Consider the following 211,095-nt stretch of genomic DNA (forward strand, 5'->3'; position numbering starts at 1 on the left):
ATACTTCAATCAGGAACGATAATTCTATGCCTGTTCGATTCTAACGGTACTTAATATTTCTAAACTGGGTTTAGTAGTCACAAACGGGAATTGTTTTACTGAATATGAAAATACAATTTATGTTTGAAAAAACCCCAAGCTACACTGAATCCCAAAATGACTGGAAAATGTCTCTCAAACTGAACATTCGTGTAACCTTACTGTCATACTTCTAGATGAATTTTGAATGAATTCGCTGAAAAATATATGAATGACCAAAAAAGGTAATACTAAAATATTCCCAGAGACGTGTTCAACATTACAGTTGATTAGTTATACAGATATAATAGCAGTTTTGAAACTCGTAGTGATTCATAATGACATGGACAGTTCATTAAACTGTTGGAAGCGCACGTACAATTAACACAACGAGCCCGCAAGCAATACAGTCAGAACATCACTGGACCAGTGTGAGCCGTTGTCAACAAACACACGTGCGTGTACTTGAATCTCTAAACGTCAATACCTTGATTCTTATGAAAAACACTTCACATTAGACAGCACAATTCCGTTAGAGTCTTTGAAGGGCAAATTAGAAGTGATACACATAAAGACAAGAGTTTTTATGGGTGACAACGTTTTTGTTGTGAAGGGTCATGACGTTTCGAAGTATGTTCTTACGTCTTCGTCAGGTTACAGTGTTTCGAAGTATGACCTGATGAAGAGGTAAGAACACACTTCGAAAAGCAATGACTCTTCACAATGAAGAAGTTGTCATCCATGAAAACTCTTTACAATTCTGATGGCTACGTTCTTAGAACTTCCATTGTGTGGATGTATATTTTCGATGATGTTTAAACAATAACATAATACCATAAACAATTTCGGTAGTCGGGATCATTTTTATCAAAGCACTGCATCCACTACGCGTGTTCTGATTGGTTTGTCGTATTTTTGCACACGATCACCATAAAGTGGTGAAGGAGTATCTTGGAGGTTACAGAAAGGTGAGTGGTGACGAATGGTGTAGAGGGTCTTCTTTCACTCACAACAAATCCTTAAAATCACAACTGATAAATCACTCTCATAGAGCTGGAATATTTTTGAGTGGGGCATTAAACCATATACAGTGAGCGAGTGAGTGAGTAAAGTGATTTCATGCAGTTTGCAGCAATATGTAGCTTGTATCACGGGTAACACCATTCTCTTCCCACAGAGCACGAGGTTACTCGTCCTATCTTCCTAGGGGTAACACAAGAAATGGACGTCACACATTGTACCCATGACGCAAATCAAACCCTGGTCTTCAGTGTAATGAGCAAATTCCTGAACACCAGGCTTCACAATAAACAAACAAAAATGACAAACAAAACCATGAGATTCATATATTTATTCAGTGTATTTTGAATCAACCATTTTCTGCTTTTCTGGCAAGGATAATTTCCCCATTCACCCGAAATATCATTTCAATATTATGCAGAGTTAGCACGTTTCATATACCACGTACATCTCCTTACAAGAAGCCACCGTTATCTAATTATGTCATGGAATATGGCATATGTTATGTAACTCCTTCCTGTGGACCAAGTGCTACACACGGAGTTCAGGAATGGTTACAGAGGCATTACTTGTAGTACCAGAGACATCATAATAAAAGTAATATATACCACAATAATTTAAGATGATATCAAAATATTTTCAGCGCATATTTATATTACTTTGAAATAAAAAAATTAACCTGGCTACATTTTATGTAATAACAGCAATAAGACTCTAAAGTGAGACCAACAAAATCATTCATACTTAGGGATTGATGTCAGTATGGCTGAGCCTTCGATACACAATGTTCAAACTAATGAAAATGTTGTTCATATATAATACACATCTGAATATAACTAAGCGGCATGAATGAATAATTGCGTGAAGCTTAAACACAATCACAACCAGCATACATAATAATACATCATGCTCACACGCTATCTCTCTCGAACACACAGCTAAACCAACCTAAATTGTCGTCGTAAGACAAATATTTCCAACATAGTCATGAAAAGATGGTAAATTTGCAGCAATAATGACCATCGAGAAAACATTTGAGAAACAACATCAAAATTGGTTGCTAAAATATCTACAACCTGTTATCTGAAATGAATGAAAGAATTTTCTTGATGGTAACGCCGCAAAAGTGTCACTGAACGAAAAAAAACTAACCTTTTCACACTAATAACAATATCTATACACAAACAACAACTCTGACAAAACATTACCTTTGCTTTGGCATCCATAACAATAAACTTCGATCAACAATCTGTAGCGTGGATGCATAAAAATATTTTTGAACCTGATAAGATTCTATCCGAATCATTACGAACATCTATACAGGTAAAGTAGCATACCATTATTGAAATATACATCGCTTAGGCACCCTGTATCAGTTAAATATCAATATGTATAAGCTTTAAATAAGTTAATGCTAAACTATGAGCTTCTACATACTTACCACCCCTGTAGTCTAACATGTAACAGACTTTTGCATTAAGTCTAGGTGGTTCTACTTCAATCACAGGGGTGTCATGTTATTGGCAAAATAGTTCTTGAGACAAACACTTTACAGTTGCTTATGACAATAACAAGCTCAGAACTGTTTGACAGCACTAGTTCCAGGGTATTATATCTAGCTAGATTAAGCACTTAGTGGGGTAATATGATCACGCTGCACTCAATAAACACTGGACCTCCATAGAACAACAGATGTCATCACACAATTGACTATTTCTTGAACTGAGATTCACAAAGCAGCACTTGATGATGACATATTGTAATGAAATTGACAAAATCAAAACAGTTTTTTCTTTGCACATCCATGTTGATTAGCATCCACGACAGAATTAGCATATTTCACAGTCAATCATCGATGCAAAAACTAAATAAACTGTACACTGTACATTTTCAGAATCCGAATGTAAGCAAAAACTGAAAGACATTGAGAGTGTTCATTTCAATCACTTGTCTGAAAAGTCATCCTTCACTTCTTTCGGGGTGAAAATTTGGGTATTTTTGATCCTTTGGTTGGCGTTGGTATGTGAGATTGTGTGTGCGGGGGTGTTTGCAGTGTTCGAGAAGAGTATGTTGGCGTCGAAGAGTTGCGGCCACTTGGTGTTCGGGGTTCACCCTGGGCAGAAAGATACACATCAGGCTCACTCGTCTCTGATGCTTCACTTCCTGTCCTGCTTGGTGGACGACTTCCTGTTCCGGTGCTTGCCCGACTTGAACTTCTACTTACTGTAAGCCAAAAATGAACAAATGTTTAAAATTATTGGCAAGAAGGAAGAAATCACTGCTGATAGTCTGAAACAAACAAAGCAGGACAAGATAACCATGTGGTTGATAACAAGAGCATCAACTGGCCATGTGTGACAACATGCTTCCAGTCACGGCTACATTCCACAAGGAATATCTTGGTGCCACAGTCATAAGTTTATTTTCAGGCATGGGAATCTAAACATCTTTCTGGAACCAAACACAGGCCACAGTATTCCACAACGCTACATGGTGCTAGGATGATCGTAACTGCCGTGCTTTAACACTGACTTATTGCTGTCGTTGTGTTATGTTCACTTTTTTGAAAAACAGGTAGCTTTCATTCATTGCTGCCATTTCAAACATTTGTATTACTAGGGTTCCATTCAGATCCAGAAAGCAACTTACTTCAGGAAAAAAAAATCTGAACAGTCTTCTACAGATAATATGAGATCAGTAGCAACTGGCTAGCTAAAAACTATCTCAGTAACAATATGGCTAATCTTTTTGCCATCAATTCATCAATGAGCAACTCTATCTGATTCTACCTTCCAAAGAAATTAAATATAGCCAGAGAAATTATTTATGACAGTTCAAATTCTAAAAACACAGTTTCACAGTCCAATATATGTCTACCAATGTGTTATTCTATCTGGTCACTAAGAGAAGCCAAAAATAGAATGCTGAAATCATGTGACTAGTCACATGACCTGCAAATCACACATGTCCATTCTGTTAATAGAGAAAGAAAGAAAGAAGATATACCTGGGCTATTGATATTTCTAGGACTACGAAGATCTTTTGAATAGCGACCTTTCGGCGTCTCTGTTCTTGACATAATTTGTGTCACTTCCTTGTCAGGACTTGTCTTGCCACGTTTCCATGGCGATTGGTGTTGTGTCTTTTCCCGAATCTAAAGCAAAACCAATAATATTTTAAATATGTCACAAGGAGAATTTTACAAGCATATAAAATGACAACACACTGAAGGCAGACTCACAGAAAAAGCTGATTTATACTGAACCCTCACTGAATGTTACAATATTAAATTAAGCCACAAATTCATCAAAACCTATGAAGAGAAAATGGAGTATCATTACAATAATAGCTCTGAACTGCAATTATTTATGGCTATAATGATCTCAAATAATTTTAGTTGCAAAAATATTTACTCATTATAGCTATTGTTCAAGCCTAAAGCATGTGATGGAACAAAAACACAGTTTGTTATATCCGTCATTTAGCTGTACTGTGACTGTTACATAGTCAAATGAGTTCTGCTATCTGCCAATTATTCACTGTAATCTGAGTGAATATTTCACTGACCAAGTTTGCTATCTTCTTCTGTTCACTTAACAGAACTGATGCAAGGTATTTTTTAATCTTGTATTATATACAGAAGCAGTTTTCCAGAAACCTGTACCCACACATGACAAGAATTTTGATTGACTTAAACACAAGTGTTAATTGTTTAGACTAAAGCACACTTTTTAAAGCTGTTTTTTTCTTCATGAAAAGATGGTTGTCGACAAGCACCATGTTGTCAACAATTTTTTCCAAGCTTCTTATGCTGTATATGAGGAGCAATGATAAGTAACAACATCACTATTAACAAGACAGTAACATGAGTAACAAGGTAACTAGAAGACAGTAACCTAACTGTATATCTGTCACCTGTAGGGTCAGACGCTATTCATGAACACTGCAATTTGAACAATACTTCAGTAATACTTAGAAGCAGCTTCAAGTGGGAACAAAGCAAACTGATGCCTTGTCTACTACTTTAATGAAATAAAGAAACACAATGAGGCCTGCCGTGAATGTGAAACCATTATTTTAGGTTTCTTGTAACTGCAAGGTGAGTTGATCTGGAAAGTAATTGCAACAACAGCCAATGACGGGGGCACTTTTGGATGTCTCTGGAACTGACTGGTTGTATTCATGCTGTACCTTGTAGATTGGCCCGCTTGCGGTGCTTGGGGAACGACTGCTCCAGGAGTTGTTGCCGCCGGAGTAGGTGGAACTGCCGGAGTTGGAGCTCGGGGGTGTCTTGGGGACGAATCCTGTCATTGATTGACTCACACCCTCTGCAAGGATAAACTGTTCCCGGAGCTCTATATTTGTCCTTCCCTTTGCTGTAACACACAATGTTAATACATAAATTTCAAAATATGAATGCTTCTGGTCTCTTGGTCAAAAGCATTAGTATTTTTAATTTTGTTAAGGTATATACATTCAGATATATACGAATAGATCAGGAACATGTTATAACTTGTACAAAATATTTCCATTTCTTGACAATATCAATTATGTCAGCAATGTTGCTGTCACATTTGCAAAAGAATCTCACAGACAAAGAATCTCGGAGCAGTTACTGTTATTTAGGTAGACCGCTTTAAACAACTATTTGATATTTTGCTGTTTGCACGGATGTAATTATCAGATTCAATGTTTTAATTTGTTCAACTCCATGAAACATGCAGTCGAAAAGAATAATGCAATTAGTTTGTTACAGCACAACTTCCAATGGGAATGAGGTGAATGAAATGATATTGCATGCATAATTCTTGTTAGACCTATCAAGTTATTTATCAAAATGCACATTTAGTTTCCTTTCAGACTTTTTTGATGACTGCATTATTACTGGCTTGTTTGAAATGTCAAACAATCTGGGACAGACCCAGACACTGTGGCCATTCTGCATGATCTTGGCAGCAAACGTAATGTTTTCAGGACAGAAAACTAATTCAAGACAGGCCAAAGATCGCAATCAGTACAAATCAGGAATTCCATGACAACTAAGGCCTGTAACTCCTGCTAGCACATTGCAGCACCTCTATCTATATGTGGCCCCATGTGTTTATTAGGACGAGAATTATTGTTGTACTTTTAAGGATGGTTCGAGGCATTAACAGAGGCATGTCTAGAGCAGACAGTCACTGGGTATGGGACAAGATGCATGTTGCCCAACAAAAAACATAAACATTCTTCTGCAACTATATTCTAAGCCATAGCCTTGACTCTGTTAGTTTTCTTTTTGTTCCTACCCAACTTCAGTTTGATTTATTGGTTACCATAGTGACTACTGAATTAAATGTATGTATTCATGAAGGAATGGTATAATGGTCTACTAATGAGGGGTTTGCCAGCCATACTGCAACTCCAGCACAACATGGAGAGAGCTGGTCAGTACTTTAGACAATATTTGGGATGTCAAATGTACAATTCCGGATGTCAGGTGTACGTGGGAATGTGAAGTGGTCTCAGATATGAACTATAAGTAATCAACCAATCTGAGCCACACCTTACACACTATCACTAAATCAAAATTAGACAGAGATTTAGAATAACTGATTACAGCAATATTTTCTTGAAAACTGATAATATACATATATGTCAAATATTCCCAAATATTGATCTTTAATAATCTGCAATTAGGTACATAAAATGTCTTACATAACATAAATAATATTTATATTAATAAGTACAAAAAATAAATAGCTGAGTAACTGAAATAGAATGTTTGTAGCACTTCCTGCAAAGAAAACCAATTGATTATATATTATTACATCAAATCCAACTTCAGTTGTTTCAAATTTTCTCCTTTTGGATCAAAAAAGGTTGTTAGCGTTGTTAGAAGTTTGGTATTAATGAATGAATGTTACTTTTTCAATGATAATTGTTGATGTTCAGGCTCTTGCACGAAATAAACCAACAACTCTTTCAAATCATCAAAAACTCATGCTGAAAAAGACAATGTATTACGAAAATCACATCCGCAAAAATTGAAAACTACAACATCAACAGCAGCTATTTCTACAACTATCTATCAGGGTCCTACATATTGACGACATTACTTGTAATCAATTTCGCCAATATGCTACTGCCACCTAGGTCAAAACCATTCCATACACAAAGGCAGGTGACGTACATTGCAAATAAAATGGAATAAACATGCAGGAATTGCAAACCACACCATGCGACACAGGATCTATAACCCAGATGTAAATTTCTACAAAACATAGGTTTTGGCTACAGCAACAACCAATCAGATCACAGCTACTTGTCAACACAGGGACCAAACATGTTAAGCTGTGGTAAATGTCAAGGTTACTAGGTCAACCACGCGACTGGCAGCAAAAACCAACGCAGAGAGTGAGCTTTACGTGGAGGAAATTGAAACATACACTGGTCGTGATGTAGAAAACGTCTCATGAAGCGAAATCGGTTTCGCCTCCACAGGCCAACTTTGAAGAGAGAAAAAAAAGAACAAAAGTGGCAAATTGATTTCATCGGGGTGATCTACAGCTACATACATGAATATAATTGACATATGCATTCCGACTACATTTAACTGACGCCGATCTGGGGTATATTCTTACAGAAGCATAAAATAATAGGTATGATCTACAAAATCAACAGAAAGCTCCCAACAACAAAAAATAAACAAAAAATGCAAGAGGTGAAACCTTCAACCCTGAAAAAAATACCATGAAAAAACTATGAAAAAACTAATTTCCCTCTCCAGTGCTATACTCACAAAATGTTTTTGTCTTTTTGGTCTGTTTACCAAAATCTGAGATTGCGTAAGATGAAGGAAAAAAAACATGATCAGTGAGAAATGATATGGCATCTTCGATCATCTTCTTGGCTTAAAAATACACAACCCAGTAAACACTAAGATGCAAGGATGAAGAAAATGTGAAACAAAACCCAAGAAATGTGAAGTTTCGAGTGGGCTGATGCCTGTAAAAGTGAAGATGACAGGCCACAGGCAGTGAGGAGAAACTGATATGTGAAGTTGTGCAAGATTAAACCCTCCGCCCAAATCAAATATCGATATCTTATTATTTTCTATTTTTAAAGTTACCCTGTCTTTGAGACATAACTTTCAAGAACAATATTGAAAAGCTATCACTACAGACAAAATTACACAAAGCAAAATTTGCATTATAGTCAATAATTGTTGCTAAAAATTATATCAAATAATAAACTCAGATAAAATTTCTACCAATTCATTCATAGTTCAAGGCCTACGATAATAAAGAGGTGAAACCAATCATACAGTCATTCAAGAAATATGGTTACATCTTCATTCCAGAGTCATACCAATTTCTAAGTCCCAGTCCCAAATATTTTCTGTAAATTGCAATTAATAATGTGAATTTAAGATGAGAAACAGAAAATTAAATGAAAGACAGTGAAATAGTGCTAAACACATTTTGCCAAAATGGTAGGTGTGACTACACCATAGAATAAGTGCCATTAGGAGGCACCCTTTCTCGGACTAACAAACAATGACATTTATGAATAAGCAACAATTGGTCAATTTAAACTGGCAATAAAACTTTCTGCTCATTTAAGCATATATTGACAAATTAAAATTTGGAATGTATATCAAACAAAACATGCAACATTTAAGCTTTTACTCGCACACAACTAGTTCATTCAGTCTAACACTATGAGAAAGAGTATCGTCTTCAGACAGCAGATCTGTATGTAAGGCTTATATTAACAATACATGGCATATTTAAAAGACAAACTACGAAGCACTGATTTTTCTCTTAAAAAATGGCATAAGCGTCATGTAGAGAACGTAAACTACACTGAAATATTTTCCTCTTTCTAAAACTATGTTATTCTACACGTGACCATGCCATTTGGTCATGTAATTATATTCTCAAATTTGGGGTTCATTCTGGATCTAAATGCTTTGTAGTTCTTTGTCATGTCCCTGAAAACAGAAGGAATATAAGGACATGGATATTTACCTCTGCATGGGTCATTCTTGACGAGGAATTCATCCAAGGCTATCCAACCGCCTCCAACTCGCACCATTACAGTGCTACGTAGGATTCGAACCAGGCGCAGTTTCTGCGAGTCCCCAAACTAGAATAAATGAAATTGAGCATATAGACGACGTCTCACACAACAAGCAGCAAGTAGGGGAATACTATATATATATCCCATACTATGAAAGGCTGCTATCTATCTTTATACCTATCAATATAACAGTTCAACAGTGTTTTGCTGTTTCAGAAGTCTCTCATTACTAAATGAAATGTTACAAAGTCTGATTCAGCTCAGCGAGTGAGTGACTATGGTTATATGCCGTTTTTAGCAATATTCCAGCAATATCATAGGAGGGGACACCAGAAATGGGCTTCACATATTGTGCCCAGGTAGGGAATCGAAACCAGGTCTTCAGCAGACACTTTAACCATAGGGCTACCCCACCGCCCGATTTTTATACATGGTCCCCACTGAGGGAGGATTTGAATCTCAGTTCTCATTTGGAAATCCAGATCAGCAGTTGTTTTTGCATGAACTGTGTTCGTATCAAATTTTACATCAAATTGTAAACCACAATATATCTGGAAGTTTCTTCACTCCAGCATCAACACACAGGTGAGATATAGTTCTCTTGTGAATTTAGCCATTAGAGATGTGAAGATGCAGCAAGCATGATACAATTTGCAATCAGACACAGTAATTATACTTTTCATCAGTTTTTTGTTGCAGGAAAATCTTAATTCTGAATGACATATCATTTAATTTCAGAGATGGACGTTGGGATATTGCAGAAGCTTGTGTATCACAACATAATACAGATCGTATCATTACACCACTTATAGCCTTCGTACCAATCGCAATTATTTACTTAAGTAGCATTAATAAGATGGTATAATGAAGAGGAACACTTTTATGGATAGACAAGTTCTTTATTGGATGCGATGTTTTGGTGCAGATCCTAACACTTTTTCTCAGATTTGCTGCAAAAGAGAAATTGTCTATCCACAAAAAGTGTACCTCCACATCGCAATCAATGAAATCAGATCATGTGATCAGACAACACTGCGACCTCATTCATGGACAAAAGTAAACCTAACTTCACGTTTGCAACATGGAAACAAGGAAATGACTCTGAACAGGAACAGACTTGAAATACAGGTGATTAAAAAATTGATAATGATTGAACACATGAATAAATAGCTCATGTAAAGAGATTGAGGAACACCATGAAATGAAAATACCTAGGAATACAACTCAAATGACTACAAGCTCCAAAATATTGATTGACAAGCAAAATAATTGTTGAAATAAAGAAGTTTCAGAGAATTGTCAAAAATAAATATTCATTTACATCGACAATCAAATTTTTGGATTTCTGCCAGAAACAAAATGTTCACCTTAAGACACCACCAGCCAGGGTCGCCAAGGACAAAAACAGGCATAATACTGATTTACATTTCATAACAACTACATCAAAAGTACTTTCAGTTTCACACTGAAAGCAAAACCTTCAAAAATTAGATAAATATATAAAACATTGTATGTTATAAATTAAATGGGCAGCTCTAGATAATCCAGTAAAAGTCATTTATCATTTCAAATACTAATCATTAAAAATGCTAAAAATAAACTAACATTCTGGAAATTTTGAAAAGCAATGAGATAATTCAGTTCCGATACTTGTGCATCTATCCAAATTACACATGAGAAAACAGAAACGTAACACTTTGCTTGATCAACTCTTCACTTTGCTTGCTCATATATATCAGTCTAAGTAGGCTTAGTCTCAGTGTATTTCGTTACAATCCACCACTGAGTCTAGCAAAACCTAGTAGAAGGTCGCTCCAGGTAACCTTTGAGTGACCAGTGACCGTCCAATTTTAAGCGACTGTTCACTCACCGTTGTCATGGTTGTATGCCTTGTGCATCACCCGGAAGCGAGCGTACACTAAATAGCATTCAGAATTGTTCTGGTATGAACCTTTTCGAGATAAAAAGTTCAAAAGGTATGTGCAAATGTGCACTTTCGCAATATGTTAGCTGTGTTCTGATTGGTCATCTCAAAGGTTACCTGGCGCGATCTCCATAAGGTTTTGTTAGACTCAGTTGTGGAGTGTAATGAAAAGTACTGAGGACATGTTTACTTAGACTGTCTTTTACATGTAAGTACTTCTGCATTCTGAAATTGCCTATTCCAAGTCTAAAGCCAAATAAAACAGTGGGAAAAAATTTGAAAAAGATAACAGATAAAAAGCTATTTCATCTGAATATGCCAAGGCATGAAATAAGAAGAATTTCTAAAAATGCAGAAAAGCTTTGATGCCCTATGTCAAAATACCTTGAATATTTTGAGGGGTTTTCGTTTTATAGTTTTCTTCTGTAAAACAAAAGAGGATAGATATCATGTGTGCTTGGGCTTGTACACCGGTTATCCTAAATTTATACTGTACATACAAGATGTGTTGAAGCTTCTAAGTCTGGGTAATATGGACACTGAAACTTCAACCTGTCACTCCTTCATCAAAATCTTTCAAAATCCATAAATTCTGGCTTGAAATATCAAAAAGATCACAAGATACCAAGGACCTTCTATCACCTACTGCCCAAATTTGACATATTTGGACGATATTATCAAAGAAAGACGTAAGTAGATATGCAAGCATGACAAGTTGAGATCCTCATTAATGACAATGTGTGGCCTGCTTGAACGTATAGAAATTGTAAATCTCACAAACTCAATTAACATTTTCAGATGTTGCCTTCCAAAATGTCAGCATTGCACCAAATAACATTACCCCAAAAATAAATTTATAAGCATCTGATTTTTCAGCCACTATGAAACTATGAAAACAGGAAATGCAAGCTCAACAATCAAGCACAACTCAATAGTTGATCTGAACCATTCTCCATTTGATAACATTTCATTGAAGATACTCTTCAGATACATTCCAGCACAGTTCTGGAAAAAATGGCGCAGAGGTGTTTTAAGGTACAGTGAAGTATGATGGAGAGAGTTGAGACACTCACCCTGTACTTTCCTTCTCCGATCTTGTGGATCTTGTACTGCCTCATGCAGGTACACTTGTGCACCTGACGCTTCACTTCGTCATTGATCTTGTCGGCTTCTGTCTCAGGCTTGGGAGGCTGTAAACATACATGTAAGTTAAAGTCATTCCTCTTTGTGATGTGCTGATGGTAACACCAGTGAGCTATCATAACTTGGTTCATAATGTCCTTTAACTGACCATAGAGACAAGGAACACATGAGAGCCAAATTGTTCATCCTTAGGAAACTGGTAACATACTTCTAATGATGTGCATGATTAGGGATCTACCTATTGCCAGTCCTGGATGAGTAGTCAAAGTGTGATACATTATTGTGTGATACATTATTGTGTGATACATTATTACTGTTGATCACTTTGGTGAGGTGAGGTGAGGTGAGGTGAGGTTGAGGTTGAGTTGATTACTGTTGATCACTTCTGTGAGTTGAGTTTGAGTTTGAGGGTAAGGGTGAGTTTGAGGGTGTGAGGGTGTGAGGGTGTGAGGGTGAGGTGAGGTGAGGTGAGGTGAGGTGAGGTGAGGTGAGGTGGGGTGGGGTTTGGAAAGACTACGTTTGTCTCCTGTACTTGTAGACAGAAGGATTAGCTTTGTCAATAATCTGTCATCTTTTTCCAAGACATGTTTTTCTTTTTCTCTGAACATTCAACGTTCATATCACTTTAGAAACTCTCACAATTTGAATTATATGTATCTGAAATGTTATCAAAGAGACTGTAACAAGTAAGTAACATAAATATTTCAACAGTCCAAGACCAATGTTGTTCTAAGCATTGACTGTATAGCTGTCAGTGCTGTCATTGAACAGTTAGTTGTGCCATCACTTACATCTCTATCTGGTCTGAGGGCTGAGACGAATTCCTTGTAGTCGATGTAGCCATCACGGTTACGATCGAAAATATCAGCAACAGCATTCATTTCAAGCTTAGACGTTGGGAATTCTGAAAAATAACAGTTTCTTATATACCACTACTACTTATATATTATATATATATATATATATCTCTTCTGTGACTTCATTGCCTCCAATTTTCTGACAAGCATGGGTTGACCCTGATTTTAATTGGGTTCCCGAAACCAATTCTAACAAGGATCTATGTGGGTGTCATATGGAAGTACTCACTGGACGAAATGATGCCGTCAATGAACTCTTTCCTTGTGACCTGCCCATCATGGTCACGGTCCTGGCGACGGAACAGGTCCATGATACGTGCCTTGTTATGATGCATCCATCGCAGGTATCGCTTCCTCCATTCATCAAAGTCAAAGTTCTTCATCCTCTCCACCTGAAATTCAAAGTGAGATGGCACATCTTTCCACTTCTCAATAAAGAGATCACTGTTTTGTTTTGGTTTTTTGTTGTTTTTCTTAATTACCATGAATCATAAGTGTGTGCTTTGCTGAGAAAGTGTCCCTGGTTGGGAGGTTAAAAGAATATTTTCAGTTATCTCCCTGGTTTACCTCATTCTGGTACTCAAGGGCATCTTGCAGTTTACGTTGTCTGTCCATGGCCATGAGCCAAACTTGTCTCCATTTGTTAAACAGAGCACCCACTCTTGGGTTGGCATATAGAGGTTCTGGAGTTTTACGGCCTGGTTCTGGTGTTCTGCGACCAAAATCTGGTGTTCTGCGTCCAAAGTCTGGTGTTTTTCTTCCATAACTGCGACTGAAGTCAGGAGTCTTCCTTCCAAAGTCAGGTGTTTTTCTTCCAGGTGTGTCAAGGCGTCTGCAACAAAATTCATTACTTGCATAGTTGCAACTATTTTCAAGCCCAAAATTCCCAGAACACAATTTCCACAGAGAGAATTAAAGTCAGGATTCATTTAGCTCCTTTATTGCCTTCCAAGCTGTTTGAGCAGGAACCAATTTAGAACTCACGATGACTTGGTTGGTGTCTTGTAAGCGCCTTTGAGTACAGGAATGAAAGAGGAAACTCCATCTTGAGACACTGACGATGTCCGCCTCTTTCCAGACTTGGTCAAACGGTCGACTTCTGGCTGCTTGCCAGACATCTCGTTCTGGAAATCCTGAAATTACAAAATTCACATGATGACCAACACGACTTTGAAGATGAAAAGCAATCAGAACTAAATTGATGATGATATTTGATGAATGTTCCTCCTTGTAGTCTGATACATATATAACCCTCACATGAAGAACAGGTTTTCTTGATACTTCTTTTCGACATTTCATCTATGGTGGTCACTTTTGATTCTTTCTAACCTGCTGTCCCTGATACTGAAAGCTCATCCCTCCTGTCTATGTGAAAGTGTGTGAATTATCTGGATCACCAAGACCACATTCTGAAATATGGTCCTATCCTTCAATCTACCGAGACTTCAAAGTCAGGTGTGAGCAACATCAACATCAAGAAGATAAGAAGCCACGTGCCTGATGTTCCCGGATGAGCTCCATGATGGCTGGGATTTCCTCCGGGAGAGGTTCCTGGTCCTGGTTGTGCAGCTTCACCTCCGCTGAGTTCAGCCAGGCTAGCAGCTCCTCCAGCAGGGCGTTGTTCTTCCGCAGACTGGTCAATCCCTCGGCCAGGCGGTGACCACGCTGCTTGGACCAGCTGGTCAGCTGTAAATAACACGACATAATGCAAACCCAGACACTGTCAGTCAGAATTGAAAGGCTTTTCACATCACATTCACATTGAGCAATAAATGCTGAAGCATCATTGTACAATGAAAGCTATGAGTAAGGAATAAAGCCATCATAGTATAGACACTTGAGCTTTCACATCTAAGCATGTATGAAATTGAACTGCCGTAGGACATGTATGTGTAACTGCCAGGCTACTCTAGCGAACTTGCAAGATCAGTGTTATTAGTTTCAGTCCTCAGCTCAGACCAAACATTTGCAAACATAATTATCTTAAGTTCACATTTAAAAACTCATTGTGTCCTATGATCAATGGACTTCTTACAGGTAATACTTCAATAAATTCCAGGAATGTGTGAAATGTGTATCTCACCTCCTCCCAGCGAGCTCGGAGAGCTGACAGCCAGTACTTCATGGTGGACACAGCATCGGGGTGACACCGCTTCATGATGTCCTGGCCGATGTTCAGGGTTTCTCTCAGGGTGGCCTCCTGTCTCATCAAGGCTTCCTCGAATTTCTGTAATAAACAATTTTAGAATGAAGAGGTAAGTGTCACTGATTGTATGCAGATCCAAGAACAGTGCTTCTTTTATATTCTTCAACAATGTCTTCAAGGTATAATTGTCCTATAGCTACATATCGATTCATAGTTGATACTGTATATGTTTCCTTTGTGGACTTCTAATTACTTGTTTATTTGATCCAAACTTGGATATTTATGGGCTGCCAACAAACAACTGGAATACTGTTAAGTGTGACGTTAAACAACAATGACAAAACAAACCTTGTGTTCGTCCATCTGTTGCAGGATGAGAGGCTCCTCATCTGGGATGGGGCCTCGGTAGCGGAGGGTTTGTTCTGCCTCTGCAAGCCAGTCCACCAGACCCTGGGCCTTCTTCTGAAACTCATCAGCCTGGAGGGACGAGGGAGAGTGAGTTTGTGAGTTTATGTCACTTTGATCAACATCTAATTCAACAGACATAAGATCAATGTCAAAAGGGTAAAACTGATTTACTTGGAGAATCAGCATTTATTTCAGCAACCATTTTACTTCATGCAAGCAGCTGAAAATGAGTAGCATTAAATAGCATGACTGGCATGACTGAAGAGCAGATCCAGTGGTTTGTGTAAACGTACCAGTTTGTGTGCCTGGTCGAGACGCTGCTGTTTATTTGCGCTGAGACGGCAGGTACGGTCCCACATGGTGGACAACTCAATGAGCTGTGCCTGGAGCTGAGACGTGTCCTCCTGCGACTTCTCCATCAGCTCCTTGGCTGACTTCTGCACAAAGGCAACGGTGTTGGTTCTTGCACTCAGCTCATTCTGGAATGACTGTAAAAGAAAATAAAAAAATTATCTAAGTGGTTCACATGATATGATAGGGAAGGGGCTCTTAATGCAAAAGTTAAGCAGTGCCTAAACACAAAACATTTATTTGCCTCTTTCACCATACAAAGGTTACTGGGGCCTATTCTAACCCAGTATCCCATCAATTCTGCAGAAAGAGTACAAACCTTGTGTTGGTCCATCAAACTGTTGACAGTCTCGATGTCACCGTGGACGAGTTGGTCCTCCCCAAGGGTGGGCTCCACTTTGGCCAGCCAGTCCATTAGTGCTTGCAGGGCATCGTTGAACTGACCTGAGGTGAGCAGCGCTTCCTCCAGCTTACGTTGTCTGTGATCATCAAAAGGTAAATATAACATTGAAACATGCAGATGAGGATATGTAGAAATGCAGTTACACACTAAATTAAAAATTACTTCACTGAGGTAATTACAGGTAAGTGAGAGAGTCAGTTTACTTTAACACCACATTTAGCAATATTCCCGCAATATCATGGTGGTGGACACCAGAAACAGGCTTGTACCCACATGGGTAATCGATCCCAACTTCAGCATGATGAGCAGATGCTTAACTAATGAAATGACAAGCATACCAGAGACAGGCAGGCTAAAAACAAGTAGCATCTTTTTAATATTTTCGCATGACGCAGCCAAGGATTGGACGTACCTGTCCACAGATTTTCCACAGACAGCATTCCATCGGGACTTGAGATTATTCAACATCTGTTGAATTTCTGGAGCATCTTCTTTGGGGCATTTGTCTTTGAGAGCACGGCCAGTACGGTTAACTGTGTCGAACTTGGGCTGCTTTGAGCCAAGCTTCCTCTGGAACTCCTGGAAAGGGGAGACAACTCTGCAATGCTTGTGTGTTAAGGATTTAGGTTGATCAAAATGACCCATCAAACTGAATTTAATTGGTTTCAATAGTGACCCTGTATTTTGCTCATTACTCGTTTTTCTCAAATACTATAGTTCTGTACTGAACTCCAGCTTGCATTATCATTTAAAGGAATGGTGACATAAATATCCTTTTACAATATATATAAATTGAAGCAATATATAGGTTGGGGACAACGTTGGTCGCACAAATGGTCATCAAATAACCTTCACCAACAACATTGTTTCATGGAGCATTAATACTGCATTCATCAATTGTCAAACTATATGATGTTCCAGTGATCGAGATCATGACTGATCTACACGAAGGTGATATGACCACATGCATCAACCAAGTAAGACAGTCAGGACATTCGACCCTGTCAGTTGTCTTTCACAACGATCATGGGCTGCTGTAGGCCAAGTATAACATGGATCTTTACAAGGTGGCAACTAGAAAGTCTCATATGGACCTTCACAGACTGCGCTACAAGAGAAAAGGATGTCATTACCTTATGTTTGGCAATCTGGGCTTTGATCTTGTCAGGTTCATTAGCAATGAACTGGTCGGAATCTACTTCTGCCTGTGCCTCAACCAGCCAGTCTATCAGGTCTCGCCACATGTCATGGAACTGGAGCAGATGCGCATTATATTAAAAGTGATAAACATGACACAAAGCATTCATACAATTCTTGACAATATGAATAGATTACAGATGACTACAAGATCTAGTACACCATGTATGTATCCATAAACTAAACTGTATCAACAACAAAATCAGAATCTAATAAAGCCATCGAGTCTGCTGAAGTTGTGTACAGTACTGTGATAACACTCAGACTCAACAGAGGTAACGATAAAATCTCTGGGTCCTCATGATGATTATCTTTATAAGCATCTATTTTATAACCTCTGCAGCATCCTTAATGATCCAGCTTATGTTTTGTCTCATTCTATTATGATACATATCCTGGCATTTCACACCAAAGCTTTTTATCAAAGTGAATATTGCAGAATGCTGAATCAGCATATTTGCAGCTATTTGTGGTGAGGCTTTATTCAAGAGCAACGTCACCAGTGTAATCAAAATTGCTGTTTTTTCAAGGATCATATCAAATGAATCAACTGTTCTGGATGGCTCCTCAGTATTTACCACAAAAGAGAGGAGTCATGGTAGTGCACTGGTAATCAAATGAGTCAATTGTTCTGGATGGCTCCTCAGTATTTACCAGAAAAGAAAGGAGTCATGGTAGTGCACTGGTAATCAAATGAGTCAATTGTTCTGGATGGCTCCTCAGTATTTACCAGAAAAGAAAGGAGTCATGGTAGTGCACTGGTAATCAAATGAATCAACTGTTCTGGATGGCTCCTCAGTATTTACCAGAAAAGAAAGGAGTCATGGTAGTGCACTGGTAATCAAATGAATCAACTGTACTGGATGGCTCCTCAGTATTTACCACAAAAGAAAGGAGTCATGGTAGTGCACTGGTAATCAAATGAATCAATTGTACTGGATGGCTCCTCAGTATTTACCACAAAAGAAAGGAGTCATGGTAGTGCACTGGTAATCAAATGAGTCAATTGTTCTGGATGGCTCCTCAGTATTTACCAGAAAAGAAAGGAGTCATGGTAGTGCACTGGTAATCAAATGAGTCAATTGTTCTGGATGGCTCCTCAGTATTTACCACAAAAGAAAGGAGTCATAGTAGTGCACTGGTAATCAAATGAGTCAATTGTTCTGGATGGCTCCTCAGTATTTACCACAAAAGAAAGGAGTCATGGTAGTGCACTGGTAATCAAATGAATCAACTGTACTGGATGGCTCCTCAGTATTTACCACAAAAGAAAGGAGTCATGGTAGTGCACTGGTAATCAAATGAATCAACTGTACTGGATGGCTCCTCAGTATTTACCACAAAAGAAAGGAGTCATAGTAGTGCACTGGTAATCAAATGAGTCAATTGTTCTGGATGGCTCCTCAGTATTTACCACAAAAGAAAGGAGTCATGGTAGTGCACTGGTAATCAAATGAATCAACTGTACTGGATGGCTCCTCAGTATTTACCACAAAAGAAAGGAGTCATGGTAGTGCACTGGTAATCAAATGAGTCAATTGTTCTGGATGGCTCCTCAGTATTTACCATAAAAGAAAGGAGTCATGGTAGTGCACTGGTAATCAAATGAATCAATTGTTCTGGATGGCTCCTCAGTATTTACCACAAAAGAAAGGAGTCATGGTAGTGCACTGGTAATCAAATGAGTCAATTGTTCTGGATGGCTCCTCAGTATTTACCACAAAAGAAAGGAGTCATGGTAGTGCACTGGTAATCAAATGAATCAACTGTACTGGATGGCTCCTCAGTATTTACCACAAAAGAAAGGAGTCATGGTAGTGCACTGGTAATCAAATGAGTCAATTGTTCTGGATGGCTCCTCAGTATTTACCACAAAAGAAAGGAGTCATGGTAGTGCACTGGTAATCAAATGAGTCAATTGTTCTGGATGGCTCCTCAGTATTTACCAGAAAAGAAAGGAGTCATGGTAGTGCACTGGTAATCAAATGAGTCAATTGTTCTGGATGGCTCCTCAGTATTTACCACAAAAGAAAGAAGTCATGGTAGTGCACTGGTAATCAAATGAATCAACTGTACTGGATGGCTCCTCAGTATTTACCATAAAAGAAAGGAGTCATGGTAGTGCACTGGTAATCAAATGAGTCAATTGTTCTGGATGGCTCCTCAGTATTTACCAGAAAAGAAAGGAGTCATGGTAGTGCACTGGTAATCAAATGAGTCAATTGTTCTGGATGGCTCCTCAGTATTTACCACAAAAGAAAGGAGTCATGGTAGTGCACTTGTAATCAAGGATGAGAATGTTCTTGTCAATGTCTTGTTCTATGTTGAAATGCAGTTAAAATAGGCTGAAATGCAGTTCTTGTCAATTTCACCCCCATCAGAAACATCGTCTTTCCTCTCACCTGTTTGGCCTCCTTGTATCCTCTCTCTAGATGCCTGGTCCTCTCTGCACTGCGGGAAACAATCTTCTCCCAGCGGTGCTGAGCACTGGACAGGAGATTCTTGATGAGGATGACATCCTGCTTCTGGCTGAAGTACTTCAGGTGGGTACCCATCTTGTCAAGCGCCACCATCACCTCTCGGTGCTTACTCACATCCTTTTGCAGAAACTGTAAGAAACCAGTGGATGTGAGCTAGTTCCTGGTACTGAACTGGAATGATAAACCACTATGCAAACCTAAGCCTCATGTTGAACTTTTATCTCACTGTTGCCATATTCCAGCTAAGTCAGACATCAAAAGAACTGATTAAATCTAAATGATGTGGGTTATCAAGCCCAGGTCTTTTTCAGGATAAGCAAATGCTTTGACATCTGGCTACAATATCCCTTATGTCAAACAGAAAATGAAGAGCTACCTCAGTGTTGCGCAAATTGGCTCAAACTTTGTTGTGTCTTTTTCTTCAAGATTGTTACTAGAATATTTGGTGTTCCTTTATAGCATAACCATTGTGTTGTAAAGGTCAGTAAATAACTAGACAGTTTATGTTCTCATCAAAAAAATGTTGGAGAATATGAAAGATATGTAAGAAGAGAACATCAACAATAAACAGAGATGACTACTGATTCTGTTTAACAGTGAACCACACTAATCCAATGGTAAAATGTCGCTAAAATGTCTCCCTTGTATATCATCCAAACCGCCCTATTCCATACATCAAACAGACCCAAACCATTGCACGATGTCGCTAAGATGCCTACCCTGTGTTCATCGATCTGTTTGGTGACTCGGTCCACAAGCCGACTGACTGGGGCAAGGTTGTTTAGGGTCTTCTCTGTGTCTGTCAGCCATAGGATGAACTTGTTCAGTTCTGAGTGGAAGTTGCCAGCGAGGCCAACAGCTTCCTCCAGCTTTTTCTAAAAAGAATAACAAATTCAATTCATCTTCTGAAGCAATAAACATTCTTAAAGAGCCTGTCACACCATACTTCCTAATTTGGAGTTCGACATGTCTGGTAAAAAGGGCTGAGCACAATATTTGCAATTTACAAGCTGATGTTGTATATTTTGTAAACATGCTTGAAATCCTGAATCTTGATGTGTTTATAAAACTACTCAAGTATTTTAAGAATATCAACAACAATGCTTGTTGAATATCACTAAGTGTTGAAATGGTTGATATCAAAAGACACTCAGATAAAATTCTATTAACCATCAAAAAGTAATTTAGGTAAATACTTTCGTACATGTAAATAGAACACATACAATGTGGTAGAAATATTAGTGACATCATTGTCCGAAGACAATGTGATGACAATTGACCTTCTTGTCTTCTGCTCTGTTCTTGGCATGGTCCCACCTCTGTTTCAGTGCCCCAACACTCTGGGTCAGGTTGGACTGAGCTGGTCGTTTGGATTTCTTGGCAAGTTTTTGTCCTTTGTCTATCACAGACTTGATCATTGGGTCTAAGGCTTGAAGCTCACTGTATACATCCTGTAGAAGAAATAACAGTAACATCAGTGAGAGATTGTGGCCTTACACTGCTTTGAACATTATCAAATTTGCAGGGCTATACCTCGACTTTCAAAAGTGGTGGACCCAAGATTTTTCTAAATCTACCATTTGCACTTCTGCATCACTTAACACTGCATTTCAATCACTGCAAGTGAAATACTTCATGGACTACGAGAGACTACGGTCATGTCTGTTTTAGGAACATAACACAGATATGTTATGTCAAAACATTATCAGAGTGTGAAATAGGATTCAAGTCCATGACAATCGCTATCGTCTTTGAATAAAATATAATGGAGCCTCAGACATCTTGGCACTTACACACTTCAATCTGTGTCTCTACACTCACATTAGAGCATAAATGGAAGAAACTTTTAAGAGACTGAATTCATGGATCATAGACAGATTATTTTCACATGGTATTGACGACAGATTTTACCATGAACTTCTCAAGTTGTTCCTTGGCAGTTTCAGGGAGTCCTCCGACTGGCTTGGAGGTGATGAGTTGGTTCTCTACATCTCCAAGCTTCATCATGATGTCCTGAAGATCTCCACCGAAGGCACGGGCCTTGAAAAACAACAGGATCAGTGTTAGAGCATTATGTGGTTACTGAACAGTGAAGTCCAGATAAGTTTTGTTATTTTAACTACATTAGAAAAATTTGGCCCCAAACCAACAATTAAGGTAAGTAAAATATGACATAATTTCCAAATTCAAGCATATTTTATTTTCTCAAAACATATAGACAGTAGAAAACATGGTTGGGTTGGGAGTTTCTGAAATTAATTTCAACAAATTTTAATTACAGATCTAAGATAACATACTGGATACAGATGACTTGCTCCATACGATGTTTGAAGTAAAATGACACACCAACTAAGTCTCAGAGCCTGTATGCATCGTCCTTTACGTCACTTACTGCGACCATCTTAGACTGCTGGATAGCAATATTAACCTGGAATCCCCACATGGTTTGTTTTCATGTGGGTAGCTTACTACTAGAGTGGCCTCACCTCCTTCAGGGCAGACTCGAGCCTGGCCTGCTTGTCGCCACACTTGTCCTGAAGGTCGTCCCATCTGTTGTTCATTTTGTCCACCTTCTGCTTGGCAGCGGACTCTCCAGTGTCTGTGGCCATCAGCTTCAGGGCCTCCTCGTTGAGGGAGTCCACGCTAGGCTGGTGTGCTGTGATGTCATTCTGGAGGGACTGGGGACCAGAAGTAGATGCAAGCATTTACATAAATGTTTAACACAGTTCATAGGAAACGTCACATTTTTTCTTGGAATTAACAGCCATTTTAAACTTTCCATACTTTAGCCATTATTCAATCATATCAGAATTAAAATGTAATTCGGGAAATTCAAAAGAACATGTGTGTAAAAGACTCACCTTAAACTGAGTTGAAGGAAAGCAAAACCGTTCAGATGGTACTTTTGTTTGGATTTTTGGGTTTCTATGATTGACTTTGGTATCAATTAAATGTTTCAGAAAGAAAATCTTTGTTGTCCACAAATATAGCAAAGGGAAAGTTTCATAATTCACATTTTCAAACAAAAAGTCCTACATGGCATCACAAACACAACTAATAATAACTGACCTGACATCTGGTTCAAAGGGAGACAACGCCACTCACCTTAAGTTTCGCCAGCTCCATCTCAATGTCCTTGACCTCGCCTTCAACGGGTGTAATGGCATCAAGGGCCTTATCGGTCTTGTCCTCCCAAGACAGCAGCTCATCCAGGGCATGGTCAAACTGACCAACACTGAGCAAGGCCAACTGCAGTTGTCTCTGTCTCTCTCCAATTCCGGACACAAGTGTGTCCCACCTGGTGTTCACCTCCAGAAGAGGCTCCTTCACCACTGCAGCCTGCTCAGCATTGGAGTCCTTCACCATGTCATTCACTTGCTGGGTCAGGGTCTCAACGTCAATTTGTTTGGGGTCAACATCAGCTTTGAAGATCTGGAACAAAAATGTTCAGTGTCCATACTAACTTCTGGGCTCAGGACAATGCCACCAACATGCAGGTCATCTGTTCCTAGCAGAGTGAGTCAGGCTAACACCACTTCAGAGAGTACTGTAGTAGTGTAGGCTACTTATAGGAGATAATGTTATACATAACATAACAAAATCATATGTGTTAAATGGGTTCATTTTGCTGACATTACACTACATAAAACATTGAGTGATTCTCAAGTAAATTGTCTGGAAATCTGTTTCCTAGCGTTGTGATTAATAAAAGTTCACTTTATTCATAAGGCAGTAAGAAACAAACTGCCACTGTTTTATGAGTTTGAATACTTGTCAGGTCGCTACTGAAGCAGGTGGGAGCAAATTTTATTCGTGGCTATATATACCTTGAGATCATCCCATTGTTTCTTGATTGTCTCAAAGTCTGATCCAATGGGTCCAAGGTCACAGAATCTTTCTTCCATCCTTTGGAGCCAAACAAGCATTTTCTGGAAAAACAAACAATCCACAGTTATGAGCCAGATATAAGGTTAGAAACACTAAAACATATTGGGACTGACATACATTCCTTGTTAAAATATTTCATCAAGCCTGCAATGCAAACTGACTAAAGAACATAAATCATGTGCCAACTCAGGTGAACAAAAAGCCTCCTAAAACAGCTTCAGAATCAATGGTTTCATTGACTAATTCATCAAAAATGAATTAACAAATTCCAAGATGAGACTACTGACCATCAGCTCATCCTGGAAAGTGACAGCCTTCTTGAGAGCGTCTTCAAGGGTCTTGGACCTCTTCTCACACTCATCACTGATCGCAGCCATGTTGGCGTCTGCATCCTCAATGTTTTTCTGGACTTCTGGTTTGTCTGAATCTCCGACCATAGACAGAAGATGGTCTCCTGCTTGGCGCACATCGTCAAGGTCAGCTGCAGTTGCCTGAATGTCCTCTTTCAAAGCCTGAAAACATAAACAGCTAGTTAATGACTCCGTATTTCATACAGAAGTATGACTGGTACAAATCCCATGCATTTGGGATACGATGCATACTCACTGAGTGTTCCTTGATATTACTGAGAATGATCTGCTGTTTTGAAAGTAACAATACCTCAACCATTGAAAATTAAATTCTGTATTCAGATTTGTATAAATGAGAGAAAAGATTTCCCTTGTAGCCTAGCATATATAAGAATATTATATGTGTTCGTTTCTTTCCTTGAAAAGAAAGTATCATATTCTTCAGATGTTTCCCCCTCACCTCAAGCTCCTCCTGCTGTTCTCGGATGGCTTCTGGTTCCAATGCTGGAGGATCCTGGTTTTTGATGTTTGACTGCAACTCATTGAGAGTGCCCATGAGGTTGTTGAGATCATCCCAGAACTTCTCAGACACATCAAGTGTATCCTCCAGGTTCTGGCCACGATCCTTTGTGCTGGTCTTGATGTCATCGAACAGCTTGATTAGCTCATCCAGCTTTTCTTTCACATCTACAAAAAGATGCTTAATTAATACAACTGAACTCTACAATATGAATGAATGTCTACAATATGGTGAGAAATGCATATTCATCCTACAGAATATGTAAACCTCTACGGACGTTATAAGGGTATGATGAGGCACAGTTCCACAGTTTTTGAAACCCATTTAAGTAAATATCTCCTTTCCTTGATTGCATTCATAATCTATAATCACAGAGTTATACCATAACCTATTATATTTCTTTCCTAACATGCCAGACTTTGCAAACTATTTATCCAAGATATCAGACAAACATAAATGGTTCCTTCACCTTTAACTGCATCATCTTGAGTGTCTCCAGCCTGTTTCAGCAGTTCTTCAGCAGTGACCTTGACCTTCTCCAGCGCCTTTTCTCGCATGTCCATATCACCAATGATGTCCTGAAACAAGACAAGCGCTGAATGAAATCCTGAAATTGTCTCACTTGACCTAGAAAATCTCAGCTGCCAGTAAATGTGACCATCTCTCTTATAACTTGAGAAGAGATACGCCAAACTGTACATCCTTTCAGGGATCTCAACTGATGCTTGACTTTCATGCTTACCTTGTTCTCTGCAATCTGGTCTCTGAGTTTGTCTGGGAAGGCGGAGATGGGCTCAGCATTCTGGACTTGCTCATTTGTAGTGGTCATTGTCTCCAGCATGTCCTCAAGTTGGTCAGTGAACTGGAATGCAAATTTACATATCTTCATATGTCATGATATCACTTGTGTTAATGAGAACTTACTAATCTATCTGATATTTGGAACACTAGAGCACAAAGGCTAAAAAGAGTTCAAATATAAAGTCGCCAGGCAGAACATTGACAATTAACACAATATAACCATGAAACAGGCCCAAAGTCCTTGAGTCACATGTCTCTATATGGCTGATACTGTACCTCGGCAGATTGTTGCATAGCCGCATCGATGGAGTGTGACCTCTCCCTGACAGCGTTCCTGATGTCATCCATGCGGCGGTTGTCATCATCCAGAACGTCCTGGACATTCCCGGCATCTCCAGCACCACAGATCTGCAGCAGTGCGATACCTGTCTTGTTCAGACGGTCGCACATCGGCTTCTGATCTGCCACATCCTGTCTCAGGGCCTGAAGGAGAAGACATACAACTGTAGGGAAAATTGAGTGACAGTGCAGCCATGATTATGGAGGCATCAAGAACTGCACACAAATGTAGTACCTTGTTGGAATTTGAAACTCTGGTCTTCGGCATGGGGATTATCAATATATATTCTCTCCATACTGGTCTAAATTAAGAATATAGTTTCTACGATAGTTACCTTTATTTCAACACTGAATCTTTACTGTTTCCCTCTACGGATGCTATCTTAAATTGCATGGACAGGGTTTTTCTCCACACTGTAGGACAAGCTTATAGACTTGAACTGAACTGTCACCAGGAAATTATATACACTATCAAAACAAGCCAGAGAACAGTTCCCTACTCACAGCAGACCTAGGGTCAAAACCCCAACTGTGAGGCTGGAATAAAGTGCATCAAATTGTCATTTCTTGGTCCATTTGTCCTTGTTCCGTTCCACGTACCTTGATCATCTCTTGCTGTTTCTTCACTTGTTCCATGTCAATGGACGGTTTCTCCAGCTCGGCAAGTGAGGGTTCGATCTCCTCCATCCAAGACACAAGGTCAGAGTGAGTATCAGCAAAGTGTTTAGACAATGGCAGTGCTTGCTCGAGCTGGGTCAGTCTGTCATTGCTCATACGCGACAGACCATCAGACCTCTGCTTCAGAAGATCCATCTTCTCCCTGATGGCGCCATCTTCCTCAACAGAGTTCTCTCTCAGCAACTTCTTCCCCAGAGCAATGGCATCTCTGGCCTTTGATTTCTGGCTGTTAATGTCATCGTTCATGGTCTAAAATGAACAAAAGCAAAATAAAGATGAAATGGAGTTCATAAATGCCAGTTCAGTACTGAGTAGGTTTATCTTTTAATTTCGATGCTTCTCAATCACAACTGATGGTGAACTTGACTATTGTACAAATTTTCCATTGATTCAGCTTTCAAAAAAGACGACAAACAACTCAATATTATTCTGATGGATGGTTATGGGAAAAGCATGAATCAAAGGTAATATAGACCAAATTCATTATGTATGCTGTACAATTACCTTCTGCTCCACAAGTTGTGGCTGTATGACTCTAGGATCTGAGCTGATGGGCTTACACTCCAGAAGCTTGCCTTCCTCCTCTTCAAACCACTCCAGCAGGTCATCCAGAGCATTCACCACCTACAGAGGTCAGTGTACAGTTCAGTGAAGTCTCAGGGATATGCACACTCAACACTGAACTTGTACAAAACTGCTATCAAGAGAGACTTGCACACAGAGTATAATATTTGAATCAGGTTTCTCAATGTTTAACACTAACATGTACATATTTCTTGAAACATATGTTCATTCAAGACTTGACATCACCCACCTCATTTGATTTCTGTCTTGACAGTTGGACCTTCTCAGCCTTCTTGGCAATTTGGTCCTTGACATTCTCAAATCTCTTGTTGTCCTTGGAGATGAGGTCTTCAATACGGAGTCCAGAGTCTCCTGGAGCCAAATCCGCTAAGTCGTTGCCTTCAGAGTTGAGAACTTCAAGGATAGGTTCAATCTCCTCAAGTTGGTCCATGAGAACCTAAACAGACATTTTCATTGATGAATACAGAAGCAGAGACTACAGCTTCAGCATCACAGTTATCAGGTTTATGTGATAAAACTGAAACTTTAAATGGATTGTAGACACATCTTCTCAATCTCCCAAGCACATTGATCATGAGGTGAGGTGAATGGGGTTTAACGTCTTAAGAATATTTTGCTCATAATGACAACGTACATGTCTGTGTATGAGTGGCCAACTAAACTAGTCCAGACGTAAGCTGGTTTTATAGTGCTAGCCCATCGAGATACCATGAAGCATGAATATCCCACTCAGACACAATATACCGACTCTGAGCCTACCAGTCCTTTTTCAAACTCGACTTTAAAAAAATTAGAATTCTTATCTTTTGCTTTAGTAGCCATTCTTTTTAGTTTTTAGACTTTCTCCCATTCTAAAACATACTTACCTGTACATGCTCCTCAGCATCCTGACCAACAACATCCTTTGATCTTGCTTCAGGTTCCACCTTGCTGAACCAATCAAGGAGCTTGGTATGGGCATCGTGGAATTTCTCAGCCAATGGAAGAGCTTCTTCCATCTGCTCCAGGATGTCTTCCACCTTGTTCCTCAGGTCCCCATATCTCTTCTGACCATCATCAATCTTCTTCTGGATGAAGACCACGTCATCACCTTTGCAGTAATCCTGCAGACTCTTGCCCTTGGAGGCCAGACTGTGAACATCATCATCCTTTTCATCGATCTCATCTTGGAGTTGCTGCAATGGAAAATACTCAAGTGTTCATATTGTTTTAAACTGACACAACATTGCAATTCTGTTTGAGAAAATATTTTCTAATTCAGTGCTTCAAAACCTCATTACACCAGCTTAAAGGAGATGTCATCCTTTGTCATCCACAAAACATTTTAGGTAGGAAACAGGAAGACAAAGCGGAATACTGGGAGACACATTAATTTTGGGGTTGAAGACCAAATGGGTAGCATTTTCTAAAAAAATCTTCAGAGGACTTAGTCAACTCACTTTTAGTTCTTTCACCAGCTTCTTGATCCCCTCAGCATCAAGAGCCTTGGGCTCAAGCTGGGCAAACTTCTTCTCTCCTTCACTTAACCACGAGGTCAGTGGTTCAGTGATTCCTTGGAAGTCCTTGGCAAGGTTCACCACATCTTCCAACATTGCCATCCTTTCATCAGCCTTCTTTGCCAGAGCTCCCCATCGAGCATCAAGGTCACCCATCTGCTTCTGGATCTTCTTCTTCTCCTTGGGGTCTACAGTGGACTGGAGTGTTTCTGCAGTATCCTTCAAGTTGTTCACACTGGGCCATCTGTCCTCCAGCATCTTCTGGAGGAACTGTTAGCAGAGACATGGATGTCAGAATAGGTGATGATATGACAGGAAGATGGATATTTCGGTATGGAATGAGGTGACCAGGGGAAGAAGGATTATTATTATTATGAGCTGGTCATGGTTTGAATATGGTGTATCATGTAAGGAATCAAGCATTGGCTTCACAACATGTACAAGTGAAGACATGGAACCTGGTTATATGTTGTGATGAACACATCAGACTACATCAACAACTGTCATCCTGGGTCCACTTACAAAAGAAGATCTGAGCAATAATGGTGGTAACTTCTTTGCTTACCTTTTGTTCCTGGAGCTGTGCCTTGACAACCCTGAACTCAGGAGATGGAGCTTTCTGGTTGGCAACCATGTCCTCCGTCTCAGACAGCCAGGACAGCAAGGAGTCAAGAGCATCATTGAACTTCCCAGACTGCAACAAGGCACTGTCCAGGTTCCTCTCACGGTCAGACACCTAGAAACAAACGATGGTCATCATAATCAACCAGATCCAGATTGGACTGAATTCTGTTGTATTTGGCAAACCTAACTCAAAAACCAGTCAAGGCTGTTGAAGTCAGTGGGTGAGGTTAGTTAACACTGAAAAAATACATTGTCATGTCACTGTGTACCAGATACAAGGTGGAAATTCAGCAGATCATTTTGTAAATGATGCTGACAAACCTGGACACTTAATCAGAGTGAAACCCGGGATTATACATACAATGTTCAAGGCTGTAAGAAGTGCAAGTAAGAACAATTTTAATTGCTGCACTCTTGTAGAAATATGTTATTTGTAAGCCTGCAAACTGATACTGAGTGTGGCTTTAGCTTAACAAACAAGTGCTTCAAAGCAAATGTGCCGTATCCTAAGCTGAACCATACTGCACAATCGACAAATAGAAAATGAGCAGTCCAGAGTTATCCCTCTATCATTTAAGTTATTATCCAGGCCTCGATTTTTGAAGCTCTCTAAGTGCTAAGATAGCTGCAAGTGCCAGCCATACATTGGCATTAACTTATCTTAGCGCTAAGACAGTTTTGAAAATCTAGGCCAGTTAATGACCAGCTTAGTTTACACTTAACCTTGGGTGAATGAGTTTAGTTTTATGCAGCTCTCTGCAATATTCCAGCCATAAGGTGGGGTCTGTAAATAACTGAGTCTGGGCCAGACAATCCAGTGATCAACAGCAGAAGCATCGATCTGCGTAATTGGGAACCGGTGATATATGTCAATCAAGTCAGCGAGCATGACCACCCAATCCCGTTAGACAAGCATATTCACCTTTCATGGCAAGCATGGGTATTTGAAAGCCTTTTCTATCCTGTACCTTCATACTTAACCAAGATCACACATAACCAGGAAACAAGAGAGGCTGTTTCATGTGAAACCTCAGGAACGTTACATACCTTCTCATTAAGTTGTGACCACTTGTCAGCGAGAACCTCCAGATCAGTTTCCAGTTCAGATGTGTCTACTCCTGGCGGGACAGACTGAATCAGGTTCTGTCCTTCTGAGGTAACGACGTCAAATTGCTTCTGGAGGGGCTCAATGTGGTTGCGAACAACATTCTGAAAAAATTACTCACATCTGCACTGTTTTGCAACAGACCAGGTATCACAAAGTGTTAAAATAAGAGTGCCTGAAACATCATCTTACAAATAACGATTCCAAATAACCTCAGATCAACAAATAACACAAATATGTTCTATAAATATTGAATGCACATAATTTTTATTCATTTAGCGAGTTTACCAGCGGCTTTTTCCATGTTTTAATGGCCAATATCCAACAGTAAATCTATTTTCGTTAGATCTGACCAATTTTATTTTGTTGTTTTACAGATGTGCTATTCATATTTCTTTGAAGAATAAGAAAAAAAATCAATTTTCCCCACTCACGAAATAAAATCCCCATGTTTTTTACTGGCCAAAACTGTAAACTTACAAGAAAATTTTGGGGGGAATTGTTCTTTTCCAAAAATACACTTAGTAAATTGCCAGAAGTAAAAGACTTGTAACATTTAGAAGGTATATTACTTTCACTGGTGATATAATTTTAATTTTCTGAGGACCAAAATCTGTAAAACAAGAAATAAAACTGGCCTGACATTACTATCACTAAACGTGTCTCTGCTACAATCAGGTTTAATCTGTTCTCCACAACTTCTTTTCCAATGTGACAACTGTAATATTTGGGATTAGTGAAGTTTAGATTTTAATGTTTGTGGGTTGTGTCCAATTAGGGCTTTAATTCCCAACTCTTCTTGAGGTAACAAACTCCCAACAGCAATCTAACCCACTCAACCAATAATTGTTCTACAAAAATGAAGTTCTACAACAGATAGTCTGGATGAAATAATACGTGTATGAGTCACACAACTGTAAAGTGTAATCCCAAGTTTAGAACACTGGACCACAAAAAGTCATTCACAACTTTCAGTCCTACATATGCCCCTTCTGACCTTGAGTTCATCCTGCTGTTCCTTGATGAGACCAACATCTCCACCAACAGGTTTCAGTGACTCCAGGTTGTCTGCAGTCTCGTCAATATCCTTCCTCAGTCTCTTCAGATTGTCATTTACATTCTTCACCTTGTCCTGTGTGGCTTCGATATCATCAGCCCGTTGTCTGGCTTGATCAGTCAGGCGCTCATGTTGGTTCTTCAGGTTGGCGAGCTGTAGAGACAAGTCAGTAGATGTTTAGACCAGTACCTTGAGATTTGTAGCAATGACCTTTCTGATCAACTGCTTATCTTCCAATTCTGATGCCAAAATCATGAGAGAATTAGTGACGCATCTTCAACAGTGTGTCAGTGTGATATATTAGGTCAGTTTGATGGCATATCTTGAAAGCTTTTCAATTTTGTGTTCCCCACAAGGACACATATGGTGCGGACAAACCTAGGAACATCAACATTTTTGCCATCAATGAATCAAATACACATAAACTCATTGCAGTAAAAAAATGGCTGTACACTGTGCCCATTCGGACCTGACAAATACCTTGGCAGAGAGGTATAATAATTGCAAGAACAAAGTTGGGGCAAGAGCTAGCCCAGCAAAATCATAAGAAGCAAAAAAGAAGTTGTTATCCATAAGTTTTGTCTTTTATCATTACATTCTAAATGCCTTTGAAGAATTTCAAAAGGGTTGTAGTTTCAAAGGGAGTGATGCTGAAGTCCACTTTCAGCAAACTTCAGCAGATCATGGAAAGGCAGCTACGTCTCACATTATCAGTGTGACGAGCTGATGCCAGCAAGGTTACACCTCTGATCAAATGGGGAAAGAAGGACAATGACTTAGGCTATAAGTTTTACCTGTGTTCTAAGCATGTCTGGGTCAGAGATGTATCCTGCTCTGAGCAGATCATCACTCTGTCTCTCCAGGTCATGTAGAGCATCACCCATGTTTTCCAGCTGATTCTGGTAGTCCTGCAACACAAACACTCAATAACACACATGCACTGAAACTCAGGTGTCCCACAAATATAGAATATAGGGGTAATCATAGTCTGATACTGTTTTTATTGCACAGGAATTCAATTCTGCCAGCGAAGGGATTTGAAGAGAAGAGCAGACGAAGGAACATTGCTGACTTATCTATGTTCAGAAGTGAATATACTGTGTTTACCAAGGAAGAAGGCAAGCACCTTACCTGAAGGTCCTGTTTCTGGGAATCCAGGGTGTTCTCGTCACGGGCTATTGGGCCCATCTTCTTCAGTTCATTCTCCAGGTCAGACATCTCTCCAGCTACATTCCTCAGTTGACCCTGGACATAATGAAGCAGGTATTACTGCTAGTTCACCCAGTCTTAAAGCAAACATGATCTTGAAATACAACGATAAAGTAATGTAGTTAGTGACAACTGTATCAAGCTATATGTACATACATACTGCTCAACAGACATAGAATAATCCACACGGACAATTCTACTACCCACACATCATTAGTCAGATCTATTTTCTGAAGAAATATCCAGTGTTCTTTAATTGGTAATGTTGATTCAATCTTTACTGACACCTGGACATGCATCTCACCTGGAACTGTCCAACAACTTGCGAACCAGTCTCCATGTCACCAAGCAGCTCATTGAGATTCTCCTGCAGGGCATCCTGTCTGTCCCGAACCTTGTCCACGCTGGCCTTGAGTTCGGCCGTGTCTGGGTCATCTGAAGCCTCCAAACTGATTCCCTCTACTAGGGCATCCAGGTAGTCGAGCTGGTCCTGGAGGCCTCCAACATCCTCTTGGAGGTTCTGGAACACAGGACAGATTCATGAAGCAGAAGTGATAATACATGCAGCCATGTTATATACTCATGGAGTATTTGGATGTAACAATATGAACCAAGTTGAGATATACAGAGTCTGTGTAATCAGTAGGTAAGTAACATACTTCATTCACATGTTGACTGAGAAATCATCAGTGGTAATCTGTAATGGCCATGATATCAGGGAAGGAGTTGAGTTTACCACCCAAACCTGCCACTTCTAACAGTATTTTTTAATACAGAAAGGAAAAGCCTGAACTGATGCAGCTCTCCGACCTCTATTATTTATTACAGGATATTTATATAGTGGACATATTAATTGTACATGCTCAAGGCGCTGATTTTCCTTGCTCACTGGATGTCAATCTCAATGGCACACCATATTATCAATCTCAACTCCCTGGGGGACATGCAACTCTTGCAGTTACTAGGTGCACAGAGTTATTGCGGTTTTGTCATCCTCTCAAGGTACCCATTCACAGCTGGGTGGACTGGGACACATAGTCACAACACTTTGTAAATGCTTACTGCATGTTGCTGTACCCTCAACTAGGTGTTTGCATGTATTCATGTGGCCACCATCTGGCATATATAACAATGGATTCGTGAGACTTTTAAGTGCACAGGGTTGTGTACTATACACTAGGGGTTGTGACAGCACTGAAAGAGTCTTCACAAAAAGCTGACTACAAGGTTTTTATCACTACAACCCAGAAACAAAACAGAGCCAGATTGTGACATGGACACATCAAGAGAGGTCTCTGGTATGCCCAAAGAAAGCAACCCTGCTCAACAAGTGCCTGCAATATAGACATCAGAGCTAACTTCTCCCCCACTAACAACATTGACAGAACTGAATGGCTACCTTGATCTTGTCCAGATATTTGGGATCCTTTGACATTTGTCCAAGAGCAAGATGAGATTCCAGCTTGTTTTCCCACTTTAGGAGATTGCCAGTGGCATCAGACATGTTGTCTTGGATCTCAGCCAGCCTCTGCTGGAGGTCCTCCAGACTCTGGCTCCTCTCGGTGATGCCCGAGTTGAGATGCTCCCAGCGGTTGTTCAGGTCATCCAGCTGATTCCTGACATTCTGCCGACCATCCTTCACACATTCCATCAGGGCCTCTCCTTCCCGGTTCAGGTGATCATGGTCATGTGTCTTCTTCAGGACATCATTCTGTAGGGCCTGTCAAAGAAAACATGAATTTTGGATTTGTTTATAACCTGAGAACATCAAACTAAGGGCAAAAAGTATGAACTGCAAAAAGTCACGAACATATAATTAAGAAGACTGTGACTGAAGTATTACAAAGATATCATCCTAGCCATCCTCAATATAATTATTTTTCACACTATCGTATTTTTCATCATCATTTTCTCTATCATTATCTACTGCCTACAAACCTGTAGCTCCTTCAGCTTCTTGCCCACTGTGTTTTTATCGAGTTTATCCGGCTGGGTCTTCTTCAGCTTGTCCTCTGACATGTCCATCCACATGAGCATCTTGTCCAGACAGTCCTGGTACTTCTCGGCATGTGCCTTGGCTTCAGCCAGATCCTGCTCCTTGTCCTTGGCTGATTCCTGGAGATCCTTCCACTCTGCTTGGATCTGATCCAAGGTTTCTGCGATATTCCTTGTGTCCATGGTTGGAGAAGCTTTTTCAAGTATCTTCTGTCCCTTCTCCAGCAGATCCCTTATATCAGGCTCTTGGGCAGCAAGATCTTGAAGCAAAACCTGACAAAACACAGAATGAGTGAGTCGAGATGAACTGACAAGTCAGTAATTTCAAACTAATTTTTATTATGTAGAATATGACACAACATGAACATGATTTTTCTATCTCTCTTCAATGCTGACAAATATATTCAGGCTGTAATTCTACACTCCAAACCTTGTGATCATCTGCCTGCTTCTTCAGCACATTCTGATCCCCAGAGAGAGGCTCCTGGTTTCGGAGTCTGCGAGATACATCAGTGATCCAGGTCAAGTTCTCCTTACAGTCAGCAGTGAACTTCTGTCCCTCCTTGCCAGCCACCTCCAAAGCTTCATTTCTTGCATCTGAAACACACAGACAAGATATGTCTCAATCCCTATATACCACACTACAATGATTAATACATAAAAAAATCTGATGAATAAAGGAATATTTTTTATCCAAAAATCATGGAAATGCTTTTTGTCAAATGATCAACATTATTATGAGTTTCTGGTTGAGGTAAAATTATTCCAGACTGGAATATTTCGTAGTGTATCGTTAAACTGTGATCTCACCCATTTTCTTTTCGGCATCGGCAAAGGTTTTCTCAACCCTGGCCAGTTTGGCACGAAGATCTGCTTTTGTGGCAGAATCTTTGGTCTTCTCACTGAGTTGTTTACACAACTCCTTGGTGCGAGCTAACACAGGTGTCTGCTCAACCATCTCCTCCGCCAATTCCTACAGGAAGACAGAAACACATTTAATACCTTGTTCACTTCTTGTAGCACATGAGAAATGGATGTTTCACAACTGAAACACCACAACTGGGAAAATAAGTTTTCCTTCAGAAAGAATGTATTGTTCAATTTCTCTAAAAGCACACACACTCATATAGAATTTAACTGCTTTTGATTCCATGTGCCACTTACAATCATCTCATCGGCCTGCCTGCTCTGTTTCTCAGGGTACGGGCTGACAGGTGGGAGAGAATCCAGGCGGTTGTGGAAGTCTTGGCCCCAGTTCTGAAGCATACTGGTCTTCTGAGCAAACTCAGATCCAATGCCTTCTATGGCACTAAGACTGGACTGTCGCTCATTGAGTCGGCTCTGCAGTTTCTCCCAGCCCTTGCTGATGGTGTCCATCTTGCGGCTGATGGTGGCAGCGTCACGTGACTCTGGGTCACATTTGTCCAGTATGGAGTGACCAGCATGGATGAATTGATCATATAAGGGCTCCTGACTGCTGAACTCCTCAGAAAGGACCTACAGATAAAATACATTTTCAGTAATAATGTTTTCTCTATCTATTCCAAAGTGAGATATGAGTGATGGTATGAGATTCAGCCTCTTACTTGTTTGACATGACCCTATTACAACAAGGAAGTATAAATACTATCAAGACCAAGATACATGGTAACTGGAATCTAGTCCACAAAATAATATTACTTCTCAGTAGTCTTAAATGCTAACTCCAACACCTACTTAATCAAAATACTTCTACTTACTTTGACCTGGTCTAGTTGGGTCTGGATGAGGGCAGGCTCTGTAGCAACTGGCCCCAAGACATCAAGCATCTTCTCCTTTTGGGTGAGCCACTTGTTGAGCTGATCCCCATTTTCACGCAGGCTTCTCAAGTGGGACACCATGTCCTCCAGGCTCTTGCGGCGCTGCTCAGAGGTAGCGCGGAGTCCATGCCATTTGTCATCTGGTGACAACAAATAATGTCTTCAGGAATATTAACAGTTAGACAAAGAGTGACAGATATGGCGAGCCCAGAAAATATGATCTCACCTAAGGGAACCTCACAGTCATAATACTAATATTCTCCTGTCATCTATGACATTTGTATGACAGTTGGAAGAGTGAGTGAGTGAGTGAGTGAGTTTTGTTTTACGCCGGTTTTAGCAATATTCCATAAACATCACGGCAGGGGACACCAGAAAATGGGCTTCAAACATTGCGCCCATGTGGGGAATTGAACCTGGGTCTTCAGCGTGATGACAGTTGGAAGAACTTAGGTGGTTGTTTTGTGACAGTTCTACTAATTAGAGAAGAGGTTGTTCACTATCAATACTGCAAAGATTCTGGTGCTAACCTAGTTGTGAGATCTGGGACTGAAGAGTGTCCAGTCCTGGGACTCCAGGCTTGGTCTTTAGAAGGTGCTGAGCCTTCTTCCTGATGTCCTCCACTAGACCCTCCTTGCCCAGCAACTCACGGTGGAATGCCTATAAACACATCAACCATATCAGTATCTGCATCCATACCAACATAAACACCCTCATCAACTTCTGGCAGCCAATCGCATGAAGTGGCATTCAACTAGACTTTTTTCAACGATCTATTTCTCATTCATTTTGTGTAATAGTCTTCCACAACAACATTAAATACCTAAAAGTCAAAACCTTGAAATCTCTGAAGTAAAAAAAGACAGTTGGCATTCTCATTTAATAGTGAGTGAGTGAGGTTTGGTTTTATGCCACTTTCAGCAATATTCCAGCAATACCAGTGCGGGGGATACCAGATATGGGCTTCACACATTGTATCCATGTGGGGAATCGAACATGGGTTTTCAGCCAATGCTTTAACCACTGGGCTACCCCACCACTCCTCCTCATCCAATAACTAATAATGACTGAGTAGGAATTTGATAATCACCTTATACAAATATTTATAACTAAAAGAGCAGACATGCTGCATCTGTTACCTCATGGTCCTTCAGCTTCCTCTTAGCCTCCTTCTCATTGGTGGGGATGGAGGCCACCTGTTTGCCGATGTCGCCGTCCTTCATGTCAAGCCAGGTCAGCATGTCTTGGAGGTCCTGCAGGAAGGTCTTGATGCTGGCCAGGACCGTGTTCAGCTCCTGCTGCCGGTCAGCCAGACGTTCGCCCACGATGTCGTACCGTTGGTTGATGTCCAGCAGCTGTTGCTGGGTTTCAGACAGATCTGAACAACACCATCAGTCAGTCATTAATGGTCATTTCAAATAAACAATTAACAAGATTCAAATGAATTTTTAGTGAGATCAATATAATTAATTAAACCTTATATGGAAGCATAAATTTCAGGAAATGTCTATTCCCTGTTGCACGTTTTCAGGTGGTTCCAAACAGCATTGTCAGTGACTCGAGGCAAAATTAAACAACAATGAAGAATATGTTTGAAAAAAAAACTGTCATGAAACCTAAGACAAAAGAGAAACTTGATGTGGTAGCATATATACTTCAGACAGTGTTTATATGACCAGTAGATTTTGGCCAGCTCAGACAGATCTGAACAATAGCTTTGGTCAGTGATTAAGGCTGTCTTAACAATATCTGATGACCTATAGGTTTGGAGAAATTGTTAGTTAATTGATAGATAAAGAAACCTACAATGACAGGATCACTTTTAGATGTTCTTATACATCCAGTTATACATTAGTGTGTCTTAAATAATCAAAGATCCTGTCAAAACTGCAGACATGCAGTGAAGGTTTTGAAAAAAACTATATTTGTTAATTGATGAAACCTGAAATGGCTAAACATATTTTAGAAAATGGTTTCATTATGCAGAATATGACAGAAACCATTCTGGTGTAAAAATCATAATGACAGATCAAGGACACAAATGGTTATATGTAGTGGAGGAAGGTTTTATTCACAATTAAATTTTGGTGTGTAAATAAATAGGCCCAAACATCACATCTGTTTAAGAGAATTTGTGGCATATTCATTGCATGGTCATTCAAGGTATATTTATTGCTACTGTTGCCATTAGTAGCAATCATGATTGCTCCTCTTGGCCATTCTGGAACAAATGGCATACATTAAACCTCATAAAACAGTTCTTCAGTTTCAGATTTGCTTGCTTATCTATATAAAACAATAACATGATGTCACATATTTTCAAGAAATCAACGATCAGACACGTACTTTAATTCAAAACATCATTGTAAACATCTCATTCAATGCAACAAGTGCACAATGTGCAGTGCCTGTGATCTGCGGCCTCCTAACAGTGGTGTTAGACATGCAAGGTAGGCTCTGTTAATTGTGTTGATGATACACTGGTTCATCTATATATGGGTCCACAATACAGATATGGGGTACACAACAAATATCTCTGGATATTATTTTAGATACAGCAATGCGCCACCAATATATGTTATTCCATTTATGTATGAATTGATATGTATTCTCCACTCACAGCACACAAAATAAGGCACATGCTATTACATACGTTTGATTATCCTATATTTGAACTTAAATACTTATCTTTGAATTTGTAAGAAATTAATAAAAATCAGCACACAAATATGTATATACATTCCAAATTTGGAGAAAAGTAATCTAAAGTCTGTAATCGTGCACTTAACTTAATAAAATGATAAATTTGTTTTGAAAACACACACCAATTTTCCCGTATCAAATCTGTGGTAATAGTTATCCGCAGACCATGTGAATAAACATAAAGTTACGCACCACATTCTACAAAGCATCTTAGTGCCAAAAAGGTCACAACTGATATAGACTAGTATATATATGCCCACGACAACCATATCACTAGGATTACAATAGCTCTGTCAAAGATCATAACTGTATTTTTCCCAAACCAAGAAGTGTATGGTAAGGAGTAACCTTCAACCAAGGTGCAATACAAGCAATTCCTAAACCCAGGTAATGGACGTGAATGAATGACGAGGAGATGTACATACCATCCAGCAGCAAGTTGTCGGAGCTGCTCTTTCGGCTGCTTACCCCGCTGGACTCACTGGACAGAGGGCTGGTGGCCAGAGTGGTCGGAGAAGTGGGGAAAGTGGGGGAAGGGGTACGTAGTCGTGGAGAATATAGACCTAGGCGTCTCCGACCTGGTGGCAGACGGGCAAGATGTGGATGCACAGAGTATGATGGTGAAGGAGCATTTATAGATGGTTTCATGTTTGCAGTTTGTTCCAAATCGTTACTTGTATGTTTAAGATAATGTTATCTTATGACAAAATAGGATCAACAGTAAAAAGTGTTAATTTTTGAAACACATTTTGAGACACAAAAGAATCTGTTAACTGCGATTAGAAATTTATCTACAGTGAACCAGATTACAACATGAAACCATCAATAAAGATATGGGTGCTTTTGGAAGAAATCATGAAAATCAAAGTGCTGAAACTCCCACTGCAAAGTGGATCAGTTCAACTGCAGATTGTGTAACAATCCCTCCAAGTTGGTCCACTTGAAAACATCGGTAAATTAATCTAATGGCAATCCTAGCAAAGATCATTAAATCCTTGAGGGTCAGTGTGAGCATGGAATTTCAAACCCCTACCAAATACAAGTTGGCAGCAATGAGGTCAACTTCAAAGAACATACATTCATATAGATACTGCAGACATATGCAAGCAAGGGTAATTTCAATATCAGGACTCGTTACTCATCAAACTCATGATGCTTGCCAACTTGCATCTAGATAATAAAGCTTCCAGCACCAAGAAACCCAAAATGGTTTGAAACCTTGCTATCTACATAGAACCCATTGAAACATTCAGAAAATCTGAAATTTGGATTGAAATGAAATGACTGGTGATCATGAAAATGCCAAAATGCAGTTCTGACATGCATCTGGTCTAAGACAATAAGCAAGCAAGACTAAGCAAGAACTTACTGTTGATCCTTCTGAAAGGGCTGAGCGGTCGTTCGGAGGACGACTGCATCATCTCAAGTGCATTGCCAAGGTCATTGATTTCATCCACCTTCTCACCATGAGCCTCAAACTCCTCAAGCATTGGCTGAAGCAGAACAATATTTTTGTTAAAATTTGATGGTTGTATTCGCAAATAAATGAAAAAATAATCATAAGTAGGGTCCTGACAAACTCTTTTTACTGTTGATATCAATACACTTAACACTGTTCATAATATTATAACAGGTAAATTAAGCAGTTTGTTTTCGATTTCTGAAAACCCATCCAAAATTTTAACTGAACAAAAAAAACACCTTAACAAGCAACTGAATATTTAAAAATATGTTGATTCTAAATTAGACATTTTATTTTTCATAAAGTACCAGCCTGAGTTTTTATCCAGATGTTTGTTCCCCTGTCCAAACTAAAATCCTGCCCAAGAGTTTAAAAAGTGTGCTTATTAAGAGTAGTCAGTGTGAAAAATATACCGTCATCACTTCCACAACCATAACTAAAATTTTCTGGCATCGTTTTACCTGAAGTTCTGCAATCTGCCGCTCCACTGTCTCAATGTCAACAGCTACAGGCTCAAAGGAATCCAACTGAGATTCTATTGCTGCCAGCCAAAGGAGAATCAAGGTCTTGGCATTCTCAAACTCATTGTCCTGTTTCTCCTTCTGATCTGCCTCTCTCTCCTTGTCAGCCAGAAGAACAGTCAGGTCATCCCAGTTCCTTTCTAGCTCGGCGAGGGAATCCTTCACAGAAGTTACTTCTCCAGTTCGTGGATCTTTCACGAGGGAGTTACCAAGTTTCTTGATGTCAGAAACTAATCCAGCTCGTCTATTCTTCTGGTTAGCTACTTTTTCAAGTTCTGATTTCATCTCTTCACTTGGCATTTTGTTAAAGTCTTTCGATTCCATGTTGTCAATGTTTGCTACTATCCATTGATTTGAGTCTTTAAGTTCATCCTGGAATTTTTTCAGTTTACCTGACACATCCTCAAGATCACGTCCTCTGACCTCAACCTTCTTTTGGATGGTAGCATACTGCTTGTCTATGTCCTCAACCTGTGATTCAAGGGCACGTGCCATCTCAAGGTCACAGGTCTTGATGAGATCAATCGCTCCCTGTTTGATGGAGTCAATGCTGGACTTATGATTCAAGATATCACTCTCAACAGCACGGAACTCTTGCATCTGCTCCTGAATATTGTCTGGGTTAAGACTGATTGCGTTCTGCTTCTTCATCATCTTTTCAGCATCTTTCATCCAGTTGAGCAGACCACCGACAGCCTCCTTGACTCCTTGAGACTTGGTGATGGCAGTCTGTAGATTCTTTGTCTGATCATCAATGTCTTTGTTGAGTGATTCGTATCTACCGGTAATGTCTTTCAGAGTATCTTGCATCTTACCAAGTTGTTGTGGGTCAGCAGAGATGCCACTCAGACCATTGGTCAAGTTCCTTCCTTTCCTTTGGAGATCATCCACAACACCAGATTGGGCAATGGCATCGGTCCTAAGTGACTTCAGCTTTTCCAACTGATCATGAAGTCTGTTGGGATCAGGAGATCCACTTTCTTGCTTGATGGACATGAGGTTGTCTTCAGCCTTTGTCAGCCACTGCAGCAGTTTGAATGCCACGTCATTATAGTCCCTCTGTTTGTTGGCCAGATCATTCAACCTTTCACCAAAGTTGCCACACTTGCCCTTCACTTCCTGGTAGCGCACTTGTGTTTCTTTGAAATCCTCTTTGACGGTTTCAGCTGCCAGTCCTTCCATGCTGATAAGACTGAGGCGAGCTGGACGTTGTCGGTCTGCTTTGAAAGCTTCAACCTCCAGTTTGTGGAGCTGGAAAAACAACATATTCATCAGAATTATACTCACCTGGACTATTTCAGATGAAAGCTTTTTGCATTTGAAAGAACTTTCTTTGTTTTCTTTATGGAATAGACTGTAAGATGAGTGGTTTATATGAGGTGAGGTGAAACAGGGATCAATGTTGCTCTTAACTCATATGATGACTTAAGCTGGTTTTATTGAGCTTGTTCACTGAGATGCCATGCCACAGTTGGGCATGAATACCTCACACATTATACTGACTCAAAGATGACCAGTTCTTGTTGTATCCATTAATGATGAGCACCAGGCTGCAACCAACAACCATCCCATGTTAACGCCTTTTGGTATGACGTGGCCAGAGATCAAACCTGCGATGCTCGAACCACTTCACCATGGAGGTGGTTAGCGTCTTGAGTGATGGAGGAATTTGAACATAATGCTGACAGTATTTCAGCCATATTATGGTATGTCAGATTTATAAGGGAAGAGAGCAAGAAATGATGCAAGCATTAGGTATTCAAACTTCTGTAAAATACATAAGCACGTGTATGGTGTTTGCAACCCTAGACTCCCAATCAGGTCAAATCAGGCTCTGAACCCATGATCACAGATTTATACAGGATCTCAATACCGAATTTCAGGATTTGTGACAAGTGAGTCACTGTGCCCTCTGCATGAAACCTTAAGATCACATTGAATAAAGGCTACACATACCTTGGCTTCCTCCATGAATTTCTGCGACGTCATTGACATGAACCTGAGATCAGCTTGATGGGCCACAATGTCAGACAACAGGGTCTGAAATGAAGGATATGAAATCTGTAGAATGAATCAGGAAATAGATCCCCTTTGGGTATGGTTGACCAGAATACATCATGTTCTCTCCTTGCTACAAAACACATTCATCCATAATTTCTCAATTCAAAACAGCCCATACAATGGCCATCATATATTCAGGCAAAATTATAAAATTGAAACTGCGTCTCTTCTAGCCTGTCGTTGACATAGTATAATCCTGTCTCTGACATGCCGTAATGCTTCTCATCATATAACCCTACTCATGACCTAATGTAATCCAGCTTAAAAAGTTTCATATTTTTGCATTGGTGTGGTTATTCCAAATTTCAAACTGATATGTTTTCTAAATACCAAGACACACTGAAGCATTGTGAACACTATTTTCCTTGTGTCCTGATACAGACGTACAACACTGAGAGATGGGAATATGTGACTAGAACCCCCACTAGCAATAGCAACATCTTCCTACTTTCCCAGAAGCAATAGCAACATCTTCCTACCCTCCCAGAAGCAATAACAACATTTTCCTACTTTCCCAGAAGCAATAGCAACATCTTTCTACCTTCCCAGAAGCAATAGCAACATCTTCCTGCCATCCCAGAAGCAATAACAACATCTTCCTACCTTCTGCTTGTCTGCCAGCGGTTTGAGATCCTCGAATCTCTGCATGCACTCCTCCTGCCTGTCCAGCTCCTTCTCAGCTGTTGTCAGCCACACCAGGAACTTATTGTGCTCGGTCTCAAACTTGGTCAACTCCTCTAGGGCTGTAGATAAGTGCTTCAGACGCGTCTCGGATGTCTTCACCACCTGCACATGTTTATAGTAGTGCCAATGCATGATCCATGTTTAGTGAAGTTATGGTGACAGTGTCTTTATTCTTGAAACTGTCTTTCTGACATTTGTTGACAAAGCAAAGCATCTTAGTACTCATTTCAGAGAGAATTATTACCAATGTGTAACTGAAATCATGGCTGCAACTGACAAAAGAAAGAATTAGTGCCAAAGAAAGATGCCCCAAAACATGTGACTACGTGCTGAGGGTTGTTTTATGCCAATTCTCATAACAGATGTTCCATCTTGTCAAGTATAGAAAATAAAGTAAAATGTGAATACAAGTGTAGTTTAAGAGTGGCTCTCAGCCATACTCTAAAAATATTACCACAAATGGGCTCCATACATTGTGCCCATGTGGGTTGCATTCATGTGATAAGGGAACATTTTAACCCTTAGTTACTCCCTACTCTACTTCAAGACGGACACCAGTTCGCATATCACCGCATCATGGACAGGTTGACAGCTGACCTTGTTGAGACTCTTCTTCAGCTGAGCAGCCATAGTCTGAATCTCCACAACCTGCTCTGGTGTCAGCTCCTCCTGGTAGTGTTCGGTTAGCTGTTCCGCTTGGTAGACCAGAGACAGCATCCTCTGTTGGTGACTTGTGATCTCCTCATGGATAGCCTGGAGGAAGAAGATTTAGTTTGAAACAGCTTTGAACAGAATTTTTCACATGTCAGGTAAAAGTGGGATGAAAGAAGGAAATAACAATGGACACCTGGAAATATACTCAGACCAAATCTTGGATTCAAACCCATCTTCACAGGTTTATGGCATGTAACTTCTGCTGTCTCCACTAAGGACCCAGTAGGATCATTATTATAGCCATAATACAGTCCTGATGAATATCTCAATGTATGTGTGACCTTTCCAGGGCAAATGACCGGAGACCCTAATGCGTTCCCTGAACTGGAAGGATGCATCACAATCTTCCTCCGATGTTACTTTGTAACCATGAAAATGTTACCAACTTAGCAAACAAATTCATCACAACTGCCCCCAGGTTGTTCTAGTGCCACAATTACTTTGAAGAAAGATAACTGAATGAGGTTGGTTTTACACAATTTTCAGTGTTTGGAAGACATCAGAAACTGGTTTCACACATAGTATGCATGTGAGGAATTGAACCCAGACTTCTGGTCTGATGTTCCAGTGTGTGACATACAATAGACATTTACCTTGTGAGCTTCCAACTGACTCTGGACCTTGTAGGCCTCATCTCCCATCTGCTGGTCCTCCTTCAGAAGTTGCTCAAAGTCTGAGATACGATTCTGTTCATTGCGGAGGTCCTGCATCAGCTTCTCATACGAGTCAGCCAGACGTCCCTATTGAAAGGGATACACAACACAGGTCAGCATCACAGCCTTAACGCATCACATAAAAACTTACAAACTATTTCGTTTAAAAACAGATTTTTGCCAGCTTGACTACAATGAATTTCAGTTTGTAGATATCTTTGAACATGGAAATTAAATCCACTTTATGCAAGAGCAAAATTAAGACAGTTACATATTAAAAAAAGTATTTATTATTAACATTAAAAATCCTGCTAGTTTTCTTTACCAAGACAATATCTTTTATATTGACTTAATACACATAGGATGAATAATCAATACTGAAAAGTAAGATTTGAATCTTGTAACTAAGTGTTTATGATTAATACATCTGTCTAAATTCTAAAACATCCAAACACATATTTCACATGCACACAAGACCACACACACTTGCAAGCAGAATTTAACATATTTTCAGTCTGAAAAAGAGGCTTATTAATTGGCTGGTGATGTGGGCGATTCTGCCAGTGTAGCTAGATAAAAAAAACATTATTAATCACATAAACACATATGTATAAGTGTACACAAAAGAAAGAAACATACTTTAGAAGACAAAAATTCAAAATGTAAATGTCAATGACAATTGAGAAGAAGAAACATTCCAAGAGAAATCTAAAATGACACATTTTTTCTCAGTACCAAGTACTAACATGTCTGGATCAAGGTTTGTCAGTTAATATTTGAGAGTGCGATAGAGAAATATCTTAACTCTATCATGGCATTCCGTATGAATCCTGGTCAGACAAAACCAGTGATCGACAGCATGAGCAGCAATCGCCAAAGACTATCTGTTATGTGATAACATGTCCATTGTCACAGGATTAGGAAGAGTAAAAATAATTGACCTTGTAATTCATATTGAGGATGACTGATTAATGCTTAGGTTATCCTGTATGTGTCTTCAAAAGTTTCACTGAAATACATAGATACTATTCAAAAGAAGTTAACGAACGCCTGTTCCTCTTATAGTTACAGATATGTGGATAGTTCATATAGTTAAACGAAAATAGCTCATATTCCTTAACTTCTCCTGAGTAGTGCATCATTAATCTGTCTTCACATGACAGATTAATTATAGTCACAATGTGTGTCTTTGGTGACATCAATAAATATCAAACACATCGAAACTATATGTTAAACACATTTATGAGACTCTCCTTGCCCAATCCAAAATATACCTCCTCGTTTCAGAACAGACAAGAATTTCTGTGTCAAACTACGCCACTGGTTACTGAAACCAGCTGATGAGATAAATAATGGATTGTCAAGAAAAGTCTTTCTATCTACAGTCCAGAAAACATAAACATGATAATCGAAATACAATGCTCACTCTGTGCAACACATATGTACAACTAAGAACAATATTTGGGGACATGAAACTACATTTGATTAAACCAAAAATAATGATAAGACTCAACAGTCAGAATCTTTTGCAATGATATAAAATACAATTTGTATTGTGACATGAAATATTTGTCAAACTAAACACAGAAAGAATGTTTTTGGTTTCAGCAAGTGAAAAAATATAAATACTTTGAACTAAGAGCACTTTGCCCAATTCGTATCGTGTAACAAAGAATTCCTTTTAAAAAAGTTGCATTTTATTTTATTTTATTTTATTTTATTTTATTTTATTTTTCTACAAAAATCCTGAAAAAGACATTTTTCTCAGACAAAATTTATAGTAAACTTTTGATTATTTTCTAAATCATTTAATGTTTTATGTGTCTTCACTTAATGGTTGTTAATTGTAAATCATACTTTTGGAGTGGCTTATTCAGGCCTTAACAAGACCTACATTTCAAAGAAGGACATGCTTCAGATAAAATCCACAATCAGTGAGCTGACTGTTCAGTGATATCAAAAGTGTAAATCGACTATGAACACCATGCATAACTGATGAATCTATTAAGTTAGTCCCTGATGTAAAACACAAAGAACAAAAAGGAAAACATTCCTTTAATTCACACCATGCTGATGTTGCAAATATGATCAAATCTGTTAGTGGATATCTAGGGTCAAAAAGCCCAGGTCCTCATGCCTCAGACGAAAATCTTGTCTTGGTTGCTCAGTTGCTCCTTGTCGTGACACCAGCCATACAACAGGCCAAGTCATCAGTTAGTAAACTTTAATCCATTTTATTAAAAATTTGAATGAACAACCTTCATGCAGAAATAACCTCATCACAGGCAAAATCCAAAATGCACTACTCTCATCCATTTTCTATCCAAATGGATAAGATAAACTCCATGGCGGCAAAATTCAACAGCAAGCAGATGGCATTCCAACTGAAATGTTGATCATGCCAAGTACCTTTCTCCTTTCCCTGGCCGTGTTGCCTGCTTTAATGTTCATCTTCAAAATGAGCTCATTCAGCCTGTTGGCTTCACTCTCAGGGGTGCTTGCATCACTTTCATCCCAGCTGATGATACGAGCTCTGTCAACTTTCTGTTTTAGGTCACTGCCTAGGGTTGATGGCTGTTGGATCTTCTCACGTGGTGTGGATGGAATTGAATCATTGGAATCACTCTCTGATTCAATGTCCTTGAATCTGACCATTCTGCCTGCTTTCCCACCTTCTGACTTCTTGTGCTTCGGTGTTCTGGTAGTATCAGCTGCAGCTTCATTAGTAGTTTTGATTTGGGGTCTGTCAGAATCTCCATTAGAGCTCCTAAAATCGACCTTAAGGGATGGTTTAAGATCCACATTTTGCTTGACACCACCTCTTTCAGCCATGTTGGGTACATTGTCCTTGGAGGGAGAACTAACTATTAAGGATGGATCTCTGAGTACTCTTTCAGATTTAGTTCTCTGTTCAACAATATTGGGCACATCTTTCACATCTGCCTTCACTTTGATATCATCCTCTCTGCCCCATTCAAGTTCTCTTGATGCATCCTTTCTGGAAGGTTCAAACACTTTAGGAATATCTTTTCCATCAGTTTCACTGACTATTGCCATATGTCTTCCATGTTCTGGAACATCTTTTTGGATGTGAACAAGATCTTTTGAAGAATCTTCTTTAATGTTTCCTGCAACTTTCGATACATCTCTTCCAAGTTCTGAAGCATCCTTTTCGGAAAGTTCACTAACATTTGAGACATTTTTGCCATCATTTCCAGCAATTCTTGATACATCTCTGTCAAGTTTGGAAACGTCTTTTCCATCACTTCCACTAACCTTTGGAACATCTTTCCCACTCTTTCCAACAATATTTGATACATGCTGATCATTTTCATGACTTTCTGAAACATCCTCCCTGCTAGCCTCAATATCTGATGCATCTATTCCACCATGGTCAATGATATCCAAATCAGTTCTTCCTCGAGTATCATCAACCTTGATGTTGTGATGAACTTGTGAGCCAACTTCTCCATTACTATCACTGATGTGAGAAACATCTTTAATAGGTGTCTGCACACTATCAGTCCATGATCCTCCTCCTTGTATTTCACCAGAATCAACCTCTGCTATTGATGCAACACCAAATGTGGGTTGAAGTGGTTTTATTACACCAACAGTGTCCATTTTGGGTACTGCAAGAGCTGCACAAACAACTTCAGGTTCCTGTTTATTGCTCATCTTGTCTGACTCACTTGTTGTACCTTCTGGTCTGTTTGTTTCAGCAGTTGTCAGAACATCTAGCTCAGGCTTAGCATCATCGCTCAGAGTCTGATCTTTCTCTGGCAGAGCGTTACCTCTTGCCAAGCTTTTTTGTCTCAACTGTGAAGCCTCTTGTAAACCTTCTCTTGAGCTGCTACTGAGGATAAGTCCTGCAGCTATAGCATCATTGAAGTCAAAAGACTGGTTACTGGAGGGATTAACATAACAGCCACTGTCAGGATCTATCAATCCTCTTTTTATTGCCTCCCCTAGGGATATCACACTGTCATGACTTAAGTCCCTTACTTCAACACAGAGGGGAGTGATGACTTGATCTTCAATCAGATCCTTCAAAGAATCAGTTCTTACAGGTCCCACAAACTGCCCAGACGTTGAATCATATAGTCCTTTCATAACTGCGCTGTAAAGACTGAGTCCTTTGGGGCTCAAAATGAAGCCTCGTTGGACAGCATCAGCCAGTGACATGCACTCTCCTGTTTGAGGGTTCTTATAGTTACCGGTTTTCACATCAATCATGCCCAAACTAGCAGCTCTTCTCAAAGTAATTGGTTGGACAGTATCCGGATCAATGACCTGTGAATTTGATCGATGAAGAATGCCACTCTCAAATGCTTCTTCCAGTTTCTTCCTTCCACTAGATGTGGACTCTGATAAGAACTCTTCAACATATATCTCCACTGCACTCTTTGAAGTATCTCTTTCCTTGAAGATGTAACCTACGTCTTTAGCTTGTTGCAGTGTCAGGTCCTTATGCATGTTCTGGTCATGGTAGGTTCCACAGATTGGATCAATTATTCCTCTAGATATGGCATCCTGAAGTGTTAATGGCTGCTTACTGCAAGGAGAGATCACTTTAGCATTGTGATCAATCAGTCCAGACTCTATAGCTTCCACAAGTGAATATTTCTCCCCTGTTGTTGGATCTACAAATCTACCTGTGTCATTTTCATAGAATCCCTTCTCAAGTAAGTCAAATAACGTCCAATGCTTTTGACCATATTTTTGTTTCTTTACAGCATTCTCTATTAAAGAATCTAGGGAAGCCGACAGTTCCCTTGATGGAGGTGTCCATTTGACTTGTTGTAAATCCTTACTGAAGTTTTCTGCTGATGTCACCTTTGCTGGGCTACTTAGTGACCTTGAGAAGTCAGATTTTGGTGCATCTTTGTGTGGTTCTGTAGTAGAATCAGTACTTTTCTGTCCAAAGGAAGGCATAGAATCATCATCTAAAGAACTTGGAACTATGTTCTCAATATGGTGACCTGCATCTCTTAAACTGTCAGCAGATTTTGCTCTTGGAACTCCTTTTGTGAAGAGTTTAGATTCATCTTTAGGAGACTGTTGGCCATATTCATTACCAGTTGAAAGCTGTGCTTCTGTGTCCTTCACTGTATTCTCTGTGTTGAGTAAATGTGAGTCTATTTGAACTTCTGCTGTTACTGCTCCTTGCTTAGGAACCAGATCTTTTTCAGCATGAACAAATTCCTTGAATTCTATTCCAGGAATATGGACAGTTTCCTCAGTAGAGTCTACCATGACACACCCTGAATCGTCTATATTTGCCTTATTTCCTGTCATATCATGTTTTGGTCCCATTTCTTTATCTCTGTTCACCAACAAGATATGGTGTTCCTTTGGAGACCCAGGTACTGGAACCTCTTCCATTTTCACTTTATCTTTACCATAGTCTTTGGTCCCTTGTTGAGGAATGTCTGATAAGTTCTTGGAATCCCCAACAATAAAACCCCTGGATTTCAATGGCTCAATTTGCCTGTGCTTATCTGTATCCCTGAAAGCATCTTTTTCAACTGATTCCACTGTTAAATTCCCATCCTTCAAAAAAGTCTGTACAGGTATTGTCACACTATGACCTGAATGTTGGACAAAGGCCTGCTTCCCATTTCCAGAAGAGGAAACATTTGGAACAGACTGACTCCTTTCATTCATCTCTGAAAATGCCATGTTCTGCACCTGCACAACATTTTGCTTTCTTCCACTAGGTGGTGAGTCAGAAGTTATGAGTCTACCAGCAGTCATGGCATCACTAATAGAGAGTGGATTAGCTGAAGCTATGTAGTTGCCTGTGTGTGGATCTACAAGGCCTTTGTCCAAAGCTTGCTTTAATGAAAAATCTCCAACTTCAGGAACAACAACTTGAGGAAGGTCTGGGTTGATAAGTTTCTTACAGATTGCATCTTGGAGGGTCAGATCCTTCCCAGAAACTGGGTCACAAAATCTTTGTTTTCTGCAGTCATACAATCCTATTTCCAAAACATCAGCCAATGGCAAACCAGTTGGAGGCTTTTCAAAAAGAACATGGTCACTGAAAGCTTGAGAGATATCAACTCTGTTTCCCAAGGAATCAATGATAATTTGGTCCTCTTCAATGTCTGCAGACTTAGCTAAAACATCGGAGAGAGGTTCGTAGGTCTGACTGTTTGGCTGTTTGAATAATACATCTGATATATCAATAAGGCCAATATCAATAGATTCTTTCAATGAAAGAGGCTTTTTAGATAACGGATCGAGGATTGTGCCTTGGTTCATTTGCAGAAGTTGACCGTCAACGCTTTGTTTCAAGGACAGAGTCATGGAACTAATATTCTCTTGGAGTAACCCTCTATCAAGGGCTTCCTTGAGGTTCACCATTTCACTGGTTTCAGAGTCCACAACCAGAGCATTCTTGACATCAATTATTTTGGCATCTACTGCCTCCTTGAATGTCAACAGTTTCTTGTTACCTTTATCAAGGATTTTAAGCCTGTCAGAGTCAATGAGTCCTTCTCGGAAAACTTCACTCAGATCCCTAACTTTCCCAGTAGATGGTTCAATAAACTTTCCAGTTTTCTCACTGTATATCCCCTGTCTTATAGCTTCCATCAAACTGTCATCCGAAATACAAGAGTCAGAGAAAATGAGACCTTTTTCAAAACCTTCTCTGAAAGTCAGTTTTCCACCAGACTCTGGATCGGTGTACATTCCAGTTGAAGAATCAACGAGACCTTCTGCAATGGCTCCATCAAGTGTTAAAAGAGTATTACTTGATGTATTTCTTACACTAACAGAAAGTCTGTCTATAAGTCCTGACTCCATTGCATCGTCTAACTGAACAATAAAACCACTGACAGGATCTCTGAATGTGCAGGTGTCAAGGTCCAGAATATTTTCTTCAATTGCTTCTTGCAGGGTAATATTTGGCTGGTTGCAAGTGTCTATGATGATTCCTTTGTCCATAGCATCTATCAAGTTGTAGTCCTCACCTTCAGCTGTATCCATGCAGGTGCCCTGATCAAGATTTAAAAGACCATTGTCTACAGCTGAGTTAAAGCTAAGTAACATCCCTGTGCTTGTGTCTCTGACTTTGATCAGATCTGGGTCAATTATACCATTTTGAAGAGCAGCTGATAAATCTTCTTCTTGGTTTGTATCTGGATTTAGAAACTTGTTTGAAATGACATTAAATAAACCTTCATCAAGTGTTTCAGACAGAGATAGTCCAAGTGGAGCTTTTGATCTTAGAATCAGTCCTTTGTCCATGGCAAAGTTAAGTGCAATTGCTTGTCCTGAAGCATCAATCATTTTGCCTGAATCAGGGTCAATTATTCTCTTGTCTAGGGCCTCTCCTAAGGAAAGAATATCCCCACTGAAAGGATCTCTAACAAGAGAGTCTGTGTGGATAAGATTGGATTTCAAAGCATCTTTCAGTGGAACTGACTTGTCTTTAGATGTAACGCAATTCAAAACAGGATCGTACATGCCCCTGCTGATAGCCTCATCTAGAGTTAGGCTGGATTTCCTACCAAAGTCACCTGCATAAGAAGATCTCCTCCGTCCAGGTGTAATTGTCTCAAACAACGAAATCTTCCTTCCACCTGGAATCACAATGTCAAGTGTATCAAGATTCAAAGAACCATTTGAAATAACTTCCTGCAGAGTGAATTTTTCCATGGTAACTGGATGCGTTAGTCTGGAAGCAGGATTTATCAGACCTTCAGCAATAGCTTCTGTCAAAGAAATGAAGTGCTTTGTCACAGGATGCTGGACAGCTTTTTCCTCAGGGTCAAAGATCCCACTCTGGAATGCTATGGTCAAAGGGAGGAATGCTTGGGCAGTATTTCTTAACAAACCCTTCTGTTTGGCTTTGTAAACAGTCAGCTTCTCTCCACTGACTGTGTCATATATACCACCTGACTTCATATCCACAAATCCAAGGTTGATGCTTTCATGGAATGTGTACACCAGTCCAGTCCCTTGATCTACTACATACACATCTTTGTGGGAGAGCACCCCACTTTCATAAGCATCTTCAAAGGAATATGTTTCTCCATCAATGAACAGTTCACCTGTCATGGGATCCAAACTTCCATTTTCTAAAGCTTCCAGGATTCCAATAGAATTTGGAGGTCTATCACCATTGGGTATGTTCAGTCTCTTCCCATTTGTCCCATTTGCCATATTTGATGTTGGAGACTTGGCTGAATTTAGCTTACTCGACATAATCAATCCAGTATCCATGGCATCAAGAAGAGGTAATGCCTTCGAAATGGATGAATGAAATACTTTCCCTGTCTGTGTATCAAGTATATTTCGTGATACAGCTTCTTCAACAGTGACCCATTCATTGTTTTCATTGTCCAAAATTTCCTTCTTATTTGTATCAATAAAACCTTGGTCAATCATTTGCCCAAGAGTAAGCAATGTTCCACATTCACCAGGTTTGTAAAACTGATCTTTCTTTGTCTTTGAGAGATATGTCAGCACTGCTTGCTGCAAAGTTACTGGCTTGGCATCCAAAACTAAACCCACTCTTTTCGCATCCTCCCAATTCATCCATTTTCCTGACACTGTGTCTTTCACAGTCGCATCTTTTGCAGACATCAGTGAATGCTGGATGCTCACTGGAACTGAGTATTTCTTCCCACTCTTCCTGTCCATTATCCTTAAAGACATTCTTGCCTCTCCTTTCACAACAAGCTGGAAGAGTCCCTCTCCTAGTTCTTTTGATATCATATCTATGGTGTTTGTATCACATGCATCATCTTCATGGATCAACAGGACTCCTGTTTTCAGAGCTTCCAGGACTGGAGTTACCAAGCCGGAGTTCATGTCAACTACTCGGCCTGACTTCTTGTCCATCTGGCCTGATGACAATGCTTCTAACACATTCACATCATCTTCTCCTTGAAACTGTTTCACTCTAAGGCTTTCAGGCAGAAGAAATTCTTTTATGGCATCTTGAAAGCCTAGCTTTGTTCCTTTTCTAGGATGAATGAGCTTCTCTGATTGAGGCTCCCAAAAATTGAACAATAGATTTTCAACATATCGTTCGAGTATAAGTGATCCTTGTCTGGCAGGGTGACTTGGCTGTTGCTTCTTTGGGAATTTCCCTTTTTCACTATCACTTGCACAGGAGGACACAACATTGCTACTGTCGTGCTGAGAATTAACACTGGCTGTAACTTTGCCTTCTTGTGTCAATGTTTCAGTAAATTCACTGTCTGTTAATGCATCAGGTCTGGAAGTTTTAATGTGTTCATCACGTACCGACATTGGTGAAACTTTGATGGTTCTACCTATTGAATCCTTTGTCCGTTCCTGAAATTGACTCTGTTATTAGTTCATGAAATTAACAACATCGAAATGTGATCGTCATATCATACAATTTGAGTTAATAATCTCAACGTTCAACAAAATAAACAAAGAAGCTGCAACAAAAATAATTGTCAATTTACACAACAAAATCTATTTGCATGTTTTAACAAAACTGCAAGAATATCGGAACACAACTGAATTTCCAAACTGCAGTTTATTTTAGAGGACTCTGAAACAATTTTACTTACCTCAACCTATCAACAGAAACACAACTGCACAAATAAGACACAAACATGATGATTTGAACAAAGGGAAATCAACACCTAATGTGACAACTACAATAACACTAGTCTACAATAAAGAAGTGCAATGAAATGAAAATGAATGAAAACATGCTGAAAACTCACCACCGGTGTGGTTGGGGTAGTTGCTGAAGACGTCGTGACAGAGGACGCTGGGGAAGATACCTCAATGACTGGAGGTGTTGGACTCGTCACCTGTACAGCACTAATACCTTCAGACTCCTCAACATCAACAATTCCAGCATGTTCGGCTTCTGACAATGACATCTTTTCACCCGTTTTGTTGTTAACAACATTACCAGATGAATCTATTGTAAATCCAGGTCTAGCTGTGTAGGTTGCACAGCCAGATGTAACAGTCACTTCAGTAGCTGTTGTGGACACAACCTGCCCATTTTCAACTACAATGTCTTGTTTTGGTTTGAAGGGAGAACCTTCTGTCATTGTGATATATTGGTCCCTTGGTGGCTTGTGGTTATCATGATCTTTTGAAGTTGACATTGTTGGTGCCAGATATCCCTCCAACACAGCTTGTCCTACCGGCATGGACTTACCAGACTCAGAATCTGTGAATATGCCAGTTAAAGGATCCACCATGTCAAATTTGACAGCATTGGATAGAGATAGTGTTTCTTTCTTGTGTTGAGGTATTCGATCCACAACATCTTCGTTTCCATTTGGTTGTGCATTTGTGTGGAGACTGAGGAATCCACACATCACTGCTTCATCCACTGTCATGGTTTCACCAGTGAGAGGATCATGGTAGAGTCCTGTTGAGTCTACTGAACCTGCTGTGAAAGCTTCATCAAGGCTTGGTTTCTCAGTTGGAGACAGCTGACTAACCATACCCTTTTCCTGAGCTTCAGTTACTGTCATTTTCTGCCCTGTTTGCGTGTCGATAAGCTCCTTCATTCCCTCAGCAGAAATGACTGGTGCCACACCTGACTTCAATATCACTACACTTTCCCCTCGATTACCAACAACTGTTGAGACTGGGGATAAAAATCCCTTGTCTAGGGCTTCCTGAATTGTCATTTCTTGCCCAGAAAGTTCATGATGGAATAGTCCGGTTGTGGTGTCTATGAATCGCAGTTTAAGAGCATTCTGAAAGGTGAACCTAATTCCCTTGCTTGGCTGAACCGTGAACCTGTATGGTCTGCCATCATCTCCAAGAAGTTTACCAGAGCGAATCCCTTCATCAACACTATATGTTTTTGAAGCTTCTTTGTCCCTGTACAGTCCTGTATTGGGGTCCACAGAGCCATTTCTCATTGCATCTACAAATTTTTCTCCATGACGTTTCACTGTGATACTGACATCAGCTGCCCCTTTTTCATCTCCAACCTCCTCAGTGATGACTAATCCTTTCCTTATAGCATCTGCCACCGACATAACAGATCCCGTTCTGGTGTCCACAAATGTTCCTGTTGGATCGAGAATTCCTTTGTTAACTGCATCACCAACAGAGATTTCTGCCCCGTTTCTGGTGTCAATAACACCTACAATGTTGTACTTTGAGGATGATTTCTTCGACATAACTGTAGTCTGAGTTTGAGATATAGTCTGAATCGATCCTGCAACAAGTCCTTCTTTCATAGCTTCCTCTACAGTCAATTTCTTTCCAGTCAAACTATCAGTATACATTGTACAGTGTTCATCAATGATACCCTTGTACATGGCATCCTCCAGCCTGAGTTCCTCTCCAGTCTTTGAATCCATGACTGAAGTCACATTTATTTGTTTAGAGTCCTGTTTCTTTTGTTCAGATTTTTCCACATCTTTCCCTTCGATCATCCCCTGTTTCAGTGCAGCCTTGACTGGCATCTTCCTCTTTGTAACTGTGTTGTAATAGGTTCCTGCCTTTTCATCCAGTATGCCATTTTTCATTGCATCACCTACTGACATCTCTTTTCCTGTCTTTGCATCAGTTACACTGGTGATGATCAAGCCTTTGATGAGAGTGAATTCCTGAGCTTTCTGTCCTTGAGTGACATCAGCACTCACCATACCTTTGCCCATAGCTTCATCAACAGACATATGTTCACCAGTATTCTTGTTGATGAGCTCTCCCTTGTCTGGATCAAATATTTCTTCTTCTACAGCTTCAGCCAGTGACACTTCTCTTCCAGTGGCAGGGTCAACCAGACTGTGAATTGTCAAGGACTTCTGGACAACTGAAGTAAGTACTTGTCCTTCCTGTTCATCTCCAGAGATCTGGAAACGTTCAGCACCATGGACAGCTTTTCCTGTGCTTGAATCGATATATTCCGCAGTTGCTCTCTCACGAACTGGAATATCTCGCTTTTCTACAATGACTGGGGTAGTAATAGTTTCTCCATCGCCAGAATCTATAACTGCCAAAGATTTTGCAAATGTTGTTTCAGGTCTTACCTCTCTGGTTGATGAACTAATTAGTCCCTTCTGAAAGGCATCTTGAATAGATATTGAAGTGGAGAAGGCTGGGTCATTGTACATTCCAGTCTGTAAATTGATTAGTCCAGTGTCAATAGCTTCTACAACAGAGACTTCTTTGCCCTTTCTGGAATCATAGACTGCAGTGACATCAAACGACTTTCGTTTCTTCAGAGTGCTTTGTGCAGGCCCTTTTCTGATCAAACCTTCACGGACACCCTGTTCAACTGACATGGCTTCCGAGTCAGAAATCTTATACATTCCTGTGGCTGGGTCAATAATATCTTGTCGAATTGCTTCCTTCCAAGATAGGTAATGTCCACTCTCTGCATCATATACAGACTGTTCTTGATCCCTCCTTTTCACAGCAGAGCCATCATGTACCTCTTGACCAGAAGTTACCCCTTTCAATAGGCCTTCCTTCAGAGCATCTGCAATTAGCATTGACTCACCAGTTCTTTTATTCACAACAACGCCTGCTGATGTATCAAGAACACCATTCTGAATTGCCTCTGCGACAGTCATCTGGATGTTTGTTGCAGGATCCAATACTCCTTGAATATTGAATGTTTTTGTCTGTGTGACAATGTTTTCACTTGATCTTGTGTACTTTTCTCCTGTCTTCATCTCTGCCTTAATTTCACTTGCTGTCACCAACTGCTGTTCCATTGCCATTTCAATGGGAATGTGTTTCTGGGATGACTTCTCAAAATAGGTTTTTCCCTCTTTGTCAATTACTCCTTTGGATATTGCTTCTGCAAGTGGAATATTTCTACCAGATTCCGGATCTCTTACAGATTGTACTTTCAGGGTCTTCTTTTCTGAAAATGCTACTTCTGCAGCAAAACCAGCTCTTGTTGTGTGTTCTTTAGTTCTTACACTATCAATGAGCGTACCCTGAACAAGACCCTTTCTAACAGCATCAGAAATGTCGATAGCCGTTCCTTTAGATGGGTCAACATATGTTCCATCTTCTAGATGAATAATTCTTTTGTCAATGGCTTCATCAAGACTGATTTGTTGATTCGTTCTTGAATCATACACAGAGTCAACACTTACTTTCTCAACTGTTTTGGCAAGAATTTTGCTCTGTTCAACTGGATTAACTGACACTTCCTGAATGATTCCGTCTTTGATAAGCTGTTCCAGGTTCTTAGTCAATCCCTTCACTTCCATGTGACCTGTGTGATCAAGAATACGATCTGACAAAGCTCTCTCTAGTGGTACCTTTGATCCTTTGTCATTAACAGTGGCAGAATCTCCTCTGACAACACCTTGTCTGACAGCCTCAAACAAAGTAACTTGTCTGCTTGTATTTGGATCTTTAAGCACACCTGTCTTTGTGTTCAGGTAGCCAGTTGACACAGCTTCCATTAAGGTCAGGACATCAGCCTTGCCCTTCTCCAGTTCTGTACCTTGTTCCATCTGGGTTACTTCAATGACTTTGGGAGACAGTTGTTTCACTGTTACAGTTTGGAAAGTAATCAATGGCCCTTCACTTTCTTTTGGTCCTTGTATCGGTGCAACTCCTTTCCTTGATCTAAATGCAGAACCAATTTTCTCCTTTGCAATGAACGCAGCGGCTACAGGAGCACCAACAACTGCTATGAGACCCATCTTTGCTGCTTCTTTCAATGGAATGCTTCGTTTAGTGTCTGGGTCATACACCTCTCCAGATATTGCATCTAGTCTTCCTTCTGAAATGCCTTCTTCTAGTGTGTAAATTTCACCAGATTTGACATCATAAATGGAGAACTTGCTACTCAGAAAGCCTGTGGATACAGCTTCTTGGAATGTCAAACTTTTCTTTGGGGAAGCAGGATCCTTAAATCCTCCTTTAGTTTTGTCATACAGACCTCTCTCAACTGCAGTCAAAGGACTCATACCATCTGATTCAGCGGGCTCTAGGGTAGCTGACGGGTCAAGGATCTGTTCTCTCAGGGCATCAACAATTGCTATTCTCGATCCAGTATTTGGGTCTGTGTATTTCTGTGTTTCAAGATCAATGAAACCTAGATCGAGGGCTTCAGCAAATGATATCCGTTTTGATGGATCAATAACTTCTCGGTCTCTGGACCTCCTTTCAACATGCTCCTTTGTTGTCTTGATTTCATTGAGCTTCTCACTTACATTGAATGTGACAGATTTTCCAGAAGTTGTGGTCTGTGCTTCTCCAGAAGCAACATAGCCATAGCTGATTGCAGCAGCCAGAGACATGATGTCACTTGTCAATGGATCAGTGAATGTGCCACTCTCCATGTCAACAAGTCCTTTAGCAACAGCATCTTTCAAAGTCATGGCTTTGCCATTGATTCGTAAAGTATTCAGGTGTTCAGGGTGAGGAATAAGCCCTTCAAGATCAGCTTCCTGCAGGGTAATCTTCTCATCTGTGTCAGCATGAACTAAGTACCCAGTTCTGGGATCCAAGATACCCCTGTCAATAGCATCAACGAGTGGGACGGCATGGCCAGATTTGGGATCAATGATAACAGAGTTTTCAGAGTCAACCACTCCCTTTCCAACAGCTTCACTTATAGTCATTGATCTCCTTGACTTGGGGTCAATCACCTTTCCAGTAGATGGAATGTACTGTTCATCTTTAACAAGTTGATTCAAGGTGGGAACTTCTTTGGACGGTCTCAAAGGCTTTGTATCAGTTATTCTAGTTCCAGCCACAGATTCCACCTTCTCCGACTGTCTTGCACTGGAAGTGATCTTGTCACCAGCACTTCCTTCTCTCAGGGTAGTCTTTTGCACAGTTGTGGACTTGAATGTTTCAGAAAACTGCACACCTTGGGTATAACCTGATGTTGTTTGAGTCTGATCACCAGTTACTGCTGTCAGTGCATTGAATGTAGGTCTGTCGATAAGACCTTTATCTAGAGCTTGATGAATGGTGTATGTCTTATCCGAGTTCTTTTCTGTAATTGACCCATCATCCCAGTTTATTGTTATCTTGTGTCCAGACTCAAATCCAGAATTCACAGCAAGCCTTTCAATAACTTCCGAGTCAATGTACCCTTTCTGTACAGCCTGAGTAACAGTCATTGCAACACCGGTAGATTTAACCAGGACTTGTCCAGAATTCCAGTCTATATCAAGGTCAGAGTCACTAATAGAGGGCACACTTGGTTTGGTTTCAGAACTGGAGATAGAGGGTGTATACATTTGGGGAGCAGAGACAGAGCTTGGACTATGTTGCATAGAAACGCCCTTCACCTGAGACTGTTGAGAAATATGCACAGATGGTTTTGTTGGCGATGATGGAGAGGGTGCAGAGAACAGGGAGGAAGCAGAATCTACAGGAGCAACTCCAACTATATGACTTACCGAAGAAAATCTGTTAGTGGATGTTTCTGAATAATCCAATTCATCTGTCACCTTCCCCACCTCATGCAACTTTGTTTCAATCTTTCCATCTTCCCACATATCAGATGGTTTCCTGGCCTTTGGAATCACACTTGTTTCTTCCACTACTTCCTTAACATCCATGGATTTTGTTGGCTTTGCAGGACGAATGTTGTCACCTGGTTTAGCATACACTATAGTTGTCAATGGTTCTGCTTCCCTTGTCTCCATTGTTCTTAGGGGCTCCCTTGTATTTGGTTTTCCATTCAACTGTCCTTCAGAGAATCCAGATGGACGGCTTGATCTCTCTGATGTCTTCTTCTTAACTGCATCTACAACCATCTTTCCAGCTAGAATTGGGCCACCAACAACAGCAAGCAGACCCATCTTCAGTGCCTCTTCAGCAGACAAACTGCTTCCATCAGACTTGTCCACAACATTGCCTGATCTGTCTATGAGACCACGTCTCAATGCATCCTGATATTGAACATGTTCTCCAGTCCTTGTATCCAATACTGCAACACTTTCAGGCTTGAGTTTACCCTGTGCAAGGGCTTTTTCTATAGGAATTTGTTTACCAGTCTGAGAATCCAATACCTGGCCAGATGAATAATCAAGCACATTTTCAACCAAGTTTCTTTCTATTGCAACAGGGAGTGGTATTTTCTTGTTGGTTGATTTGTCCCAAACTAAACACAATGTCCCATCAATGAGACCCTGCTGCATTGCACGTTTCAAGGGCACCCTTTCTCCAGTCTGAGTATTTTTCACAGTAACCAGTGTGCCTTCAATATAGTTCTTATTCAGTCCTTCACGCAATGTGATTGATTTGCCAATAGTTGGTTCAAAGATTTTTCCTGATTTGTTGTCAAACAATCCATTCCGCACAGTGTCTATCAGGTTTAACTGTTTCCCTTTGAATGGTTGTTCTGTTTGCCTCACACCAGATTGTTCAGCTACAAGAGGATCAACTTTACATGACACTGGATTAATGATACCTTTTGCTAAACAATCACTCAGACTGATGGTCCTTCCTGAGGTGGGATCAGAAATGGCTGTTTTATCAGAGTCTATTAGTCCACATGTGACTGCATCAGACAAGGTCATTGTCACTCCTGTCCCAGGATCTTTGACTCTACCTCTTTCTGTGTCTACTATGCCTAGTTTCACTGCTGCCTCATAAGAAAGTCCAAGAGGCTGTCTCCCGGAGTCCTGAGTAAAGACATCACCTGGAGTAAGTGGAGCATGAGGAAAGTCTGTAGATCTGTTCAATGGACTATGACTTTCTATTTCGGTGGAATAATGAAGAACTTCCGTTGCAAGTGTAGACTCTCCAGGTTCTTCTGCTGTTGTCTTTTCCAATTCAATGTCCACCACAGACCAAGGAGAATCTTTATCAGAGCTTTTTCTCAGAACAATCTTGGGAATATCATCATCTTCATCCATGGATTTCTCAAGTTCGGAAGCACCAGTCTGTTTGGATGGGTTTAAGAAGCCTTGGTTCATAGCACTCTCAAGAGTGATCTGTTCTCCAGATCTGGTGTCATAGAAGGTACCTTTTTCAACATTAATGAGGCCTTCTTTCACAGCTCTTGCTACAGAAATCTGCTTTCCAGTTCTTGGATCAATAGCAGATGTTATCTGGTGGGATGAAGTGAAAGTTGGTTTTTCGGCATTGACAGAGCATCTCATGATTTCTTCCTCTTTTGTCTTTGCTGTGACTTCGCCATGAATTAAACCCTTTTCCATGGCAACAGTAATTGTCATTTTTTCACCAGTTAAAGGATTCCTGTATATGCCATCATTTACCATCAAAATGTCATTGAGGACGGCATCATCATAAGAGATCATCTCCATTGTTCTGGGATCAATCACACTGCTGATGCTAAGAGTCATAGTTTCAGAGTGAATGTCCTCGAGCAGGGTAGCTTCAAAGGATTCTTGTTCATCAGCAATATGAATACTGGTAATCTCTGCCCTCTCTAAATCATCCTCATCTTCTGCTGTGTCTGCCATCACAAGGCCACAGTCTATTGCTTCATTCAGTGGCATGGTCTCTCCAGAAACAAGATTGTGATAGATACCCTTCCCATGATCAAGGATACCATCCTCAATTGCCTTGTTAACTGTTACCAGTTTGCCAGTTCTTGGATCTTTGACAGCAGTCACAGCTAGTGTCGTCAGTTTTGTTGTGGTTATTTTGTTGACATCTCCCTCTGCATTTGATGTCACTGAGGTAAGTTCTGCATCAATCAGTTTCTTCTCAATGGCTTCATGGATTGACATTTTCATCCCAGTGAACGGATTAATGTAAACACCTTCAGACTCATCAATGATGCCCTGGGCTACAGCATCTGCTACAGTCATGTATTTGCCAGTGAGAGGGTGTTTCACACTCTTCAAGTTGAATGTTTTGGTTTCTCTAAGTAGAGATCCAGGTACAGACACAGTTGTACTGATATCTTCAGCTATCACAAAACCTTTTTGAATTGCCTCACTGATGGGCATTGTTTGCTTTCTACCAAACTTGTCAGCACCATGATATAGTCCATTTTCTTGATCAAGGATTCCGTTTCTTATTGCCTGGCTAACTGTCATTTTCTCACCAGTTTTGGGATGAATAACTCCTGTGATAGAAAATGCTCTTGTTTCTTTAATAGGTTCACCATTCTGAGAACTTGAATCACTCATTTGATCTGCCTTGATGTAGCCTCGTTCGACAGCAATGTTCAAGGGCATTTTTGTCCCACTGGCTGAATCACAGTACAGTCCTTTCTCAAGATCAATCAAACCCCGATTCATAGCATCTGTGACACTAATGTCCCTTCCAGTTCTAGGATCAACAACTGATTTCAGAGTCAGCTGACGTGTCTCATTAATGACTGTAGGTGTTATTGACGGTAAGGATGTGGTTGTGGTTGTGAAGGAATACTGAGCACCAGATTTAGACATGAAAGATTCAACAGAAGAGCCTGGGGTGCTTGACGTGGATGGTTCTGTGCCTCTCGGACGTGTTCCAACAGACACTTTGAATGTAGCACCATTTGTTTCATCCACTTCGTCAAAACTTTTAGGGAGAGTTCCATCAGGTGTGGAGGGCCATTCTGAACTGAGGCGAAGGTAGCCTCTACTTAAAGCTTCATCAACTGGCATCTTTTCTCCTGTCTGGGGATGAGTGTACATACCAGTTCCATCATCCAACAGACCTCTTCTAGTTGCTTCTGTCACTGACAGAGATCTGATCATAGCCTCAGGATGGGTAGGTTGTATCTGAGTCAGGATTGTTGTTGAAGTCACAACTGGACTGATAAGACTCAACAAATCTGAAGCTTCACCTGGAGATAATATTCCTTCTGTTGCTGCTTGTTGGCAAGTTCTGAGCTTCCCTGTTCTTGGGTCCTTCACTGAACCATCTTCTGCTGACATGTATCCCATCTGTAGTCCTTGCAGCATAGTCAGATTTTGACCAGTTCTGTCTTTGAGACTTGTCTTCTGGTTTAGTTTATCAACTAGGGACTGATCAACAATGCCCCGAGCCACAGCTTGTTGTGGAGAAAGTTCTTGTCGTGTCCTTTTATCAATGAATGTTCCCTTGGAAGTCATCAAGCCTTGCTTTATTGCTTCAGACAAAGTCACACCTTGTTTTGTTGAGGTATCCTTAACTAAAGATTCTGAGAACGTAACACTTTCACTTACAAGTTTAAGATCTCCCTGTCCAACAGCACTCAAGATTGACTTTGGAGACCCTCTACCAAATGGGACAAAATCACCAGCTTTATTGACAAGTCCTCGCCTCATGGCTTCACTTAGTGACAGTACATCACCAGTTCTGGGATCAACAATACATTTACTTTCACCATCAACCAAACCTGATCTCACTGCTTCTTCAAGTGTCACAACTTGCCCTGAGTTTTTATTGAGTATTGATCCATTTTCAAGTAAGCACCCATCAGATATCACATCTGAGAGAGGACTGGGTCTCCTCACTAATCCTTTTGTATGAGCTGCATCTAGGGGCAATCTCTGATTTGTAGTTGTGTTGATGTATGCCCCTGACACAGGGTCCACTATTCCCTTACTCACAGCTTCAGTGAGAGTAATGCATCGTCCTGTTTGTGGACTCAGAATTTCACACACAGCAGAATTCACAATCCCTCTCTCTACAGCACTGATCAAAGTTACCTTCTCTCCAGTAAAGGGATCATGAATCTTTCCAGTCGATTGATCAAACAAACCTTGCTCTATTGCCTGAGTGAGACTAACTGAAGCATCAGCCTTAGCAAGAGCCGAATTGGGAACAACAGCTTGAGAATGTGTTATGGCAGTGATATTGACAGGTTCTCTTTGCAGAGAAGCAGCACAAGATTCTGACATAATGTTTCTTGACACTGCCACTGACAAAGGCATTTCAGTACCAAAGGCTGGGTCTTTCACCGTATTGGTAACAGGATCATACAAATCTTTCCCGACTGCTTCTAGAAGAGTTAAAGGTTTGCCTGTCCTATCCTTGATGCCGCAGTTGGAGTTCAATTGTTTCACAAGGTTCTCATCAATGAATCCTTGTTTGGCAGCATTGCTTAAGGACAGTCTTTGTTTTGATTTGGGTTCACAGTAGGTTTGTGTCTTGGGATCAATCAAACCAGACTGTATAGCTTCAACTAAGTTAACTCTTTCCATGGTTGTTGGGTTCAAGATGGCTGACACATGCAATAATGGTCCCCTTGGTGCAACCTCAGCATTCCTCACTGTGATCAATGTCTGAACATCAGCACTGGTTGCTCTGACATTTGAACGCGTCATCACAGCCACCTTTTCATACAGTCGTCTTTGACGATCTTGACTCACAGAAACATTCATACTTTGTGGAGAAGCTACAACTTCTTGGACAGTTCCAACCTTGGAAACACGCAAAAGCCTCTCTTGGTTCTCCAGCTGAGCTGAAACTGTGGCAGACGGCTGGATAACTGCTTGACTGACGTAGGTATGGTGTCCACCAAAGTAGGTCGTGGGTAAGTTTCCATAGCCCTCAAACTCGTTGAGCTGCTGGAAGAACTCCTCCATGTCCTCATCGAACAGCATGGAGGATCGTTTAGCCAGCTCGGCACGGAATGTACGAAGTAGGGGAATTTCATCATCTATGACCATTTGGAACTGAAAGGAAAGATACAAGGTTGGACTAAGTATTACGTTTCTGTACTACAGTGAAAGTGCTCTATCAAAATAATACTGGCTGTGTGGAGAAAGTGTGGAGAATGGTGAGCTTTATTTGACTATTTGTATTTGTATGGATGAATGTAGGTTTATGCCAAAAAGCAATATTCCAGGTGCATCGGAGCAGGGGCGATAAAACACCATCAGCCAAGTTTAACAATGTAGCTAGTGGATTTTCATTTTATTAAGTTTCAAAGACAAGCAACTGTCATCAGTGGCAAAGCTTCTCTAAAAGGACAAGATAGAACTATTGAATATCATATTTACTATTATCTTTTCTTTCATTCTTTTCAGCCAGTGTTACAGAGACAGAGCACAAACATTTAAAGAAGTATCCAAACAAGCACCAAAGAAAGAAACAGATTTTGCTACAAGAGAAGGTATGCAATTTAACTCACACCTGAATGAATAGAATTTACAGTTAGAAGTATATTTAGATACAACACACGATGAAGTAATGTTTCATAACTACATACATTGACATTATTATTGTGATAATGGTCCTCTACTGTACTTATTCACAGATGATTGATAGATAAAATCATTGAAACATCTCTTCCAGGATAAGGTGGGTGAGGGTGCAGCCTACTTGCTAAAGCCTTTTGCTCATTGCGACAAAGACCTGACTGTGAATTCATACATGTATGAAAAGTGTTCCCCTCATGATACTGATGGAAAAATGCTAAGGGCAGCATAAAACCCAACTCACTGGCTCTTTCCAGGTTAAGGATTGGTTAGCTATTATATCAATTCAGAGGGTAGGGAGGGAAGGATAGGAAAGCATTGAATGGTGAGATAGGTCCTTTCATATATACTCTTCAAACAAAGTACGGGATCTTCAGTTTTTTCTTACTTACAATTAAAAATATTTAGGAGATTTATCAGAGTCAATCAATGTTGATATGATATTACTGAATGTTTGAGAGTGCATCACCATTTGCACTTCCTTACAACCATAACTATCTGGAATGTAGTCGCTTTTGAAAGATGATATGTGTATGGCATGTAATTTGCATGTATACGATTTTCATTTTAAAACAAACGACTGGAAACAAACACTAACAAATGTGTGATGCAAGACGAGTGTGAAAATTAATGTTGTAAGTGATTCCTTGACCTTCTTGAAAAAATGTCAAAATGAAGAATGGGACCCCATGCACATGTATGGGGCTACTGCATTGTGCATGTGCATATTATGAGTTGTGGGTGGTAATAGAGGGAAATGGAGGTGCGTTCATAAGATGTCTGTCCTTGAAATGTTTGTTAACATTTACACTTCCAATCCAAAGTGAAAGTTCATTATCCCCTACTTTTTTTGAAGAGTATACATTAAAATATTTATAGATCCCCCCTTAATACATTACTGATGAAAAAATTGATAAAAATACAGATTCTATGTTTCTTGATTTGGATAATTGTTCATGCAACTGCATCTACTGATAAAAAATTTAACTTCAATTAATTAATTTCAACTTAACATTCAAGATACAACTCTTAAAGGGGCACTGATGCGGAGCGAATAATGCTTCTCGCTAACGGTCTAATTACGAAAGCAGACCGCAAATTGGTCAGCGCCCACTCCTTCGACCGTGACGGACAAAGGAACTGGGCTCCTGTCCATATTAGCAAAATTTCTTCACTTAAACAGTCAGGAGGCCGGATGCCCATCACATGCCATTTGTTTAAAAATATCCATGGTATTCCTTGTCTGATCGTAACCATATATCCCAGCAGTGTAGTTCTTTTCAGATGCTTGGATGGTATACTTACTGATCCAATTTGATCCTATTTCTGTGTTTTTAACCTCGATATTTAATCATGTTACATGAAAATATGATGTCTACAGGCACGTAGCAAGCCATTTGTTTCAGTACGGAAGATTGCAAAGCTGTATATTTAGGTAGTTTTGAGTGTTGGTTGAGCTGTGATAGCAAATAGCATACGTAAATTTTGGTAGCTATGGTAGCTACAATGGTTTATTATTTATGATAATAAAACACACAGTTGATTTATTTGAATTCGTAAACAAAAAAACGATCACCTTGGCTTTGGTAGAGAAATCTGAAAATTGTCTTACGTGAAAAAAACTTATTTCACTTATTTACCAAAGTACACAGCAAATGCCTGTGTGTATTCCTTATGTAACGAAATTCCGTTGGTATCCTCAAAACAGTTTCGGCCCATAAGTGTTTTCAGGCTGCATGCGACACAGAGATTACATCTTCCTTGCTGTAACTGTAAACCTACACGTGTTTTTTGTCATCATTCCCTTGATGGTCAATTCATGAATTTATAACAGGTATAATTAGTAGCAACACCACTTCGGTTACTCAACAAAGGTTCCCATTTGGCATTTCTCCTGTCTGGAGTAAATACTCAACATTATAAATTAAGGTCTGTAATGGCAAATGTATTGTATGTTATGTAATATGTGCATGTAAGTGATGCAAGAGGGTTTATCACCTGAGTTACAAAAACAAACATCGATCAAAGGATTAACCGATAACACACTGATTGATTAATTACTTTTGTTCTTCTAGCGGATTTGTCAAAAGGCAGTGTGTGTAGATGACTACACCCTGTCGTAAAGTGTGAGTGCAAAAACAACATCCTCCCTTCAAAGAATTAACCACCCTTGCGTTGATTGATTGATTGCTCAATATTGGTCAACTAAATTACTTAGAATAGTGGACATCATACAATTAGTTGCCAGGTGTGCTATCTTGGGAGACCAATGAGAGGTTTATCTAGTTTTCACCAACGAAAGACGTGAAACGATGTGTTACTTTTTCGCAAATGAGACAGTTGTAAGACACGCGACACAGAGCAGGATTATTTACCAGCTGCAGATGAATGGAATACGATTTCTTTTACGTGGATATTGATGGATACATTCCTGAACAAGGTAGTAGCCTGACATTGTTGCTATAAAATTAGTCTGTTTTACGTTCATTATTTGCATTTTGTTTTAATTTATTTGTTGTAGCATTCAGCAGAATCTGTATGACAGAAAACACACACTAGATCGCGTATGTGTGTGAAATAGGATCCACATTGGCAATCTATACAATGTATAAATGTTGCTGTTATGTTAGAAATTTACTATGAGTATAAGCAAATCGTGTGTTCTTTTATTAATTTTCAGAATCATACAAATATGACAATAAACTAATTAGGGTTATGAGACAAAATATAGAGACTTACATTGGCTTCGTTTTTTTTCCGTCCTAATAGTTTTTTACCATTTCTACCACTGACAGATGATTAACCTTCAAAGTGTTTCATTTGTTTTCATAATACATTTGTAATGAAGTACAATTGACTTCACCTCAGTTTATATGTCTATAATTAAACTATCAATTGCGCTTACGGACTGCGCAGCAGAGGTCACGAACCAGTCACGAATTCTGGGATATCATCCGGGTACTCACGGGAGAAAAACAATAACAAAAGTTTACACCAGTCCACGGAAAATGCTCCGCATCAGTGCCCCTTTAAGCATCAAAACTGCGGTGGAAGAGATGTTCAGTGTGGAAGAATGTCTACGTACAGTTAGAAAGTGAAACTACTTCTTTAACCTGCAGCTATTGCCTGACAGGGCCACGCCAAGGTTGCTTTGGACTTACCTTTATGTCTATATTGGCTTGTGACAGTATGGCTGTAATGTCCTTTAACCTGGCACTCGTCCACTTGACCATTTCCATGTAGTCTTTGTTCAGCATGTCTAGTTCCTGTTGCACTGCTTTAGCACCTGACTGGGTCTTTACCTTCTTGTGTACAGTCTCAATCAACTTCGCGTCGACTTCTTCAAGACTTTCCCTGTAGTGTCGCAGTCGCTTGTCATAAATCTGAAATAAATAATGTCCAATTTATAGCATTTCTATTGATTTTTGTGTATTTAAAGCATATTCCTAACATTTCAATTTACACGTCTCTATGACACAAAAATAACAATTCAGCAGGTCTATACAAAGTCTGGATGATAGACAGTTAAAAAGCAAAGCTCAGTCAAGTCTGATTATTCTATGATGAAATAATTTACAAATTAGAAAACCATGCAAAGTAATACATGATTCAATCATATTATGCTTTATTAGGCTGACAATGAATAACTTGTGTATAAACAAATATGAACAGCTGCAAACATATCAAATAGAACTATTCCATAAATACATCGATGTATAAATACAACTATTTATTGATGAAAAAAATAAACTAATTTAAGAATAACTGTTTGCAAAAAAAACAATAATTTGGAAATGACCAACAGAATTTTGAATACAATTGTGGTAACACACCTCTATAGAAATATGAATTAACAAACACAGTTATGAACTGTTTTCTTATTCAGCATCAAATAGCCGGTTGAAAAGTTGTCAGCTGCCGAAACACGATATGTTAATTTATGAAATTCTAAATTTAAAACTAAAATTCTCAGCTATCCAGGCTGGATTGAATTACGTCATTCAGAATAAAAAGCAGTGTCAGAATCAGAAAAACAGAACAGCTGACATTCATATTTGCAATATACACCAAATTAACTTGTGATATACAAATGACATGCAGTAACCTGTCAATCAGGTCATTTGATTGGTGGCAACTACAGGCTGTATCACCAACCCTGCCATGTAGCAATGAATACACAAGCAATATTAACAAGTGACAGGTGACTGATATGCAGTATATGGATATGTATACATATATATATGATTGATGTCAATTGCTGAGATCTTTACACACCACTGTCATACAATATACATATTTTTAATTAATCCGAATTCAAAACTGAATTGCTTGCTTGATGCTAGTTCAAATATATTTTGAATATCACAAAATGCAGACATATTAGACAGAATATTGAAAGAATTCAGTTTTTGTCTTCATTGATTAATTGATTAAATTTTGGTACTGATAAAATATGTGTTTAAAGAATATGTGTTACATGACAGTGGGGTGTTATGCGCAGTTAAACAACACTGAGCAGTGATATACAAATGATATATGGCTGTGAAATGTACATGATATAGACAATGTTCTTCCTGAACCAAATCTCACAGCTAAAATGCCAAGCATGTGACATGAACTTGATGGTGAGTGTAATGGCTGTTATAAACAGTGATGTAGGTCACACATGCTAGTGAACGACAAATTAATTGAAAACATTCATCAAACAACGCTAATAAAGTTAATTAATCCTGATGTTTTTTTCCAAATAAGTAAATAATGTCAGGCTTTCCGGACACAAGTCCACAACTCGCTGTCTCCACGCTGGTTCATCCATGGTCATGACATATAAATTTGTTTTTGTTTTCAAAAACTTTTTGCAATAACAATTACCTCTTCTTCAATGTAAGCATTTCATATGGAGTAAAAGTCCTGTAAATCAGTGAGTTAAAACTAACATTATTGTCAATACTGTGTTGTCAATTGAGTATGGTGTTGGATGTTCATGTTTCCTTAACTTTTTCTCAGTTATCATGACATCATACATGATCACTTCAGTGCAACCCAGCTGTATGAAAATGGTACAGACAAACCATGGATCATTATTCAAACTCAAGATCCTAAAGTCACCAAGGAACAAAAGTCAAGGGCTTTTCTAACACATTCAGTATGGTAAGTATGGTTTAATGCCGCTTTTAACAATATTCCAATAACATCACGGTGAGGCACAAAGGTGTTGGGCTTCCATTAATGTACCCATGTCGGGATTCGAAACCAGGTCTTTGGCATGACAAGTTAACTCTTTAAATACTGGGCTACCCCCCACCTCTTGCACATTTGTAAGTTCCTGTGTATATTCAATCTGTTTTCAGCAGTATTCCAGGAAGATGATGTAGTGGGTAAATGCAGACATACTTCACACATTGTAACCATTAAACAATCAAACTTGTCCCTTAATCATCACAATTACATCCTCTAACAGGGTTTTCACATTTACTCTTTCATAAAGATAATGACCTGTGGATTCTAGATCTGGGCTAGAATTCATATTCAGTAACCCATGCTTGTCATAATAGGCGACTAATGGGATTAGGTGGTCAGGCTTGCTGAGTTGGTTGACACATGTCATCAAATGTGTGGTCCACGCTTGGTATGTACAGACCTAAGCCACATAGTCAGCATACTGCAGAGTCTGGTGTAAAACACTCACTAACCTACTCACAAGCAGAGCATGTTTACTTAGTAAGATGTTGTTTTTATTATAACTAAGTAAAAATATTTCATTGAAAACAAAACACCCATATAATCTGACATATTTGCCTAATGTGACATGACACTTGTGTAGGCACACTGACTGTGAAAGTCAATATGAAATTGTTGATGTGAAACACATTCAATAATGACAGCCATTACAATCTAAAACTCAAGCTGGTAAGAGTCAATGATTTCATTATTTGGAATATGAAAAATAATCAATGTAAGTGTTAAACCTGAGCCTTGCTAGTTTATCTGGAATGATGACATACTTTTTTTCTTCTGACACTCAAAGGATAACAATATCTATATATCATAATACTTATCACAGAATTGTTACAAAACACCTTCTGAACTTCTGAATTATTTTGATAAGTAGAATATGTGCGGCTTTGTAGCTCATAATACGCTTCAGTTGATGGTGCTGGAAAGAATTTTCAATGTATCTGCATTTCAAGGCATCCAGTAACCCTTTTCGAAATGACCACCCTTTTGCTCATAAGGACCAAATACAAAATGGAGGGGGGCCTGGGATAAATTTTTTGGAGTTTTTTTTTCCCTAAAAAGAAGATTGTGACAATGATTTTTGCACTAACAGCATATAAATTTATGAAAATCTTGTGTCCAGAAAACATATTTGGGGAGTGTAACACCTGAAGACAGACTATTTATTTCCCAGTGTAAGACGGAAAACATTATTACCATCCCCTAAGAAATTCAAGTTGGACATTTACTTAGTTCACTCAATCCTGTTCTGTGACTATAAGTGTTTAGTTTTCACTGAATAGCTGGTTATTTTCATGTTTTCAGTCTAATGCTATAAATCAAGGCTGTGTTACACAAAACAATTATACAGCTAAAGTGATCATAACCCCTTACTATAACATCCATGTTTCTGGACCACATGAGCAGTTACAAGTTCCTGGAACACACCAGTAGCTACATGTCTCTGGATCACACCAGCAGCTACATATTCCTGGACCACACCAGGAGCTACATGTCCTTGATCACACCAGTAGGCACATGTACCTGGATCACACCAATAGGCACATGTTCCTTGACCACACCAGTAGCTACATGTTCCTTGACCACACCAGTAGCTACGTGTTCCTGGACCATACCAGTAGCTACATGTTCCTGGACCACACCAGTAGCTACATGTTCCTGGACAATACCAAAAGGTACATGTTCCTGGATCAGAACAGTAGCTACCTGTTCCTGGATCACATCAGTAGCTACAAGTTCCTGGATCACACCAGTAGGCGCATGTACCTGGACCACACCAGTAGCTACATGTTCCTTGACCACACCAGTGGCTACCTGTTCCTGGATCACACCAGTAGTTACATGTTCCTGGATCACACCAGTAGTTACATGTTCCTGGATCACACCAGTAGCTACATGTCCCTGGATCACACCAGTAGTTACATTCCTGGATCACACCAGTAGCTACATGTCCCTGGATCACACCAGTAGTTACATGTTCCTGGATCACACCAGTAGCTACATGTCCCTGGATCACACCAGTAGTTACATGTTCCTGGATCACACCAGTAGCTACATGTCCCTGGATCACACCAGTAGTTACATGTTCCTGGATCACACCAGTAGCTACCTGTTCCTGGATCACACCAGTAGCTACCTGTTCCAGAATCACACCAATAGATACAAGTTCCTGGGCCACATCAGCAATTACATGTTCCTCGACTGCACCCATGATGGACAACACCAGTAGGTATATTTTGCTGGATCACACCACTAGCTACACGTTCCTGGAGCACATCAGCAGCTAAATGTTCTTGGACCACACTAGTAGCTACATGTTGCTGGATCACATCAGTAGCTACCTGTTCCCAGACCAGACCAGTAGCTACATGTTTCTGGACCATACCAGTAGCTACATGTTCCTGGACCATACCACTAGCTACATGTTAATGGACCATACCAGGAGCTACATATTCCTTGACCACACCAGTAGCTACCTGTTCCTGGATCACATCAGCAGCTACATGTCCCTGGATCACACCAGTAGGCACATGTACCTGGATCACACCAATAGGCACATGTTCCTTGACCACACCAGTAGCTACATGTTCCTTGACAACACCAGTAGCTACCTGTTCCTGGATCACATCAGCAGCTACATGTCCCTGGATCACACCAGTAGTTACATGTTCCTGGATCACACCAGTAGCTACATGTCCCTGGATCACACCAGTAGTTACATGTTCCTGGATCACACCAGTAGCTACCTGTTCCTGGATCACACCAGTAGCTACCTGTTCCAGAATCACACCAACAGATACAAGTTCCTGGGCCACATCAGCAATTACATGTTCCTCGACTGCACCCATGATGGACAACACCAGTAGGTATATTTTGCTCGATCACACCAGTAGCTAAATGTTCCTGGACAACACTAGTAGCTACATGTTGCTGGATCACATCAGTAGCTACCTGTTCCTGGACCACACCAGTAGCTACATGTTTCTGGACCATACCAGTAGCTACATGTTCCTGGACAATACCAGAAGGTACATGTTCCTGGATCACACCAGTAGCTACATGTTCCTGCATCACATCAGTAGCTACCTGTTCCTGGATCACATCAGTAGCTACATGTTGCTGGATCATGATGATAGCTACATGGTCATGGACTATGATGACATCTACATGATCACAGATTAAACAGGGAAAGGTTCAGAACCATCTCTTTACATTAGGTACAAGATGACCACAACTACAGCTAGTAGCTACAATGTTGTCATCATACTAGCTGTGTTGCCAGAAGCCAAAACGATAGTCACGGGTGACAGTGGGCGCTAAAACATTGTGAACAAAGTCTCCATATTTGGTGCCTGACTGCAATGATAACTATACTACTGATTTTAGAAGTAATTACAGCCAAGCTGTTTACAATGTCTTCGCATTACATGCAAATTCATGGTCCATGGTTATAGCTATATTGTCAAATACACACAATCATGATAGTTAAAAGACTGTGAACAATATTTTCACATTAGCCAGAGGTTAGGGACAAAAGGATAGCTGGACAATCATGGACTGCTGTGGAAGCAATAAAGAATGTGGACAAAGTCTTCATGTAAGCTGCAAAGTCGTCGACTGGGTTATGTTCAGTGGTAAAACCTACAAGGTCATTGGCCATTGTTGTTGACTGCTACATGATTGTGGGGAACATCTTCAAGCAAGCTATAAGGACTCAGACCACAACAGTGACAGGTACCTTTAGGGATTTTGATCACAATGAAGTAGGTTTACACCATTTTTAGCAATATTCCAGCAATATTACAGCAAACAACACCAGAATGGGCTTCACACATACCCATATAGGGAAATGAACACATCTCTATGGGGTGAGTGAGTTTAGTTTTACGCCGCACTCAGCAATATTCCAGCCATATGGCAGCGGTCTGTAAATTAATCGAGTCTGGACCTGACAATCCAGAGATCAACATGAGTAAGCCTGGCCACCCGATCCCATTAGTCGCCTCTTACGACAAGCATAGGGGCCTTTTATGGCAAGCATGGGTTGCTGAAGGCCTATTCTACCCCGGGACCATCACGTGTCACGTCTCTATGGCATGATGAGCGAATGCTTTAAGTTACAAGGCTACACCCTGATCTCAATGACATCTACAACGTCATTGTTCATTGTGAAATTGCTACATGGATGTGAGAAACTTCAAGAACACTAGTTACACAACACTATTTACACGGCAACTATAGGGACACAATGGCTGATTCAAGGTTGTTTCTTATAGGGTTATGGACCATACTGTTGCAACAAACCCATGGGCTCTACATACAGCTACATGTCTTGATTTCTAGTATGATGAAGGGCAGGGGCTGTTCCTCGTTGATAGACAGTTTCAGAGTCTACAGAGAAGCATGCGCTCTACAATGAGTCTTCTACTCTATGTAAGGTTGGAATTAATTAATCACTAAGTGCTACAATTCTATGATTAGACAAGGTATTTTATAATGAACTGACGCATGAATAGATTTTAATGACTTGGATCTTTTTCATAAAAAATTTCAAGCTACTTTGTCAAAACTGAACAGGATACAGGTTGATGTAATGTCTCTCCCTTGTCATACAATGAATCAGCTTCCTCAAGACTCCATACACTGAAGTCATTAACTGCTTGTGACTTAGCTGTGTCAAACTTTGCGAGAGGAAAGCTGCATGTGGCGCTGGTTTTCGACATTTAGACCCTTTAGTGAAATAAATCAGCATGGTGATGTGGAGCATAAAAGATCAGAGCAAAATGGGATTCAAACCCATCACTGGAGACCTCCATTTTTGTAAGTCACTGATGTCAATGATAAGTTGTCATATGATCTAGTTCTGTTTATAGAGCTTTGGACAGAATCTCACTTTATATGTTTTGTCAGCGTTATGTGGGAGGTTTTTCTAGTAAACATATCTTTTACACCACATAACGGTAATATTTGAATATTTTGTGCATCATTGACAAGTGCTGTGCAACATTATCATCCAAAAGATTCAAATTGTACAGATAACAGACACATCTCTCACACACAAGTTCACAAATGAAATGCAAATGAGGTAAACAAAAGTGATGATTCTTCTGTCTTGCAGGTTAACAATGAACTGACATAAGTGTTGATGACAGATGTTAGCCATCAGCTGAAGCTGTGCGAGTCAGCCGGGATTAGATTAGTTTGGTTAATGTAATTTGCCCTATACAACAGCATGGCCATGCAATCTACATGCAATCTACATAGTCTATATGCAATCTACATGCAGTCTACATAGTCTATACGCAAACTACATGCAAACTACGGCAACAGATTTCACTTTGTCAATAAACACTTGTATGAAATCAGTTCCAACCATAAAGAATAAATTCATAGGTGATTTTCAATATTTCTGGAGCTTAAATGTCTTTTATATCAAATTAGTATTAAAATTAAAATGTATTAAATGTTTTCACCAAAGATTAATGTTGAGCACATTTAAAAACTTGTATTTCTTGAAATCAATTACCATCCATGAACTATTCCGATTATATAGGAATGCTTCATTTCACCATCTGACAAACAGATTTTCAGGATTTTTAAAATGATTAATGTTGTTGTCAAATGGCATGTGAAACTGAAGCATCTATCAATCATGCATGGTTAACCAACACCCTCTGAAATCATCTAAATGCACAAGCTCTAACAATGAAAATCAAAAGAAGAGAAGCAAGCATCATTCCAAGATCTTTGTACTTAACAAAGCAACAATTTACAGAACAATATATTCAGTACATATAAAATCAGGGATAATTTCTTTTACCATTACTGATATAGATCTTATATATCTCGTCTAATCTAAAGATTACATTTTTGACAGTGGCTAGAAGCTCACTGAATGGAAAGTTCTTAAAATGTCTCACCTCAAACTTGGAGACAAGACATCAAATTCACACCAACTAAAAATCTTTACCAATCTGATCATATAAAAAAGTTATTCAAAGCGCTTAACTAGCTCATGCTACTTATTAAGCACCTACTTTAAAAATTTCTAAAAAAACAAAAGCAAACGAAAACACTGCAGCAGATGTCAAAGTTTTGGAAAATGTTACGTCCAAATAAACTTTCCATTAAGGAGCCATGGTCACCATTTGTATATTACTTACTGGTGGCTCAAGGTCAAACGTCTAGCTGACATTCATTGCGGAAAGGTTGGACAAGCCATGTGCATGAGCAGCAGTGCATTGTAAGTCACAACAAACAATAGTAACCAATTGTTGCAAGCTGTGTCGGCAAGCAGCAAACTGAAAAAACTGGAGCTGGAACTAAAACAAAACAAGCCGGACGGTATCGGAAAAAGGGTAAAAACTCCCAAAAAAGGGTAACGACGGATTGTCCCTAAACACTCAAGTCGACGGAAATCTGCAGCGCACCAAGTTCGCATTATATATGTATACATATAACTTTGCTGGCGCATATATTTTGAAAAGGATATAAGAAAGCTCCAGTCATTAGGAGCAGTGAAAGCTCTAGGGATAGACACAGCCACTTGTCCTTAAGTCTGAGACCAGCAACATTCTTGAATAAGTTGTTTCATCCTGAAATTCACTTATTTCCCATGACCACTAGTCCGAAAGACTAGACCTGCAGACTAGTTGAACAGGCCTACGGTGTCTACCCTTGAGCTCTGGTGTAAGTATTTTGTGTATATGTATATACTGCAGATATACACAATGTATAATACAACCTGAATTAAATGAATCGCAGTATCCGATGTTAGCGTCCGTAATCGTAGCTTCTTCATACTTGAGTGATTAGAGATAGTCCCCAGTACCGAAGTACTTGAAAACGAAAGGGGAGGATAGAGAGAAGGCGGGTATACTCTGTAGTAGTGTTATTGAGCCAAGGGAGGAAGGAACAGGGGAAAATGAAAAACAATCTGTAACAGAATCATTGTGCAAATCTTTTAATCATTGAGGGATGATGGCATGTTGTTTGATGGAGGTAGGGCATGATGGTGTTGACATACGATAAGTATGGAGCTTCAAGATGGATGAAATTGACAAAAAATACAAGAACCACTCCTCTGAAATTAATGTTTATTGTGATGATATTGACAAGCATTGCAACAAGCCTTTAATTATTTTCATAGTTACCATACATTTAAATCCCGTCAGAAAAATTATGAAAATGTTAATATTTGATTCTGTCATGAGTAGATTCTTAACTTTTTTACTTTTTCAGATAAAATAGTTTATGTTTTTGAGAACTTAAGAATTCTTTGATGACACATGACAAGCACTGGAAAAAAACATAGGCAGCTACAGAACTGTACTACACAACACAACACTACACAACACTACACAAAACTACATTCCATTGTGCATGAAAGACACAACAAACAGTGGTGATGACGGCGGCAGGCTGGACGATGGACGAAGAGGGCTGCACATGCTGTAGGCAGACGAACAGCTCCATGCAGGGTTATAGAGAAACCTGCAGTGCCGGGAGTCAGGGTGCATGTACATGCTAGCTACACATGCCAAACAATGTGAGAGTTAATCAAGTCTTCTGAAAGAAACAATGAGATGAGTGTTCTCATTCATACCTTCATTCACGCTTCCATTCTCACACATCAGCTGGTCAGTTCATGCTTGGTATGGACGTGCGAAGGAAATACCATTCATAATAATCATCAGTATACTAAACGTTTAGTGAACAATTCTCTAATCATGCATCATCTGCAAAACTCAAATCCAAAGGTATTTTCTTTATTGTTTTGACACACTTATCTGTTCTAACTTATTTTGACTGTTATCTCGTGGCGTCCATACTGTGCAACGAACAGGCAGCAGACACAACTATAAAGAGTAGTTGTGGAAACAGAGAGTGGCACAGTACCTTTGCTTCTCGGATGTACTGTCCGCCATGACGGTTCACAGCCTCGATCTGGTGGCGGCGTTCCCCAAGTGAGTTGTAAATAGCCTGATATATAACATGAATAAGGCATAAGAATATCTTTATCTCAGAGAGTTGAGCTGTCGCCGCTTTCAATAGTAACTTAGTTTTATTTTAATCTCAGTTTGTGGCAGAAAAAAACATAAAAAATGCAGGGTTGAGATACTTTCTTCTTTCAGGACATGTATGGTGCTTGTGATCTAAGAAATAAATTGAAGAAAAAATCTAGGATTCAAACCCACCCATTATTTCCATTCCATTAAAAAATTCTGGACAATGTATGTTTTTTAGTTAGATAATACCATACTCATCAATACACCAGCTATATGATACTGGTCTGTAAACACTCAAGTATGTTCCTGGGTTTTAAAAAAGAGAGTCTACAGACAGGAGACTCACCATGGTAGGTTCCAGCTGTTGCTTGACATGGTCGACGTTGTCTGATAGAAGGGGCTGTGACTCAATCTTGGTCTGCATCTGGCCGACCCATTGCTGCTCCCCGGTCAGCCCATTGTGGTACAGTGAGGCCAGGTCTGAGGACGTGTCCAGACTCCTTAGTCTGGAACATACAGCATTGTCTAGAACACTTCCTTACTTTGGTTGTATTTCTCAATCTTATATATCCACAGACACATTACTGGACATTCAGATCAATTGGTAGTAGTTAACTTCACACTCTCCAATAATCCAGACATCTGATCAGACTGTCATTGAGGTAGGATGACATGTTGTCAACCAAGACGGTGAGTTTGACCATGTGATCGGTCTATTTTGTCGCCATTAAATCTAATGTGATGATATTTATACCAAGATTTGTAAATCTAAAGCATGTCCAGTGAGTGAATGAGTTTGGCTTTACTGTGCTTTTAGCAATATACCAACAATATCACAGCAGGGGACACCAGAAATGTGACTTCACACATTGTACCCATGTGGGGAATCAAACCCCAGTTATCAGCATGACGAGCGGAAGCTTTAACCACTAGGCTACCCCATCGCCCCCTTGAGCATGTAGAACTATATATACAAGAAAGAATCTTTCAATGAAATGTCACTGGTCTCATTACCAAGTCATTTTGTCACCAACAACACAGAAACAAAAGTATATTTCCATACACCATGAGTCAGTATACAGCATCTCACCTCTCCACCACTTGTATACAGACATTGTCCCAGCGCCCAGTGACCTCATCCACATCCTTCTCCATGGACTCCACGTCATGGTGCTGCATCACACCTGGGCGGCTGTGCTCAGTCAGGGAACGCAGCTTCACCACCTCACGTTTCAGGGAGTCAACATGAGGTTGTTTGGTCTGGATAGAAGACTGCAGATCCTGGAGAGAAAGCATGGATGTGGAAGTGTAAACACATCTGTGGTGAAAAGGACTTTAGAACGTTGAGGTGGATATTTTTGTCAGGAAATTTGAATGTGGAAATGTAAACAGCAAAGAAAACTGATTGCAGTGTTTGAAACAAAGGATAACCTTCAAGGAATCCTTCAATTTTATTCTTCCTTCTTTTTACAATCTATTGTAAAGAACCAAGTATTTAAGGGACCCTTAAAAACAAATATAAACAGCAGCAAGCACCAAGGACATTGTAAAGCTATGGAAAGTGTAATTACTTGGAAAAAAAGCTTTGCTACATTTTTCATTGCACTCTTTGGAATGAGACCAAAATTTAAGTGTACTTGTAACTAGTAACAGCTGAAGTGAAAATCAGTTATTTTCACAGATCATCACCTTTCACAGTGTCTGCTGTCTACAACAACGATATTTTACCGATGTCAATAAGGTCCTGTTGTGGCAACCCCTTTGATTTAATAGCATCAATGCTTGCAGTATTGTTTTAACTTTTAACATACCACCAGTTCCTCTTTCGTATTGCGAAGACCCTGCATGTCAGAGGTCATGTTGTCGTGTGAGGCCAGCGTAATCTCGTAGTCCGACACTAGCTGCTTTACTTCATCCAGACTCGAAACCACAAGCATGGCGCTCTTCATTCTAGCAGGAGACAAATGAACATGAAATGAAAACTATGAAGTTAACAAGACATCAGGCGTTTGGACTCCAAGAACTGTAACATTTTAGCTAAATAACGCATATAAAGAAAAAATTACGATTTCATCTCCTAATACTGTGAGCAGAATGTAGTTCACAATCAGAGCAACTTGCTACTCCAAGTCAAATCATATACCAACAGTATGTATCATCTTTGTCACAACCTTGAAATATTTGGTTCTCTCACCTATCTACATATATCTGTGAAATTGCTTTAAGCTGGTCACACTTCTGGACCACAAGATTGAGGCGGGATTCAATCTGGGATGTTTTTGGAGAGATGTTCTGGTATGACTGCTGCAAACGATCAACATCCCGTTCATGGCTCTGTAGTTCTCTGTCAAATTCCTGCAACACCAATAAATGTGTAGGTGTGTGGCACCCAAGGCAGTAGTCACTAAGTTAGCTTAGAGGCCTCCAATCATGAAATATGTTTTGTGTAGCTTTCTCATTATGTGAAGGAAAATTCCATTGCTGACATAGCCAAAATGAGTTAACTCCCTTTGTTCACTTTTAATGATGCCATTCTGTTTCTGATTTAGACAAATGATTTATTTTGAGGCATGAGTATAGAAACATGCACACCTCCCATGTCAGACTAGGAATAAAATGTTTACAATTAACCTCAGAAAACATTAACAGATAGCAGACGGGTGTGACAGAAAGATGGCGACCATACAAGACAAAATCACTAACATCAGCACAGACTCACGTGCGTATCATGTAAATCTCTTTGTCTAAGCCCAAAAGATTTGCAAAGCTTTATATTCAGATAGAATTGAGGGCTTGCCCAACCATTCTAGCAATAATCATATTTATGTCCGGGTTTCTCTTTGAAATGGTATTTATGCCCCTGAGACTGTTTTCCTGATGTTTTCATCCTATTATTCATACACATGACAAGCATTGTTTACCTGATGTGAAGTAAGAGATCTGTGAACAGCGTCAGTGTTGTTGTGGATAGGCTTGTTGAGTAGAGTGGATAGTTGCTGGTCACACTGACCCAGGTTGCGGTTGACCTGCTCGAGCTGCTGCAGGAAGCTCTGGGACGCCGACTGACTCAACTTGGACTCTGCAGAATAGAACAATTTTGATGCAGAACCAAGGATGAAGTTTCACACTGCAGGCCTATTGCTGAGTGATGATAAGGTCCACAGTGAGTACTGTTCACAAGTGACAGAAGTTAGGTAATTGGTGTAGAAGAGAACCTCAACCAGCAAGGCACTCATTTATTCCACTGAGCAAACCCATAACTTTGACAGTCTGTAAATAATCAAGTCAGGGCCAGACAATCCAGTGATTGATGTTTAGAGTTTAATACCATAGGGTACCTTGACACACTAGCAAGTCACTGGCCATTGAACCATCAGGTTGCCTCATACAATCAAAGCATGTTGCAAAAACTGCTTCCAGCCTGGACATTTGGTCATTGAAGTACAACTTGTCAACCTACCATCTGCTGCTGCCTGAGATGAGAGGTTGAGGAAGATCTGGTTACACTCCTGGAGGTCGCGTCGCAGTTTGACCATCTGAGGATCAGATTCTCCACACTCGGCCAAGAGCTTCTCCGCATCCTGTTTCAGTGCCTGCCATATGGCTACACGTTGGGAAGGGTCAAGGGCACGGAACTGGAACAGCATCAAGGTTTGGTAAAATTATTCAGTCTCCATTAATGAAATACTACCTTCTGCATATACGTTTACTGTCATGAAAAAGAGTCAAAAGAAGTATTATGTTTTCATTGATATGGTGTTACACTTATGCTCTTCTTGTGTAATGCATAAAGGTATAGACTGCTGAATGACCTCAAGATGAATCACAATAATCGAACCTTGATGACATGAACAGACGGCCTTCTGTAAAATCGAGTGAAGGAACTATGCTTTCAATAAAAACTTAAATTTTTCCATTTGTGTCTAAGTAAATCCTTCTGTCATATAAGTTACAAAACAAAACATATTAGCAGGAATCGTAATTCTGACAAGCTTGACAACCCAATCTATTCAATCACACATTATAAGCAGAGGTTGTTGTGTGAATGCGAGTTTAGTTTCATGCTGCTTCTAGAAATATTCCAGCATTATCAAAAATACCAAAAACGGGCTTCACACATTGTACCCATGTGGGAAATCAATCCTAGGCCTTCCCGATTATCCAGAGGCTACTGCAGACAAATTGTAAGCAAGAATCATCATGGGGCTACAGTATGTGCGCCAAGTCACCTGTTTGAGGTCCCATCCCTTGATGATTTCTATCGTGGTGAGCACCAAGTCACCTGTTTGAGGTCCCATCCCTTGATGATTTCTATCGTGGTGAGCACCAAGTCACCTGTTTGAGGTCCCATCCCTTGATGATTTCTATCGTGGTGAGCACCAAGTCACCTGTTTGAGGTCCCATCCCTTGATGATTTCTATCGTGGTTAGCACCAAGTCACCTGTTTGAGGTCCCATCCCTTGATGATTTCTATCGTGGTTAGCACCAAGTCACCTGTTTGAGGTCCCATCCCTTGACGATCTCTATCGTGGTGAGCACAAAGTTACCTGTTTGAGTTCCGTTCCCTAGAAGATCTCTATCGTGGTGAGCACCAAGTTACCTGTTTGAGGTCCCATCCCTTGACAATCTCTATCGTGGCGAGCACCATTCCCTTCCTCATGTTGCGCTGCTGGGTGAGACACAATGACAACAGCTTCTCTAGCTGCGACTTCAACCTGTGAATAGTCATATCATGGCAACATTCAGTAGTTAGTGAAGTCAGTTTAGTTTTACCCCACACTCAGCAATATTTCAGCTATATGGCTTCAGCAGCCTGTAAATAATCAAGTTTGGACCAGATAATCCTGTGATATCAAAAGCATCATCATCAATCTACGCAAATGGTAACTGATGACATGATTCAACCAACTCAGCGAACCTAACCACCCGATCCCGATAGTTTCCTCTTCCTCTTATTCTAACCTGCATCTAAACAGGTGTGAGCATCAATAACTATCACCTACAACAAGAGGAAGAATCTGACTGGTTCAAGGAATACACTTCCTGATATTTCCATCTTAATTCTAGTAGCTCTAGTCAATGTCATACATTATCCAAATTGACTTTGCGCCAATTGTTTCATTCAACTGAAATATATCATTAAAAAGACAGGGGATATTGGATTTACAAGATTGATAAAATGTAAATGATGAAGACGAGGAAGGAAACAGACGATGAAGAGAAATGAAGTGAAAGTCTGACAATTTATTCCATTCCTTTGGAAATCTTTCATCTGCATGGGTATATATTACTTTTTTCTCAAAAGCATTGGCACTGGCTTGTGGCTTGTGGTATCCTCTACTTTTTTTTAATGACGAAAAGCCTTGTATTGTATTACATGAAATGCTAACATCATAACGTATAATATGTGGAAAGTCTAGATTGCCACAGTAATAATGTGTCTCTGGGCTCCTTTTAATTATATTTTACGATTTTAATTTTGGTACCATGTTTTTCTGCGAGTGAGTGAGTTTAGTTTAGTTTTACGCTACACTCAGCATTATTCCAGCTATATAGCAGCGGTCTCTAAATAATCGAGTCTGGACCAGACAATCAAGTGATCAACACCATGAGCATTGATCTGCACAAATGGAAACCGATGACATGTGTCAACCAAGTCAGCAAGCCTGGCCATTCAATCCCGTTAGTCGCCTCTTACAACAAGCGTAGTTGCCTTTTATGGCAAGCATGGGTTGTTGAAGGCCTATTCTACCCCAGGACCTTCATGGGTTCCAAGTTTTTCTGTAAAATGTGATGATGTCATCACTAGATGTTAGTCTACTGTGTAACATGTCATACCTGTTTGCATAGTCCAATGCTTCTTGGTTGGGTGGTGGGATAATGAAGCACACTGATGGCACCGTTGATTCTTTCCCTACAGCTGTCCGTACCTGGAGTAGGGGAGGACACATATTACAACCTAATACATCAGTTACATAGACATATTATTGATATTTTCCACTGATATTTTCATTTCCATGAAGACAGTAACAATGGAATGGATATTTTAGCTGTACTGTGTTTATTGTCAATTAAAGACTAATTACCTTCCATTTCAGAGGATCGGAATTGTTCAATAAAACACACTCTTCTCCCTTCTGGAAACTCAGCTGCAATAGATGAGTAATGTAAACTTAATGCCTCACCCAAGTGACATGTATCTGTACAGGCAAACATAATGCACAATAATATTATATGTCAAATATGAAGAATGAATAAGTACTGTCAAATGCATTAGTTTTGATTAAGACATGGTTTTAGAAAGCTCACCTCTTCTTGGTGGTACGTGCAGATTGATCGGATGCGGACCGGGTTGAACACAGGGCGGTTCCTCTGTAGAAGGGGGACTACTTCACGACTACGTACCATCAGTGATGAGATGTGGCGCTCATAGTCATGGAGCCGGTCCTGCATCTCCTGCAAGGAAAAAACAGGTGATCAACTCCTATTGTTCAGGAGAAGGAACTGCGTTGACCGTAGAATATTCATGTACGTTTTGTTTCTGGAGTTGAGCCTGCACAAGGTTTCCCCAATAACAGTTTTGAACAGTATTGTAACGACCCCTGCTAAAACATTGTGTTAGACTGACGAGAGGTTCTTAATGACGGCCTATCATTATATTTGATTATGACTCGCCAGTTGATAGGATGCATTTGCAAAACCTATTGATAGTTTTTGGTTGTAATCACAATAGAACTAGATTGTTGCGAATAGAGTTCCAACTGTATGCATTTATGCAAACAGAATTAAAGTGGAAATAGATTAGTCAGTGTTGAGAGTTTATTTCATAGAACACTGAGTAACACCTGTATCTCCACACCTTGCTGAAGGCAGCTGGTCTGACTCACTGTCCCTGAACTATATTATTTTTCCGTCAAGAAAAACCAAACCCTTTACAGTACAGGAATAGTCCTAAAGGAAGTAAGATTTTCCACAGATTCCATGTTACAGTACCATATCAATGAACTACTTGCATACTGAGGAACTTTCACTACTTTGCCAAGATGAGTTCCTGTTCATGCACTTCCTTCTAATATGAAGACATCATTACAACTTGCATACTGAGGAGCTTTCGCTAGGTCGCCAAGATGACTGCTACTGCTTAAACCACTTCCTACTAATATGAAGACTTTCATACCACATCAGAACACATGTCATGTACATACCTCCAGCTCTCGAAGCAGATGTTCTGCCTCCTCTCCTGGGAGCATGTTCCGTGCGTATCGCTTCTGTAGATGTTCCGTCTGACGCATCATCCACTGCTCACACTCTTGCCCCTCCTCGAAAAACTGGGAGATACAATAGCAGGATTTGCTCATAATGTATTAGTGAGTGAGTAAGTTCAGTTTTTAGCTTAGAAGGCCTATTGTACCCTGGACCTTCACGGGTCTCATAATGTATTCAGTATATCTTTATGTTTAACCCTGAAAATGTGCCAGTCAATAGTGCTCTGGACAAGGAATGTCATGGACATATTTGTCCTATTTGCTTTTTTGTTATCTTAAGTAAGACCTTGATGGATAGGTAATCCTTCCTTTAACACTCACAAATCGATTCAAAGGATTAACAAAGTTAATAATTCCTAAATAAATATCAACTGACAGATATTTTTGTGTATAACTTGAAATATACTAGCTCTATCATATAGTCAAGAGTTTACAGTTGGTGGGCCTTGAATGACAAATATGATTTGGAGTTTTCAAAACAAACAAAAATCTTTTGAATTGACAGACAAGAGAACTGGAGCTTTTTTATACACTTAAAAGGGGACTATGCTCAATGTTCAGAATGTGTCTGGACATCATGACATCACGGTGCCACAGGTAACATGTGATGTTGTACCTGTTGATGTGCCGTAGTGTGTTTGAGGTGCTGCTCCAGGCATGCCGTCAACTCCAACAGCCAGGACCACTGAGACTGCAACGTTGCCATGTATGCCTGCAACATGGATACTTAAAACATGTCACCTGGTTCTAATGAGAAACATTGTCACAAGTAAAAGGAACATTATACAACACGTCTGCTTAAAACATTAACACAACACACACAACTTACGCTTACCAATCCGGTGAGTGAGTGAGTGACTGAGTGAGTGAGTGGTTTTACACTGCTTTTAGCAATACTCCAGCAATATCGCAGCAAAGGACATAAGGAATGGGCTTCACACATTGTACCCATGTGGGGAATCGAACCCAGGTCTTCAACATGATGAGCAAATGCTTTAACCATTAGACTATCCCACTGCAAAGTAAATACACAGTCAAGGGAACACAACACATTACCATTCAAAACTAGTTGTGTTCTTTTATTACAAATTAGATGTTTATTAGTTCCCAAATAGTGCTTTCACATAAACATCTGTAAAAAGCAAGAAATAACTGACTGCAGAAAAGAAACAAAACTACTGACATTATGAAATATGACAATTAGTTTATCAAGGTCAGTTAGTTTGATTTTGTTTCATTGTACCCCAAAGATATATACGAATTACTCAACTATTGAAAAGTTAACATTACGAAGCAGGAATACAGAGTTTAATAAACAAATAATTGTCACCTCAACAGTCTTAGCTGCAGGATGTCTGTCTAGAATCATAGCACCCCCTCGCTCCTGCACAGCATTGAACTGGGACTCGCGGGACTCGAGTTGTCTCACCAGGCCCTGTAAACACGAACATCACATATTCCAGATTTTCATCATCTGCTAGAATACTACAGTCTAAGAAGACTTCCACATGCCCTGAATATGTACGCTGGAGAAATTATCCAATTTACACTGTCCACACAAGCATGAATTTTTCTGACATCAATGTTTGTCCACCATGAGTGACCATGTTGAATATATTCAGACGATATATAGTTTAGATACATCTCTCAAATTTGTAAACTAATCACACTTTTGTTGTAATAAGTTATAACAGATAATCGCACACTACTTAAAATATGTATAAACTCTTTCCTGAATGTTGCATGAAAACTGCCTGGGATGCTTGAAGTTGTTGGATGAAATGTTACTATTACTTTTATAGCACTGTGCTGACACTCCATGTACAATTATCAAAGTCTGAAACTGAGATCAGCACATTAAGGGAGGTAACTCCACTCATGAGACTGTCATCTACTGAGGAGAACTAATCTTGAACCTACCCTGTGTTGTTCTTCGACTTCCCCGATGTTGATGTTGCGATTGCCCCAGTCTCTGGTCGTCTCCTCACCCTCCTTCTGTCCGAGCCACACCAACTCTGCGGTGGCCAACTGGATGAAGTCGTGTAGTGATTCCAGGCACTTCTGACGGCGTACGGACGTGTTCTACAGATATAAACCAAATACTGACATATTTTACAGGCACACCTGATGGTGTATGGACGTGTTCTACAGATATAAACCAAATACTGACATATTTTAGAGGCACTTCTCATGGTGTATGAACGTGTTCTACAGATATAAACCAAATACTGACACATTTTACAGGCATTTCTCATGGTGTACGGATGTGTTCTACAGACATAAACCAAACACTGACATATTTTACAGGCACTTCTGATGGTGTATGGACGCATTCTACAGACATAAACCAAACACTGACATATTTTACAGGCACTTCTGATGGTGTACGGACATGTTCTACAGACATAAACCAAACACTGACATATTTTTGGTAAAGTTCATATCATGTTTCTCTGAAAACTGATGAAAGTATTTCAGAAAGAAAGAAAGAACATACAAGAACCGATGAAAGAACATACAAGGCACCTACTGTTAAGAGGGAATAAGCCACTTCAGCTTTGGAAAGATTCTGGGTGTAAAGCTTTTGTTCTTCAGATGAAAGACTTCGCTGAAAACAAAATTGGCTGGCATCAGCAATATTCAGATCATATAAGTAAGCCATACCCTGCTATGACTGGAACAAGTACTATTCCTTTAATAACCTTGGCAAGAACCAACTGCACATTTTCAAGAGGTACTCAAATGATAAATCAATATTGAAAAGAAAACTTGACTGAAGCACCTCCAGAACACTTTGAACAATCTAAACCGATTCAGCATACAACTTTAATGCTGAACTCCTCTACTGATTCCCGGTTAGAGCAAGTACTTCGTACTCAATGCCTTTGCATGTCTACATGGAGACAGGATATACACTATGTGTGCCATTGGTCACATATAATGTCATGAACCTATGGCAATGCTCATGATATTAACCACCAGTCTGCTCAGCTTATATATTTACAGGTTTCGGCTATATAACTGTAATGCTGCAAAGTGAAGATCATAGTCGTTCTGAAATGACCAAATTTGTAGAACCTACCCGGTCGGCTATACACTTGTCAATCTGGGCCCGGAAGTTAAGGATCTCCTGGTGGACCCGTTGGTGGGCCTGGAGGAGGGTCTGGATACGGGACAGTTCATTGTGGTACTCAGCTGACTCGAGGGATTGCTGAAACAGGGTCATATAAACGTGAATGAGAGAGTATGGTAATACAACATTCTTGGTAATATTACAAGAGTATTTCAGGGGACACCAGAAATGGGCTCCAACCGACTATGTGGTTGCATGTTTGTCAATACATCTCATATCTCATGAATCAATACTCATCACTTCAATGACTGGGCCTTTGAAGATAGTTATAAGATAACACATGGCTTTTATGGCTGTTTTAGCATTAAGAGAGCTTTGAAAATCTAGGCCCTGGAAAGTCTTGGTCCAAGATCAGTTAATTACAGTAGAGTGTGGCATTAAACAATAAATTCATGACAGCTAAAGTACACAAGGTCACTAAATCAGATACATATATCCTGGCTAGATTCACAAACTTCAACAAAGTGACCTTGACCTTGATGACCACACACCTGCTTCTCCTCGATCCAGTCAAGACAGTCCTGTAAGTGTTTAAAGGCAGGGTTAGTGTCCACCATCCGGACCTCAGTGATGACCTCCTTCCTCTTGGTGATAGTGCGGCCCTCCTCCACGTAGGACCTGGACAGCAATCGCTGCACCACGTTGCTGTATAGCTGTGTACGTAGTTGTGACACGCGCGTCTGTAAGTCCGATACCCTGCAGGGTCAGAGCGACAAGAGGTTATGTGTAATGTGTTACAGATACCAGGAGTGAAAATACTCATTCCCATAACAATGCAACACTGATGGGCAACCATAAAAAATCTCAATTTTAATGATGTACAGGTTAGATGCTGAAAATACACTGAACAGAAAAAGTTTCAAAAAAATAAAATCTCATAAAAGTAAGCATTCATGTTTATGCCTTCTATTTAAAATCGTAGAGTGTTGCTTTTCTTTTATTGTTCAGTATACATGAGGTCTTCAGACTTTTGTCTGTTAATACCTGCATGGCCCCTTCGTGGTAAAGAAAGTATGCTAGATAACATAGACATATATATGTTTTATTTATATCCATGCATCAGTGCATACATTGAAACATTACGTCTCAAGTCTGATCCTCACCTCCTGTAGATTTGATCCGCCTGGGGATATCGGCCATCTTGTAAACTGTGAATATCTCGGAACAGGTTACGAATGTTGTCCTCAATAGTCTTGATGGACCGGTCAATTGCATCACAGTTACGCTTGGCCTCAAAGGGGTGTATCACATCCACCCTTCTCTCCTCCTCTGCCACCTTCCTCTCCAGTTCACTCAGTGTGTCCTCATTCATCTTGGACTCCCGGTGTACCTTCTCTGCTACTCGCTGAAGTCGCTCCAACCTGATACAAATGATATAGTCACTGGTTATCACACTACTGACATCAATGTCATCATTGTCATCACCATTGTCGTTGTCATCACCATTATCTTCATCGCTGCTGTTGTCATTGTCATCGTTGTCATCATCATCAAAAACACCAGTCATCTTGAATACAGAATCTAAGTGTATCTCACCAAATTATCAGTCTACATCCAAGTAGCCATGAATATAGATGAGTATAGTTCAATGAAGTATCAGTCTCCCTCCAAGTACACCTGGATATAGAGCCCTAGAGCTCACCTGAGTATCAGTGTACCTCCAAGTACACCTGAATATAGAACCCTAATGTATAGCTCACTTGAGTATCAGTCTACCTCCAAATACACCTGAATATAGAGCCCTAGAGCTCACCTGAGTATCAGTGTACCTCCAAGTACATCTGAATATAGAACCCTAATGTATTGCTCACTTGAGTATCAGTCTACCTCCAATTACACCTGAATATAGAGCCCTATAGCTCACCTGAGTATTAGTGTACCTCCAAGTACACTGAATACAGAGCTCTACAGCTCACCTGAGTATTTCTGCTTGAAGGGCCATGTCTCTCTCTTGCTGGGCCGAGACGAATCTGCTCCACAATCGGTTGATATTGTCAGGACTAAATTCTTCCTCTATCCCGGGATGGGCGGAGTCTGCAGAGAGTTGCTGCCACACAAGGAAACATCATCTCATAACATGTAAAACACAAGTATGTTTGGCGAGACATTAGTATCTAATAAAGATCATACTGACCATTATTCTAGAAACCACTGTTTACTTTGTAGAATATTTTCACATTCCAACTCACAATGTGACAGCACAGACAGGCTTATCTATTATTTCATCCTAAAATGTCACTTTTTCAATAGGTAATGTCAAGGTGAATGTGTAAATCGGCTATGTAGTTTCTCTCAGAGTGATTTCATAATACGATTAAGGTGGTTTAGGATTTTGCTCTGATGGTGTGTCAATCACACATGGCATCAGTATTCACCTGTATTTCCTCCCACAGTTTCAGGAGCTTCTTCCTTTGTTCCATTCTCTCTGGGAAATCTTCTAGACGGAATCTATTGAAGTCAGTCAGCAAATTCTGCATTAAAAAAAACAACAAATGTTGTATATCTAAATAAAAACAATGACAAAATAAATGTTCAGTTCAACCGAGAGTTTTATTGTTTCTCAGCAGCTATTTGACGTTAGTATTAGAGATCTTTAAAAGCTACAAAATTGATAAGCCAGCAAGGTTCTGCTTAACTCTTAACAATATCAACAAAATGTACCTTAAACAAAGCAACAATGCAGAGAATCAAACTCTAACATTTAAGAATGGTGATCAAATACCTTGTCAACAAACCCCTCCTTGCACTCTTTAAAAAAGGAAATCTAAATGTTTGCCAGTAATACTAGAACTTGCCGCTTCATCGGTTATGTTTTGTCTGTGGTAAAGATTTACTATAATGGCAGACAATAAGAGTGCAGGACATACCTTGAGCTCCATCAGGGTTCCTGGGAAGGAGCGGTCGAGCATCATGTTGGTTGTGGGGGTCAGCCATGACAGCAGGGCGGTGGCCAGGTCACGGTACTCCTCGACTTTCAGCTGACGCTCCTACACAGCAACAATAACAATAAACGAATAATAAGTTTCACACCAAAAATCTAACTCGGTGCTGTTTTCTGGTGTTACATTATTATCTTGACAGAACTGTACTTTCAAAGCCGCTACTATGTACTTCCGCTTATCAAATACCCACTTTAAACAGCTGGGTGGACTGAGTGCAACGTGGCCGAAGTGCTTTTCCAAGGGACACAACACAGTATGAGACCAAGGTCACAAATGTTTGGTGTCTCCACTGAGATTCAAACCCATTTCAGAGACTACTTGTTGGCCAATGTGACCATGGTAAAGTCAGCTGGCAGTCGTAGAGAGTTTGATTTAATTCCTTCTAACATACTTTTTTCTATCAAATGTTAAAAACCATAAAAGTTTTGGAAAACTTATGCAGAATTAAAGAGCTAATATATAATGGTGGAAGAGTGGAGGTACATACATTGTCTCTGAGAGACTGCTCGACCGTGGGGACTTGTGGGAAGACATCATAGAGGGAGGAAACGTAGGTCAACACAGACTTATCATCAGGGTCAGGTACATCCATATCTGAAGATACAAACTCAATGTCAGTATGCAGCATATACATATGGTGGTTACGGTGTATGCAAACACCTTTCAAATGTCATCTTCAAACAAAAAATATTGCTGAACAAGAGATAACTCAAATTGAAAACTAATTTCACAAAGCTAGTTGGACCTGTTTATTTCTGTCAAGCAGACAAGGTCAGAGGCCCATGATTAAATCAGATGCAGGTGTATTTGTTCTGGAGCAGGATGAACAAGAAGACAAAGTCATCAATATCTCCTGCAATGGTAAAATACTCTTACTTACTAATATGTCTACTAGATATGATTATATCTGCCAAGTTTGGTGAAGAAATAGAGAAAAGTTAAAGTTCTGCTCCGAAAAAAAAAATACCAACAATTTCAGACAAAGTCAAATTTGATACCATGGAAAAATATTTTAATCAGAATACCAAAACTACCAAAAGGTGCCAGTACACCACAAAACATGTATGTGCCAAGTTTGGTGAAGAAATATTTAAAGATCTCATCTGGAAAAGACAAATGTGCATGGACGCTTGCACATACGGGCAGATGTATGGGCACACAGACGTAGTCCATTTTAATAACGCCTGCAAAATGAGCTGCAAGGGGTAATTACAATACATGATGAATGGGATAGTTGTTGTGGGATAAGTACTGGGTTGGTTGAGAAATTTGAGTTTTTGTTGTCGTTTTATTATATATTTTTCTCACAAGATTATATATATATTCTGGCAAAAAAATAGACTCTGAACTATGACTGACGCTTAACTGATTTCTATCGCTACCACACACAGAAAAACGATCTTGTCTAATCCTTGTGAAACTGATGGAACAAGTGTGCTGTGATACCAATATGAGAAACTCCAACAAGGACTTGTCTGGGCGTTCCACCAACAATCAGTGTGTTCTACATCTGAGCACACACATCAGGGCATGTGCACTATCTGTAGATTTGCTTTCACTCAACTGGCTGGGTGTTTACCCTGCTGTGTTGTGAGTTAGCTACGCTACAGAAACTTGCCTTTGGATATATTCTCTTTGAACAGATGACGGTTGTTTGGATGATACTTGCAATGTTTATATCGGTGCAGAGTGAGTGAGTGAGAATGAGTGAGTGTGTGAGTGAGTGAGTAAGTGAGTGAGTGAGTGATAAATCTTCTGATTTTTATTACAGTATGGAACCAAATCAAGCCAAATCAAATCAGACATTTGTACAGCGCTAAATATCCAGAGTGAGTCAAGTCTTGCACCGCTTTTAGCAATATTCCAGCACTATCAAGCAAGCCCAGAAATCCAATATTTTTGTTATTACTATATTTTTTATAACTATGAGTCAATCTCTTTAAAATCCTGAGACAATTTACATCATCTCGCCACATGCATCATCTCACCACAGGATGTTGATAGGTATCATAATACATTAACCTGACAAATAAACATCTCGAATGGAACGAAAAAACTAACTCATCCAATTACATCAATTTCCGTGCATCAATTACTTGCAAGAATTACCACAGACATATATATTCCTCGTACATTCCATAAAAAGTTCTCCTGCCAATTACACTGCCAAGCACTATCAGTACAGAATTTGGACCGATACTACCATTTTGGCACTGGAATAGCATGAAACAGAAGCAGCAATGGATTAACTGCATCCATTTATTAATCAGACAGGAGATTATGAATATTATAATTGCCTCAGATCATATGACAGAGGATTATCATAACTATGAGTACAAATGCATTAATGAGTAAACAAACGAGAAAGACTGAGTGATAGTTGTTTACTCTCACCGCCAAGTCTGTTCCATGTCTTCAAGTATTTATTTCAAGCAAAAGGTCACAGAAGGATGAATGATCCACACAAAACAAGACATAGATCTTCCACAAATTCCTTTATTGTCAGGTGAGGTAGCCTAGTGGTTCAAGAGTTTGCTCATCATGCCAAAGATCCAGGTTTGATTCCCCATTTTGGTTCAATGTATGAGGCCTATTTTTGGTTCTCCTTGCTGTGATATTGTGTGATATTGTTGGAATACTGCTAAAAGCGGCGTAAGGCCATATTCACTCACTCGCTTTATTGTTCACTCTTAGAAGATCGTACATGCTAGCTAACAGTACCCTATGCATGACTGATAGCATGAGCATCAGGGACAGAAAAAAAGTACATGAGCACACATTATAATATGTCACTTCACATAAAGTAACATAACTCTAAAGTAACTGTCTTACACATCTCTCACTACAAGTATCCAATACTGGGAGACTATCCTGTCAACAAATGTCGATGGAAGGAACTGCACTAGGATCTCAAAACCAAGCTTGTCTCAGACGTCCCAATGGAAGGAACTGCAAAAGAACCTCAAAACCAAGCTTGTCTCAGACATCCCAATGGAAGAAACTGCAAAAGAACCTCAAAACCAAGCTTGTCTCAGACGTCCCAATGGAAGGAACTGCACTAGGACCTCAAAACCAAGCTTGTCCCAGACTTCCCCATGTAAGGAACTTCACCAGGACCTCAATTAGAGGGGACAGGCATTAGAGGTTGGTAATTTGGAACCTAAAGACCTATGATGGTAGTGTATTCGTCTTGTAATCATGAAGAGGTAGCAACAGACAACACTCTCAACATTAGCTTCAAATAATCTTGACACTTCACCAAAACAGTACCAGCTACATGTCTCAAACGTCAAAACATTTCACAAAAGTCATAACAGAGGTTGATTCAATGTGGAACATCACTTTTAGTAAAAGAGAGTCTATAACCTCGCCTGTGTATCTGGCACTATTTCCGCTACAAACAAGCTATGACATTACCCGACATTATCAAATGACATATATACTGGGGGATTCTCATAATGGCATTACTGTGTGCAAACAAACAGCTCCAGGAGATCTATTTTTGTGATTGTGTTTGTCCTTGGATCAAATTCAAAGTCAGTGCCAACAGGTTGTTATCTCATGGTGGAATTACGTATTTCTGGAACCATTGAAAGACATTTCAGCAATAATCCGCAAGACAACACATGGTGAAACAGTCTGCATTATGTCCAACATCATGTCACAAAGCCCCCTCACAGGCCCTGAGGTGGTGGTGGGGTAGTCCAGTGGTTAAAGCTTTCACTTGTTATGCTGAAGACCCAGGTTTGATTCTCCATACATGTTCAGTGTGTGGGACCCATTTCTGGTGTCCCTTCCCATGATATTTTTTTTATGCAAAACTTAAACTGATTGTCTCAAAAGAATTGAACAATATTTGTTTCTCTTCCACCCACAATTTCTAACACAAAAGCCTAAGTCTAGATTTTCCCCAGGATCAACGGCTCCCATCTCTCAGAGGCTCCTTTTCAATCTGAGTACAAGTATGTGTTTTTTTATCAAAATTCTATAACTTTTTAGACTAAGTGTTAGTCTAACTGGGTGAAAAAGATTCAGAGATCATTTGTTTGAAGATTTTATATGGGTGGAAGACTTCAGAGAAGGGACACACTCCAATGACCCATAGATCTTGATAAATAAGACATACAAGTATCAATGTATTAAACTTAACCCTTCCATTTGGCCCCTCTCCTAATCCTCACTGGGCCAAATCTCCTCAAATCCCATCCTATCATTGGCTCAACAACTTATTCTGTACACATAATTCAAGCGGCTTGTTTCAAAGGGGTCACATCAGTTTACATTGTTCCTATTAGGGGCAAGACAAGAACAACAATCAGCCCTGATCATGTGCATCATAAGAACTCTGCAAAGATACTCAAGACTTGTGACAAGTCAGGTGTCTTACGTATTCAGGTCATAAAAACAGTCCCATCTACAGATCTGTGTGATAAAGGTATCAGGTGAACTCTACTTGAGCCCACTTCCCCACCTCCTTCACATCTATCCAGCATACATATTTACGTTGGCAGGTACACACACTGAGGGTGAAGATGAGGTAACAATGCTGTACAAGGCAGCCATATGTTCAAGTGTCTGGTCATCATGCCTAAGACCCATGTTCAATTCCCAAAATTGGTGAAATACCTGAACACCATTTCTTGTGGATCCCTATCATGGTGGAAGTGGTACAAACCTCATTCACGCAATGCTGTTGGAACTCAAATGCAAAATCACAACAGAAAAATATATCCATTTTAATCCATCATGTTATGCATGACCTTTAGAGACAAACCTTGACTATTACTACCTACATGGTGACAAAAGAACTCAATTTAACAAGTGGAACTGCCCTATGTAAAATCATGGGTCTCAACTATACTGAACAGCAAAAGAAGTTTTAAAAATGACATCTCATAAAAGTAAGCCTTCATGCTTACGTTTTCTTTTGACACGTTTATCAAAAAACAAAATTGTGTTTCTTTCGCTGATTATTATTTTTCTTAATAAGTGTTTGAGTTTGTTACCACTGTCATTTGCTAAGGGTGATGTTGTGCAAAACAACCTTAGCACTAAGACTAATGAAGTCTATATTAAGGTGTAACCCATATCATGGTCACCACTGCATAGTGAGTGAGAGTGAAAGTGAGTGAGAGTGAAAGTGAGTGAGTGAGTGAGTGAAAGGGACTGAGTGAGTGAGTGAATGATAATAAGGTTTTATGCCACTTTTAATTATAATTAATAATTATGCCACCCATAATTTGTTTGGACCCACAGCATTCAATATTTGTGTGTGTGTGTGATACCAGAGTTGTTTCCCTTTGTTCTCACCTTCAGGGTCAAGAAGTCTGGTAACTCCATATTCCCTCTCGTACAATCGGAAAGCTGTCTCAAGGTTCTGTTTGTTGCTGCAATGTCTGGCTTTCCGGAAGTCCACCAAATCTGGTCTGGAAAACAAACAATGAAACATTAAGTCAGGTCTTATGTTTATAAGAAAGTTATTAAGGTCAAGTAATTTCACAAAGGTTTCTACAAACCCCAGTAGAAAGTAATTCAAGTGTACAAAAAATAACATTAAGATTTGAAAAACAAAATAAAACATTTACCCAATGATAATGAAAAACACATTATCTTGAAAATAATTTTAGAAAATTGATAATTCTTGGTGAGTGACTACATGTCTAGACTTCATTTTAAACACTGCATCACATCATCATATGATAAGCGTGAGATAAACACAACAGACATCTTAGTTTATTTTCATTTTAACACAGGCTATACAATACTCAGTAACCACATGCTTATCAAAAGAAACAAACCCCAGAGCATGTTTATTCATAAAACTTTCTATCAGATTTGAAATATCCCATTAACCTAAACAGTCACAGCTTTTATGTAAACACTAAAAGACAACATATCAATAAACATCCCCTGAACCCCCAAAACATGTGAAAGGCAAAAATAAATTAAATTCCTCCTGAGACATTATAGTGCAATAAAGATAGCTATCTGCTTACAACAGTCCTTAAACATTAACATGCCACCAATACTGACAATATTACTGAAGAAAATGATGAACAAAATTAGCAGAAAAGGCTCACAAATCAGTAATTTTAAGTAAACAGTTTACATGAATCACAATTCAAGATGCTCAGGGAAGAGATACAGCAGTGAGGGCTCATTAAAAAACAAGAAGAGTCTTTTTATCTTGTTGGCTTGGAGCCGAGATGTGGAGATGCAAATTCAGGAAGACACCTATCCTGGGAGGATGTGATGAGGAGGACTGTGATATGTAGCTAGGAAAATACTATCAGATGCTGGTATTCTCTGCATCTATGGTGGCCGCTGGATCACCTGTTATATGTGAAACCTGGGTAGTTTTGGGGTGTTAGGTTATAGAAAATCTGCATTGTATAACAAATGCCGTGAAATCTCCACAAAGCACATCTGGCCAACATGTGTTGAGTGTTTGGTTCTTGAAGATAACCAAGTTTGTACTAGTACATATAATGAGACACACAAAATCACCAAGACCAAAAAGTGGTGAAGGAAATCACACATGTGATACAGTGTCTAACTTTTCATTTTCCAGTTGTTTGGAGAGCACTACTGTGAAAGAATATTTGGACTGAAACTGGCGTTATATAAATGTTTTGATGTCTGACCTTGACCTACAGAGGTGAGTGTCTAGCTGGTAAACCCGAACGTTCAATTTGAATAAGCATTAATAGATGAAATTGTAACAAGACGACAAAGTCATCAATATCCCTCACAATGGCAAAATACTCTTCATTAATATGTCTGCTAGTAATGATTATGTCAAATATTTTGGTGTGTATACGGCAAGGTGGGAAGACAATGCTGAAAGGTTTTTAGGTTCTGCTTGAGAAAGGAGCCCTACCACTAATTTCAGTCGAACCAAATTCGTTGGCATGGAAGCGTACACAAAAATAAAAATAAACAACTATACAAATTCAGAATTCCAAAACTACAACCAGATCTGCAGCTTGGTGAAGAAATAATGAACAGTTTTGAAGTTCTGTTCCACAAGGACAGAAAATACCAAAAGGCACCAGTACATGCAAAATGCGTTGTGGTGGGGATAACAAGTTGTTCTACACAAAGAATCTGGTACTTGAACCATTTAACCATGTGACACAAATTAACCAATGAAAAGGCATGCTTCACCTGTGTCTGTGTGCAATGGCAAGGAATGCTTTTCCGTCTCTCCAACTTCTCGAAAAGTCTCTGATCTGGACGCCAGGGTAACCTTCCACATGTCTGCGACTCCATAGCAACAAAGCGTCACGTGCTGTGATGTCTTCTGTCTGCCCTGGCACCACAACTTCGGAAATCTGAAACAATTCATCTTCATTAAAGCAATTCGTTTTTCAACAGGGCAGAAAGTTTCTTTTTCTGCACTATCTGGAAATCAGGATCCAACATTTTCAGGAAAACACCACAGCATGCAGTCATCTGAAATAAATCTTGTTGAAATTTTAAGCAGTTGTGAGGGGAACTGGGTTTTGCCATAATACTCAGCTTAAACAAAAAAGATGCACATAAATTGACAGATATTTAATCAAAAAGGTTTTCCTATTGTTTGTTACATGCACTTATGAATACCTTCCCCGATCCCACTTGCTGTCTCCTACTGCTATACTGTGATGCAAATATATTTGAGCAACAGATTCAGGTTCTTTTCATCAGGGACTAGACTTTCAATGCTCTCTTTGCACTAGGATAGTTGTAAGTGCCATACATGAACATTAACTTATGACTATCTTAGCGCTAAGAGAGCTCCGACAATCTAGGCCCAGGATTTTAGTCATATCACTGTTTTGTATGATTATTGTGATGCCAGATGTTGGACAAATACCACTTTGAGTGTACTGAGGTAGTGCTGAGACACCAAGCTTCATAGAGAGTAAGCAAGTGAACAAATTTATAGAGAATATTGAATAGATAATCCCTACACCTAATAACAGCCTTCGTATGTGTAACCTTAACTGTAACAACAGCTGGCAAACGTGTTCATCAACATCAGCAAACTGGACAAGCATGGTGTTTAGAATATGTGTACGTGTCAATTAACTTTAAATTCATGATGATTTTTATGAAGAAGCATGTTCAATGTGAGTGACAACCAGAAAATTGAAGTACCAATTAAGTGGCCTCCCTGTGCATCACATACAAACATACAAAGTTGATCACCACCCCTCCCCTTCTATACTTTTTAGCATGTTTCTTAACATACTTATGTACAAATTGCTGACCCCCTTGTATATTAGGATGAAATTGTACATGTGAACACCCCCATCCCACTATAAACGCTCCCTGACAAGTCATAACAGGAATACATCCTTCATTCTGCAGAATCTTGAATAGTATGAATCAGTGTAATACTTTTCGGATTTTCCTATTGCAGACCCTGCATGATAACCTTTAGAACTTGTCAATGGGGAACAGAAACATATATTGACATTAGTGCTGACATTTCAAACACACGTGTCAACAGCAATTGACCCATTTGTAATATTAGCTACAACATTCCACCTCCGTCTGGAGTCAACAACTTCTTGAGGGGGCTTTGTACAGATTAATGAGCAAATAGTTCTGTCATGATGGCCCTCCTTGAAACATACAAGAAAAACAGCTTGTAACCAACAGCTCAGTTTATAATCAACACTGACAAACATGGATTGTTTTTGCACTAGCACTAAATCATTTTGTTCAGTGCAGGCAAAAACATCAATGTAAATTTTTTGCTTTTGTCTGTATTTGACCTTTTTGTGGAAAGTGATACAGTGATAATATTAACATCAAAGATAAACACCAAATACAGACATTAACGAACAGCTGATCAAATCATAGCAAACAGAATTACTTTGTGAATGGGAGCCAGAGAAAATTCTTAAAATTAAGAAAACCACAATTAAATGTTATGAAAATAATACAAAAATACACTATTTTTGAAAATGTACAACAGCAGGACAAGTAATGTGATTGAGTTTAGTCGTTATTGTTTTGGGCAACTTAACAGGTCACAGATGTTTGCAAGCAGTAATGTAAGTCCCTTGTTTAATTATTAATGGGATGTTGTTAGGTACTGTAAGGTTTTCAGCACTTTATTTCTGACATTCTTGGTTTGAAAGGCAGGTTCTGTTATCTTAAAGATTTCATTTGACATACTTCACATATTCTGACACGGCAGAAAGACATCTAGTTCTAAAGGCATTGTAACTTGTTTGTGTTGATGAGTCAAGCTAGGTAGGTGATTGTTAATAGTCATTAAGGAATGTACCTTCATGAAATATTAATTCATAATTAACTACCTATAAACACCTACTTCAGAGCAACATAACAGCTGTGACTTGGAACACTTTCATTACAACTGAGTACATCAGAGGGAATGTTATACATTTCTACATTGTCTCTGAGACACTGTCTGTTTAATGCCACGTTTAGCAATATTCAAGGAATATCCAAGTGACCTAAGAAACGGGCTTCACAGTTTGTACTCTTTTGTGTAAGGAAACCCATTTGTTTAGAACACTTAAACCCCAGGGCTACCCCATGGCTACCCCAGAACCCCTTCATGGCCAAAGAATTGGAATACAATCTTAGTGCATGGTAATGTATCACACAATTACATAAATTAACAAGACAGTTTTGACCCTTCAAAGACAATGCACATGGTCTTAACAAGACAGGCTAATAATCCTGAGCCCGTTACACCAACTCAAGTTCAGTGGATGAAGACTTTTATGGATAGAAAACTTCTTTCTTGCAGTGGATGCAATTTTTCGGTGTAGATTCTAACACCATTGTCAAGCTTATCATCTTTTGTTTGCTAACAGTGTTAGAATCTACACCAAAATGTCGCATCCACAGCAAGAAAGAAGTTGTCTATTCATAAAAATCTTCATCCTCATCATACAAACTTCTAAAATGCCACTTAAAGAAGTTGAGTTCAGTGACCTATACATCTCCGACCTATACATCTCCATGTGAACTGACCCTTATCACTTACCACCAACCACATCTCTTGTCTCCCAAATACACCTAAAGGTAAGCTGACCCCTGATAACTCCCCATCACCTATCCAGTACCCCCATACATCTCCAGGTAACTGTCAGCCACACCTAGTGAAGCTGCTCTCATGAAGATCACTGACACCTTAGAAGACAGCATTCGGTATCGATGTCCACATGGAACAGCTTAGTTACTATAGGCCAGACACAGGTACAGCAGGTGCCTTTTACTGTCTTCTCTCAACTCAGAAAGAAAGTTACAGTTTGCAAAGAGTGTGATTCTGTTTTGAGGTACATTTCAGTACCACTGATTTTAACAAGATCTCTTTAAACATTAGCAAAACATGTCTGCCATAAAGAAGGCTTTCTTTGGGGAATACCTCAAAGGAGAGTCCATGAAGAAAACAATGACTAATAACATATTGTAAGCCTGATGGAATCAAAGTTGGGCTTTTAGAACAGACATGCACATAGAGATGCACACGCATATGCACATGCACACGCACACTCACACTTGACTTGTGTAGTCAGTTACTGACATAAAACCACAAGACGACAATGTCCACTGCCCACTTGACCTCAGTATTCCTAGTTGAGATATAATTTTGAACTGCTCTAATAACTTCACTGCTTCAATAACTTCAACACTGTCTGCATATACAAGATTACAGAACTGTTATCAATACCACTCCAGATATTTCGAATACAACAACTCTGGTCGATTTTATTTTACATTCCATCTCAAATGACAAACACTCCTATAAAATTTCAGATCTCAACCAGTGTCAAGCAATGCACAGGTATTAAAAGTTATGACACACCGAGTTGTGGGTCAGTCACAATGTAGAGCATAGCATGAGACGACTGTGCTTCCATGAAAGCATTGTGACCCTGTCCTCTGATTACCTGTAATAGAAGTTTTGTCTACAACACAGGCAGACAACTAAATGGAAGGACAGATTGTAATCTTGGTCAGCTGCCAAAAGCATTTATCAATCCAAGTGCAAGTCTGCCTATTGACATGCCCAAAATCGAAGTAAATGTGTATTGCATGCATTTTTTTAGCCAAAGATCAAGATGTTATTTGAAACGTAGCCCAAAGATTGAATACAGGTAAAGTTTGATCTTTTTTCAAACATTACAAATATATTACCAGTACATGTATCTGATCAGAGGTGTTTTGCTCCTTAAATTCAAAAGAGTATGCTACCCTCAAATGTTGAGACAGGACCTGTACACGGGGAAGTATGGTAAAAGATGGTTATAACAAACTCTAAGGAATCACATATTTACTTGTAAAAGATGATCAAAATACACAGCAACTGGCAGGAACCAAAATACAGGGCTTTTTTAAACATCAGTCATCACCATAACAACATGTTCATTTTAAATGTAGTTTACTTTATTTTGTAAAATTTTATTTCATGATAGAATTAATAATTCCATGTTTAATTAATATCAACAATATTATAATTCACAAAGGGCTCAAGAAACTGCAGCTTATCTGGAATCGATCCAGATTTCCATTTTGTGACTGAATATAGAGATGAGTGATACATAGCACTCAAGATTATGGTAAGTTTAGACAAAAACTTCTAACACGGAAGCTAAATAGCCCAGATTAAATCTTATCCATGTGCACTACAATACTTTAAAACCCACCTATATACTCAGAATAATCGCAACATAAATCTGCCATATGTCAGCCAACAATCCATGTCAATGTCTTTGATATCTCAAACAGCCATATTAAGGCAAAACGAGCACCATCTCTGACTATCATCATAACAGTAAGAAAAGCAACTTGGAGCCACATGCAAAGGACCCTTCCCTAGGAGTAGCAGCTCCTGTAAAGAGGAGCCTAATCCAGTGGAGCTGTAAATCACCCTGATATGACAGGTGTACTCCACACATTAACCCATGCCGTGATATCTTCTTGAGACACACCTTGACTTTTACCTTTACGAGGGTCGAGGGTATGAAACACTTCACCTGTGTCAGTACGTATCTGCAGCTGGTTTGATGGTATATATAAGCTGAATTTACTCACGATATCACCAAAGTGGCTGCAGGTGTTGTTAAACTGATATGTAAAATTATATCTAAACATTTTTAAATGGAAATATTTCTGATAATTCAACAAAGTATCAGCCTATTTATTTAAATGATTATAATATATCTCATGTACCAAAAACATTTTGGCAAAGGGATATATTAAAGGTGATATGAGGATACACAGTGACTACATAAGTGATATGTTTATAGTGAGTGAGTTTAATTTTATGCCTCCTTTAGCCATCTTCTCACTCACTCACTCTAACAATGTAATGGCGGGGGTAACATACTGAACCCATGTGAAGAATCGAACCATGTCCCTTGTCAGTGTGACATGCGAACGCTTTAAGGAGGTTACTCCACCCAAATTTCCAAATTGAAACATGTCCTATAAATAATCAGTTGAATAAAGTCTTGTGCAAATTTAAAACAGTTCAAAAGAAAACACTTGTACTGCAAAAGAGGAAATAACGATATTTTATGACCTACACCCTCAACAGCAGCATACGATGCATGACATTTATGAGTTACCTTTCAAAACGTCACATCACTCTTGAAACACTTCATGCATCAAAAGTCATGAAAACATCAACGACAATACCATGGTGCTTGTTTAACCTTGACAAATTAAACCAATATCTTGTCTAGACCACTGACAAGAAAAACAAAGCGATTCTTGCAATTACCTAAATAACAATCGTTCATGCCATTCATGTTTCATCACGTACCCTGACATAGAGAAAGGAAAGTTGAACCTCCTTGAAGGTGTTACACACTACAAACAAATCAAATATTAATGGTGGTCACAATGAACTATGAATACCTGATGCCTGTCAACAGGTTCAACGGATGTCCATTGTAATAATTCATACAAATATCTATTGTCAATATGTTCCAGAATTTCTGACACTCACTACCGCTGAAGTAAACCAAAGATTATTTGTCCATAATTCACTATGAATATGCATATCACACTGGTTACCTGTGTATTTCCATTCTGACCGGCATTAACAGTCTTTGTCTTCTTCTTTTTCTTCTTTCTAAAGCACCGAAACATTCTGCTCTAGTACATCCAGTGAGTCAGTATTATATACGCAACAAATATTGGCACAACTGGTCACTCAATGGTCAAGTCATTCCGAAACTCTTCAAGAACCATCCTAGAGTGAACACTGTGATGTATCCAATCTGTAGCTGTCATTCATTCACTCCTTCCATAAACATTACACCATAATCCGGTCAGGTAGAAATTCCATCACTCATCACGAGAGGAATTTATCAACATGCTGTGAACTGTTAAGGTCAACTGCACAATGGCTTCAACTGACCGGTAGATGGGCAGAAAGGCTCTCACAGGTATCGCAACCGCAGAAGACAAATCTTCACAGACCGTTAACCTGTTGCTTGTCGATACGAACAGGAACCCCACATAGGAAATGCACTGGGGGGAAATTCATAAGGGGAAACTGGCAAGGAGAACTAGTTTCTCGGGAAATGCCGGAATTCACCTACAACAGTTTTCCAGGTGAGGTCCTCTGCATAACAAGAGAGTGGTTGTACAGGTGTGACGAAGGTGAGCATGGAACGAGGCACTGCTCACAAGCACTGACACAGAAAACTGTGATAAGATGCAAGCTGGTGACCCTGATATAAATCCTTGTATGGCCTGGACAAAGATGGCATCCCTCATATTTGAAATTTAAACATTCAGAGTAGGACAGCCGAACCGAGAAATCTCAAGGGACACCACCTTTCTGTCATCTCACCGCCATTTACCCGAAACTTGATCAAGGTATTGTAAAACTCCTGATAGTCTATCAGTGATCTCAGTAATTCATGGGGAGGTACCCGCACTCAACCAGGGACATCTGATACAACTGACATGGGTTTAGGTATCCAGCCAATATGCTGAACATTCCCCTGATACAATGTGGGCCTCTGTCCATATGTTTACACCAGGTAAGCCATCATGTCAACAATCCAGGACAAGATGGTAAGTCAGGTAGCCGCACAGCTGATCTCCAAGGAATGGTGTCAATATATATTGGTCTGATAGCCAGCTAGTATATACAGATACGAAGCCATTGGCACTGAAGCAAAGGCAAAGTTATAATGGGGCCACTTATCAGCTTACCCATAAAACACTGTTTATTGATTGAACAAACAATGTAATCTCACAATGCCAATATTGGGGTGGCAGTAAAAGTCAAGCATAATTGACATAAAGACTGCTATAATCATCGAGTAAAATATATTACTTACATTTCATTGTCACTCATTATTTTTCATTTTCATCAATTAATGGTAATATTGATGTTGCAATAAATGTGCTGACTAATTAATATTAAGACTGCTGAATTAATTTAAGAATCTTAATTATTTAAGTTACACATTTAATAAACATTTTTACACATTTTTTAGTTTCATCACATTTTGGCCCTAAATATAATTAGTAATTTCACAACAGCCATCCCTTTTTATTCACAAGCAAACATCACTTGGCACCATTAATACATTGTTAGGAAAGAGTTTGAAGTTCTTCACGGTTTGTGTATTTTGACTTTGGACGGATCATAAATAAATAAATGTCAAATAATGTCCTGGTGTTTTTCCAAAAATGTGTCTCCAAAGGATATAATTTTTTTCCTACCCAATATCAACATTTGCTTCAAAAATAGACACATGTACCAAATATAACTGACCATAAGGCCCCAAAGCCTAACAAAATGTAACCAAGGTTTTCTAGTGTGTCCTGTGACCAACCAACACTGACCCCTCAAACATGTTCCCCAAGCTAATGACCAAGTATCCCACAGGTAACCTTTAACATCTAATGCACCAACATATTTCAGAATTTACACACATCTCGACCAATATACTTCATTGCTGAAAACACACAATGAAATCCCTGCAAATCCAAACAGACTGCTGACTATTGACAAATCATTATTTGTTCTGTAAGGGATGAAACAAACAGGGACCAAATATGATCCCTCCATTAGTGCTTTGAACTTTTCCAGCATTTAATGGATGTTGGCAAAGACAAAGACGGTTATGGCCAAACACATCACAACGCTTCCAAGCACCTGCAGAGAAGATGGAAATCAAATGTCTGGCATCATATTTCAGTGACATTTCAGAACAAAATGTGCTCCACCTCTGTAAGACAGAGTAAGATGAAACATGGTTCCAAGCTTTGGATGGGAGGGATGAAATGCCACATCACTGGACTGGGTTGGGAGCATATAGAATGACCTGTTAACCTTTCAATAAAGAGTTTGTTTTCTCTGACATATCCAGATGTGAGATGTTGAATAACCTATCAAAAATATTATACATAGTATATACAGGGGAAGCAAAAATAATAGTTGAATTGTATAATACATACATTTCAGGTTCAACAATGTTTCTACAATAAACAAAATAAAGCTTATATATAAGACACAAGATATCATATAGTGGAAATGCTCCACAATATTATTCTACATGACATATTTCAGAAAATATAATAAGGTACTTGTTTCACTAGCCACTGAATGTACTTTGAGTGAGTGAGTGAGTGAGTGAGTGAGTGAGTGAGTGAGTGAGTGAGTGAGTGAGTGAGTGAGTGAGTGTTACACCACTTTCAGCAATATTCTAGCAATATCACACGGGATGAAATCAGAAATGAGCTTACCACATTGTACCCAAGGCACTTTGATAGACTATACTTATATCATTGATAATGTGACAAATGTTCAAACTGTCTGACGAGACAAAAAATTGAGTATTGTAACCATGTCAACATATATTAGTGTGACACATTATGAATCATGTGACATACAATGTCAGCTATCACCTGCAAAACATTTATCATGATATTTGGTACCTGTATCCTGTCAAGGACTCCACTGTGAACTTGATCTTAACCCCAGAATGTCACTTTGACCTATACTCCAACTCATTCCCATAATGCATTTGCCTGTCAACAATGGGATATTTTGGGCATTTTTTCAAACACAGAACATGTGTGTTAATAATTAAAGTGAAACATGATGAGGAAACCCCAGATCAGATTTCACCTCAAGATTATGGCAGGCATTTGTTGAGATCTCAAACTTGCGTATGTTTCCCAACAAATGCTCAGAATGTACACCTCTTTCACCATTTTCTCATTGGTTAAAGTCAATATCACTTCAAGGACAAATATGTATTTTTGAAACTGTTTCTATGACAACCTTATTTTTTCGCATTTCCAAACACATCCTAATTGGTGTACATACCATTGTAGCTGCATGCCCCAGTTGTAGAAGTGTTTTATATATAAACATTCAGAAACAAAGCTTTAAGACAATGACATCTCTAAGAAGATTACAATAAACAGACACTGAAACCATTAGCGTCTACAAAAATCTCGGGATAAATGTTGTTGGAACAAAAACTTCAGAAAAACTCAAGAAAATCTTCTTGGGACGGTAAATTATTTGCCACAAACAGACATACAAATGAGATTTAACTGTATGAATGACTAGTTATGCCCTCTTCTTGTGTAATCTTTCAATCCAGTCTGGATTAGACAAATCTTTGAAGGGCATTCAGAAATGGAATGCATAAGGAAAGCCAAACTGGCGGATGTCAACTTCACTCTAAAGAGGTTGGCATCCACAAATCTTGTTCTTCTTACATATTGGACAAGTCAGTGTTTCATGAGAATTTCTCCATGGAATCAGGTAACAATGAATTAACTGACTAACAATCATTGCCTCTAAAATCCAGCAAGTGAATAGGTAAGATACAGAAGCCTTATACGATAACAAAATGTCAGTTGTAACCTTAAAATTCCCACAAAAATATTTTCGGACACCAACTCCTATGAACTATTCTCATGGGCATGTAACACTGCGACTGCAGAATCTACATATCTACATCATGGTTATTCATTTCAGACCAATGAATTGCTCATTAACACAAAATCTAATAAATGAAACAAAACCAAATTTTGCACAATCACAGGAAATCGACAGACCAACTCTAAAAAAATATAATGATTAGCTTCATAAGTTTTCAACACTGGTAACGTGTGTGTAGCAAAATGTAAATTTCACACGTGCAACTCGCACACCTGGCTGTCCTACCAGCAAATAATTCCCCTGATGAAAAACAGTGAAATGTGACATCAAAACAATGATTGTTTGTTAACCAACTTTTCAATAAAATTGGTCTGTCCATTTCAAGTGACTGTAAAATTTGGATTTGTTTCATTTAATAAATTTTGCACTTGTGGGCAATTCATCGGCCTCAAATGACATCAAACAGACTGTAGGTACTGGGAACCAAGAGGCCTTCAGGGTGATCTGAGAATGACTCAAGAATGTGAGGCATGAATCAGATGAGGAGTAGGGCTGGTGTATTGGCTAGTGAATGTGGAGATAGCCTCTGACTTCGAAGGCAGTGATGGTGAAACATCTGGCCACATTCCTCCTCCTCCTGGGAGAGGCCAGATCAGGGGTGATATGTTACATGCAATGTGCAATGATAAGCAGGCATGTTAGAGACAGATCACTGCAATTTACGATGACTAGAGTGGTACCAGTTCCTAAAGACTTCAACTCTGAGATTAGAAATCATAAAATGGCCTCAGGCCTTGAGGTTAATGAATCTCTCTCTCTCTCTCGCACGCACGCACGCACGCACGCACGCACGCACGCACGCACGCACGCACGCACGCACACACACACACTTTGTAAAGTGAATCATGTTTACTTTACACAGGTGTGACCCAACTGCCATAATACATAATCTGTGGGCTCTACATGCACATCTTACAAATAGTTTACTAGAGGTTTAAAGGAAGCCACAAAAACGGTGCGTGTGAGAGAATAATGTCCTCATTATTTCATGTACCCAGTATAAAGTATTATTCACTGGTTTATAGGCATGATGATGCTTTTCCAGCCTCCCACCTGAATACATCTACGACCAAAGTGCTTGTCAAGAAAAGAAACTACTATATATATGTCATTTAACACACACTTCAATTCGCCCCACAACTGATAAAAGTTTATTATTTTACCTCTGGGAAAGGAGCACATCAAAAAAAACACTTAAGGGGCCCATCTTCACACATTTTACATCAACCAGGCACCTCTTGTGCTTTAATCTGGCTAATTAGGCACCTATTTCGGTTCAGCTTTGCCCTCTGTTATTCTGGCATCCAAGACTTGCTCATACATCAATTAACACTGTGTACTCCTGGTCTGTATCTGTGTATTATCAAACCATCATCATCCAAACCTTTAGCGCCAAAACATCTTCGGTAGCCTCTGACATGTTGTCTCTACCCTCTCCAGACACCCCAATATTTTCCTTCAGGTATTCTTCTTCACCAATGTATATATTTTGTTCCACTCCAAACTTTAAACATTATCAGAATCTTATTTTTTTTCTGATGACTCAAGCTAACCTTCTGGGCAAATTAGCTTTCAAAGCTCCCCCCATGAATATTTATCTCAGCACAGAGTATTTTCTTGGGGGCTCAAAGATCTCACATTTCAAGCAAGAAATGTCATTATATTGCAAATTGCGCTATGGTCCTGTTTAGTCTGGAAACAAGGCAGATGTTCTTGTATTCTTGGGTCTGGGTCATTACACTAAGCTCCCTGGTATTGAGCAAGAGACAAAAAGATTATTAATCAGCTTCTGAAGGACAATAAACACAGAGATTACTGTAAACAGAAATACAGCTCTATTCATCAATGATCCATTTAAAGTCTGTTGCTTCTTTATCTATGGAAATTGAATATAATCCTTTAGGTAAATATTTCTTTTTTTAAAGCCTTACCTTTTGAAATATGGAAGAAATTAAGATTCATCCAAATCCCTGACAGGTCATTCCACAATCTTTCCCCTCACACACAGTCAAATCCCCTGCATTGTAACCTTACAATCCCCTGCCTCACATTCCCAGATACACCAGCAGTCCTTCCTCCCCACGAAGAACAGGGTTAGTATTGACCATGGTTGTCCTAAGAAGCAACTTACAGGACTGGGTGGTCAGGCTCACTGACTTGGTTGACACTTGTCTTCAATCCCAACTGCACAGATAGATGCTCATGATGTTAATCACTGGATTGTGTCATCTAGATTCAAATATTTATGGACCACACCATATAGCTGGAATATCCTTGAGAACAGCATAAAACTAAATCAGTCTCACTCACACACACCTTCCCTCCCATTATTTTAACTCTCCCAAGCACCCCTACCCAATCCCCTGACCAGTGTCACCCCACAGAACCCTGGCTGGTCCTATCCTTGAAAATGCCTTGGAATTGCTGGTCTTAGTACCCCGCTGCCATACTGACCCCAGCTGACCCAGTCTCCCTGTACAAACAGGCTGTGATCCCTGGCTAGGGCACTTGGGGATAGCGCAAATGTTGAGGGGTCATTCACTCAAGGTGAAACTCTATCATAGCCTTGTGTAAAGTGGAAATCACGAAAGATTAAAGAAACCATTCAAAAAATTTCAAAGGAACTGTTTTAAAAAAATTTAAAAAACCCTTTCAACTGTATTTTTCAAATGACCTCTCACTTCATGGCAGCTTCAACTTCTTTTCCTTTTTCTATGACCAGGATACCCAACTACATGGAAGGTCATGAATTGATATTGAATCTTTAAATCACTACCTTAAATCAGTTGCTCATTTTGTTCACCTGGTGCCACTTTCAGCACAACTATCAACAAGTACCTAAATGATATTCTTATTAGCATCTGTTAGTGAGGAACAACGCAATAGAAAACCCGTATATACAATCGTTATCAAACGCATCTCCCTGACCAAAATAGCCTTGAATTCACATGAAACAGTGATGCAGAAGATATGAGCATGTACGCTGACTGAGACAAGCAGCGGATCAAACAGTGACATGCACACCAGACTTGTCCACCAATCACATATTGCGTCTGAGATTCTGCCAACAAAAACATATAATGTTTTCCTTCAACACAATAACACATGGGAGATGGGAAGCAAAGTCTTCACTGCAAACTCTAGAGACAGTGTATGTTACACAGAGGCTAAGCATTTATTTGTATTCTGTATAGCACAACAAAATGTATAATCTGACATTCATATATTAAAAAAAAATTGTTTTAAATGAAAATGAAGAATGATTATAACTGAAACAATTAATTTCATCAAGAATTGTTACTGTATCATTTACAATAACATATTATAACATCAAACTTTATTTCTATTGATAAATTTCGGTACATTAGCATTTGTTATGACTTTTGTTGTTGGGATGACATATTCTGATAAGAATGAACATGAAATAGAACCTACATTAACTTAGTTTTTATTTGTATTGGTCAACCGTACAAAAAAATCATACATTTTTCATCACAAAATACCACACATTTCTACAACACTAAACACTGAAATTTAAAGTCAGTATATTGTAAATGAGTTAGTTGTAAATGAGTAAACTGAAGAAAACATCATTTTTCACCAAAAAGCTCCTTACAAAGAGGTCAACTCTAGCTTCTCTCCCCTTCTGAACCCCTAACATTCCTCCCCCTCCCCAAGAGTTCCTCCGCCTCAAAGACAACAGCTATCAGTGGAAAACAGCATTATGTTTACGCGTGAAGGGAAAGAAGAGATAACAGACAATTTTAATTATGCTAGTCTGCCTGCTTGTACAGAGACAAAACATAGGAGACACTTGAGTTATCTGCCCTCTATCTCCTGCAACAAGAAATCCATTCATACAATGGCTTTTTGTACTGTCTAGAAACTGTTGGCTTCTCTTTGAAATCCAACCCACTTAAGTCTGATTACATAATTAACAGAATGCTGATAGCACCCACTGAATGCCAGAGTGGAATTAATGGTGAAAACACCAAGTTTTTAGAACATGCTTAAAATGTAGAAATACCATTGAATGTAACTAGATAAAGGATATGGAAGGAAAAGCACACAAAGCTTTGAAGCAGATTGCATGAAGGTATACTTCGATGAAATTTGAGACACATGGCCATACGATATTGATAAATATAATGGTGAGTTACGGAAGAGTTGGCAAGTATGACTTTTGCTAAACCTCAACAATATTCATTTTACTGCAGTAATTAAAACCGGGTATTTTCTTGACTCATTAATCTCCTGTAGGAACTAGAACCCAGAACTTTGGAGTTACAAGCCAACACTATAACCATTGGGCTACTTCATATTCCATTTCTGGCAGAAATGTGACTGTTTGGATAAATACAAAAGTGAGCATTTGCCACAAGATTCTATCATACCTCAAAGAAATCTCAATGTCTGTACCAAACAGTGCAACTAACCCAGTTAAAGTCACTGTTAAAGATTCATTTTCTTGCATTCAAGTGCCAAAGGTTAAAACAAAATGGCAAACTCACAAAACCTAGCTTGCTTAATAGTATGATAATGTCTGGTACATGGAGCAGTTCATAAGTAAATGTGCTTTCACACAATCGACTGCAGAAACATATGAACTCCTTTATGAATAGAATTCCAATTAATCCATATGTAATACATATATGTTATCTATATATTCGCTGACAATATATTTCTGGATAAGCACAGTTTCCATACATAGGTGCTCTATGACTCACTTGTTATGTTCATTTACATGCCATAACACAAATCACCAATACATTTATTTTTTCACTCCTAATGTTTCCTAACATCCCAATGTCTATACTCCCCAGATGTACATTACAAGGCAGCTGATATCAACACAGATGTGTTTCAACCAATGCCAATTCAGAGCTGCTATCACAAGGAACCAGGCTGATATTCACAGATGAATGTTTGCTGGTCATCTAGTCCATTTCCTGCCCTTACAAACTGAGTATACTTTCTCAGACAGCAAACTGAGTCTCTGACCAATCACTAGCCTTGGTCCAAACTGAGTATACTTTCTCAGACAGCAAACTGAGTCTCTGACCAATCACTAGCCTTGCTCCAAAGTTATACCGAATAATCCGTCCAAAGATGACAAAGTTCAGGCATCTCTGTAAATATATTTAAAGGACATCAATATTTTCATCATTAATACATTACTTATATTTAGAAAGCATGAATTAAGTTTCTGATCAATCATTAGCCGCTCTGCTAGGCTGTACTAAATAATATGTCAAAAGATGACTAAGTCCATAATGTCATATTAACTACACATCATTCTGTCTCACGATACATCATCTTATTATATATATATATAGTGAAAACACTGTGATTCACAGCAAGTTCTAAAACATAAATAGCAGTTCTGTCACTTGGCAATAAACTGAGTTGAGCAAGTGTCTGTTGTAGAAATTTGCAACCATTATTTTCGGTAAGTAAAAGAGATTCCCAGATGGTTGATCTACTACCTGCTGTCATCGGTGGTATAGCAGAGACTAGTGGAGGCTGATATTAAACACAAATTTGCTGCATCAGCAGTTTCACCTACATGTGTGTTGTTAGATTTGAGTGATGAGCTACACAAGAAACTAGTTTAAAACACTGCACGTCTTCAGGTCCACACAGTACTCCACAAAACAGCATCGAGAATATAGCACAGACTGCCTCACAGTCCCTAAACCACATTGTTTCTTGTACTGACCAACCTTCCCTGCAATACTAAAGACCTAAATGAGCTTATTTTTACATTGTCCTTAGCTACATTGCAGCAATATCACATCCAAGGGAACCAGAAACTGACTTCACACATTGTACCAAAACCCATCTCTTTAAGTTGAGGGGCTTCAACCACACCAAGTCTCTCTATGAGTAGAGAATACCTCTGCACAGTGTCTTCTAGCACTGAAAGCCGATGGGACACTAATGTTCAAAAGTATAGTTTGGGTCCACATGGCCTGGATTTATCCGACATCAGACTCATCAACCTCTCCAGACTCAACTTGGCTAACATGAAGCCAAGCTTGATTCAAAGCTTAATTCCAGAACAAATCTGAATCTGGTAACGATTCTGCCCAGACCTACCATCTGGACAACAGAACTTCAACTATGTATTTCAGAAGAAACATTACAAATGTTTTAACCTCGAGAATGTTAACACTCATCCACAGCACATGTGTTTTCAAAATATATATATTCATCTTCCATATTATTTGTAAAGGAAAACAGCTTCCAAGAAATAGTTTTGCACATGTATATGCTGGAGCTACTTGGCTCAGTGTACTGGTTGTTAGGAAAGTAGTTTAGTTTTATTCAAATTTCACGGCCCAAATACTTCATGACGACTGAGCCAAGACCAATGACTCAGTTTAGAGGTACCACACCCATGTACGTCATTGCAAACATTTAATTTTTCTTCATGTACGTTAACAAAAACATTTCAAAAGATCAAATAATCTATTTTGAAGCAGTTTCCTTTCAAGAATCACAGTGTTAACATATTTTCGAATTCCAAGACTATGTTTTGTCAAAGACAGTGTTGGACTTTACTCGGTTCCAAGTAAAGACTGCCAGGTGGTGCACATTTTAAAACCATCTCGTATAAAGGAAACTTTAACTGGTTGAAACTTTGTCTCCTAACAGAAGTTTTCTTCATGAATTTTGTCTTTAATGGAAAGCTCTGCTGTAATTCTATCTCTGAACACTATTCAACTAACATGTTCTCCGTCTCAAGTTGCCATATTCTGAGTCATCTCCATACCTGCTCAGAGTAAAGAAACCAATCATATTATGACATGAGGTGCATGACAAGCGTTTGTAAAATGAATCAACATACTTCATGCTCTGTTGAAATTTCAAAGCGCTGATATCACTCATTCACTCCTAAAATTGTGTGTTAGACACAACCAAAACTATTACCACTGGATATGCAACAAAGTCATTTTAGAAAGAAAGAAAGATTACAAAACTCAATTTCTTCGCATTTACCCAAAAATCCATACCCATGGTATAGGAGATTTTAGGGGCAACTTTCCAGCCATCATTTGCCACTGGATATTTATTGAATTGTCCAGAGCACATGTGTTAAGTATGCGAGGACTGTGTCAACAAATAAAGTAAAGTCTTCAGCATCTACTTACAGTATTCACATAATACCAATAGTGTCTATATACTACCCATAATCTACCTACAACCCAAAGCATCTGTACTACCCACAGCTTCCATCCACAAACTACCACAGCACAACTTTGCAGACTATCCATAGCCATCACATACTGTCCCCAGCATCTGGAAACTATCCACAACCTACAATATAGCATTCACATCAACTGCTTGTTATCAACCAAGGAAAATATACCTACATTAATTACTATTAACCTTTCCCCTCTCTCTCTGTTTATTTTCTCTGCTGCCTGTTGTCACTGACTGATCACTAATGGCTATCCCTTACAAGTCAGCTGTCCACATATCAATAGCTAGACTCCTTGTCACCTTGACAAGACATCTTTCCTGAGATGCTTCACCTGATGAGAAGAACATGCTTGTCAGCTTCTTATGCAAACCTGGCTACACATGTTAGTTTGTAGATAGTAGCAATGATGGCTGGAGACTACCAGCCGGGTTCTTTCATCTTCTGGCTGTTAGACCCAATCAGCTCGAGGTCTTAACAGCCGAGCATGATGACACATAAGTATGGGAAAGGAATAACAATGTTCTTTGCACATTTGGCTATTAGGTTTCTTGGGTTCCTCAAAGACCAGAGAGAATCAGCTGTTCTTCAAAACCAAGTTCAAGTTATTCAAGAACTCCTGAGAAAGACCGGAAACAGAACTGACATCATGACAACGATCACTGAGTCAATTCTTCAATCAAGCATATTGCAAAGGTAGAACATATAGTTTAAATGATCACAGAACACCTGGTCAATAAGTGTCCAATTCTCTTGTGAAAGAACTCTTACAGATATCAATATTTGTAGTGACTGAACTACTGGATCAAGCAAGGACCTCAACAGAAGAAGACATATTTGACGTGTATTGTGTATTTGCAATGTGTAGTTTCACAAATGTTTTTAACAAACACAAGATCACAGCCAATCAAAATGCAGCAATTTACTCGGTTGTGACAGATCCAATCAAATCTGTATGAATATGAAAGAAACCTAAAAAAGGCTACCTATTGGAAGAAAGCATTACATGACTCATACCAACAAAGTTGAAATAAAGATTTTCTAACCAAGAAAGTCCATAAAAAACCCACAAAAAAAACCATATCAATCCCTAGACACATATCACTGTCAGCGCAACAACTATAACACACACCAGGGCAGTGCACCAATGATGTATGGGCATTATGTAATGTTATAATATAAACCTGATATTAATAGGTGCCTGTGGTGAAAGCAGCAGTGATTTTCTGTTATTATTGGCAAAGTCTGCACGATAAACAGAGCTCCACCTACAGTTATGTACACCATACTGTCTCCATTACAAGACAATCAGATGGATGGAGGTTGTCTGAAGAAAATGAGGGTGGGCACAGGATGGATATCAGCTGATGAAGGCAAGCCAGTGGGAAGTGAATGTAGCTTTGGCCATTACACACACAGTCTCCCGGCATGACAATCCCAAAACAGTACTGAGCTGTTAAAGGATCCCTACCATTTGGGATGTGTGTATTGAATGTCTTGTGACCTTTAGCGTTGATCATGAATATATATTACGCAAAATAAAATGAACAAAAAAGGTTAACATGTCTGTGTGTTAACTGGCTTGAATGGCAGCACACAGACTTCTACTGTTGGGTGTTTTTTCACTTGTTTTGAGTAGGATTAATGCAGTTCAGAAAGGTATCAATGGATTGGTAAAACTGGATGATTTATTGAGAAGAAAGAATAGGCAGAAATACACCTGGGGCTGAATGAGTGAGTACTGATGCTAGCAGAACACACTTCAGCCACCTCATGCACTTCAAACCATTGTACCAATGTGGGGAATCAAACTAACTTTTTCCCTACGGTGAATACATTAACTACTGCACTAAACCATCCCCACCATTAGGTGATTCTCACACTGAAGGTATATTATATAATTGACTTTTGTTAAGTGTTTGGAAAATTGACTGTCTTCAGATAATCAAGAAGTTTGTAAATGAAAAACAGAACAGCCTTAAATCTCTGAAGGCCTCCTTTAAGGACACACATCCTGCATGAAATGTGTGAAATGCCAGGGTGTCAGATACCACTTATACCTCTACAGTAACTGAGGGCATGTATCTAGTGCCAGAACAATGCAGCTTCCTGTCGTCTGCCGGAGATAAGAAGGTCAGCGTGACAATGTATATACACTGCTGCCTCCATGGCATGGGAAGATGATTATCTGCGGTAGTACCATTCTCCACATGCAATGTCAGGTGATCCCGTGGGGCAGAATTGAACTAAAATATATCTCGAGTCTCACATTCCTTTCATTTTGAACTCAAAATAAGGTCAAATATACCCAAACACAACAAACACGCACTTTCAAGTTTACTCAGAATTACTAAAGATGTTGGTGCTCAGTGAGTGAGTGAGTCATTAGGGTTTTGTGCCACTTTAAGCAATATGTCCGCAATACCACTTTTGGGGACACCAGAAAGATGCTTGACATAGTGTAAAATCAAACATGGGTCTTTGGCATGATGAGCGAACACTTCAACCACTAGACTACCCCACCGCCTTATGCGCTAGTGTAGTTCTATAATGGAAGTTATATCACTGTGACCATGGTTTGGCGCTATGGTTAGGTAGTGGACAAAAACTGGATAAACACCTTTGGCACACGTGTCAGTTTCTGAAGGTGTATGGTTTTGTAACACTCTTAACAAGATTCCAAAACCTTCACATATCGGCTAGGTATAAGTCTGATCCTGTTTAAGATTACGGTTAGGGCCAGCTTTGGATAAGATTATGGATCATGGCTATTGGGGAAGCGTGATAAGCTTTAGAACCTGTTAGTGAGTGAGGGATATGATTTAACACAACATTCAGTATTTGTTATCTACAATCATATGGGTAATACATCCATGAGGGCAATCAAACCCATACCACATGCAATATAACAGCAACATCATGAAAAGTACATAACCCTTTGACGTCGAAATGAAACAGCATTCAGCTAAATAGCTATGATACATCTACAAAACTAGCATTAAAACTTTGAAACAAGCACAGCATTTCACTAGTCAAAAATACAGCAGACTGTTTCCATTACCAGCATTATCTGGCAGGTATACATAGCAATGCTTCCTGTTGATGTGAGCAGCCCACAGCACCAGCAGACAGATGAAATGTGACTAACACCAGATAACAGACTCCATTATGGCGCTGGCATAAACACAAAGCCTCTCCAAGAGTTGAGTAACATCTTGTTGTCTCAGTGACACATGAAGTTGATCATACAGACAGACCAGAAAACAGATGTACAACTGATACACATCACAAACTTGGCAGCCATCTTAGATCTTGGGGTTGAAAAAAAATTTGAGGAAACTGTCCATGCTGAAGAGGGTGGAGGGGTTGGGGTGGTGTCGTCCTTGGGATTAGAAGGTATGGACCAATTTACCTTCACTTTGTGACTGATGTTGACTACAAAGTTAGTCATCCAAAATTTATACACAAATATGCATAAAGATTGAATCTTGAAAATACACAGATACAGCCATAGAAAGTAAACATGATGTTTTGAATTCCTCATGGTATTAAATGAAAAACATAAATAAAACAAATAGAAAAACATCAGATTTGTAAAAGTATTTGTCAAATTTTAAGTCACATCTGCAAAATATCAGAAATATTAAATTGTTAAAAATAAAGGGCATACTTTTAAAAATAAGATGTGTTTTCATTAGATTCATCAGTTTACAGAAGACGAAGGACCCTTAAAACTGAAAATACAAATATTTTCATCGACACACTAGTTTCTTCATCATGTATTATAAACACGTGTGCACGTAAGTTGACCCCGGATGACCCAAGAAAAGGGCAACTTAGTGCCGCTAACTGATCAGGAAGCAAAATATGAAACAGCTTCTATATTTCATTCCATGCTTCTGCAATTAAACAATAAATGTATCCGATATCATATGATTACTTCCACCTCTTAAAAAATACACTCAAATATATTTTTTACCTTTAACTTATCAAAACAAAATTTGACAATAGAATGAATATGTTCAGAATTAAATTCAACCCAAGAAAAATGTATATCAAAATGTGTACATTTATATTTGAAGGTGAACTGTATAAAAAATGAGTGTGGTTTTATGCCGCTTTCAGTAATATTCCTGTAAAAATCACACATGGAAACAAACAAGAAGAACAACAGTGATAGACATGTAGAATGTTTCAACACTGACAGTCATGTTTTCTTACCTCTTTTTGACTAAAGCCAATGGAAACATTCAAACGAAAATCAGGATCAGGTCTTCCCCAATAACGCTTTGTCATTAACTTTTGTGTTGTTTTCCCATTGTTTTCACAGAGACAACAAAAACTGCATCCACATTTGAAACATGTATTTGCAGGTGACACAACCCTCGGCCAAACCTCAATCAGTTTGGATGTGTTGTTGTTTGATCTGTGGTACACTGACCGAAAGATTTTATTGTCTTTTTGCTCCAATTTACAATCTTTAGGTGGGCTGACACTGGACCGGGCTCCCCGAACAGACTGTGATCGAGCATGTTTGAGAACTGGGGTGAAAACGTTCTTGGCCATTTTGAGGTACTGTTCACTGTCCACAGAACACCTTTTCAGCTTGTTATAAGGAAACTGTTGTATTTCCTTCTTGACCAGAATTATCACACACGCAAAAGGTTTATGTCGTTTGATCTCAGGTCAAGGCAGGCCTGACTCCCAAGTCCTCCATCATGGACCATTAGTCACGGCACGTTCAAAGATAGACGATACACAACACAACACCTCACGCCTGTAGAACAGACTATGTTATATTGCAATCTAGTTTCTTAGAGTTGCCTGGTTTCAGTTTGTTTTCTCGGCATTCCAAACCAATCGCATATTAGGTCACAATGACATGGAAGCTTTCCAAATTATTCCACAGCTGTATTCCAAATATCTCTTTCATATGAACTATACTCCATTCACAAATGAGGCAGTGTTTATCGTTACCCTTCAAGCCTGTTAGTTGTCAAGTCTTCCACAATCCAAACACAGATAAATAAAGATATCCAGTGTCCACTTTGTATTTACCTTGCCAATATTCATATCAAACAGTCCGACCAAAGAACAACACATTCGAAAGATTCCCCTCTTCTACCTTCTGTATGTGTTCCAACAATTGGGCAAGACTTCCGTTGGTCCGCCCTTATCACGTTCACCCTGATTCAAAGCTGGGAGATCATATAGCCGAGCTGCCGCACTGGTAAACATGTTGCATCACTGGTAAAAAATAATGACCAATATGATCTACAGACATCACTGGAGTAGCACTTTCCACGTTTTTACCATGTGTCTGGTGAGAAAAGCTAGCGTTTATCATCGAAAGTTCAAGTGGGAAACCAGATGTGGGCAAGTCCCAGTGACAAAGATCAGAAGAGGAAATAATATATCCTACTATAGATGCCAGGCAGTTGTGTACATGTACGTAGGCCTTCAGGAGAAATGTAAGAGGGTGCATATGGATTCACCGATTCCTCAGAGGAGCACTTGGCTTACTAATTTATTTATGTTATTACAAAATGTACATTCCAAATAAACATCATTCCTTTTCTATAAACATTTTCAACTCAATTTCATGAAAATAAAAGGAGTTGTTTTCACTCAGTTATGAATAATTCAAGATTTGTACTAATATGAAACTGCAAACAGAGAAAGTGTTTTAAGAAAGTGATTTTAATCAATGGGTTTTCAATAATATAATATGTGTAAATCTTGACTATTTAAGAAAATTTTTGTAAATAATTCCTACCGAAACTACTATCAAATAAATACAGAATTATAAAAACAAGTACAATTTATAGGAAAAATGAGGACCACAACCTAGCACCCTGGTACAGACCTCATCCGGAGTTCATCTGACTGTGAAGTCAAGTAATTGTGAACATATTTCACCATGGATCACACTGATTGGCCAGGTTACATAATATATCAGTGTAAAAGCAAGAAAGTACACCTCTGCTGACACACTGGAGCCTTCTGACCTTAGGGCATCTTGTGTTACATACCTAATCATACTTTATCCTTGGGCTTGGCTTACATGCAAATCAAGAAAATCAGCTTAACATGGCGGAATTGACCTATACATTTCAATATGTTTACAGTTGATATGACAATAATTTGCTGTATCTGGATTCATATACACCACCTGAATCATAAACATGTCAGTTGACATTCAGCATACATTAATACTTCTATATAAAAAATTTGAAAGTAATCACAAATTTTCTGGCTAAAGATACAAAGTACCTTCTAATTTTAATGAAAACAATAACGTGTATAGATACCAAGTTTACATTTTGTGACACATATGAAAGATAAAATCATAACATAACATATGTGCACAGATTACCTGCTGGGTATGATTATTTAATCCATGTTAATCACCATGCTTTCAAATCACCACTGCGCTCACAGCGGCAGCTCAGACATATAAATGCTGTCACAATTAAACCCATCTCTGCATGCGGATAATCAGATTTCCAGGCACTCAGTGCATCCCAGCATGCACTAATCACGCTGTCAGCGCCACATCACACATGATGCACGTATACACCAGACCTCAATCAACTACACCAACCTTGATACTACTTACCTGTAAACTTATAATTTGACACATAAATAAGTAATCACTCTGCTACCGTTCACAATGTTTTTGATCTGTAGATTTTAATGATTTCTTATCATGTTTCATACAGTTCTTAGTTATTTTCACTTGTTTTTAATTATGTAGGCATGATTCATTAATAAATGTTTATTAAGGGGAAAAAATAGATACATATTTTATTTTATTCACAAACCAGAGCAAACCACCACTTGTTGTTTCATTCATTACTACAATTAGACAAGTCATGTTGAAGACATGAAAGACCCAAACAAAAATTCAGCAGATAAAACAAACACTGGTGAAATAATTACATGAAAGTATGTGGAATACAGGCCAGGGGCCCGTTTCACAAAACGCTCGTAGCCTAAGATCTCGTAAGTTTTCTCGTAGCCATTGTACCTGCTATACTGTAACACAGGAGCTATGGATGCTACGAGAAAAGTTACGAGATCTTAGGCTTACGAGAGTTTCGTGAAACGGGCCCCAGGAGATTAAAATATTGGCTTTTCAATAAATAAGATGAAATTAAATTCATCTTTTTAATTACTGTGTGGGTGTTTTACTCCACATTGAACACCATTCCAGTGCACTTCCTACTTTGGGGAGTCCAAAAACATAGGAGTGGTACAAACATTAACATGATCTAATTATCAAACTTAATGATCATTTTAAAGTTTAATGAGCACAAACATGAGATTAGTGATAATGACAGTGTATGGAATGAACCTGATGAAAAATCATTCACTTATTCATCCTTATCAATAGTCTTGATACCGCCATCATTATCCAGCAAGGAGTTATTGAATGACACAGATTTCAGTCATTCATTTCATGCCTGTTTCATCACAGCTGATATTCAACAATGAATGATTGCTCCTTAAACTTTAACAGCCCCTGCAAATAACATAGGAATGACTGTTTATCAGTAATTGATGGGTGTGATCAATCAATGCTTTGTAGCTGTGCGTACAACCAGATTGGGCCTCATTAATTTTATCTATGAGACTGAAGCTCACCTGTACTTCCCACTTAACATGCTGTTCATCTACAGATATGATCATGCATGGTTCCTGGTATCGTGATCAACCGTCAGTTGCTGGCGATCTATAGTATGCTTTTTTATTGTACTGTCTATACAGTATATCATTTTTGTTCAATGCTATTTTCAAGTCACTAACTGTGATATACTAGTTGGTTTACTGTCCTTTTGATGACGTAATGTAGTATTTATGAATGAACTGTTTCAATCTTTAGTTTTCATTTTTTTTTAACCTCATTCACTCACAGACATGGTAGGCTGCAGTTAGGGATGAAATGATATTCTTTGGTATTATTAGAACCATGGTATTTTGCTTTTGGTTTGGTATACCGTAATGTAATTCAAAAATAATTTTGTATCATCATTTTATATATCAAATCATTTTGTCAAAATCTAGGCATTTCTCTGTTAGATGGCTGCTATTTTCCTGGAAATAAGTCCTTATATACCACACCAACCCGAAGCTGACCCAACCGAAGGCGTGTACCACACTATGTACCATACAGTGATAAGGGTGTACCATTTCACCATACGCAGACATAGAAGTCAAGGAGTAACAGTGTACTATAAATTGAAGCAATCAGATTCTTACTTGCATTCAATAATCTCATAAAACATTACTATCTCACCTAAATTCTTGAGTGTATAATCTCATAAAACATTACTATCTCACCTAAATTCTTGTGTGTCATGCTTTGAACAGCATTTTTGGTTGTGTCAATGCTGGAACAGTATGTCATGCTTTGAACAGCATTCTTAGTTGCGTCAATGCTGGAATAGCATGTCATGCTGTGAACAGCATTTTTAGTTGTGTCAATGCTGGAACAGTATGTCATGCTTTGAACACCATTTTTACTTGTGTCATGCTGTGAACAGCATTTTTAGTTGTGTCAATGCTGGAACAGTATGTCATGCTTTGAACACCATTTTTACTTGTGCCAATGCTGCAATAGGATGTCATGCTGTGAACAGCATTTTTAGTTGTGTCAGTGCTTGAATAGTATGTCATGCTTGGAAGAGGTAATTTTTTTTAGATTGATCGATGCTGGAATTGCATACTTTGTCATGCTCTGAACTTTTAACTCCTTAATCAATTCACGCTGTAAACAACGTTTCTTTCGTGAAACCCATGACAATTGCCAGGTGCTTACTAACAAATGTTCAAAATCTATCGAACACCAGCACCATTCCCGCCCAAAACTGAAGCCTGACAAACAATGGCTTCAATTGAATGGCATGAAATGTTTTACCTGTCAAGTATACCACAAGCATCTTCAAGATAATGGCCATCATTTAAATGAGAACTCTACAAATGTTCCATTTTATCCATATTCTGTCTGGATAATCATTCTCAAATGATGAAAGCAATGCTTTCCCTAGTATGGACTGTGCTGCTACACTTGTCTGTACCCCAAGTTTCACTTCCTTGTAATTATCACCTTGTCCAAGTTTGGGATAAACACCATTAAACACCTACAATGGCCCCTGTACCACGTTTTACAACACACACACACACACACACACATGGTAGGGACAGTCTAAATGGCAGAATGTGTTCCATCTTCTGGTGTTTGTTCTGAATCATGCCTTCTGCAGATGTAGACAAATATTTCCAAGGTGAAGGGAAATGGTTCTGCACGACTTGGGTGAAATTAACTCAAAATGGATGTGAAATGAGGGTCACTTTGAGTATGGTTTTACGCCTCTTTGAGGAATTTTGTAACAGTATCATGGCAAAGAAAACAAGAAATAGGCACCTCGCATGGTTTCAAAATAGCTGCTGACTGGAATCTTCCTATCACGAATAAGTATGAACATAGGTCAGGATGATTGTTAACTTCTTTGACAGGCATGTTTAGAAGTTGGTGAATCAGAGAAGGACAAAACTTTATGGATGAGCAACAAGGATGATTGTTGGTCTCTCACGGAGACTCCACTGAACACATCAAATAAAAAGTCACCTATCTCTTCCTTCTTTAACAGAACCTTTCTTCAGCCTGGTATTGAAAACAACAACACTGAGACCACTTACTCTAACCTTTATTAGAGGGGAATAATCTTTATTGCTACTCAAAGAAGTTAATAATCGCCTGATAATACTACAAACTGGGTTGTCCTGATCTAACTCAATCTAAATCTCTTTATTTAACTTGTGAAGACCATTTTCTAGTTTTTCAAGTAATTGTTGCTAAATGTAGTCTTTCGTTTATTGCTAAATGCTGCATACAACAATTTGTCAAAAGATTGAAATATATAAATGAATAGGAATACTTTCACCAACAAGATATCCAACCAAGACCAGACACTTCTGTGATTGCAATGGTTCAAAATTTCTAGCTCACATCTAAATGCTTCTTGTGTGCAACACCATGTCCTCAGATCCATTTTGACAAAAGACGGGTCAACAAGTCTCACAGAGTTGCCTCCCTTGTTTCATCTGAATGATCTCAGATACCATTTAATTCATAATAGCATAATTAAAAAATTTCCTTCATTAAAACTTCAAACAAAATGCACCAAACGATATTATTTAATAGAACGACATGTTGCCGTAATTTACGTCTGCATATAATGATGGAGCCTGTTCAGTGTAGTTTTTAACTTGTTTCTGTCGTGCTGCATTCAGCCGGATCAGTAGTTCACTACCACATTCCATGTTCCCCAGCTTCAAGGCTTGTAAATGATGCCTCCAGTCCCAAAACCTGTTTCCTCTGATGAGCAGAGCTGGGTAATTGGTTGAATGTGAAGCTGTATTAAGATAGCAGTGTTTATCCTAGGTGCTTGTTGCGTGTTATCTCAGCAAGTGTAATGAAACCGTCTGTTTTCATTGAATAAATCCTGCCAGTGACATAACATCTGATCTGGCAGGAACATATTCACATTTTTATGGAGCAACTGAATCAGATGTTACATTCTTATAGTCTTATGGAGGAGATTGTTTGTCATGGTAAAATAATTACTTTGTAACCAAACACTATACACTGCCAACCCCTCTTTGTTTCTTGGCTCTATTTGCAAGGTATCTGGGACTCAGTACATGGTGCATGGGATGCAGATGTGATCATATTTGGTATATTTTGAAAGAAAGAATAAAGTACTAATTCTAGCACTTTCATAAATTTCATCCACATCATCAGACTGAGGCAAGTGGTAGTCCAGAATTTGTTGAGATATATTATATAGTAACAAGGATTCAGGCAAAGACAGGTAGTTTTGCCAGGTTGTTTTTCTATGGAAGCAAGCAGTCAGCATCCTAGACTTGCACAAGTCTCTAAGGTAATAACAAATAGCTTTAATTCTAATTTCTATAAAATATAAATATTCCTCCAAGAGACTGGGGTCCTTTAGACTTGCCATCTTCGAAAGAGAGAATTACTTTTGATCCATGGGCTCAGCATTTAGTACTTCCTTAGAGCTAAGCTACCATTATCCTTGTGAAGACAAAACACAAAACCAAAAATCTATAATCCTGCACATACATTTCTCCAGCATCAACATATTCTGATGCCACGCTAATCCATGTACCTGGCAGATTGGAGTCGTGTTTATAAAAACCACATGTGCTACCTATCTGCACCTGAAAGCGGCAGCTAACCATCTGTTTCCTTCGCAACAAAAATTGCAGGATTTGCAAATAATGAAGTTATCCCGAACAATTCCTTTGGCATTTATGTTCAAACTTCAGCAAATCTCAACAGACAAGATGATCATTATTCTTCATAACAACTGCTGTCTTGATTTCCTGGATCACATCTGTGATATGCCAAACTTTACAAATAACACATTTTGAAATCTTTGGACAAAGCGCTAAAGAACAATATCATCTGTTATTTGTTATCCTAAAAATAATGCAATACTTCTGGGGAAAAAAATCATCCATGTGAGATATATCTCAATATATTCTGTTCCTTTCATCATCACCTGGCACACAAAGCCAGCTCCACCCAATGCCATATATCACAGAAGATGTCGGAATGGGAGACCACCCTACATGACTTACTATCAGATATAACAGATCAAGTGACCAAGTATCAGACAGGGAATTACAAATGTATATGTGTTAAAATTGGATGAGTAATGGCGCCCTGTAGACGCACACCAAACTTGCAGTTTTCACACCTCGAAGTTACAAGGGATGAGTGAGTGAGCGAGTGCACTTGTGCATGTGGCATGCATGCAGGAGTATGTGGGTGCATGACTGTAACAAAGTATTGAAATTTAGCCTCTGTCAACATAATTTCATTGTTATCATGGCATTTAAGCTTAATGTTGGAGACCTGTGAAGGTCCGGGGTTGAATAGGCCACAAAAGGTGACTATGCTTGTCGTAAAAGGCGACTAATAGGATCGGGTGGTCAGGCTCGCTGACTTGGATGACACGTCATCAGTTCCCAAATGCATAGATCGCTGTTCATGCTGTTGATCACTGGATTGTCTGGTCCAGTCTCGATTATTTACAGACTGCTGCCATATAGCTGGAATTTTGCTTGTGTGCGGCATAAAACTAAACTCACTCACTCACTCAATCATGTTGGAGGATAGCTCAAAGAGATATATGTTTTATGGTACTGATAAACATACAGACAAAACAAACATAATCAGGATAAACTTGGATTCAAACCAACCATCAAAGATCTCTGTGACAAACATGGGATACAACAGGAAATTGTGGCACATTAGCTACCTGCAAATGTGCCACCCCAAACCCTAGAAACACTTTTGGTCAAGATAAGCATCCAGGTCAAAGGAGTGAGAGAATCTCAGATGGAACCTAAAGGTGGTGGGTGAGGAGGACTCCAGATGGGTGAGTGTATCATGAGATAGGATACCTCTGCAAGCAAGAAGTAGCAGTCTACCTGTCTCGGCATGATGGTGGAGTCACTACTCATGAAGAGAGAATCTCAGATACAGCATAATGGTGGTGAGGACTCCAGATGGGTGGGTGTATCCTGAGATAGGATACCTCTGTAAGCAATGGGAAGTCTCTGCTTGATGACAGAGTCGCCACTCATGTGGAGAGAACATAAGATTGGAGGTGATGATGGTGAATATTCCATCTCAGCCAGAACATGTGAATCATCACACTGGCATTATCCAATTACCTTTCACAATTTGTTTAGGCACTTGCTCTGTTTGTGGAGTTTCAGATAACTACCCTAAAGATGGACATAATCAATTAATGGCATCAATAACTGGTGTATAAACTTTGTATTGACTACCAAATCTGACAACAGATGGAGCTACTTGAGCATCTCTTTAATGTCTGAACAGTTGCAGCCAAGTTATCCATATGGCTGATGAGCACCTTCAGAGCTGAAACGACGATGTACACACCTGACTCACCTAATGATCATGCTAAGATCAAGGTGCACAACACTAACCTGAGCCAGGTGTGAAACAGGTGAACGGCTGAAGAATGGTGATGCATACCAGATACACTGCATCATTATTTCAGTAGCCATGGCTAACTTATGATTCGATCAAGAGACTGATGCAACAGTACTGATTACAGGTTATTGACTGACACACTCACACTTAAGGGGTGTCTGTGGGTGTGTTGAGCTACAACAGTTGGCCAAGACACTAATGCAATGGTCTAAATACTGACTACAGGTTTTTGACTGACACACTCATACTTAGGATGTGCCTGTGGGAGTGTTGTGTTATAGCTGTTGGTTATCCTTCATCACATACAAACCGATGACTTACGACTGAACAAAAATCCGAGGATATGATCATACACACTGATGGGTCTTGCTTTAACATTTCAAGAGACCTGAGCATTAAGGTCATTGAGTTGCAAGATCATTCTGAAACGTGTCATATTCAGAAATTATCTTGTTTACAACTCAACATTTGCCATAGGAGTCCCAACTACAAAACTGACTGCAGACACGACTACAGACACGGTTCTGTTGCCCACACTTAAACCTCTCTCCCCATCTGTTGAGGCAGGTGTGAAAGGTAATCTGCCTCACAGTCGATGAACCACAGAGATTGGAATAGACAACTTTTTAACAATGGGCCATTTTCAAGATTATTAGCCATTTTCTGAATTTAGGATGGGCCACTGCCCTTGTATCAATAATAAACTTCTAAATTTTAATGGGCCATTGTTTATTCTAAGTGCAAAATGGCTCATGCACCCTGCCTTTCAAAATACCTAGAACCACATTTTTTTCTAAGCATTATCACAATGCTAAGGCCTTAAATTAAGCAAATCTAGATTTCCTCAGGTTCATTCTCTGGTTTCCCTGTTTCTATTAAAAGTATGTACATTCTGAAACTAATCATTAATCTAGTGTGATGGGCAGCAGACCCTAGCCCAGACCAAGTGGAAAGAGGAATAGGGCTGGAGTAGGCTAAAAAACAGTGACTGAAACCCCTGCCATACTGCATGGTACTTCCAGCCTACCAACTGTCTATATATCTGAGGGGAGGGGGATGTTTACAGAGTTGAACTACTCTTTGTTCAAGGCAGATACTGTAAAAGAAGTCTGTCTTCTGTCAGTTTGGTGTTTTCTAGGAATATGTTGAGTCACAATGAGGAAATGGTGTTGGGAAGACTGTACCTTTGAAAACAGGTGATATTCTAAGGATATATGATAGAAACCATCTGCTACCGTTACCAAGGAAAGTAATTTTCAGACAAATCATAACTTTCAAAACTTATCTTTCCCCAGTAAAGTTAAATAGCACTCTAATGACGAAATTACTACATCTACACTTTTGAAATTTCAGATCATTCCATAGTTTTCAAAATTTTTAAAAGCCCCTTTTCTAAAATTTCTACTTACAAAAAATAGAAGCAAGATGACATTAAGTCCTGTCTATGTTGCCTTCATCAACTGAAACTTTAGAATCTAATTGCAGCAAGAATAACATGGTTCTTGAATGTTCCGTCCAAACAATCCCTGACCCCAACACTACCCAACTGGACATTTGCTGGCCATATGTCCTGACTGTGCCACACCAGGGATCGCTGAAAGTCTAAACAAACCTTGATGATTTGCACTCGGCATGAATTACCTTGATCTGTATCTTCAAGGCGAGGACATGGTGAAATGGAAAATGCCCCAAACACCATCCCGCAGCAATTTGCCACTACAATCTGGAAATTCCCCATCTAATCAGCAAAAGCAAAGGCCTCAGATTCGTGGGGCAACTTTACTGGCGGCCCCTTTAGTTGATGCAATTTTTTACCCATCATTAAAAATGACATGTTGCAATTTTCTTTAATCAGCATCAACTTAGGATATGCGTGATGGGTCTGGCCAGACTCTATGTCTCAGCCGATTCTTCTGGCGGAATTCCTCAAATGCAGTGTAAAACACAGTCACATTACAACTAAGCAAGATCTCAATGTAATGATGTTTGTTTTTGGACGCCAAACTAACAATTGTTCCAGCTATGTGATGTTGGCCAGTAAATTATCAAGAAGCACCAGAAAACCATGTGCTGATACAACACGCATTAAGATATGCCATTGGGGTACATAAGACATGCTATCCACCTGACCACTCAGTCCAATTAACACCAGCATATAGGAGCAGTATTCCAGCGATATCTCCGTGAGGGACACCAAAATTGGGCTTCAGACATTGTACCCATGTGGGGAATGAAACCCAGGTCTTCAGAGCGGTGAGTGAACATCATGACAACAAGGCTACCCCAACACTACATATATAAACTGTAACATGGTCAAGCTGGAGAAATAACTGGAATTCATTACAGAATAAATATCACTATTCTGTACTGATGAGTTGAAAACTTGAACAAGGAAACTTGGACGACCACAACAACAATGACAATGAAACTACAAAGTGAAGAATGGAGATATTATCACAGGGAAGAAACAGAAACAGAGGTATGACCAGCTGGTAGGTAAATATGACTTGGCTGCAACAGTGCTTCTGATGCCATGCCAAGTTGGTTCTACACAATGCTATCATGGAATGTAGACAGACTAGCATGGAGGACAGACTGGTCTCTCAGTACCTAGACCAGATTGTTATTTCTTCTAGCTCAGAAATCTCTTCCTTTTGACAGTTTCACTGGACAGGGAGTGTTGTACATATTGATATTACAATGGCAGGATGAACACACCAAACAGACATTAATGTTCTAGAAAACGCTATGTTGATTCAAATAAAAACTTGATTGGATGGGAGTCATAGTACCCAGTGGATATTTTCATAACATCACCAGATCGTTTGGTCCAGGATATTGTTTACAGTCCAGTGTCACACTGACGGAATATTGCTGGGTATACAACAACAACAACAAAACTATCATGAAATAATACTCTTTTAGTTTGTGAGTCTTGGGCAAATAACCAGTAACTCTCAAAAGAGTACTCCTAAGACAAGCCTTAAACATCTCTCAATCCTCAAAGATGGGGAAATGATCAACATATATTAATCACAACTTTAACCAATGATCTGCTTCCCAACTATTATGTATCTTTTAAATGTTTCTGGCGATGTCCCCATACAGCTAACTGCCAAAATTTACAGTCAACACTGACCACCCTCCTGGCACAGGCCAAGTATTTTCATTCCACATCAATGCCTGCAAGGATTCCGAGAATTCGGACACAAAGATAATCATTCAAACCCCAGCAGCAACCCCCTGCAGTGGCCACATCTTTCCTTAACCTCATGGGAAGCATCTGTAACAAACTTGACCTTAACATGATTGACCCCACTCATGCCTTGGCTCATACTGCAAACATATATCAAAGATGGTTCATTCAGCACAGAGGTTTCAAGAACACTGCACCTGCCGTGGAACAACTGGTCTTCAAAAACACCAATATATGTGAACTTGAATCCTGCTGATTTTACCGACATCTACCTTGCAGCAACAAATACCTTTGCAGTTTGTAAATAATCCACACACGTACCATTTTCCTCTCCCTACACCCAGTACAAAAATCTTACTTTATCAGAGACATTTTCCTGTAACCTGACAACCATATCCACTAACGTTATTCAGCAACTTCCCAGCACAAATCCCATCTTACTTTATCAGAGGTATTATGGTCTCTACTTCAATTCAACATTTTCCTGTAACCCTACAACCATCTTCACCAAACTTATTCATCAACCTCCGTCAGTAACTCCACACAACACAACCTTAATCCACCAATTTCACCCTTCAAAACTAATTCATACTTTTCCAGTCGCACTCACATTTATCACAACCTTTCAACAATTCCTCATCTTCCAAATCTGTTCAATACAACGTAAATCACTTTACAGTCTCTTTACCATTGACCCTTAACTAATCCACACAGCATCCAGCAACTGCCCACAAGCCCATCAACACACAAGGTGTCCTCCCTGTCCATGTTCTATCTACCCATCTAAATTGTGTCATGCCCATCTCTTTTCTAATGGTTGTTTCATAATCATCCCTCACCATTCCTCAACATTCCCACCCCATTCTTCTGTATCCAATTCCAGAATCACTCCTCCTGACACCAGATGAAATCTACTGGGTTATCAGACAAGAGAGTCGAGAGTAACAGTGAATTCTATGTGGAAAATAGGTAAAAGGCGGCACCTGCTGGTGGAGGAGACAGACAAATGTATTCCCCCAGACTAACAGTTGATTTAACCTTTAATGCACTGTGTGTTTATTTGTCCAGGTTTGAACATGCTTTCAATAACATAATAAAATTCAAGAGCACTCTACCCTGACCCATCAACTGAACCCAAAGGAGAATTTATCAGAAATATGTGATTCCAAACATGAATATTAAGAGTAGCAAATTCAAACCATACATCCATAATAAAACTAGGAAATCTCAGAACATCTGCAGGAATCATGCCAAGCTGTCCATACATCGGAATCAAGAAGCTTTCTTGAAATGGTACACAGGACATTCAGATAATCAAATTTGAATTACTTTGAAATAAAATCTTGATGTCAGACATGTACCTCTTTTAGAGACCTTACACATATTTTATCAAAAGATCTCATCAACCTATCCCATTATCATCTTTCATCACCTCTGAAACACAAATGTAGGGTACCCTCTTAGTATCACTTCATCAAACTTTATATACAACTTATTCCAAGGCCTATAGTATCTTAAAGAATTTAAACCGCAAATCTTTTGTACCTTTGAAATGATGGTTTATCACAAACAGCCATATCTCAGCCAAACCAGATGCAGAAAAATCAAAGCATGCAGTTTTTCTGCTCTTTGCATGTTCAAAGACTCGGGTTTGTTAAAAGCCGCACTGTACCTGACCTCCCAAATTATCTGCATCTGACATATGATACACATATCAAGTATATTATATATGATAACAGGAATGACATGCAAACATCACCCTGGCCTTTCCTTGTATACACGAGATGAACATATGTAGATAGAGGGTCTAACCCGCCCGTGTACATAAAGGAAAAAGAGAAATTATTTCTTGCAAATGAGAAACATCCCCTCTCAGGATTGCAAGTTGGAAAAAAAAAAATGTGAAGTGGTATTTGGGCAGCAAATCATTAGTGGGTCCCTCACCAACTGACAAAATACAGAATGGTATGACAATAATACTGTCTCAAAAATAAATAAGTCAAGAAAATAACATGCAGCAAAACAGGCAAATTTTCTTTCACATTTGATGTTTGATTCACAATCTCTAATCTAAGGTCCAGCTAATGATGTTTCAAACATTTATCACCGATTCTGTTCCATCAGTTTGAACTGAACTTGGTTACTTCTTACAGACCACACTGCACTTGTATTAAATATAGATATGTTTATTACCTTCAAACCTCACATTTTATATACTGGACAACAAAAGAAACATTTAAAAAAAAAAAATTAAATCTGATAAAAGTAAGTTTTCATGTTTATGTCTTCTTTTTAAAAGCTTGACCAAAACAAAACAGGGTTGCATTACTTTTTCTGTTCAGTATATCTTTTATGTATTAATTTTCAAAAAATTGTACATGAAATCAAACCGTTTCATTACTTTCCCACCCATCCCTTCTCTTGTGCGATAAAAACATAGTTATCATAATTCTCCACCTATTATCAGTGAAAGCTGGTGATAACACAACTCTTTTGCACCCATTTCAGTGTGAAACTACTTTTGGCAATTATGCCATGAACAGCTGCTGAGATCCAATAACAAACAATCTATAAGTCTCGAGGCACTTTGACACTGTGTAAAAGATGCAAGAATTTTCACATTATATAATGTACTAACTTTTAAGTCAATAGATAACTAGATAATACTGGAAAATTAAATTAAGCCATAAAATGAATACTGATGATAACACATATTCATGAGAATACTGTGGACTATACTAACCATTGGCATGAAAACTAATTTTCAAAGTAACAAACTAACCCACAGAAATTGTCAAGAAGCCCAAGGGAGACATGATAGACTTGCTTAATTTAGGCTAGAGCACTGCAGTGAGGGCTTGGCAGTAGGGACAATAATATGGTTCAAAGACTGTGAGACGGACTACGTTTTCACCAAAAACCAAAGTAAAATCTAGTTTTAATTTATTTTTTCACCATAAATGTTGGAATTTGTTTTTAAACAAAACTTCAAACAGAACTTGAGTTTGAGATCATTTTTAGTTTAAGCTGTGCAAAATGCCAAATGTTGCCACATGCAAATGCCAGAATACTAATAAACCTCAAACTACGAAATTGCATTGGACACTTTTTGACATTCCAGTTGAAGCATCCAATAGTTGTCTTCAGGAAAACAACACAAAAACTGAGACCTACGCAAAATGGATAACTATGAGGAACAATAAGCATGCTGCCGAGACTAATGTCTTTGGCAGGTATCTGTGTTGTTGAAGTCTGCTGTTGGAAATGTGTGATGATAATACTCCAAGAATAACTGGCATGCCTGACCTGGAGCAGGAACTACCTACCTTGCCACCTGTCATTGATGAGATGTTGAATCTCCGACTGGCGGAGAACCGCAGGGCAGTCAACCCTTCGGAAAACTGGTGTTCCGGAAATCTTCGTCTCCTATTCATTGCATATAAATCCAGGGTATATCCAATCCAATTTCACAAGTTATCTAATATTGTATTTTCACTGTGTTGTAAAGTGTTATATGTCACACTTCCTGCAGTCCATGTCTATAGCAATGCACCAAAACCTATACACAGCATTATCATTAAGCAGTCACATATCACAGAAGAGGCGCATGGGTATCACCACCACGGTGAACACATCACAACGCTCATCTGTGTCAAACCAAAAAAGTTCCAATATGGAAACCACACAGCAACAACTGCATGTACATCACTCAAAACAAAACGCTGGTGCAAAAGCTCTCAAGCATCGCATGAAGAACAGTCAATAAAAGCATTTTCGGTAAATGTCAGTCACCATGACAACCAGGTAGTAAAGAACTACTTTTTGAACCGATTCCAAAACAGCAAATGCTTATCTTGGAGTACAGTGGTCTATCCGACACATCCCCCCCTGACTCCAACTCTGCCGATCAGATGTCGCCTAATGTTTATATCCTGTAGCACTTTCCCCATTCTCTGCCCTCTGTTGCTCTACAGATAGTGAGGTGAGGAGAAAGGATCCTGCTTGCCCCCTCGTCACGCTTTATTGGCTGTGGGAGGGAGGCAAGATACTTGGATTTTTGTTGTAATTCCTCCCAGGGTGCACTATCGTGATTATGGCTGCAACGCACTGTACATGCTGAGGAAATAATTATGTCAATGCTGCATGCTTGTCAGTTATAATTATGTTGTTTGTAAATGATCGGTCATAATGTATTACCTAATTAGGCTGGTACTACATTCTCAATGTCATCGGGGAATGAATATTCCCCCAAAACATCATGATTTTTGTTGCTAATATTCTTTGGTAATGTTTTTAAAACATGAGAAAATCAGTGTAAGCACAAAACGTTTGAATACATAAGCAATTAGAAAAACAAAAATGTTTGATAACAAAAACGATTAATGTAGGTTAAAAAGTGAGTTACTGATAAAAGTGCATCAGTAATATTCAAGATACATATGTGTTGAAAAAAATACCGATTGGGGCAAAAGAAAAATGAACTTCAAAGTCAATTTACATTAGTTCCACATAAATTTCACCAAGGATGCAATGAGTAAACGATAAAATTTTATCAAACGAATACAAGCAACAGTACAGCAGATCAAACCTGCCTCTCCCAGACCTACTCCTACCCCGTAACAGATAAAATAAGATCCAAATTGCCAATTCAGAAAGAAAATAACTTTGAAGGTGCTCGAGACATGTTAAAAAGAAGTTCTGTCAGAGCTTCAAGGCGCTTAAATGAAAGCAAAGGTGGGAGAAGATAAGGAGGCTTGAAAATGCCACAGCCCTTGTCTCTATCAGATAAACCCGTGCATGCATACAACTGATTCCTCCCTTCTCCAGAAGATCAGTTGATCATGTGCCCAGGATGATGTGTATATACCAGTTAATAATACAGCCTGGAGTCATACACAAACTGTCAACCAATCACTGATAGCTACAGTTGTCTTCTTTCATTCAAAATTGCATTAAAAATATTTCACTGCTGAATACTTTATCATTTTGTACAAGGTAGTTAGTTGGTGCTTGTCTAGATTAGAAAACATGTTTTCACGTCAAATCTACACCGAGTGTTCTCGACTGCCCCACAAAACTAATGATAACGTGTGTATATGTCATTTTAATTGCTCCAACACTGACAAGGTTCTTCTGGGATGTGTGGAAAATAATTTCAACTTTCGGGCTAAACATGTTCTTTCGGGGCTAAACCTGTTCATTGCTATCTCTCTATGATGTATCTTATGCCTCCATCACTGAGTTAGTGAGTTTAGTTCTATGCTGCACTTACCAATATTCCAGCCGTGAGTAATCGAGTCTGTATCAGACAATCTAGTGATCAACAGCATGAACATCGATCTGCGCAATCCATCACTGAATTAACTAATAGGACCTAGTGTTATGCTTCTCTAAGCAGCATCATTGATGTTGGGTTAAAAAATAATCCAACTTGACACGTTTACCTTTGTTGGAATCAACACCACATTTTAGGGATTAGAGGCTGTTATTATTATAGTAACATTTGTAAAGCACGGATATCCAGCACAGCTTCTCATAGGCAGTTTGTTTTTTCTCTTGATCACTGGATGTCAGTCTCAACAGCATGTCTTATTATCAATCTCAGCTTCCTGAGGAGCATACAACTCTTGCTGTCACTAGGCGCACAGAGTTAATGTGGCTTTCCCATCATTATGAAGTAACCCATTCACAGCTGGGTGGAGTGGAACATAGAGTACTTTGTCCAAGTTTAGTCCATGTTGCTGTACCTGCAACTATGTGGTTGCCAACACATTCGTGGGTTCTTTTGAGTGCACAAGGTTGTGTACTGTACACTATTGTTTAAACAGTCATCCATCACCAAAAATCATACATGGGGACAAATACTTGTACGATTTTCTCTGAAAAATTGTCGTCACTTAAACATCATCAGTTCCTGTCTGAAAGAGGGGCTTTGGCCATAAAGTAGTTAAAGGAATAACAATCTGCCTAAGTGAAATTGCTTCCCTTTGTGACATCAGGATAGACTCTTAACTGATTTAAATACCTATGTGTAACACCTAATGATACAGCCTCTGTCTTCAAACTGTCTTTTTACCAATATTGTGCTGACACACTACAATATGACTGAGACAAAGCAGCTAAAAACTCACTAACTCAGACAATCTGATCTTAAGCCATTTCTTTGAAGTTTCAACTGTAGACATTCATCAACAAGAAGCTTGAAAATCCAACATGCTAGAGTATAATGAACTCTATGGAACACAATACCAAAATACCTCCTTGGAGTCCCACTAATAATCGCCATACCAGTGAACAACATAGTTAAACATGACAGACAATCCCAACAACTTTACCTATTTACCACCCATGAGCATACTCAGTAAAAACACACCATGAAAAAATTATAATGAGATCCCACAATCCAGGATAAGTAGTTTTTTCAAGTCTAACTTTCCAAACACTTGTTATCTTTACCTGATAATGGCACAGAAATCCTTGTGTAAACTACCTCCAATCTGTACATGTGGGTTACCTCCCCTTCCTTTGCCCAGCCTACCACCCACAGGCTCGCAATAACCGATTATCATTCACATCTCTTAAGTTCACCAATGTTATCATGTTTACCGAAGAAGAGACAATATTTATTATGGAATGCATTACTTCAAAAGTAAACTTTTCCCATCAAAGATTAGGCTATTACTTCTTTGGGGTGAAGGAAAGGAACATATGTCAGTACAGATGACTCTTTGGTCTTCACACAACAGAACCTCATCAATCCAAACTACTCTACAATAATGACATTGAGAATTGTACAGAGAGAAACATAGCCCAACTTCAAACTACAAGATTTTTCTGTGACTGTGCATTAAAGTGATAGTCTTGCATGCCACATATACAAAGCTGCAGATATATATTGGTATCTTATAGCATTGTATTATGATTATCATGAATGTTTTTAAAGAACATCATGAAACTTAAAAGTTAATATTTTGAGAAACAACAAATAAGCATATATATAAGATATTAAACATGTTTGTTTTACATATATTTTCTTTGTGACTCAAGTTGCATAGACAAAGTCACATGAAGATAAATATAAAATTGTTTCAAACAATACTTTGCCATGATATGAGTATAAACACCACCTGTTTCTCACTTTATTACATCTCAAAAATAATAATAATAATAATGACATTTTTATGCTTCTAAGTTCAAGATGATCCATCGATGCACAGAGTACTTCAAGTCACACAACATACTGACATCAAAGCACCTAGGCAGATGTGCAATTTAGATATTCGTTTCATATTCTGCACAATTTCTTTTATCTCTCCATTCAAAACACTGAACAAATACTACACAAATAATTAGAAGAGTTATGTACAAAAATAGATCACTTTTTCTGCGAAAACATTACTACCAGACCATAAAACCAATAACCCCAGGTTTCCAAAAGTCAATATGAAGCCAAGTGTAACATAATCAGGGTTCTAAAGGTGTTTCTATCGTCCACAAATTACCAAAGGTATATTTCCTGTGCTGGGGTAATACAGTGTTTATATACTAGCAGACTGCTCCATACACATGCTTGATGGTCTAGGTCTGGCAAAAACATCCTCCTGTCAGCATCACCTGAATGTGCCAGCACCAATGATGCTCCTCTCTGGAATCTGGGGCCATGGAATACGTAGGAATCACAGACTGTACTCAAGAGCACTCACCCTCACATTGTACACCTAGACAGAGGTATGAACAAAGAACAGCAGACAGGCCAAGAATTCTTACATTTTGTCACATGATCATTTTCAGGTTACAATGTTTCAGCACTTGATTCCCCAAGGGATGCAATTCAACTAGCAGCCCAAACACAAAACATGTATATCTCACAGAGCCCAACATAAAGATATGCACATTTCTTGGCTGTTTGTACTCATTTTACATCAGACATTTTCACCATTGGTGAAGGACATAGATTTACACTTGGAATCAGAAATGCTCCTTTTTTTCACTGATTCTGACTGTTTTGGCTTATTTACCTGAAACAGGTACCACAACTAACTGTTTAGGAATGTTCCTTAACTTCAAACCTAAAATCTGTTAAAACATTAGAATTTATCTTAAAATAAGTAAATGTTTAATACCATCACAAACAACCTTTCCTCATAGAAATGTCCAAATGCTGATTTTCTGCAGGAACTTCATACTTACTCAAAACTTAATGGAATATTACTCAAAATTTGCAAGAATATTTTTTAAAACATCTCCAGTCAGTGTATATTTTGGAAGCATCTATTTCAAGACTTCTGTAGCAGTATCTTTTGGCAAAGAAATAAGGTTGCTTTGATGATTTGATCATGTTGATTTGAAGGCTTGAGAGTTTTTCCTACCCGAGGTAACGGCACACCTGCATATACACAAATAAGCTAGATCAAACGCATCTCACTTTCAACATTTGCCATTCAAGCAGTATACAAGCTCGCACCCTTTATACACCAATGCTACCTCTTCCCAAAGCAAATTTGAGACCAACTTCTTAGGTTCTAGCATAAAAATCTGAAAATTAGTCATGCATGAGGAATCAAGAGATATGGGTAAGACACAATAGATATGTTTGAGACACAAGGGCCATCGATGTGACACATAAGTCATGGGTGAGACACAAGCGTTATGGGTGAGACACATGGGCCATGGATGTGACACATAAGTCATGGGTGAGACACAAGCGTTATGGGTGAGACACATGGGCCATGGATGTGACACATAGGTCATGGGTGAGACACAAGGGCCATGCATGTTTGACAAAACGGTTGTGGGCAAGACATGGGAATCATGGATGAGGAACAAAGGTCGAGTGAGACACAAGGATCATTGGTGAGACATAGAGACATGGGTGAGACACAAGGGCCATGCATGTTTGACAAAATGGTCGTGGGCAAGACATGGGAATCATGGATGAGGAACAAAGGTCGAGTGAGACACAAGGATCATTGGTGAGACATAGAGACATGGGTGAGACAAACATATGGGAGATGCATAAGGTTCATGGGTGAGACAAGCATCATGGATGACACATAAGAGACACGGGTGAGACACAAGTATCACGAGTAAGACATAATGGACAAGGTGAGACACAAATGTAATGGATGAGACACAAGAGACAAGGTGAGACAGAAGGGCCATGGTTGAGACACAAGTATCTTGGGTAAGACACACAGGTTATGTATAAGAAAGAAAGCACATGTAGAGGAAGTGATGGCAATGCATGACAACCACTTGTCAGATATGAGGAACAAGCCATGTTTGAAAAACAAAGAGAGGGCATCATGTAGCATGAAGAACTGAAACTAATATTGTTTTCGAGCATGGAATGCTACTTGTCAAGTCTGAAACCATTTGAGATCACACTGTGTGCAACCAAAAAGCCTTCCTGAAAACATCCCGAAAGTATTACCCTCATAAATCAGAACACTAACATACCAGAGACTAATTACGCCTGCTTTAATGTATGCTCCTGTGCTGTAAAAGTCAAATTGTAAAAAGAGTACATTTTCAAACTGTTAGCGGAATAAACTCTACAGGTTGGGACTGTTTCTTTCGGTTTAGTTTGATGACTCAGAAGCAGTACATTTACAGCCTATATCTTGTTATCTCCAGCTTCCAATTACTGCAGCTCAAGAGGGTAGTGTTGTGGCGAGTTCAACAACAGCATCAGTATATATATGAGGTTACATGTACAACATAATAGAGATGCCATACATTTCTACATGAATTTGAAAACTTTTTAAGTAGGAATAGTGTCAGATAAGCTTTAGTTTTCCACAAGGTGAAAGACACAGACTGGTGTTCAAGCATCATATATGCAAAATTTGAAATATTACATACATAAAACTTGAAGCATTACATCTCTAAAATTTGAAGCATTACATATGTAAAAATTGAAGAATTACATGTATAAAATTTAAAGCTTTACACATAAAAAATCTGTTGAGCAAAAAGTAGCTGAGATTAGTGATATTTTAATGCTATAATTAACCTGAAGTCTGAACCTGCTTGGCAAGATTAGAACCCTGAAATGTTCCATCTCTTTCCTATCAGGAACATTATTCAAAGTGTTTTTGAGGCAAATGCTCTGATAAGAATATTAATGGCACCAGTGAATGGTATAGGTGCTCAAAAACACACAGGTTTAAAAACTGTGACAGCAAGACGTAAAAGGTATCATGACAAACATATGGACCAAAGACATTAAAATTACATTTACAAAAAGATATCTTATATATGCCCAACATCAGATCAAGGAATCAAGAACCAATTTATGGTTTCTGAGGTAATGTCATATAAACGGAGAAATATGATCTATTCAAAGTTTGTATGTGATGCTGTGTGCTCCACTACCACCATTATGATGAACCCTTTCTTTATGAAAACGTATGGCAATGTGGAAGGAGATCCGCTCCGGCATCTTTTTATCACCTGAGGAACCTGAGTCTTGCAACGACGACGACGACGGCGACAATGACGACGGCGACAACGACAACAACAACAACAACAACAACAACAACAACAACAACAACCAGTCACTACTGCTTGGATACATCCATATTTGTTTTCAGTGTCTTTATAGGGTGTCAAAGACTAAAGTCACAAAAACACTGCTCCCTGAACACAAACGTAAAAAAGTGATTGACACAAATCAAAGAGTGAATCAGATGTTTGATGCTTTTGGAGAGAAAATTCACCCAGTCACACCAATATTTCACCATGTCTCACATAGCTATGTGAATAAAATGTTCTTTGTTGTTAGCCACTATGACAATAATGTCATTCAAACAACATGTACTGTTGATAACCAACTTGTTTCTGTATATAAAACCAATCACTATCACAGAACTCATTTCTCTTCCAATAATTTACAATGACAGAGCTCAAAATGTTATGATAATGTTTTCCAGTTCCAATAATATTTCAGGTATAATAGCATCGAAGAGGCTTGACCTTCCTCTATCACAGCATCAATGCAAACAAGAGTGTCTCACAGAAAATAATATATATTTCTGCACTTTCAGAATCACAACATCAATGCAAACAGGAATGTCTACCAGTATATAATATAAATTCTGCATGTACTGTATCACAGCATCAATGCAAACAAGAGTGTCTACCAATATGTATTATATATTCCTGCATATTCCCGGATGACAACATTAATACAAACAAGAACGTCTACCAGTATACAATATATATTCCTGCACATGCAGTATCACAGCATCTTGAGTGTGTATAATGTTCCTCTTGTCTGCTATCTCTGCTCCATCATCCCACATACATAAAACAGATTGTCCATGACTCATATACACCCAGGAGCATCTTCTAAAAACAGGAGCAAACCTTTCACTTTGTGAAGAAAGGAACTGATAAGTTCACTTCTCTAAGCAATGTGGGCTTTCAACTAGGACAGTGTGATGACTGGTGATAGACCAAGAGCTACAGCAATGCGTTCTGGAACAGGGCCTCCACACAAAGTGATCGTAGAACTAAGTGTCACATCGCCATTCTATAACAGTATCACCAAGGCAATATCAGAGTTACCATCTATGCCATAACTCACATTATCACACAAGATGATCTAAAGACTTCAAGTGTGTTCTGTCATCACCTCAAGTGAGTGAGTGAATCCAGTACCAGCAATATACAAGTTATTTCACCATACAAGTTAAAAAGTATAGATAAGACAAGGAGAACTAGAGGTTAGAGCAACAGAAATGTCATCCAGGTACAGAGACACAAAACCTCTGAGAACCTCTCCTGCTCTGGATGGTGCTGTGGGTGTACTCTGATTTGGCAAATACTGGGGATCAATTCTGGATGGTTCTGGGGACCTATTCTGAAAATGAATCCTTCACCTAAAAGATCTTATGTTTATAATCACACAAAACATAAATAGACACAGCACTCTTAAGACATCTTTGTTCCTTCCCACAGTTCAAACTGAAAAGCCATCATGGTGTTACAAATGCCACCATTTAACTGGACTGTATTGCTAAACCGAGTTTGCAAACCATGTAAACAGCAGAGAGACTACATTCATAGATACATTCATTGCTAGACATAGTCTGTCTCACAGTCCCTGAACCACATTATTTTCCTCTAATGCCTTGCCCACCCTGCAATGCAAAAGCCCTAAATGAAGCAAGTCTAGATTTCCCCAAGCTGCTCCCTAGGGCTCCGTCTCAATTTATATGGGTTATTTGCTACTACCAAAATTGTATATATTCAGGGACTAAGCATTAATGAGACAGACTGAGTATTAGTCTAAGCCATACTTTGACCTGGCCCAAAGTTTTAACTCTACAGACATGTAAAGCAGAAAGCAGTGGCAAGTATGAAGATGAAATCCAACCCAGTTCTTATCATTTTCAGATAGTGGATAAAGATAACGTTTCTTATCCCTAGCCACATTAATTGTCCCAGCCTATCCCCTGGAGAGGCACAACCAAGTACCGTGAAGAAACATGGGCAGAATGACTGCAAGTTCCTCTATGGCTGCCCCCTCGGTGTACCCATGAATGCATCCAAGCATCTGATGTCACCCTTCAGATAAATGATATAGCTGGGAACCTTTCACTTGAAATGATAATAGGACCTGATGCCATTCTGTATCAATGAGCAAACAATATTTGGTAATCGGAGGGCCTACAAAGCTCCACAGGATCAAAGGCAACATAAGAAGCAATAAGTGGATGTTCCGGCTCGAGATTAACATTCTGTACTGCCCCCGACATTAAATCTGTACTGGATATTCAAAACAAAACCAGATTAACAATTTGTTGCATTCCATCAGTTACTCTAAGACTGTTTTCAGATTGACTTTTATTTGAATGGTTTCATGACTTCTCATCACAATCTAGCTGCTAGGGGAAACACTGCATGAAAACATCAGAAACAAACCACTTTCATAACAAGATTCTTGTGCTCATGGTTACATATTGGGTTTATCCAACACTGCTATGTTCAGCACAGACCACCACTCCTTCAATAGCTCTGTGAATGACAGTGAGATGATGCATAAATAACTTTTATGCAGTTACAAATATTCTTATTTCATGTTTTGGTTTTTTCTTAAATAACAGTTGAGGAACAACTGAACATTCTATGATACCTAAACCTTAATTCTATGACAAGTCCAAGAAATCAACCATATTCAATTCCAAACCCAGAATAATATTTAATCTCTGTGAAAACATAAAGTAAAAAAATAGAATTAATAACCTACCATCAGTGAGTGAGTGAGTGAGTGAGTGAGTGAGTGAGTGAGTGAGTGAGTGAGTGAGTGAGTGAGTGAGTGAGTGAGTGAGTGAGTGAGTGAGATGGTCAGCTTGCAGGTCATAAACTGAATGTTGGAACCAGTGTCCAACCAGTGAGAATAATGAATTGGTAACTGTTAAATAAAGGAACAAGTGTTTTTCTCGATTATGTCATTATTACAACAAATCTATTCTGACAACACAGTCTCACATTGAGACCTACTGCAACACAACAGACCTACTTTCCTGATTTAAACAAACAACTATTTTACAGAAAAACACTTCACAATAATCAAATAAATAATATGTAATGAAAAGGAGTCCTGAGACTTTCTTCAAACTGAGGAAATCCAGACCTGACACATGATCTAGACTTGCATGGGCTTTCTTGAATATAATTGTTTCTGGGTCTGTAGGACTGTGTCTGTGGAATCCACTGGAAAAGGCAACTATAATCCAGAGGGAATGTTAACCAAAATTACCCACAGATTCATGCCATCAACACATAAGCATTATTTCAACATCATGTAGACACACAGCAGATTGTATACAATGCAGTTGTCACATTACATGAAAGAAGTCAAGCATAAACCCAACAGAACATTCAAAACAAGACTTGTGTCAATTTCACACCAGTTCCCATCATTAACATCATAACAGCATCAGCTAGGGAACATGCAGTTACCATGACAATAACATATTCTAAAACCGCATAACAGAAAGGAATACTAATGTTTTGAAAAATAAGCAAACTGACACAAACATCAGTCCTAACCTGCAAAATGGTGCAAAGCCAAATGCACACACTTTCTGGAATTCCAACACTCAGAATAACATAACATGAGCAGGCAATCACAAATCTCATCAGTCACAATAAAAGGTCTGCCAAGATGAGCGGTTTTCATTATTTATGAAAACTTCTGTTTTCATAATGAAGATGTCCCTACCCTTTACCCATAAACTTCAACATACATCAAGCAGACAGATTCAAAAGCATGAGAAAGATTGTCACATGGAAGACTGGAATGTGAAAAATGCCAAAACTTCTCCCCATCTGTTCCTTCTGATAAGGAGGCTCAAATGTTTACTAGCAAGAGATAAACCCCTGTCTGTTATAGTAATTTATGATGATAGTAGAAACATTTGCATCATGGCAGAGTAAACACATTTTTTCAAAAACATTTGTTCCTCATAATTGCCTAGAGTTTCAGCTACTTTGCGTTACATTAAGTTTGTATATTGCACCCTGCATCTGTCAAGAGTAATCACTGATACAGTCTAAAGGTTCTGTTTGAACAATAAAAAATATTTTGTGTCTTTCAGTATTTTCAGGACAGGTGTCTAAAATGAACATCATAAATACTTTAAAAGGTTGCTTTTTTCAGCAATAAAAATTGGAAAAATTATTAGTTTGATAGTTTGTGACATATCATCGTGAGAAATCTTGCATTTATGAATGGATGTATTTAGATATATGAGAAGCATATGCCGGTACATCAACTGCAAACATATATGAAGGACACCAAGACATGTACGAAGCAGTTTTTCTTACACATTTGGTACCTCACTATCAAAGTATCAGTTTCCAAATACTGTTACTAACAATTAATTCACTTTGAACATACACAGCTAATGTCAAACATCAATCAAAATATCTTCATGTCATCATTATAATAGATTGCATATTTGAACTTGAGTTTTTCTTTAATAATTTTAAGTGTTAATTAGATGTGCAAACCATGGAAGGATTTTAGTTGTTTTAGCCAAACAAAATCAAAATTAAAAAACATCTATCTCTAGCCCTATTTGTGAAAGCTTTGCTTTCTATGAATAAAGTTTGTCATTGACGGAGCTGATACCATGTAAGGCTCTCAGCAACCAGTCAGTTGAACATACGATCACATATGTATTTATATGCTTTCAGGTAATCAAGTGCTTATCTGTAGCATCTATTGATCACCTTTGTCACATGTGGCACATATTCCTAAGTTATAAGATATAACATCTTCACATCACATCTTCCCTGGTGTATACGAGTCTGTGAGATATATAGATATCAGTTGTATTGCCCATCAGCCAGCAGCCTGGACAACTGCAGCCAATCTGTATCCATGGTGGATGGAGCTTACCGCACCTGCTGCATATATCACTGAGCCAATGAGAATGTGTCACAATACTTCGAGTGACAATACACACCACGATGACCATGTGCAGATACAATACCTCTTGTACCAAAACACATGAAAATGCTTGTACCAAGATACAATACATCTTTTATCGATGATCCAAAGTCTGTAAAGTCTGTTTTTGAATGAAATTCTACATGTGATCCACAAAAGGATGTTTCTATTAACCAGTTTGCATTATGACATGACTGGTTCACAAAAGCTCATTCTCAAAGCACAATGTAATAATATTTACCAGGAGCAGTCTTTGCCCAAACACTCTCAGTTTACTAGACTGAACCTGTTCACTGATTTTATTTTCAGTGGAACTTTGCGTTCATGTAGAGACCTTTACCATCAAAGCTTGTTAAGTCGAAAGAAATTTTTGAAGACTGAGGCATCAGAATAGCGATTGAAGTCACAAAGTGTACATGGCTGTCACGTGTAGCCATCTCCCAACATCATTTGGCCAAAAATTAAAGAAGGGATAGCACATCATTAATGGTATTGTCAGGAGAATTGTGACACTCCCAATGAGGCTACAAGCACCTGCTGAATGTGGGGAAGTAGAAACGAGTGTCAAGAGACTAACTCAATGAATGTATGTAAGGGAGATAAATCTGTATACAGCAGTCACAATCTATTTTTTGTGAGTTCTACCCTCTCAAGCCTAATGTAGTGAAGTGGCCTGTGAAATGTTGAACAACATTGTTCTGACATTACGATCTTGGAAATGGCTTTCAGGTTTCAGATAGCAAGGGAAGCATGAAATATAGACATCAACATTGTCTTCAGACACGGGCTTGTACTCTATAGGCTGGGGTGCCAGACTTTTTAAGATAATCCATTTGTTTTCTTCATAAATAAATAACCTGTGACTGCTGAATACAGGAACAAGGTGAGAAAACTGACACTTCCCCTCTCTTCCATTATTGCAACTATTTTTTTTTCCAATATGACATTTCTTTAAACTGTATAATAGATTGATACCATTTGGACGACAAAAACAATTTGATAGGAGAATTCCGTGCAAAAGAATGCATGTTTTTATATATGAAGCATCAGTTTTCACTCAACAATAGGCAAAAAATACATAAGACATGAATAATAATGGCAGAGTTCTGAAAAGCATGGAATGTCTACATATAAAGGTTCCATCACACACATGTAAACACACCATAAATCCTTGACTTAATGCATGTCACTTACACTAAAGCCCTCAGATATGTGGTAACAGAATGGAGAGTATATTTTATTCTGTAATATGCTCCCAGTAACACGAAAACAAAATGATCTTCTGTTACATGTGCCTTTGATCACAATTTAGCTACTGATGATGCATGCATGACCAGGCCCCAATTTCTCGAAACAAACTTCAGTTTTCACTCAAATCTCAAATGGAGTTTGGCAATTTGAAACAGCTGAAATTTCAGCTTAAATGCAAATTTGTAAAAGAGTCCAAACAACTAAATAAACTTGTCAAAGATTGTCTACTAAGTTTGAGTTTGATACCGACTTATGTTCATTCTGGAAAATGCATGGTCCTGCCTTTTCTCAAATTTGAACAAAAACTTAAATCAAAACTCAGATTCTGTTTTGAGAAATCGGGGCCTGGATCTTAATCAAGGACTCGTTCATATCAAGGAACAACATGAATACAGTGTCATGTGCTTTGTTTTGTGTATTGTAAAAGTCAATATGATCTATATACATCATGTTTCTGAGTTCATCGAAAAGTTGTTAATCCATTTTAAACAAAATTAACTAGACAATCAACTGTATGAATTAATGAATGAGAGTTTAGAATAATATCCTTTCATCAACACACTGATTCCAAAATGAAGAGGTTTTGGACAAAACAGGGTGCTGTTTGTAAAGGTTTCGATGCAGAATGCATGTTTCTGCCAGATATATATGATGGTAGTTGGTATATGTATCATGTATATCCAACCTACCTGGAAATGTAAGATAATAGTCCATATTAACCCCAGGGTCAGCTTGGGGTTGCCGTCCACAATTTCATCGGACCTAATATTGACCAGTCGTATCTAAAAACAAAGTGAATCGATAGTGAATATTTTATCCTTTTTGTCATCATGAAATCTTTATTTTCCACAATGTAACTGTATAAAGATTTTACAACACTTCAGTCACTTCACAATGACCAATTATTGAGGATAACTCAATAACATAGCATCAGAATATCAACTGAACTTTTTTCATGTAAATGATATTTTCTAAATTGATATTGTGATTTAAGTGGAAGAGTATATCTCTTACAATCAATGCACAAATTTTCCTCTGAAACTTATATTATCTGCCAGGCAACAATGAGTTGTCTCCCATTAATTCTCAACAATACTTTGACAAAGTCCGCAACACTGAAATTGTTTTCCTGTTGCAGTACTACCTACCCCCTTCATTTTGAGAAACTCTAAGCTTATCTGTACATTCTGAATTTTGTGGAATCTCATGTGTCCTTTTTCTCTTGGCTGAAACAGAAAAAGAAATTCTAATGCAATCATTCCCATAAAATATACGATGAAATATGCCAAACCTCACGTAGCAGGAGAGTCATACAAGGAATAATGAGAAGTAGATAGTGTACAGTGAGTGAGTGAGTTTAGTTTTACGCAGCACTTAGCAATATTCAAAGTATTATATGGTGGCAGTCTGTAAATAATCGAGTCTGGACCAGACAATCCAGTGATGAACAGCAGGTGCATCAACCTATGCAACTGGGAATATGTATCAATCAAGTCAGCAAGTATGACCACCTGATCCCGTTAGTCGCCTCTTACGACAAGCATAGTCACCTATAATGGCAAGCATGGTTTGCTGAAGGCCTATTCCACCCCGGTGTACAGACAGAAGAACACGTTTTTCATATTTAGTTTGGGATTATATTTCTGTCCATGATAACTTTCAATGCAACAACTGATAGAATTTTTCGGCTAAATTAATCACAATGGTAAAATAATTATCAGGAAATTATCATCAGAAAATTTTGCTTTTCACAAAATAAACCAGAGAAAGACCTGCTTCTTTTTTACACAAACATTAACAGACCATAAGGACAAAAAATTGTGAGGACGTATCTCTTAAAAATTTGCATCAAACTTACCAATATTTCATGTGCCAGCACCTCTAGAAGTGAGATCAAGTTATGTCCATCACGGAGATCTTCGTACAAGTCCACTATTCTCCTTCCAGCCTGACAACACAGAAAAGGCACTCTGAGTGTTTTAGGTCGAGAACAATGTAACTTGAAGTCATGAAACTTGATGAACGGCAAAGTTCTGATGGACAACAATTTCCTGACCTTCATGTATTTGCTTACTCTTGCACTCAGTAAAATTCCTGTGATTAATATATAATTATGTCTTGACCAAACAATCCAAAAATTAACAAAATGATTGGGACAAGATGAAATAATCCCGATTGTTCAACATGGCTTGCTGAAGACTAAGAAGAATTCTAGCCCAATTTTTCATGGGTAGATCCTTCTAACAACATTTTGGCTCTACCATGAATTTGTTCTTTCAACTTTGATAGCAAAGATTTCTGTTATCAAAGACTTAGCGAGGTTGTACATAAGGGCACAAATTCTGAGAACATCACCGCCACACGCAATGTCATGTATTGTATATAAGGAAAGATATCTGTTAGCTGTGAACAACCGCTCCATACAACAAACTTTCCAGTGTACAATGTTGAAAAAATTAAAATTCACAGAACCTTACTTCCTTAAGAAATTTTGCAAACAAAATAAAGCATAAGAATTCTTGATACTTTTATCTTGTGTCACTGAAAAAAAGAAGCTTTCTAAAAATTTAAAATATTTCATAAATTTATCTTTGATCAAACAGCAAGGCAGAGACAACATAACAGCCAATAAATTTTCTTATTAGACTACAAGTAAACAGGATCTACCCCAAACTCAGATATACCTCCTCCAATTAATCCAGTTTGTATAAGCCAATAACCTTTCTCAAATTTCTCCTGAGATAAGTTGTAACAATATTTATGATATAAGGGAGGTAACTCCCCACACAACCGCTATCAGCTTGGGCATGAGGCACACACAGCTGTTTGATTTTGAGATGAGAGGGGATCCCATCAGTGGGACTCTCACTTGAGCCTATCATCGCAGCAGATCTGGGCAGATAAATGTTCCAGGCACTATAGCTATACAATTTACAGCAAACAGCTGTTGGAAACCCTAAAAAGTCCACCCTCTCTTATTACGAGATATCAGATACCAAGAGCCAAAAGAGACACATTAAGTCCATCTCCCTGTTCTTGAGATCTACTTAAAAAATAGATCTTAAAATAGGTCCGTTAATATGCACACGATAATACTGACAGATGTATGCATTTAATGGGTAACAGAGCATTGACAGCATAAAATACATTGTGAGAATTTAGTTTTAGGCTACCATTAGCAATATTCCTCAATCAAGCCAATATTACATCACACAACACACGAGATGGGCTTCACACATTGTCCAGGAAATGGGGAATTGAACCCAGGATTTCGGTGTGATGAGCATACCCTTTAATCATGGGGCTACCACATAACTCTAATATCCATTGTAAATAGTGTATACTAATGACCTCATAAACCTTACACAAAATATTAATTAACCTACAGTTAATTACTTCATAACTTCATTCATTTAAAAAGTATGAAAATAGGTTCTAAAACAGTTCATACTAAAATATAAATCATTACACTGTATGAGCTATCTTTCAGAGAAATATTTCAGTGCACTGTGGACAGAAGGTTCAAGGTGCTTGCAAACCAATGTTCATAATCAAAGTGTATATAAGATTCAAACCGTAAGTACATCCCATGTTTTGATGATGCCAACAGTAAAGCACAGGGCTATGATGCCAGTTTGCCAGCTAAAACTGTCAGTGTATCTTTAAAGATTTGATGACTAAGACAAGTTGACTTCCCATGTCTCTGTTATCAACAACCCAGGTGCAGTCTAAGTACACAGTGTCATGCACACACACCATGATCACTGTAGAGAAATCTCAGTAGAAAACAGTAGAGACACTCAACCACATAACCTTTTCACACTCCACAATGGATGATATGATATATCTCTGTGAGTTGGGTTTTATGCCACTTATAGCAATATTCCAGCAATATCACAGCATGAGTGCCAGAAAAGGGTTTCCCTCATTGTACCCATGTGGGGAATCAAACCCGGACCTCCAGCTTGATGAGTGACCACTTCTGCTGCCAGGCTACTCATCTGCCCCTAATACATCTGATGTGCAAGTAACACAAAAACACAGGAGACTTCATCCATATCTACAGCACACATCTAATACTACCTTAGAATGAGATCATTTTTCCTAAATCACATCCAAAGTATGTTGACACTTATGCTGTGAAACACACACAGTTTTTACTACACATGCCACTGAGAAAGCTATTTTCTGTCCATGCTTGTCTACAAACAGAGCTGTGTTCTCACACCATGCACCTGAAACATTGATGTGTTTGTGTCAGTGATGTAATGTGTCAAATGAACTGTGAGCTTTAGAGAAAAACAAATATACATAAATGAATTCCTACCCATATCTTTTCAGAGCATCACCTTAAAACTGTTCTAAATGGAAAATATTTGTAACAACTTAGATCCAATTTCCATGGAAGATAATATCACTCTAACAAAGAACCTGTCAAATAAAGTAATCTATCATTAATAATTTATTGTCATATTTCTAAAAATTACATGAAAATGATTTTACTAAAGAGCCATAAGCATAACAGTCTTACATATAAAATATATAATGTGAAAATACGAGTACACAAAGCCAAACTTAAGTTAAAATAAAAATGTCTAGAGACCTTCTGACACACGTAACCTAATGGAAGTTCATAACAACATCTGTCAACATCAACTCAAAAACATCACAAAAAGGCACACAATAACTGTGAAACTAATCTTCACATAAGTACGAAAAGAAAAATCACATTTGCGAGAGTCTGAAAACTCCATGCGATCATGCACACGAAATGTATGACTATGGCTAAAGACATCAACGCTGAGAGTGTCAACTGCAGCATTCTCCAAGCATGTTACCTGTGAAAACCTCCAATGCTGCATGTAATCAACAGGAAGAGGATACCACTGTCAGAAACAAATGTTACAAATGTCAATGATGTCAAATATATTTACATCAATACAGTATTTGCAAAGACACCCGCTGGGGAAATAATAAACTAATGGACAGAAGTCTTTCATGCCAATATGTGTACACCAGAAATTAATCTACTGGCCATAATTATTCCTCGGCATCATTTTCATGGGAATTTTTTCATTTCATATTAATATTTATTCACAATCAAATGCTAGTTGACTAGATTAACAACTAGTCTCCAAAATGAACATATTTTAAAAAAAAAACACAGTTCATAGATAAAAAAAGAAAAAAACATACAATGAAAAGAAGCCCTGGGGTTTTCTTCATTTTCAGAAACTGAAACTGTGGAAAGCTAGACTTAATAATAATTACAGACTTACATGGGATTATTGGATATATGTGTGAATGGTCTGGATGACTGAATATTACTTAGCCAAAGTAACCTTTCTACCAGGTTGGAATTCAACAAAGGGTCTGATATCTGCGATATCATGCAAAACATAATGTTAAAACATTTAAAGAATAAGAGTATTGACCCGGATCAGATCAAGACCAAATGATAGCATCAATGGTAATGGAGTAGCATGGTCTGTTGATGTGTAATGGGAGATAACTCTGTCAGGAAGTACTGTCATTTCCAGCACTGACTCATTTTACATCACTTCTTGTATTAGTTAAATCACAAGAGTGTTGAAACACTATTACTTTAATTGTTTATGAAGTTAGCCTAACTTCTTTGAAAGGAATTTCTGAAGTTGTATAGATAAATTAAAACCAAGTTCTAGGGATAGTCAACTCCTTTATCAAAGTTAGCCTACACTAGAAACATGGTTTTGTTATCTACAGATTATTGTTGCACGTTTTGACATCCATATCAGGACTTGTCGATATCAAGAGAATCTCTCTCATCATATATCATAAATTTGGTCCATATATTACTGTCTTTTTCTTCTATCCCTTATCACACACGTCACTGTAGTATACACAGATATATACTGCATCTTCCCCACTGATATCAGCAGAGCCCCAAGCACATAGCTGCAACCATCTGTCACAAGTTAGCCATGTCTATAACAGCTTGGCATCTGCTGCTGGTGCTTGAGAGGGCGCTGGAACTATTACTTCTTATATGTTTAATTTTGTTTATATATCCACCGACAAATAGAAATAAACATGAAAGTTATAAAAAAAAATTAACATTTGCAACTATTCCACTTACAGATAAAATTTAGATGAAAAAAATATGTTCTTAAAAAATTCAAGATCGACTAAAATAATGATATAAAACTGCATTATAAGTCTTCAATACTCTTCATACAAAACTTATAAATGCAATATATTTTACACAAGCAGGGGTAATTAAAAGAAATAGAGTCATTGAGAGATTGAGTCATTTCTCTCAAGATTGATATTTCAAATGCAATAAAATTCATCAGATTTCAATTTTAAACATGTCTCATCAATGTTCAGACACCAACAAGTTCAAGGTGTACAAAGACTACATATCTCATGTCTCAGTACTGAGGTGGACGCTGCACATGTTGCTTGCCCGAGAGCAGGAGACTTGTTATCATGTATTGTACAAGTTGTACGTGTCCCTCTGACTCATGCACAGGCTTCATCTTGTCTGTTATCTCACATAACCTCGCCCATAACAGATTCATCACATACCTACTTCACCTATCAATGTCAGGGTAGAATCTGTGTCAGGCATACATGTCTTGCTGTGATGATAATCAAAACCAACAGGCTTTGTTTCAAACCGCAAATGCAGTTTGGCAGGAACATCGTTATTACAGAGTAAGCAAGTGTGAATTTTGTTTTATGCCGCTTTTAGCAATATTTCAGCAATAACACACCAGGGGACACCAGCAAAGGGCTTCACATTGTGTACCCATGTGGGGAACCAAAACCAGTTCTTCAGTGTGATGAGTGAACGCTTTAACCACTAGCCTACCCCACCTGGACCTTAATTATAGAGATGTGAGAATGAAAGCTACAGGTGTATTGCTGTTTTACAGGTTTGAATAATGACGTAGTGATGTAGTATCTGTCCTAGTCAGTGGAAGCTGATACCTGTAATATATTTCTTTCTACACAACCTGGAGCGACACATGTCTGAAAACATCTCGAAACCTGTAACCCACTATCTCCATTAACTAATTCCCTCTGATGACCTCAGCTTCTCTTAGTCATCAGGGACAACAAAAAGAAACATCTCTTAAGGCCTCGTCCAACACTAAGGCTTAGTATAACATGTTCTAAACTGGTTTAAGATCTTAAACCAAGCTTGGAGCCATATACTCTGCATCTGAATAAAACATAAGATCAAATGGAGTTAAAAACCAGCTGACTATGGTCACAAACATGAATATCGTCCTTCAGTAGACTTCAGACCAGTTTTAACAGTTGAATACAGTTCCAAGTGTAAATGTCTGGATTAACAAATCATCAGATTTATGCACTTTTTGCTTTTGACGAAGCAATGAAGCCTTGTCTACATTATAATTCCCCTCAAGACCTTTGAAAGCATGGTTTGCTGCAAACATGGTTCAGACTTTTCTGTGTTTTCTTAACTAGATTCAGTTCTAATGGTATCAAGAGTCTAAGAGGAACAGTTAAGTTACAATCCATAACCGTCAGGTAAAGACAGATCTGTAATAGTCTAGGTTCTTTTTTCAGTCCTGCAAACTGGCAAAACCAAAGATGAAATGTGTGGATTTATCGTCAGCCCATCCTCGTCTGTTACCAGATTACATGATTACCTCTCTTTGACTAACTCCCCCGTCTGCCCAAGGTAAGATCTGATATCAGAACAAGAGTGGCCACCCATCATGCCTAGATGACATCAAACCTTTCAGTTTATCAATGAAATTGTTTTTTCCTTCATGAATTCCAATGCTTATCTGTTCATCACGAGTGGTTTGATGAGATGATACTAAAATACTCTGCAACCACGATAGGATTACCATACCAACAAATGCACTCTCTGCAAAATGATAATGAGAGGGGAAGATAAAAGCATGTCTGTCACCTTGCAATAAACATTTCACAATTCATCCAAATCGTGACAAAGTTTCAGGGCGTTCTAGGGTTAAAAGCATTCACTTGTCATGCCGAAGATCAGAGTTCGATTCCTCACATGGGTACAAAGTATGAAGCCCTTTTCTGGTGTCCCTCACCATGACATCGTTAAAATATACCTAAAAGCAGCAAGAAACTTAAATCACTCACCCTCACTCTACAAAAAGTTTTTAATAGGGACTTGAGGTAGTCTAATAGTGAAAGTGTTTACTTATCAGACCATGGTTCAATTCCCCAGATGGGTAAAATTCGAGAAGCCCATTTCTGGTACTCCAGAAACGCTAATTTTGACAACATTCCAGTAATGTGATGGCTGATTTAAACAGTCAAGTCTGAACCAGACAATGCAGTGATTTATATTATTGTAAATGATAAAAACTGAAGCAACTAAGGATTTTGAAAAAGCCTGACTGTGTGATTAAGTATGAGGATGAAAAAACATTTGTTTTTCCCTGACAATGATATGATCATTTCATCACAATTAACTTTCAATTAGTTGTAAAATATTAAACATTGTAAAAAGTCCCTCTCAACATTTATAAGCAGAATATTTTTTAATTATCAACTAAAAATCTAGCGAAAAGAAATATTTTTAAAACAAAACATTGCACGTGTAAATAATGGGAAATAGTTTGAATGGATATTGCACACTGACTTCTTAGCAGGTTTTCAAATAGATTTTTCACTTGTGTAATACAGGTTAATATGGTCATGGCATCGACCTGGTTTCGCTGACTCAGCATACTTCTTTCATCAATAATGTGAGCCATTTTATCACCCAACAATATTGGCACAAGTCATCCCACCTTGTACTTCATCATAGCCACAGCAACCTCCCAAAGCACTGAAGCATGTCAATATCACCATGTGTCTATGGTGTAAAAACTGACAATTGGGGTTAAGCCATTTTAATCACCTTCATGCCTTTACAATTCGGTACAAAACCAGCTCTTATAGCCCAGGAGTGTCAGTTTCAATACGACTCTCTGTGTATAGTATGTATGTACCACAGCAATAAAATAGACAGCAATAGGCCACATGTGGTTTGATTATAGAGCTGCCATGCCTGATTACGTTGTATATCATGGAGTGAAATATATATTAATCGATCACTCAAACTCCTGTCTGATACAAAGACTCTCCATTATAACCATATTGCGAGAAAATGTATCAGGGTTCATGTATTACACCAGTTGATAAATTCGGGTTTTGAGAACACTAAGCATGGAATAGTCCTAGCTCGACCTCATAAACGGGTCGGCAAAATAGAATATATTTATGTATATTCGCAGCGACAATGTTAATCCTGATACAGAATTCCTGGTGAAACTATCAATATATACACATTACCAGGTTAAATATTTGTCAGTTTGGTGTAATGGCACCATTACACACACTACTCAAAATATGTTAAAGAATATCTTTTGAGCAGTACGTATCATCTGATCATTTTGTGTCTGGACTGTAGGCATCTCATCAGTAATGACAGAACTGAATTCATATTTATAATATGAATTATGGTACTACACTGCTTTTAGCAATATTCTGGTAAAACATTGCAGGTTACACAAGAAACTGGCTTCACAAATTGTACCCATGTGGGGAATCAAACTCATGTCTTTTTGTGATCAGCAAACACTTTAAGGCTACCCCACTGTCCTACCATTCTGGACTGAGATATCTCATGTATTGTAGAAAAGATTCTTACACAGTAGAGAAGATAAAGAGAAGAATCAGTCATAAAAATCAAAAGATATCTCCTGATCATGTAGCTTGTGAGTATCCAACAGAATATAAAATGTCTATTTCAACTTCCTGACAGCCAATATTTTAAGCAGAACATCAAGAGATGATATGAACATAAGAAAACAACAGAGAGGAATAAAGAATCATCCATGAATGACATCTGATAATTAAACATTAAAAACGTGTACTTCCTTAACAAAACGAATATTTTTTCTTCAAATATGATAAAAAAACATAACAGTCAAGAGAAACACTAAAGTCCAAGGTTATGACTGGTATGAGTCTTCAAGAGGCTTAGTACTATTACCAAATATCTGGGAGTCCAGGGGAATGCCTTGTCTAATCAATGTGGCATCACATTCTACACAGCCTGTGGCTCTCCACTCAGGAGCCTCCCCAAGTTTGTTTCCCACATGCTTATTAGCCTCATTTCACAGAGAGCCATCTGCTTCACAACAGTCCAAATAGGCTCATTTCATAATCTGGTTTGTGGTGATGAGCATCGAAAAAATGTGTACGAAGAGATGGGTCTGGATGATGTAACATGCATTATATTTTGGGGCTTTTTTGTCACTTTCAATCATAAAACTAAAATGTCAACGAATTTGCACTAAACATCATTGTCCTAATATGATCAGGACAGCACCAGATTACCTCTTAATAGGTAAATTACAATATCCAAACTTTAGTCTACTCTAGTTGTTAAAGACCCGTGAAGGTCCTGGGGTAAATAGGTCTTCAGCAACCCATGCTAGCCATAAACAGCTTGTTGTAAGAGGCGACAAACGGGATCGGGCAGTCAGGTTCACTGACTTGGTTGACACATGTCATTGGTTCTCAATAGCCCAGATTGATGCTCATGTTGATCACTGGATTGTCAGTGGTCCAGGCTCGATTATTTACAGACCAAGGCCATATAGCTGGAATATTACTGAATGCGGCGTAAAACTCAACTCACTCACTCACTCTAGTTGTTAAAGTGTTTGCTTGTCAAGAAAATCTTACTCAATTACTACTGCAATACCGTTTTTTATGTATTCTAATATGATAGGTTAAAAAAGGCTAATTTCTTCATACTCTTATACAAAAAAATGTCCATGGAAATTTATCAACAACTGACAAAATGGTGGCAACGTGGAAGTAATTATTTTCTCAATTGTTTCTTCTCCTGTATCCATGACAACAAGATGGCAGGCACCAACCACACCATCTATGACATTGCAAAAATTACTTTAGTCTGTATGTAAGCAAAATCATCAGTTGTTCCACAATTAGTACATAACTATATTATCTGGCCTTCAGAGGCAAGTCTCCTCATCCAGTACTCCACACAGGGACATGGGTTAGCTAAGTCAAACAAATCACCTGTCACACTGTAGTAACCCCACCCCACAGACAGCAGTAACTACAAACATCCCACCTCCACAGGCAACGAGCACTCTGTGTAACCGATATGCCATTACCTACAAATTACTTTTTTCTCCCACACCACTAATATCCTGAGAGTCAATAAATGTCTTCGTTTCAGGATTCCATCTCGAACATCGACCCTAAATGTTGGCCACAAATGAACGATGTCAGTTACAACCCTGAGAACGCTTTAACACAAGCATCTACCGTTCAACTGTTCTCTCCCTTTGTAAGTAACATAAGATTACTTCACTAACCTTGAAAAACATATGACAGATTTTCTTTATGAATCAAAGCTCTGCCTAAAGGTTATCAATCCTATGAGAATTGTATGTGCTAAAAAACATGAAAGAAATAATTTCTGATTGAAGGAAAAGTAAAGAAGAAGTTAAAAGTACTTTTAAAAAAATCCCTGCCACATATCACAAAGGACACACCTTTGCAAGTTACTGCTCAGTCTCTGACCATCAGGTGACTACAGCATACAGACTTAATTGACAAATCAAGTTCGCTTAAAGCAAATTATTTATTTATCAATCTACTTATCATATTTGAATAGCAGACTTCAGATTTGAAAGAAATACCCACCAAGGCTTGAAAGGAGCTACAAGCTAACACTGTGGTTTCACTACCACTGACTTCAAACCCGTGTTGTGTGTACAAGTCGTAACCCCTTACATTGATCACCACTGGCAGCAAACCCAAGTTGAATTTTTATGTTGTACAAATATCTTATAAATCCAAAATCAAACAGCCCTTGACACAACCTTTACGACATAGTACTGAAGAAGAAATGGCATGAACATGGCAGGTTAAAGTTGGTTGAAGTGCCTGTAGATGTAAAGACTGCCGTGTAGGAAAGACTGGGCATTGGCTCTCTGAAATGTTAATTGTGGAGATCTAACATCCTTGTTATTTTAAAGTTTGAATACAAAATATTTGGGGAATTTCTACAACTGCAGTCACAGGTAATTTCTAAACTGAGGTGAACTGGTGTAAAACATGGCCTTCATGATCACTGCCATTTGCTTGTAAGGTATATGATTGATTAATTCACTGATATGTTGATTTATAGGTTGATTGATTGATTAGTTGATTGGGTGAGTGAGTGAGTTAGTGAGTGAATTAACTATATGAACCAAGACTGATAGCTAAGAACGTAAATCAAGGCTGGATGTCATGAGCTGAAACAACTAATACATTGAGAGATGTGATGGAAGGAGTAAGGAAATGAGTAAGTGAAAGAATGAATGAGAAACAGAAGAAAGCGGGGAAAAGGGAAGAAATATGCATGTCTATGCACTCGTCCAAACTAACGATGAGGTAAGATGCCTCATCCTTTGTTTTTATACCCTAACTGACAAACCTTCAAACAATAAATGCCACTGACCCTAAAAAAACGTACCACTCTACAAAAAGCAAAAGACATTTGCATTTTCTTCTCACCTAGACAAGGTCTGATTACTTGCAGTTTATGACACTGCAGAAAGACTTGACAGTTCATGTCTGAATGGTATCATGAGAACTACCTCTTTACAATTTCACGATACCATGTAGAAAGTGGTCAAATGTAACATACGCTATATTTGGGGTTACACTATATTTGGAGTTACACTTTCTTAGTGAAAGTACAGATTCTAGTACTTTTTGGGTTGAGTCTGATCCAGGATTCAAACCCACAACCTCAGAGTCTGGCACACAATCACCAGCACATTAAGTCAGCTGTCTCACTCATTGTACCACAAGAAGGGATTTAACCCCCCAAAAGTACTAGAATTGTTATTTATATAGAGTGTATTCCGAAATGTAACACATGTTACCCGGTTATAGCACATATTTTCTTACTTCAATACCTGTTTGAACAACAATCAGTTAGTAATAAAGCAGGTATATGGAACATTATCATGTCACATGCCTGACTCTCATAACAAAATTCTGAATAGCCTTTGTAAATGGATATATTTAAGCTATCACGAAATCTGTCCTGTCTACGTTTTTCTAACAAAAAGCTATAGCCACTATTAGTTATAACGTCTATTGCACCATAATAGAATCCACTTCAGTTAAAATTACACAAAGAATTAGTAATGGGTCTGATCACAATGTTGATAACACAGTGTTCACAGACAAACTGTTCAAGTAATCGATCAGACTCTTGGCGGTATTAGATGGCAATCTTCAACTATTGGACTGCATTATGGAAAAATGATTAACATCTTTTGATTAACCTGCAGGTGGAATAACATGACCCAAACACACACCATTCCTTCACTTGATATAATCTGTATCTGCGAAACCAGGTTCTCCAGACATTAGACAGAAAATTGGCCCATCACCATTTGTGTAGTAATGTAGAACTTTGGTGTTCAAATTTCCCAGAACATTACTGTGTGTATCTGTATTACCAATGACCTTGACACAGTGACTGATCCACTCATCCATTTGTTAAAGATACCACATGTAATAAACTCAGATGTACACCATGAACACACCAGGTACACTCCAGGTCACCTGCTGCAACGACAGACACTAGGGCTACAACGATGCACTAAACAATGCAATTGAGTCTCTGATAGCAATTAATCAATGGAAAAAACGAAAAACTTTTTGATACATATATAGTTTAGTATTTGAGTTGTTTAAGAAGGCCAAAATCAGGAAGTACCAGATTTGTTCACTTTGACTTAAGAGTTATCTGCCCTTGTTACCTCTTAAATGAACTTGAAATGGGTTTCAGGTTTCTTGTCAGTTATTAAGAAACTGAAACTACCTCTGCTTGTTTTTGTTTCATTTAAACTATACATTTACTTTGGAAATGATCTCAAATGAGGCAATTCAAGAAAAATACAACGTAATAGTATTGCTATAGATGGTCGCAATAGATTATCACCTTCACAATTGCATGTTGCAATATACTATTGCTAACGCAATAGCTGTTTCCTTGTCAGTAGTCACCACTGACATACACATACCAGCTTCATTGATCCACACAAGGGCAAGGGCATATACCACAGAGAAAAATGTCTGTTCACTTGAATTAATCTGAATAAGAACCTACTGGAGCATGTGTTAATGGCAGAACAACCCAAGAATGTTTGTTATCAAAAACATATGTGGGATGATGCCACATAAGCATTAAAATCTCAGTCAAACTGCATTGCGTCTTTGTAATTCTCAAACCAATTCATCCTTCCAGCCATTTTCTTTGTAAACTATCCAAGTGTACCACAATCGAAATGCACTTTGTAGAAATAAAATCTATATTTAGTACATATTTGAGTGATATCCACAAAGGAGTGGCTTTAATTTGAGATGACAATAATTTAAACTAAAACCAAACCATTTTCACTTCACAAAAATAGGCTATTTTCTCTTTATCTTCATTCTATCGGCTATGTTCTGTAAAATTTGATAAAATTATATGACTTAAAATTTAAACTATTCAGTCATATCTTGGAAACAGATGCCACATTCTTGTTTATTTCAATCTGAAAAGAGCAAGTAGGTAACACATGCAGAATAGTTGCAAAAAAAACATGTTCCTTGAAAATGTGTATTGCACACTTCATCTCCACTCTTAGCCGAGAATCCCTCGTACATTATTTTACTTGAAGTATCAGTTATCTCCCCTTAACATAACATTGCTTCTGTTTTCACAATATGTAATATACCGACAGTTACCGATGGTGCATAAATTATACACTGACAAACCACATTCAGCTAACATCATCATTCGTTGTTGTCAATTTCACTGACACATGGCACTTACAATAATGAACATGCTATACATGATTTATCTCATGCAGGAAGAAACTCTCATCTACTTGGACATCCTATATTCAACGATGTAATTACATCTTGTGGACTGACAAACCTTTTCCCCTGTGATGCACAATGAGCTAGTGTAGCTGCTTTTCAGTTTGGAACAGAAACCTTGAAACTTACTTTGAGGGTCAATGTAACCTGTATTATATTTCCCTAGGCATTCAGACTGCCACATTTTAACTCAGTTGTAACATGTTTCTAAACTTCATGACATAACATAATTACTGCCATTTTGCAAAGGACAAAGTGATTGAAATATCTTTTTTCCCTTGAGTTTTCTGCTTCAAATTGGAGAATTCTGCAGCATAGAGAATAATGTGTTTCTCTAATCACATTGAGGGCCAAGGTGCAAATCCTACAAAATCTCTGAAGTCTATTTTGGGTGTTTTACTACACACTGACTACAAAATTTATTAGTATGTCAAACCTCAATCTCCTATTTTCATCCAATATCTGATCAACTGCTAACAACTGCTTAAAGTTTCCAAGCCAATTCTCTCCACATTCATCCCTTTCAAAGATAGTTTGTAACCCCATGATGCACATCACACCACTTAACCTAAAATAATGTAAAGTATTAACACATGAGTGCATTAACAACTGGTCTGTTCAATTAACAACACTTCCATACGCAATTATCTCTTAATCATTGTTACACAAGAGGCTCCCTATTACAATCCACCTGCACCATCCCTGAAATGTATCCCTCACCAAAAGCAACCTTCTGTGTTAAATCCACATGTCAGTGACACTATTTATCTGGGTGGTTTGCAATATACAAGTACAAAGAGGAGAATGAGGCTAGGGAATGTAGGCAGCATTCCAGCTACATTGGCAACAGCCCCTCTCCACTTGATATGTACACTAACGTAGGTGGGGTAATGTACATGCTTATCCTCTGGGAGATATGAAATGATTGCCATCCTCTTGGTGGATATGAAACATATATCACAATACTGCCATAATGATCAAACTCTTCCTGTTTGCAATAACAGATTAGGTGTTCTGTAAATTATTGTTGGACTAAATAAGAATGAAATGGACTTGACAAAGAATGGCTACTGCTGTTCTAAAACCTTTACATGAGGCATTTCAAGACAAAATATCATGTACGTTTTCCAGTTTCTTTATGCATGTTTTAGTCTGTCATACAGACCCTGAAGCAAATATATGCAAGACAAGAAAATATGGCAAGTCTAGATTTCCACAGTTTCAGGATTCCTTTCAACATATTTCATTTTTTACTATGAACATTTTTTCCATAAAATATCTTCATTTCAGAGACTAGTTGTTAGTCTACACTAGCTATTAAAGACTCAGCTATGACAAGTCTTTTATTTATTCGACAGCAACAATCTCAAAATAGATCCTTTCATGCAAAAGATACATGAGTAAGCTGTCCTTGATATGTATGTCAAAATTAATAAAGCGGTGGAACTGAAATGCATTTCTTTATGATAACTTTCATTTTGGAACATAGGTCATAAAATAGGGAAAATAGAAATTGGAACAAAGATTCCATTCCTCTTTCCACAAGTTGTTAACAAGATATTAAGAATAATTATTAACAATATGGTTCTGGCAAGAATTGTCATTTACACACAGGGTTTCAGTAATTACATCTGCAATATGTAGATAAACCTGTTTGATTGACTGATGCTGACATGGCCGTCTATTCTGTATAACGACCGGAAGACAAAGTTTAGCCTGTTAGCAATTTTACGATCTAAACAGCACATGTGAACCAACACCTGCAAATAACAGCAGAAAAACCAAAATAACTCTAAAATAGAAAGCTCAAATCCATCACAGCCCACTTGACTTAAATCTGTGACAGATAACAATGTGTTCATAACAACTCAATAATTTCCATTATCAACATGCATGGAATAATGTCAAAGTATTCAAAGCATGAAATTTATTACATCCGATATCATCCATACATGTAACTGTAAACCATTGATAAACCTCAATAATCCATCTTAAGATGCATGAAAACAATGACTTGCAGTTCATTATGCCACCATATTGACCTATGTAATATGGTCCATATTCTCATGGTAATAACAAGTGTCTAGGTCACCGTGACCTGGAACTCGGAAGGCAGAGGTTTTGTAACCAGAATGGATTATTCTGATCATATTCAGATTTATTTCAATGTGATACTGCCAATGACGTTTTTTTCCTGACATTACATGTTTCACATGAAATATGCAATAATCAGATGTCAATATGTGTGACTTAATAACACATGTGAATAATTTCTACATCATTATTTTCTTGTAAGAGAGATTAACATGGACATGGAAACGTGGCAGCTGCCAATGATGAGCAGTATTCAATCAGCAATAAACATAAACAAAATGACTGTGTTCCTGCTTTCATGTCACACAAGGATTGGTATTTCTCGTGAAGATAGATTCAGAACAGTAATGGCAGCTGAGAGACTAATCAATATTGTTCATTAACTTAAGAGGATTCGATCAAGTAGAGACATTACTATTTGTTGTTCAGCAAATTCCTCAGCCCAGTAAAGACCAAGCTGTATTCTGTTCTTCACAAAACATGTCAATCAAGACAATGGAATTGGATTGAATCATTAAAAACTGAGGTACTGGGTATAGACTTTCAGGATGTTTTTTGTCCTAGGTATTGTCTTTCAGCATGTTCAATTTTTTCTATCCCAGATCCCTTTTTAAGCAAACTTTTTATGATGTCCACTTTCCTTGACCCCCTTTAGCCCAAATGTTCCTTCTTGAAAGGTAAATGAAATATTACTGTTTTCTCCAGAACTCTCTGACAACTCCTGAAGACCAAAGCCCCGACATTCAAGTTCCTATGGAAACCCCTCAGTTCATTAGATCAGTTTAAAAACTCCCTATTACAAACTACCCTCAATATGCTCTTACCTTCCCCTTCTTGCCCCTCTTTGACAACCTCCCCTCCCCATCTTGACCCTCTTTCTCAGGTGTTTGTTCCCTTGTTTGACAGCCATCTTACTTTGGTCATCTCATCACCAAAAAGACTTCTTTTCTTTTTAGTTGTCATTTTTACCTTCTCCTTTCACACTGCCCCACATCCCAATCTCGGTTCCTGTACCACTAATATACTCAACTCCACAGCAATTACAATGAACTACAAGGCTGACAGCTTTCCCAGCAACAAATTCATAAATAACACTATTGTGACAAAATTGAAATCTTACATAACCCTACCATCACTCAACTGTCTTGCACTTTCATGAAAATGCTGCTAGGTCACCCTGACCTTACATACACGTTCGACTTTTTTTGATCCAGGTCATAAATCAATACACATACTGGAGGTCTAACACTGTACTCTCTAAGGTCTTTGCAACCACTATTATATTTCTTCTTCCCACAGTGCCAGACTAGACACTTGTCCAACTCCTAGAACAACCGCAGAACCAGCATTCCTGACAATCTGGGGCCAGTGCCAATACTCATTACGTATATCTGACATCGTGCTCTGCTTTGCTCCATTTCAATCATGATTTCAAACATGAACAAAAAATTGATGCATGTAGGCTTCCAGTCATGGCAGCAGCTCATGTTTTGTTGTATATTCTATAGAAATATCTTAATTGATGAGATAACATGTCTCTAGTAGTCTTTCCACAGCACCTCCCCACCACACCTCAAACTCTACAGCCATGCATTAACAATGAACACACATGTGCTCCAATCAACCTTAATCGTCATGTGACTATTTATTGAATTGAGTTCCATATATAACCCGAGAGATGTCTCAAAAAACATTCCCACACAGACTGACTCACAGTGCTAGTTTTCATAAAAAATATCATGGTTCCAATTACCATGTGGATTACAGATAATATCAATTATTGAGGGTTTTCTGGGGGTTTTTTCTGTTAAATGCTGCATTTAACTATATTCTAATTATATGACGGAAGTTTGCAAATAATCGAGACCAGATAATGAAGTGGTGATTAACAGTACGAGCATCGAACTATGTACTTGGGATACAATGATATGAGTTAAGTAAGTCAGTGAGTGGCCACTTCTGACAAGCATTTTGAGATTCTCGATTTCAAAACACATGACTAATTTGTCCATGGGTCAAGTTGTTCACGGTTACAAAAAACTTTGGTTATAGTGAAATCAGTCATATCTCTATTGATCAAACAACTAATATGTTCAAAACAGTTCACTCCAAGCAGTTAAGACATCAAGGCATGTCATACAGGAACAAATACTGTGATAAAAGGCATTCCTGGCGTGTTATAATACGGAGTTAGTCTCTCCATAAAACAGTAGCCTCAAGGTCTGAGCTATTGACAAATTCCTACAGCATGAAATCATGGATGTATCAGCTCCAAGTATCAAGTGAGGTACAAATCTCCACATCATAACACTTCCTGACACAGACAAATATATCCCACAATCAGATAACAATGAAGATAACCAGCTTTGGTGAGATGCCTGGCCTCAACCTGAGTGACCTCACACCTAGCGAGCGACAGGCTTTGATGTATCAGTTACAGACAATACCCTAATGACATGTTGAGAGGGTTCTACAAAATGTTTCTCTATATCACAACCAGCTTCTAAATGTTATGTTAAGATATTAAGATGGGAGGTTCCACATCCTTCATACACAGAAGAACGATGACATGCCTGTTTATATTTCAGGCCCACTCAGCAATATTCAAGTCAGGTGATGGTGGCTTGCAAATGATCTAATATGCATCACACATTTGAATGATTCATATAAGGAGTTAGTGAGTTGGGTTTTATGCCAATTTTAGCAATATTCCATCAGTATCATGACGTAGGACACCAGAAATGGCTTCACAAATTGTACCCATGTGTGGAATCGAACCTGGTTAATCAGCTTGACAAACAAACGCTTTAACCACCAGACTACCCCACTGCCCTGATTCATGTACAGCACAATTATCTATGATGTTTGAGTATGAAGACATGGAATTAACAAAATCACTAAGCCAAATCACCAGTTCCAACCCAGACATCAATGGGACCAAGACATCTCTGCGCTCAGAGTAGTGGGGTAGCCTAGTGGTTAAAGTGTTCACTCGTCATGCTGAAGACCAGGATTTGATTCTGCACATGTGGTACAATGCATGAAGCCCTTTCTGAAGTCCCCTGGTGTGATATTGCTAAAATATTGCAAAAGTGGCGTAAAACCCAAATCATTTACTCATGTCTGCACTAAACAGCAAACACTGACCCATTCCAAGTCCAATACTACTGTCATTTTGTCGAAGGAAGCAATGTTGATTAAACATTTCTTCACATTTTCAGATAATTGTTTGTCAGCAAGTCAATGCAAAAGCAAGTTATCCATCTGGTTTTGTTCCTTTCATGATACAGCCACAGTAATAATACCTGCTATTAATGATAAGTAATATCCTCTACTTCTCTTACAAAGCATGTTTTCAGGTTTCAAGCAAGCAACTCAGTGATAAATATCATTGATCTTTTTTATTTTTTTGTAGCTGACATTTTCATTTGGAATACTTGACCACTTCATGGGATTAAACTGCATGGAGATATAATCTTCATGACTGATATGAACATTTCCACAATTTCAAATGATACAATACCATGTTTTTACATGATGGTACAATTCATAGTCCAGTGGCAGACACAGGAATCAATAAATCTTGTCCTACATTCCAAAACGCTGATATATCACAGCATTTTAAACAGAATCAGCAAAACTCTGACAATTTAATATCAGTGAATTGACTTAAATGTCGTGGTTGAATTAATGCCCACATCATATCAGGTGTCCTGTTAGTTATTGCTGAACATATTGTGGTCTTCTTCTGAGGTTTGGAAATCAATCATAATGTAATGTCATTTTTTCCTGATGGTCAGAGAACTGAGCATTGTCTACATCACAGAAGGATCGCTCCTGTCAGACCTGCTATAGTCCAGTCCTGGTACCATTATACAAAGCGATCTAAGGAGACTATAACTCATTACATATTAACATGGACTTAAGGCAGTCTTAGCAGTCTTAGCAGTCTTAGCACTAAGGTTGTTTAGTCCAATGGCGCCCTGTTCTTTAATACTTAAAGGACTCTTAATGCACATTTGATGCACTTTTGATGCAATTTTGATGCATTCTCACGTTCCTGAGGGTCACAGTAACTGGATATGCACTGTAACACAACTGTTGTTGTTGCTGTCACATCAGGTGAGGCTGACTCACCCACGGACAAGGGCGTTCAGCCCATGTCAGTAGCTGTGTTGACAACACCTCAATGCCCTATCAGATATGTACATGGGTCATTCTAGGGACACATGTCCAACCTCTATACAGACAAAAATAGCTTCACTGTTCATGTCACTAGTGTGAAGGTGTTAATATCATGTTAATATCCTACTGACAACACCCTAATGTCTCAGATGTCTATCACCAAACACTGTCTATTTCACTGGCGTGCAAGAACTTTGGTGTTAATATCATGCTGATATCTAGACAACTGTATAATAAAAATGTCCCTCATATGTTATTATACACTGGCTACTGCGAGGGGATAAATGAAGAGAAGCCAGTATTACTACCCTACACTGCTTGAAAATTATTATATTTTTATGCTGCTTTTAGCAATTCAAGCAACATAACTAGGTCACCAGAAATGGGCTTCATGCATTGTATCCATGGGGAGAATCAAACCCAGGTCTACTATGTGACAAGCAAATGCTTTAACTACTAGACTACCCCACTGCCCTCACTGCTTGAAGGAGGATGAGTGTTAACATACACTGTATTATACTATATATAGCTTATCCAATAGACAACAGCTAATGACTATTATCATGTATTACTTCACTACCACACAGGATAAACTGTCTACATGAGGGATCATATCACTACAACCTTGGCATATGATAATGTCAGAAGTCAGCTGAGCTACCATCAAAATTGGAAAGGAGTGAACAAACAGGGCATTAACAACATCAATTTATGTAATAGCATTGTACTTGTCACTCCAACAGAATCATCACTCCCTCCCTCACTCACTCACACTTGTCAAAGACATGATGACACAGACTCCCTATTCATCCTACCCAGGTGCTCCCAGGCTGTAAACTTCAGAACTCAGAGTTCATTTGAGCAAAAGTCAATCAAGATGTCAGTTGAAACCAGGTGTTTCATCTACCATTATGACCTCATCAGGTTTCTGACACTCAGGAGCTACAGAACAGAGTCAGAGAGGCAGAAATAGGAATTAGGCAACTGTTCATCCAGAGACCTCAACCCCTGAACAAGTTTGGAGGGGGTATAATAAATTGCTCCATGGAAAAGCTAAAGTAATTGGAGCAGGGGAAGATGGCTATTGTGGCCCAATCTTCCTGTTACTCGTTTCAAGGACAAATGCACTGGAAGTACAAGTAAAGTTTTCTAAATGGTCATTGAGAATTATTGAACCACTTAATGGCCACCTGGCATTGCACAATCTATTCTTTAAGACAGTCATTTGTTCCTTTATGAAAGTGTCAAATACATAATGCACCTTCAAAATCCATTTAAGATATTCTGAAGACAAGTAACAATTAAATGATGAAGTCTTCACTGACTGGAGGCATTTACCCATGCATAAATTTTACAACACATCAGAATGAAACACAAACTGAAAGGAACCGTGACATTCAGACAAGAAGTAGTCTTTATGAAAAGTCCAACCAGATGAAACCCATTTTAAGCAGTTTTAGCCAGATCTTCTGGAAACCGGTTTTGAAACGAACAGTTAGTGCATGACTGACCAATTAATTCATGCCTTCAAAAATATCTTGAACTAGAATAACTCAAGGAAAGACATAAGAAACTGAATGTGCTGATGAAGCAAGTGGTCCCCGGCTGCTTCTGCCTGTCATCCCTGCTCAACACACTCCACAACACAGTATTGTAGTAGGACATTAAACTACTCAGCTGTCACTAAATATTCAGCCTCAGGCTCCCACAAAAAAATTGCCATGGTTTTCGATTCAGAAAAGAAGTCGCATTTGTTGTGGAGCAGCAAAGCATGGACCTTGTATCTGGCCCTAAGAAAACATAATGCAATGTTGTTACAAGACTGCTCGAAAGCCATGAAGTTCAGTTGCACTAGCACACCACAGAGCATGTTTCAACCTCAATGAAATTCATGTTACATCCCCATAAATGCCAAGCTATTAAATGCATATTGAACTCTTTCCACAAAAGCAGGAACTGCACATTATCCAGGAATCAGTTCAAATAGAATGTCATTGGTAGTCTATTGCATCACCAACATCTGCAAGATAATGATTCTTTCGTCTTTTTCTTAACTGACTATTTGGTCTTAAGACATGCCGACATAGCATGGATACCTGATTGTGGTCTCACAGTTCCCCAGATAGTATACTCTTGTCTTACTAATGAAATTATTTTAATGTTTGATGCACCTGAGTCTAAACACTTTAATATGTACATCCTTGTCAGAAGACATTTATCAGTTAATGATGAAGGAAATAGCACCATATTTACTACCTACTCACTGGAAGCAATGAATGAGTGGAATGGTCTTAACCTGTGCTTAGCTGTAACCCCACCACAGCAACATGGAGGAAGCTTCAGGGATGAATATCACACAATTTATACATGTGTAAAGTCAAACCCAGGCTGATATTCAGTGTACAAAAAGAATGGTATAACCAAAAACCTCTACATACAACCCCGCAGAGCATGTTGCAGGGAATAATAGGAATTACATGAGACATGGTCTTTGTCACTGATGCTTGAGGCAATGATCTATTGTCCAACTCATTCAAAACACATGACATTTGCAGCATCAATATCACTATAAACTGAAGCAAAATGTTAACTTCCTGGCATTTCAGAAGGTGAAAACTACAATACTGAAAAATTTATGGATAATTTTAGTATTTTGTGTTAAGTGTGTCATTTTGATACAGGAGGACACAGGTACAAGAACCTGTATCCAAAAATCCTAATCACGAAATATAAGAAGTTGTTACCCTGAGATATGTCAGTATTGTGCAAAATGTTCCAAAGCAAGCAAATACATTCACTCTTACAAACATCTAAAACTTAACATGAGATCATCCCATGATACTATGAGTCTAAACCACTTCAACCTTTCCACCAAAGTCCTTTAACATTAAACATGTTGGTCCAATCCTCCTGCTAATCAGAAAATTAACACCCTGAGAATCAAAATATTGCATCATGACAGCACATGAAGAAAACCATGTTGACATTTACATAGCACACAAAGAAACAGATCCCCTTATGTTAAGAAGTGCCTTCCCTAATATCTAATAGCTAAACCTTTAATCCATGTCCCTCTATATAAACTGCCTGTGGGTATTAACCCCTACTCACTCCGACACTCCTTAACCCCTTTAAGACTAACCAGTCCTTATTGCAATTCTTCAAAACTCTCACAAACCCATCACCATGCAATAAATTACATCATGACCCACTTCAAGTTCCAGGTGATGACCTTCCTCCTAATAAACAAGGGCAGCACACCTCCAATTATCACCTATTAATCTACAGGTGCCAATCTACCTGTAGAACTAAACATAAACATCTTGTTAGATTTACATAAGGTCTGTTGAAACTAATTCAGACCCTTCTTATTGCCACTCGATCAAAGGGGCTTATGGCCACCAACTGTGAGTCTTCTGTACCGAACATTTTAAGTAGTGAGGTCAGCAAGGTCGGATGGAACCCAGGGGGAGTGATCGTTCCCTCAAGGTCTTGACTGAAGATGGATACTTTCTGTATGTTTATTTCAGAATTTTTTTCTCCATTAAAACAATAAATATCACAAAGAAAGATTGAAAATGAAACATACAGCTTTATGGATTACAATTTCTTGTCAGATCCTATAAACAAGAAGTTGTAATCCGTAAAGCTGTATGTTTCAGTTTTGACTCAGCAACTTCTAGAATGCCCAGTAAACAAGAAGGAAAGATTGGTTGCCTCACAACTACATGACACAGTCAGTGAATATGACGTCACACTTTCAAATGTTCAGCATATATTTGGTAATGAACACACCACCACACTATTACAACACAAAGCATTTGATCCTAAATCTTGGTACATAGCACAAAAATATAGTCATTTGTTTATTTAGGTCAATATCTTCACCCTTATACGCACTGGCATTTTTGTATAAATCCTTCAGAAAGAAGACCTAAGGAAATTGCCAAAAACTAAAATCGAAAAATTCCGATGTACAAGAGAAGTGGCAAGCATTGAGATTTAGAGCAAACTGAGAAAAGATAAAAATACAGACAACCTTCACCAGCATGAGATCAAATCAACATAAAAACATTTGATGCCAAATAAAAATACCCCGCTTCACCAGAAATCTGACATGCTTCAAATATAATTACTCCTGCACATCAGACCCTAACACTTGCCCAAATTATAGAACTGAATTGATCTTTTCATTTGTTAAGTGGTTGAACAGTGTCATTGCACAATTCCTTCGTCAGATCTCTATTGACCCATCCAACCAAGTTCTTACCCCCTACCCCTATAACCCACAATAAATTGTTCTCACTGTCCAATTAACAACAGAGATCATGTGAGTGTCAATTCCTTCAGCTTCTAAATCTGGTGAACTGCTCAAAATCACATGCAGGGATTACACTGAGTTACGACAGCCATAAACATCCAGATCCATCAATCACGGCACTTTAACTGATGGCTTCTCATTCTGAACTGAATTGATATTGAACAGACAACTAGATGAATAGCTCCAAGGAGGTTAGATTGATAACATACTCAACCTTTCAGTTTTAACAATCTTGTGGGATAATTAAATAACAGTATTTTTTCTAGTTAACTGAACAAATGTGACAAATGAGTTGGGCAAGACAGCTTAAATAGAACAAAGATGAGGATGAGGTTCAATGGCACTACTTCACCTTTGTGTAAATACAAGATAACACAATGCTTGAACACAATTCAAATGTGATTTAATTTGTTTCAATTACAGATCAGAAGGATGGTACCAAACTAACAACCCGTGAACTGACCTTGAGCACAGCATACTTGATGCCAGGGGTGACTATCAGGGTCAGATGGTCAGGAACAGTGACTTGGTTGAAACATGTCAATGCATCACAATTGCATAGATCGATATTCATGCTGTTGATCATTGGATTGTCTGGTCCAGACTTGATCATTTGGAGACTACTGCCATATAGCTGGAATATTGCTGATCTCAGCACAAAACTAAACTCACCCATTTATATCCAAAATCACCTGTAGATTAAACACAAGACTAATGACTCCTGCCGTCCATACCAATTATGTCTGAACTGGAAATCAGACTGTCCACAGCATGACTTAGGCTACCATTATCTTCACATACAAAAAATGCCAAATGTTTCAATGATATTGTGACCAAACTTTAGAATAGCCTGGCAATCTGACAATATGACAGCATATGTCCTGATACTAGATGTAATGGTCAAAACACCATGGCAGAGGGTTTCTGTGTCGTTTCATCAGGCAGTATTCACAAATAATCATGTTAACAGGAAGAAGGTTTTTGTCTGCAACATTTACCAAAAGATCAAAGTGACCCAACTGTGCCACAACCGTATCTAAACTAAATATAAACATTCGCAGGAATCTCACAAATGTTTCAAAAGCCCTAGGAAAACAGCTTCAATGTCTTAATCTCTCTGCACATATCTCTTGCAGTGCAGCATCAAAGCCTTACTTTAACAAATTATTGTGTATTCTGACCCAAGTATCCATAGACTTGTTGTATGCATTATACTGGAAGGAAACATGGACTTTCTGACGGATCTTAAATCCACTGTTGAGAAGCTGACACATTTGAGAAACAACATCCGAGAAGAATATTTTGCTTGCCAAGAAATATTTTTTTGCAAGAAAAAAGCAAACACTGAAAATAGCTTCTACATCTGCAGACATTTAAATGTACATTACAGCCCTCAACAACTGTCACCCCGTATAATGGACAAAAGCAGATATTAATGAAGACCAGGCACTCAAAATCCCAAATACAAAAATTCATCAACATTTTCTAAAGATACTGAAGAACTCAGGTTCCTGATGAAAATGTTACAGCCAATGACGTGACAGCTGTAGGTATGATGCTATCAGCCGTAATGCACACTGCAATGTGACTACCACAGGCATGTTAACCCCATGTAGCAGCATGCGCTGCTTCAGAAACGTACGTCAGCGTAAAGATTCTGATGACTGTACCATGCGTGGAACAGGTAGACCAACTGAAGAAACGCAATGCCAACTGTTGCTTAGCGTTTGACAACTCCTGTACTGACTTGTTGGCAAAACATTCAACAACACGGTATTTGTCAGAACAGACAATGCTAAAATTAGTCAAACCTTGAAAAAAATCACATGGGAAATATAACATTGGTTTTCCATAATGTTGTTATAAATCTTCTGGGGAATGTAGTTATCAATACTGGAATAACAAAACAAACAACTTTGACTGTTCGATGTCAAATATTTGATTTTCTGGCTTATGGATCATACACCAGTTCAATTAATAATAATAAGTGGTTATATATTTTTTTAAAAACTACTTCGAAAAAGAAATAAAGACATATTATTTGTCCTGTTTGAGTACCAGAATACAAATTACAAGATACCAGAAACACTTAAGTAATGGAAACACCAGAGTTTTTCCAACAACCTTCAACCACCTTGAGCAAAAGCCAATGAACTGATCAATAAAACCCACACATATTCAAAACCAGCTATATTTGCAACTATAAAGGGGCATAACTCTGGATACATGCAGATAAACATCCCATGGCCAGTCATGTTGTACACTATCAGAGATGAAGGGTGATAGAGTCGAGACACAAGAAATCATGAATCACTATAAGAAAAAGGCTGACACTTGTTTACTGTGCTATCTGTCTCCATCAAACTTAGACGAAAACAAAATTTGTAAAGAAAACACAAACACGTTCTACCAGTTGAAGAATTCATTAACCTGGATAAACAGGTTGTGTTGTGTTTGACAGACATGATAACATCTATAAAGTCTTTACCTAAGGTCTGACAAACTCCATGTAGACGACACACATATAAATGACAATATCACACAACCTTTTTACTTGACAATTTAATACAAAGTAAACACTGGATTGATAAGAAATAATACACATGACACCACAATCATGTTGTGATAGGGTAATATATATCGTATATAAAACCAATGGAGCTGATATATTCCATGGAGGACTGACCTAGTGAGTGATATACAACCTCTCTCCTGAGCTGTAAGTCTTGCACAAACAGCACTATGCACTAAAAAGACAACTGTCAGTTGTTGCGAGTTTGTTTATGAGACAGGTGTAAATGCATGTTGACATGAGGGATATGCTTTATGGTGATCCTTGACTGTCAAGTGAGTGAGTGAGTGAGTGAGTGAGTGAGTGAGTGAGTGAGTGAGTGAGTGAGTGAGTGAGTGAGTGAGTGAGTGAGTGAGTGAGTGAGTGAGTGAGTGAGTGGTTTAAGGGGACACCATAAAAGGGCTTCACACATTGTTCCTATGTGGAGAATCAAACCCGGGTCTTTGGCACAGCAAGCAAATAGTTTATGTATAAGGCTATCTCAACATCCAGTGAGTGAGTGAGTGAGTGAGTGAGTGAGTGAGTGAGTGAGTGAGTGAGTGAGTGAGTGAGTGGTTTAAGGGGACACCATAAAAGGGCTTCACACATTGTTCCTATGTGGAGAATCAAACCCGGGTCTTTGGCACAGCAAGCAAATAGTTTATGTATAAGGCTATCTCAACATCCAGTGAGTGAGTGAGTGAGTGAGTGAGTGAGTGAGTGAGTGAGTGAGTGAGTGGTTTAAGGGGACACCATAAAAGGGCTTCACACATTGTTCCTATGTGGAGAATCAAACCCGGGTCTTTGGCACAGCAAGCAAATAGTTTATGTATAAGGCTATCTCAACATCCAGAGAGTGAGTGAGTGAGTGAGTGAGTGAGTGAGTCTGTCATCAAGGTAACTAAGAATACATTGATGGGAAGCTGAGAATGTAAATCAACTCTGAGGGGATGAGCAATAAGCTTATGTTGGTTGCCTGTAATATACTGATACAAACACAACTGATATCAATACACTGTGAAACATGCAACACAAATTAATAATACCCCTGTTTAACATGAGTAATATACACCATGGAGCACACACTGAGGAACACTAACATTAAATGTCAATATCATCACCAGGTGAAATCAGCAACACCACTCCAAGACAACCCAGCATGCTTTATACACCATATGCTGTAATATACACCACCCAGGCGATATCATTACACCATGGTTCCAGGTGAGATCAACTACATGAGTCACCCTTAATACCAGTGTAATGGATTGATATACATTTGAAATGACCTCAGACAAATTTGTCCTGTCAGAGTTTGGTTGCTACCCATCTGCACACACAACTCACACCCAACCAAAGCTTAATCTACGAATGTGTCTGTTCGAGCACGATGCATGAATTGATTATTTCCTCAGAAAACAGCCCTAATATCTGCTTCCGTCTTATACGATCGTTCATGTTTTATCTTTACGATCAAACTTCTTTAGACTGGCTTAATAAAGAAAAGATATTATTTCGTAGTTTGATAGATAATTGAAAAGCTGCACAAGTGTAACTGCAGTTTCTATAGTGATTCACTGATGAGTCATGGTGTCAAATATTTGCTGAAATAATATCAGTTTGTGAGAAATTGACAGTGAAGCATTACTCGAGATACTAACGATTTATTGATCATTTAGGGTTAAACATTTCTCAGTGACAAAACACAAGTTAAGCACTCCTAGTATCCCAAATATGTAATGACTCATTTACTCTCTTAAACACAAGACCATACTTGGATATAAATACACCTTTGGCATCCTCAGCAATTTACCAAAAAGGTTCTTGCCAAACAAATTTCCCATCCCAAATTTTAGTTCCAATGAACTTTACAGAAACTTGCTATGTCAAGTTACCAAACCAATACAAATGTCAGCGGGAGTGAGTGAGTGAATGTTGTTTTACTTCTCTGTGAACAAAGCTAAGTCAGACTAACCTAGACATCTGATGACTGACACACAATGTCAAGACACTAACACACATTATGAACCTAGCAGTTGAACCTGAGTGCAGGGTGCTAGATACTGAATATATTCTCTTTAAACATTATCGCCATCATCGTCATCGTCATCATCGTCGTCGTCATCATCACCGTCATCGTCGTCATCATCATCATCGTCATCATCATCATCATCATCATCATCATCATCATCATCATCATCATCATCATCCAGAACAAGATTCAAACCTATCATTCAGAATCTCCACTCATGTTTAACCCTATACAGGAAGCTGATAATGTGTTTACTTTATGAGAAGCTTATTATAACAGCAAAATAAACACATTCTAAGATAACCTTCGTGTACTTCAAACAAACTTTTTTTTAAGAAATCCTTTATATAGGAGTTCATTATGCCTCACAGTTTACAATGAGAAACAGCTATTAAGAGACTTCCGCGGATGAACTACCAGAGGAGATGAGAGATGTTTTATGTGAGGTGTATAACAAGGTTTATGAGTTACGCCCAATACTGTTTGATGTTGGGGAATATTTATGATGGCTTAAGGGTTAAACGATTCATCAGGTCTTGGACAACCGTGTTGGTGAGTGAGTTTAAGTTTAATGTCAACTCTGAAAAGGATTTCAGCCATCCAGGTGAATGAGATTGTCCCAGTGGAGCAAACATGATAACCATTCTTGCAATATAGGATTAAAGATCAACCTGTTATGAACACAGTCTGTTAAGCCAATGTTGGCCCTACTGAGATTAAAACACTGAGAGTGATGCCCCCTTGTGACAAATCTGTGAATAAACCACTGAGAGTGACACCCTCTTGTGACATGTATGTGAATTCTGGGTTTAAATTCATTATGAAGCCAATCATGCTATCACCCACCTCACTGAGTCTGGTCACCTCTCATGCTCAGTATAAAGCTCCTGGATACAACATCTGACATGGAGTCTGGTATCTGAGCATAACCTTAAACCAGAGCAGCCAGACTATCTCATTTCATCACAACCTCATTTATTTCCCTTAACTTAATACCCCTAATATCAAAAAATGTTTATACAACAAATATGCACACAATCAAAGTTCATTTCATGAAAGAAAAAACATTTTTATTTTCGCGGCCATATTCTTAAATATTCCCTTAATGCAAATAACAAACTATTAAAACCCTCTTTTCTCTGGCAATGTATCCTGAAATCCAATATGGTTTGTTCAGGCGATCAAAATCGATCAGCTCAATGGTTCAGTGTTTGTCCTTCAACTTTGCTAGTGTATACAAGAGCCATTGGCAACATGCCCTTGTATATTGACAGCACAACACATGTCAGCTCCCGCACTGAATGCATGAAAGACGCTGTGTGATCATTACTGCCCAAAGGGGAACTCTGAACAGTCTAATACAGAGGTTATCAATGAAATGTGTTGAAAACGTTGATCCACGTGACAGTACTCTGTGTGTACTGACATGAAATTCGTCAACATTTGTTGAAATGATCAAATTATTCTATATGATCACCCAGCCAAAATGGACATCAATCAATCGACAAGTAGAGCTCATTTTGGTTCATGCCAATTGTTAACCTATTTAATTCAAAGGAATACGACACTATTGCATAAGTTCACTTCACTGGCATTTTTAATGCTACACTTTGCACTTATTCATAGGATACCTATATACTACTCAAAAGAGGTTAAGGAACACCTGATTTCAAAATAAGTTTCAGAATAAGGCTTTTCATGACAGATTTACAACTGTCATATGAAAACATTGCACGTTCACCTCAAATATGAAGGACAAAATGGTCATTACTTTTGAAAATGCTTCAAATGTGAAGTACAAAAGAAGTCTTCATGCTGCTTAGTACCATGATTAGGTCACATATTTCTTCATGTACAGGGACTGCACTCCTAAGCAATATCAGCAAACACATTAAATTTAGTCCTACCTTTTAACCTTGGCTGTAATATGTTCTGTCAGTGAGATATCAAATGTCTTTCTAAATCTTAGGCAGATCTTTTGAAAAAAAAACCAAAAAAAAACCCTGACAGCTTAAAGTTCTCTTCCTCAGCAGATTTCAGAATAATCATCCTTATTTGACTTCAGTACTCTAAATCAGGATCCTGTTACAATAGGAAAATATTCCTAACAGTCTTTAAATAAGTCATTAGTCATACTGAATATCAATCAATAACTCCCAACCTCTGAAATCAAGACCAAAATATCTATCAGACAACACAAAACACTGCTACAGGACTGGTTGAAGTGTGTGAGGATGTGGTTATATGCTTTGTGTTGCTGGACTGTGTCTTGGAACATCAAGGGAGGGCACATTATACCCCAATTCCTCTTCTAAACTTGGACAGGTATCTGATAAAGAAGCTAGGACTTAGGAGCAATCTTTACCTTCAATTTTTCCTCGTATTTGAATCCTAATATATTGCTTGATGTGATAATAGTTAATGATGATTTTTTTGTACTTTTCATATTTGGATTATTATTCCACGACAGCTATCAAGATATTGTGAAGATGTGTAAAAGCATGTCTGTGGTGAAGGCCATGAAGGTATGGCGAAAGTATGGTAAATATATGGAAACATGATGACACGTGAAAGCAGTGAAGATGTAAAGAGATGAAGACAACATGAGGGTATAATAGTATGGTGAAGACATTGTGAAGGAATGGTGAGAACGTGAAGGCTTGAATGTGGTGAAGACCTGGTCAAGAAACCATGAAAGTAAGAATGCATAGTGAAGGAATGGTGAAAGCACTAAGACATGGTGAATAAATAGTGACAACATCTAACGGAATGAATGTGGTGAAGACATGAAGGCAATGATAAGGCCATTTGTTTAAACAAGAACAAAATGCATAAAAGGATCTGAAAAAAAGAACATGAGTGCTGCAAGGCCCTACAATGTTGGATATGTTAGACTAGGAACATGCACAGATACCCTGCATGGCATACAATAAAGGAGCTGTCACGCACAACCACCATGTTCTAAATCTTGGAACGTTTTCATACAGTTGATGGCTTTGTGGGCATGTTCTACAAAAGGAGTTGAAAGTTATCAAAAAGCATCAGCCAATCCTGTATCTCCTCCCAGCTGTAAGGGAGTGGGGGAGCGAAGGTGATGTACGCAATTAAACTGTTGCCGATCCAGGTAAACACTACCTGAACGTGTCAGGAGTGCCGATGGTGGGAATGCTAGTCAACAGGTTTGGCCACTTTAGGACGTGAGGACATTGGTAATCACCTGCTAAACAGGAGCCTAACACTGATGTATGCTGGATGACTGAGGAAGAGGGCATGGGAGGATAAAGTGATACACTGTATCTATCCTACACCTTGTCTAATAGGAGCGTGGAGATAAATGTTTGTATCTCACACTGCTTCATGACAGGAGGGGTGGTAGAAATATTACTTACATCACATACTGCTTAATCAGAGGAGTAATGGTAGAGGTATACGTTATCCCACATACTGTTTACTGAGAGGATAGGAAGAATAGTGTTAATATTATACAATGCCTCATCAAAGGTAGGAAAGACAGTGGCACCAAGATATAATGCTTCTAGTACATGAGTGAGTGAGCAAGGTTTTAGGCCGCCTGTTGCAAAATTCCAACAATATCACAGCTGGGGACACCAGAAATCAGGTTCACACATTGTAATCATGTGGGGAATCGAACCAGGTCTGATAAGCTAACACTTTAACAACTAGGCTACCCCATCTTCCCTAATGCTTCAAGGAGGTGTGAAACAATATTCATATTATACAATGTAAGAAAGCGTTCATATCATATACTGCTTTATAGGATAGTAGATTGGATAGTGTTTACCCAAAGTGGATAGGATAGTGACTATGTGACTAGTGATGGCTAGGATAGTATTGATGCCATATACTCCATCACTAAGTAAAGCCCAGGATGGAGATAATATCATATACTGCTTCAGCATAAGGTGGGCCTCAGATGCAGTAAATATAATACACTTCTGCTAAGTCATAAGACAGGCAAAGACGATGATTCATAGAAGATTGTAGAACCTGTTTGTTATTTCAGTGAATACAAAAGTGTATGAATAGAGATATTCACGCTATGAACAGGCCATGTTCATGAATACAAGGCACCCTGATGTGTAGATACAATGAGACTGAATGGGAACGTAGTTACACAGCCTTGAACATAATGAAATATTTTTCAAAATTTGTCCTCCTTTCTCCAAGGAACACAAACAAATAGAAATCATATTTATCTATAAAAACATGTTCAAGATAACTATGATTAACATACCTGGAATACACTGATTATTCTAGTAAATAGCATACATATTTTCATGTTTAAGAGGAGCGAGGTACAAATGGTAAAAACTTCTTTTTGCCCTATTCACTGAAATCCAAACCATGACAGAAAGTGAGATATTTTCTTTTTGAATTTTAGGTAATCGTACATAAATACATCAGACAATGTGATTTTGCACACTCGGGGGTGTTTGAGTGAATCTAATCCAGAGACTGCCAACATGAACCAAGTCAACTCATAAAATCATACTGAGACGGTATTCTGCAAAATACTTTTCTCTAATTAACTGGCAGGAGCTCCTTAACAAGTGAATATATATCAGAATAGGTTAAATGTCAAATAATGAAACATTTTTATTTCAACTGATACATCTAGGATGAATCAGGTTTGAAAAGGCCATTGATTCAAAATAGTCACAAAACATCCCACATTAATGAATAAAATATTTTTATCAACAGTAAATAAGGACATGCAAAAAGTTGAAATTTATTTTCCTGCAGTGCAATATTCATATGTCCAAGGTTGTTCATATCACCGAACCTCTCGACATATTTGGTGTAAATATTTCCTTAATGTACAAATATTATGTCTTCCTCCCTTGTTAATTTCACCAACCGATTCCCTCAAATTTTAATAAAGATAAACCTCTTAACATATTCCAGGTAACACACACTTCAATGAATGTTCAAACATTACATGTTCTTATGTTGTTAATTTCACAACAAACCTTTGAATTTTACTGAGGATCAAACTTTAGATTAGAAATTCCATGTCCTTTACCCAATGTTTACAAATATTACCATGTAAAGTAATGCAAATTTCATCCGACACACCTGTGCAATGTACAGCATCTGTCTGTCAGTCACAGGTGTGATATCAGCTGAGTGATACATTACAGTACCTGGGTGTTAATCGACATCTTAACCTACTTTCATGTTTATTTTAGCCCAAGATTATTCACTGAGCCTGCCAATGTCCCCATACCCTTTCTATATCGGGTAGGGAAGGACTTGCGAAAAACAGCAGTTGACTGCCCTGGGGGTTAGTCTTGAAGGGGGCTTGGTAGGCAGGAATGTTTTTGTACCAGCAGCTCTTAAGTGTGTTTGCAAAGAGGAGATGGTTTAACATTCAATGTCTGATATTTTACACAAAGTCGGTGATTCATTCATTTCTTGCACGGGAATTCATGAAAAGAATGCAACGGCTGTAATATACTCCCAATTCACATCCTGCACAACCATGTGCCCAATTCCATTCAACTGTTATCAATACTAAATTAACAACATTATAAATTGGTCTATATCAAACAAAAAACCTTTCCCCCCCCCTCCCCCCACCCCTCCCCCCCCTCAAAAATACACATAATGCACTTAATGCTACCATCTAATAATGCATGATCATAAACATGATACTTGTATAAACACTGAACAGAAGACACAGTTGCCACAACTTTAATCGTTATAATATACTGGACAAAAATAGTTCAGGATATTTGTAAATTTGAAATTATGACTAATTCATAATTCATTCATTGACTTTCTGATAAAATCTCAGTCATAAAAATACAAATATCCCTAACTCATTTTTCCAGTATATTATCTGTTTTATCAAGAAGCAGTCCCATGCGGGGTATGTTGGGAGAGTCGTGGAACACCATCTTGTTCCTGACATATGAAAGAAAGTACTATCCATGTTCAGCCTGGCCCAATGGGCCATTGTAAACATTAAGCATAACAGCATGGCAAGGGTTATCATAGTATGCTCTTAGTCTTGCAAATTGATGGTTGGAAACGTGCTGGGACCTCCCCCTATATTGTCGGAGTGCAACGGTGGGAAATGATCCACACGGGCCATAGTATTTGGGAGCTGAGCATAACAAGGCCTTGAATATATGAATAACATACTCCCAGACATTAGAGAGTCCCAGTCACAAAAACTGCTTAGCTGGTTGGATTCACTCATATTGGAAATGTAGTCTGCAATGTCATGACATTAGGTTTAACGTGATCCAGTTTAACCTCAAACCCGGCTTCAACCTGTTTAAAACCCAGTGGTCTCATGGGTGAGTGAATGAGCTGACATCATATTTAGCAATATTCCCGAATATCTGCAGACTGAGGACACCAGAAATGAGTGGGGTGAGTGAGCGAGTTTAGTTTTACGCCACTTTCAGCTATGTTCCAGCTATACTACAGCATGGGACAGCAGAAAATGGGCTTCAACACCAAAAATGAACTTCAGGCAAGATGAAGGAATGCTTTCAGACCGACATATATTCCCTGAATATATACTCATGGAAACAAATAAGGGCACACATGAAGGCACAAGCATTCCCTTATGGTTTTTCTTTCAGATTTCTTTACACACAGTGCGATAGAAAGCTTAAGAAGAAACCTGTGAAAATAAAGGAACGCTTGTGCAGTCATGTGTTTCCTTACTTGTTCCGTTAAATATGTATGTATGATTCTATGTATGATTCAATATCAAGGCAGTGGACACCAGAAAATGGGCTTCACACATTGTACCTATGTGGGGAATGGAACCTGGGTCTTTGGCACGACGAGCAAACGCTTTAACCACTAGGCTACCCCAACATCCCTTCTGATAAACCCAGTCAAATTAAAAAGGAGCCACAGTGAGTTGGGAGACTCAGGAACCTGAGGAAATCTACACTTGTTTCATTTAGGACTTTAGCACTGCAGGGAAGCCTGGGCTGCAGGGACAATGATGTGGTTCAGGGACTGAGAGATGGACTAGAATACCTTAACCATTTAGCTTAACACCTACCCTGTAACATCAATAATTAAATGTATCCGAAAGACATTCACAGCGTCATTTCACTGACTAATCTAGGTGACTGCATGAATAGGTCATGAATACTTCTGTAATCATACAGACTCTTTAGTTTTGAGGATATTTTAAGTTCATGAAATCAGAGGCAAGTATATTTTGGGTTTTACAGCCTTAGCAGGTACTAAAGCTGCAGAGCAGTGAAAGATCTTAAAACATACTAAGTTAGAAACAGGTCATTCTGTTATCTTAACATGTGGGAAAATAAATGCACTTCTATAGCAAAATATCATTACATAAGACGATAAGTGCACAACAGCAATCTGAGTCATGTTATATCCTCACAGTTCATTCTATCCTATCCTCTTTGAAACAAATTATATTTTCTTAAAAAATTTCTTATTTCAAAAGCAATCTGGAACAAGTGAAATGTTGATATGTTTCCCAGTAGTCTGAGAGAGAGGCCGGTTTGTTTGTGTGCGCCTTAAGATATACACAAAGCTGTTGGCGTTGACAAGGCAGGTTAATGCCCATTGAGGCTGCCCAGCTACAGAGATCAAAGAATGAATACGGCTCCCCTACAACTGACCAATACATCAACTGGTCAGCTGAAGGCCTCAAATGGGTAGGGCACCTGTTGATGGTTTCAGCAGGGATTCCTACTACAGACTCTCCCATGGTCAGTCCTTCGGTCAGATAACCACTTGAACCTTGGACTGGAAACCTCTTTGATTGCTGGAGGAGTCAAGCTGATAGAGGCGATGGGATGACCACTGACTTAGCGATACAATGGGGCCATGTTTTACAGTCTGATGCCTACTTTGTAATTGGTCAGAGGCTGCAGTCTCACCTCCATATGTCACCATCTGGTTTTGAATAAGCTACAGAGAGAATAATCTAGATCAGATCAAGACGCCAATATTCAAGTATGCAGTGAGTTACATTGAGATTAACTTGCATCAGCCAAGAGAGCAATGTTCACCCAGAGTGAGTGAGTGAGTGAGTGAGTGAGTGAGTGAGTGAGTGAGTGAGTGAGTGAGTGAGTGAGTGAGTGAATGAGTGCGAGCGAGCGAGCGACATAGAGACTAATTTAGATCAACTTAGAGCGAGTGGCTTCAGGCAATACTTAAGCAATATCACAGCAGATGAAAACATCACTGTCTTCAAATATTTGGGAACTACACTTCAGACATGACTGTTAACCCAACAACCCTTCATAATGTCATATGCACATGGAAGGACAACTTTCTATGTTAACTGGATATATTATCTCTCTATAGATGTTCTCTCAGGATAATTCAAAATTGATCTTTCCATGCTTAAGTAGCTCCATCACGTGAATGGATGAACTGTTCTACATATAAAGTAACACCTATGGATCAACACAAGCACAGCTTGGGAATTGCTGGCACTCCATTTGATTGAATAATCATTAGGTGCTGGGTATTAGCAAACACCTGATAGACAGAATTTCTTAGATTTGCATAATCAATTAAAATTGATAGTATCCCTTCACACAAGACGGATATTTGGAGCATGTGCTGTGGGTAAGATCACCCTATCACTATATTGGTACCATCTGTGCTTTTAGTTCCTCAAAGGCTCAAGAGTCAAAGCCAATATTAAGATTGATTTCAAATTTCAAATTATCAATGGATGAATATGACAGCCAAAATAAATTAGGAAACAGCTTCTTAACTTATTCTGTGATGCTAAAAGATATTAACTATAGCAATATGAACAAAACTGTCATGAAATGACAAATTAATGACAAAAATATTAATTTGGGATCCTTCAAGTTCTACTGCATTGCATAAATCAACAACCCATAACACTTTCTTATACAGCCAAAAACTTAAATGACTTTTACATGATATACCCTTCAGATCATTGCTGTGTTCACCATTCCGTGTTTGAAGGAGATAATGCTGAACATGGAAACAAAACTATTAGTGTCTTGAAGAGTGTCAAACGTTATTGAGTAATAATGGGCTAGTCACAACAATGACCATCCAATGACCACTCACAATGGTAAAGTCCACCATGCATTATGCTACAACTGTTACATTGTAACAATCACTTATGACCATCAGAAGGATAACGCTATTTACATCCTACATATACTCAGTAACAGGTGTGTATTGCATGTGTCAATATCACAAGCATTCCAGTAGCCCATCTCATCATGTGCTATATATCCAGTAAGGTGATATAAACAACTCAAGCACAGACAAGGTAAGTATATATACATGGACAGGACAGATGCCTTACAAGCCATTATTTCTAAGGGGGACCTGATAGTGTAAAGTAAACTGAGTAAATCATGGTCAGTAGCAGGTCCGTCCTCCAGGTGTGTGTTACACAAGTAGTATCAGTGTTGCTGATTGGGACTCAGGTGTCGTTAATTGCGATATAGTGTTTCAGGTACAAGGACATGCGCTGTCTATGACTGATTTTGTTTCATGCGTCTGGATATACTGCAGATCTCTATGGTTGGTTGATAAAGAATAGAAACACAAATTATTCCTCACACAATTTAACAAACTGGTATCAAAAGAATGGACAAACTATTCATTTCATACCTGTTGAACAAGAAGTTTGAGATCAAAATATGATTTTTCTATTTGACTCATGTTCAAAGCTTCAGAAACTGGAGTCTGAATTATCCACTACATTGCATTCCTATTACCTGCCAGTCATTGGTTCCCAATTGTGTAGATTGATGCTCCTGATGTTGATCACTGGATTGTCTGGTCCAGACTCGATTATTTACATATGCCACCATACAGTTGGAATGTTGCTGAGTGTGGCATAAAACTAAACTCACTCACTCACTAGTATCTGCCATAGCAGCTTAACTGACATAAGACGTCAATCGTATCACAAGACTTCAGTCCTAAGAGGCGTAAAGTGAGTGCTGGGTTTTGAATCAAGATTAGAATCGCAATATAACTCAATGGAAAATTAAAGAGAAAGAAACTGTACTCAAATGGCTTCCTGTACACATCAGAACAAGGACCAGTCACTTTGTGGTAAGTATGTACCACTAGAATTTCAACAACCTGAATTTCGAACAAACTAGCTGTAAAAACAGAAAGTAACAATATATCTTTCTACATTCCCAACCCCTAGATTTGTTGATGTATCCGATCCAATGTTTGCTCAGGACATACAGCAGTACAATACCAGGCCATTCAAACTACCAGTATAATATTTCAATAGCTGTGACTCATCGTAACAAAACCCCACAATTGTTGGTCTATGTCAAAAAGTGCTTTGTGCACTCAAAGTTTTTACACACCATTACAACCGAACCATATCACCAAAATCACTATATACAAGTGGTAGGTGTACGACGTGGTAATGCCCTGTGTAACAAACACAATCCCACCCTCAGCTAACAAGCTTATGTTCAGATTGCATATCATTAACAACTGTTTGCAGGTCACGGTGACCTTTGCTGATGACATATGATCCATCACCAATGTCTGCATGGTAGTGGTCAGGTTGTTAAGAGCTACATGTCTGCCGTGTGTTTGGTCAGTCTTGAAGCCATTAATTTCCGAACTAGACTGTTCCAAACTAGATTTTGCATAATATCTCATAGTGTTAAAAGATACTGTTTACGCATGAACTGATGTAAAACAAATTCATACAGTAGAAAAGATCATTGTCATGAGTTTAATAAATGATAAAATCAGTGAAAATTGGTGAATTTTAAACAACATTTTACACCTAAACACAGGTGTTCACACAAACGACATCTCCATGATTTTCAGCAATCTGATGCATGATCCTTGCGCAATTCATCTCCATACAGTTTGCAGTTGTTTCCCTCGAGTTGGTGGAGAAATCAATCTTTGATGAAACTATAAATGTTTGTGTAACATATAGTGAGTGTTTCAATATATAAGTACTGGGTAAAGTTAAGAGTACATTTAGAGTATTGAATGGAATTTAATGGCGTGTAAGTAATCTTATGTTTGTTTCATATATGCACCACAACATTGCCACTCTTGTGTAAACAGGTCAATAAACAATAAAGCAACACTTTCTCAGATAAATACGTCTGTAAATGATTCTCAGACCGTACACCATTGCTGTGGTGCATATCTGCTACTTTTTCTGATCGTTTTGCTACCTTATCATGCATATTTTTTTTATCCATACATACACCGATACAACCCTTATCTGAAGCCCTAGAATTGGTAAACCGTATTGGGGATATTCAGGGTGGATTGTGTTAGAACTGTATTTGGGGTTGCATTGGTTGATCGTATCTGATGACTGTATTGGGGGATCATTTCGGATGACTACCTTGGTAGTGGGTACCTAGGGATCAGGGGCCCGTTTCACAAAACTCTCGTAAGCCTATGATCTCGTAACTTTTCTCGTAGCATTTGTACCTGGCATACTGTAACATAGGAGGTGCAAATGCTACGAGGAAAGTTACGAGATCTTAGGCTTACGAGAGCTTTGTGAAACGGGACCCAGTTTGGTAGATTGAACTTCCAGAATGTATACAAGGATAATATCGGTAAATCATATTGGTAGATTGTATTGATACAATGCACTGCATAAAAGATTATCTTGTCTGATGGCTGGCACTGACACATGCTGATATCATAGCAACATATCAACAAAACTTGACAATGTATCATAACCCACAAGACTTCACATCTGATGAAAAACCTGGATAACCTTTAGAAATATATCTCAAAACTGGTACTGCTGTAAAAAAATGGTATACTTTCTGACATCTATTCATTACCTTGCACAAAAAGTTCAAGAAGAAGTTTGGCACCCATACTTTACATGTTAAGACACAGTCTTAACAATCTCCCACGGATGGGGTGAGATGGTATCATTATGAAGAATAACAGTAGCCATGGTAACTATCTTCATGCACCTTTTTGCCCTGTTTTATCATCATAATGATGGCGAAGCACCAGTTATCTAACTTTCAATTTGTCACAAAACCCAACAACATAAGTAAAACAGAAAAGGATCACAAACAAGTCTGAGGATTATCTATAAAGTCTGAAGTTCAGGTTCTTCGTCAGTGATAGGTGTTGATATTTATCTGGTATGACTTAAGGACTGTTTCCTGTAACAAAAGTAACTAAACCAACATGCAAATACAACACTCAGTGATACATGTCTGTGATGCCAATAAGACCAACAGTATACAAGTGGAGCTTTTGAATTTGAATGTTCCGCACTGAAATGTACACATTCTCAAAAACATTTCAACAAGTTTTAACTATAATAAAACTAAAAATACACATCATCAACAATGAGTGAGTGAGTACAGTTTTCTACCGCTTCAGCAATATTCCAGCAATATCACTGTGCAGGGCGCCAGAAATGAAATTCACACATGTGTACCCATGCGGGGAATCGAACCTGGGTCTTCAGCATGATGAGCAAACACTTCAACCACTAGACTACCCCACTGTCCCTCAACCAACAGAATTAAGACACTTAAGGATCTATATGACCTTTGGATGATTTCATAACCAGGAATCACATCACGATTTATGATTCATGGATCACAAACCTTGGGTTACCTAAAGGTACAATACATACCCTACTCAGATATAAAAGCCTGACCCACGTGCCGCCATATCCTGGTAACCAAGACTTGTATTTGTGATAAGCCGTATCAGATATAACCAATATTTACACCTAGGTAAGCCCTTCCAAATCACACAAACTCGGGGATATGACTGTGTGAGGAGGGATGTATGCATGAATGAATTGGTATGCTCATACCAAAACATCCAAATTTGGATGCCAGGAAAACCATCTTCCTTGAGAAAAGGTTACGACCATGAAACTGCACATTTCTTGGAAGTTAACTTTCGTTTCAGACCCTCTCATAATGACTCACCTACACATAAAGACCAAAATACAATACAACAACCTTTGCACAGTAAATAATAAAACGTTGATACATTGTTCAGTTTCTATTTTGATAGTGACCTAACTTTTTGCACACGAGGGAAAATAGCCACTTAAACCTTCATTTACAGATATATTTTTTCTAATTCAGGGAATTGAACAACGCCTAAGGTTCAAATCTGTGCTTTAACTATATAAAGGCAACTTGTCAACTTGGCAAAATTTGTTTCAATAAAACTCAGTGTTGCAAATACATCGTATGCATACACTCGTAACAGCACAACTCCTTCTAGCACAATGCAATAACAAAGTTTCACTTAAATGTACCCTAGAGGGGTTAATTTATGCCCGATTAGTCAGTAAGCACTTCTTCACATAGCATACCAAAGGAGACACATTGTGTTGCCTAGGGCGAATCAAGATCTTTCATGGTCGACTTGCTAACCTCGTAGTTGCTAGAATGGCCGATCCAGGAGTCAAGGTTGACAAGCAATTCATGTGGCAGACGCATAATCTTATTTTGTATAAAATTACTTTTTCCTTAATACAAATGCATATGATTTTACAAAATACACTGATTTCAACAATGATTTCAACAAAGAAACGGTCACTATACAGCAGAGATGATGCCAGTGCATTTCAAATATTCAAAAACAAAAAGCTACGTGTTATAAAATCTAATCAATTTTACATAATCATATTCAGATATTAGAATCATATTTCTAGTTTCGAAGCTTTTAGTTGGAATCAAGACCAAAATTGAAAACAGATTCTGATCATGTTTTATTTGGCAAATATCCCGGAATGAAGTGACCATTTAGTAACTTAATGATGGGGACAATACCTAGGTCTATGAACAAACACGGAGCTAATCCTACATCAATCAAACCATTAAACCGACCAATTACATGGCCATGCTTGCCAGACCAATGTTGTTGACAGAACTGTTTTCGCCTCAAATGGCATTGACAGTCACAAAAATAAAAGTGAAATATCGATCACTCCTTGACCACAATCAACCACATAGCCTTATGAACTGTGTGTAAGTGTCAATGGTTTTCCAAAGTATTGCCAGGCCAAACCATGTTACAAGGCTATGTCACTCGCTGTCTCCATAATAACTGGAGGTATATTGATTTTGGTTGATGATGAATCATGTTAATGACACCAACATTCCTGTACAGGTAACACTGAAACACCTACTGCTGCCAGAAATCGAATAGCATTTATGATGCAGTCAGCAATAGTTCAGCTTATTGACATCAGTATGTAGATATTCAATCGAGACCAAATAAACCTGGGACTGACAGCATGGGCATCATTACACAATACCTGAAACATCAAGACACTGGTGACCCAATCAGATCATCAGTTCTGTGAAAGCTGATTCAGATACCAATTATTTTGGTTCAGTTTAGTCCATTTTACAATCCACTGTGTAGCTTCTATGAAAAGCATACCCCTCTAGATTTCACCTGGAATCCGAATTGGGGCCTCACATAATTGAGTGAGTGAGTGTGTATGTTTTTACAACACTTTTACAATCAAACCCTGGTCTTCAGCATGATAAGTAGACACCCAAACCACTAGTCTACCCCATCCCCCCATACTTGATATGTATGTATGACATGAGGTTCACTAAAACGATCACAAATGTTCCTCAAATCCAAATCATAATTGACTGCTGAAGGACTGACGCAGGGAGACAAAAGGGGTTCTGTGATCATGTTTTCCTGATGGGGACTATCTGACTGAACTGCCATACTGATACCATCTGCAGTTGGTTGCTTTAGGTTTTGTCTCTGATGCAGGATAACCTGATGCAGGGACTACAAACTTGGACATTTCTTGGAGAGTTCCATTGTTCCACCATAAAACTGATGGTATGTTGTCAGATGGGTAGCATCAAAGATGCATCGAGGATTCTAAACTAAGTGTGATCCCATTAATCATTGCTTAAAACATGTGAGCACACCAGAACCACTTCATCCATTCAGAAATGCCCAGAAAAAGGATTCAGACATTTAACACATAAGTGAAATATACCTGTGCCCATGAATGACCTATATCCAATACCTCTCTAGCTAATACCTGCACAGACTCAAACTTGTTAGCGAATATCAGGTACAATTGGGCTTCACTCTCACCTCGTACTGAGTGAGTCATTCTGTGGAAAATACCTGCTACAGTGGTTTGCCTGTTCTACACACAACTCATTATTAAAGCTTTGGCACTCACTTAGCATGAAACTGTCGATACAAAACAATCATCCTTGAAATACTGACTAGTTCCCATGTTAGTATATTGTTTCATATGCACATAGAAACAGACACATCTAGTATAAATACCTTCTTCATAGCAGTTACAAGATAATTATATACATTATTAAGAAAAGAAATCTGTCAAACACACAAAGAAAATTGTGGACTGTGATATATGTCACTCGTTCTAATGAGAACTTAAACAGTATATTTACACGGTGTTTTGAAAGGAGGCAGGATGGGAAGATTAATGAACATCGTGCTTACTGAATTACAAGATTTTACAAAAAAATAACAACAATCAGTTGATCTTTACTAAACTGAGTTTATGTAGATATTTTTTACCAAGATGCAACAATCATCATAAATACGCAAATCTCCAAACTAATACTTCAACGAGAAAAGGAATGCTAGCACTGACATGTCGGATTAAAATTTCAGTCAGCTGGATTTAGTAAAGGCCAAATTTAAATTAAGAAAAAAGAACCTTCTTCAGTTTGACAAACTCCAGTTACAAAGTATAGACAACCACAAGAACATTCCACCAGCGATAGGCTACCGGTGACTTAAGATGAAAACAACTGTGTTGCCATCAATCTGCAGATCAACCTACCACATTCATCATAACCTGTGACTTTAATAATTGCTCGTCGAGACAACTTAAAATAACCAAGGCAGAAAATTTGCTTGACATTTGAACATTCAGGAAATGTATACAAACATAAATTTTTATCTTTCTGATTTGTACATCTCTTTTTCTCCTGTTTCTAGTCCCCTAAAAAGGACTTCAATGTCAGACGTTAATTTCCACATAAGCATCAATTTCGATGCCAAAATCCAGGCTAATGGTCTACAATCCTTTCAGCCATATTTGGTCAGAGTAAATCGCAATACCACCATGAAAGGATTACAAATTCTGTTTGCAACTGATGAGGGGCTGTGGACAAGGGTGACGGAAAACGTCATCCAGTCAGACATGTTTGCACGTTGGTTTCATGTAAATAGCAGAGGGCTCCTGAGAGCCGTTTTCGTCCCCATTGCAAGGTGTGTCTGCTTGCTAACAGGGGGCGCTGTGTATGTTTCTGTGCTACGGATGAGCTGCAAAATGTCACCAGACTCATGCAGTAGCTAAAGTAACAGCTTGTCGGTAATACTCACCTTTAATAAATGCTTATTGACCCATTTTGTGAATGTCTTCTTCTGAACAGCATCTCGTTGGTCTGAAACAAAAATCAACATAGAATTGAGCAAAAGTGTATTTAAAATTCAGTTCTCCCACAGCTGGGTAGAAATACACAATTTCAAATAGTTAAACACTCTGTGGAGATGAATGTTGGATGTTATTTCAAAGAAGGACACAAAGGATGGAGCACAGATGGTATCTGCAACTTTGAAAGTGCATTTTTCACATCTGTAGGACAAATTCTTCTTGACATACAAAACAGCCTTTACCTTAAAACCTTGAAACATCATGAGCTCTTTGTTCTCATGAAGTATGCACTAAAAACATTCATCCATAACCAGCCTCAACCCTTTCGCATTTGAAAGCTTGGAGCTGAAATTGTACTTTTACAAAATACTTTCAGTCTTGTGCCAGGTTTGTGAAAGGGATAAACATGAGAGACAGTCATAGCTTCAGACACAACCATGAGGGTAATAATGGTGTCAAAGCATTGAGAATACTTAGAAAGTTCAAATATCCCTTATTATAATGTTGTTGTTGTTTTTGCTGCTGTTGTTCTTGTTGTTGTTGGTGGGGGTGGTGTTATCAAACTTCATTGGTATTTTCAGAAGTTGATGTGTCAGATAAGGGCAAATTTTATGAATCACCAACCTTGTTATTCAAGAGATGCAATGTTTCGACACTGATTCTTGTATCATTGTTAAGTTTGAAAGCACTAAAGAATGTGATGCCATGAAACCACAAGGCTGTCTCCTACATGTCAGCCATCAGGTTGTGCCAGCATGACATTCATCACTGTCCCAGATCAGTCCCGGTTATAGATGAACACATGACATAGACAGGACAGGTGACCTAGTGAGTCAGTCAGTCACTGTAATAGTCATGTAACTGATTGTCATTGCATAATTAGATCCATCTATCACCATCCTCCTTGTACAGACATAATGAGGGGTATTGACAGGATTAAGCTTGCATCAGTGGATTACAACTACCTGTATTGTGCTGTTCTGTACAGTTCTATGTGTAGACTGTGAGTGAGTTAATGGAGTTTGATGTCGAAGTCAGATCTTACAAATGGGGCTTAACTTAGTTCATCAGCCTACACTAGTAAAACTACTGGGTTATACTGCAAGCATGAAAACATGTTGTCTGCAAAAGTGACAGATAAAATCTTAGACAGACAAACCAATGGTTGATATTACAAGCACCAAACCATGTGCACAGCAGAATAACCACCCAAGTTTCAGCAAATTCATCTAAGTTAAATAACAATATTAACATGGTATACTATGGACTTTCACTCGACCACAGGCATTTGGTAGCCAAGTGGTTAAAGCTTTCGCTTGTCAGGCCAAAGGTCAGGTTCGATTCCTCACATGGTTATAATGTGTGGAGCCTATTCCTGGTGTCTCCTGTCATGAAATATTGCCCAAAGTGGCGCAAAACCAACCTCACTGGTCACATACTCCTCTTACTCCTACACTGAGAAATGCTTAGGGAAAATGTAGGGTAATAAAAATAAGATGTTGCAGAACTTTTGACTATCAGTATATGTCATAAACTATACCTGGTAATACAGAACTAATACAAAACCTCCAGGCAGCACTTTATCCCACTTCAATATTCAGTCCTACTATAGCAAGGACAATAATATATCTCTAAACCAAATCTATACATTGGTCAAGATACGTCAGCCCAAGTACACTTGGTCTCCCTTGAGTGGGGTTTTCACAAGAGTTACAGCTGACCCATATGCCAGTCTTCCTAATTGGTATGTATGCATATATCTCCATGACATACTTTGCTGTTTACATGACATACTTGGCTGTGTACACGGCAAACACAATTTACAGGACATATTCTTGCAGTCCTATGACACTAAACACAGACAATTTACATCTTAAAATAGTCTCAAGTACATCAGTCGAGAAACTGGAATTCAATTACAGTAATAGATTTGGTTTACCTTTTAGCAAATACTTAGTTTGATGATACAAAAGTCTGTTTGATTTCATATGAAACCAATGGATTGCTCACTAACAGACAATCTAATAACTGCAACAAACCAATTTTTGTACAGTCACATGAAATCCACGGACCAAATTTTGATGATTTTCCTCATAATTTACGACACCCCCCAAAAAAGTTTTTTTAACAAACAATTATCACTTTGCTGGTACTTATTGCTACTTTTTACGAGAAGGGGGTGGGGGGTGGGGGGTTGGGAGACCACTTGCTAGTACAGCAACTAGATGTGCCAGTTGAAAACTGTGTAATTGAAATTTCCCAACATGCGCCTGTTGATTACACACTGTAATAAATCATTCTGTTTCATTACTGTTGACATTTGTGTTATTTATTTTATGTACATTGTGATACTGAAATGTGTTTTTTTCACAAATATGCCTTACAGCTAGTTAAAATACAAAGTCACATAGACAACATTTCAGTCCCATTGTGATGGTATGCCTTATGAATCAAATATCTGTTGTTCAGTGACATTGACATATCAACTCTTCATTATCTATAAAACTTACAACCACTACTTACACAGCCATTAAACTATATCACTCAATGTGATGTATGTTTTTATTGCATCTTGTAAAATATTTTTTTACTTCAATTACACTGCGTGTTTGGTAAGTGTACATATTGTGTCGGTAGAGAGTGGGAGGTGGGATGGGTGCCGGTTCAACAAGGTCACTCCAAATACTGCTTAAAACTGGTTTCAATAAATATTAAGTCAACACAGCCATGAAAGCAAACAAGCCATGCACCAGTTACTGGTTCATCCTGACCTCAAACCATCTTGCTAATCTTCTGAATACCTGCATAGTTTAGATTCTGCTGCACATCCAACTGAATTACAACCAAATAACACCAGCCAATAGAACATCTTCATTTTATCTTCACAGGAATTTGAAAACGTCTTAAAGATTAAGTCTACCATGATTATCCACATGCAGACTGTTTCATGACAAGATATATTCTAACATAATTACATTTTATTTCCCATTATTTCCTACATGAGTGTTCTTCATACCTGCAAATGATTCTTTCTTGCAACGAACTCAAAGCTCTATTAACACTCGCTTAAGAGAAGCAAGGTCACCGCGACCTACCTATCTCACCAATCACCAACTACAATCTACACCATGTACACAAAAATTGTTTGAAATATAAACCAAGATTTCAGAGATATACCTCCAAATAGTAATTACTACAAAGATCAAAGATCAAGACCACAATCACGTACATTGAGAATTTTGTTTGTGGCATAAGATTAATTCCGAAATTGACAACCTTTATCAGATCCTGATTACAATATGTTCAGTGAAGCATTGCTAACATATGTTATCCTTCAGCAAGTTCCCTGCTCAACTATGAGTTGTGATGAGATCAGAAATAGGTTTAATGTCACGTTCATGATTATTGTATACAATGACATGCATGAACCTGTGAGTGTGGCAGTGCATACTAGTCCAGAGTAATAACGTTCAGTAGTGTAGCCCATTGCAATATCATGAAGCATGTGGACACCATTAAGGAGCAGAGTACTGACATGCTGACAAGTCCTGTTATACCTTAATGCTATCCACCAGGCAGGGAAACAACAAGTACCATTGTGTAATGTCTGTGGAATGACACAGCTGAGTGTTGAACCACCAACCTTTAACTTTCTGAGCAGACATCCTATCCATTCTACCACAAATAAATCAAACCAATGTGAAATATGTATATCAAACAAATGCATGAACTAATTTCACTGCCTGACATAACCAATTTCACTGACTGACGTTAACTAATTTCACTCTGACACAAACTAATTTCATTATCTGACTTAAACTAATATCACTATCTGACATACACCAATTTCACCGTCTGATGTTAACTAATTTCACCGCCTGACATGAACCACTTCAAATGTATGACACAAGTCATATTAATCAATAGTCCACCTAATAAACGCTGCATCACACATACCACACACAGCAACATGCAACACTCACAATACAGTGCATCATGGTTCCATCTGTCATCCAAGGGAGAAGGGGGACACTGGTGTTTTCTATGTGTGTATACCAAACACAATGGGCGATCTTTTTGGAGTTACCTCCCCAAATTAACCCACTAGGTGGCACTTGCTCAGAGGCTGGTTTCCACTGGTTTCCAGCCTTAACTCAGCATATGGCAACAAAAAAGTACCAAACTGTCACTAACAATTTCCTAATGCATGTATTTTTAACCAATGTTATTCCTGAGTTTGATTCGCACGAGGCTAATGTGTGAAGCCTGTTTGTGGTGTCCTCAGGGAAAGGTTCGCAGCCTAGCGGTTAAGGTGCTTGCTTGTAACGTCAAAGACAGGGGTTCAATTCCCACATAGGTAATATGTGTAAATCCATTTTTGGGGTCAACTGCCATGATATTGCTGAAATACTGCAAAAAGCAGCGGTCATCCACTCATCTTTAGTGCCCCTCTACAAGAGATTGGTGAAAGTGGAACAATATTTGCTGACTCACACACCTAAAAGTATTGGAGAATAATGAATCCTCTTTATGTTACCATTCTAACAGCACTTCAAGGTCAGCTCTAACCCTTTCCCATCCTCTGCTACTAGGCAATAAACAGCAATATTTAAGAATCTCTGCACTTTTCAACAGGACATCTTTTTCTCATGGGAATTTGTCAATTTACGTCACATCCCATCGAATTTCTAACAAAACAACTCATTTCCTCAAGTGTCAGCGAACACAAGTGTTGGCCATCATGGTGGCTTACAGTGCACAATACTCGAAAAGAGTAACCGTGTCAACCGGCGACCTTGCCCTCTAAAAATCAACACACAAACATACATGTTTCTTCACACTAAACAAATATTATTGATTTCCCTGTTGTGAAAAATTAACAGTCCTCATACAATGTACAAAACAGTCACTCATTCAGGGTTTGTGCGGAATGCTGGAGGGAAATCCTCGATGAGCACATCGCGTGAAATATTTTGACATTCATCTCTTTAGGCTTGTTTCTCAATGTGAAAACTGCTTGATCGTTACAATAAATATTGCATGTGTGGCCTTTTTTTCCTCCTGGGGAATGATCTACTGATAATATAAAACTTCAGAACAAGGTTTTTTATCAGGTGATATAATACTGAACCCAAACACTTTAACAAGCTGCAGCATTGGTCATCAAATATTCCCAAAATTCGGCCAGAAACACACTCATTCGGTCAGAAATGTGCTCATTTAAGTCAATATGGTCATAAACAATGTGACAGTGTTTTCAAAACAACTTGTATTTCACTGATGCATGCCCACAGAAAAAACTAGAATTACTTCAAGATTTCACCAAACATATTACTGCAACCCTCAGAAAATAGGAAAATATAATAAGGTTTGAAAACTGACATCAAAGGCACTTTGTCCCAAAGTGCCTGCCAAAGACACTTATGTCAAATTCTAAAAAACTTGTATGAATATCCACCTGCGAAGAAATGTAGTGTTTACGAACAAACACATGAACAACAGGCCATGGATTCAAATTACTTTGTCATCATTATGGCAACATATACTTGTCTTCCGCCCTTCCTTGGCATTTCCTCTGTGACATCACCGACTCACTATGACTTCCCACAATCAGCAGTCTCCTCGGTTCAGCTGCAGCGTCAATTCAGTTCAGCTGCTGTCATTACAGCAAAACAGTAACAATACTTTTGAATGTGACATACATCAAAAAAAAAAACCAAGTATAATTGCATATATTGATATTATTTCATTTCACTATTGATCCTAAATTTATATGTACATTCCAAGTGAGAATGCCTGTCTCACATGTATATGCAATCAGTGTGAAAAAACATGGCATGTCCAGAAGCAGAAGGCCTTGAAGTTCATCCTGTGTTGTCACAAACTTCCACAGCTTGAAGACAAGACAACAAGGTTAACACCTACAAGAAATCAAGGCTGCTCACCAGGAATATGGAAACTATGTTCACTCAGAATAGGTTCATAGTATCCAGGTTTTGCCTAAATCAAGTGTCAGATGTGACAAGGTCCCAGTCATCTTAGTTTAAAGCTGAGCATTATCTTTGAGCCAAGCTTGCTTTGAGGAATCTTCACAGCATGATCCTGCTTTCAAACTCTGTGTGCCTAATTACTTACAGATCATCACAGAACTTTGAAATATTGGTGACAATAAAATTGCTTTCACATTACCAGTTTGTTTAGGTCATATGAGAAAAATGCACCAAAACAATAACAGAACAAGTTTTATTTGTATAAATGTGACGCTAGATCAGCTGTATGACTGCTTGATATCCATTTCCAAGGTGCAGATACACCAGTCAATGAACAGCTTGGATGAGGTATTTAAATAATGATATCATAAATATGCCATGTTGTTGCATCTAATCAATAGTTACTTTGTGTTTTTTAAGTACATACTCTAATCAATTGTAAACATCAACAAACATTCTGTTTATGCCTTGTTCTCACATACATGACCTGATCTACAATTACAAAGCATTTTCTCTTCCGCACGACTGCCATAAACCAAGAGAAATAGTTGGTCAGTTTATGCATATACAGGTAAGTCTAACTGTGTATTATATTCAGGTCACGTACAGGTGATGTGTGAACAAGCTGCAAACTCAACTGTATATGCAGTGGATTAATCACCAGTCTATAAAAGGATTCTCTCATCTGTTACATTTATAGGGCAACAAATAATCATTGCTCTCATCAGCTTAAATACATGAATATAAACGTAAGTTAACCATCTACAGTATGATTAGAAAATGGTGAAGTGTAACATATGTTATATTTGGGATTACACTTTGTCAGTAAAGTACATATTCCAGTATTTTATTGAAGTTGAGTCCCAACTGGGATTCGAACCCACACCAACAGAGTCAAGCACCTAATTGCCAGCATACAAAGTCAGCCACCCAACCCACTCAGCCACTGCGACTTTGCTTGGTATATTTGTGTGGCTACAACCAAAATTATCAACTGAGTAAAAACTTTGTAGGTTTGATGGTTTGTAATTATTTTTTCCAGCATGTAAACAATGTTCAGACGAATAACAATTATCTGTCATATATTTCACTGCATATACAGGTCACTGAATGACAAGTGCTATGTTGTTCTTGAAGTCTGAATTTATCATAAAAGAGAGAGCCTCCTTTACCCATTCCATGCCGAGTTGCAAATCATCTTATCAGGCAATGAGACTAATGCATAATCAATGTTTAACATGGTCTAACATGGAAATGATCAACCACTCATCTGGTATAAATAATACATTCAAGAACATCACTAATCCAAAACCTCCCATATCAGATACACTGTTGAAAACAGTCCCAGTGAAAATGATCCAATGTTACAATACTGAACTTCTCAATCTTACAGACCATATCACAAACAACTTCACTTAACAGGACATTATTACATCACAAGCACAGTGATGACCTGTAAAATATTTTATTCAGTTAAGGTGATTCTCATACTCTGTTTTTGCTTTTTCGGGTGTGATATGTACATTTTTTAACTATACATTTTGTGTTTAATAAAGCGATATTGTCTCTCAGCTGCTGCTGAGCGACTGGTCATAGTGCATCCATTTCATAAGTTCATGTACCTGTGAGATCGTTATATGTTTTCGTGTAACTACGAGGGAGACATGTCTGTCTGTCTGTCTGTCTGTCTGTCTGTCTGTCCCCAATAACAACGCATGTAGACAATGATTCAGTTCAACTGTAGCGCTATTTAACAGTAGGTTGCCAATATCCATGGAATGTTTATGACCATGATGACAGTAAAGGTATGCTTCACCTCCAAGTTTAACGGCTCAAACAGGCTAGCAGAACATGTTTCACTCCACCACCTGATGCCAGTGTACTTATAACAGTAACACTGAGAAAGAATCCATGAATTCCTGAGAGATAGCAACTGTACTGTAACTGGAAATCTGCCATCGCTATGAAGACTGCCAAGCAATGGAGACGGCGTGATTATCTAATACCACCACACCTGTCATGATGTTAGCAAATGGTGTTATGTCATGTGGATTTGGGGCTTGGGGGAGAGGCTTGGCAGTTGGGAGATGTATGCTGTCATGGGTAAGAGAGCTGAGGGTAGGGGATGTTGAAGAGGGGTTTGGCCTGGAGGAGGGCTGTTGACAACTGGTGCATTAGTAGGGATCAGCTGGCATGCTTATGTGTCATTGACAGTAACTGATTACGCTCTAAGGAAATTGACCATGAAATGTACAATGACATCATTGTCTGTGAACAGTGGACAGTAAGTTGTGTGTTCTACTAAGCTGTGGCTAAACTGTTATGTTTAATTAGATGAAAACTGGATAAATCAAGTACATGGGATCATTATCCCCTGATGAATAACGTTATTAAAAACAATATTATTTCTATACCATCACAACATGACAAAAGAAATCAGTCGAGACTGACTGAAAATAATTACTTATGCATATCACGTCACATACTTCTACAAGTAATTCAACAAAAAGCATCTTTTCGCAGCAAGGAAAACCAACACGCCAGCATGGCTCCCCTAATTTAACTAAACTGGACAAACATTATTGTAGTCACAAGCCATAAATAAAAGTCTAATATCTCCAGTAATCATTATCCATTCCTAGTTCCATAATCTAATTATTCTGCCTGTAATGCTATTTGTGCTGCTACAATCCACATAATTCAATGACAAATACATGGATCTTGAGGAACTACAATGTCGGAAATGTAATCAACCTCAATGACACCTCTCAAACAGGCAGAAATGTGACACTGACATCCATGTTTGTCAATAACATGCTGAGATATTTACAAAACTGTGCAAAGCCTCAGCAAATAACTAAAATACCAAGCTGAAAATTTTTCAAAAGTTGGTATATTTTTCATGGATTTCTGCCATTAAATCTTGCAATGGTTCAAAGCACTGTCCACTGTGCCTCTAATTATTCATTTAGATTACAGTAATCCTCAATCACTCCTGACCTTTAACTGACCATTGCTATGAGGGTGTGATGGACAGTTCATTAGTATTTGTGGTTATCATAACAATGATTCCTTGTCCAGGAGTGACCCACATAAAAGAAATCCAATAAGCCTGCTGACAAAGCACAGTGCCTCTGATAACATCAATGTATGGAAATACTATCTGTCAGCACTAGAGTGAAAATACAACTTTAATTTCAGATCTCAAAACTTTCAATCGTGGATATTATGGAGGCACAGAGACAATGAACCACTACACTGATGGTAACGTATCAAATATGGACATCTTTATCATAAATTATTAATTCATGTTATGTTTTCATTTTTTACAAACTTATTTTGGTTTAATTATAAAATAATATTTTGGACTACCTGTTCCCTTTAAAATCATTTCCTTATTAAGTTTTTAGCTTCAAGCCCATCTTTGCAGACTGTCTTTAGTCAAATTAAGATCAGTTAAAAATGAACCATATGCCAAGAATGAAACATAATGCAAATGTTTGAAAAGTCAAATTTTGATCAGGACGCATTTTCCTCATCCTGTGAGGAAATTAGGCTTCCTCATCTTGTTTATCGAAACTGTACAAAAAGCATGCATACAAGCAAATGGTAAAAATGTTTACCTAAGAGTGCTGAGATAAAAATAACACATAAAAAATATTATTTGTTTGCAGAAGGCTCTGCCTTTATCTCATACAGCCACTATGCTATTTCTATGTGACAAACTCCTGCACATATTTTCTAGTACAGTCTCTCACCTGTATCCTTGAGTCGATTTTGTTCGTACCAGGTCATAGAATTTGATGCATTCATCTCTGACACAAAACTCTCCCCTTCCTCCGACATGTATCCAAAACCATTTGACATCGCCATCGTGGCGGAATTTGTGCCACATGTGTCCTTACACTTTTCCCAGATCCGATCAGCTCCCTTGAGACATATAGTCGCAGCTTGAATGTCACGCTTATGGAGGGAACTTCAAATTCCCAATGTCAACTCCCCCTCCAAGCTCTCACTGCCCTAACGAGGACAGGTAGGATCCAAGTGTCCCAATTAGGGTAAATCCGAAATCCAGGTACATAGATATAAAGGACACTCTCAGGTATGAAGGGATATGTTCACTTTCAGCCAATCTTCTGGTGGCAAGGCTTATCAAAAGTTACCATGTGGTTCACTGGGGATTATGCCTGATAGGTTGCTCGAAGCTCAAACATTCAGCTGTTCTAGTCACTTGTTATTGGAATGTCATAAATGTCCGATGAACGGGACCTAGCCATGGGTTAGAGTGTGGCAGTCGGTTGGCTGACGCACTGCATCAATGGGTAGGCCTGCTGTATAAATAGCTTGCCACTCATTTGGCAAGTGGCCTGTCTGAGAGTCAGTGGAGTGGGGAGAGGTATACCTGGTTGGACGAGCTCATCGAGATAGGGGGAAGCACATTCACTTCCGTCACTAGCAGACGATGTTTTCTTCTATTGTTGTGGTCGATCTCACAATGAAGCCTTACTCTCAGGCAAATGGTGTTTGTTCTACTGAGGTAGAAGTGAGTCAGAGCTGATCAGCAATCTAGAATGGCTTAGAACGTATGACTGCTGTGCAACTTGGCGTCGTGTTTCTGTTGTTTATGTTTTTTGTCTCGTATGCAATTCCACGTGCGTTTGCTCTATATAAACCCCCACGTGCTCGTGTTTGGGGTATTTACGGACTGACCTGTGATCGGTTTCTTGTGATTTTCTGAAATATAAGAAAAATCTCAAACTTACCTGCTATTCGTATTACGGCTCTGTCTGCCGGGTCCAGTTGCAATACACACAGAGGAAGAGACTCGTAGTCTTCCTGGAACTGGTAAAAATCCTTACAATGGTACGGTGATCGATCCATGTTTCTTGTGTTAGTATTCCTTCATGATGTGGACTGATCTAGTTTACCTCGCTGAAGTCATGCCACATCTGTAAGACAAAATAAACTCCTACACATTTGGCATATTTTGGCAGCTAAGTTCATGTGACATGCAGAAAAATGGCTAGCAGACAGCGGTATTATTACCGGCTTGATCACGTATTCCACTATCGACCTGATCTGTAACTAACCATATTTTGAAAAATAGGTCTGCTTTTTAAATAAGCAAATCCCTTACCACTTGAGGCGGCCCATAATATTATTCCAGTCGAAAACCATTCCATTTTCTAAGAACATGGCCGCGAGTAGCGAAAGGATTCTGTCTAAGCAAACACAGTTACTTCCCTTTGAAGAACAGCTGCGAATCCCTTCTCCTCCCCAAAATTGAAAATTTTGTTTTAATATTTTACAAATAAAATGCCCCGAAGGATCATATAAATTTCTTACAATAACCAAATAATTCACGGGAGACATAACCTGTAAAAGTGTGCGTCCTGTTTAATCACAAGTATCGATGAAATCTAAATATGGTAGTTTATAAATCGACGCAATGGAGGGAGGTGTTCTGAATGTGGGAACAGCATTTGTTGGTCAATAATTCTCGTGTCTTCGCAACTCAGCCAATGAAATTCCAGTGAAGTGATGTCACCACGTACCGGTGCACGCGCTGCCGGTGGGATCAAAGGTACAATACCGACCGAGCTGTTGTTCATTGTGCCCCTGATTAAACCCGTTAGTACACTTTGTCGTACCTGCCAATGTGTAAAAGGTACAGGTAATTTTATGTGGGAAAACCTTGATTCATGCTCGTGTTCAAATTTGAACCAATAGTTATCTTTCACGAAACATTCTGAAATGAGATATGATTAATCATTTCTCACCCATGAAATCGACAACGTGTACAACAACCTTTTCCTTTCCGTTGTCAATCAGATGATTCAAATGATGTCCTTTTGGGTGTAGTGATACCATACAAACGGTCAACTTGCTTCCAACGAACCATGCGAAGGAAAAATAAAAATGTTGCAAGTATGATAACTGAAAAACGATTGTGTGTTTAGAGGATGGGATATATGATCTTAACAGATTTGAAGTTTAGTTAAAGTATGCTATCGTCCCTCTTTTCAAACATTTTTTTTCAAAGGTTTCATTTTTTATAACTCAAACCTGGTCATTATGTTGTTTGCATTGAACGTGTATCAGAGTTTGTTTGGAAAGTATACCAGTATGAAAAAGTTCTAATTTTTCAAGCCCAAATCTGACTCACTGTTTCGTCGAGGTGAGCAAACACGATTGGTTGAATTTTCACAACTACCTGGCAAATTGGAACTGCTTGGTGTCGGTTGTGTGACGAGACTAATGACACCCTTCGGCGCAGCATACAAGTCCACATAGTAATTTCAATCAAACATAAATCACAGTTTGTTGACACCTGACACGATGAGAAATATAAGTGATGAACGGCGTGATAACAAGATAAATGAAATGTACATTTCGTGAGACGATATAGACATGTTATATATGAAGTTCAAGGTCAGTCGAGAGGTTCACAACCTCTCACATTAATAAGGGTACATCACACAATCTTTCATAATATATTTATTAGGTTAAATTTACGATTTTTGAAGTTTATTAATAGCAATAACTCACACACGGTTTAACGATATTTGTGATGTGCAAATTTCACATGACGTTGATAAACATGCACTACTTGCACAATCTGACTGAAGTGTAAAATAGGCATTATATTACCGCCGTTATTGCTCTTGCTGCTATATTCACACTTCCTGTGCTGAATTCAGCTTATACAGGGGCGGGTACAACGTTTTGAGAAAGGCATGTGCAAACTATTGAGAAAAAAAGCGGGAGGTGCACACTTCATTTACATCCGCGTTTCAATGGTCATAAAACAAACTTTCAGGAGAAAAGGCAGGGTGTGCATCCCTGCACACGCACGCACGCAGACACGCGCGCTCTGGATCCGCCTATGTTATGTGTACGCTGGATGAAACACTACACGTGGAGGACACGCCCACAAGTATGCAATGAATCAGAACTTCGGCGTTTCATCTTCATCTTTATTTTTTAATTTCAAAACAGTGTAGCATTCGTTCGTCGCAGTCTGTTTTCGTTTAAAATGAATAATGATATATGTAGCTAATTATCATAATCAAGAGCCGGGGTGAACTACGTTTCTACGTTGAAACAGACATGACGTAAAATATTGAAACTGACATGCATTCACATCATGTTACACTTTCGTTACTTACGTGACAAGACTGATATCCCTAGCTGTGTGGATTGAGCCAAACACACGCTCAGTATTGACCCTGCCTGTCCTAAGGTGCAAGGTATTAATAGTCACAATCATTAGCAAATATGTTTTATATGTACCTCATGGTGTTTGATAAATCACATCGTTAGGTTGGGCATTTAGGTTAGGTTGCGATACGTTACACTCTAAAGGCGCGGGTATCCCGAGGCATGTATTAGTTGATATTTGACGAGTGATACGGATTAGCCAATCGTGTCAAATTGAAAGTGGATAATGCTGGATAATGCAATGCACTCCCATTATCAGCTCTGATAAAATCTTCGTATAGTTCAGATGTTATGAAATATATTTATCATAATTCGAAGAGTAGGTGAGGTATGTTTGGCGTTTGATATAAACAATAGGTTAATACTTCAAGGTTTTGCACAATACAAATGAGTTCAGGAGGTGAAAGGTACGGTCTAAGGGAGATAACTCGTCGGATCTTGGCGTTCTACGATGTCTGCGTCCTGACGCTTAGTTCAGAATGTTTAGAACATATGTAATTTTGATATATATAAACTCATTTATATCGAAAGGAGACCTACTCAGATAGGAAGTTCAGGACCTGAAGAAATCCAGACTTGCTTCATTTAGAGCTTTAACATTGCACGGAGGGCGGGGCAGAAGGGGAAATAATATGGTTCAGTGGCCGTTAGACAGACTGCACTGTAGGGAAGGCGGGACAGTAGGGGAAGTAATGTGGTTCAGGAACTGTGAGACTATGACGCAAGGCAACGATGTACAGGGACAACTGAACCCATGTCGATCTCTCTAGTTTCTTTATTCTTTATAAATGCAAACGAAGTATGTAAAGGAAAACAATCATCGTGTTCCCCAAATCTTAATGATTATTAACAATGGCTATATGTTCTCTTATACATGAAGCGAGAAAGAGGGGGATAGAGAGAGAGAGAAAGAGAGAGGAAGAAGAAGTGTGTGTGTGAGAGAGAGAGAGAGCAAGAGAGAGCGTGAGAGTAATACACAAATATTTGTTGGGACCCAGCAAGATCCCCTATAAGAAGTGATTTTCTTCCCGATATTAGAAACACCCCTTTACCTTCAATGATGGGTAGACTAATGGCCGGAAGTCCGGAAAATAATGTGCTCTGTGAGGCAGACTAGCCAGTGCAGGTACATTATTATCGGACAGACGCTTCAGACGGAGATAAAAGCGTCTCCCCCACCAGAAGTGCGAGCATACGTGAGTGACTGGCTATCCTAGCGCGATGGCTCACTGAGTACAATGACAGGGGATTTCGTTCCAAATGTCCACCCAAGACCTTTACAATATTTGTACGG

The 211,095-nt window shown here is 38.7% G+C and overlaps 2 protein-coding genes across 4 annotated transcripts; both read right to left on the reverse strand.

Annotated features, from left to right (window-relative positions):
* Positions 1 to 1,354: 1,354 nt before the first annotated feature.
* On the reverse strand, positions 1,355 to 207,800 carry LOC137290837 (uncharacterized). 3 transcript variants are annotated; one of them, XM_067821983.1, is made up of 89 exons: positions 207,718 to 207,800; positions 207,344 to 207,529; positions 196,539 to 196,600; positions 151,882 to 151,971; positions 151,172 to 151,249; positions 150,713 to 150,805; positions 100,060 to 100,226; positions 98,203 to 98,318; positions 93,380 to 93,486; positions 92,818 to 92,937; positions 92,326 to 92,421; positions 91,867 to 91,997; positions 91,054 to 91,311; positions 90,442 to 90,646; positions 89,900 to 90,028; positions 89,348 to 89,425; positions 88,738 to 88,899; positions 88,148 to 88,252; positions 87,434 to 87,529; positions 86,758 to 86,880; positions 85,862 to 86,008; positions 85,639 to 85,701; positions 85,391 to 85,482; positions 84,153 to 84,267; positions 83,013 to 83,187; positions 82,474 to 82,631; positions 81,747 to 81,907; positions 81,364 to 81,502; positions 80,643 to 80,833; positions 79,899 to 80,058; positions 79,443 to 79,526; positions 69,467 to 69,688; positions 54,975 to 65,780; positions 47,665 to 54,570; positions 45,196 to 45,342; positions 44,486 to 44,641; positions 43,808 to 43,990; positions 43,100 to 43,183; positions 41,084 to 42,394; positions 40,530 to 40,653; positions 39,586 to 39,738; positions 37,597 to 37,835; positions 36,988 to 37,117; positions 36,398 to 36,597; positions 35,823 to 36,155; positions 35,469 to 35,631; positions 35,089 to 35,255; positions 34,602 to 34,931; positions 34,063 to 34,383; positions 32,968 to 33,183; positions 32,586 to 32,699; positions 32,249 to 32,362; positions 31,395 to 31,607; positions 30,340 to 30,501; positions 29,234 to 29,404; positions 28,612 to 28,938; positions 28,039 to 28,347; positions 27,402 to 27,608; positions 27,092 to 27,211; positions 26,510 to 26,836; positions 25,847 to 26,053; positions 25,512 to 25,631; positions 25,239 to 25,347; positions 24,710 to 24,936; positions 24,187 to 24,411; positions 23,839 to 23,940; positions 23,117 to 23,443; positions 22,498 to 22,689; positions 21,923 to 22,051; positions 21,292 to 21,462; positions 20,731 to 20,886; positions 19,934 to 20,140; positions 17,468 to 17,587; positions 16,747 to 16,913; positions 16,251 to 16,410; positions 15,874 to 16,068; positions 15,521 to 15,649; positions 15,110 to 15,253; positions 14,524 to 14,712; positions 14,011 to 14,159; positions 13,594 to 13,858; positions 13,256 to 13,418; positions 12,961 to 13,073; positions 12,100 to 12,216; positions 9,051 to 9,168; positions 7,467 to 7,526; positions 5,230 to 5,414; positions 4,045 to 4,192; positions 1,355 to 3,261 (listed from the first exon to the last, which is right to left on the reverse strand). In XM_067821983.1, the coding sequence occupies exons 2-89, from the start codon at positions 207,459 to 207,461 to the stop codon at positions 3,005 to 3,007; spliced, it is 32,925 nt and encodes a 10,974-aa protein (XP_067678084.1). In that variant the 5' UTR covers positions 207,462 to 207,529; positions 207,718 to 207,800; the 3' UTR covers positions 1,355 to 3,004. The 3 variants fall into 3 exon arrangements, with proteins under 3 accessions (XP_067678084.1, XP_067678083.1, XP_067678085.1); XM_067821982.1 differs by lacking the exons at positions 207,344 to 207,529; positions 207,718 to 207,800 and adding exons at positions 154,862 to 154,909; positions 206,339 to 206,960; XM_067821984.1 differs by lacking the exons at positions 207,344 to 207,529; positions 207,718 to 207,800 and adding an exon at positions 206,339 to 206,991.
* On the reverse strand, positions 72,295 to 74,059 carry LOC137290840 (uncharacterized). Its single transcript, XM_067821988.1, has 2 exons — positions 73,627 to 74,059; positions 72,295 to 73,358 (listed from the first exon to the last, which is right to left on the reverse strand). The coding sequence occupies exons 1-2, from the start codon at positions 73,753 to 73,755 to the stop codon at positions 73,032 to 73,034; spliced, it is 456 nt and encodes a 151-aa protein (XP_067678089.1). The 5' UTR covers positions 73,756 to 74,059; the 3' UTR covers positions 72,295 to 73,031.
* Positions 207,801 to 211,095: the final 3,295 nt, after the last annotated feature.

This window comes from Haliotis asinina, chromosome 7 (assembly GCF_037392515.1).
Source record: "Haliotis asinina isolate JCU_RB_2024 chromosome 7, JCU_Hal_asi_v2, whole genome shotgun sequence".
Taxonomy (NCBI): Eukaryota; Metazoa; Mollusca; class Gastropoda; order Lepetellida; family Haliotidae; genus Haliotis; species Haliotis asinina.

Bases quoted from the DNA above. Each gene is read 5' to 3' on its own strand.
- LOC137290840 (XM_067821988.1), bottom strand. From the start codon at position 73,755: ATGGGTGCAGTCGAGGAACATGTAATTGCTGATGTGGCCCAGGAACTT. The intron at 73,359-73,626 runs GTAACTACTGGT...ATCCAGGAACAG, and splicing joins CTGGTGTGATCCAGGAACAT to GTAGCCACTGGTGTGGTCAA.
- LOC137290837 (XM_067821982.1), bottom strand. From the start codon at position 206,453: ATGGCGATGTCAAATGGTTTTGGATACATGTCGGAGGAAGGGGAGAGT. The intron at 35,632-35,822 runs GTAAGTGGCACA...GTCTTCCTGTAG, and splicing joins GGCAGGCCGATGAGATGATT to GAATTGGCGGAGGAGATGGT. The intron at 3,262-4,044 runs GTATATCTTCTT...TTTGGCTTACAG, and splicing joins TAGAAATATCAATAGCCCAG to TAAGTAGAAGTTCAAGTCGG.